Source organism: Equus przewalskii, chromosome 13, assembly GCF_037783145.1.
Source record: "Equus przewalskii isolate Varuska chromosome 13, EquPr2, whole genome shotgun sequence".
Lineage (NCBI taxonomy): Eukaryota > Metazoa > Chordata > Mammalia > Perissodactyla > Equidae > Equus > Equus przewalskii.
Genome location: NC_091843.1, coordinates 52,455,292 through 52,736,623, shown reverse-complemented (window position 1 = coordinate 52,736,623; position 281,332 = coordinate 52,455,292). Strand labels below are relative to the sequence as shown.

The 281,332-nt window shown below is 36.9% G+C and overlaps 1 long non-coding RNA gene across 2 annotated transcripts; it reads left to right on the top strand.

Annotated features, from left to right (window-relative positions):
* The first annotated feature begins 84,129 nt into the window (after positions 1–84,129).
* Positions 84,130–216,309, top strand: LOC139075120 (uncharacterized). Of its 2 annotated transcripts, XR_011525180.1 has the most exons (7): positions 84,156–84,383; positions 87,947–87,990; positions 155,763–155,875; positions 174,576–174,687; positions 200,397–200,530; positions 214,477–214,590; positions 215,258–216,309. It is a non-coding gene; the product is annotated as an uncharacterized lncRNA (long non-coding RNA). The 2 variants fall into 2 exon arrangements; XR_011525181.1 differs by lacking the exon at positions 155,763–155,875 and having other exon boundaries at positions 84,130–84,383.
* Positions 216,310–281,332: the final 65,023 nt, after the last annotated feature.

Below are 281,332 nucleotides of genomic sequence, written 5' to 3'. Positions count from 1 at the left end.
TAGGAGGCACTGAAGACTTATTTTGGTTTTTTTGTTTTGTTTGTTTTTTTAATTTTTATTTTTTATTGCAGTAACATTGGATTGTAACATTATATAACTTTCAGATGTACATCATAATATGTTTCAAATTTTGTGTAGATTACATCATATTCACCACCCAAAAACTAATTATAATCCATCACCACACATGTGAACCTAATCACCCCTTTTGCCCTCTATCCTACCCCCTTCCCCTATGGTAACCACCAATCCAATCCCTGTTGCTATGTGTTTGTTTGTCATTGTTTTTATGTTCTACTTATGAGTGAGATCATATGGTATTTGACTTTCTCCCTCTGACTTATTTCGCTCAGCATAATACCCTCAAGTTCTATCCATGTTGTCACAAATGGCCGGATTTCATCATTTCTTATGGCTGAGTAGTATTCCATTTTGTATATAGACCTCATCTTCTTTATTCGTTAGTCCCTTGATGGACACCTAGGTTGCTTCCAAGTCTTGGCTATTGTGACTAAGGCTGCAATGAACATAGGGATGCATGCATCTTTATGCATTCGTGTTTTCAAGTTCTTTGGATAAATACCCAGCAGCGGAATAGCTGGATGATATGGTAGATCTACTCTTAATTTTCTGAGGAAACTCCATACTGCTTTCCATAGTGGCTGCACCAGTTTGCACTCCCAGCAGCAGAGTATGAGGATTCCTTTCTCTCCACATCCTCTCCCACATTTGTTGTTTCCTGTCTTGTCAATTATAGCCATTCTGACTGGAGTGAGGTGATATCTTGTAGTTTTGCTTTGCATTTCCCTGATAGCTAATGATGTTGAACATCTTTTCATGTGCCTGTTGGCCATCCATATATCTTCTTTGGAGAAATCTCCGTTCAGATCTTTTGCCTATTTTTTAATTAGGTTGTTGGTTTTTTTATTGTTGAGATGTATAAGTTCTTTGTATATTTTGGACATTAACCCTTCATTGGATATACGGCTTGCAAATATCTTCTCCCAATTGTTAGGTTGTCTTTTTCTTTTGTTGATGAAAACAACATCAATGTTTGCTGTGCAGAAGCTTTTTAGTTTGACGTAGTCCCATTTGTTCATTTTTTCTTTTGTTTCCCTCGCCCAGTCAGACATGGTACTTGAAAATATGCTGCTAAGACTGATGTCAAAGAGTGTACTGCCTATGTTTTCTTCTAGAAGTTATGTGATTTCAGGTCTCACATTCAAGTCTTTAATCCATTTTGAGTTGATTTTTGTGCATGGTGTAAGATTTTCATTCTTTTGCACATGGCTGTCCAGTTTTCCCAACACCATTTATTGAAGAGACTCTCATTTCACCATTGTATGCTCTTGACCCCCTTGTCGAATATTAGCTGTCTGTAGATTAATGGGTTTATTTCTAGGCTTAAGACTTATTTTGATGCATGAGGCTGTCCATTGTCTTAATGGTGAGGGGGTAATAATGTGTCTTCCTTATTTGAATAGGGGTCAAAGCCAGGCCTTAGAACGACTGATGGGATTAGAAGGAGATAACTCCTTCAGAGATTTTTGTCAGTTTAAAGAGAATAAAGTCTAATTCCAAAGTCCCATGGATTGTTTCAGGATGTGTAAGGAGTCTTCCATGGGGCTTTACTGAATCAACAATTGTTCTGTGATCTGGTGGTGTCGTTATTTCAATAGTCATTATAAACCAGTTTCCTAACTGATTTCATGCTTCCCAGCCTCTCCATCCGGGATAGCATCTGCATATTTGCATCCCTTGCCCCAAGATGGTGAGGGCTTCCTTTAACTGTCATTCCAATGAATGCAGACTTTGAGCCTTATCCTACCCTGCTATGCTTACCAACATTTGGGAGATTCCACTTACTCTCTGACAACTTTGCATACTCTGCAATCTTCACCTTTGTTCCTTTTTACCTGCTATTGAACCCACCAGGAATTATCCCTTTCTGCATCTTTTCCTCCATCTACATCAATTCTTTTCTTTTCTTTGGAATGTTTTTTGACTTCTCTCTTCCACTGACTGCTTCAAACACCTAGGGTTTTTTCCACATAAATTGGTAGGATATTGGCTATAAAATGAGTGTTCCTACTGGGATAGAGACTTCCCTGTAAAGCTTGGAGAGGGTAACGTGAGGGCCTGTAGGCAGGATTCAGAGTGTTGCTGTGCTCACAGATCCTCATAAGAACTGCACTGGTCACGAAGTGGGGAATTGAGACCTGCAACTTGAACGCTTTTCTGACTAAGATGAGCGCACGTATTGGTCACATCGGATCTTTCCTCTGTGGGGCCACTGACAAAACACATTTTGAGTAAGGCTCTGAAGCCGTGCTCAGAGTAAGGTAACCTTAAAGCAGTTTGAAGCCATACTTGAGCCCATCTTTTAAACTGTCAGTTAAGATTCCAATAAAGTTGATGTAAATAAACTGCCCTGCCTGAAATCCACTTAAATGAGCTAGAACAGAAAGTGAAAATAGTTGAGGATTTCTCAGTCTCTAGATACTGATTCCGTTCCTGGGCATATCGTCCTCAAAGCACAGTTACCCTGTCCCCGGCCACAATGACCTCTCTCCCTTGACACTTCCCTCCCTCCTCTGCCTCCCAGTTTAGGGAGTGCTTTTTACAATTGAGGTGAGATTTATTATTTGCTCACAGAAATCTCTCCTATTCTACTGTGGCTTCTGTTTTTAATACTCCAAAGCTAAGGGTTTTCCTTTTTTTCCCACTTATTTCTGCTGGATCTTTACCTTCTTAATGCAATGAACTCAGAGTGCCTAGCTGACTGCATGGGAAAAAAATCCAGTGCAAAGAGAAATAATAAAAAACATTTCAATTAATTTTTTATAGTATTATACAGCTATATATTTCTAAAATTTAAAAGTATTATAGGAATATTCTCTTTATAAAAATCTCAAGTGATATTAAATTATTCAATATATAAAACTAAAATAAAAGCTCCCCTTCACCATACCCCAAGTCCACTCCCAAGCCTACTTCCTTCTCTAGAGATTTTGATTATTAGCTGTTTGATTTCAAGACCTTTGGATTTACATACACAGTAGGTGTTTTAAGGTGATATATAGCTTTATAGAGGTTTTTGATTCATAAATTGTATTATACTTATCTATTCTAAAATTCACATTTTTGACTGGAGATATTTTAATATCGATATTTAATATGAATTTTTAGTATAGATCTATCCCTTTTTTAGGCAACTGCAATTTATTTACTTCTAGTAACAAATCATAATATAATTAACAATTCCCTTACTGATGGACATTTTGAGAAAGATGCCCCCTTTCTCCTGCAATTGTCTTGTGACTTTGCCTGTTTACCAGATTACATTTCTTCTAAGTATTCAGTGGTTATCATTAATGTACGACAATATTTTAAATCCAGTTACCCTCTGGATTATTGACATTTTAAACTCTACACTTCAATCTCCCCTCAGAATCTGGAATTTTGTTGTGGCTATTTCTCCATTAAAGGATGAGTAACCACACGATTGATTTCTTTGTTTTTTTCCTTCTCTTTCCAAGGTACCAAATTTGATTGTGTTTTATGAATTAGTGAAAAATGCTGGTGTTCGAGTCAGGACGTTGGGCCCTTGACCAAGTAACCTAACCTGCCTGGGCTTCAGTTTCTTTAGCTTAATCAAGAGGCTTGGACTAGCTGACCTTTAAAAGGCTGTGTGTCTTTGATTCACTCTCGCTCATTGAGCTGCTACTTGAGAAGAGGGTCTTTTCTCACCAAATAAGAGCTCCAGATAGTTAACATTTGTTGAATGGGGTTTTTTTTTTTAACCTTGGATTGGGCAGAGCTTAATTGGTCATACTCTGTTTGTTAGTTATATTCACTTTTACATAAGCGTAGCCTCATATAAATACTTTATATAGCTCTTGTTACTATTTTAAACAATATCTTCTTTTTTTCTTACTTTCTCTTACATTTTCTAATTTGTTATTGCTCATGTAGAGGAACCTGATTGATTTAAAAAAATTTGCTGGTCTTGTCTCCATCTGCCTTGTTGAAAAATCTTACTAGTTCTTGCTAGTTTATCTGTGGATTCTTTTGAGTTTCCTATATAAATGATGATATTAACTGTAAATAATGTATTCTGTGGATAACATTAGCTCATTATAACACATTTTGTAGATACTTTTAAAACATATAATAACCTTTCCTATACCTCTTTTAGATTTCCCCCTCCCCAGAGGTAACCAACATCAAAGATTTGCATAAATTCAGTCTCTATTTTAACTATTTTCTTATATATGTAAGATTTCAAGATTTACTCACATCAATTCATATAGATATAGGTCTTTTATTTTTAACTGGTTGATATTATTTTATCATATGCATGTAGCACCATTTATTTTCCATTCAAGCATTATTGGACAATTGGATTGTTTCCAACCTTTCTCTAGAGCAAACAGTATTTCCTAGAACATCCCAGAAAACTTCTCCTGTTAGTCAAGAAGGGCCAGGCAGTCTGAAAGATTACTGCTTGCCTTTAGCCACCTTCTGACAGGTCACCTCAAGCCAGCAATTTGAAGCACCAGTGAAACGAAAATTCCCCCAAGTGGGAAGATCTAAGGAGCTTCCCAGAAGGTAGGAGGTTAATGCTAGGCATCCTGTTGTGACCCCAAGGGAATCTGGACTGGCCTGATCCTCCTCACACTCTGCCCCGGCCAACCCCAGAGAAATGTGGAAGAAAGGAGAATCTAAAAACTGTGAGTAGACACAGGGAGAGATGTTGGGGGCTGAAGGTATCACTGAGATCTCTGAATGGACCGTGAGGGTGCAGAGCATCCAGATAGCCAGTGTCTGCCTTTTGAGAACTTCTCTCATAAGGATGTTTGTATTTAAGGTGATGCCAGGCACACACAGTGACTTGAGCCACATTGTCACAGAAACCTACTGCTTTATTAGTATCTCTTCTTGTTCACACACTCTTGTTAACCGTTATTTGGTTGCTGCCTTTGGTACTCCACTGATGTGAACCACAGTAGCTAGTGGACACAAATGACCCATCCTGCCATGCAGTGTTAGTCACAGCTTGAGGAGGAGGTAAGAGGCCAAACAAAGCTCAAGAAGTAAAGATGATGTTTAAAGAGGAGATATGAGTGGAGGGTGTTTTCTCAAGTCTTGAAGAATTAAATTTAGCTCCAGTGCCTCAAGAATTTCCTGAAGTCCTGGTTGTTTTCAAGGCTGGCCTTGAGGCCGAGTTCACTCAATGAAGGAACCACGTACCCCCATTATTTCATTGTTTGCTCACACTTGTCCACCTCTGATACACACTCTGCAGGACTGATCTTCCCCTGAAACAACTTTCTACCTGTTACTGTCATCTCATGAGCATTTACTGTCCCTCCCCAACGTCTCCCTAAAGTGTCACTGCAGTGAATTTATAATTTGATAATCATGCTTCTCACCATATTCTCAGCAACTTCTGATAAATTTTATCCACTGTATGCCTGTCTTCACACATCAATATCCTCCTTAACTTTGTAGCTGTAGGTTAACCCATTAGGAAATTTTTCTTGTTCTCTCTCTTCTTTGACAAATCCTTTCTATCTTTTAAGGTCCTTTTCTTGTCTGTCTACCATCCTGACTCTTTTTTTTTCTATTTCAGTAAACTTTCAACCTCCTTCCCTAATTTCCTCACATGCACTATTCCTCACAAATTAGAGAATACTTGATTGTCGAAAAGCAATAACCTCACTGGTGTTCTTGCAATTATGGAAGCTACTCTGTCTTCTAACCTGTAAAATCAGGCCCATGGAGACCTACAGCTGAGTTCCAAACCCTTCTAAGAACAAGGCTTACACCGAGAATACCTCCCAGCAAATTAGAGTCCCCGGACAACTGCCCAAGTCCAGCTTTGAATTCACATCCTGTTAAAATGATTTAGATAAAAGTCGTGGGGTAAATGTGTGCTAAGATCCACTTAAATGGAAAACCAAAAAGAAAAGGAAGGAAATCACACACAAACAAATTAGGGAGTGGTTTCATTTCACAAGCTATGAAGAATATCTATTTCATACTATAAAGTTTCCCTGTTTTTAATCAATACCAAGGTGTATGTGAGCATGTATGTGTGTGTGTGCGTGTGTGTGTGTGTGTATGATTGTGGTATGTTGGAGGTACGGATAAGGTTGAAAGGGCCCTATGAGTTTTATGTGCTTATCCAGACAGGTTCAGTGGAGATGCCCAGGGACCTGTCTGTGATAGCTGCATCAAGCCTGACAGATTCCTATTGTTTCTGCCCTGCTTTTTGGAGCAACCTGTAAGTGCAGAGGGCTGGGGTTCCCTTCACAGGTTTCTCCATTGACATTTCACTCTGCGATTTCCTGGCTTCATTAAAGAATCTGATCTGAGCACTCTGCTGCTCTGGGTCCCACACTTCTCTCTTCTTCTCATTCCTGGGGAGTATTTTTCCTAGTCTCTTGGCTAAGCTCTTCCCTCGCCAGGGCACTCTACTTTTTTCTTCGAAGCTTTAACAGTATATTTTGATGGCTTATTAAACCTAGAGTCAGATTGTGCTCAGAATATGGTGAGAAGCATGATTATCAGTAGAGAAACAAGTTTACATTTTCTGAGAGGTCATGAGAATTTAATCTTTAAACCTTTGTAATAAAAGGGGAAGTATGATAATAAAATCAGCTAACAATTACTGAGAAAGCCCATGAGCCAGGCACTCTTCTAAGCATTGGTATGGACTATTTAATTAGTCTGTAGAATGACTCTATGAAGCAGATGCCATTATCATATCATAAGATGAGCTCTATCTGGTCTGAAGGAATGTGGGCACAACTCTTAGAGCCATCTGGAACTTTGTTCTTGTCCTCTAGGCCTGAGATCAGCTGGGACCAGATTACACTAACTAGCCTGGAACAGATGAGGGGTTGGATGAAGAATACATTTATACCTGAAGTTACTGTACACCGCAGTCATATCAGGTACTAAGAAATTCCAAGATTAATGAGGTGCTCCTGGCCCAGATATCCAGACTGTTCTATGTGCAGAAAACCTCTGGCCTACGGGAGTTCTGAGCTGGTTCTGTTTGTTCTCACCAATTGCAGGTGCAGGGGCTCCCCCTCCACACCACCACTACCACTTTAGGTGTCTGGGCCATCCTGCAATTCAAGTGTTTGTGAATGCCCTGGCATAGTGGACACAGGATAAGTTGGATGGAGCTCTCCTGGGTACCCCTCTTGCTTGGGAGTCATGAGTGAAGTGCTGGCTCTGGAGACACATGCTTGCATGGAGATGAGCAGAGTGGTCTCAGGGTGCTTTCTCTGTACTTGAGTGTGTGTGTTCCCTTTTGGTAGGTTCCCTTGTCCAGCGACCTCCAACCTCTTTCCTTCCTCAGTCCAAGGAATCCTTTTCATCACAAGGGTAGGACGTTTATCTCATTCTCCCATCATCTTTTCCCTCCAGAATGGCCTGCTGACTCAATGAGTATAAATCCAAAGATAACAAGAAATGCCAGCAATTCCAAAATAAGATTACAGACATACCAGGAACACTTCAAAACATTTATCCTGTCACACTTTAGAAAATTACACAAACAGTATATTAAAAGTCTCAGTGTGAAAACTCAAATGATATAGAAATTGAGTAAAACAAGTTTTTCTTTACTCCTTCCCCAACTTATTCCAGTCCTCAAAATTAACATGATTGACCATTTGATATGTAAACTTTCAGGCATTTTTCTACACACTCTTTTCTTTTTTCACATAGAGGATGAACTGGGTCACCTCCAACATGCTATGATTCTATAATTCACTCTCTCCCACTGAGTCATCCACTGAAGAAGTTGTCCTTTTCATGGAGACATATTTCCAACAGCTAATAGTGAATAACCACTGAGTGCTCACTCTGTGTCATATACTTTTCTAACTACTTTGTATGTAATGATAAAATGTAATTTTCACAACATACCCATGGGAAAGGTAGAATTATGAACCCATGTGACAGGTATGTGCAGATAACTCCAGATAAATACATAAAGGCCACGTGATTTGCTGAAGACAGTGGAGGAAGTAAAAATCCACACCTTTAATCACTTTGCTCTATTGCCTCCATCTGGAGACTTGATTTTTCCACTAAAACCTTTAAATGTCATGTTACATTTTCACATCTCTCAAACAAGCACAGGGTTGTTATATGGAGTAACTAAGGTGACTTTATTTTTAAAAACTCTTATGCAGCTGGATAAAGGTAAGCCAGGGACTATAAACTATAGACTCAAGATTTTCTACCAACTGTTTAAAACAGCTTCTTGAAAGCAATTTATGTAATGTCAAGTCTAGGATGTAGTCCAAATAGTAACAGAAAAATGAAGATATGTAGAAAAGTACTTAATGTTGACGAGTACCAGAAGAGCAGTGTTATTGGAGCCAAGGTGGAGGCCCTATAGAAAAACTCGCTGTTTCCATCCCAGGCCTTCGGAAGAGCTCCACCAACTGCCGAGGTCCCTGGGCAGTTACTCAGCTCATGTCTTAGTACAGAAGTATCCCGAGTTTGATGAAATCCTAAGGAATCTTTGCATTTGGTTAGCAGTTCTATATTCTTGACACAATAATATTTTCAGAGTGTGGGAGAATATCAAGCTATGAAAATATCCTTGGAGAAATTTGCTTATTAAGTTTGACTTTTTCAATCTTCCTAATACTTTTTTTACTAAACCCCAGGTGGTTTCCCTCATTTTTCAGATTTGTGTTATTTTTCCTTTCTCTAATGAACTTTCAAATACTTTTTGATGAGCTATTAAGTTTGGAAAAAAATAACATCTCTTTAAAGAAGACAGTGACAACGACAAGTAAAATAAGCCCTAAAATTGAGGATACACTTCATTATAGTCAATTAATTGGAGTGGAAAGTTCATGCTCACTGTTCAGGGTGTATAAATAAAAGTAAAGTATTCTGTGGGGCATCTTCGGAATCCTTATGAGCCTCTACCATTTCTGATGAGTAGAATTGACAGGTAAAATATAGACTATTCAGTTAAATTTGAATGTCAGAAAAACAATGAACATATTTTTAGTATAAATTTGCCCCAAATATTACATAGGATACACTTATACTAAAAATATTGTTTCTCTGAAATTCTAATTTAACTGGGTGTTGTATTTTTATTGACTAAATCTGACGCCCTTGCTGGTGAGCCACAGTGGAGGCAGCTAAGGGATGGCACACACTGGCTCTTGGACAGACACAGTTGCTTGAGGACATCTAGGTACAGTATGAAATCCTTTGGACGCAGCTCAGAAGCCAAGGCCAGTCCTTGGCTGCAAGTACTTCCTTGGACTTCCCTGAGGTGGAGTGGACCTGCCTCTTAATGGCCCGTTAGTAAATCTGGAAGCCCATATCCAAAACAAGCCCCAAAGTCAGTCTCATCCTCACAACCATGTTTCCAATTCAAAGTGTAATCTTCCTGGAATTAGCTGCACGTGACTCACAAAAAATGAAGTTTGTGAAATTTGGGATTAACATAGCTTTTACCTTTACAGGTAAATTGTTGCTGTCCTGGGAGATTTAATAGGAGCAATGTGAAAGATTCCAGGTTCCTAGATACACATAAGTACTCCTGTTATACTTCTGGATGCGTGACCAGGCTCTAATGGTTCAGAGAGCAAAGATCTGGTCTGAGAAAGACAGATCCAAGCTTGGATGTTTATGGGGATGAGGCAAAGCCTTGAGTTTCAAGTTCACCTTTTATGGCTTGTGGAGACAACCATGAAATACACATAGTCCCCAGAAGAGATCACAGAGGAAGCCTTGACGTCATGAACTATGAAGGCTTTTATATTTGGTTCTATCTGGATTGTGTTTCAAAGGTGGAGCTTGTTTATAACTATGGAGGTCCAGAGAATTCTCTGATGTGCTCTTTGGACTTTCACTCCCAGAGAAAGAGCAGGGTTGAGGCTGTAGAAATGCCCTGAATTTTCTGGACTTACCATGGCATTTCCCAAGCTCCAAAGACTTGGTGTTGCTCTTTGAAGTGTGCAAAGGAATTTTCATCTGTTTTGTGGCCTGTCATGGCATTGTGAAAGGAAGTTGCTGCATCTGGATCAGAGGATGTCAGATATGATGAGAGAAGACTGGTCAAATTTAGCTAATACTTGTATTTCTAGAACCAAAGAGAACAAATTATCAGAAGTGGAGATATCTAGGATGGGGAGAATATTGCTGTAGTTTCACAAATGCTACAGGGCTAAGGAGGACAAGCAGAAGCACAAAGCTGTAATTTGGGTTGCAGGTAAGAGAGTGAGGGATGGAATAGGAATTGACCTTGTACAACTGGCCAGCTTGTCATTCATTCATTCATTCATTCATTCATCCAATAGGTTGAGCTAAACTATCATGCATCAGGTACTGCGTTAGGTTTTGAAATACAATAGTGAAGAAAACAAATTCTCAGTCTTTAAGAAGTTTATAGTTTAGTCAGAGAGACTGATAAACAGGCAATTACAATATAGGAAATAAGTCATTTGATAGAGGACGTAGGGTCCCTGTGGGTGCAAATAGGAGGGTCAATGAACTAAGCCCAGTGGTGTGGGTAGATGATGGAGGACCCAGAAGAACTTCTCAAAGGAAGTGATATGGAAGATCTGCAAGGTGAGTGGAAATTTTCCAGGACCTTCCCAGGCAAATATGAAAGGAAGGAAGAAAGTTTCAGGCAGAGGGACCAGACTGTACAGAATCCTTAAGATCAGGAGAATATTGCATGTTCTTGGGCATGGTTGAGGCATGACATCCAAGGGAGGAGAGTGACAGGAGATGCGTCTGGAAAGAGAGGCAGGGCTCTGCAGGCCATGTTAACAAGTTTAAACTTTGTTCTGTGGGCAATGGGGATTTACTGAAGGTATTAGGCAGAGGAATGACTCTATCAGATGTGTGTTTTAGAAAAAGTCTCTTAGGTGACTATGCACAGGGTGGATTTAACTGGGCATTAACAGGGAGAGTAAGCTCAAATTCTTCTGTTTGTGGACCAGTGTCACATATGAGACTAATAGGTCACTGGAGTCAAGTGGGGCAGTGACTTTTTTTCCCTCTTTTTTATGAGACTAGAGCAAAGGGTGCCACACCCTAGTTCCATTGGGAGCAACGTGAAATCAGTGAAATCTCCTAAGATTCTTCCAGGCACATCTTTCTTAGTATTTTTGTTTAATTACTTCAGGATATGAAAGGGCCATTGCTATAGAAAAGGGATCTGCCACATGTAACATCTGAATGGAAATAAGAACTGATATGACAAAAATGGAAGTTGAGGAATTCTGGGACAGGGTGCCAGAAGTATGTAACAGCTTAAGCCCTTTCCAACTCAAGCTTTATAACTTCTGGTCCTCTTTACCTTCTCCTCTTCCTGACCTCCAACCTCCTGAGGATGAAAGGGTATTCTAGAGACCTTTGGTTAAATTCCTTTTTATGGATACTTCTTATACAATTAATGGCTTTTTTTTTTCTCTTGAGAAAAAGATTAAATTAACAACCATGATGATTGGATGAGTTGTACCACCTGAGGAGATGTATGCCATAGGATGTAAGAGATGGGGAATCTGCACTACCTGTAAATTTCTTCAAAGAAATCTCTCTGGTCTGAACCTATTCCAGCACCATATGTAGTGCTTGCTATTCCCCTAGAACAGAGAGGGCCATGACTTTTGGGCTTGCCTTAAATGAGGCAATAGAGTTATGACTGGACCTTACCACAGGTAACCATTTTTGCTTCAGAAGAAATTATAAAAAAGTCAGAACTTCTCTCTCTCCTTAAAAGTGGTTGCTGAATGCCTTATTTATCCAAGACCCCTTCTTCCACCGAAGTGTATGGGCGTGTGTGTGCACGTGTATGTGTGATCCAGATCTACTCTGCTCAGATATTTAAGAGCTGATCTTAAAATCAGAACGATGAATTAAGTTCAATACATGTTTATGTGTAGACTGGTCTGAGTCTCTTAGTAACCTAAAATACTTACCCCATTGTTTATTTTAAAAGAAGAAAACTCAAGCCTGGCTCAGGGAAGGCTCCTGGAAGCCTCTTTAGCTTCACTTTTGAGGAGGGTAAAATCGTTCTGTGGAAGTAGTTCCAGGATGAGAAGGAAGCCTCTAGTCACATTGACGAAAGACCTTTGGTTCTTTCAAGCACAGACATTATGAAAGGTTTCCTTTTCTCAGTATGTGCCTACGTATGTGCCTGGTTCTACATTTGGATTAACACTTAATTGTGTGTCAGTTGAAGTGCAAGAAGGAAGCCTAATCATGGCGGACCTCCCCCCAACCCCTGCCCCAACAATTTTGTTTGTTTCACAGGTAACAGTGATATGTGGCTTACCTTCCTTGTTAGTCACTTGGTACCATTTATAAGTTCCAAACAGCTACTGTTTTTAGAGGCTTCTTGCTTTTCATTTCTGAGGGTGTTTCATCGCTCTTCCTTTTGACCTTGGAAATATAATCTTTAACAAACTACCAATTACTACGAAATGTCATTACAACAAAACATATCAGTATTCTCCACGGAATTTGTTGTACTAGGATTTGATCTTCATTCCTAATTCTTGGACTGTCTTCCCAGTTTGTGGCTTATTTGGGCTCCATTTCCTCTGTCTGTGGACCACTTCAAAGCTTTTGCCTAAAAATTAAGCTAGTAAATAACATGGAAGGCTTTGCCCCCATGACAGTCCCTTCCTTTGATACAAATAATTGAAAATGGGCTATGACAGCATTAGAGGACTTAAAGTTTGAAGGTTTTAAGAATGATTTGGGGAATTAGGAGTAAAAAAGGACTAATACAAGTGAGTATGAAATATTATTTTGCCCCAAATGCTATTTAAAATAGATTAGAAGTTAGGTTTATTACAGACAATGGTCATACTTTAGCTCTTTGAAGTTCTAACACTCAGATGTTCTTTGAAAATCTATTTTAAAGTTCTAGCTCAAGATCTTAGAATAAAATTGCCACTTGGTGGAATGTAGAATGTGGAGAGGTGAAAGAAGAGCCAGACTTGGAAGGATGCTGCAAAAAAGAAACTTCCCCATCCATGACCAGACAGTGTGAATGGAAGTCAGATGGGAAAGGAAACAGAAGCAGAGACAGTTTTGTAATTCATGGAGCATGCAGCTCTTTGAAAGTGCTAAGGGGCAGGTGCAGAGTGCTAAATAAGAGCTTCCTGTGAAAGCCCACACTGCAGGAATGGCAGGGCCCTCAGGGTGGGGAGTCTTTCCATTTTTGGTACACAGGCTGGAATTTCAAAGATGTGAAGATACAGATCTTTCTCTGAAAGTGGTGGACTGTGATGTTCCTTAGACAGAATTTCCAGAGCTAATTACACACTCAAGCTGAGGAAAATATATCTGTCAATCTAGGGAACTTTGAAAGCGATGGGAGGCAGAAAGAGCATATATTCTGGCATCCGAGAGACCTGGGCTGGTGTCTGTTACTTCAGTAAATTACCTAATCCCTCTAAGCCCATTTCCTCATAAAAATAGGATTGTTGTGAACATTAAATGAGATCATGGACACCGGGCACTTGGTGCAGTACCTGGCCAATAAGAACTGTTTAATAAAGGTCAATCATTTACTCAATCATTGCTCAAGTGATAAAGAATAGTGCATCTCAAGCTTTTTTTGAGAGAGATTTCTTATTATCTTTATTCAATTGCTGAAATCCCTAGTGAGACCCTCTGGATTTGCTTTTGCAACTTGTCTCCTATTGGCAATTCATTCAATGTTCCTCCGATGTCTCTTAGATCCTACCATTCTATGTACTTGGCAGATTTCCTACAGCTAGTAGCTGCCATTTTCCAGCCCAGGAGCTTCTTCTGAAGCTGTAGAAGTCTGTTCTGTCTGTGAGGATGGCAGGGAGGAAGTAAGAGGAATTAATGGCTCCCCAGGAGCAGCCTTCAACCAATGACTGATGAGAGTGGCTACATAAATGTTCCAGCTCCCTTGCCCTTCAGGTAGGATAATTGTGTTTCCCAGAGCTTCTCCATAGATTACCTCCAGTTGCCCACACTATTACCTGGCTAATAACGCATTTTTTAATGCCTGTCTTCTCTTCCCTATCTCACTTTCTTGCTTTCTTATTGGCGTTTCTTCCATTTTTCAAATTAACTATTTGAACTGGAATATTTATTACTGAGTTTGATTCTGGAAGAACCCATTTTCTTGAGAAAAAAAGTTGTCAAGTTGCCTTCTATCAAAAGATATTAAATGAAAGAAGAGTTACAGTTATCTTTATGGTTGACTCATATTCCCTACACGCATTATTTGGCTACAGTATTGTTTAGATAATTATGTAAGGTGGAAGTGATACAAAAAGCATAAGGGCACTATTGAGTTTATAATTAAATGCATTCACTTTAATTATCAGAGAGTAGGCATCAGTTCTGTGAAATGCTAAAATAATCTAAAACGATTAATGATTTAGGAATAATTACATTGTCATTTGCAATAATCAAGTCCTGCTGAAGTCAACCATCTGTGCACGATATTGACCGGCATCATAGGAATATAAGATTAAGTTAATAGTTATTGACCAAGTTTAGAAGAATGAATATGAGAGGGGTGTGGGTGGCCATTCATATTCCTTTACCTCTTAGTTACTGAAAATACATAATAAAATTCCCCCTCTCTTCTCTTCTCACATTATTTTCTTATTTGAGGAATAAAAGGAGAAAAATGGAAACAAAGTGTAAGCTCTTTCTTAATGAATGACACTTTATCGACATTCTTAAAGTCAATTGGGAAGTCATAACTGCATAACATACAGGAGTAGCTTGATTTTGAATTTGGAGCCCACCTCTAGGGGGCAAATGAATAGAGTCAAAAGGAAGGGATCGAATGGGACAGGAAAGCTAAGAGCATAGCTGGAAGCCATGTGTCATCACAGCTCAACAACATGTAACAACTGCTTCAATTCCTTATTATAAATATAAAAGCCAGGCTAGAAGCATCCAAAATTTATAATAAATATTGATAACATGAGACCTGTTTGCATTCTTTTTGATGCAAAGTCCAAATTTCTTGTCTCTCCAGCTTTACTTTTCTAGTTTCATGCATTGACCAACATTTGATTTTGGAGAGCTGTTCCATTTTGTGTCAGGGTGACATAAGGTAAGATGTCTCCCTCTCTTACTGGTGATGCCTTCTCACAGCTTAGACAAAATACAGTTTGGACTACACATTTGATGTTTTGGCTCTACCTACCAGGATGGTTTGCAGATGATATTAGTGGTTGTATCTTCAAAATAGTTTTCAAACGTTTTTTTCAGCAATTCAATCCTATTTTCAAAAAGAATATTCTGTAGAACTCAAAAGTATCATACATATTATGGAAACACTGATTCAACAGACAGGTAGTTGAAAATGGCCTGTTGTATGCTCTCAGGACACTGCAATCACTATTTATCCAGAAACTCAAGGAAGGTAGAGTGGGAAATTTCACTTCAGAACTGAATCACCAACAATATCTAACTACTGCTTGTGTTTCTTATCACACAAACATCAAAGTTAGACAACAAGCACACTAAACTTCCAATAAGTACTAAAAGATTTATGGTTCAATAATATTAAGATGTTATCTATTAGAAATTAATTTTTTCTTGAACAACTGACTATTATGTGATAAGATTATGTTCTAGGCAGACGAGTCTGAATCTTACATGGTGTATAAATGGGAGGGGCAAGTTGTTGTAGAACTGGATTATTGGTATAGGAAAAACTGAGTTCTCTTATCATATGTGCCTTACAGAAGGTACAGTTTACTGAAATAAGCTCAAAGGATATATACTTAGCAAATTACATCAGGAGACGTCAGGCTGGCAGATGTTCAGGGAATTTGTATTCTCCATTCTCCTCAGTTCTACCTGTCTGAGATCCTATCTGGTTGCAGGAAACCCAGAGTGGGGCCTCAACTAACATTTTATAGTCCAAATTTGTCACCCTGAAAATCCAGCATGCTTCCCAACATGATCGCAAAATCTGCCATTAACCAACCAGCCTTGTAACCTGGCTTTACTGGTTTCTTACTATACCACTAGCATCATCTTGCTACATTGCCCACAGGTTACACAATAAGACCAGGTATTGCACATGCCCAACGTGGACTGGCTTAGCATGTAGCCCTGGACAAAGCCTTTTACATATGCGGGAACTTCATTACAAATCTTTAGAAATGAGAGTAAACCAGGTACTGGTCTTAAAAAAAAAAAGAAGACCAGGGCTAATCTATACCCTTTACTAATAAATAACAAACTTAAAGGAAGGGCATTTATATGCACGGGTTTGGTAAATGTAGCTTTGTATACAATATACAATGTGTGAGGTTTGTACACAACAATGAGTTAACTAGGCAATATCTTGGAAGAGAGCTCATCAAAATGTGCTAAAATCTGATATATACAACACGTGAGATAGTGATTCCTGGTATGTTCCCATGGCTTTAAAATATACATTAAAAATAAAAACTTTGGACCAAATTATTTGTATGCAACACTTGAGAAAGCTATGCAGGATTTTAGGGCTTCTAGAAACATGGCTTAAAAACAAATCCTAAAATGAGGTCCCTGACTTGGAGAATTTGGCTTATTGCCATTTTACAATACATTACAATTTTAAATGACCATAATTTAAAGAAATCTTTTCCCTCAAAGAGTAAAATTCAGAACAATCTGCTCTAGACTGAAGGTCTGGGTGGCTTTTTGCAGCCAGTCTCATTCTCGTGGGTAATTTTGAACATTCTCCTCTCCTCATCATGGGGGGGAGTCCAAACAAAGTGCTTACCTTGGAAATGCATGAGAAGGTTCATGTAGCGGAGAAAGACACGGGGGTGAGTATTCACTAAAGGCATATAGTTTGCTCATTCAGAAGGTAAGCTCAGGTTTTCCCAAAGGATGGGAAAGGATCCAGAAATGGAAGACAAAGCCAAGAGTAGAAGTGGGACAATATGAGATGAGATGGACGTGGAGCATGGAAGGATCTCTTTTTATCTTTATTGATTTTCAAGTGTGCGTTTTATCAGTTTTGGAGGGTAAGTGTGAACTTGTGTCTTTTTGTGTGCGCCATCTTGTTTCCTTTTACTGAAAAATCTCTGGTATAAGGTGGGATTGGGATCAGTGACGGTTAGTGGATATGAAACAACGAAGGAACAGATCTCAAGAAACAGTTGTTTAAAGGACTTTAATAGCTAACTAATAATTGCATGAGAAGATAGGGCATCTTTCAGCCCATGCATACAAACAAAGGAAACATTGTATGTAAAAAATATGCTACATCCATAATATATGCTTGCACACACCGGGGATAATTCTGGGAGTAAGAACGTACTTTGCACTTAGCAATGTTGTCGTAAGGTTTCTACCACTCTGGCCCTGAAAAGACTTTCATTTTTCTTTTTGATAAGAATACTCACAGACTTTGTAGAGTAGATACAATAACCTGGAATATATATTCTCAATAGATAAAATAAATAGGTAGCTAAAGTACATCTTAATGGAATAGGACCAAAATGTATTGTGAAAAACCAAGCGTTCATTTTATTCCAAGGAGGGTGTTGGGTAAATGACTCTGGTTCTGGGCCAGGTGTTGTTTAACAACCTGAGCTAGTGGCGACAAAGACTTGCTGTATCACTTCAGAAAGAATGTGTTAGCTAACATCATCACTCTTTCTGGTGCCAGTCTTTCTCATCATTTGCCACAGCCAAGAGGAAAGGCCTCTCCTACAAAGTTGTTTAGATGACAGATGCTTCTTGCATGGAAGCTCTGAGTTAACTACCTTTCTAGATGTTCCTTTCCAGCTCAAGCTGGGATTACGGAAGCCATTCAGCAAATGAACGCTGACTGGTCCAGCTGTTCCATCTGTAACACACTGAGGCCCTTCAACTTGTCTAAGTCTGGTACAATTTGTCTGCACAGGTGCCGCAGACGGAAAGCTATTAAATTTTCATTTATGCTGGTATTTCACTAGAGGCGTTCAAGCCTCCCAGAGCTGGAAAGGGTTGTACTCTTAAATGATAGGATTCAAAGGAAGTTCAAATATTATGGAGAGAAGCAGGAAATAGGCAATGACCCCGTTTGTTCATAACGTCTCCTTGCTTTCTGAACTCACTCAGTGTCTTGTCCTCCCCTGCCCCTCCAGATGTTGCCATGCCAGATTCGTTAACTGATTAACCCTCCTTTTCATTTTCATGTCAAACATTTCTAATGTCTAAGTAATAAACACTGGTCTCACTGGTTTGTTGCTGACCTTGGGCTTGTTTTGAATTTGCTAGTTGGCTGCAGTTAACTCTTCAAGGCTTTCCTGAAGTTGCCATTCTGTGATGTGATGTGAAGCAAATTGATTAGAAATGGTCCAAAAGACTAGACCAACACATGAATGGATGAATTTTTACCCAAACACAGTTGGAAGAGAGGCCGATAGGATAAATACGTCATCTCAGCGGGGCATGGCTTGTCTAAAGTGAGTGGGAAAGGGAGACAAATATGGAGATCCTTCAGCCCTCCTTGTAGAGACAGGAGGTAAAGGGACATCTTTAAATTGGTTTTAATTTGTTTAAGAAATGATTTCATCCTCACGTTTGAATGTGTCTGAACACAGGTCCAAGTTAAATACAATGGAACCTATTGGACTTCTGCTGTTAGGGGGAAGTCCTATACCTGCTTTATGAGATGGCTGCATAAGGTGGGTCTTTTAACCTATTCTGTGTTTCCTTCAGCAAGGATGTTAAGATAGCTGCATATCTCAGGGACTTACGGTATGTCAGTGCCTTGTGCTGTGATAGTCCTCCTCTTTATTTTTTCTCTCCCCATCTTCCTCTTCCTCTTCCAAAAATATAGAAGGAAGAAATTTCCTAATCTCCTTTTACCTTCAATATTTAAAACACTTAGGGGCCAGCCTGGTGGCGCAGCGGTTAAGTTCGGACGTTCCGCGTGGGCGACCCGGGGTCCGCTGGTTCTGATCCTGGGTGAGGACATGGCACTGCTTGTCAAGCCATGCTGTGGTAGGCGTCCCACATAAAGAGGAAGATGGGCACGGATATTAGCTCAGGGCCAGTCTTCCTCAGCAAAAAGAGGAGGATTGGCAGCAGATGTCAGCTCAGGGCTAACCTTCCTCAAAAATAAATAAATAAATAAAACACTTACTATATGCCTGGCTTTGCACCAAGCATGTGGCCTTTATTACCTCATTTAATACTCTCAACAAAGCAGCAGAAGTAAGCCTTATCAACACCATTTTACAGACCAGAAACAGGCTCGGAGAGGTAAAGAAACTCGTGTCACGTCACATAAGTTAGTGATACAGCTGAGATTCAGATCAATGTCTCATTACAAAAGCTGCCCAACTCCCACGTGACTGATCTGCATATACTTTGAATCCATGTTTTCTTTAAAAAAGTTTGGAGAAGGAGAGACCAAGTCCTTGACTTGGGTTAAAAAGGAATTTCATAGGCCTGAATCTCAAAACACTTTTAAATTAATGAAATAAACAAGAAGTCCAGGCCTTCTCAGGGATTAGAATAGTTGCTATTCCCATAATTTTGCGTCTGTTTCATCAAGTATGAATTGCTTTATTTTTCGATGAAAAAAGATCACTGAAACAAAGCTGGACAATTTAAAGTCATCTTTTGAGGCTTGGCAGTCGGTGAGTGTTTTATTCTCCTCTATGGCTATGTCATAAGGGCAAACAGGTCTGAATACAAAATGTGATTTTATTCCTCTGCATATTCTAAACAGAAAGTGAGTGAAGGTGTGGTGACCTCTAGTCAAAAGAAACGTGGTTGGTGAGTCCCAAGCAGTGTGAGCGATTGTTCACCCGAGAAGCACTGCTCCTGTGCGTTACTAGATGTCTTTCGGATAAAATGCAGCGGTTGTCTAGGATGGCTTAGGAAGGCTGAATGCTAGAAACAACAGTTGCGTGGCTCTCAAGGATGGTTGTTGGGAAGTAGATCATCCTTATGCAGGTAGGGATTTCTTTAAACCCCAAACACAGACATGGCTATCTCTATGAAATGGAACTGGTTTTTACGAGGTGAATATTCAGAAACTTGAGGCTGAGAGGAGTCTCAGTGAAAAGAGGAAAAGCACGTAGGTCAATTATGTTTTGCACACCCGGATGGGGTTTTGCCTCTGAGGCTTGGCTTGTTTTTGAACACAGCACATCCTTCAGGTGTGTGCTTCAGGCATCGTGGGCACGTACTTGGTTATCACTGTGCTGCCAGTGGATTAGGGGGGCTGCTTGCTAGTGGAGCTCTTTGGCAGCTCCAGGTGGCTTCCTGCTGTTCTCATCCACCATGAGGCCTTTATCTTCCTCCTTCACGACTCACCTCGGGCACACAACAGGCTTGTATCCTCTGGCACCACCATGAGCTTGGGAGCTTTGCATCTGCTCTCAAAGCTGATTGTTTCAAGGGTTGAAAATTTATGTACTTCAATCTTGCCAAAAGCTTAATTGGCACAATATTTTCTTGAAATTTCTTCTTTACTTTTGTAACTAAAAACATTTTTTGAGCTTTATCCGGCTTGTTGTGTTGGAATTTTCTCTTATTTGTTGTGAATTTGCTATTAATTCTCAATTGATGCAAGTATGAAATACTTGCAAATAAAATTTGGTATGTCTTTTGTTAATCATTAGTTTTACGTTACTCACTATCCATTGATATTTAAACTCGTTTAAGCATGTTTAATAGTGGCACTGGTCATGCCAAGTGAGTCTGAGGTTTTCAGAGCCCTCTGAAGCAGGGAGGATAAAAAAAATCAGAAACTTTGCTTTTCAGATGAAGTGAGGCCAGACCCTCTAGTATTCTAAAATGTGTAAAATTATTCCTTTCCCAAACCACAAGATTAAGTATCCACGAGGCAATTTCTTTGTTTCGGAAGCAGTTCCTTTAGTTTCTCTCTGTATTACTTTCAGTGTCTGATAAACAATCCCAAGATTATTTTGTCCTGTTAGTAGTCTAAAGACTTCACTCTCACGAACTGCACCACTTGACTTTTATCTACCCTGTTATGATGAGTAGTTTGGTGTCCATTAGAAGTAGTCTTGCAAATAATGTTCTAGAATCATTGGGTTCACTAAAATCCTTTCGACCTGAAATGTTTTCATGGATTCTACTCACCTCATTGTGCTGAACCAGCCCTTTTAGGCTTTCCTTCTTGTTTCCATTGATTTCCCCTCTAAGTCAGAGTCCCTATGATCAGTCTTGCTATAGCAGGTGCACTCAGAGTTCACCCTGATGAGTCACAGAGTCTCAAGTCTACCAGACGAAGTGGGAAGATATTGTGAAAAGGAAATATGTTAAGTTCATCTGGCTGGCATATCATGAGACTCACTTGGCATATGGGCCAATATGCTGTCATGAATCTCATAGTCATCGTCTTTTAAAAATACTTTTTTAAATTGTGGTGAAATGTACACAACATATAATTTACCATTTTAGCCATTTTATAAAGAGGTATACAGTTCAGTGGCATTCACATTACTGTGCAACTGTCACCACTATCCATCTCCAGAACTTTTTCAGCTTGAAAAATGGAAAATCTGTGTCCATTAAATAATAACTCCTCTTTCCTTCCTCCTCCCAACTCTTGGCAACTACCATTCTGCTTTCTGTCTCTATGAATTTGACTACTTTACATATCTCATACAAGTGGAATCATACAATATTTGTCCTTTTAGGACTAGCTTATTTCACTTAACATAATGTCTTCAAGATTCATCCGTAGCATATGTGAGAATTTCCTTCCTTTTTAAGGCTGCATAATATCCTGTTGGATTTATATATCACATTGTGTTTATCCATTCGTCCATTGATAGACACTTAAGTTGATTCCAATTTTTGGCTATTGTGAACAAAGCTGCTACGAACATGGGTGGACAAATAACTTTGCAAGTCCTTGCTTTCAATTCTTTTAGGTAAATATACAGAAATGGAATTGTTAGATCATATGATAATTCTATTTTTAACTTTTTGAGGCACTGCCATACTGTTTTCAGCAGCAGCCGCAGCATTTTACGTTCCCATCAGCAGTGCACAAGAGTTTAAATTTCTCCACATCTTCAGCAATGCTTATTTTCTGTTTTTTTGATAATAACTATTCTAATGCCTGTGAAGTAGTATCTCATTGTGGTTTTGATTTGCATTACCCTAATAATTAGTCATGTTGAACATGTTTTCATGTCTTTATTGGCTATTTGTGTATCTTATTTGGAGAAATGCCTATTCAAGTCCTTTGCCCATTTTCTAGTCAGGTTGTTTTGGTTTTTTGTTATTGAGTTGTAGGAGTTCTTTATATATTCTGGATATTAACCCCTTGTGTAATATATATATACATATATAATTTACAAATTTTTTTCCTGTTCCACGGGTTGCCTTTTCACTCTGTTGATAGGGTCCTTTGATGCACAAAAGATTTTAATTTTGATATAGTCCAATTTATCTATTTTTTTTTTTTGCTCTTTCTATATTAAATCTCTTCATGGTGTTTTTATCCTGATGGGATAATCTTGTTTGCTTTCCTCTTTCCTCAAGCTTCATGTTATAGACCTTTAATTAACCTTACTGCTAAACGTGGTTTTCACTCCCACAGATGCTGAAATCCAGCCTGGAGTGTTGCTCCATATGGAAAGTTAGTGAACAGGCTATGGGGCTGAGTGGCCTTACCTCCCCATGCTGACTTTTCTATACTTTCCCAGAAATTGGCGTTCTGTTCTAAACAATAACATTTTATTTGGTTTGTTTAATTTAAGCCTCAGAATTCCACCTTCTTTTCCATCATTTATTCACACTTCATGGGTGCTTATATTTTCTATCTGTGCAGTTAGTTTTATTTCTGCAGGTATCATCTGAAAAATTGATGAGCATACTAGATACCATCATCTAGGTCAGGGATTTTTAATGCCTTCTTTAAAGCCAGTGAAGCCCCTTTTCGAACAAAAGCCCATGAGGATGCTCAGTACAGCTGGAAAGGGCAGCAACTGCTCTGTTTGGAGCAGGAGATGAAGAGGTTCCGTGGCTGCTTTCCCTCCTCCTGCTCCTGAAGCTTTTCCTCTGAACCTGGATGGAGGCTTTGTGGAGTCTACTCAGAACAGAAAAGCCTGCTGATGAGGTGGGAAATGGAACACCGTCATTCACTTCCCCTGCCCTGATCCTGCTTACATCAAAGCAATTCAGCCTTTGTATGTTAAATTTGTATGTTAAAATTTGGGAGTCCACGTAATATTCAACTTCAGCAGCAGGGTTCTCTGCCTGAAATAGCTATTCAAAGATCCCCAATCTAGTTTACTAGCCAAACGATAACTCACACCGAGCTAAGGACTTGTGACGGTGAGACACTTCTTGTGACACCCCAAAGTGGATACTGACCCAGTTTATTGATGAGTACTTCACGTAGGAAAGATTCAAAAGCCAGAGGAGAGTCACCTGGTAAGGAGGCCAGCTACTGAGATACAGGAAAGTTTGATCCATAGAAAATTTAAACTAGAAGGGAACTCAGAGATCGCTAGCTCAGAGCCTGCGAATGGTGTGTTTGGTTTGCATCACATTTTAAAAATTAGTTGCCAGCACTAAAAATATCAAAAGTTTTTATATAAAAATCCTGATTCTACCTTCTTTTGAAAAGAATAGAAGATATGACAATACTAGGCTCATGGTCCTGAATGGCAGTGATGAATCACCACAGGGCTTTAAAAAATTCCAATGTCCAGTCTGTATCCGAGACAGATTAAATGATATTCTCTGCAGTTAGTACCCTGACATCAGTATACAATTTAAAAATTGTAATAGAAGCACATGACATTAAATTTACCATCTTAATCATTTTAAGTATACAGTTCAGTACTAAGTATATTCACATTGTTGTGCAACAGAACTCTAGAACTTTTTTATCTTGCAAAATGGAAACTCTACACTCATGTGATAGAATCTCTTTCTTTTTTAAGGCTGCATAGTATTTCTTTGTATGTATATACCGCATTTTGTTTATCCATTCATCCGTCAATGGATATTCAATGGGTTGCATTGGTTATTGTGAATAGTGCTGCTATGAACATGGGTATTCAAATATCTCTTTGAGATCCTGCTTTCAATTCTTTTGGTTACATACTTAGAAGTGGGATTGCTAGATCATATGGTAATTTCATTTTTAATATTTTGAGGAAACTCTGTACTATGTTCTATAATGGCTGCCTCATTTTATATTCCCACCAAGAGTGCACAAGTGTTCTAATTTCTCTGCATCCTTGCCAACACTTGCTATTCTCCATTCTTTTGGTAGTGGCCATCCTAATGGGTGAGAGATAATATCTCATTGTGGTCTCAATTTGCGCTTCTCTTATGTTTAGTGATTTGAGCATCTTTTCATATGCTTGCTGGCCATTTGTATATCTTGTTTGGAAAATTTGTCTATTCAAGTCCTTTGCCCATTTTTTAATAGATTATTTGTTTCTTTGATGTTGAGTTGTAGAAGTTCCTCAGATATTCTGGATACTAACACCATATCAAGTATATAATTTTCGAATATTTTCTCCTACTCCATAGGTTACCATTTCACTCTGTTGATTGTTTACTTTGCTGTGCAGAAGTTTTTAAGTTTGATGTAGTCCAATTTGTCTATTTTTACACGTTGAATGTGTTTTTGGTGTCATTTCCAAGAAAGCATTGCTAAACCCAGTGTCCTAAAGCTTTTCCCCTATGTTTTATTTGAGCTGTCTTAAAGGTTTTGGTTTTACACGTTTGGTCTTTAATCGATTTTGACTTAATTTTTGTATATGGTGTAAGATAAGGGTCCAAATTCATTCTTTTGCAAGTGGTATCCAGTTTCCCGATACCATTCATTTGTTTAGAGACTATCTTTTCCCCATTGTGTATTCTTGGTCACCTTGTCAAAAATCACTTGGCCATATAAGCAAGGTTTATTTCTAGGCTCTCTATTCTGTTTCATTGGCCTATATGTCTTTCTTTATGCCAGTACCACACTGTCTTCATTACTGTTGCTTTGTGTTAGGTTTTGAAATCAGGAAGTGTGAGGCCTCCAACTTTGTTCTTCCTTCTCGAAGATTGTTTTGGCTACTTGAGATTCTATATGAATCTTCAGATATTTCTTCTACTTCTGCAAAAAATGCTAGTGGGATTTTGATAGGGATTGCATTGAATCTGTAGATTGCTTTGATTAGTTTGGCCATTTTAGCAATATTAAGTCTTCCAACCCATGAGGATGGGATATCTTTCCATTTATTTGTATCTTCTTTGATATCTTTTAGCAGTGTTTTGTAGTTTTCAGTGTAAAAGTCTTTCGCCTCCTTGATGAAATTTATTCTTATGTATTTTATCCTTTTTGAGGCTAGGGTAAATGGAATTGTTTCCTTAATTTCCTTTTCAGATTGGTCGTTATTAGCGTGTAGAAATGCAACTGATTTTGTGTGTTGATTTTGTATCCTGCAACTTTGCTGAAATTGTTTACTTGGTTTAACAGTTTTTTTGGTGTATGGAGTCTTTAGAGCTTTCTATGTATAAAATTGTGTCATCTGCAAACAGAGATAATTTTACTTCTTCCTTTTCAGTTTGGATGACTTTTATTTCTTTTTCTTGTCTAATTGCTCTAAGACTTCCACCACTGTGTTGAGTAGTGGTGGTGAGAGTGGGTATCTTTGCCTTCTTCCTGATTTTAGGGGAAAAGCTTTCAGTTTCTCACTGTTGAGTATGATGTTAGCTGTGGGCTTTTCATATATGGCTTTTATTATTTTTATTTGTTTTTTTAAACTTTTTATTGAGATTATGATAGTTTACAACCTTGTGAAATTTCAGTTGTACATTATTGTTTGTCAGTCATGTTGTAGGTGCACCACTTCACCTTTTTTGCCCACCTCCCACCCCCCCTTTCCTCTGGTAACTACTAATCTGTTCTCTTCGACTACATGTTTAACTTCCACATATGAATGGAGTCATACAGAGATTGTCTTTCTCTATCTGGCTTATTTCACTCAACATAATACCCTCAGGGTCCATCCATGTTGTTGTGAATGGGATGATTTTATCCTTTTTTATGGCTGAGTAGTATTCCACTGTAGATATACACCATATCTTCTTTATCCAGTCATCAGCTGATGGGCACTTAGGTTGCTTCCACATCTTGGCTATTGTAAATAATGCTGCAATGAACATAGGGGTGCATGGGACTTTTGGAATTGCTGACTTCAAGCTCTTTGGATAGATACCCAGTAGTGGGATGGTTGGGTCCTATGGTATTTCTATTTCTAATTTGTTGAGAAATCTCCATACTGCTTTCCATAGTGGCTGCACCTGTTTGCATTGCCTCTGGCAGTATATGAGGGTTCCTTTTTCTCCACAACCTCTCCAACATTTGTTACTTTTTGTTTTGGTTATTTTTGTCATTCTAATGAGTGTAAGGCAATATCTTAGCTTAGTTTTGATTTGCATTTCCCTGATGATCAGTGATAATGAGCATCTTTTCAGGTGCCTATTGGCCTCATATATGGCTTTTATTATATTGAAGTAGTTTCTTTATATTAATAGTTTACTGAGTGTTTTTTAAATCATGAATGGCTATTCAATTTTGTCAAGTGCTTTTTCTATTTCAGTTGAGATGATCACATGGTTTTTGCCCTTCATTCTGTTAATGTGGTGTATTATATTGATTTTGGTATGTTAAACTATCTTTGCATTTTACTTGGTCATGGTGTATAATCCTTTTAATGTGGTATTGAATTCAGTTTGCTAGTATTTTGTTGAGGATTTTTGCATCAATATTTATCAGGGATATTAGTCTGTAGTTTTCCTGTTACATTTTTGTCTGGTTTTGGTATCAAAATAATGGTGGCCTCACAGAGTGAGTTTGGAAGTGCTCCCTTCTCTTCAATTCTTTGAAAACCTTTGAGAAATATTAATATTAATTTTTCTTTAATTGTTTACTAGTGAAGCTAGCCAATGAAGCTATCTAGTCCTGAGCTCTCCTTTGCTGGGCGGTTTCTGATTACTGCTTCAATCTCCTTATTCATTATCAGTCTGTTCAGATTTTTATTTCATGATTCAATCTTGGGAGATTTTATGTTTCTAAGAATTTCCATCTCTTCTATGTTATCCAATTTTTTGATGTATAATTGTTCATAGTAGTCTTTTATAATGCTTTTTTTCCTGTGATATCAGTTATAATGTGCTCTTTCATTCTAATTTTAGTTGTCTGAGTCTTCTCTCTTTTTTTCTTAGTCTAGCTAAGGGTTTGTCAACTTTGTTAATCTTTTCAATAAACCAAGGCTTACTTTTGTTGATTTTTTTCTATTGCTTTTCTATTCTCTATTTTGTTTATCTCTGCTCTAATCTTTATTATTTCTTTCCTTCTGCCAACGTTTGGTTTAGTTTGCTCTTTTTCTAGTTTCTTGAGGTGTAAAGTTAGGTTTGTTGAGATTTTTTTCTATTCTTTAATGTAAGTGTTTACTTTATAAACCTCCCTCTTAGTACTGCTTTTGCCATATTACATAAGTTTTGACATGTTCTGTTTTTGTTCTCATTTGTCTCCAGATATTTTCTGAATTCCCTTGATTTCTTCTTTGACCTATTGGTTGTTTAAGAGTGAGTTGTTCAATTTATGCATATTTGTGAATTTTCCTGTTTTTCTTCTGCTTTTAATTTCTACTTTCATTCTATTGAAGTCAGAGAAGATACTTTGTATGATTTCAATTTTCTTAAAAGTTTTGTGATGTAACATGTGGTTTATCTTAGAGAAGGTTGCATGAGCACTTGATAAGAATGTTTATTTGACTATTATTGAATGGAGCATTCTGTATATATCTGTATAGTGTTGTTCTATAGTGTTGTTCAAGTCTTAGTTTACTTATTGATCTACCGTCTGGTTGTTCTATCCATAACTGAAAATGGGATATTGAAGTCTTGTACTAATATTGTGTTGCTGTCTGTTTTTCCCTTCAGTTCTTTCAATATTTGCGTCATATATTTCTTCCCCTCCTTCCTTCCATCCCACGCTTTCTATCCTTAATTTCTTTCTTCATTCTTTCCAGGAAAAGGGATGGTACACTTCAAGAGCACTGATTTCTAGCTCTGTTGTGGAGCTGCAGCAATGAATGTCCTCCTAATTTAGATGATGCTTTAAAAGTAGACTCAGCTTCTTTGACTATATCCTTTGAACAACAAATAGAAGTTGAGATTCCTGCTGTGTCAGGTCATGGTCTAACATCACGAAGTTTCTGGTTTTAAAGAGTGTTCATTGATATCAAACGGACTTCAGGCAGATAGTCTGCATTGATATTAGTCCATGTCAATTCATCTGGAAGGATCTGGGTAAGCCAATATTCATTCTTCCTAGCTAGCTCAAAGGCCTTTTGCAACAAGAGACCAGGGATCCCTCAGACAAGCATAAGAAAGTGGGGTTTACTCTAAGACTACACATTATAAGAATTAGAAGGATATTTGAGTTCTAAGCATCTTTAAGGTCCAGCTACTTCTCCAGGGCTAAGTTGACAGAGCAGATTTTCTCAAAAAAGGATATAAGGGAGAGGTGAAATGGATGGATGCCACAAGACATATCCAGTACAGATTTATATGGAAGAAAACCAGATGTTTTTAGCACTTTAACAAAATTGTGTCAGTTTCTTCTTTATTCTAATGTTGTTAAAAACTTGTTTGGCCTCTACTTTGCATTATTGAAACGTTACATAATCATCTCACTTTGCAACAAACTGTCTTTTAAAGCCCTTTGATATGTTTTTTATAGCCAGATGAAATATAAAATAGAAATAGTTTATGACTAAGAAGAAAAAGTATCATTATCAAAATTTATAAAATAACCTTATTTAGTGTAATTATTTCTTACACAAAAATGAATATAACCTTGGGGTTTAGTATTAACTATTCAGATTATGGTATGCATAGTGACTTAAATACTATTGCAAATTCAGAAAATTATCTAAATTAGTAAGTTGCATCAGCTATTAGAAAGATTTCTTAGCCATTCTTGTAAAAATTAAAGTTGGGTATTATAACTGAAAATAGAAATTACTTTTATGGCCTCCATCCATATGTATCCTGGAGTAATGCTGTGGGTTGTGGAAATCCTGACAAAAATGGCTGTATTTTGTACACTTTTTAGTGACCTTTTGTGACATAGTGTTTATTTATATAATTTTAAGTTAAATTCAGGTATGGGTATTTGGATATGTATCTGTGAAAACCACGTTATTATTAATTTTTTTTTGAGGAAGATTAGCCCTGAGCTAACATCTGCTGCCAATCCTCCTCTTTTTGCTGAGGAAGACTGGTCCTGAGCTAACATCCGTGCCCATCTTCCTCTACTTTGTATGTGGGACGCCTACCACAGCATGGCTTGCCAAGCAGTGCCATGTCCGCACCCGGAATCAGACCCAGTGGACCCAGGGCCCCCGAAGCGGAATGTGCAAACTTAACTGCTGCGCCAACGGGCTTGCCCAATGGTTTTTCAACTTGAGATTTCATAACTACATTCAATGAATATATTTTCTTTCAGTGCTAAGGGCTTCTATTTTGCATATCTATTTGCCCTCATAAGCCTACTTCACAATCTTAAAAATCGAATCTCCTCCTATATGTTACGTTTTAATATTCTGTGTACTCATATGCATTGCTTTAAACTAGTTTTAGCAATAAAAGGAATATTTTGAGTCTTAATTCAATGCCTTAACACCTTCCCCATAACACAAACATTTAAAAATTTCTCTTCTATCTCTTCTGACACTGGGCTTCTTTTTGCCCACTAAACAGTAAGCAAGAAGATCGATAAAGCAGGTTTTTCAGTATTGTTTTCCTTCAACTCAACTTTGGCTCACACTGTTCTCCCAACTCTGATTATTGTTCACAAATTTGTTCATGGTGTGTTTTAACTTTTCTCCAATTTTCTTTTGCTATACTCTTTGATATGTGCCGTAAGTCTTTGTAAATGTTTAAGTTCTTCAGGAACAACGAAATTGTTCCTTCTGCCTACCTTGCTCACAGCTGACTCTGTCCTAATAAGCAGTCAGGGCATGTTTGGTATGGTGCTATCCTCCTTCCACAGTGCCCAGCTCTGTGTCATGCTGTGACAGAACTGTGCCTATTATTGGGGTCTGTTGGGTGGAGCATGCTGACCATGTAGGTGATGCTGTTTAAAAACTGAGTGTGTCGGGGCTGGCCCTGTGGCCAAGTGGTTAAGTTCGCGCGCTCTGCTGCAGGCGGCCCAGTGTTTAGTTGGTTCGAATCCTGGGCGCGGACATGGCACTGCTCATCAAACCACGCTGAGGCGGCGTCCCACATGCCACAGCTAGAGGGACCCACAACGAAGAATATACAACTATGTACTGGGGGGCTTTGGGGAGAAAAAGGAAAAAAAAAAAATAAAATCTAAAAAAAAAAAAAAACACAAAAAATGAGTGTGTCCCCTATGTGAAGTCATTGTGGCCTGAGAGAGCTCTCTCACTACATCATTTTATGTCCTAGGAGCGCCTGAGTTCCAGGGAGAACTTTACCCCTTTGGATAAGCACCTGTTAATAAGATTGTGGTGATAATGACACTAAGTAATAAAAAGTAACAAAAAGTTAGTGTACTGTCCTGTCCTCCTGTGCCTATCCCCCCAACCCAGTGGGGTAGCTCATGGCAGTGCTAGGCCAAAATGTGCCTTTCCCTTAGACCCATATTCTGGACACTAGGGAAGCTCTGGATCCCATAGTCACTTTTGATTAATGATTCTTAAACTTTTTGGGGTTATGAATCCCACTGAGAATCTAATGAAAGAATGGACTCTCTCTAGGGGAAATAAACTTAAAAGCACATGTAACATTTTAGAAATAATGACAATGCCTTCAGAGACTGCCCTGAAGGTCATCTTAGGGTCTTCTAAGGACAACTAACATTTGTTGTTTGATTGCCATGCTAAGCACTGTGTGACGCATGTTACCTGAGTCATCTCAGTTAATCCCTGCAATGACCTGATGAGACAGGTTCGATGTTATACTTGTTCTAAAAGATGGCGTAACAAGCCATAGAGAGATTCAGTAGCTGGATTACACAGAAAGTAAGCAGGGGAGCTGGGACTAGAACAGAGGCAGTCTGATGCCAGAACCAGAGACCCATGGACTCCAGCTTGAGAACTCTTGCTTTGGAGAATTTGATTTGGTTCTAGGCTGAATTCTAATCTGAAGAAGCATCAGGAGTATTGGAAAACTGTGAGGGTTCTGAGTCACCAAGGGACTCAATGGTGTGGTTCATAGATCAGCAACTCTGACATCACCTCAGAGTTGGTTAGAAATGCAGAATTTCAGATCTCATTCAAGAAGTAGAGAATTTTAATAAGAGCCTTCAGGAGATTTGTATGCACATTAAAGTTTGAGAAGTGCTGCCTTAGATCACTCAGCATCAGCAACTTTGACACCCTCTGAAACCATTCGAAATTTAAATTAAAATTTTGGCAACTTTTGGTAATATTGCTGATAGTTCCTACTGATATGACTGTAATGATGATGGTGTTGAGGGGAAGGTGATATAGAAAGAGGTGGCACTAAATAAATATATGTGAGAATAACATATTGGCATCTAATAGGTCCCCCTGCTTTGAGGTAACTGTAAGGTCTATTTAGAATGTTCTTTCAAAATGATAGCATTCTAGAATTGGGAGAAAAGTTTATAAAAATGCTGTTCCCTCTTGTTAACTGCATGCCTTCCAGCAGCACAAGATGATTCTGGATAGTGTGTGGTATGGATAGCCATCAATGCTTCAGAAAAGATGGCTTTAATCTCTCCTGAATATTTCCTGCCAGGCACTGTTGCCGGGGTAGGTCTTTAATAACCAGTGGGGATGTGTCACACCTGGTGAGCAGGTGTTCTCTGAGCTGATTGCCTGCTGCATCCATTCTTGATATCCTTGCTTTATGACCTGGTTTCTGACCTCAAATGTTGGCTGCTTTCTTAAATCCGCGCTTAGCTTTCATGCCAGTGCCTCTCTTGGGCTGCATTTTCTCTTGAACTGTTACCATCGTTATTAGTGTTTTGCAAGTAACCCCTTTCTTGCCTTTGAACTATAGTAAGTTGAACTTCCCATGGCTAAGTGATGATATATCTCTAAGCTGGGGCTTTTACCCAGAGGTAGTTCTTTACACTCAGATCTCTCCTCTTATAGGACTTTCTTTTGTCATTGAGAGCAGTCATTATGATTAACGCACAGCATCACAGGGAAGTATTTTACAATCATTTAAAAAATCCTTTTAGGTACATCCTGGAATGTAAGAACATTCTGTGGAATAGTGGGATGAAATGAGTAAAATGCCCTCACAGACATGCTTTTTCTGTGAGAAACCAGCAAAATTTTTGTAGTTAATGTAGTACGTTTTGGGATAGATGTTGGACTTTGGTGATGCTGAATGGAGAGATGGTTATTTGAATGTTGAGAGAGCTGTGTGTGCTTTTCTACCTCTGAACAGGAAGTGTGAATCTTTGTAGAGATGTAACCATCAGCGGAAAATGAAGGGTCTCTTAAAACTAGCAAAAAAGGCACTGCTAATAACTTTGATTCCTATATCAAGAGTGCTCTATCAAAGTGATGCTAAAAACTCCCCTCTTACAAACATCTTATTTCATTATATTTTAAAGTACAGCACAGTTTCTTCAAGTGGTAAAGCTCTAGAAGACAAGGGTTGCAGAATGTTTCATATGAGGATCTGCTTTTGAGTTAACTAAACAAAAAAACCCACACAAGATTGAAATTTATAGACATTTATATGATTACCACTGAGGCATCCTGATATTTAGCATGAGGATAGAATTACCTAAGATACAAGAAAATGTACATCCTTGACATTAGACAAACACATGTACCATTTACAATGTGGGTCCTGCCAGCCCTGAGAATTTTGCTTTTCCTTTAATTACTCATTCAAAACAAAAGATCACCAAAAGAGTAAACAAGGTGTAAGCTCTTCAGCTGGGGGAATATTTCATTGTGAGGTGTGAATACATTAAGGTGTCTTGATGTGTAGATTAATTTTTTATTAATTAACCATTGGGCAAAAATCAGAGCAAGCAGTGCTTGCCACAGGACTAGAGGAACTCCTGCAACCTTGGAAATGTCACCATGCCAACCATCTTGAAAAGACTGTTCAATGGAAGATATTAAAGTTTACTTACAATACCTGAGAATGTTTCTTCATTTGGAAATACTTTACACAATTAAACTAAGTAACTAAATTTAATTAATTTTTTTTTTTTTTGAGGAAGATTAGCTCTGAGCTAACATCTGCCACCAATCCTCCTCCTTTTTGCTGAGGAAGATTGGCCCTGAGCTAACATTCATGCCCATCTTCCCCTACTTCAGATGTGGAACACCTGCCACAGCATGACTTGCCAAGCCATGTTTAGGTCCACATGCAGGATCTGAACCGGAGAACCCTGGGCTGCCAACACAGAATGTGTGAACTTAACTGCTGTGCCACCCGGCTGGCCCCTAAATTTAATTAATTCTTATTCTACTTAGTTCCAAAGAAGAGTCAAGCCACTATAGATATTGCTTTCCTAAAACTTATGATAGTTCACGGTTGCCTAAGGAGGGAAAGTGAACCCATTGTAGAATGATCTATTTGTCATCTGCTGCCATTTTACTAGCGATCACTGGAATAATTCAAATTTCTATAAGCAATATTATTCTACAAGGAGAAAGAAGTCCAGGCTGTAGTTCAACATTTCCTGGCAGTTGTGAAAAATATAGTAATCAGAGAAGTTGTCAGGTGCCTTAATTAAAGCTCCCAGTGTGACTCTTTTGCATATGCAAATTATCCTCAGTGGTATCATTTGTGAGGAAAGGTTAAGGTGAGTTGGCATTTAGACTATTAATTAAAAAGAAAGGGAAGATCTTGCCAATGAATCCCATAAAGTGTTTATTTAGTTTATTTGCTGTTTTGGCTTGTACCTCAGACTGTAGGCAGACCACATGGCCGGCAGGTCCTTTTTGTAGATCCCTTTAGATTCCTGAAGCCTCCATTTACATATTAAAGGGTCTGACAAATACTGATTCTGTGTGTGTCTGTATTTTGGGGTGCTTTGTTGCAAATACCACAAAAACATTTATGCTGGTGACATTCTGAAGGGAACATCATGAAAATAGACTCTCTTTTGTTTCTCATGCTGATCTGCCAGTGGCCTTGAAATTGAGAGAAATGAGCTTTGAAAAGAAGAAATGGGAGAAGCTGGAGAAAGTGACTGGGGACCTGGAACAAGGGAAAGATAAAACACCAACAAGTCGGGGTGATGGAAGGGCAGTAACATTTTAACAGAAGAGCGTCTGAGAAAAGAAGAAATTAGAGAAACGAAGATACATGGACAGAAAAGGAATATTTGTTGTCATTTTTTTCATCAGGTTTTAAACTTTTTAAAAAGTACTTTTCTCTTTTTCTTTTTAAGCTGCTATTTGTAGGCACTTTCTGTGTATCCAGCACTGTACTAATTGCTTTATTTTTTAGTATTTTATTATTACATTTTATTATTACAACCCTGTGAGGAAGCAGGAAGCTAATAAATGGTGTTTAAATGTATGAGCCCAAGAGCTCAGTTGTCTGGGGTTGGAGACACCGAAGTGCCACTTAGTGGCTCTGTCATCTTGGGTATAGTAACCTTTCTGTAACCCAGGTTCTTCACCTGTAAAATGGAGGTAATACTAGCATATATCTCATCAGGTTACGGCGAGGATTAGTAGGTTAACATATGCAAAGCATTTAGAACAGGGTCTTCACATGGAAGCACTCAATAAAGGTTGGCCTTTGTTATAATTTTTATTAATATCTCAATTTAATAGTTGAGGCTCAGAAAAGTCAAGGCTCATTCTCAAGATGTCTCAGCTAGTTTCAAACCCAGGCAAATCTGACCTGAGAAGCCATGCTTTTAATCCATATCCCATAAAGAGATAGAAGACCTAGTTTGCAAGTCCAACATTAACTGACTCTTTTCATAAGTTACTTAAACTCTGATTTCTCTTAGATTCCACCCTAAAGCAGACTCTATGATAAGGGCTGCATGAATTGCTCCCTGGGAATACAACTTTTTTTGATACATATATTAGCTATTTATTTGTTAACTACTGTAACCAAATCCAATAAAGCAGAATAGACATGACGAATTGGGACAGAAAGAAGGAAGCCGATCCAAAGATGCATTTTTAATAAGATGACTGGGGGCAGCTGGGGCTCAATGCTGCCAGGCCCTACTGGAGTTGTACAGAATGTGCCTCAGAATCCTCCACTAGGGATGGGGAAAGGGGAGTGTTTATTTACCAGTTCCCATCCCCTGTTGAGCAAGGGTTACTCTAGAGGTGTTAACACCCTTGAACTTCCAGCTTTGCACACGACAAAGCATAGCCCAGAATCTCAGTGGACAGAGAAGCCTGGAGGAGAAAGCAAGTGAAAGGAAGCACCACGGAAGTGTGTCATTTTCTCAAAAGTTGTATCCGTGGCACAGCTGATTGCCACAGCCATTTGAGCAAAGTGGTGAACCAAGGGGTTGTAAAAGGTATTCGACACGTTTTCCTTACTTCAGTATATACATTCATTACATAAGATATTTGCTCTATGATTGGGTATGTAAATTTTCTGTCATCAGCACTGGGTTATTGAGGAGATTAAGTGAGATGTGTGTGAAAGTGCAAAATACAAAATGAAACTGAAAAATACAAATCATGCAGAGTATAACACTATACATCTATGCTGAGATCTCCAAAGGTAAAGGTCAAACAATGATTGAATAATTTTTTTAACTCATCACTCTATGGCTAGTTTTGAAATCAATGCCTCTATCATTTCACAATATAACTGTATCCAGATTTCAGCAGAGGAAAATCACCTTGGGAAACCAACAGGGCAGACATGACAAAATTCCAAATTGATTGTTAATGTGACCCTTTGGATTGGACAAGTCTATGCAATTCATCTGCCCAAGGCTCAGTCATTTGGTTACTTGCTATCTTGGATGCTGTAACCCTAATCTTCTGAGGTCAAAATTAAATAGAACAGAATAAAAGTTCATCCTGACTAGGTTAAAATATGAGCCAGTTTGGCACTTCCTATATTTGGTGGAAATCAATCTGTGCTCTTACTTTCAGAACTAAAACACAGTTTTGAAATGTTTAATTTTGATTTCATTTTCTTGCTTTGCGTTTGAATCCTCACTCTTTCACTTACTCACTATGGGATGTTGGTCACATTATTTAACTTCTCTGAGCTTCAATTTCCTCATTGCAAAATTGGGATAACATTAATATTTAATCCAATGAACTGCTATGAGGATAACTGTGTGTTTGGAAGAGTTCCTGGAACATAAAGGCATTCAATACATCTTAACTGCTATTATCATTATTTGTTTTGACAAGGATCTGTAGCTTTATTTTCTGAGTGTTTAAGTGTAATGGTTATTTCTATTAATCCAATTTAATGATGAGCTGTGCTAATCTAACATTTCATATGAAATATAAAGGCTCTGAGAATAGTCTTGATGTCGTGACTGAGGGATAAATTTAAAATCTTTTGACCCTCTGAGGAGCCCTCTGACATCATGAAAGCACATAGCCTTTCTAAAGTTGATTTTCTAAACAGAAAATTGATAGCCCTGTCCATATCTGGTTTAGAAACAATTTGAAAATGTCAAGTACCTTGGAAAGGAGTAATGATTTCGATGATAATGCTGTGTGTTTATAAAAGTTGTCTCTTCCAAAAAAGAGCTTGAAGTGCCTTGTGTGTTTATTCTATGTACTTCACCTGCATCCTGTGAAGGAGGTTTGGGCACACATAGTATCTGTGTTAACAGATCTCTGTATCACAGATTTATCTAAAAGGATGTAAATCTAGCCCAGTGGAATAGAGTCTGACTCCGTTTTTTGATATTTGCTGAAATCTTAAGCCTCACCCTTCCTTCTTTCCCTTCTGCCTCACTTCTGGACAAGCTGATAAGAAAGTCTGGGTGCTCCCTCCTTTGGTGCTGCTGGGAAGTTCAAAGCACACAAGCCCCTGTCTGTGCACAGGAGCCCTCATGCCAACCTCACCCTCTAACCGCCATGTAAACTGCACACAAGCCTCTTTTCTCTGCTTTTTTCAGACCAACTTGAGAGGCCTGCCCTGCTCTTTCCAGAAAGCCTCATTATATAAGTAATAAATCTTTTCATACTCTTTTGCTGTGTGTCATCAGTTTTCACGTTCCAACTGAATTTTGGGGCGGGGGGTGCCCATTCTGTTTCTTCAGAGTGGCTACAACACACAAATATTGGCTTGAATTGAATGGAACCAAGATTCCTTGGAGAAATGGCAAAGTCCAGGTTTGGCGCAAGGGAAATATAAGGTAAGTCTGGGATATTTGTCGTGCCCTAAAGCAAGGAAGTGCTCAAAGACTAATGGGGTCATGTCAAAAGAATGACAGAAGCCAGGATGAAGGAACTTCCACTTGCCAAAAGGGGACAATTTGAGCACTGAAAAGAATAATGATGCTGATAGGTCATATCACATTGAATATAAATCTATAATTGATACAGAGAGGAATAGGGAAAGAGAGAGAGAGAGAGGAGAAATAAAGGGGGAAAGCTCTTCCTTATAGATTATTCACTAATAAAGGTAGAAAAAAGGAGGGAATTTTTAAAAGTTACCATTTTGCAGTCAAATGTGATTCCATCAGCAATCATCAAAGAATACTAATGTAAAATGTTGTTGGGGTAACAGGCTGTTCACATGGACTCAAAGTATTATCCTATGGATTATGGGTTTTTTTTTTTTTTTTTTTGCTGTGGAAGATTCACCCTGAGCTAACATATGTTGCCAATTTCCTCTTTTTGCTTGAGGAAGATTATCTGTGAACTAACATCTGTGCCAACATTCCTCTATCTTGTATGTGGGTTGCTGCCACAGCATGGCAGCTGATGAGTGGTATAGGTCTGTGCTTAGGAACTGAACCCAGGCCACTGAAGTGGAGTGTGCTGAACTTAACCACTAGGCCACAGGGCCAGCCCCTGGATTATGTGTTTTAATTGCCAAGTAAAATTAACATTTATAATAGATATGCGATACAATAAGAGGTATACAACATCACCTAGGTACTATATAGTATTTATGCCAAAATATTTAACCTGAATCTAATGGTGAAGAACAATTAAATACAGAATATAGGCAATAACATAAGACAACTGTCCTGAATTTATCAATTTCGTGAAGACAAAAATAAAAATATAAAGCAGAGTGCTCTTCTGGAAGGGATTAAAGATATTAAAGAGACATAACCAAATACAATGTATGAATCTTGATTTGATCCTAGATTGAAAAAGTAAAACAATTCTAAAAGACAATTTTGGTCAATTGGGAAAATTTGAATGTGGATATATGAAAGTGAAGTTGTGGTTATTTAGGAGAATGCTCTTGTTCATAGCAGATGTGTGGTATTTAGCCATGAACTGTCATGGTGCCTGGAACTTATTTTCAAATGTTTCAGCCAAAAACTATATATATTCTGAGCCAGCCCTGATGGTCTAATGGTTAAAGTTTGGCTCTCTCACTGCTTCGGTGGCCTGGGTTCATTTCCCCATCATGGAACCACACCATCCGTCTGTCATTTGCCATGCTGACATGGCTCAGTGGCTCACATAGAAGAACTAAAAGGACTTATAACTAGGATATACGACCATGCACTGGGACTTTGGGGAGAAAAAAAAAAGAGGAAGATGTTAGCTCAACAGATGTTAACTCAGGGTGAATTTTTCCCTGCCAAAAAAAAAAAAAAGTCTATATATTCTTATGTAAAGGGATAGAGGATTAGCCCAGATATAGAAAGAAAGAAAGGAAGTAAGGAAAAAGAAATTAAAACTAGTGGGACAAAATGTTAATATTTTGATGAATGGTATTTATTGTTCTCTTCTTTCAACTTTTTTCCAGGTTTTAAGATTTTTAAATAAAAAAGTCAAGGTAAATCTCAGAATGAACAGCAATAGAAACAACAAAGGAACGTCACATGAGTTCTGTTACTACCAAAATTCCTGTCTTATTTCCTCTGAAAGCTTAATAGATTTGAACAGAATGTAGTATTTGTATTGGGAAGTTATTCTTAATGCATAAAATAAATAGTAATTATTATTATGTCAAAAGATCTACTGCACAGTGACACATGTTCATGAATCAATGTTATCTTCCTCTGTCTCTGGCATCTATTTGAATTACGTTGCCTGAAAGCAGAGTAAATATGTACTCTCTGTCAACAAGGACAAATAGACAACTGACTTGGAAATCAAAAGATTTATGGTGGTTGCAAATCTCCTTATTGTGGTACCTCGTTAATATCAGATTTGATTTGAGAGCATCATGCTTGAACGGCAAATGAACCCTGACTTTTGCAATTGGAGAGCCACTGGCAAGACTCACCTGCGATTAACATCTCTTTGCTCAAATAAGAAGGACTGCTTGAGGATGACATTTCTGGCTTGTTCAGCTTGCGTTATTACATCTGAAAACAGCAGTAATTCCTCGCCTGATGCTGTGCCCTGAGAAAATAATTGGTGTGCTCATTATCTTTTAAGAGCCTGGAGGAATTTATCCTGTTAAGACTGTGGGCAAATGAGTAGTTTCCTAGCTCTCTTTGACTTTGTAATGCCTTTCCACAACTTGTGATTGTGTTGCCCTTTACCATATCTTTTTCCCTTTCTGTAGTCCTTTTTTTTTTTCTGAGATGACAACTTATTTTTCTTCTCCTCTGCTAAAAGACTCTCTGTATGAAGAGGGATTGTCAGTCGGTGCAGTATTATGAACTCAGGACAAAACACAATTGTAGCAGAATACTCCAGCGTTACATATTCCATCCTTGGCCCATGTGAGATGCAACTATTACAATCATATTCTATGTTTTTTCACATTTATAACATAGCATTTTTTGTACTTGCTTGTTTTTTTTTTTTTTTTAATGTTCCTTGGATTCCAGTCTTTGTTTTGCCACAAATCATTTCTGCATGGTAGAGACACAGCTTGCTCTACATATAACGAAAACTCAGAAGCCGGTTTATTGTACTCAATGAATTTAAGGAATATGAGTTTTGGTAAAAGTAAAACTTCCTTATAAAATAATTATTTGTCTCTGAAAACTGGAAAATTCCTGTTGAATGCATACTTTCTAAATGAAACCAAACCGTTATCTCAATATCATATGAGTGTTTTCAGATATCTAAGAGAGAAACCTAAAATCAGATTCAGAGGATACAGGTTTGAATCCTGACTTTGCCACCAGCTATGTGTAGCCTTTGAACAAACTGCCATGCTTCTTTGAACTACAGGTTTTTGAAATGGGTACAATAATCCCCACCACACAGGGATATTGTAAGGGTAAATTATGATGAGGGTTATCGATGAGCCTGGAAATATTAGGCATCCAACACATGTTGGTTGACTTTGAATCTATTGAGAATCCCTAATAGCCAAGTAACTAGTTTGGAAAGGAAATTCACATCCTGACAAACTGTAGCTAAACAGTCTTATCTTTACCTAACAGAAAGTCTGGAGGTAATACTGCTCTTCTTGGTTCAGAGATTCAATAACATCAGGGTTGGGCGGCATCTCTGTAGATTACCTGGCCTTTCCTTAATGGTCATCACCCAATGAGGGCTACATCTCCTGTCATCAAATCTGTATTCTTGGCAGAAGAGGAGTGAAAGAGCAGTGACTCATGTTGTCCCTTTAATCATGAAACCAGAGATTTCCCAGAAGCTCCAGTTGACTTCCACCTCTCTGGCCAGAACTGTATCACGTGGCCTGATTTGGCTGTGACGAAAGATGGAAAGGGAATGTTTTGCTTTCCCAGCCTCTATTGGAGAGGGGCAAGGGAGGAGAGGGTTGCGGATAGGGTTGGGGTTAACTGAAAAATCGTGCCTGCCACGTGGAGCTATTTGAGGAAATAGGGAGGCAGTATAAGAGCATGGGGTTTAGATGACTTTGATCAGCTTTGCCAGTTACCATCTGGTGACCTTAAATGGTTTACTTAAAGTCTCTGAGTCTCAGCTTCCTTACCCATATTAAGGAGTTAATCATCTTTCAGGGTTGCTGTAAAGATTATGATATATATTGTGTATATAATACATACATATTATGTATTATATGTATTATATAAACTGCATATACAGTATACACATATATACTGGATATATATACAGTCATGCATTGCTTAACGACAGATATATTCTGAGAAAAGTGTCATTACGCAATTTTGTCATTGTGTGAACATCATAGAGTGTACTTACACAAATCCAAATGGTATAACCTACTACACATCTAGGCCATATGGTATTAAGCTTATGGGACCACTGTAGTATATGCCGTTCGTTGTTGACCGAGACTTCATTATGTGGCACATGACTGCATATGTATACATATACACACATACGTATGTATATATCTCTCCAGTATCTTGTACATTGCAACTATGTAATGAATTATAATTACTGACAAAAGAGTTTTTAAAAATTACATTTCTGTTGTGATGACCACTTGGCAATGATACAATACATAATGAGTTAACCTTCTATTAGAGATTTAAATGCATAAAATTAAACAACAATATTAGAAAGAGTGGAGAAAAACTTCATAAGGGAGACAGAAAATCCCAAAGACCAAAAGAAAAGATGGACGTTATTGACAACTGTCATGAGGTAATCTTGGAAGCTTCCCTTTTGGCTGATGTGCTGCAGACAGGAATCTTTGTGGTGGCTCCTTCAAGGAGTAGTACTGAGTCTTCATAAAAGCAGGTTTGATAGTTGAAACAAATTATTTAAAGTGATGATCCGAATCATGTATTAGTGGGGGGAGTTTAAGTTTAATTGATTTAAGAGAGTACGTATTCTAAGGGGTTGAATTTTCTGTTTGAAGAATTAAATGTTCGAAGCATTTCATTTACACTGGTTGTAAAAGATATTTGAAGTGAAAGTCTTGATTCTTTCATATCTTTTGGAACAACAGTCTAACAATGTTTTGGAAGAATATCTATCGATAAGGAATCAGGTATAGGTTTTTATACCTTTTGGAACAGGGATATGTTAACACAAAAAAGTTCCTGCAAATTGGGCCACTTGACTCTTAGCTAATAAGCATTCATCTCAAGCTAGGACTGCCAGATAAAATACAAGATATTCAGTCCAATTTGAATTACAGATAAACAATGCATTCTTTTTCATTATAAGCGTGTCCCAAATATTGCATGAGACAGGCTTATACTAAAATAATATCCACTGCTTATTTGAAATTCAGATTTAACTGGGCATCCCATGTATTTATTTGCTAAATCTGGCAATCCTATGACAAGCAGATCTGAAAAGCTGCTTAAGTCAGCTACAGGAACCTGGCTATGTCCTCCAGAGTCCAAAGAGAAAACAAGACCTCTGATGAGTAGTCATCATTTTGTTTTTCCCACTTTTCCCCAAAACAAATTGTTCTTCCTTTCTAGATCTAAGGGTTGCAAAAACAAAACCTTGTGTGAATACAGTTACCCTATTAGCTGATGAGCATTTCTTTACTATGATCAAATTTATTTTTTATGAACCTTCTAGGTAGTAAAATGACCTGGAGGATAGGAGTAGGGGAACACAGAAAAGTTTCTGCTGCAGAAAATTGCACCAGATTTCATGGCACAAGAGCTGCATTTTTCACAAGGATCCATCACAATTAGTATTGTGACTTTTCACAATGCACTTATCCCTTATACATTTATTCTCTTCAATATATAATGGGCATAACATTTACCTCATAGGATTTTAGCTGATATAAAATGAGGTTATTTAAGTAAAAACACATTATAAATATGAGTTCTTATTAAAAGTCAGAAGCTAAAATTAGGATCATATTCAAAGTCAGAAGCTAAAATTAGGATCATATTCAAGAGAAGTTCTTGTAAAATTAGGGCTAATTTTGGCATTTAAAAATTTCTAGGAATTTATCCATTTCATCTACCTCTAAAAATTTATTAGTATGCAATATCTAGCTGTTCATTAATTGCTGATATTATGATTGTCTACCTAAAAGAACTAATAGAATCCAGAGAGAAGCTATTAGAACCAATATGAGTTTTACAAAATTGTTGAATACAATATCAACCTACAAAAATCAAAAACATTTCTCCATGCCAGCAATGATCAACCAGAAAAGTAATATTCCACTCATAATTGCAATAAAACTATAAAGTATCCGGGAGCTAAAGTAACCTAAAATATGTAAGACCTTTATGGAGAAACTTGTCAAATTGTAATTTTCAAAAAGATAAAATCATAACTTTCATGAAAATATGAAATGAACATGTTTCAAGATTTTAAACTCATTAATTAATGAGGGAACCAGTAAGAGGATACGGTCGGTTCAAAGAGCACTTAAGAAGTCAGGGATTTATGGGCAATTTAACAGAGAAATATTAGGATAAGTTTGCTGAATTAGTTATAAAACGAATGTCCCACAGACCATAAATCTTTGGAGTTATGTTTCATCAGTCACAAAATTATTTCCATCTACTGGACAAAATTCTGGAGGTCAACATGTAAACTCACTAAGCCTGAGACCTTTATTAATAGCAAACAATGAGACAAACTAAGTACATTCCATAGCAATACTTTTTGTCTTTTCTCCTGTGTGATATTGAAGGGATGTGCCATCCACCTTTTGGCTTTATTTTCAAGTTTCAAATAATTTTCCTGACATACTTTAAAATTCTGGTAAAGGACATAAAAGATGATCTGAATAAATGGAGTGGCATTCCATGCTCTTGAATGGGATGAATTCATATTACTAAGATGTAGATTTTCTTCAATTCAGTATATACATGCAATGTAATTTCAATCAAAATTCTGGTTAGATGTTTTAGAGAAACTACTAAACTTTCAGTAAAAATTTGTAGAGATGAATAAAAGTCTGTGGTTGTCTGTTGCTTTTAGAGAAGTCATAAAGATGGAGAGCTTGTCCTGTCAGATGTTAAGACACACTACACAGCCAGAGTAATAAAAGCAATGTGCTATTGGTGTAAGACTGGATAAATAGCTAAGTGGAAGAAAATGCACTCAGAAAAAGACGTATATCCATGAAAATTTAATAAACTTTACAGAATTACCACAAATAAATGCATATTGTTTACTTGAAGTTTTTCAGGAAAATTGGCTCACCGTAGGACTGTATGGAGAAAAATTAAATTGGATACCTACTTAACCCCACATGAAGGGTGACTTACAGATAAAGCTCTAAAGTGAAAAGGAAAAAATATACAGGTGATAGACAAGAATGTATGCGATGATCTTTATAATCTAGGAAGGGGGAAACACTCCAAAAATTTTCAAAAGGAAAAACAATAAAGCAAAAGATAGGTACATATAATTATATCAAAATTAAGCCTTCCCATTCATGAAGAATACTATAAGCCAAAGTAGTAAATGACTAAATTAGAGAAGTTATTTTCAGCGTCTAAAACTGGCAAGGGATTAAGAATTAGCAAGGAATTTCTGTAAATTGACAAGTCATTTACTGCAGTAGGAAAACAGGTAAAGAATATGAACAAGTAATTTACAAGAAAGAAAACTCTCGAAACCAACAAGTACCTGAAGACATGCGGAGGATAATAGTCAGAGAAATACAGGTTAAATTAACAATATTAAATTGGCAAAAACTGGAAAGTTGATAATGCTGAGTGTTGTCAGGGAAGCAGGTATGTAGAAAGCTTCTCAGGGGTAGACTGGTATAGCCATTCTGAAGAACAATCCGGCATGATGTGGGCAAATTAAGTATACATATATACCATTGCCTGGCATATATGTATATATGTGCATATATACCTGGCAATTCTGCTCCTGAGAATTTATACCAAAGAAAATTTCAAACATGTTCATAGCCTGAAATATATAAAGATACTTGTTGCAGTGTTGTTTACAATGATGGGAATTGGTAGGATTTTGGGTTAATTGGCAAGACTTGGAGACTACATACCATGGATTATTAACTAGCATTAGAAGGAATACATCTGATGTGTACATAGAAATAAGATTGGATCTTAAAAAAATAGTGCTTAGTCCAAAAAAGTAGAAACTGAAAGAGATCTGTAAGGATTTTCATAGTTTAAAATAAATGCCAACAAAATCACACATTTTTTAAGCACTTTAAAATAAAAAGGAATAAACACAACAGAATGGTTACCTTGGAGATGAGGATAAGACGGAATAAATAATATCAAAACTAGAGAGCCTCACATGATAATAATGTGCCTTGAACTGAGAAGTATTATTAATGCAGTCATGTATATCTGGTGAACAAATAAAATAAAATGAAACATCACAGTGCACTTAAGGAACCTTAGTATTCATTGCTATTGAAGAAGTACGCCTTGCTTGCTCCTTGTCTCTGTTTAGATTTGACACCATGATTGCCGTCAGAGGTATGGCTCATCTGGGAGGCTGCTGTGGGCTGATTCAGAGTTTTCACACGCTCTGAGGTCAGAGATCAGTAAGTGAAACCTGGAAAGAAGGAACACAGGCACAATCAAAACAGTTCTTGGTCTCTACTTCTGTGCATATTGTTAAAATGCTGCAAAAATTTAGGATATTGCCTTTGCTAGCAAGAACCCCAGTGTTTCTGCATTCCCCATCCCTCCATTTACTTACTAAATTATTTTCAGGTTTGGTGACAAATCACTTTGGTGAAACATTCTCTTATTTAATCTTCACTACAACTCAACTGGAGGCCGTCCCATGCTTCTATCACAGTTGAGAAAACAAAGGCTGAGAGAGATCAAATAACTTTCAAAACGGCTTATGTCTTGGAATTGATAGAAACAGAACTTAATATCAGGTTTTCTGGCTTCTAACTCCACTTTTTTATCTAATACTTCAGGCTGCTTTAATGCAAAGAAATCTTCAGTCCTAATAGAATTTCAAGTAATTGAAGAAAAAATTAATGAATTGTTAGAGAACTTTCCATTACCATTTATGCAGAAATTAACTAAGAATTAATTGGTGAAGAGTCAGTAGAGATGACAACCAGGGAAAGGCAATTTTCAGGTGGAAGTCTGAAAAGCAGTGATAAATAATATAATTCCCTGGCCATCCATTCCTGTTTGGAAACCATAATGCATTTTATAATAAATTCCGAATTTCAAGGAATTTCAACATGTCCAAATGCGTTAGGCTATGAATTGCGAATACTCTGTAGTGTCACCCAATGTCGGTGTCTCAATCCAATGTACACATCAGGATAGATGCGGAGAGGGCTGATGGCCACTCTGAGTTTATTGTAACCAGCGTTTCAATATATACATAGCTTACATCTGTTAAACATACACAGGTGTTCTGGATGAAGTAATTAGCAAATGCGGAGAATTCTTAGTGATTTCTCAAGGAACCCTCCCTCGGCCTCTGTTTTGATATTATCATGTTTTTGCTGTGCTCATATATTTTTATCTCGGAGCAGGCAAGGCCTCCTAGGCAATGGCTCCTCCTGCTCCCGACATCGATATTGTGTCTCCATCTGTGCCCCCGGGCGACCGATGCCTGGCTTAGGTTGCCTCCCCCTGGAGGTCTTACCCGTCATTGGCTAATCGGCCTTCTCACCTCCGGATTACAGTTTGTTGGCAAGCCTTTTCCAGTGATTATTAACCCTTCCTGCATCAGGGGCGGCTACACCCAAGATTCAGTCTCCAAAAAAGGAATATTTATGGTATTAAACTTCTCAAAATCAGAAAAGTTTTAAGCATGTATGTAATTCAATTTTGCAAAATAACAGATATGGAAAAACCGATTAAAATAGAACTTACACACTGAAGCTTTAATGAGCCAGAATGGTTTCCTTAGTTTGAAATTATGAATCTCAAAATGAATGAATGAATAATGGAATCTCTGCTGCCAACACAAAGTGGATGTTCTCATGTCTATGCTGTTCTATGAAGTTATTGCAAAAAGGACTTAAATTATAGAAATGAGCTGAGTGTTATTTAGAGGCATGTTATGGCCCAGTATTTCAACAGTAGTAGGCTACAAAAATGTTCTTAAATTCTTGTAAATATATGCATTGCCTTCCTAATATCTATTGCTTAAAATCTTCTGACAAGGAGTTTGGATTCTGTGTGACCAGTTTCAAAATAATTCAGCTCTAATGCTTTCTGTTTGGTGTTTTACTGTACATTGCTGAGCTGAAAGAAAAACATTAGATACTTTCGTGTTAGGATTTGTAAGTACTTTATCTGTTATTCTATGCTGAAAGAAGATATTTCAAATTAAGCAAATAAATAGAAAAAAAGAGGTATGTGTACTTTGATTCTGTGAATCACACAGAAAAGATTTTGTGAATACCTGTATCCTATAAGAAGAGAGCAATCATGACACCATATTTTTCTGGTAATGAACTTTGAGATCATGGATGAAAGACCTGGAAGAGCATGAAATACAATATAGCTTGCTTTTTATTAAATGTGTTAATCGGGGTAACAGGTGCAGTGACCTAACAGTTAACTTGCCTTCCTTGAACTGTCTACCGCTGGACCCGCCTAGCCCTCACAAAGCAGAGGCTTTCAAGCTCAAATGTTGTTGAGACACAAAAATGTGAAACACAGCTGCTAGAAGACAAATGAGAGTGATGAGGGCTGTGAAGGACTGGAGCACGTATGCTGGTAAAAGGTAAACTGAGCCATATTCAAACTTTCAAGAGTTCATTTGAATGGAAACCAATTCCAATTGAGCAGTGCCAAACCAGAAGTGGTTAGGAATGCTCCACTGACGGGAGCTTGGAGAGGGGCTTTTACAGAGAAAGGCAGAAGCAATGTAAGACAATTATCAATTGGATAGAGAGCCAAATTTCTGTTCTTGTAAAGACTCACTTTGTAAGACAAGTACAGTTGTTTTTAATTCCTCGAAGAATTGAGTTGCAACCTGAATGATAAGGAGGCTAACTCACCCATCCAAATATGTCATCTTCAATTTGCTTCTTTACAAGGAGAAGATCTTCAACTAAGGTGGAGGTCAAAAGAGTCCTATGTTCTAGATTTAGAACTGTTTGTGTCTAGAATATTTTTCATTCCCTCTGGGTGCATAGTTTCATTTAGCTTAGAGGAGGAGGCATCAAAAATGTTTCTATAAACCTCTGAATATCAGCTTCCAATTTGGCCAACTTCTGACCATAGACCTACTTAAAAAAAAATCCTTTCATGTTGTCAATGCAAATAACCAATAACCAATGTAGATAGGAGAGATAAAGTGAATTTTACTTGATCCAGGCTGAGGACTATAATCCGGGAATGCAGTCTCCACAAAAGAAGAAAGCATTCTGGAGAAGTGTGATTTGCAGCATGATTATATACCATTTTAGAATAAAGAACATACATCAAGCATAACAGAGATACGTTTTTTTCCTCAAAGTCAAAAGGAGATATTTTGCTGCAGTTTGGCATGTACACAGCAGGTCAACCCGCCTCTGGTTTTTGGGAAGAATAACTTATCTTCAAAGGAGCACTGGTATTGACGTCAGGGGAAGGGGAGGCGATCATCCCTATCTTCAAAGAGTGCATTCTTTACTTTGGGATATTGTTTAACGCATTCTTTAATGGTTAAAGCAGATGTACAATGCATATTTGATAGGCTGTAAATAAGGTTTCTTTAGTTCAGGCTGAATCAGGTTTAAACCAGACAACCCGCTCCGTATACCTCAGTATGTGAAAATTTCTTATCAATATCTTGTCAGGTTTCAGCTGGGACAAACACTAAATATTCTTGGCAGTATTGAACAACCCTATGGATCCAAGAGACACCACCAAAGAGGTACAAAAGTTACTATCCTCCCAAGATCCAGAGCCACTCCCAAAGGTAACCAAAAGGAACAAAAACTTAGACAATTCCCCCCGAGACGTGGCAACAGTCAGTTGGACTCTAGCTACAACTGGAGTACAACCCACATTTCTCTCCCACCATATTTTTGGGGCCTCCAACTTAATAGTTGCCAATTCAAGTTCTCAGGACACAAAATGAGACAAACAAGAAGGCAATAACTGTGCCTGGGAAAGAAGGGGTCAACAACCAATGGATACTTGAAAGCAAATTCTTGAGTCACAATTCAAAGATCTAATACTTACAGAGGTCTTTTGCCTACCAATCTGCATTTGGAAAGGAAGGGAAAAGGTGAAGTTTTACCTTCCTCTCTTGACCAGGCACCTCTAATAGGGATCTGGGAGAGCCGACTTTGGTCAGAATTCTCACCTTTTACCTGCTTTTGGCAGTTTCCCCAAGATCCCGGCTGAAGGCTCTGGAGCAAGTGGAGTGTTCTGTCAGGTCCCATCCTGGTCACCAAGTCACCAGAATCTGTAGAAGAGGAAAAATAAGTTTCCTTCCACCCTTTATGGCGAGTACTTGGCTGAGACCCATTTTTCTCTAGGGCAACTTGTAGATGAAGAAACTTATCCAAGTTAGAAGTTCTCTACTGTGGCCACTGTAATGCATGATTAACTTTGGTGAGGTTAACCTACTTGCTCAGCCTTGAAACAAAATTTTATTCACCTGAGGTCTCCCACTGGCCCCACTCTGGTTTCCAAGACAAACTCAGCCTGTTCCCATACCCAGTCTGACTCTGCCGGTTTCCAGACACAGTCTGGAATAAAAAAGTCTCAGATAAAGTCTGAAAACTTGTAACACAATAACTACGGAGCCAGGATCTGAGAAGGAATTATCCATTACCTCCAGATGCAGCAAGGAAGCAGCGAGCTCAAGGAGCTGCTGGACCTTAGTGCCTGTACCTGGACCTTAGTCTTCCCCTTTTCCATCTCCCTGGGACACCCCAAGGGGAAGGTTATTGTACATAATATACCTGCCACTCTTTGTGCCTCTGCTTCTGTCTGCTGTGGCTGCTGCTCCTGTCATCTCTCCAGAACGTTGTATAAAACATGTCCTGCTGCTGTTGTCTGCACTGGCCTGCTGTGCCACCAGCACTCTGTCCTGGTTACCCATCTAGTGCCCTTGACTCACCCTTGATCTCTCAAACTCCCTGTGGCCTCTTCTGTCTACAAAGCCAGGACTATGAGCTCTTCACCATCTTTCATATGAATCTCGCATGCCCACTCCTTTATCTGGCCGATAGGAAATACTTAGCCCCTGTTGTGTCCTGCTCCTTATTTTTAGTGGTGATAGCAGAGGAATCTATTGCGTGAGTCTTAATTCCTTAGTAATATCATTTTTTTAGGCTTACTTGCCCTCCGCTGTGAGAGGACTGGTTTGGATAAACTGAAGTTCAGCCTTCAGATCTATGAGAGTCTTTCCTCCTTTCTGACACATGGGCCCTGAAGCTGAGTCTGCTCTCACTAAGGAGGCCAGTGGGTAGGATTGAACCTCTTAGTAAGTGAACAAATTGACTACCTAATAATATCTCCATCTCACCGGGGTCTCCTTGTCCTCTGCTGGCTTTGGTGCAGGAAGTAATACTTAGGATTACTGTATACATGGTATACAGAGATGTCCTGATGATAATAATCTGAGAGAATAGTGTTATCACTTATAGGGTTTTATTAAGCATTGTCCACACCAAGGTGAGGAGAACTACTTTAGCAATCTAATGGAAAAAAAAATTACATAGTGGCAGAAGCCATCTTGAATTTTCTGCCTGCATAATGAATTTCTAAGTGACTTCTTTAACTTCCCAACTAGAACATTCATTCCATAAAATTACTCATATGGAAGGACAACTGATGCACGCTCTTGCTCCTTTTGCTCTGATAATAGAGACTCATACAAAGCTGCTCTGAAGCTTTCTTTTCCAATGTGAAGTGTTTAAAAAAGAAGATGGACTATGGCTTGTAGAGAGTGGCCACTTGAGGGAAGAGTACTGAGCCACTGCAGGCTCGGGGTAGAGGAGGAAAAGAGTCATGGCCCTGGAGAAGCACTGCCTTCAACTCGGTAAATTGAAGGACGTGCCATCAAACCACTAGAATCAGCCTCTCACACCATGATAAAATGCTGTCAGTGCTCAAATCATGGGAAAAGGGGGATTTGCTTATCCTAAGGGGCCTCTCTTTCCAAAGCTGGAAGGTCATAAAACAATTGTTAATGCTTTTCTAACCTCTGCTCCTTCAAGGCGTGGGATTGAGAATTGTTTTGTTTTGAATCATGATAAAATATGGCAACTTCTAGTTTCTCAGCCACTGTTCATTTATGATGCCCAATATTTTCCAAGTTCTGATCCTTTATCATGATGAACTTGACTTATGAGCTATAGTGAAGCTAATGCTTTTCTTCTGAAAGCAGAAACAGTATACTGTAAATGGCTATATTTGACTAATTTTTGATAACTTCTTACTTTTGTCTCAAGAAAAATGACATTCATCATAAATGTTGATTTTTTGCCTATTGAAACGTCTTTATTTTTATTTAGTTTTTTTGAGGAAGATTAGCCCTGAGCTGACATCTGCTGCCAATCCTCCTCTTTTGGCTGAGGAAGACTGGCCCTGAGCTAACATCCATGTCCTTCTTCCTCTACTTTATATGTGGGATGCCTGCCACAGCATGGCTTGATGAGAGGTGCATAGGTCCGCATCCAGGATCCGAACCAGCGAACCCTGGGCCGCTGAAGCGGAATGTGTGAACTTAACCACTGTGCCTCCAGGCCAGCCCTGAAACATCTTTATTTCTTTACAAGAAAGAAATCAGAGATTTCTTTGGCTTTCATCATTGAACTTTCATTACAATGGCAGAGGTATTGAATGAATGGCTGCAGTTTCTAAATTTGAATAATCTTTTCTAACTTCCTTGTTCATATATATGGATTTTCATAATGTGATGGTTTCTTTTTTCTTTTTAATGTGTCTGCCTGGCTAAGCTACATCCTCAGTTATTCAAACACTAATCTAAGTATTGCTCTGTAGGGAATTTGCAGATATAATTGAAATTCTTATTCAGTTGGCTTTAACTATGGGAGATAATCCTGGATAATCTAGGATCTGATTAAAACAGTTGAAAGGCCTTAGAAACAGGGCTGAGGAGTGTGTGTGTGTGTGTCGTGTGTGTGTGTGTGTGTAAGAGAGAGAGAAAGAGAAAGAGGGAGAGAGAAAAGAAATTGTCCTTGTGTTTTGAAATTTTTCCCCCGGCTTTATTGAGATATAATTCACCTATAACATTGTCTAAGTTGAAGGCATACAATGTAATGATTTGATATATTGCAAAATGATGACCACGATAAGGTTAGTTAACACATCCAGCATCTCACAGTTACCTTTTTTTTGGTGAGGAAAACTTTTTTTTTTTGGAGGAAGATTGGCCCTGAGTTAACATCTGTTGCCAATCTTCCTGTTTTTGCTGGGAAAAATTAGCCCCTAGCTAACATCTGTGCCCATCTTCCTCTATTTTGTATATGGGATGCTGCCACAGCATAGCTTGATGTGGGGTGCATAATTCCATGCCAGGGATTCGAACCTGTGAACCTGGGGCCACCTAAGAGGAGCATGAGAACTTAACCACTATGCCACCAGGCCAGCCCCTGATAACTTTTAAGATTTACTCTCTTAGTACCTTTCAAGTGCACAATACAGTATTGCTAACCATAATCACCATGCTGTGCATTACATCCCAAGAACTTATTTATCTTATCACTGAAAGTTTGTATCCTTTGACCACCTTCACTCATTTCCTCATCCTCAGCCCCTGGCAACCACCAATGTACACTCTACTTATATGAGTTTAGTTTTTTCAGATTCTACATGTAAATGAAATCAGATAGTATTCATTATTCTCTGACTTATTTCACCAAGCATAATGCCCTCAAGTTTCATCTATGTTATGACAGGATTTCCTTCTTTTTAATGACTGAATAATATTCTATTCCATCGTGTGTATAAAGACAAGAGATAATTGCAAGCAAGGATGTGGAAAAAGGAGAACTCTTGTTCATTGTTAGTGGGAATGTAAATATATATATATTACATTTTCTTTATCCATTCATTTGTTGATGGTCACTTATTTCCATGTCTTGGCTATTGTGAATAATACTGCAATGAACACAGGGGTGCAGGTCTATCTTTGAGATAGTGATTGCATTTCCTTCAAACATATAACCAGAAGTGGAATTGCTGGGTCATAGGGTTGTTCTATTTTCATTTTTTTGAGGAAGCTGCATACTATTTTTCACAGTGGCTGCTCCAGTTTACATTCCCACCAACAATGCACAAAGTTTCCCCTTTCTCTACATCTTTCCCCATGATTGTTATCTCTTATCTTTTTGATAATAGCCATTCTAACAGGTGTGAGGTCATGTATAATTGTGGTTTTTGATTTGCATTTCCATGTTGATTAGTGATGTTGAGCACCTTTTCATGTACCTGTTGGCCATTTGTATGTCTTCTTTGGAAAAATGTCTATTCACGTCCTCTGCCCATTTTTTAATTGGATTATTATTATTATTTTTTTGCTATTGAGTTGTATGTGTTCCTGATGTACTTTGGATATTGGCCTCGTATCAGATACGTGATTTGCAAATATTTTTTCTGTTCCATAGGTTGTCTTTTCATTTTGTTAATGTTTTCTTTTGATGTGCAGAAGCTTTTCAGTTTGATGTAGTCCTTTTTCCTTATTTTTGCTTTTGTTGCTTGTGCTTTTGGTGTTATATCCAAAAAAATCATTTCTAAGACCAATGTCAAGGAGCTTACCCTCTATGCTTTCTTCTAGGAGTTTTATAGTTTTAGGTATTAACGTTTAAGTCTTTAATCCACTTTGAGTTAACTATTGTAAGTGGTGTAAGATAAGGGTCCGTTTTCATTCTTTTGCATTTGAATATCCAGTTTTCCCAAAACCATTTATTGAAGAGACACTCTTTTCCCCATTGAGTGTTCTTGGCTCCCTTGCCAAACAATAGTTGACCATATACATGGGAGTTTATTTCTGAACTCTCAATTCTGTTCCATTGGTCTATGTAATGCAAATATAGTTTGAGATCAGGATGCCTCCACCTTTGTTCTTCTTTCTCAAGATTGCTTTGGCTATTTAGGGTATGCGAGGTTCTATATAAATTTTAGAATTGCTTTTACTATTTCTGTGAAACATGCCATTGGAATCTTGATAGGGATTACATTGAATCTGTAGATAGCTTTGGGTAGTATGGATATTTTAACAATATTAATTCTGATCCATGAACATGAAATATCTTTCCATTCATTTGTATCTACTTCAATTTCTTTTACCTGTCTCTTACAGTTTTCAGCGTATAGATATTTCACCTCCTCTGAAAAATTTGAGCAAAGCCACTGCTCATGCTCTGAGGTCAGGGGAATCTGCTGGTTGGGCTCCATGGTTCAGTGGGTTTGCTGGCTGGGCTCCATGTTCAAGTAGGGCTGCTGGGTGGGTTCCCTAGTCTGGCAGGGCTACTGGCTGTGTTCCACTGTCAGGTGGAGCCACTAGCTGGCCTCTGCAATCACCTCTGGTTGGATAGGGTCACAAGCTGTGTTTCCTGGCAGGGTAGTGCTACTGGTTGGATTCTGCTATTGGACAGGGCTGCAGGTGGTGTCTTGCAGTTGCTCCTGATTGGGTGGGGCCTCAAGCTGTGCTCCTTGACCAGTTAGTGCTGCCGGCTGGACTCTGCATTCAGGTGGGGCCATAGGCAGGGCACTGAGTTGGTACAGGGCCTCAGGCTGTGTTACGTGATCAGGTGGGACTGTAGGCTGTACCCTGAAGTTGGGCAGGGCTGCAGCCTGAGCTTCACTGTCATGTAGGCCATTGGTTGTGCTCTGGGGTTGGGGTGATACTTGTGATAATTTATGGGGTGGGACTATAAAAATGTCCTGTTTCTCACCAAACTCATCCTCTACCCCTACTGTCCCCAGACTAATCTACTGGTCTTGCCTAAATAAATTTTTATCATGATTCTCTAATAAGATCTTTCCAGATTTGTTAGTCAGCATTCTACAGTTAGAAAGATCTATATCATCTATCTATTGATCTATTCATCAATCATCTATTTATTGACCATACGGATTCATGGATTCTTATTTTATTCAGTGGATTATAATGTGTTAAAGTCCTTACTTATTTTGATGCTCAAATTGTCTCTGACTTGTCCAGTGAGAATCCCTTTGAGTTGGCTCCATGTATCCTTTTGACATGTCTTCATGGATTATTTATTTATTTATTTTTTAAGTTTTGGTTTGTTTTTAGCAGTTCTTTACTTTCTGGCACAAAATGTTCAGGTTCACCTGGTACTTTCCCTACTCTAGCCTGGAATCTGCCATTTCTCCAAGGATATCTGATTCGTTTTAATAGAGAATGGTATTTAAAAATAAAGATCTGGCTATCAGGTATGTTAATTGCTCCTGGAGTATAATTGTTTCTGGGGTTTTAGTTCCTTTCAGTGGACAGAGCTGGGAAAAAAAATGTAAAGGGATATCTCTTAAACCTGAATATTTAGTCTCATTTTAGAATCCAGCTACCTTTAGGCTTTTCAAGCATGTCTTTTATTCTTTTTAAGCATGATGTTTGTTTCCTTATTCTGTCACACAAACCCTCAAAGTAGTTGCATTTCAATGTATATTCGTACTTCCTCATTTATTAGTGCTTTATTTCCTAGGGCTTTTTTAGTCTTAGTTTTAAATTCAGTGAAAGTTTTAAATTCTATCTTCAGGGTAGATCCTCAAAGACTAACATGGTTTCCCTAATATGTAATTTACAGTCCCAGCTTACACTGTCTATTCCTTATGCATTGGTTTAGTGTTTCAGAGCACACACAAGTTGATAAATATATAACTGATCCTAATATTTCAGTGAAGATTTTGGGAGTTGGTGGAACAAATGATGGTGGATGATGTTTTCATCATTTTGACTCTTTTTCAAAAGTCTAGCACAAGTAGACTTCTTTAACGAGTTTATCTTGTAATTTAATTTACTCTAACACAGCCTTCTCTATACAATTTCTTATGTGTTAAGCAACCAGAAGTAAATATGTGGTTACTATTGTGGACTCAAAATCTAATCTGACCTGCTGCTTCTTTGGTGAGTTAAACCAAATATGAAAAGTATTTAATAAATGAAAGTATTTAAATAAACTTGCAAAGGATTACAGACAATGCCCAGACGATTATTTTGGTTATAGGGTTAAAATGCTTTTGCAAGAAGAATAAAAGCCGTTAGGGCCAGGGCATCAGAGATACTTGTGGTTTTGTTCAACTGGGATTTTTTCCTGTCATTTCTTGCTTTACAAATCAAGGAAGAAATCTGATGCTGTGCATAAAAGCAAGTTCTACATGGGAAATTCTTCTCTGGTGCTTTTAAACCCTGGGGAAACATATCACTATTTGTATTTATTATGGTTGGATCTATAACAGGGAAAAAATCCTATAACTTATGATCCTAAAGCTTTCTTCTTGCCTTAGACTTATTTGTCTTATACAAATTAATTAGCTCTTAAATATCTTCTTCCACACATAATCTCTCTTTAGCTGCTGGATCCAAACTGTACATAGAAAATCCCATTTAAAAAAATGACCAGAAAACAAAACAAAACAAAGTCTTCTCTTCCAGTGTTGTCCTTTCTGCTCATCCCCAAATCACTTTTATCAGGGAAGAGTTCTAAGAGCTTGGTAATAGCATCTAAAGGTATATAAAGAGCTATCAAACTGTTTACACCCAAGGAAGTTTAAAATATATTTTTACTTTTTAAATTTCCAAATTATTAGAATAATTATGATTTGATGGGACCAAAGAACAGAGATTTGTTCAACAAGAGAAAAAAATGTTTCTAGTAAGTAAATATATTAAACAGTTGTCTTTGATATATCAAATAAATAAATGTATATATATGTAAATACGTAAATGCATGTGTGTATATATATATTTTTTTCCTCTCCCTTAGAATTAGTTGTCACAGTATAGCCATGAATACATATTTTTTTTTAGTGTTTGATATCAAAGACAACTTTTTATCTAGGAGATTAGCTATGCATATCAGAGGTGGTTTCTAAGATTCTAGAGTACCTTTCTCAGTCATCATATAACCAATAACATATCAGAATTTCTACTAGACTGTCCCTTAAGGACAGAGATCCCTTGACTCTAGTAGGTACTCAATAAACAAATGTGATATGTTTCCATTTGGAAAAGAAAACGTAAGATTTGAAAATAGAAGAGCCCTTCTCTGAAACAGCAGAGAATGGGTCGTTTCTGTAGAAATAAAGCCCTGAAGATCTCATCAGGCCTTCATAGGTGGCAATGCCAGGGATAATTTACCCCAGTGCTCCAGAGGCAGATGTGGCGCTGAACATGACAAGAGTGGTTTATCTCAGACAAACATAGGAATAGCAGAGCCTTATGCTGGTTTTTGAAAATTAATTTTTTTATTTGGAAAGAGAAAACCACGTTACTTTAGCCATTTACTGGAACAGGCAGGAGGCTTACATGGAGCTGCTCCCCTCGTCTGATCTCAGAGACACACAACACGGCTCACCAAAATACCCAGCTTCCTGCTGAGGCTGATTAAGGCTAGCAGCCCTGGGGGCGTGGAAGTGAAGGAAAATTCTTTTATTTCATCTTCAGAGCTGAGGGTGGAATGTGATGATATTCAAGGGAAAGCTGCAGGTAGAAATGCATATCCTCTGGGGAAAGAAAATGACAAGTTATCAGCACAATTACAGTTAGTTTCTTTCATAACTTCAAGCTACTACAAACATTGAGCAAAGACTCTATAAAGACTCCAAATGATTATATAGAACTTGAAAACATGCGTTTGTGTGTGATTTGATCATAAGTCTAAAAGCAAATTATGTGTTTATTTTTTGTATTTTTTTACTAAGAGAAACATTAAGTTGGCCTGAGGGTAGGTCCTTCTCTGGGAATTCTGCTTATCGGAGACAGTGGAACAATGGTTTTTTGAATGTATTAAAAGCTGTAATGGATATATTGCATCCATTGCCAAGCGTCCATCTCCTGTCTACTGGAAAAAGTATCCCAACTTTCCTTTGGGGAACTAGATTCATTAGTCTCTGGCCAAGTGTCCAGATGGGGCTCTACAGCATGAAGAATGTGACCCTGATTTCCCAAAATGTAATGTTTGTCTGAGGGAAAGTCACCTGACCTAAGTGGGCCAATCCAAATGAATTCGTTGGGTTTTAAATTGAGTTTTGTAAAAGTGATGCTCTTTATTTTCTGTTAGACTTGAACACAGAGGGTGTGGATTATCTACCTTGACACTTAATGGAACCTGAGATTAACCCACCAAGTTAGGGAACAGGACAGAGAGAAGGAGAGAGCCTGGTTTTGCCAACACTGTTTGAGCCGTGGGCTCAAGTTGTATATGAATTTTTAATCCATGTGACCCAATAAATTCCTTTATTTGCCAAATTAGTCTGAGCAAGGAGTCTTTTATGTAACAAAAGGTGACTTAATTAATATGGTAATTGAATCAAAAACAGGCTCCTATTCTCATGCCCCCTTGAACACAATGTAGTGTTTAAATGGAAAAACTAAAAGAAAAATGATCTGGTTACCATGACTCAGAAACTGGAAAGTTTACACAAGTGTATGATTGTGTTAAATGTTCGTGCCAGCAAAAATGAAACTAAAACATTTGAAGAGGGTTGTGACAAGAGCATTTATGGGATATTGCTTTTGCAAAACAAGTTTAATAAAAACGTTGTTTCTTTTTAATTTGAACATGAGGAAAGTATTATTTCCCACCTTTCCAGAGCTCTCCTCTCCTCTTTTAACTCTTATTTCAAGATCCTTTGTGAAATAATTGGTTATAGTTTACTTTCCCTAAACTGTGGAAGGCTGAATAACTGTCTACAGGCAAGAAGATCTCATGGTGGAGTTTTCTGGACTTACAGCTTTACTTGGGGCACATCCTAGGTATGTTCATGAAAAAAAGAAAAAGAACATGGGAAGTGATTTTTTGAGAGTAATCTAAAAATGTCTTGAGTATACTCTCACATTTGAATCAAGTTAGCTGGATATAGGATTCTGGATTGAAAATAATTGCCTTTCATAATTTTGGAGACATTATTCCATTATCTTCTTTCATTCATGCTGCTGAGAAATGTAATGCCATTCTTACACCTAATCCTTGGCATTTGACCTATACCCAACACCCCGTCTCCCACCATTTGTAGTGACAAAGACCAAACTGAAGTCAGGCTCTTCTGAGTGTTCTTTTTTTTTTTTTTTTTTTTTTTTTTAAAGATTTTATTTTTTCCTTTTTCTCCCCAAAGCCCCCCCGGTACACAGTTGTATATTCTTCGTTGTGGGTCCTTCTAGTTGTGGTATGTGGGACGCCGCCTCAGCGTGGTTTGATGAGCAGTGTCATGTCCGCGCCCAGGATTCGAACCAACGAAACACTGGGCCGCCTGCAGCGGAGCGCGCGAACTTAACCACTCGGCCACGGGGCCAGCCCCTGAGTGTTCTTTTTGACTAGGCCTGACCCTTAGGCTCTGCCATTGGTTCACATAGTCGAATTTTGACAAGAATCCTGCCAAGTCAGTTTAATGAAAATCCCTCACCCTTGATATCTGATCAAATTTTTATCCCCCACCCTTGATATCTTATTACCCTGGCCTGGCTTCAGTAATAATCATGTCAGGCTGGTTTAACCAGAATCTCTCCTTACTCCTGATGTTTCCTTTTAGTAATTTTCCATCCATTGGTTCCCACCTTGCTCCTTGGCTATAAATCCCACTTTTCATTGTTATATTCAGAGTTGATTCCAATCTCTCTCCACTACTATGAAACCCCATTGTAATACTCTCCTTGAATGAAATCTGCCTTACTGTCTTTAACAAGTGCCAGAATAATTTTTCCTTTAATGACAGCCATTCTTTTTATCCCATGTTTTCAACACAGCACCTTTTCTCACTCTGCTGAGCCTGGTGTCTCTGAGTCCAAAGTTTTTCTGGACTGAATTTCTCTAGAGAGTACATGTTCTCTTCTCTTGAAGGGAGGAGGAGGGGAGCTTACCTGGCACAGGGTAAAAGAGGCATTTAGTGCCTAATGAATCCTTATACAGTCCCATCCTTGTCTCTGCCTCCCAAGGTACCTGGTACCTCCAATTCCTGAGAGCTTTCCAAGGTTCTAAAGACTCTCTCAGTCTGCTTCTCATCAGTATGCCTCTCTCTGGGTTTAACTTTCTTCATGCTTCAAGTCATTTACCACTTCCCAATCCACTTTCCATCTTCTTAAGTTTTAATGAAAATATCTTGTTTGCCATTGTCTCTTCCCATTTTCATTGCCCTTTGGGGTTTGTACTGTTTTTATTCCTTTATATCCCACTAAAGTTATTTCAGGAAATAAATCCATGAGTAAAACCACCATTTTATGTGGAACTTCCTATCCACTATTAAAAAAATGACTTTATGCATATATTCATTATTCACAAAGTCCATTGAGGATGTAGACTGTGGTTGACATCTATTGGGTTCTCTAGTTCCACAACCATTGACCTTTGCATCATGAGCCCAATAGTGTTTATCATTGTTTGGTTAGTTTTACACATCGTGATCCTCATGCTCTTACTCACATATTCCTGTGAACACCTAACCTGAGTAAGGGACAGAGGCAGTATGTGTGCACAGGTGTGTATGTATGTGTGTTTGAACTAGAAATACAGCATACTTCTTGCCTAGAAGTGGCTCATTATCTATTTGGAAAACAAAACTTCTATTATTAGAATATTAAAACAACATGATAATTAGATATTAATAGGATAAAAATAAAGGTATATCACGAGGTGGAGTTATTTGCCAAATGAGGGATTAGTGTTTGTGTTCAGAAGCTGGGCAGATCTTCCTCCAATGGAGGCGAAATCAAAAACTTTCATAAGAGGGTTGGATTTGAGTGAAGTCTTGATGGATGGATAGACTTAAAATTATTTAAATTCTAGGCTGATGTGTAAAAGACTGTCATGTGATCATGAACTCCAATTTCCTAATCTACTTGTTTCCCATCCTGGGCACCTGGCTAGACTATATTTCTGAGTTAGGTGGAGCCTTGAAATGTTGGTAGAAGTGATGCACTCCATACCCATCCTACCCCTTAAAACACCTTTCATGTGACACTGTGCATCCTCTCTCTTCTCTAGACTGCAGTCAGCCCTTGCACCCCGATTCCTGTCCGACTTTACAGATGGTTTTAAATCTGCATGTGCTACTCTCTTCTTCCCTAACTAGACTTGTGGTTTCCTAGTATCTTCTGGCTTCCTCACCTCATTGTCCCTAGGACATGGCCTGACACAAATTGAATTGGATGTGGTAGCAAGATATTCAGTCATCCAGTAAGCACTTAGCATATGGGCCGTCCACCATGAAGCTGGAGATGCAAATTGATTTCCGCTTTGAACATTTTTCTGGATTTTGAATCCCTGAACTGACTCGCATGGCTCTAGAAAGGGTAGTTTACACTGGCTTTGGTGTGCATCATTTGATTGAAGTGAAACATTTGCTTGCTGAGCCAACAGCTGTCCTCTGGGAGCAAATTTCATTCCTTCTATAAATCCTAAGTTTCTTAGTGCTCACCAACTACATGGACCAATGCAGATTTTAAAATTGTAGAAACACGGACTAGGAGTCTGTTGCCTTGGTAAGACTGACCAAGCTCTGTGAACATCTGGGCCAGAGGCAATGAGGCCCTTCTGATTTGGGGCAGCTGTAAAGTAAATCTTACCTGTGTGATGAGTATGAACTACTTGAAGGAATAAACTTTAAAGCAAAGGCAGTTGGAGGCCATGCCCAACACTCAGGCTTTGCTTGCTCAGTGTGAGTATTTGGTGATGAGGACATGAGAAGAATACAGTTGATATGGGTTCTTCCACATATCCTGCTGTATTTTAGCAAGTCAGCTGTGTATAATTCAATTAGTTGTTTTCATATTAATTAGCTCCTACATATTAAGTTTTATTTCCTCCAGTCATGACTAAAATTTCAACCCATCTTCTCAATTTATGTTGTTAAGAAGAATCACATCACGGATTGCATTTACAATCCGCTATGCACAGATTTCCTTCGACGACAGGTAAACCCACGAGCCGTAGTTAGAGCTGCAGAGAAAAAAATCCAAGGGTCTTTTGAATATTGCATAAGCACATATGGGATTCTCTGCTTTAGCATCCTGTGAGAATGAGGGTGATCAGAGTGTTTTGAAGGAAACAAATGACAGGAAAGCTTTTGCCAGAATCCATTGAAATCATCTTCTGGTACTTGGAGACTTTTAAAAATTCCAGATGCTTGGAAGTGATTCCACATTCAAAGTCTGTTTTCTAGAGGAAGAAGGATAGGCTTCTCTCTAATTTTTTAGAGAGTTACAGGTGGGAAAGTTTTTCAATTTGTTTTCTTGAGGAGACCAAAATACAGCAAGGCAGCCTTAGAATCCCTTTTAAGGATTTATTGAAATGTCAAACTCTGGGGGACTAAAGCTGTATGAGGAAAATGAATAAACAGCAGATTAGCATTTAGACAATATTCTTTCATTGTTTGACTATAGAAAATAATGCTGAATAGAATTAATTTGGATTTTGGCAGGAATTTGAATAATAGAGGTAAAGCACGCAAATAATTGAGTAAACTTGGATCTTGTAGGAAAGTTGACTGGAATAAATTAAAGGATAGTACGATGACAAAGATTCTTTGGAGGCTCTAAGTACAGAAAAGCAAGAAAGTACGAATTTTATACTTATTCAGTGTTTTTTCTGGAATTAAAAAAAAGGAAGGTTATCTTTTCTTTTTCTTTTGAAAGCAGGACTTTTTAGCACCAGTGCAATTGAGAACTAAAATCCGTCATTGGTATTGAAAACCATAATTTGTTAGTGAGTTGTCCAGGCTAGAAGTGAAATTATTTCAAACCCTGGCTGTCCAATTTCAGTCAAGAATAGAGAAAAAATGATGCTCTAACTAGTTATTTGGAATCTTTGGATCACTTTAGATAAAGAGAGGTTACATCGATTTTAATAGAAAATTTTCTTCTAGACAAGGACCTATTGAGACAACTCAATTACTGTAGTTTATTGAGCATAAATTGTGGACATTTCAGCTATTTTCTCCACTCTCATTTTAGATCCAATTAGAACTATATGGCCTATTTAAATGTATACATGCAAAAATACTTATATTTCATGGGGAAACCTAAAAATAGCTAGGAAGCCATTTTACTTTACTGATGAAGACTCCAAACTGGGCCATGACTTGATCAGATCATACAACTGAATGGGATCAGTTTACTTCATTCTCCTTCCTACACAGTATGACGGTATGACCTTTTGGGGGCGTTGTTGGGCAAACATCTTCATTATGTGACTTGAGATGCCTGAGTCTGTCATCAGTTTCAGTGTAGAAAATAGTGGTTCATTTCTCTTTTCCAGGCACTCTATCTAGTGGAAGAGTCTGGAAGAGAAAGTGGAGATCTGCTAAATATTGTCAGGAGTAACTAAAAGGGCAAAGAGGTTATGTGGAGACAGTCTGCCTATAAGAGGGCAGTGATGAGAACAAAACCACAGCTGCCCAGAAGGTTGTTTAGACAAGCCATAGTCTTAAGAACAATGTCCTACCTTTGCATTCCTTTCTTCTTACTGCTATTAGTTTATTTGAGTGGGCACTTGTGATGAGATTATTTTTCCTCTGCCTATTTTCGGGAAAAAGAAAAGAAAAGAAAAAAGAGTAGGCTGGGATCACAGGAGCCTGGGCTACAACTGTTGGTGTGGTTAACTGAGAGTCATATGTTTCACTCGACAGCAGTGGCCCCAAATGCTTAAGAAGAAAATTGCTTAAGAGGACACACTTGACCTTCTCTGCAGATACTGCACAACTTTCTGACCCTAAATAAGGCATGAATAACCCAGAGAACCACTGCACGCAAAGAGCAGTGAGGTGATGGACAGGAGCCGCTCCCTGTTTCCTTTCCCTCTCTCCCTGCCTCCCTCCTTTCCTGACACTCTCCTCCCTTTCCTAACTTTCCTTTCTGCTCCCTCTCCTCTTCACTAACCAAACGGCTGTTTTATGATAGAGACTTGATTTACTATAAACATTTAATAAAACTTGTCATTTATTAAACCAACTCTCTTTAGTTCATTTGTCATTGCTGTAATATCCAAAAGTGAATTGGGGAGAAAAAAAGGACCCTTCAAATCTATTAATTTCATGACCTAATCTGATACCACAGTCTATGTCCCTTGAGTGCAATTACGTTATATAAGCATAATAACAGTGACTTGAATTTATAGATCTCCTAAAGCCACGAGTAGGATTGAAGACCTATCACATTAGTGTAGATCTCTCAGCATAAAAAAGCCATTTGAGTTAGGACATTTCAAGGCCCAATGGTTTTTCCTGAGCATGTTTGAACATGAGGTAACCATACATCTTTTGCATGTATATTAGATTATTTAAATGCTGAATCTAAAATTGGAAACATATTTAATTTCCTTAAGTATATTCAGTAGCACAGAACAATTAAAAAAAAGCTTTGCAAGGTCCACGGATCTCTTTCCTCTATGATCCAAAAGAAACTGTTGTTTGAATGTGTATTGCTAGCAAATGCCAGCTGGGCCTCAGACGATTTATCCTGAATGGTCTAAGGATTCTCTCTCCTGCTATTGAGCACAAAGTACCTCCTTTTGTAAGGGATGTTTTGATGTTATATTGGAAAGTCTTTTATCCATTCACAGAATCTCTATCACATTCCAGTTTAGAGCAGCCACTTAACATTGTACCTTTTTCTCTCTGACATCTAAGTCCTCTTATATCTTGGGAGAACCCCTAATTATGAGTAGTCATGGTGGAGGCAGGGTTCACATCCCAATATGGAAATGCAAAGGGTTAGGTTCCCTCTTCCTTGATCCTGATAGTACCGCTTGGGCATGACCTATGCTCTGCTGATTGAATGCATTTGCCAAAGATTTTAAATTTTGAATGAGTAAATAAAAGAAGGGACAGCTGGGGTTCCTTCACAGAAGTGGCAGTGACAGTAGTGGTGATGTCATGGCAGATTTTTACAGCTAAAAATGATTGTTATGCTTTCAGTTTCTTGATTTTTCAGAGATATTTATTTTCTAAGCCTGATCATTATTTCCACCAATTTTGCAAGTCCTCAATACTTTTCTAATAATTTTATTTTTGGCAAACAAAACTAGGTTTAGTATCTGTGGCAGATAGAAATACTGGTGTTGATTCTTAACTTTTCCTTATATTCAAACTCCTTGCCATGTGACTTTACAGTCCTTCCCAATAGAAATGATGCATAGGTCCTCATGTCTTGACTGGGCTTGGCTATAAACTTGCTTTGTTCAATGGAATGTGGATAGAAGTGATAATGTGTCAGTTCTGAGTCTAGACCTTAGGAAGCATCACATTTCTTTCTGCCTTCTTGTGCTTCTGCTATTGCCATGAGAGAATTTCCTTGGGTAACTTCTGCTCCCTTGCTTGTGCCTCAGAATGAATACATATGGAAGAGACCTCAGCCCAACCTGCGGTGAAGAGCAAAGTCCAGCTGGACACACAATTGGAAGCAGCACCACCTAGTTAAGCCCAGCCTGGATTAGCTGACCTTCAAAACCACAGATGTCAGAGTGGGTCCAGCTGGGATTAACAGAACCAAACATCTAATGCTAACCTGCAGATTTCTGAGAAATACGTGGTTTTTGTTTTATTTCACTGAAATTTTGTGTTTATGTATTTTGCAGCACACAATAGCTAACTGATACATATCTATTACATAAAATTAAAGTATTTCAATTGATAAAATATAATATATTGATGTCGATAATATGAAAGAAGCTTGTGTGTGTACGTGTGATTGTATCTTTAGTTTGGTGAAGTAAATTCTGTCTAGCCTTAACAATCATGATTTCCTATTCTCTTTCCTGTTGATTGGCTGGAATGAGCACTTAACTTAGTTTTCACACAATTGAGATGTGTGGAAAGTCTTCTGTGTGTGTGTGCATGTGTGTGTTCAAAAGGATTTTCCCTTCCTAATGAAAGGGATACATTGGAAGAGAAGTTCTCTCTTCTGTTCTTTTTCTCTTCATATCTGAAGAGAAGACTGAACACTTTGCATGTCTCCGTCCATTGGGAAACACTTGAGTAGAGCAGAGAGAGAATGAACCTGGATGATGTCAATGAACCACTCAATTAACCAACTCTGTAACTGTCCTACCTCTGGGCTTTGTATCATTTGAGAGAGATTTCATTTTTACATTTAAGCTGATGGGTTGGGTTTTCTTTTACTTGCTGTTGAAAATATCCTAACTGAGATATAGATGTGGTATGTATGTGTGTGGGAGCGTGAGAAGAACTGAATGTAGTAGAAGTTTGGATGAAAAGAAGAAAATAGTTCACATTATCCTTCATGAAACTATAGGCACATGGAAGCATTAAGTGTTAAGTGGTAATAAGCTGAGGTCAGGTGGAAAATAGTCCACATCTACCTAGTTTGTCCTCTGTACCTCCTGCCATAAGTTTATTTGTTCTGTGTTGATCACCAGCAAATGAGGGGAGAGGTACCTTCAACACTGACCCTTTTTGCAGAGTGTCCCTGTCTAGAATACTCTGACTCATAAAACACTTACCATGCCCTTCACTTTTGGAAAGAAGTGAATGTTTGGCAGGTCAATTTGGTCCTATATCTCATGTAAAATCAGATAGTATATTGTTTCAACATAATAACTCTGACTCAATCCTGATGTTCAGGCTGTATCCCAGACCAGTGAAATCAGAATCTCTGGGGCTGGGAACCAAGTGCAAATATTTTTAAAGCTTCCCAAGTAAATTCTACTATGCAGCCCGTGTTGAGAACAACTGTTCTAACCCCTATCCTCCCGTGAGTGAAGCAAACCCCAAATCAAATGTGTAGACAAGGGGGGAACAGGCATAGGAAACTAAAGACTATGGAGGTATTCATTATTTGTTGCTATTAACAAGTTACCCCACAGTTTAGCAGCTTAGGACAACAATAAACCTTTATTATTCCTGATTCTGTGGATCAGGCATCTAGGAACAGCTTAGCTAGGTGCTTATGGCTAAGGGTCTTTCATGCAGGTACAGTCAAGGTGTTGGCCAAGGCTGTAGTGATCTGAAGGCTTTAATGGGGCTGGAGGATCTGCTTTCAAGATGGCTCACTCTGTTGATAGGAAGTCTCAGTTCCTTCCTGGCTGTTGGCAGGAGGCATCATCCCGTTGCCAAGTAGTTTTCTCTTTAGAGCTGCATGGGTGTCCTTGAAACGTGGCAGCTGGCGTCTCCCAGTAATTCAAGAAAGAGCAAGATGGAAGTTCTGATGTCTTTCATGACCTAGCCTCTGAAGGCACACACCGTCATTTCCACAATAGCCTATTGGTTATACAGTTCAGCCCTATTCTATGTGAGCAGGGACTACAAAAGTCTTAATGCAAGGAGTTTGGAGTCATTGGGTCTATCTTGGCTACTACAACAGGACAAAAATGAAATGAATGATTTGTCCTCATTTCAAGGGTGGATGCCTGGTAGGCTGAATGATGGAAACCCAGGCTTGTGGCTCCCTTGAGGAGGTTTATCAGAATTAAAATATTTTGTAGAGGAGCCTTATCAATTTCCCAAACACCAGGTGGTTGGGCAGAGCCTTTGGGTTATCTTAGAGGGTGTTACTCAAAGGCATAATGAATGCCCTTCAGGGAAGTCCAACTCTATCATTACTGGAACTAATTTGGTCCAGATTCAGATCAGCTGAGACTAGTAGCTGATGCTTAGCAAGCAAATAAATCAGAAGTTACCTTCATTAGTACTGATTCTTCTGAAAATGAGAGGACTTATGATAACTGCCAAATGTACATAGCTGTAAAAGAGCCCTCTGACATTAAGAAGTGTGACTGTCTGAATTATTTGATATTGTTCTCCTCTCCACTTTTTGCCTTTTTTGGGTGTAGAAAAACAGGAGTCTTCAATGCAGTCTTTAGCCTTCTGTCTTCTCTGTAATCCCTCACCTCCAGAGTCATTTACTCTATCCTAGTCAAATACCATCTATAGACTGATGTTGCCAAATTTGTATTTCTAGTCCAGTTTCTCTTACCAAATACCAGGCTTGAATAGCCAACTGCCTATTGACATCTACCCTTGAGTAACTAATGGGAATCCTGATTTTATTTGTCCAAAAGCAAATTCATTTTTTAGATTAAAACATTTTTTTAATTAATTTTTTTTCCAGCTTCATTGGTGTAATTGACATATAACATTGTGTAAGTTTAAGGTGTACAATATGATGATTTGATACACACATATATTAAGAAATGTTTACCACAATAAGGTTAGTTACCACATCCTTCACCTCACAAAATTACCATTTTGTTGTTGTTGTTATGGTGAGGACATTGAAACTCTACTCTCATAGCAACTTTCAAGTACACAGTGCAGTATTGTTAATTATAGTCACCATGCTGTACCTTTGATCCCTGGAACTTATTCATTTTATAACGGAAAGTTTGTGCCCTTTGACCTATATCTCCTTATTTTCCTCATCCCTCAGCTTCTTGGCAACTACCATCCTACTCTCTGCTTGTATGAGTTCAATGTTTTCAGATTCCGCATATAAGTGGGATCATACAGTATTTGCCTTTCTCTGTCTGACTTATTTGACTTAGTGTAATGCCCTCAAGGTCTATCCATATTGTTGCAAACGCAGAATTTTTTACTTTTTTATGATTGAATAATATTCTATTTTATATATATATATATATATATATATATATATATATATATATATTAAAACATTTTCTTTATCTGTTCATTCATTGACAGACACTTTGGTTATTTCCACGTCTTGACCATTGTGAATAATGCTGCAATGAACATGGGAGTGCAGACATCTTTTCGAGATAGTGATTTCATCCCCTTCAGATATATACCCAAGATGGGGATTGCTGGATCATATGGCAGTTCTATTTTTAATATTTTGATGAACCTTTATACTATAAAACCAAATTCTGAATTTCCCTACACTTTTTTCCCTATTTTCTTCTCTTTCTTGGTATCTGGCAATTCTGCTCTTCCAGTTGATCAGGTGAAAATTTGGAGTCATCCTTGAACTTCTCTTTCTCTCATACCTCACATGCAACAATCCATGCACAAGCTTCCTCATTCTCCCTTCAAAGTATCTCTGGGATCAAACTATTTCTCCTCCGCTACTACTATGCTGGTCTGAGGGACCCTCATCTATTGCCTAGAACTTCAATAGCATCTTAACTCATCTCTCTGCTCTAACCCTGCCCTTATAATGTATTTCCTATAGAGCATTAAAAAATGGGAGACAGGTGTTGTCAGTTCTCTTTTCAAAATCTCCAGATAGTTTCACATTTCTAAAACTCTTACTCTGGCCTATAATACCCAACCTGATTCAATCCCCGTTCATTTTCCACTCCTGCAAAATCTCTGCCCTCAACTTCTGCCATCTCCCCTTACACCACTCCACTCCATTCCATCACACTGGCCTCCTTGCTATTCCTTGCACACTGGGCATACTCATTCACCCTTCAGGAGCTTTACGCTGCCTCTTCCCATGTCTGGAATTTTCTCCCCCAGGTGTCTGTTTAGTTTGCTTCCTTCTTTCTTTTAGATCTCAGTTTAAGTATCTTTCTAACCAAGAGGCTTTTCTCATCTCCATATGTAAAAACTATTTTCTTCAACCTCACCTATCCCCTTTACCCTACTCTTTTATTCTTAAAACACTTATTATGACTTATATATTTACTCATTTTATGTGATAACCCTACTGGAATGTACAGCTCCATCGGGACAGGATCATTATCAGTTGTGTTTTCTGCTGTAGCTGCAGAGATTAAAATTGTTCCTGGCACATAGTAGGTGCTCAATAAGTATGTTTAGAATTGAATTAGATTACATTTACCCATGATGTCTCCTAAAATTTCATATTAGTATTTCAAGACTATCTTCTGGATATCATAAACTAAAGTAAAATCCCAGTTGTGTTAAATATTAAAGAAGCAATGTTACAGAAAATAAGATCTTTAATACCTTCATCATTTAAAACATTATCGAACTGAATCCAACATACTTGGGGTTGATGAGCAAAGTTCTGAATTTAAGTGACAATAAATATAATGGTATGTTTAATTTAAAGAACATTCTAGAAATAAGTAGACTTTTAACAACCTAATGAAAATTGACTTGCCATAAGAAACAGACCCCAAAATACAAGCAAAACATAAGTCAGAAAGATTTATTTACAGCAGCTGGTGTCTATAAGGTATATCAGGAAGTACAATTTACTCTTTGTACAATTGTGCAAGAAGCAAATTTCGTTTTCCTGTTATTGGAAAAAACCCACTAGGCTTGGGTTACCAACCTGGAAGGACAAGTCAGTCACCAAACATGGTAAGCCAAATGCCAAAATTCCTTCCTCCATATGGGTGTGATAATACAAAAGATGGATATGTACGCAAATTTGCCCATGGAAATAAGGGGGTAGTATTACTACCCAAAGGGAGGTAGTGCTAGAGAACAATGATAAAGTCCAAGAAGGGAACAGGAAAGGAGGGGGTTCTGTTTTATGTAAATATATAAATCTAAGTGTGCCTTTTTTGAGGACTTTTTGGGCTGTTGCATATCTACTTCCTTGTCAGGTTAATCAACTAGTGTTAGCAATTCCTTGTTGTTTTGACCAGTCTACCAGTTAGTAGAGCTTCGAGGTTCATGCTTAGACTAGGATGTGGTGGAGTTTGCTCCCTTATCATGTTGGTGAGTTGAACTGGGCTGCTGTGGTCACAACACGCTGCCAACTTTTCAGTTACTGGTTCCTAACTCAGTAATGTTACCAGTTGTATCTATACAAACAAACAAGTTTGAGAGGTTAGTTAATCTCCAAAGAAATTAAATAAAATAACTTAAAGCTTGAATTAGTTTGGCAGTTTGGTTTGATGTACCCAGCAATCCTATAAAGAGTTAATTGGTTTGTTTATGTGCATACTATCATAGTTGCAGGCACTATTTTTTCTCTGCGATCCAGCTCTATCAGTGATTTCAATAACCATTTATTGAATAATAAATGAGGACAAAGAAGAATGAGGAACAGACTTTAAAAATTTTTTTGACAGACTGTAATGCGACGAGGGACAACTTTTATTTTGTCATGATCCATCCCATCTCTGTTCCTTTTTTAAAAGTCATTTTAATAGAGAAGATATACCTAGAAGGCAATGTGTGGTTCATCGGTTTTTTAAAAAATGTTTGTCTTGGAAAAGGTATTAGCCTGAAACATGTGCATGAAATTGTTTTATTTTGCTCTGTTTCTGTTATTTTCATTGCATCTGTATTGCTGAAAGCATTGACATTTTTTCTTTCTTGTTCTCTGTATTTTTGCTTTAAGAAGAGGTAGAAATGACTTAACCTCTAAGTCTATAAAGAAGGTGGACATTTAAATAGAAAAATATATAAAAGTTCAAACTTCATTGTATTTTAATCCAATTTTGCTAAAATGTACTAATCTATTCTTAAGTCTGAAAGATTGGTAGGCTGATAGAATTTTAATTCATGACTTTAATTTTAGAATTATTATGTTAGCTTTAGAGATTTCTGTCTTTTTTAAAATCAAGGATAAGGATAGCAAAATAAAGAAAAATTGTGAGTGATACTGGATTCATATCAAATTTGCTCCTATTCAGACTTAAAATTATATGACATGCAAATTTGATGGTAATTAAGATTAGCATATTCAGAAAATGACATATCCTGAGATTATATCCTTCATATTTTAATACTTGGACATGTAATACATTTTGAGTATATTATCATGACATTGTCAGGTTTTTATGTATAAAAAGGAAATCTTTATCTATTATTTAAAACTACAAATACCTACTAGTCATTTCTGTATCTTCCCCCAGTACAGACAATATTCGTTCCTTTGACTTGGTGATCAGAATTTGATGATTTACCATTTCTTTGTGCTTTTTGAGGCCCACAGCGAATTGCAAATGCCATACTTCCAGGAGAAACAGCTGAAATAAATTATGAGGAGCAGGCTGACATGCCAAGCAACAAATAAGAAAACTAAATTAGGGTTTTAAGGGCCTATCTTCAGTGTAGGAGTGGGTTTTTCTTCAGTCTCTGTGGGACACCCATTCTAATCTCCAAGCTGGAATTGTTTGGTTTGTTTTCTCTTGGTATTTGGATGGGAAAGTAGAGTGAGCCAGGCTTTAAATTAAACAGCAGAGTACTTGCGGGATGGGAGTCTAGTGCTACGCATAGGGAACTGTTTTTATTCTCTACTTTGGCCCTTTTTGGATGAGTTGGGCAGGACAGTGTCCCTTAGTTCTTCATTCTATAAACAGAATGCACTTACTCATTTGCAGAGCTTTGTTAATGCTGTAAACACTTTCAAGAACTTATTGAAGTAATTACATGAAACTTTGAAGCATTATCCTTTACCTTAAGATCAGTATTGACTCTTGGATGGCCTGGCTCATAACCAGTACCCATCTATTTGAAAAAAGAACAATGTTTTAAAGGCTAGTGCCATGGAAAGAATTGGCTCCCAAAATCAGGTTTCAGTCTTTTATGACCCAAAAATATTGGGAATTCTTGGCAAACTGGACCGATGAATGAAAGGTACCTATAGAAAGAGCAGTTTGAAACGTTCAGGAATGATATTTAAACAGCCCACCCAATAAGTCAGAAATTAAGCTGGGCTCATCGAATAAATAGTAAGTGATTTTTGCCCTAAATTAGGACTGAATAGACTCAAAAGTTGTTTGTAGCAATTCATATCCATGTTCCCCACGCCCCGCCTCCCCAACTACAGCTTGGGGCTGTAGACTGAATCCTTGGATAACAATGACTTATGATAAATGAATCAAATTGCCTTCGAGACACTTTAGGGATCAGTAAATCTGTTTGAAACCTAATTCAGTCACTAGCTACATTACATCAGGCAAAATCACTTAATCATTACGAGCCTTATTTCCTCACTTATAAAATGGGGTATTCTATATAATAGAATTGTAAGATTAAGTGAGTTTAGTATATAAAGCACTTAGTACTCTGAGGGGCCTCTAGTAAGAATTAAAAACTGGTAGATATTACTCTTGCCGTAGTAGTTAATACATACATCATCATAAATATTAACTGAGTTAGTATTGGCCACACTTGTAAATTTCAGGACATTTTATTTATAAAAATGTTTATTATTTTCATTTTTCCTTGTCTCTGTTTTCTTTCACCGCTTTCCTTAAAAGCTGTGCCTACTTTGCTTGATTTTTTTCTGATTATTTTCCTAATTGCTGAGTGAATTATGGCAAGCATTGATAGCTAAGACAAAAGCTTTGAGAAGTTTAAAAGTTTATATATGCTATGCTGTGAGTGTCTCCCTGTTTTCACAAAGTGATGGTGAACAGGCTGATGGCCGAGTCCTTCGTAAACTGGTAAGGCCATTGATGGTTGTAAGAGGGGAGATGTCAGTAGTTCTGGATTCTGCTGCATGTGAAAATCACCTGCCTGGGCTCTACCCCTGAAGATTCTGATCTAGTGGAACAGGTTGGGCCCTGTCTTCAGTTCTGGGTTTTAAAAGATCTCCAGGTGCCTTTCATATCAACCAAGATTGAGACTCACTGTGCTGTCCGAAGGGGAGCTTGGGTTTCTGCAAAGCAAGGCAAAAACCTTTGTGAATCTGTGCATGTTTTCCATAGATGTTAAAGGGCCATAACTAGCATTTGGGAACAAGCCTCATTTATTTATTTTTTATGTTGCTTTAGTTTAGTTCAACTCACACACTGGGGATTTCAAATTCAATTGTGATGTTTAAGGAAATTTTATTCCCCTTTTACTATCTGTATTATGGCTCGTAATCAAAAGGCTGCTACCTCAAATATGAGAGTTAACTGGACTCATTTGCAATTATTGAGCTTGTGGCCCAAATTTAGATAACCAGTATAAACGGACCCAAGCCCATTTGTGTGGGCAATAGTTTGGCATCGTTTTCTGCCTTTTAATGCTATCTAAACTCAATAATTTTAGAAGTACCTGCTATTGCATTTCTTTCGCTCTGAGATTTACCTTAAGCACAAGAGACATCACATTTAGGGATGGATAAATCCCCAGATGAAGAGAACATGTGAGCTTCCCTTAAGGGAGGCTCCTAGGTGCAGCCCACGTCACGCCTTCCTGACTGTCCTGTACTGGGCCTTCTCTGCCTCTGCATCTTGTTCATGCTGCCAGGCTTCTCTCTTCCATTCTGGCTATGAGAGGCCCCTTTCTTCAAGGACAAGCTTGAACTCCACCTCCTCCATAAATCCTTCCTACCTCTGACCAACCCAGCCTCTGTGAGCCCATTCCTCCGCATTCCTGTGTTCACCTCCCGCCATCGGAAGTTACTGTGGGCCGTTGTTTATACTTCTCTTTGCATCTGCATCCTGTCTTCACAACTAGTTTTAAACTGGTTTGGGTTTAGGAACAGCCTGTTGACTTCCGGGATAAGGTCCTACACTTTAGTAAGTACTCAGTAAATGTGTGATGGTGGTGGTGAAGTAGAAATCACGTTTGAGAAAGGAGGGAGGATGTGGGTTGGGTTTGTTAAGGAAGACCACAGAGAAGGTAGAACTTGAACAGTGATTCAGGATTGGATAGAATTTGGATTGCTGGAGGAGGGAGCCTTCTGCAAAGCGTTGTTTTTGGTCAGATTTGAATAACCTGTGTGTATGTAAAAAAAAATATATATACATATGTACCTGTGGAACCATCTGGGTTCCTAGACCTTCTTAATACCTTTAGAATCTCTCCTAATATACACCAATATGTATTATACCTGATATATGCCAATTTTTCAATTTCCAGTTTCCAAGATGAAGGCCATACATACATCGTTGAGTATTACTTCTGAATACAAGCAAAGGAATGCCTACATTTTTCTGATTTATACACTCTCAACTGGAGGCAACTCTAAAGGTTGTTCACTATCACTTTTAAATAATGTGATTGAGGAAGAAGGAATGCTAGTGTTATCTTATAACTTTATCATTTGTTATTTAAAAATTTGTAGCCCAGCCTCCTCTCCCATGTGCATTTTGAAGTAGCTGACAGGAATAGCGTATTGGAATTGAGAGTACCAGTGATCTTATTCACTTAAAAAATCTGTTGGGTATTGCATGTGAAATTAAAAGATTTAAAAATTAACTGTGTATCAGAGATGCAACTGGGACCGTTGTCAGCACTCCCCAGCCCTGACAGTTAACCTTGCATGATTGGAGCATGGTGATACAAGAGGAGGGACAGTAAAATCAGCCAGAAACCAGGTTTCAATTATTACGACATTGATGTCAGACAGTGACAAGGTCACAAAATCCTCTCTTTGTGCCTATCAGGTTTGGGGCATTAGATTTTTCTGACCAGCAAGACATTTATTTATTCAAAATTTAAAGCTTAATTTCAGGTCGAGTGCTTTTTAAGTAGACCCAATGTCTTTTTTTTCCCTCTGAGGAACACTCAGCTTTCTTTCGAACAAGTCTGACCTTGCATCAGGCCTTCCTCCTAAATCTCCCTGTGCTTTCGTATTCAGCATTAGCTGACTCCCACAGTAAATTCAGCGTGGCCAATTACTTTTCATAATGAAGCTCATGTAAATTGGAGTAGAGCAGAGGCTTTATTAAGGAGACTGATCTATTATTAAGGCAGCTTCGATCATCCTAGCTGAATAGTGAGATAAAAGTCAGAAATAATATAACGTCCCTGTCAACAGGCTTGATGAAGAAAACGAAGCTTGGAAAATTTACACATCTCAATTTTTTTTTTTGGGCAAGGCAGAGTAATTTATTTTAAGTCCTAGTCCAGTTTTTTATACCATCTACTTGAAAAATCAGGATATTCTGAAGGTATACCAGTTATTCATAATGAAAATTTTATTCATGTCCAACATGGAGCTGAATGGTGGTATCTTTCAGAGTCCATGTGTAAGTGGATTTTCTAAGATACTTATACTTTCATATTTTCTTTTCTGTTTTTCCCATGGATATACTCATGGATGTCATGCCATGTATCTGGATTTTTAGTGTGCAAAACATGCTCAACATGTTTACTACCCAGCTCACTTTTTTCTTTTTTTGACTTAAATGGTAGAATTATTAATGGTGGTTTCACAGGAGGTAGGGTAGGGACTGAGGCGGTACAGTTTGGGAGTAATGTGAAGCCCTTCCAATGCTCCTCAGTCTGTATTACCTACTTGCTTTGCCTACTTTGGAATCACCAATTTTTTGAATACATATTTCAAAGCTCTCATTGGTGACCTTATTAATTTATATGTTTGCCATGAATTATTTCTATACGTTTTATTGTGTTTCCAACTATTTAAAGTCATTTAAATATTTAAAGCATATTTTGGGAAATATAAAAGAAGCAGAAGGACTTGAAACATGTTCAGAGGTGTATCTGTAAATCAACATTTAAAAAAATGACATTGCACAATGCATTGGTGTGTAGAGAGAAGAAGAGGATAATTAGAATAAAGTCCAAAAGAGTTTCTTGAGTTTGTGGTTGAAGGTTATATATCGGGCCATGGAAAGAGAAGTGATTACAATGGTTGCAGAGGGGGAGAAGGCTAGGCTAACGCTGGTCTTTGCTCAGAGCTGAGGGCAGTTGAAGAATGTGTGATACTCCAAGGCATAACAGATACAAATCTTTACATTCGCAAAAAACAGAAAATCAATTCAAACTGATTTCATTTATAAAAGAAAAACTTATTGACTTACAAACTGGCTTAATTAAAAACAATTATTGGCTTACATAATTAAAAATCCAGGGAAGGCATCTCTGAGTCTAGCTGCACAAGTAATTGTGCCAGCACTCTTCCTCCACCCCTTGGCTCTGCTTTCCTTTGTTAGTTTCCTCCTCAGTGAGGCTCTCCCTGGAAGCTTCTGAGCTATAGCCTTCCTGTTGAACAACCCTGATGGAAAGAGAACATCTTTTCTAAGCTTTCCCACCAGGCTCTGGACTGATTCTTGTGAATTCAATTTGATTCATTATTCCTTGTAAACTAAACACTATAGTCAGGAGATAGAATGATTTGACTTCATGGGCTGGAGTCGTATGCTCATTTTTAGAGCTTAGGATGGAGTCAGTCCCGCCAACTCAGACCACGAGGACTGAGGGTGTGGGAAAGGGAGGTTCCTCAGAAGAAAATTGGGGGCTGATAGAAGGATGGGTTATGAACAGGAGAGGCAAACAAAACAAAACAGAAAAGCAAGCAAAATTAAGAGGTCCACTGCATATGGTTACAAATAATATCAGGAATGAGAATGGTCCTTAAGGGACAGAGGGCTTCAGGAAAAATATAAAACAGGCATTGATGTCATTATGGGAGAATTTAATGAATGTGGTTCAGGAAATTATAATGCTAATACTCAGTTATGGTTATTAAGAGAATGAATAGCTAAATCAAAGAACACATTTTCATACAGATGTTCCAAATAATTAGAAAAATATGTAGGAAGATTGATCGAACTAAAGGACTTTCAAAATTTTCTAGGGGAAACTTTTAGGTCCAAATTATTCATTCTTAGCAAGAGTGGGTGTTTTTGTGAAAATAGAAAACATTCTTGTAAAATAACATTTGTTTTTCAGTCTCTACTTCATATATGTGCCAATCAGTAAAATTGCAATGCAGGCACAAGTGGCTTCATTTTGCTAACAAAATACTGCACGCTTGTCCAGAATAACTTAATTTGTCTAGGAGAGAAAAATGTATTGTTACAAATCCCTTTAACTTGAACTATAGACACAAACATCACTCTTACAGGGATTGACTTGGTTAACATTTCAAAGTTAAATATTGTTTGCGGTTATTCTAGTTTTCTTCAATTATTTTCTAAATGATAAAAAATGGAATTTTGTGCCAAGATATAGAAGGATATATAACAAACAGCTTTTCAATTTTTGTTTATCTTTGTTTAATTTCAGGAATAATTTTGCCTGTAAATTTGATACGCATGTCAGAGAATAAAATGCAACAAAATACAATTTAGAAATTATTTATTGAAGATAGGTGCTGCGGAGGATAAAACAAACAGAACCTTTCCTGCTTTCAAGTAATTTGAAATTTAGCATAGAAAAAATTTCTATGTTTTCTAGTCATAATCATAATACATTAATATAATATATAATAGTATCATACATAATAGTAGTACATGATTATAATGTATAATACATGATTACAATATATAACAGAGTACAAGACTATAAGAGTGGAATAAGTCAAATATTTAGAAGAAGGGAGAACATTCAGTTGGGGGAAAGGGAAGAGAAGGAAGAGTTTGTGAAGGAAGTGGTACTTGCCACTTGTCCTAAAAGTTGAGATTTTTTTCAACAGGTAGGATTGTTTCACAAAAGGTTTTTCCATCAGAGTAAATAATGTAGAGGCAAGGCGATGCATTCTATTTCCAAGAATAGGATGAAGATCATGCAGAGAAGACTGTGAGAAGAGGCTGGAGAGGAAGACTGAAGCCCACACGAGAAAATCCATAATGATTCACAATTTAGATTCTCTGGCAACTAAGTTAGATATGGGGGTTGAGGGAGAAGGTAGTAAAAATGCCTGAAGTAGTGAGCGTGGTGGAATGGGAGACAGCTGATACCATTAACAGACTAGGCAAGTCAAGAGGAGTTGCTAATTACTGTGAGAGAATGAAGATATAAGTTTGGGATGAATTAATTTTAAATGGCTGGGGAATATCCAAGCAGTTGGGGCTGTAACTGAAGAGTAATGTTTAGGTTAGAGAAAGACTTGCATTATTCTGTCTGGAGGTGATCACGGAAGGCTTAAGAAAGGGACAAAGGTAGTTGGTAGCTATGAGAAGTGGGGAGAGTTGCAGCCATGGGAGGGGGTCCGTGTGATGGCAGTCGCCACCTTGGGGAGACGAACATAGTCACAGCCAAGCATCCTTAGGGAGGGATGCGGGGAGGCGGGGGAAGGTAAATTCCCTGACCTTTCCCTTCTCCCCTTCTCCATCTCCTCTCAGTGCCAACCATCGTCAAACCAATGTGGAAGCCAGAGGGCAGGGGAGCCCAGGTGGTGCCATCAGTAGAGGTCAGCTTGCTGGGGAAAAAAGCAGGGTACAGAAGGGTGGAGAGTATGTCTGGAAGGGCAGATGGCAATACCCGCTACACTAAACTTCCTGGCTTCTGATAAGGTCACGTTACTTTACTCTTGCTTGTACTGCTTAGACAGTGGCTTCTTCTTGCCTTTTACGATCTCTAATAGAGAAGAATGGGTGTTTCAAAGGCACTAGGGACTTGTCAAAAGCTTCTCCCTTTTCATTTTCCTAGGAGGCTTCTTTTTACGTCTGTGCACAAAAAGCTGATACTATATATGACTAAGAATTTAACTATTAAATATGATTAAGAATTTTGCTTGGGGAGTTCTGTATTGTAGTTAAGATTGACTAGAGGAAACCTTTCTTTTAAAGCCACTAGTAAACTCCTTCACTGTGGTAGACACTCCTGGCTGCCTATGCAACATCATTCCCATACTTCTTCCTGGCTAACACTCATTTTGTTCCAGTATTGGTGGCCAGGGGCTTTTGGAAGGGCTGGCCTTTCCTGGCACCGGGGGTGAATTTTGATTAGTTTAAGAAGGTAACCGAGGTGTAGCAGGATGCTAAGTACTTTTTTTTTCCATGAGTTTCATGATTTCACTCAGGTTCTAAAACTGAGGACAAAGAGTGTGCAGGGACAATATATTCTGAAGAGAGGTTGTAGATCACCTACGAAGAATTTCAAATGACTGGTATTGAAGACAAATCCGGTGACTCTGAATCCATACTCACATCAACAGTACGTGAGAAGAAATAAGGATACGTTCAGAGAGAAGATTTATTGAAGTGTATTAGTCTTCTAGGGCTACCATAACTATAGAGCACAGACTAGGTGGCTTAAGCAACAGGATTTTCTTTTCTCATAGTTCTGGAGGCTAAAAGTCCAAGATAAAGGTGCTAGCAGCGTTGATTTGGGGTGAGGTCTCTCTTCCTGGCTTGTAGATGGCTGCCTTCCTGCTGTCTCTCCACATGGCCTTTTCTCTCTGTGCATGTGGAGAGAGAAAGCTCTCTGGTGTCTTTTCCTCTTCTTGGGACACCAATATTATTAGATTAGGACCCCCTCCCCCCCATGACCTCATTTAACCTTAATTACCTTCCCAAAGTCCCCATCTCCAAATACCATCAAATTGGGGGTTAGGGCTTTAAATTATGAATTTGGGGAGGACAGAAGTTAGCCCATAACAGGAGGGTTACTGGAGGTGTACTTATGCTCACCTCAAGCTGGGTGAGTAGAGGACTTGAGCAAACTACTCACAGAGCATGGGGGTGTATTCCAGGAGGAGAAATGGAGCTATAAAAGTCACAGAGGCCCTATGCAGCCAAGCGATCAACACAGAGTACAGGGAGATAGATCCTGTGAGAACCTAATATGGTCCCCCTTGATTTGGGAAGCCAGGGACTTCAGGTGAGAGTCTCATTGGAGCTACCAGTAAAGTGAATAGAAAAGGTTTCAGTGGATACAAGTTGTTTCCGGTTGAATCAATCAATCAATCTATCTATCTATCTATCAATCATCTATCTATATATCTATACCTTACTTTGGTGACATCATTGACTATTGGTAGTGAAGGACCCTGGCACTCATATCTGTAAGTATACCTGATTTAGTTCTGGGAAATGTCTTTTTAAAGACAGAATCTAATAGAGAAAACATAAAAGAAAATTCTGACAGCCCTGGGCACACAAAAACGTAAAACTCTGAAAGTCAGTATCAATGATGAATCATATGCAATATGAAATTGCAACATAAGAAAACCAAAAGGTTAGTATCTTTAATAAACCTTCCTTGAAATGTTCGAAAGACAGCCAAAGTTGATTCACAAAAGAAGAAATATAAGAAAGCAATAAATATATGAAAATATGTTTAAACTTAGGAGTAAGCATTTTCTACTCTGCAGGTGGGAGTACAAATTGGTCAAACCAATTTAGCAATGGGTATCAAAATATGTCTTCTTTGATCCAGTATCTCCAATAATAGCATTTTGTCCAAAACAAATGATTGGAGATGCATGCAAAGAAATCTCTGAAGGAATGTTCATACTTGTTATTTATATTGATGGAAAATTAGAAACAACTTATATTTCCACAAAATATTTACGTGGTGAAATACTATGCAGCTGTTAACAATCATATTTTAATGAGCTGGGAATAGTCTTGTGATATAATGTTGTTAAAAAATAAAAGGACACACATAGAACACAAAAAGCACTACCCATAAGAGAGAAAAGTAGTAAATTGGACTTCATCAAAATCAAGACATTACTCTCACTCTCCTTAAAATAAAAGTTGTTAGAAAAATAAAAAGGCAAACCATAGACTGGGAGAAAATAACCACAATACATATATCTGACAATTGCTACAACTCAATAATGAAAAGAAAACCAACTTAATAAAAAATAGGCAAAAGACTTGACACTTCTTAAAAGAAGATCTAGGAATGGCCAATACACACCTGAGAAGGGGCTCTACATCAGTAGTCATCAGGGAAATGCAAGTTATAACCACAATGAGATGCCACTATACACCCACTGGAGTGGCTAAAATTAAAATGAATGATAATGCCAAATACTGACAAAGATATAGAACTAGTAGAACTCTCATACACTGTTGGTAAGAGTATAAAATTGTACAACTATTTTGGAAAACTGACAGTTGCTTATAAAGCTAAATATATACCTCCTCTATGATCCAGCAACTCCATTCCTAAAAATTACTGAAGAGAAACAAAATCATATGTCTACAAAAAGACATGTACAAGAATATTCTTAGAAACTTTACTCATAATAACCCAAAACTGGAAGCATAGCAAATGCTCACCAACAGGAAAATGGATGAACAACTTGTGATATGTATCCATAAAATAGAATATTATTCAACAGTAAAAGGAAATGATCTACTGATAAAAGCAACAAACTGGATGAATCTCAAAAATACTAAATTGAGCAAAAGAATTCAGACACAAAAAGAACATAAGTATGAGTCCATATATGTGAATTTCAAGAGCTGGCAAAATAAATCTATGGTGATAGAGATGGGAATAATGATTGTCTCTGTGTGGGAAGGGCAATAGACTTGGAAAGAGTATGAGGAAACTTTCAGAATGATGGAATCGTTCTCTTGATTGAAGTGGAGATTATATGGGCTTATAAAATTGTCAAAACCCATTGAACTGTATGCTTAAAATAAATACAAATCACTGTTTGTAAATTATAACTCAATTTTTAAAAAAGGATTCAAAACTGTGCAGTCTGGATAGGCAAGTACAATGGGCAAGGAGTTCTCAAATTTTCCTTTAGCTGAGATCCCACAGAAAGAGACCATTCTCTAATTGACTTTGTGGATATTTCTTCGTAGTGGAGATGGAAGCATAGACTGATGATTTTGATTTTCCAGTGACCATCCCATCCACCTAGCTCCTGTTGCACTGACTATATGCTCACTGAGAATATTCTTATTGTAGTGGTTGTTTCCCCATGTAGATGTTCTTGTTGGGGAGAGAAGCTGCAGATAGGTATTAGGCTGCTAGGTTTCTAGTTACAGACTGACAAATGGGTATTCTGCTTAATATATTAGTCAGCATCAATGGATTCTCCTTATGAAGATCACCTTCAGTTGACCTTTTATCCTGATCCTGCAGTATCCCTGGCTCAGGTGGCCACCTACTGAGGCCCTACTGGGACATACACAGACCTTTTCTAAAAAAATCAGTGCTCTCTCTGCTCTACAGCTTTGTGAAATAGTGGTTTGACTGTGGTGTACACATGCCTTCTCATGTCTTTAATCTCCTTGAGAGGGTCTGGTTTGTTATATATCAGAATCAGGTCCATCTCAGTTCTGATGCTGATTTTAAATTTAAGCAGGATCCAGAGCAGGTAAAGTGCTGTATGGGTTGGAGAACGCTTGCTTCCAATTTGAAATTTATTATATTTTTGACACTAAGTGCCCTTTTCATCAGCGTTAAAGGCCTAACGTTTTTGTTGTTCACTGACATCTCACTATAATTGGTGCCCACTGTATTCATGGAAATAAAGGAGATGCTGTTAAAGTGGTGATGGTTAACGGGAAGACGAGGTCACTGCTTTGATTCGAAGAATGAAAACAGGGGAAGCTACTACTCCAGAGAGGCAGAGGGGCACTCTTTCCATTTATTTTCCAACTGTAATTTAAAAAAAATTGCCCCAAGAAGAATCAAAAGAGAAATTAATTTATTATTGCTTTCAGATAACCCGGTAATTTACCACTAAATGAATAGAAAATAATAACAGCATAAATATCAATAAAAAATAGGTTTGGTAAAAATTGCTTTGTGAGAAAGGAAATTCTGTGATTCATCCGAAACTCAACTCACCAGATTCATAGCATGGTGTAATCCTTGTCTATTACATATTATTCTGTGCAACTGAACTTATGAGATCTTTTTCTTTGTCCTTTAAGACGAACCATGCAGCTCAGACACTATTTTATTCTTAGAGCTTACAGATCATATATTAAAAGATCATAAAATATTTACAAGTGTAAAACATGTAATTCTATCTGTAGGTATGAGGAAAAAAGAGCATTTAATATGATTTTAAAGGTGCTCTATAGGAGAATTTTTAAATATAGTAGACACAGACAGAAGCTGCTCCAAATTGAAAAGATATTTTATGATTATGCAAATATATACATAAATTTGGATTATAGAAAAGTTTTTTTCCATGAAATTTAGAAAATACTGAATGACTATAAGAAAATAAAAAACATCTTGAAATCAATATCCAGATAGAAGTATTGCAAACATTTTAGTGAATTATCCTTGTCTATTTTTTCAGTTTAGAAGTCTTTTTTCATTTAATATTATATAGTGGCATTATCAAATGACATAAATATAATTCAAAACATTTAAAAACATTATTTCGATGTTTCAATGGAAGCGATTTTGATCACGGGTTGGTTGAATCCAAGGATGTGGAGGGCCGATAGTATTCATTGTACTACACCATTTTATATAAGAAACTTGACCGTCCGTGGATTTTGGTATCCACCAGGATTCCTGGAACAAAACCGCTGCGGATACTGAGGGACGACTATATTTTAAGCGACTACCTAAGGCGTCAGGATGACGTCATCAAATGGCGACATAGGTCGTTCCTGACTTCAGTTCTCCTCACAAGAAGACTAGCACTATCCGTAGACAAGACAGCATTGTGATGATTTTAGAACCTGGGAACGCGGCTGAAGCACCCTCCTGGACCACAGATACTGAGGAGGACCACAATAGAACTGTAAGAAGAGCGCCTACACTGACCGCACCTTCTGCCCTCGGGGCTGCACAAAATCCACTGGAGACCTACGGTTTCTGCAGTGGGAAAAGAGACAAGGTGAACATCGAGCTTCCCCAGTCTTGAGGGATGTTTCCCAGGAGGGTCACTAGAGTCTCGCCTAATAAGTATCGCTGTGGGACTCTGTGGGGTTCTGCCACCGGAAATCAAATGGAGACAGAGAAGGAGGCGGGGCTTACAACAGCCAGTACTCAGAACTCGGGGGACCGCGTGCCTGATTGTAGTGGCGGCAGGAAGAGATTCCAGCCAGTGGCTCTGCCTGTCCGCAGAGCCAAGTCAGTGACCCCATCTGGCCAGGCTGCTCGGTTGGCAGTTCTGCCAGATTTGGGTTCCCATAAAATGGGCTATACTCGCCAGTGGAGCCTGTTCTACCACCCCGCCCAGGAAGGGAGGCAAATTCGCAGCCCCGTCCAACTGTGGAGCATAGGTTCCAGTGACGTCGATTCCAGGAGCTGGCAGGGAACTAGGGCAGCCCTGGAGCCCATTCTGCAGCCCCGCTTGGGCAGGGAGCCAAGCCAGCAGCCCTGCCCCAACTGTTGAGCATAGTTTCTGGCCTCGCATAACCAGGGAGCCTGAACAGTAACCCTGGGCAAACTCAGAGCCCAGCCCAGGGCACCACAGAGCTGGGGAGCCCAGCCTACAGCCCTGACCAGCAGCAGAGCAGCTTACCGCCTGCTGGATTGCTGAATAGTCTGAGGCCTCACCAGGCAGGGAGGCCAGCCAGTGACCTTGCCCAATCGTGGAGCTTAGCCTGTGGCTAAACCCAAAAAAGGAGCCTGGACAGCGACCCCACGAGACCATAGGGCACAGTCTCCAGCCCAACTTCCAGATACAGCTGGAGGCTCCTCTGGACTGGTGAGCCAGGCCAGAGAACTTGCCCAGCAGCAGAGCACAGGCAGGGGTCTATAGGACCTTGAACCCCCACCTACAGCTCAGTCCAACTCCTGGGTATAGCCTGTAGCCCCACCTGATTGCACAGCACAGCCTGAGGCCCTGCCTGTGGCCCCACATGAATCTGGAGTTCAGCCTGCAGCACCATTTGGTCGGGGAACACAGCCTGAGAACCCACCCGGCCAGCAGTGATTGTGGAGCCCAGCTCATAGCCCTGCCCAATCACGGAGTCCAACCAGTGGTACCCTCCTGCCAGGGAACACAGCCTGTGACCTGGTCCAACCAGAGGTGATTGCAGAGCCCAGCTAGTGGCCCTACTTGTCTTCAGAACACAGCCAGCAACCCCACCTGACCAGGGAGCTCACTGTGCGCCCCACTTGAGCCTGGAGCCCAGTCAGCAGGCCCACCCAAGTTTGGAGGCCAGCCAGAGGCACTCCCCAACCTCAGAGCATGGGCGGTTGCCTCACCCAACTAGAGACCCTGTTATTTTATATATATATATCATATGTACATATACAAAATTATTCACAAAGGTTAAATATAAAAAGTTAAAGCATTTCTAGAAAACAATTTTTTTTTATTAATGTTATGATAGATTACAACCTTGTGAGATTTCAGTTGTACATTTTTGTTAGTCATGTTGTGGGTACACCACTTCCCCCTCTGTGCCCTCCCCCCACCCCCCCTTTTCCCTGGTAACCACCGATCAGATCTCCTTATCAGTATACTAATTTCCACCTATGAGTGGAGTCATATAGAGTTCGTCTTTCTCTGACTGGCTTATTTCGCTTAACATAATACCCTCGAGGTCCATCCACGTTGCTGTGAATGGGCCAATTTTGTCTTTTTTTATGGCTGAGTAGTATTCCATTGTGTATATATACCACATCTTCTTTATCCAATCATCAGTTTCTGGGCATGTAGGCTGGTTCCACGTCTTGGCTATTGTAAATAATGCTGCGATGAACATAGGGGTGCAACGGACTCTTGAGATTTCTGATATCAGGTTCTTAGGATAGATACCCAGTAATGGGATGGCTGGGTCATAGGGTATTTCTATTTTTAACTTTTTGAGAAATCTCCACACTGTTTTCCATAGTGGCTGTACCAGTTTGCATTCCCACCAACAGTGTATGAGGGTTCCTTTTTCTCCACAACCTCTCCAACATTTGTCACTCTTGGTTTTGGATGTTTTTGCCAATCTAACGGGTGTAAGGTGATATCTTAGTGTAGTTTTGATTTGCATTTCCCTGATGATTAGTGATGATGAACATCTTTTCATGTGTCTATTGGCCATATTCATATCTTCTTTTGAGAAATGTCTGTTCATGTCCTCTGCCCATTTTTTGATCGGGTTGTTTGTTTTTTTGTTGTTAAGCAGTGTGAGTTCTTTGTATATTATGGAGATTAACCCTTTGTCGGATAAGTGACTTGTAAATATTTTTTCCCAATTAGTGAGCTGTTTTTTTGTTTCAATCCTGTTTTCCCTTGCCTTGAAGAAGCTCTTTAGTCTGATGAAGTCCCATTTATTTATTCTTTCTATTGTTTCCCTCAACTGAGGAGTTACAGTGTCCGAAAAGATTCTTTTGAAACTGATGTCAAAGAGTGTACTGCCTATATTCTCTTCCAAAAGACTTATTGTCTCAGGCCTAATCTTTAGGTCTTTGATCCATTTTGAGTTTATTTTGGTGTGTGGTGAAAAAGACTGGTCAATTTTCAATCTTTTGCATGTGGCTGTCCAGTTTTCCCAGCACCATTTGTTGAAGAGACTTTCTTTTCTCCATTGTAGGCCCTCTGCTCCTTTGTCGAAGATTAGCTGTCCATAGATGTGTGGTTTTATCTCCGGGCTTTCAATTCTGTCTAGAAAACAATTTTTAATTAATTATTTTAAAATTTTTCTTCTGACTCAGGCAGGAATTTACTTTAATAAAATAGTCAGAGATACATGTATACAGAAATTTAGGTACAAAATTATTTATTACAGGACTATTTGCCATAGTGAGAATCTGAAAAAATGTAAAGTCTCTTGAGGAAGAAGGTAAAATAAATCACGACATAGTTAAACGATGGATTAATAGGTAGTCATTTGTTATTTTTTTCCAACTGTATTGAGATAAAGTTGAGATATAAATTCTGAGTTTAGGGTGTAAACATGATGATTTGAAATACATATATATTGCAAAATCGTTACCACAATAAGATTAGTGAACACATCCATCCCCATAGTTACAATTTATTTGTGTGTGTGGTAAGAGCTTTAAGATTTCTCTCTTGGCAACTTTATTCTCTATAACATTATCTTTTCTTTCATCACTGTATTCTCTTACCTTTTTTTTAAACTTTTAAGCAAATTTTGAACTTGTCTCTTACTTCACTAATTTGCTTTATTTATGGTGGTCGATTTTATATTTTCTGCTTTCATGCAGTTTTAAATTTTCCACTAAATTGTTCCATGTATGTGCAGTTTTATGTGATTTCAGATATAGGTATGTCTTTTGTAATGACCATCTGATATGGTTTCATGGACACAATGTTTTCTTGAATCTTGTTGAAAACTCAAAACGTTTTAAAAATATATTATCTATACTAAGTCAAATAGTTCCTTGAATTCCTTAGCCAGGAAATCATTAGTTCTGATTCTGTAGAGTGATCTCTCATTTGAACTGTATTATATACCCATCAGTTTTTTATTTCTTTATTTGTCCTTAAAGGAAGAAGTCTACATTGGTACGTACTGGAAGATGAAGTGAGTTTGGTAAGAAATCCATGTTTCTGAATATTTCATGCCCAGATGAAAACAAAGGTGAAATTTCACACTGACAATTAATTTTATAAGTCAGAAATCCAGCAGTTGAGGTGTGTGCATGATGCAGGGAGATAAGACATTGGAGCCAGAGTAGTCAGGTATAGTTCAGTAGAGAGCCTTTTCTCTGTCTAGAAGAGTTTCTCTCCGTTTTGCTTGGCAACCAGTAGTTAGGAACATGTAGTCAAATATATGCCTGGAGATTGTGCGGCTCAGATGCCCCTCCCAGTTTAGCCCTAAGGCCAAGAAGTTCTTTCACAGCTTCTAATAAACTCTGGTTGCCCTTTTCATTTCAACTGCTTCAGCTCTCCTTGTAGGGGCAGTAAGGTGGTTATCCTAGGGTCTCATTCTCCCACCCCCTGGACTTATTAGTCTTCCTTCACCAGGACGTCAGGGAGGACATGATTTAGTCCTTCTTCCATAGTCCCATCTATGATATATCTAGTAGAAATTCTAGTTGAAAGTCCAGAAAGTTTTGACATGTAGATGACATCCTTCTGTAATTTCCATTCCTTATGCTTTATTTTCCTATTTTTATATTCTATTTCTCACTTTGTGGATTGAGGGGGTTAGGAGATGTCATATTCTTTGTCACAATCACATTGTGGATTAGGTTTCAACGCATGAATTTTAGGGGGTCGTAAACATCCAGTTCATTGAAGAATTCATCTGCTTAAAGTGGAAAATCTAAAACAACAGCAGCAGCAAAAACCCAATCAGTTTTGAGCTATGTAAGAACATTTTTAGCTTTAATTTGCTATGTCTAAAATAATGTAAATTTAGAAGTAGTTTGAAATGAGAGAAACGTTATTACCAAGTCATGTTTACCTTATATACATGACTATGCTTGATTCAGTTAAAAATTTGTTTTGATTTGTGAATTCATTTCTATGAAAACATCTTTCAAAGTCATCAACGTTAAATAACGTTTAGTTATAAGTTTAACAAGTTTATTGAAAAGACTACAATAATGTGAAGTTGAGAATGTTGGGTCACAGTGCATCTAAGGATAAATCCATTTTCCCTCCTGATCAGTATCATGGGAACATTTCTAACTTAAAGTATTTTCTTTGTTGTAGTCAAGTGTTGTAGAAAATTACACATAGGGATCCTGGATTTGTTAACTGAGAAATACCAAGTTCCTCAGTGTTTTAAACCAATAGGGCAGCTATTCTTTAAATAAACTACTTCTTGAATGTGGGTAAAATGTCTGCCAGAGTTTCTGGGTGTTTGTGTGTGGGGTGTCATTGAATTACTTGCCCAGACCCCTGTCATGCATGACCATGGTGGTTTGCTGAAAATCAAGAGGAGAAGACATAATATTCCTTGTTAACCAACAGTTTCCCTTAGTTTGGGCTGAGGTCAGCTTGCAGCTGTTTCAAGGACGTTACTCCTTAAACAGATGTTCTGTCTCTTCTACTTATTGCTTTGTTTGTATATTTTATAAAATGTTATACAACTCACCTAAGAAGTTTGTGGATAAACCAGAAAATAGAGATTGCCAAAAAGAAAGTGGCCAAAAATTCATCCACCTGGAAATATATGCTGATACGGATATACACATATTTACACATACTTCTTTTGACCAACGTGAGGTCATATTAAAAATACTATTTATGATCTACTTTAACTCACTAATGTATGACATTCAACTAAGATTTTTTTTAACTTTGTAATAGCATTCGTTTATTCATCAAACAAATATTTACTCAGCATGTCCTACATAGCAAATACCAAACTAGGTACCAGAAGACATTGCTAAAGAAGACATAGCTCCTGCCTGAAACGTTTTACGCTCAAGGTGGAGCAAATACAATTAGATCAGTAACCACGATGTAATGTATTAGGAGGTAGAACAGGGCAGAATACAGGGAGGGTCTTTCTTCAAACAAGGGCAAATGTACTTCTAGAGGTTTGTGAAGATTTTCTCAGGGGTGCCTCGGCTCTCAGATTATTTTAAGGCAATTCACTTCCCGCTTCTCAACTCTCATTTGTACTTTATCTTTCAATCCGTCTGCCCTAAATTGGCAAGAGTGTGGTCAAGGTGCGTGGGTGGGGGTGTGGCCTCTGATCTTCTGCACCTTTCGCAGTAGCCTTTTCTTCCACTTTGGAGAAAGGTAAACCTCTAACCCACTGCAGTCCTACAGCATTGCAGTGTCCTGGGTGTGAAAGCCTCTAGGCTTCCAAGCAAAAGGATGATTTGAATTCTTGGCATTGGTGTTGAGAAAGTGAGTAATGGTAATGCCCCCTTAAAAGAGCGATAATTTTATCTGAGAAAAGTCATTCTAAACAGCAACATGGCCATTCAGGAAAATTTTCTTTTTCCTCCTAGCATTCCACAGAGGTTACAACTATTCATTACTGGAGCCTTATATTTTTATTGCAGAGTTGGATAGAGTGATCCATGAAAGATGTTTAAGCTTAAAGATTATTCCATTAGGATAAAATTCTCTTGGTAATGTTGAATGGAATACAAGTCAAAGATAAAGAGGAATGATTCAAAATTTCCAACTGTTAAAAAAATGTATTCATTTATTCTTCAAATGGATGATGATAATCAAATTGCAATGGTATTTAGATTCCATTGGATATATTTTAAAGAATAATTCAATAATGTATGTGAAGTATCAATATTTATAATATGCAGGACATTTCTTCCTTTGTAATTACTTAATTTTATAATGAAAAATAGATGTCATCTTATAAATGTGTGAGGGAATACATAATTGTTCTAAATTCTCTTGGGGCATATATTAAAAAAAAGATAGTATAGTTCACTTGCTACATGCCTAGCTTCTGATGGCAGAAAAAATTGGATTGAGCTCTGTATCTAGGAATACCTAGTTCTATGACCTCAAGCAAGTTGCTTAATCTTTCTAAGCTTCAGTCTTTTCATCAGTAACTAAGTTGATAGTACCCAGTCATGAGGTTTCCATGAAATTAAACATTTAACTGGAATGAATTTTCTCTATCACAGGAGATTCAAAATTAAACATTTAACTGGAATGAATTTTCTCTATCACAGGAGATTCAAAAAGAATCACATTATTGTATTTCTAAAATATATATAAAAAGTTAAATCTGGTTAGGTGCCCAATATCAACTCCTTTTTCTTTTAAAGAATCCCAGAAAGATGATACGGTTTTGAAAATGGAATGGGTCTTCAGTATATCAAGGCTGCCACTGGGGTCTTCAACTTTCAAGCCCACAATGGCATGAAGTATTTCTATACCTCTCTTGCCGATAATATACTCAAGTTTCTTTCGATTTGGTTTTCAAAGTTGTGACCCTTAATGTTTAGATCCAAAGGTATCCATACGTGTCACCTGCTCCCAAGAGAAGTCCTGCCATATCCAAACCTGCTGTGTTAGAGATGAGCTTTGAACCCTGCCATTTGCTAAAAGGCCATCCTCGTCTTCTTTCTCCATCTCAGAGAGGGCACACCAGGGATGAGGCTATCATTCCTCTTTAGCTCAACACTGTCATCCCTTCCTCCTCAAGGAAAATTTATCTGTATACTCTTTCATGAATCTACATTCCCCCTAAAGCTTGAAATTTTCTTCAGGGTTCCAGATTTATGCACAAAAGTTTGGCTGTCCCATCTCTAAGGATACGTGCAGAAAAGAGTTAAACACAGCAGGCCTGAGACTGCTATCCTTAGAAAGGCCTGTTTGCATGATTGGCTCTTGGCTGGTGTTTAGGAACTTGGATTTCTCGAATATTCCTACCATTCCCTAACTAATAAAAGAGTGCCTCACTGTGCCTAATCTGTTTGTGCAAACAATATGGTTGATGCAGAACACATGCTTTACTTCTGGGAGTCTGGAATTTTGGCAGAGGTACAGAGTGTCTATGTGACCAGTCTCCAATCAAAACTTTGGGCACTGAGTCTCTCATGAGCTTTGCTCGTAGACAGCACTGCACATGTGTTGTCACAATTCACTGCTAGGGGAAGTAAGTCCTGTGTGACTGCACTGGGAAAGAACTCTTGGAAGCTTGTACCTGGTTTCCTTTGGACTTTGCTGCATGTGCTTCTTCCCTTTTTTGATTTTTCTTTGCATCCTTTTGCTTGAATATATATTAGGCATGCATCCAACTATCTGCTGAGTCCTGTGAGACTTCCTAGTGAATCACTCAAACTGACAGTATCTTGGGAACCCCCTACACAGGGAGGAATAAGAAAAATTACTTTTTAATATTTCCCAGAATTTCTATACCAGTAATAATAGTGAAACCAAGAGAAAAATTAGTATCTTAATGAATTACAGATATTTAAATGAAGTTCCAAGGATCATTAAACTAACGAAGGCTCCCCAGATGAGGTGACCCTTGGTAATTCCCTAAGTCCTAATGGTTAGTTGATACAGTATGGTTAGGAAAGACTTCCCCAAGAGGGAACCCTTGAGTCCAGTTTACTCTTTTTAGAGAAGACCTCTTTTTCTGTGCAATAATAGAATCCTAAGGCCATGTCCATCAGATTCCAATTGAACCTGACATCCTACGTTTTCTATAGAGTTTATCCAGATAGAAAGACAATGCAAGAATGCTTTTAAAATTCTGTTAGTTTTTCTCTTTGATGTTGTTGCAGTGATTTGCTGTTTTAAATATTTTGCTGGAAACCTTTGTGTGTGTGTGCCTTAAAGCTTCAGGAATGGGCACAGTTATGGAAGTTCATTGAATAAATAAATAAAGAACAAAAAATCGTAAAGACAGTCTGGGGTATTGTTGAATTTGTGTTGTGCTTTACTAATAAGCATATCACACTTTCCAATAATAATACCAAACAGAGCTGAAAAGAGGGGATGAGCATATGGAAACATCAAATTGCGTTTTATCTCTTAGTTTCAATGGGTGAGCTGTTGCTGCATTTTGATTTTTCACCTGTGCAAATTGATATAAAATATTCAACTGCGAGCTGGCAAAATGTGGACAAAATACATAAGTCACTGCCCTTACAGAGCAACCCAGGTTTTTTGTCATTTTTAGGAAGCATTGGTTTGTTCTTAGGTGACTATTTCTTGAAAAACTTGTATTTGTATTTCAAAACAACCACTAAAAAACAAAACAAATCAAACAAATAAATTTAAACATGCATACCCTGGCACAAAATATTATTGTGTAGGTATCAGTCATAGACAGAGCTCTTCCAAGATGGTAAAAGACTCTTAATCATAGCCAATGGTTTTGAAATGTCTCAGTGTGCAGGAAAAACTAGACTGAGTTAAAAATTAAAAAAGAAAAAGAGAGATAAAGGTCTGATATACTTTAGTTTTTAAAATCTGCAATATAGTCATATTTAAAAACAGCAATGAATCTCATATTGGTCCTACAAAAATCATCAGTTTAATCATTGACATCCTTTTGCATATTTTACTAAATTTTGCAACTGAATCCTCAGTGCTAACAGACTCTGAAGCTTTGCTCTGGTTCAAGGCCATGTATGAAGTGCCTCTCATTGTGTTTCATGTCATTCTTGCAGATTTAAGTTTTTTGCACAAACACACGCTCCCGTGCTCCCTCTTCTTACCCTTTCATTGCATCTGAACTTTGTAGAACTATTTTAAACTGAGGGTCTTTCTTCTATGAAAAAGAAAATGTGAAGCTTCTTGTGATAACACTTTTCAAAGAATATACAAAAAGAAATGCTGTATTTACTTATGTGTTGTATAATTGCTTTTCAGAGATTTTTTCTTGTTTGTTTGTTTGGGTGGGAGTAGCTCTAGCTAACTTTTCTCTGTCTTAGGCTTTCTTGTGTAGGAGAGGAAGACATTTTCTCTACCCTCTCTGGGTTCATCTGGCCGGAGAACGAATTATATTCACATGAGACAGAATAGCAGGAGAAAATTAAACAAAGCTTTATAACATGTATACATGGGAGGCTCAGGCAAGCTGAGCAACTCGCCAAAATGTCTGAAGTCCCCACTTAAATATCATATCCAGCTAAAGACAAAGGAAGATGTTGGGGGTGGGGGGAATCAGTTACAGGAGGTTACCAGACAAGCACAATAAACGAATGCAGATTTAAGTCCTTGCCTTCCCCATTGATTAAGAGTTTCTAGAGATAAGGTCATCCCCCCTTCTTCCTGGTAGAGAGGGAGATATCTTTACAGATGGAGATTTCCTTTACAATGTAAATGTTTCCCAAGAAAGGGCAAGCAAACTCCACTCCTCAGAGTTGCTTTTATTAAAAGTGACCAGCCCCCTCCCAAAAAGTTCCTCATGCCAAAGAGACGTATATTGGGGTGGCCAATTCCAGTCCCCCACGCTTGCTTTGTAAATAACGAGAGGGCCTTATTATCAATGGGGAAAGTTAATTTTAGGACAGCACCCTGCTAGCCAATTTAATGGACCTGAATCACTCTCTCCAGCTGGTGTTTTATTTTTCACTTTAGTTTTATTTATTACTTTAGTTTTATTTATTTATTCTTAAATATCCAGAGGGCAGCTAGAGTCCACCAGAGGTATACATCTGTGGTCTATCATACTGATTGTTGTCTCTCTTCACTGGGGCCTTATGGACTTCCCACAGAACTCCCACGTCTCCTCCATCCCCCACAGAGGAGCATGAGCTGCGATGATGATTGAGCCCCTCTCACAGGAGCTTCTGTGTTCTCCTCAGATGACGTCTTAACAGCTGCGAGAACTTTCCTAGTGAAGAGCTGGGCCTTCTCCTTAGTGTTAACAGTTTACCTCCATCTTTGATTCTAATATCTGAAGCAAGTTACCTTAGATATTTCCTCCTGAATTAATGTCATCAGTTTTTACTGATTTAATTTTTCTCCATTCTTTCTTTTTTTCAAGTATTTTATTTATTTATTTATTTTTTGAGGAAGATTAGACCTGAGCTTACATCTGCTGCCAATCCTCCTCTTTTTGCTGAGGAAGACTGGCCCTGAGCTAACATCCATGCCCATCTTCCTCTACTTTATATGTGGGATGCCTACCACAGTGTGGCTTGACAAGCAGTGCCATGTCCGCACCAGGGATCCAAACCAGCGAACCCTGGGCCGCCGAAGTGGAATATGTGCACTTAACCGCTGCGTCACCGGGCCAGCCCCTCCATTCTTTCAAATAGACAATTTTCTTTCTAAGCCACCTTCCTGTGACCTATAGCTCTCCCCACAGCTGCCATCATATTTATTTACTTGTAAATTTCTTGAATGAATGATTTCTACTAATCGCCTCCATTTCCTTACCACTAATTTATTTTCTTTTTTGTAGGTGTTTTAATTTTTGTTGTTTAATGAGCATCTCCAGTGATTTTTCAATCACCGTATTCAATGACCCTGGCCTCCCTTCGTTCTGACATTGAATTTTTCGTTTTCTTGAATCTGTTGAAACTTACGCTCATTTTTTTTTCTTTGAAATAGAACTTACTCCTTCTCTTTGGCTTAGATTTTTCCTACCGCTCCTGAATTGTAATCACTATCTTATACCCCGGGACTCTGCTTTTCTCTGTGTATGCTCACCATTTGGAGAACTTACTGATGGGCTTGACTTTGAAGGTTATTTCTATGCTGAGTTTAACTCCTAATAAGTATCTTCAGTCCTGCACTCTAACCTGAGCAGCAGGTCTACAACATCTAGCACAAAGAAACACACAGTAAATAAGCACTGAGTATTACTGAGTGAATATAAAGGGAGACAGCGTGAACTTTCATATAAATGTTTGTAAGAATGGTAATTTCTAGTGCCTAAGCTGAGAAGGCTTAAAAGAATTATATTATAAATTAAAAAAAATTTCTCTGTCAACTTCCTCAGAGGAAAAGACAAAGGGGATTTTCTTTGTCTTGACATTTATGCTTTTCTCGCTCATATCATGTTGATTTAAGTGCCAACTGAAATTGAACACCCCATTTTGATTAGAGTCAGACATTTCTAACTGTGATGAAAAAGCTTCAAGTTCAACTTGAATTTGTTCCAGGGATGGGAAAAGGTAACACAGGGAGGGGTACTCCAATTTTTTTATAAGGCATGTTTTTAAAAGTCCATCAAAGAATTCAGACTTCAAAATAATTTTTTCTATAGTGATAATTGTCTCTGAAGATTTTTAGTCTTTAGTCTGACTTGTTTTCTTCTCTGTGAAAATTTCTTTTGGTCTGGATTTTGGGAGCTTCTCTCCAGAAAGGTCCTACATTTGCTTCTGCCAAACACCTCAGGGATAGTGCCAGGCTTACATGAAATTTTCAGCTTCGAGTGTTCTTCCTGTCTAAGCAACTGTATATTTGGGCTGTAAACTGGCATGAGATACAGGCCTGAACTTTCCATTTCCCACCAATGTCTTGCTTTCTCTTTCCCAGAGAAAAGGCCATATCTCCTTAGTCTGCTTGGTTGGAGCTCTTCTAGTCCCCCTTTCATGGCGAGGATAGTTCTTGGTGCATCCTGATTATAGCCATGATATCAGTTGCAATAGTCCTCTTCATGTCTTCATCTCTTCATTCTGCACTCCATAGATGTTAACACTCAGCCCTTAGTGACCATTGGGTTTAATCTCTCTCTGGGAGTGGAAGATATCCCTGAGTATTCTGATACAGGGAATTTCAGGGAGAAGTATTACCGTGCAATGTAGATCTATTATTTTACTCTTTGAAACATTATGAATAAAATACAAGATCTCTTTAGCCACACTGGAGAGGTGATCACCCCGTTTATCTAAACTAGTGTGGGATCTCAAAGGTTGTCTGAGAATTTTATATCTGGGCAGCAAGATATTAAAGTATGAGACAGTTACGCATGAGTTTCTCTGACTTTGTACTTTCTTCCTCACTTCTGGGACTGCAGTTAATATCCTAAGGGTTCAAAATCTGTGCTTGTGTTAGTAGTACTTAGAAGCCAGAAATATACCAGAGGAGAACCCCGTACCACTTTACCTGGTAGGAACAGAATCAGACTTAGATATACCAGAAACAATTAGGAAAAGTGTGCATCCCTTAGTTGGGGTGATAAACTTTTAGCTTTTGGTCATGAGTGAAATTATGGAATTATTGTTGAAGTTATTGGCTCAAGAGTCAGGTGACTGGGTTTGAATTCTGGTTCCATATTTTACAAACCCTATGACCTTAGATAATGAACTTCTCTGTGCCTCAGCAACTCATCTGTAAAATGGGGATTATAATATGACCTATGCAAGGGTAGTTGTGAGAATTAAGGAAATTAATGAAGGAGAAGTACTAAGAGTGCCTGATACAAAGTCAGCGAGGCGGTACTAGCTAATATCTTGATGACAGTAAGGAGGAAGATGATGTTCTAAAGCAGGGGTCATACACCAAAAGGCATTCAAGTTCAAATGTTTTTTAAGATACCGTAGAAGTAAAGTAGACACTTCTGTGAAAGTGTATTCGTCAATGTTTATGACCTAACTAGTTTATGACTTCCATTAAGGATAGACGTACAAAATTAATGGAGAACCATTATAGGAGATGGTTGTTCAATTAAAGACAAATAAAACAAGAGCCAGTAAATTTAGGAATAGTGGCACCCTTAAAGTAGCGTGTCTTATCAATCAATAGACATTTATTGAGTATTGAATATGTACCTAATATTTAATTGGGTTAATTAGTCAAATGAAGCAATGAAGCCAAAATGATCAATTCAGTTGCTCATGTGGGTCATCTCACTCTTTTTTGGGGTCCCAAACTGGCCATAACCACTTGACACCTGGAAGGTTTGTCCATGGCTTTCCGTGTGTTGGGGGAAATATAATTAAAAACAAAATCTTCTCCCAACCCAGGAACCCTTTCCACAAAGATAGAAGAAGAAGCACTTTTACCAAACAAGAATGTGAGGCACATCACAGGTAGTCTACTAACAGATTACAAAAGGCGGAAAGACATTTCACCCCTTTTATAGCTGAGCAGAGACAACTCATTACTTACACATTTTCAAGATAAACAATAACTAGTCCTCAAGTAAGAGGACTTGAAAGCACCATTTGTCACATAGAGTTTATCCTTATTTCATTCACCTAATAATCGAGATGACCATCTGTGTTAGCTAATTAGCTTTATCCAGAGGCAATCTAAACTTCTCATGTCTTTATTACAGGAGATAGTTTTGCAATTGGAGCAAGGCACCCACAGAAACTGTGATATAGGGGGGCTATCTCTCTTGATGTTTGCATCTTAAAGAGATGGCTCCCAGGTCCTTGAGAAAGATATTCCTAGGTCAGAAAGCTGACAAAAAGCCTATCTAGTTTTCAGAAGGATTTGTATACATTTCAAAGAAAGAAGAAAGTACTTACAATAAGTTTTCTAAATTAAATGCTGAGAGAAAAAGGGAGTAAGGGAAATTTCTTCTCTTATTTGCAAAAGGAAGAATTAAGCCTCTTATTTTTACATTTGTCCTTACACATGCACCTGACGTGCATCACCTGCACAAGGTCAAGCCCCATTTTATAGATGAGCTGCTGAGGGAAAGATAAATCAATGATCTAATCAACAGTTGATGCTTAAAACTAGGATTTTATGTAATTTTTAAATTGGCAATGATAGGGAAGATCTGATTTAATTTTTCCTTTCTTGCATTGTTAAAATATGGTACTTAAGGAATACCTTTGAAAAGAAATGAGAAAACTCCAGATAACCTTTTGTATTGGTTAATACTCTGCTTTTATTATAAGAACATTGAGAAGAAACTCCTGCCTATTTTAATTTAAAGAGAATTGCTCATTAATTCTTTCAATATACAGACCATTTACTGTGTTAAAGCAGCCTGATGTTAGAAATATTTAATTGTTAACCAGAATCAGGTTGGTAGTATTTTACCCTATTAGGGATTTTTCAAATGTTCTCACCAACTATGAATGTTAGATCAACTAAATGATCTGAAACAAAGAAAAAGCAGAGGGAGTAAATCCTGTGAAGAATTCCCTTTACGTGCTTGATAGGAGCCTCGGGCTAAAGATGGGGACCAGACAGTCTCAGTATGGTGGTGATGATGATGATGAGAAGGAGGTGGGGGCGGTGGTAGGGTGGTAGGAGGGGTGGGGGTGATAGGCAGGATGTTGGGGACCTTAACATTTGACATTCTTTTTGCCCTCATTTCTTATTTTTAGATTTAGAAGATTATCTGCTTTTTGATTCCACTAAGATGCAATGAGGTTGTTGAGTTCAGTGACTGATTTATGGAATTAAAGTTCAACTGAAGCTCCCTGATTATTCTCTTTTTTTAACCTGACGTTTTATTACATGGGCAGTAACTTTGGCCTGTGTGCTGTTTTAATTCAGGGTCTTATCTTAGAAACCTTCACTGTGGACCAAGTGAAACATTTGTTTGGAATAAGTAGTTTTCTCTTCTCCGGATTTTTATAGCTTTTATGACATTTTAACGGCATTATTCTTTACAGACATCAGGGAGTTCAATTCAAAAGTGGCTTTAGTGACCCACAGATATGTTTTGCATCATTGCTGAGCTTAGGGGAGGGCAGCCTCCTAGCTTAGCAGATACTCCTGCATGTTGAATAAGCCTGGTCCCAGAACTGGAAACTCTGGACCTATTTTTATAGCTTAAAACATTTGATGACATTTTGAAGACTGTCTTTTCAAAAAATGTAATGATTAGGGAATCTAAAGTGCAAAACTGAAAGCTTGAATTATCCTTTATTTACTTGAGTTTAGAAGTGTGTTGGAGAACATAATTATTCATCTCTTAGCAAAGTGAAAGAGCAGCAGCAGCAGCAGCTGTATTAGCATTCAAGTTGGAATGCAGCATGCAATTTGGATCCCAAGACACAATGTGACTCCTACTACATTTTTCCTCACTTCCAAGTCTAGATCTTGTGACCTTCTTGTGTGGAAAGCTGGGTCTATTCCATGTGAAGGAACAAATGAAAAGCTGGAGTAAAAATTGTTTACTCTGACTCTTTCTTCTGGTGGTGGTGGTGGAGTGGAAGACCCAGCCACCTAGTGGAAGCTCAAGTAGTGGGAAGTCAAGTGTCTCCCTCAATGTGAAGACTGTCGAAGGCAGGCCACTTGTAGGGGAAAAGAACTCACAATCCTAAATTTTGGGTATTTGCAGGGTTTGTATGATATATTACATTTCTTCTTGAAAATATTCCATCAAATTTAGGTTGAATGAGCATTGGGTTAGGATTTGAGTTAATAAATTTAGCTGTTTCCCAGTGTTTTCTTATTTCTCAGTCACCCTTACCAATTGCCCTTCAACAGCCATGAGTTAAAACCACGTCTCTGTTTTTAGCTGACCTTTGTTCAAGGGGCAGAAACTTTATATGTCTCACTCCTTTATGTACAGAATCAATTTGAAGAAAGGTATATTTCAAGGGGAAAATGGCACTAAATGTGTATCTTGGTTTCCATGGTTGTCTAATGTGAAAAACAGAGTGTTTATTATCCTTTGTTCGGGAAGCAGTGGTGGTCAAGCTATGAAGCAAGGAAGTATATGTTCATTTTTCAGCTTTATTATAGACATGGTGACTAGTGTTCCCCATTATTTTTTATTCCTATGTTAAAAAAAAGCCCAATGCCTAATTCTGGGTGGTGTTGATGACTTTAGGGTTAGGGCTTTGGGACATGGGGAAAAACAGCCAGACCAGGAAAGATAGGAGGCTAGCCAATTCAAGATGAAGAGCTACTTATGCACAAATTCATTTTTCCCTTTGAAGAGAATAATAGTTCATTCTTCCGTCTCATTGTATTTTTATTCTCCAAGTCTTAAAGTACACATAGACAGTTGCAGAAATAATGGATGAGTCAGCTAGCCGCTTAGCTAGTGTAAACTCAAGGATTTGAAAAAATTTCTCCTTCTGCCTAGAATACTTAAGCAACCTGAAGCTAATATCTGAATTTTTTTTTCCCAAAGATTTTTCTCTTGTAAAAATGCAAATACACTTGGGGAGATAATTTACTAGGATTATCACAAATTTGCACCTTGTTTGTTGTTTTTAAAGATTTGCACCTGAGCTAACAGCTGTTGCTGATCTTTCTAGTTGTGGCATGTGGGACGCTGCTTCAGCATGGCCTGACAAGCGATGCCGTGTCTGTGCCCAGGATCCAAACCAGTAAAACCCCAGGCCGCCGAAGCTGAGCATGTGAACTTAACCGCTTGGCTGCGGGGCCGGCCCCTACACCTTGTTTTAAATGAGTTTATCAGGTAATGTCCTGAGAATTTATTTTGATGGGGTGGAGGTAGAAAGAATTTGAGGTCACTGGGTATCTAGAAAGGAGGTGTTGGTGATGGCTTAGTTCATAGGACAAGGACTACTAAAAACATGCTTAACCCTTTTCACCATTTTACAAAGGACTGTTTTTGCCTTTATAACTTTAACACATGCCAAGCATCTAGCCGTGTCAATATGAGTTTTAATGCTGATAAATGTTTTTGAAACACACCATAGTAATGTGTTAGTGTTACATAGATGGGAAGGAAAAAGTTAATTTTAGTTTAGCCTCCAATAAATGTTGGCAAAGGAAAGATCAGCAAGGGGGACCTTTTGCATATTATCTGTCCCATGATCCTGTGGGGCACTATGTTGGAAAAATATTCATTCCTATTTTCTTCTACTAAAGAATAGATGAAAAGAGCATTAGGTAGGAAGTGGGATATGTACTTCATATTTATTAGTACTTAAATAGAATTTTTTTTTGAGGAAGATTAACCCCGAGCTAACATCTGTGCCCATCTTCCTCTATTTTATATGTGGGATGCCTGCCACAGCATGGCTTGACAAGCAGTGTGTTGTTCTCTGCCTGGGATCCGAACTGGTGAACCCTGGGCCAAAAGTGGAATGTGAGAATTTAACCACATTGCCCCACTGGGCCAGCCCCCTTAAATAGTGTTTTTGATGTGCTATTCAAACAAATTAATGGACAAAAATCTTGAGCAAGTTTATAAAATGATAAAAAATTTTGTTTATTTATTTGTGATGAATACTTTAATCCAATGAGTCCTACACTTTTCATGGCACACATGGAAAGTGATAACATCTGGAGTATTTGGAGTAAACGGAATAGGTGTTTGAGGTCAAAGTGAGTGGACACGTATCTCAGCTCCTAAAACCCATTTTGAGTTCGGCTTTGGAAGACCTGCTTCAACAATTGAGTAGAATAACGTTGTATTGAAACCACACAATGTACGATGGTTTCAGACACTATTCAAGTGACAATCATGCTTAAGAATGAAACAATAAGCCTATTTCCATAAAGTCAGAATTGTAAAACTGGAGCAAACAGTAACTTTACCTTCAAAATCTTATGATATAGTTAATTTTGCTTATTGCTGAAAAACTCATGTTTTGACTAAATCTTACTTAAGCAGATGATCAGAATGCCTGCAGCTTCTTTTGTGTGATCAAATAGCCTAGGCCCTCCTTTTCCATGGCTAGTCAGTAGAACGATCTTCAGACCATTGCATTACTACCTGGATGAAGGGGCCTCAAACTCGTTATGTCTAAAATTGAAGTCCATCATCCTCACTAATCCTGCTACTCCTGTGTTTTCAGTCTTTATAAATAGCTCCAAAATCTTTCTATTCATCCTAGCCATCCATGTGGCTAGACTCTTTCCTTTCTCACACCTCTCTGTTGAATTCGTAATTTAACAAGTGCTATTGATTCTCTACACTTAACACTTTAAAAATTACAAGAGTGAATGCTTTTTTAAAAGAATAACAAATGTAAACCATACGCAGTGTGTAAAGCAAAAAGTGAAAGTTTTCTGGCTTGCCCCTTCGCTCCCTGAGATTCTAAGGAGCTATTTGAAAGCGGTCTCAGGACTTCATGCCCCAGGGCAGGAAGCTCAGGCGTACCTGGTGTGGGCTGAAGCGAGGTTTGGTCACCTTGCCCCTGTGCAAGTCTGGTTAAAGCCTGTGTGGAACTGGCTGAGGCAGCAATGGCTGTAGGAGGAGGTGGTGCTAAGGGGACTGAAGGTGTGCACAAGAGGTGTCTCATACAATATTCTTAGAGAATTTTATCTGTATTCTGTACGTATACAATCATACAGTTTCTTTTAAACAAAAAACGGGATCACATACTTTGTTCTACATCTTAAAAAAATAACAAAAATTTGGCTGGCAACTTTTCATGTCTGTACTTAAAGAACGACTTCATCCTTTTTTCCCCTCAGCTTTACTGAGATATAATAGACATTTAACATTGTCTAAGTGTAAGGTGTATGACATGTTGATTTGACACGCTTACATGTTGCAATATGATTACCACTGTAGTGCTAGCTAACACCTCCATCATGTCACGTAATTACCATTTCTTTTTTGTGGTGAGAACATTTACTATCTACTCTCTTTAGCAACTTTCAACTATACAATATGGTATATTAGCTACAATCGCCATGTTGTACAGTAGATCCCCAGAACTTATTCATCTTATAACTGCAAGTTTGTACCCTTTGATCAAGATCTCTCTATTTTCCCCAGCCCTCAGCCCTTGGTACCACCATTCTACTCTCTGTTTCTATGAGTTCCTATCTCTTTTTTTTTAACAATTTGTTTTGAAAGGATCCATTGTGTTGCTGTCTCACAATTCAATAAAATCATATTTCCTATAGATGGACATTTGTTTACACTTTTGTTCTGTCCTGTAAACATTGACATAATAAACATCCTTGAGCATGTCTTTACCTTTGTGTTGTTTATCCAGATTTTCTTCTTAATGTCTATCAGTGCATTTTAATAGTTTGTTTTTCATGAGGCACAAATACGTGTTATTCAAAACGTAAACGTGTTTTTCATGTTTGTTTTTGTATATTTTTTGTAACTTTTTTATGTATTATAGTGACATATTTTTGGTGTGGTGTTTTTCATTATAATTTCTAATTATGAATTATAAGAAAGTGATTTTTTTTGCATATTTGCTTTATATATGGCTACCTCACTAAACTGTTATTAATTAGAGTACTTGATTGTCCTGACTTTTCTAGGTAGAAAATTATATGCAAGTTAAACATATTAAAATTATTTGTGCCCAATATTGATACTTCTTACTCTTTTTTTTTATAGTCTTATCACATTGTCTAGGACTTCCAGAACAATTTTGAATAATATCAATGACAGTGTGTATCTTTATTGCATTTGTACCTTAATGAAGATGCCTAAATATGTGACTGTAGACCCTCTCTCTTTCCTAACAATTAATGAAAGCACTCATTTCTCTGTATCCTTGTTTATGCTGGATATTTAAATATTTTACATATTTGTCAGTCTCATAAATAAAAAACAGTATCCCATTGTTGTTTTAATTTGTATTTCCCTGATCATACATAAGATTGAGCATATATTCATGTGTTTATTGGCCTGCATGCTTCTGTGAGTTGCCTATTCATTTTCTTTTGCATTGTTTATATTTATAAATTAGATTTGTGCAAGCTCTTTATATGGAAATCTTTCATTTGCTATGCAAACATGGCAAATATTTTCTTCAAGGGTATCAGGTTAGGGTTTCTGGGCATCAAAAGAATCTGTTCTAGCTACCTGAAGCTGAAAGGGAATTAATTAGCTTACACAGTTTCTGGGAGTGCCAGCAAACCATCTTCAGTGAAGACCATACAGTTGGAAGTGATACAGCTAAGAGAAATGCCCAAACTCCTCTGAGCTCAGTCTTGTAGAAATCTCTCTGTGGCCTCTGCCTGTTCCTCAATACCAACAAAGCCAGGACTCAGTATGAAACACCCGCTAGAGATGCTGTAGGATATCAAATGCCTCCACAACTGTTCTTACCAGAAGAACCCAGAAGCCTCATGGTCTTCAAATCTGCCTTCCAAGTCTCTTGTTGGTGTGTCTGTTTGATGGAACTAGTCACAAGTCTACACGCTAGAAGAAAGGGATGCTGGGAAATGTGAATTTTGGATTCAACCTGGGAAAGGTGAGGATCAACAATATGGAGAACTACCAAAATGGAGAATGTCCAAAGGTCTCTAGATGGCCACAAATGACAGATTTCCACCACACCCAATCTGCCATTTTGTGTAGAGCTTTGTTTTTGTTTTCTTAATCATATAGAAGTTTCAAACATTTCAAACATTCCAATATTTATTGTTTATTCATTCATTTTCTACGTATTTATTGAGAGCCCATTTTGGGCCAGTTAACTATGCTTTTGAATGGAGATAAAATGGTGATCCTGACTTCCCAGAGTTTTGAGTCTGGTGGGAGAGACAGACATTAAATTATCACAGAAATAAATGTAGCATTATAAATGTGATCATTTAGATAGAGAGAGAGAGCGGTGTGTTGGGAACTTATACTTGGGATAATTGACCCACTCAGAAAGGTGAGCTGAGTGTTTTCTAGTGAAGTGGTACTTAATCTGAGATTTGAAAATGTTTAGGAGTTGATTCTGGAGTTGATTCAACTAGCTGATTCAGATAGAAGGGTGTTTCAGGCAGAGCAGATAACATTGTCAAATACTGGGGGGCAGGAGGACACTTGGCAAGTATGAGGATTTCAAAGAAGGTGGAGTATAAAGAGTGAGGGAAAATGTGGTTCTAAATGATCAAAAGATAGAAGCTTGACCAGGAAGAGCCTTGTGGCCAAGATAAGCATTTCGGTCTTTGTCCTAAGAGCCTCAGGAAGCCTCAGCCTCAGGCTTCAGTGTGTAAAATAGTTTGGAAGATTCAAGTTACTGTGGTTGGACAAGTCAGCAGCTGGTTACAGTTGTTGAGCGGAAGAACTATGTAGTGCTTAGCCCAAAGAAGCGTTTGATAAATGTTGGTGAATGAATGAAGTAGCCAATGCCAAAGTTAATACTGATGTGTCTTTTAAGCAATAATAAAGCAAAAATAAGAGTATGTGGAGGGAGTTCTGTGAAATTTGATGAGCAAATCCAATACAGAGAATAAAGCAGTAATTTGTTACAGATTAGCAAGGCATAGCATGAAAAATATTTGGTAACTGAAAATATTCAGTTATAACAAAGAGAGCATCTATGCAACATATAAATATTATGTTTGGTTCGGGTTATTTGTTTTGATGATTTAACATGTTCATTGACTGGCTAATGAGATTTACCAGTAATAACATGTAAACAGTTCAGTAGGAATCTATTAATTTAGATCATCAAGTTATATAGAACCTTCCTTAAGGAAATGCTCAGTGCCTAGCAAATATATTGTTAACTATGCTGGTTAATAAGGTCATTTGTATGAAGGCAATAATCTGTCAGACCTTGAGTTTACTTGTTAATGAGCTCTTGCTGAATATAGTAAGTGATTTGGAGTTTGTTAGTAACAGCAGTTCTTTAATTGAGAGTCATAACGCTGCTGGAGCTTCCAAAGTGAGTTTAAGGATGAACAGAGGATGACAATAGAAATAGAATGTGCTTTATATCTTTTTTAATCTTAGCATGGCAGGACCTATATTCACTGAGACAATCTAGTTTGGGGGATAAATGAGCAGGGAAGCCCTTGGAAAATCATGTTTGGTGATAGTAAACAGAAGAAAAAAAGCAGAGTGAGGAAATAAGTGGCAAGCACAGTGGATGTGATAGTAACCTCAACTTTTGCCTCTGTTTGGGGTTAGCTCCGGTCTGAGTATTGCCTTCAGAAGGATGGAGAAGACTGAGGGTTCCTTGAAGTATCATATGCTCTCATGGTTCAATGGCCTTGACCCTTCTTCCTAGTACTCTCTTTGTATTTCTTCTCGGACAAAGCTAGATGTCATTTACTAGACTCATGAAAGGCAGCGGACTTCCTAAGAGCGTCGTGTCTCCCCAGATCCCATAAGACCACCATTATCACACAAAATGAGGGAACTCATTTGGAAGTGGTAGTTTAACTTACAGGAAAAGGAGGCTGCTGGCAATTGATCCACATGCTTCTTTAGGCAGTCCCACATCATGGAATTATAGATTTTTGCTACAGGAAGCATCCACAGGGAACATCTTATTTATTCATTTTAATTCACTGGTAAGGAAATTGAGGCCTACTGCAGACCAAGTAACTTCCTTAATTATAAAGCAGGTAGAAGGCAGAATATGATAGGAATCAATTTGTAACTTCTTCTTCCCTATTGAATATAGGAAAGGAAGGAACTGGGCTCGGCGAGACATTGACTGTAAGGATTTTTCAGGTTTCACTAGATTTGTCCCCCTCATGTCAAGTTCTGTCAGTCCTTCCATACCAGACAGGAGAATTGTCACTGGGGGCCAAGGGATGACTTTCCGAATGTGAGGAAAACAGTCTTCTGTTACTGAAAAAGCCCACTTCTATGAAATTGGCTACTTTTTTTAAAAAAAGAAAGGGCTTTTAAAAAGAGGAATTTCTGCCTTTGCAGAAGACGTTAAAAACCAAGCCTAAAGGGAACACACTTATGCCTTAGAGTCAGAAGGGAATTTGTGGTGTAAACTAACCATTTTTGTATATCCCCATAGCTCAAATGCTACAGATATCAAAATAAATAAATACCCTTGAATCAAAAGCTACCATAAAAGATACCAGCACGTAAGTGCAGTATTTACAAACATAGCAAAGAAAATGCCCTCCTCAAACCTCAAATTCTTCTCTTCTTCATCAGCTACACAAACTGAGGCAAACTTCTAGCCATACGTTCAAAAACAAACACACACAAACCAAGTGCAGTTACCTAAATTATTTGAATTTCTTCCTTGAAATGTCATCCAGGGAGCCTTACGTGGGAGCCTAGAGGCAGCTGGTAAGATACAGAAAGAATTGTCTTTGAAAAAATTCTATAAATTCTTGTTTTCATTTTTTTTGTAGTTTAATCCTTTTGCCCTCAAACTTTGCTTGTAAAAAGTAACGTCACCCTCCATTTCAACTTCTCATTTTGTCCTTGTTTACTTTTTCTTTTTGCGACTTTTAAGTGATGGTTTCTCATTCCCTCTGGGTGGGCTAGATCTTCCTTGGTGGAAGCAAGGTGCTGAGTGAGTGCTCAAAGCACAGGCTTCCTTGGTTGTCAGCAACTGAGGAATGAGTTCCTTCAAGGCAGTGATGAAGAGGAGATGCAACTTAGGTTCAGGAACATTTGAATTACCTACACTGATAACAGTCACATCCATGAGAGAGCACTAGATTTTTATTTTCAAGATTTCCTTAATACATTGGATTCTCTAATCCAGACTCTTCCCCAGACCTTCCCCCACATTTAGCTAGACCTTATGTTTTGCCACTTATATATATTTACTTAATTTGCATAATAATATCATTAAAGGGAGAGAGTAGTCTATAAGCAAAGTAGTAGGGCGCCTGTTCACTTAAGCTTTACTCGTGTTCATGAATATCCGGTTCTTCGGTCCTTCCAGAACCATTGCAAAGTACCCTTCTCAGCTTCCTTTAGGTTGCACAGGGCTGTATAATTAGTTATGGCAGATGGACTGTGAGTGGAGATGATCTGAGTTGCTTTTGGGCCAAAAAATTGAATTGTGTAAGCAAGAGTCTCCAGCTCTCCTTTCCCCTGCCATGTTATCATGAAGACACAGGATGAAAGGAGCCTGATTGCTGAGCCACCACAGAAGATAGATCCTTGGAAATTCACCTGGACCTACAGAAGACTTTACGTGAGAACTAAGCCCCTATTATGTTATACCACTGAGATGATGGGATTTATTCATTCCTGCAGCATAACCTTGTCTGTCCTTGCCATTACATCGAAACTTCTACCCTAATGAGTTAAACTTGAAATTGTCTTCTTGACTCACTGAATGCTTAAGGGCACAGGACTACAAATCATCTTCATATAGCATGTTTCTCTATCTTGTTTGTATTCCAAGTGCCCTGTTGAAGGCACATATTTTCCAGAAACAATAGACAACACATTTTGTTTCTGCTAAATAAACATAAACAAAAAATCATGGCCATAACTTTTCTTCTACAAAAGCTGTTACAAACTACGTTACAAACTTATTTCATAATCTCATCTGTTTCTTCCTTCTATGCAATAGATTTTTTTTTCTTTCTTCTTCTTCTTCTTTTTTTTTTTTTTGCTGGGGAAGATTCACCCTGAGCTAGCATCTGTTGCCAATCTTCCTCTTTTTTTTGCTTGAGGAAGGTTAACCCTGAGCTAACATCTGTGCCAGTCTTCCTGTTTTGTATGTGGGCTGCCACCACTGCATGGTTGATGTGTGGTGTAGGTCTGCACCTGGGATTCAACTGGTGAACCCAGGCTGCTGAAGCAGAGTACGCCAAACTAAACCACTACGCATGGGGCCAGCCCCAATAGATTTTTCTTTTAATTAAAATTGCTTACCCATTTCTAGAATTATAAATTCTTCAAGGATACATGAGAAAGTGTTTTGTCAGTTATGTTTCTAAGCTAAAATGATGGATTAGTTGTATCATTCATGTTTTTTTGTAATTTTCATAGTACCCTGCACATCTAAGCAGCAAATGATAGGCGAGATTTACATTCTATAGGTCAGAACTTTCTAACAGATGTTGATTGGTCAATATGGTGGTATTCACGCTGGCTGCTATTGTCACGACCTCCTTCCGTTCATCGTCCTCCCCACCTCAATTTGATTCAACTACCAGTAGGGATAGAAGCACAGAAGTCAACCAAGGCTCAGAAGAGGGAACTTGCTTCTGGAAGACAATTATCATGACTGATATTTGCATAACTTTTGCTAAGTTTAAGGTACCTATCCCATATGTATTAGTCAGGATTCTAGAGAAACATAAACTGTAGGATATGAGATTTATTATAAGGAATTGGTTCACGTGATTATGGAGGCTGAGAAGTCCCAAGATCTGCCATCTGCAAGTTGGAGACTCAGGAAAACTAGTGGTGTAATTCAGTCCAAAGGCCTGAGAACCAGGGGAGCTGACGGTGTAAATCCCGGTGCAAGAGCCATAGAAGATGAGCTGAGATGTCCCAGTTCAATCAATGAGGCAGGAGAAGGGGGAAAATTCCTTGTTCCTTGGCCTTTTGTTCTATTCAGGCCCTCAAAGGATTGGATAATGCCCAACTACATAGGGGTGGGCAACCTGCTTCACTGAGTCCACTAGTTCAAATGTTAATCTCATTTGGAAATACCCTTACAGACACACCCAGAAATAATGTTTAACCTGGACACCCTGTGGCCAGTCAACTTGACATATAAAATTAACCAGCACACCATAGTATCTCTAGAATAAACCTAACAGATATGTTGGGATAGTTGTTCTTTTTGTTGTTACTGTTTCTATTGTTATTCTTATTATTTATTATCTCTAATAGAGCTAGAAATAGAGATAGAGAGAAAAGGAAGCTAAGTTTCAGAAAAGTTACATTACTTGGCCAGTATCCCATACTCAGTAAATTGCATGGACTTGAATCTGGATCCTTGAACTCTAAATCTTTTTTTCTTTTCTGTTCTATTGGCACACCCAAGTGCCCACTAACGGCTTGCTTAGAACTATTCTCCTTACTGCAACTCACTGATCATTACAAATTTGAACATTCTTCAGGTTTTAAGGAGTTAAAGCATGATGATTATGTTCCCCTTCCTGATGCCCAAATAGCTACTTCAGTTGTAGCACAATCTACAATACAATCTTATCCTGAGTATCTCTAGGTTTCTTTTCTCCTTCTTAGTTTTTATTCATCCTGATGGGCAAAATCCAGTGTTAATCTTTCTCTCTTAGTGTCCTTTGTTGAGAAGTGTTTTCACTGTGGGACATCTTTTCTTACTGCTTTATAGGCAGCTTCTTTTTTCTCAGTAGTGAGCACATTGTGCTAGGGATGTGTCAAGTTTATTTAATCTTCTTTGGGTATTTGAAGTTCTAGTAAAAAGACCAACTACCTGGAGGCATCACCCTCTCTGGTGGGGTTCTGTGCTGCTGGCTCAGATGAATGAGGACCATTTGAAAGCACCTTTACTGGGCTTCTCATGAAAAGATTCTTATAATATTGAAGGTTTAAAAATTTATTTTAAAACTTTCTTTTTAAAGTCATTAAAGTTTTATCTTTATCAGAGAAATATATGTCTATGTTAAAAAATAAAAAATATAGACCAGTTTATAATACATAAGTTTATTGCCCTTCCTCCACCCTATCCCTAGTCCTATTCAGCAGAGGCAACTATCTTATTTTAATTGTTTCTGCTTTTAGTTCTTCTACTGATTACCTCCATATTTCTAAATAATATTCTTCTTCCTTTATCTTTTGATTTATGATCATTAGAGATTAGCTGCTGACGTTACTTACATTCCTAACGATGAAAATTTATCTCCCTTGCACAATTCCTGTCCTTGCTCCTTTTCTCCTTTCCATTTCTTCTAAATTATAATATTTAAAAAATTCTAGTGGCTGGCCCAGTGGTGTGGTGGTTGGGTTCATGTGCTCGCCTTTGGTGGCCCAGGCTTCGGGGATTTGGATCCCAGGTGTGGACCTACACACCACTCATCAAGCCATGCTGTGGCGGTGTCCCACACACAAAATAGAGGAAGATCAGCACAGACCCTCTTCCTCAAGTAAAAAGAGCAAGATTGACAACAGATGTTAGCTCAGGATGAATCTTCCTCACAAAATAAATAAATAAATAAACAAACAAATAAATAAATAAATACATTCTATTGGTCCTTCTTCTAACTTCCAATCATATCCATATATATATTTTTTTATCCGCTTTCAATAGTCTCTTTTGACTCCTGCTCTGTAAAATGAATGTTTTCAAGCTGCTACATTTTTTACTTACCGATTTTCCATTGCTCAATTTCTGAAAGCTATACCTCTATCTTTACATTTTTCAAATTGGAAACATTTACAATTTATTCTGTAACTGTAATTAATCTTGTTCATTTCTATTGGTTAATTCTTAAATATGAAAACCAATGAAAAGCCTTTTCATCATATGGCTATATCAGTATTTTCCATTTCCCTCTCTGTGGGTCTAATGCCGTTGCCCCACACCACTTGAGGGAGAAGGTAGCATCCAAGCCAAATCGAGTATCTTTTCTCATACTTCAGCAGTTTCTTAAAATCATTCATATTTGAGTTTGCTGCATTTTGAACATGTGACTCTTTCGTATAGTGTTTTATTTTCCTAGGATTTTTTTTATTTTCCTTTCTTCAAGATTTTCTTTTTGTCTTTGACTTTTTTACAATTTAAATATGATATGCCAAGGTGTGGTTTTTTGGTATTTATCCTGCTTGTTGTTCTCTGAGCTGGATTTGTGCTTTCATGTCTGTCATTAATTTTGGAAAATTCTTGGCCGTTATTACTTCAAATATTTCTTCTGTTCCTTTCACTTCTCTTTGTTTTCTGGAATTCCCATTATGCGTATGTTACACCTTTTGTAATTGTACCACAGTTCCTGGATATTCTGTTCCATCTTTTACAATTTGTTTTTTCTCTTTGCATTTAAGTTTAGAAGTTTCTGCTGACATATCTTCAAGTTCACTGTTTTGTTTCCCTGGCTGTGTCAGATCTACTGATGAACCCAGGAAAGACATTTTTCATTTCTGTTACAGTGTTTTTTTATTTCGAGCGTTTTCTTTTCATTCTTTCTTACTGTTTTCATCTCTCCGCTTATGTTACCCATCTCTTCCTGCATGTTGTCCATTTTTTCACTAGAGCCCATAGCGTATTAATCATGGTTATTTTAAATTCCCAGTTGGATAATTCCAAAATCTCTGCCATATCTGATTCTGGTTCTGATGCTTGCTGACTTTTAAAAGCTGTATGTGTTTGTTTTCCTTTTATCATGCTTTGCAATTTTTTTATGAAAGTCAGACATGATGTATTGGTAAAAGAACTGAGGTATATAGGCCTTCAGTGGGATGTTTTATGTTTCTCTCTCTAGGCGTTAGGCCATGTTTACTGTTTGCTGTGGCTGTGGTGTCAGAGGCTAAAATTTCCTTTGGTGTCCTTGCTTTTGTCTTCCCTGTTGCCTTTGGGTTTTCCAAGAGATTCCTTAAATAGTGTGATGGTTGATTTTATGTATCAACTTGACTGGACATGGAGTGTCCAAATAGTCAGTTAAACATTATTTCTGGGTGTGTCTGTGAGGGTGTTTCAAAGTGAGGTTAGCATTTTAGTCTGTAAACTGAGTAAAACAGATTGCCTTCTCCAATGTGGGTGGGCCTCATCCAATCCATTGAAGGACTGAATAGAATGAAAGGCTGAGTTAGAAAGAATTCTTTCCCTCTTTGAGCTTTTGTGCTGGGACATCCATCTTCTCCTGCCTTCAGACTTGCACTGAGATGGAACTTATACTGTCAACTTACTTGAATCTGCTTTCTGTCTCCTAGAAGTCTGTTGAAATCCTTGTTGGGCTGATGACCATGCCCCATTCTTTGCATTGTTCTTATTCTATTCATTTTGTATGTTTATGATGTTATTTCAAGAGAGTCTTGGGTGGAATGTGGATGATTATTAGTCTGTCTCCTTGAACCCAGAATCCTGGTTATTTAAAGTTTGTCTCATTTATCCAAATGAAATAGGAATAATTCTTATGAAAATTCAAGGGCCGAGCCCCATGGCCGAGCAGTTAAAGTTCTGCATGCTCAGCTTTGGCGGCCTGGGTTCGCAGGTTTGGATCCTGGGCATGGACCTACTCCACTCACTAGCCATACTGTGGAGGTTAGCTCAGGGCTGGTCTTCCTCAAGCAAGAAAAAAAACGAGGAGGATTGGCAACAGATGTTAGCTCAGGGTGAATCTTCCTCAGCAAAAAAATAAATAAATAAAAATAAAAATTCAAGCAACATGCAATTACACAGAACAAAAAGTTAATATGGGCTTCTATCTCTTGCTTCCTCATCACTTCCTCATCAGCTGACCTTTGCCATACGTATCCCCCTTTTCCCACCCACTGACCTCCTCATATATAACCACTGTTAATAGTTTGGTATATAGCTTAGTGGACTTTTTTCAATGTGTTTTTAATCAAATATAATTATAAAGGTTTGTTTCATTTTATAATAAACAGGATTATATTCCATATATTATTTATGTAGCTTGATTTTTGGAAAGACTATGAAACACTATGTTTTTTAATTTTTTTTTTTTTTTAAGATTGGCACCTGGGCTAACAACTGTTGCCAATCTTTTTTTTTTTTCCTGCTTTTCTGTTTTTCCCCAAACTCCTCCTGTGAACAGTTGTATATCTAGTTGCAGGTCCTTCTAGTTGTGGGATGTGGGACGCGGCCTCAATGTGGCCTGACGAGCAGTGCCATGTCCGCGCCCAGGATTTGAACCCTGGGCCGCCGCAGCGGAGCGCGCGAACTTAACCACTAGGCCACGGAGCCAGCCCCTGAAACAATATGTTTTTAATCTCTAGTTATAGTTAAATAAATTTCTTCCCCAATATTAACTAAATAAATGTGGATTAATTCTTTCGCTCAAGATAGTTATATTGGATGTCATGTGTCTGATATCATTTCATAATTATCTGATAATCATTTTGTAAATTACAATCTACTTACTTTTAATTGAATTATCCTTCTTAAACATTTTTCACAATGAATTGCACAAAAAATAGAAATTCTAGTAGGCTACTTTAAATCAAAGTATTTCAGCTTTTATTATCCTTTTTTTATAAAAGAAGAAACTGAACCTCGGAAATATGTCTTTCCAAGTTCACATGGATAATAAGTAGGTCTGGAAGAGAGCTCCTGGGTTTCCCGACTTATGGGCAGTGCCCTTTTAGCCGGGTCATACTTCCCTGATAACTGAGAACCCCACCTCCTTCAGGAGAAAAATTAAACTACTAATACATGTGAAATATCCTTTAAACTTGAATAAAATGAACCTCATATAAGTCATAATAATAAGTTATGAGAAATATGTCCAGTGACTCTAGCACATGCACGGTTAAAAATTCTCAGTACGTAATAAGCAGAGGCAGTCTGGAGAGTGTGTGTAAATCTCTTCCAGGAAGACTTTCCTGACAATCTGCCCGCCTCTCTCCTCCCACCCAGCCCAGATAGTTAAATGGTCAACTCCCCCTTTTTCTAAACTTTATCGTTGTGGTTTTGACTTTGAATTATGATTTGTTTACATGTCCATCTCCCTTCTTGGTATTAAACTCGATTATAGGGACTTTTTCTTATTCGTGCCTGAACCCCAGTACCTGGGACAGGGCACGCCTTACTAAATGATCCTTGAATGGACACTTTCTAATATGCTGCTAAATTCTTTAGATTTGACCCCTATGGATAACTAACTGCAAGCCGTGGCAAATATTATTCTATGAATGACCTTATGGGGGGAGACTTTAAGTAGTTCTCATGACAATTATGAGATAGGACAGTGTAAAGCAAGCTAGGAAAGAAAGTCACTTTTGTTTTTTCACGTCTCTGAATTTGTGGACTGAAAACACCACAGTTTTAGAATTTGTGCAAGGAATAAGCACATCACTTAATGAAAACATTCAGCTGTGTTTTGGGGTAAGTGTATTTTTAATGTGTCTTGCTAACCAGCACCCCCTCACCTTTTGTTTGTTTATTTTAAAACATATATCAGTTTCAGAGTCTTCAACAAGCTAAAGTATCTAGCTGGAGCTTAACATTTTGCTTTCACTATTTTTTATTTATGTACAATAACGTTCCGTTTATGATAAATGACAGTTTTCTATCTATGGTCTTAACATAAATTTTCCTTTAATGATAAATTAATTTATGTTTTAACGTGGGACAATTTAAAAAAACACAATAAATAAATGATAGCACAGGAGGTACTTGTGCGTGATAGTAATTGCGGCAGTGGCATATGAAGGCCTAAAATTTGAGGCACATTGGGTTACAGCATAAGGTTAGCATTGGCTTCTAATTCTAGTGGTACATCAACCAAGGCCACATTTGTGCAGCTGGAGAGTCTGAATCAGTAGGCTTGGTGTGACTTCTTAAAGTACTTGTGGTGGAGAAACACTGCCATACGGTAAAGGTAGAGTCTTGTCAGAGTCCCGTTCAGGTTTAGGAAGACCAGGGCTGTGAGGAGCAGGCTCAACTTTGAGTCCGGAAGGCCACTCATTAACAGCAGACTTGTGAAGAGTCTCAATTTGTCCACCTCCCATTCGCTCTTCCATGCACTTGGGTTTGGCTTTCACTGATCCCATATTACCCTACCGATACAGCTCTCGTATATTCAGTAATGACCTTCCCCAGGAGACATTTATCAAGACTTATCTTACCTGACTTTTCACTGGCTTTCAATGTGTATTACCTCTCCACCATTCTTTACCTACTCTTTTCCCTTGGCTTCCTACTGTCCTGGTTGGCCTTTTAAGTCATATGGTTTCAAGATGGCAGCTAAAGAGACAGAAGTGACCTTGCAGGCTGATCCTCATCTGTCAAGCCACTAAATCTTGAGACTTCTCTAAGCTGGCTTCTAGGCCCTTTTTTTTCCCTCTGGACTCTTGCCCTGGACTATCTATTCCACATTCAAGTTTTAATTCTCACCTGTGTGCAGAAGACTTGCAAATAAGCTGTTCCCACCAAACCTCTTTCCTAGACTCTAGACTTATCTTCCCAATTGTCTTCTGGACAACTTAACCTCAGTGACATCTGAAAGTCATGTCCAAATCAACTCTTGAATTGTCTTCCTCCCTACTTCCTCACTCCCTCGTCAGACCTAGTCCTTTCCTCCTATTTTCTTTCTTAGTGTTGCTGTATTCCACACATTGCCAAAGCTAGAAACCTAGAGTTACCACTGTACCCTTTATATCCTATATCAAATTCATCCCCAAGTTTTGTAATTCTTACCACTCAAATATTTCCCACAGATAGCTCTCTACCTCTGGATCATTATTATTTCCATTTTTCTGTTCAAGTTACCATTTTCCTTCCTGAACCACTTCAATGGCTTCTATGTGAGCCTCTCCCTATTTTTCTTCTCTCTTTACTCTCCTTTTTCCATTCTGTTGTTTAATCTTAGTAAGAGTGTTCATTTCAAATGTTACTACCTCACCCTCTTGCTTGAAAATCTTTTGATGGCTTCTTATTGCTCTTATGATAAAGATCCAAATTCTTTATGTAAAGTTTAAGAACCTGCATGATCAGACCCCACTTCTTCCCAATAAGGCTGCGTCCCACTGCCTACTTCCGCCTACTTGCTCACTAAGCTCATCCTGATTGTCCGCTCTCAGTACATACTGTTCCTTCTGCCTGAGATGCTTCATCTTTTCTCTGCCCCCATCCTTCCACATTTGCCTACTCCCGACAAGTTCCAATGTTCACTCGAGGATCATTGCTTTAGGGAAACTTTGCCTTTGCTCCCTGATTATAGCAAGCACTCCTGTGATGAGCTAACATGGCACCATATGCTTTTCTTTCATGGCACCTAATCATGGTAATAATTTCACCTCTATTTCTGTAGGTCTATCTTCTCTGCCAGACCATACATTTCCACAAAGGGTACCCAGACCATGTTTGCTTTTGTTCACCTGAGTCCTCACTTTTTAGGAAAATCCCTGGCATATACCTTGTACTTAATAAATAGATCTGGAATAAATGAAGAACAAAGAAAGGCAATAAAGTTGGGTGTTGGAAGAGTGGGAAGGTAGTGAGATATAGGCAAGCAAAGGGCAAATGATCTTTATCTTCTTCATTATTTGCCTGTGATTCCTCCTGGTGAGGATGAGTACCTTCTCTGTCTAATGAGTTGGCACTGGAGATGTTAGAGAGAGTGAGATTAAGAGCACCTGGTAGTATTGCTTCTTTGAACATTTCTATTCTGCTTTGCATTTCTCTTCATGGGCTAGGTTTGGGCTTGAGAGGGCACTTACAGGAAATAGTTAATCGTGAGAATTGAAATATAGAAGCTTTGCTTGATAAAAAAATATTCTCGTTGGTTGGGAAGATTTTCCTAGGATGGGAGCACTTAAAGGCCATTTCTATATTCAGTTGAATAGTTTTTGATGGTTTAAACTAGATCTTTTGTAAAGTACTTGCCAAAAAGTGAATCTCTGTTCATTTAAAAATCATCCATTTGTGTGCAAGTAAAATTACCTGTCATGGTTTGAAAGGATTATTTATGGTTTCTAAACTTCATTTCTCCAAACTCGGCTTGTATATCATCTTTACAAAATGGACATTTAATTTCATTAGAATGTTCTATTGTCCAATATATATACCTTGTTATGACATGATTACATTCAATTCTCCACTTGCTATATTAGAAAATGACAAAGTACATCAAATAGTTTTTTAACTTTTTACTATAATATATACTGTGACTAATACTATTGACAATCAACTCAAAAGATAATCACTAAGAATAGTAATGTTTTGCATTGACCCAAGAAAAGATAGTTCATGGTAATATAGAAAAGAGTAGCAATGGAAAATGATTATACAATATACTCTCCAAGGATAAAGCCTTGAAAGGTGGAAAACAGAAGGGTAGGGTTTAAATGACATTTCCCTGTATTTGAGTCTTAGAAATAGTTTCTTTGATGTATATTGAATTTTATTGAGTTCAATATTAAACATATATAACATATATGGAAGATTGTATGAATATGATTAAAACTTCTGAAATTTCTTAATTCTTAGAGTATATTTCTGCATTTATAAGACGGCGCTGTTTGAGGGTGAGAGACAGATTGAAATCCGACAAAATGGTCTCAAAGATGCCATGTACCTAAGAAATTATGATACAGAGATGCAACCAGGCTGAAGAGTCCCTGTTAAACTTAAGAAATTGACTCTGTCGTGCTGTTTGGCCAAATGCTTGCTTCATGGGGGAGATGCCATCTGCTTTAGGCATTACTCACACTGAGGGGCGCATGAACAATAATTAAGAGGAGACACAGCATAGATTGTTACCAACAAAAGACTTTGGAGGAATTTGACACTGTGCATGAACATATAATTAGGAAGGACACAGATTCAAAAGTTTGAAGGGAAATGCACACATTAGTTCTTCAAAACTGAATTTATTTTTAAAGATCAATTTGTATCTTTTAGGCAAGAGTGGTCTATAGGATTTCAAACATCTGTGTCTTCCTTTCTCTTTATCCTCTTCCACAACTGAGAATAATTAATGATTTTAGTAATGTTGGTGTGTTTTTTGACCATGACCTTTGAATTAGAATATGTGTGGTTTCCCGTAGCTACTCTGCAGCAGCAAGTGCCTCTGAGGAGTTTTGTATCCTGAGCCTATACACTAACAAGAGAGTTGCAGAGGTCACTGACTTTACCAGGAATAAAGTCACTGACTGAAACCGCAAGTTTTGATCTTATCTTTCCATTGTATTCTGAGAGCCACACCATAGAACTAATGCACTGTCATCTTTCCCTCAGTTTCTGCTGGTAGCTTCAAGCAAAAGAATCTTTTCTATCTGGGAAGATAGCTTTATATTCAGGTAAAAGGTACAACCATTGGGAAGTCTTGACATTATTGTAAAACTTGTCAAACGATGGCATGTTTTATTAAGATGTCTTGATAACTCATCTTAACTCTCAGGAGATTTTGGCAATTATTCCTCAAGTTTGATGACAATGGAGATATATTGTGATCAAAAGATTTTGGAAACATTATTGCATGGGCTCCAGAAGAACGCAACAAGGTCTATGTATATACTTAGGAGATGTATTTTTGCAATAAAATGGCAGTTTTGTAATGTTTGATTATTGCTTGCCTTTTCTACTAAATCATAAAAGCAATTTGTATTAATAATTGTGTAGTTTTGTTTTTGAAAAGAGCATATGTATTATGGGAAAACAATTTATAATTGCAGCTGTTTGATAGAGTGGACTAATTCAAGGAAATCAATTACAGATTTATCTTGGGTCATTTTCTTCCTAAGAACTAGTCTGCACACTCAATGAGGGCAGGGGCCATGACTGTTTTGTTCATCGATGACTCTCCATAGCCTGGGACATACTATGTGGTTGATAAATGTTGTCTGCATAGTTGAATGAATAAGAAATAATGACAGACTACTGACTAGTATTATTTAGTAGATGGCATGTGGAATGAAGACAATTATTGAGCGTACTTGCTGAACGCTCAGCTTCCTGTAATCTGCTATGCAGACGTAAAATATAGGGTCCTTCCAACCATATTAGACAGAGGAGGGAAAAAACAAGGCACAGCAATAGAATATAACTTATCTACAGTGATTGAACTGAAGAAAAATTCATTCCTATTGATGTCAAGTACAGGCTGACGAAAAGATTCTCAAGATGGTTTGTGTACAAGTACATTGCTTTGTGAAATAGATGTATTTATGAAGAATTGTGTTAGTCAATAATCTATTTTAATGATCAAGGGAAAATTACTATGTAAGACAATTTATATTGAAGAATTACTTGTAAAACTGATGACAATGATTTATCCTTTATGCAACTTAAGATTTCATTGTTCAGAAAAGCAGAAAATGTGAAATAGTAGCACAAAAGATACACAATATTACTTATGATAAAACTAAAGATTCCTTTTATGTTGCCATACAATGCCTTCCTTTGTAGAATTCTTATAGAATGCTCTCAGAATCACATCTTGCTTTTCAAATGGAATGCAAATTTTACAACATGAGGCAAACCAAACAAAAACAAGCCTAATTTCGTGTCTTCTGTAAGGTAGTTTTTTACTTTGTTTTTTCCATGAGCGTCTTGACCTAAAGTCAGGTTAATATATTAATATTTTGTATATATGTCTCTATATGTCTCTCTCCCTCTAGCTATGTAGGGCTACCAATCTGTTTATCTACATGTATATGTAAAAATCCCTAAAGGGATTCTTGAACTCAGAACCTTACCAAGAGTTTTTTGAGAATGACTGAGCCAATAATGAGACCTATGCACAATTCATTATAGATGAAAGTATAGGATATGTAGAGAGTTATAGTATAAGATTGGAGTTCCTCCTCTCTTTGGTTCTGGTCATAACTCTTTGTCCATGTAGACAAGGAAATAGTTTTGACCACTTCCTGATAGGATTCTTGGCACATAGCAGATACCTACCAAACACTTGTGGAGACCATCAATCATCCACCTTCCAAATACTTGGGGTCCTTTTGTGTATCCTACTCTGGCTACCCACAGGATGTATCTGGTGATGCCTGCATCTTGCCTTAAGGCCTTTATTACTTAAAAGAGTGAATATTTATAAAGTTGTAAAAAGAGTACTTGATACATTGTAAACATTTAATAGGTACTGTTAAATAAAACAATAAATAAAAGTATTTCTTAAAAAAAAATGTCCTTATGATATAATAGGGTTTGGGGGCAGATTGAAAAATTCCTTGATGTTTCAGTTGAAGGGCACTAGGAAGGAACATATTAGTAAATAAAAATCAATATTGTAGAATATAAGCTAAATGAAGGGGTAACTGTCCAGAACTGTGAAGAGACTGGCATCTTACCCTATCTTCAAGCTGACAACTTAGCTAGTTTCATGGCTGCTGAAGAATGGTCTTCTGGACTCCATCTTCCTGGTTAGAGGATTTGTGGTTACCTCAAACAATTCTTTTGACTCCATTCCAAACCCAGTTCTTTAGTTGCCAGTTGAAAAGCCATTGAAAGATTTGGTTCAGCCACACTAAGCCTGGAGCACAGCATGAGCTATAGCTCCTGGCAACATTTGGTAGCAAGTTTTTTACAGCTCTCTCTCACAGTTGGGTCGAAGCTAGGGCTAGTGATCCAGCACTCTATTTTTTTGTGGAGGATTTTTAAAATTCCTCTTACTGCCAGCATCTATTGCTTGCTTCAAAATTTGGAGCACAGAAAATCCACTTTGACTCCTGCTTGCCATTTTGGCTTTTGTTCCATTTCAAGTTGATAGAGACGTCTACAATGTATTAAATCTATGTTCTTTCTCTTTTTATGTTTTACCCATCATCTCTCTTTGAATTAGAAAGGGTTAATGAAGTGTGAAGTCACTGCATCATCTTGACCAATTTAGACTTTGAGGTGATTTTAGAGATGCGCTTTTAGGCCAGTGTCATCTCTTAACCCATTTTATAATACACATCAGCAGTTCTGCTTCCTAATTTGGTGTGATAGTCTTTGACCATTGTAATTGTTGGATCAGCTGATTAGGCCTAGTGGTAGGAAAGTGTGCTAAAGAGTAGTCATTTTGATGTTAACATCCAGCTGTAGTGGATTAAGCATGCATATGCTTTAAAAAATTATCTAAAGAAAAAATATATTATTACTATGTTTCCTCCCACATTTGGAAAGTTCAGCTGTTTTTTATTTTTCATGACTCCAAAATGGAACATTAACCACATACATTAAATATTAGTTTATAGCATTTGAACAATTCTTCTTGGAAAATTATCTAGAAAGCAGATGGTTGTTAGTCCCACCCTGTGGCAGGAGAAGGGACTAAGCAACCTTTTGAAATGTCTCCCTGTCTTAATATGTTAAGTATGAGATGAAGGCAGAATGTTTATTCTAGTTACCGCTCAGAGTGGATGCTGCTTTCTCTCTTCAGTTATTGTTTTCCAAGGAGGTTTTTACCAATTAAAGTTCAACACCTAGTATATTTCACAGCTCAATAATGAATGAATGCCTCAGTGAATGATAAGTTCAGTTTAGACAATTATGTCACCATCTGGAAAATGTTGGGGTATACATCAGTTACACTTTAAGCACCTGTGGCATTAGTACATCTGTTTATTCTGGAATTTACTGTTTTATCTAATTTTCAAAGTGTCATATTTGTTGAATTTTATTTTTTTTAAATAAACAACATTTAATTCAGCTTTAACTAGTATGTTGGCAACCTATACTTGGTTGTATGATTATAGTGACATGTTTAACTACACATGGCATATTCACATTTTCTATTTTTAAGACAGACATCAATCACTTACCGCAGATTTTTTGTTACCTCAAAGAGACATTCTTAGCAACAATGTTGTCAAGGAAACACACTGAAACTGTTACATAAAAGAATGTCTCTTTGAGGAAAATCTTTCAAAATGATATTTCTATTGCAAGATGGTGTGAAATTATAATTTACAAGCAATTCAACTTAAGCAAATAATTTATAAGCAGTCTATGTAATGGTATAGCTCTAGAAATATCTATCAAATATAGATGTTTTTGAATTTGAAGTTTAAATAACTAGACATCACTAATACAGTGCAAAGATCTAATCAGGAGGATATTTAAAAATGATATAATGTCTGATTCTCATGTTATACATATTAAATTTCAATGAAATCTTGAAGATGAAAATGACATAGGTTCTTAGAAGAATTAATAGATAAAACTGTTCCTCTATTTCTATGTTAACAGAGTATATGAGGGAGAGAAAGAAGGCAATGATTACCTGGGAAGGTATAAATTTCCAAGACCTTAGGAACTTAATAGGAAGTACCATGAAACAGCAAGTATATATTATTCAAGTGTTCAGGCAACTATGTTAGAAAATAATAGTTGGAGCCTAGGATGGTCTCAGACTTCTATCTTTAGTACTTGCTTGCTATCTATTTTAAATTTATCTTTTTAGAATTGGAGGATATAAACTTGAATGAAAAGTTTGGAAGAAGATATCCTGGAATATATATCATATATATTTTGCTAAAAAGTATGTATTAATCTACATTATATCATAGAATATTTGACTTTGAAAGTACTGAAGAGATTGTTCAACAGAGGAGTAAATATGCCAAGAAAGGCTAAAAAATTTGCCTAAAGTGACTTAGGAACAAAGCCAGAAATAGAAGTGAATTTCCTGATTCCCAGTTCAGTGCTGTTTCCATGATATTGTTGGCTTAAAGAACTTGGGTTACCATTCCTCTCCTATAATTCTTTCTCAACTATTAGCACCACTGATCTTCAACTGAAATGTCAGCTCCACATACCATTTTGGATGTTATTTAAGTCACTCCTTGTTGGAGGAAAGAAAAGAATGCAAGAAGTAAAAAAAAGATATTTTTTTGGAGAAACATATAGGAATTCTTAATAGGCCTTGATGATATATCAAGAAATAAAAAGCTATAAAAAATAAAGGAAATATAATAGTCCAAATAGATTTTGATAGTCAAAATTATGAAAATTGGTAAGCTTTGGCTGGAGACAAAGTGAAAATAAGCCAAAGATTATGCTTTCTGCTGTGCATTCATATTACAAAATATTGCACAGACAAACCCTGGCTAAGATGACATTCTTACCTGGTTTGTCTCTGCAAACATCAACCTCTTGACTGGCATTGTCAAGTAGACTCACATGGTGAATATCTATAACTCATAGAAGGGTATTTATAGTCTGGCCAAGGTAGTAAAAAAAAAAAATTGATCGAGTGCTGCTTATCAATGGTCAATTTTGGTTAATAATCTTATGCACTTGAAAAGACTGCGTATTCTTTTTACTCTGTCTGTTTTTAAGATTTTCTTACTGCATTTAGTTTTTAGCAGGTTTACTAGTATGTGCCCATGTGTGATTTTCTTTGTAATTATCGTGCTTAGCGTTCATAGTGCTTTTCAAATTTGTGACTTTATACGTTTTATGAGTTTTGGACACATCTCAGCCAATATCTCTTCAAATCTTCAAATATTTTTTCTACTTCATTTTCTCTTTCTCATTCTGGGCCTCCAAATATATGTATGTAATACCTTTCCACAATATGCCAATTGTTAATTAAACATTTGTTTCTGTATCTTTCATCTTTTTTTTCCCCTAGACTGTAGTTGGCTATTTTGTTCTGATCTTTCTTCCAGGTGACTAATTCTCTCTATAGCTATATTTAGTATTGTTGAAACCACTACTAAAATTTCCATTTTTTAAAGCCTTGTTATGGCTTTGTTGTTTGTTCTATCTACTTGATTATGTTAGGCATATTTATCTCAGCACTCTTGTCTCAGGATCGTGAGTGACTATCCCCATAAAATATTGTTTCTATTGGATCTTAGACATACTATGTTGCCTAAAGTTGCTTAGACACACAATATCTCCTCTGTTGCCTGTTTACTTTTGATCTAGGGCTGGATACTATGAATCAAAAATTATTGATATAATTTGAGGATTATGATAATTATGATTATTACCTTCTTCAAGAGAGAATTTATATTTGTTTCTGGCAGGTAGTTAAGGACACTAGAAATTCCGTCACTTTAATATAAACAAAGGTTGAAATAATTCAAAACTTGGCTTCAGTTTGTATGAAAATTGTTTTGTTTCTAATTCCTAGGATGTCAAACTTTGCAGTCTTGAGCAAAGTCTGAACGGTTTATCATATAACCCTCCCCTTTCTGTCCTTGGTTGATTCTTGATTTCCAATTTTCGTCCTCTTAGCCTCATGAATACAATGAAAGTTCTGCTCAGCATCTCAGGCTTCTCTATCAAACTGGGCAATCACCTTTAGGAGACAAGTAGCTCTCAAAGTCCAAGTTATCACTGTGGGGTTTCTTCTTTTCCTAGATCTTATCCCCATAGATCTTCACTGCCTTAGGAGATATTTGATGCTGTTACACAGGTTTTGTTTTATTTTGTCCAAAGTTTCTATTTTTTTAAGCAAGAAAACTGGTCCAAATTATCTAGTCTTCCATTATTAGAAGTGAACCTTCCAAAGTTTATCTTTGAAATTTGTCCCATTTTTATGTACTTGTGAAGTTTTCGTTTTTCTAACATCAAAATTTTTGGAGATCAGAGCTACTGTGCATATTTTTTTTCTTTTTTTTCTAGTGATATAGAGCTACAACATAGCAAACAAAAATTTAACAGTATTTTTAATATGTTTCTTTCAAAGTTTGCAGGTAGAAATTCAGTAGAATTTCTTGAGAGTGAGGGAAATATAATATGCAATATCTTTTCAATGATTCATTTAATACCTGGATTGTTTCAGGTGATATCACATACATTATTTCTGGAAGATCAGGTGATATCATTTTTATTTCCCAATTAAATATTTGTATTGTGGAACATTATTGGTAATTATAGAGTTTTTCTGTTGCTAACATACTGTTAATGAAAAGCCTGTTAAAAATTAACTTTTGCATAATTAAAACATCTCATTTCTAATTTTCAGAAAATTACAAATGAAAGCAAAAATCTGCTATCATAAATAATTTATTATTGTATATGAACATTACATATACATAGATAGGTATATATTTCTTTTATTGTACTTTAGTTTCACAGAATTGAATTATTTAGAACCCATGGTCCACGGTGCACTTTTATTATTAACTTATCATGGTCCTCTTTTATTTGTTTCATAATTGTTATTTATTTCCACCATCTGACCTGAAAATTAGAACATTAACTATAACTGCTAAATACCTATTTGTTACTCCCCTAACCTTTCTTCCCTCTTGATGTAATCACTTCACTGAACTTGTGTTTACTATATATACCTAAACAGTATATTACTTAATTTTAGTTATTTTAAAATTTTTTCTAGACCCTTGATGTCTTGAAAGTATGCTGTCCATAGTCCTCTGGGACTCAATTCACTCAATGTTATTCTACTAATATTCTTATTTTTGCATAAGCTGGAGCTCACCTGTTTTCACCACTGCATAATATTCTACTGTGAATTTACTACAATTTGTATATTCATCTGTTGTGAGCATTTAACATGTTTTTTGTTTTGTAATGTAATGAACAATTCCTCTATGAAAATTCTTGACGTCCTACCTGGTATATATTTATAAGATCTTCATTGGTTATATTCATAGAAATAGAATTTCTGGATTTATAGTATGTAAATATTCATATTTTAGAAATATGACTCTCTGTTTGGCAGGTCTATTACCATGGTCTGGACGGGTGTGGCTTCTACTGGGTCCCTGAGTGTACTCTTGTTGTGTCACTGGGCTGGTCCCTAGGTGGGTAGAACTGCCTCTGTATCATGGTGGAGCATGGCTGGAGCTGGGTCACAGAACTGCTTTAGGGACAGCAGGAGGGTCCAGGGCCAGCAGACCTGTTACCTGTTACTGGTGGCACATATGGGTGTGACTCCTCCTAGGTTCCTTGGCAGAAGGAGCTAGTGGCAGGACTGTGGACAAGTGGGGCTAGAGTCGAGTCTACAGGCATATGGGGTAGTCTGGTCTGCAGCCAGGGCCACAGTCAATGGGTCTGCCACTGATGTATGGGCCTGCCTTCTCAAAGCAACCCTCTCAGTCTTGAGCTCCATCGGGGTTTTACAATCTCCTACTTAGATCCCAAAGCTCCCAAAAAGGCACTTTTGTCTGTGGGATAGCTACCAAGTATTTGTTTCTGTGGGAGGACATGGGTTGGGGACCTCCTATTCTGCCATGTTGCTGACATCACTCCATAAGAAATCTTATTGATTCCTATAATCTCTAATACCTGTTCTCTTAGGTTTCTTGATTTTTGCTTAGTGTATATAAAATGATAGCTTATTGTGGTTTAAGTTTGCAATCTGTGATTGTTAATGAGATTGGGCAACTCTTCAATTCACTGGCCATATGTGTTTCCACTTCTATGGAATCCTGTTCATGTCCTTTGCCTGCTTTTTCCCATTGGGTTATTTGCTCTTTTCATATTGTTTTGCTGGAGTTCTAATATGTATCCTTGACACTAATCCTTGAGTTTTATGTTTGCAAATATTTTCCCCAATGTATACCTAATATTTTTACTTTCTTATGATGCAATTTGATAAAAAATTCTTATTTTAAGATAATCCTTATAGGATATGAAATTTACTTTTGTGAATGAATAATATGTCTAGCTCACTGGTTAAAGCCACTTATCACTTGGATATTAGAGGGTTATGAAGCACTAGTATATCTTTCTCTGCAACATTCATTTTCATTCTGACGTTTTCAGAAATGGGTACAAACTAACCCATAAATCTTCTCAAGTGTTTATTGCTAAGCTAGTTGAATAGAGGTTAACATTCCAGGCATCTCAGGTCCATTACTTATTCCTATCCAAGAATAAGAGAACTTTTACTCTTTGTTAAGCTCACGTCAAAATAGGCAGAGCTTTAGCTTATATTCTTAATAGTCATTGGTGGGTGGAATAATTGTGCTGCTTTTATTGTATTTCTTAGTCAGGTCTATAGTTGGCTTGCAAAGGCAGTTAAGTCCATGTGGGCTACAAATAACTAGTATGAATTTTATGCCTGGCATACAAATGCAGCGCTTGATCAGCTGCCCCAAATTCCATTCCTATTTATGTGAACTGCATTCAGCACCAAGGGAGGGAACTGTGGAGGAGCTAACTGCTTAGACTCACGTGGATTGTGTACTGAGAGTTTTCTACTCCCATCCCACTTCATGGACTCATATGGGCTCTGAAAGTGCTAATTATAACAACTCTGACAATGGTTTTTGATTTCAGAGACCTAGATTCTGGTTTTACCCTTAGAAGATTAGAGAAATTTACTAAAGAACAAAAAGGAGGGATACTCTTAGTATATAGTGAACAGTGCAAAAAGGCAACAAAATTATTGTGTAATCCTAAATCTAAAGAGGAAATTAAAATAGATTGTACCTTACTCACTCTCTTTATGGAATGGCTTTATTTGGAATTCAAAAAGAATATCTTGGTTTAAAAATATACTTTGGTTTTATTATGAGAACAGGAATTTTGGGAAGAATGAAAGAAAAGAAAAATAAAGTAGAACAGGCAAATTAAATTGTAGGGGGAGAGACATATTCTTAGGAGATGATTGAAATCTTAGAGGTATGACTAACTAGATATGATAAATTAAAGAAACTAAGCCCTACTTAATTGTTCTTGAAAGTGGGACTATAAAGAGGGGATTTTTTTCAGTTATTCTAGGATTAGAGAGTGTTATTGGGGCCTAAAGAACTGTAGCTGTAGCATAGTAGTAGGATCACAGAGAATATATTGAAATTGTTATGCTGAAGGATCCCAGATCTAACAAACTGTTGAAAGATGTCCTCTTAAAGTAGTAAATAGGGAATCTCTAATGAGAACTAACCATATGGGTACAGAATACTTGGACCGATTTAAAAGGGAATGATTGAAAAATTACCCTAAGGAAAGAAAAAGAAGTACTGACTTTCAAGGTGATACACTTCTTGTACATGGGAATAAAGACATTGCCTCTCTCCTAAGGGAAAGAACTTTTGAAAAAAGGGCTTGAAGGGAAAGTGCACGGGAAATAGTATACCTTGAAAGGGAAAGACATAATAGATCTAAGCCAGCCTCAGTTGGACACTTGTGTGATGGGATAGTGATTGGGATGGTTTCACTCAGGAGGTGAAGGTGGACAAGATTTGTTTGAACAGTGGATGTTTTTGGCAGCACCAGAACTCACTGACTATATTTCTCTTATGATAGGACACCTTACAAGACAAAACCTGGAGTAAATTATGTCAGGAAAGCAGATAATTAGGCTTAAAAACAGAGAGGAATGAGAAGCAAAGCAGATACTCAGATCTTGTGAATAGCCATACATGTGGTAGAGAAGGAAAGGAATCAATTTAAGAATCAAGTTAAACTATTTTGAGGCTTCTTGGAGTAGGAGAACAGGAGAGAGAAATAAAACATTAGAGCCTTCTTCCCTGTTGTGGAAAAATATGTAGCAGAAAGAAGTGTTGATCAAAGTCTAGAACATTCAAAAGCTAATGAAAGGCAGAGCCTATAGAGGGTGATTCTCCTGCAGAAACCTATTTGGGGGTAATAATGGGAAGCTTCCCTAATAGGCAAGTCTCAGAGATCCAGGACATTCCAGAGCAAGTGACCCTGTGGGACAGGTCTGCCTCTTGGACAATTCTTTTTTTTTTTTTTTTAAGATTTTATTTTTTTTTCCTTTTTCTCCCCAAAGACCCCCAGTACATAGTTGTGTATTCTTCGTTGTGGGTTCTTCTAGTTGTGGCATGTGGGACGCTGCCTCAGCGTGGTCTGATGAGCAGTGCCATGTCCGCGCCCAGGATTCGAACTAACGAAACACTGGGCCGCCTGCAGCGTAGCGCGCGAACTTAACCACTCGGCCACGGGGCCAGCCCCGCTCTTGGACAATTCTTATCCTTAAAGGCAGCACTAAGGATGGCTGTAGAGGCGGGAAATTGACTCAAAGGGCAAATGAAATTAAAAAGTTTTGAACATGCTGAGTGGAATTGAAATAACTTCTTTAAGACCTGATAACTGGGTCTGTGACCACTGCCAATTTCAAAACTTTGCCAGGAGTTTCTTCTACTCTCTAATTAAGAATAGAGAATGCAAACGTGGATTCCCCTCCCCTCTATACTTGTTAAAAATAATTAATCTCCTTATGGAAGACTTTACAATTCACTGATTGTGGACCATGGACAAGTGACTCAGATGCGCTGGGAGTCTGGTGTAGCAGAAGTTAAGTTTTTCTGCATTCATTCTCCTTTCCTCAGATACCACTGAGCCTCTGCTATGGTCTTTGGGAACACTAAATACAGGTTTCTGGGGACACCCTTTTTTATTTTTTCTTGGGGATAATCACTTTGGAGCTAGGATTAGGTTGTTTTTTAACTGGGATTTTTAATAATTTTATGTGTCCTATTAACTCTTTCTACTTTCTTAATAGTGGAGCCCAAGGACAAAAGAATTTAACTTCTGATGTTGTAAAGGGGCCGTTTCTTTGGAATACAACTCAGACTACAACTCAGCTAGTCAGGACTTTTCTGGAGAATACAGAAAGTTCTTGAGAAAAATAGATTCTAATATTTATTTATTTATTTATTTTTGGATTTTAATTTAAAAGCCAGGATGACCTAACACTTGGGCTGTAAGTTCTTCCTGAGAACTTGATAATGGGAGAGTATTTAGATTCAAATTTGGGTCATTTTTATGTTATTGACACTGTACTGTTGGAGAATAGTTATGCTTCCTTTTGATTTCATTGTGTGACCTCTAGTGAGCTATGATGGACAGTGGAACTGGACCCAACTTAGAATGGGAAACAAAATAGGGAGTAAATTTTTAGCCTCAGATACAAAGAATTTTGGAATGTTTACTTAGTGTAATATTCTTATCCAGTTCATTTCCTTCATGAGGAAAAGCTAAATTGGCCACAATGGAGCAATAGTTGAACTATGGAGAAGAGCCTCATGAACAAGTGAGAGGACTGTCCTGAAGCTCACCTCCTTCCCTAAGGGATGAGGCAAACCCTTCATTGATATTTCTTTGATTGTTAAACAAAATAAGTGAAGAGAACAGAAAACGGGAATGTGTATACCTGTATGGGGTACTTATTCCCTATTCCTTATATTTCCAAGAAAGGGAAATACAGAGTACGTATTCTAACCCCCAGGAAACAAAATATGGGAAAATTTCCTTCCCTACACCCTTAAGCCTAACCAAGGTTCAAGTGATGACTTGTGGAATTGAATTTGGGAAAAGGTGTGATCAGTTTTGCTCATTCTCTGTTTTCATATTTTTGCTGGCAGCTTGAAACACACACTAGAGGGAAATTTACCAGTGCAGGTTCTGTCCCTCCCCAGAGAGTTCTGCAGCTTTGGATGGAGTTAAGTTCAAATGAAGGTGAATGTATTAGGAGGCCCATTCAGACACTGATCCAAACCATGTTCTTCAGTTCAATGTTATCAATAATAAAGCTGAATTTCTGTATTCATTCCCCTGACTCCCTAGTCTATGTTTCAACTCAGGGAGGCTGCAGACACAAAAATGTGATTACCATCCTAAAACTCTGACAGCTATAAAGAAGTACCAACTGATGCGGGTGTATGTGATAGCAGTTCAGTGAGCAGGGAAAGCCTTTCACTGTGCTTCAGGCATTCAGTGACAAGGAAGATTTAGGTCTTCAAAAGCAGAATAAAAATGATGACTTATGACTTACGACCTCTCTTTTCTGATGTAGGGAGTATGATCTCAATTGGCTACAAGGGTCAGGTAGGCGAAATGAAAGAGTAACAAAGGGCTGGATGCACGAGTTCATCGTGGGAGAGGTGGTGACAGTTGCGGGGTTGAGGGATTTTGTGAATAGCAGAGCATGTACCCCTGCCCCCCCAAAGAAGTGAAAGCCGTTACTCACACCAGCAGGCTGTAGCTATGGAGGAATGATCAGATCTTCTATTTTTAAGGGAAAGCAGAAATAAGTATTTCTATAGAAAATTTCCCAATTTTTAAATGTTGGCTTAAATTTAGGGGAAAAAATGTTCTTGGACAATTAAAACAGGTCTGTAGACTGGATGTGGTTTGTGCACTGTACTAATGGACCTGATATTTATCTCAAATGTTGGAGACCTGCCCCCCAATGCACTTGGATTTGAGTTTCTTTATCAGGAATTTACTTTATCCCAATTGGCCAAGGCAGTTCAGCTTCCTGTCTGTTTGCTGTATTTAAACTTCTGCTCTACCTCTTTTATTACCGCTGACTTAAGAATTTACCATATACTGCCCTAGACCAATTGCAGAGTTTATGACTCCAGTGTTCATAGGACTTGATTAGATCCAAGGCAGCACATATGGCAAAATGTGCCATCTCAACGTTTTGTCAATTATGCCAGTGTACTTGTGCCAAGGAGAGTGATTTCTCCCTCCTAAAGACATATGAGCCAGAAAGAAGTTCTTTGATTTCTTGTTTTATGTGACATTCTGCCTGCAATTAGCAGGATTCCAGATGTTCATGAATTTTATATTCAACTTATATAGTCATTTATGTTTCCCACCAGAAAGCAGAGTGGTTTATGTTCCAGAAACTCAATCGAAAAACATTTCTTCTAACTTGAACTTGAAATGACTAAATATTTCATCATGTAACTTCTAATTATAAATGTTCTGTGAGATTAGAGGACTTTTATTTTTATCTGGCTAAGTCTGAATTTTATCCACAATCATTGAACAAACATTTGAAAATATTTCCTTCAGTCTGGAGCTGTTCGGATCTTTTATTTTTCCCATTGATAGGATCCTTCTGCTAAACTCCTTACACTTTATTTGTAACTTTTAATCTCATTTAACAAAATCACATTTGTTCTGTGTTATACTTGTATTTTCTGTTTTTCTTCAGACTGTGAGATTCTTGAGAGGCCCTTGTAATACTTAATACAAGGACTTTCTTATACTGGATACTCAGGAAATTTTCTTCATTAGTGCTAGTTCGAGCTCTCTTGAAATTCAGAGAACAGGTATCAATAGATCAATTATTTAGCTGGTTTCCCTGTTTAAGACTCATCAACTCTCACCATCACCTGTGATTTAACAATGGAGGAATGTCTTCCCTTACCTGTAAAACAAACTGGAATCGCCCAGCTTGTTCTACGAAGGAATCAGTTTAGCATAAAGTCAGGTTGGATTAAGGCAGGGAAGCAGCCAGATTTAACACAGTCCTTTGAGAAGTGTAGGAAGTTTCCTTTAAAATCAGTTTTTATTTACATATACAGCAGTTTTAGGACACCCAAATCAGGAACTGTTAATTATTAAGGTTCAGATGTATAGTATCATCGTAACTTTGGAAGGCATCACAGTGTTAGTTTACTTCCATTTTCTTTGTAATTTGACTTTATAACATTCTTTACAGAGGAGTACCAACCTTCCAGGGAAAAGGAACAATCTTATAATGCAGGCTGTTTCTTTTGAAGAGGGTGATGAGCAAATTTTTCCATATGTCAAATAAAATCTACCTTTTTTCACTTTGGTTCATCAGTTCTAATACTTCCCTTTGGGACAGCACAAAATAAACTTAATTCTTCCTCCACGAAAACTTTCAATGTGTCTTCTTATTGCAAATTCAGTTTTAGAATATTTCTACCACCCGAAAAGATCCCCGTGCTTGTTTTTAGTCAGTCCCCAGCCCTCAGTAATCGCTGATATTCTCTCTATATAGATTTGCCTTTCAAGAAATTTCATATAAATGGTACCAAACACTGTAAAGTCTTTTGTGTCTGGCTTCTTTCAATTAACATAATGTTTTTGAGATTCATTCATGTTGTCACATGTATCTGTAGTTTGTTGGTTTTTAATGCTGAATGCTATTCTATTGTATACATATTTCACATTCCTTTTATCCATTTATTCATTGATGGACATTTGGATTGTTTCCAGTTTTTGGTTATTTTGAATAATACTTCTATGAATATTCATGTACAAGTTTTTATGTGGACATATATTTTCATTTCTCTTGGGTAGATGCCTAGGAATCAAATTACTGCATTGTGTGGTAAGTATGTGATTAACTTTCCAAGAATCTGAAAATGTTATCATTTTTGCCATGTATCCTTATACATCCAACCAGAGTGTTATGAGTGTTATAGTTTCTCCATCTCTTTGCCAACACTTGGAACTGTCAGTCTTTTTTATCATAGTTTTCTTACTGTGGTTTCAGTTTGCATTTCTCTAATGACAAATGATGTTGAACATCTTTTCATGTGTTTATTAGTCATTTATATATCTTCCTTGGATAAATGTCTAGTAATTTCTGTATCTTTTTTGGTGAAATGTATTGCCTATCTTTAAATTGTGTTTTTTCCTTATAATTTAGTTGTTAAGAGTTCTTTGTCTATTGCTGAGGTGGCATTCCACATACAAAATAGAGGAAGATCGGCACAGATGTTAGCTCAGCGACAATCTTCCTCAAGTAAAAAGAGGAAGACTGGCAACACATGTTAGCTCAGGGCCAATCTTCCTTACCCTGCCCCCATAAAAAAGACAACACTAGGAAATTGAAGTAGCAAACCACAGGGTAGAAGAAAATATGTGTACAAAACTCTACATGCTAGAAGAGAGTGGCATGACATATTTAAAGTGCTGAAAGGAAAAAATCTGCAGCCAAGAATACTCTATCCAGCAAGGTTATCATTCAGAATGGAAGGAGAGCTAAACAACTTCCCAGACAAGCAAAAATTAAAGAAGTTTATCACCAAGAAACCAATTCTACGAGAAATGCTGAAGGGACTTATTTAAGTGGGAAAGAGAAGACCAAAAATAGGGATAAGAAAATTATCCAACCCCCCCCCCAAAAAAAAAATAGGCAATAAAATCACTGGTAAAGGCAAAAATATAGTAAAGGTAGCAGATGAACCAGCTATGAAGATAATATGAAGGTTATAAGACAAAAGTACTAAAATTACCTATTTCAATGATAAGAGGGTAATGGATAAATACACACAAAACAAGAGATTAGATATGATTTCAAAAACAAAATGTGGGAGGAGGGGAGTAAATGAGTAGAGCTTTTAGAAAGTAGTCAAGCTAAAGACACTATCAACTCAATATAGACTGCTATATATGTAGAATATTATATAGGAACCTCATGGTAATCACAAACCAGAAACCTATAATAAGTAAACAAATAAGAAATCAAACATATTACTAAAGAAATCCATCAAACCACAAGCAAAGAGAGCAAGAGAAGAAGAAAGGAACAAAGAAGAATTACTAAAACACCAAAAAAAAGAAAAGTAATAAAATAGCAATAAATACATATTTATCAATAGCTACTTTAAATGTCAATGGACTAAAAGCTCCAATCAAAAAGCATAGGGTGGCTAATTGGATAAAAAAACAAAACCCATCTATATGCTGCATGCAAGAGACACACTTCAGACCTAAAGACACTCACAAACTGGAAGTGAAAGGATGGAAAAAGCTACTCCATGCAAATAGCAAAGAAAAGAAAGCTGGGGTGGCAATACTTATATCAGACAAAATGGACTTTAAAATAGAGACTGTAATGAGACAAAGAAGGGCACTACATAATGATAAAGGGAACAATCCAACAAGAGGGTATAACACTTGTAAATATCTATGCACCCAACATAGGAGCACATAAATATATAAAGCAATTATTAACAGACATAAAAGTAGAAATAGACAGTAACACAATAATAGTAGAGGACTTTAACACTCCACTTACACCAATGGATAGATCATCCAAACAGAAGATCAATAAGGAAACACTGGCCTTAAAGGATACATTAGACCAGATGGACTTAGTAGATATATATAAAACATTCCGTCCAAAAACCACAGAATACACATTCTTTTCAAATGCACATGGAACATTCTCTAGGATTGATCACATATTAGGCCACAAAAAAAGTCTCAATAAATTTAAGAGGATTGAAATATTGCCAAGCATATTTTCTGACCAAAAAGGTTTGACACTAGAAATCAACTATAGGAAGAAAATCAGAAAACCCACAAAAATGTGGAGATTAAACAAAATACCACTGAACAACAATTGGGTCAATTAAGAAATCAAAGGAGAAATCAAAAATTACTTGGAGACAAATGAAAATGAAAATACGATATGCCAAAAACTATGGGATGCAACAAAAGTGGTTCTAAGAGGGAAGTTTATGGTAATTCAGGCCTACCTCAACAAACAAGAAAAATCCCAAATAAATAATCTAACAGTGCATATAAAGGAACTGGAAAAAGAACAAACAAGGCCCCAAATCAGCAGAAGGAAGGAAATAATAAAAATCAGAGCAGAAATAAATGAAATAGAGACTAAAATGAAAATATAAAAAATTAATGAAACCAAGAGCTGATTCTTTGAAAAGGTAAACAAAATTGACAAACCTTTAGCTAGACTCACCAATAAAAAAAGAGAGAAGGCTCAAATAAATAAAATCAGAAATGAAAAAGGAGAAATTACCATGGACACCTCAGAAATACAGAAGATTATGAGAATACTATGAAAAGCTATATGCCAAAAAATTGCATAATCTAGGAGAAATAGATAAATTCTTAGAATCATACAACCTTCCAAACTGGACCAAGAAGAAGTAGAGAATTTGAACAGGCCAATCACCAGTAAGGAGATCGAAACAGTAATCAAAAACCTCCTCTCAGAAAAAAGTATAGGACCAGATAGCTTTCCTGGTGACTTCTACCAAACCTTTAAAGAAGAATTAGTACCTATCCTTCTCAAACTGTTCCAAAAAATTGAAGAGGAGGGTAGTCTTCCTAACTCATTCTGTGAAGCCAACATTATCTTGATACCAAAACCAGATGAGGACAACACAAAAAAAGAAAATTACAGGCCAATATCACTGATGAACATCAATGCAAAAATCCTCAACAAAATACTAGCAAATCTAATACAAGAATACATTAAAAAGATCGTTCACCATGATCAAGTGGGTTTTATTCCAGGGATGCAGGGATGGTTCAACATCCACAAGTCTATCAATGTGATACACCACATTAACAAAATGAAGAATAAAAATCACATGATCATCTCAACAGATGCAGAGAAACCATTTGGCAAGATACAGTATCCATTTATGAAAAAATTAAATAAAATGGGTATAGAAGGAAAATACCTCAACATAATAAAGGCCATGATGAACTCACAGCTAATATAATTTTCAACGGAGAAAAACTGAAAACTATCCAAGAACAGGAACTAGACAAGAATGCCCACTTTCACCACTCTTATTTAACATAATATTGGAAGTCCAAGCCAGAGCAATCAGGCAAGAAAAAGAAATAAACAGGATCCGAATTAGAAAAGAAGAAGTGAAACTGTTGCTCTTTGCAGTTGCCATGATTTTACATATAGAAAATCCTAAAGAATCCACTAAAAACTTTTAGAAATAATAAACCAATACAGTCAAGTCACAGGATACAAAATCAACATACAAAAATCAGTTATGTTTCTGTACACTAACAATGAAGTAGCAGAAAGAGAAATTAAGAATACAATCCCATTTACAATTGCAACAAAAAGAATAAAATACCTAAGAATAAACTTAACCAAAGAGGTGAAAGTTCTGTACACTGAAAACTATAAAACGTTGTTGAAAGAAATTGAAGAATACACAAAGAAATGAAAAGATATTCCATGCTCTTGGATTAGAAGAATTAACGTAGTAAAAATATCCATACTTCCTGAGGCAATCTATAGATTCAATGTAATCTCGATCAGAGTTACAACAACATTTTTCAGAGAAATAGAACAAAGAATCCTAAAATTTATATGGAACTACAAAAGACCCTGAATAGCCAAAGCAATCCTGACGGAAAAAAAAAAACACCAAAGCTGGAGATATCACACTCCCTGATTTGAAAATATACTGCAAAGCTATGGTAACCAAAACAACATGGAGCTGGTACAAAAACAGACACATGGATCAATGGAACAGAATCAAGAGCCCAGAAATTAACCCACACATTTATGAACAGCTAATTTTGAACAAGGGAGCCAAGAACATACAACAGAGAAAGGAAAGTCTCTTCAACAAATGGTGTTGGGAAAACTGTACAACCACATGCAAAAGAATGAAAGTAGACTGTTATCTTACACTGTGCACAAAAATTAACTCAAAATGGATTAAAGACTTGAATGTAATGCCTGAAACCATGAAGCTTCTAGAAGAAAAGATAGGCAGTACGCTCTCTGACATTGGTCTTAGCAGCATATTTTCAAGTACCATGTCTGACCTGGCAAGGGAAACAAAATAAAAAAATAAACAAATGGGACAACATCAAACTAAAAAGCTTCTGCACAGCAAAGGAAACCATCAACAAAATGAAAAGACAACTTAACAACTGGGAGAAGATATTTGCAAACCATTTATCAGATAAGGGGTTAATATCCAAAATATACAAAGAACTCCTAGGTCTCAACAACAAAAATCCAACAACCCAGTTAAAAAATGGGCAAAAGATCTGAACAGAGATTTGTCCAAAGAAGATATATGGATGGTCAACAGGCATATGAAAAGATGTTCAACATCATTAGCTATCAGGGAAATGCAAAGCAAAACTACAATGAGATATCACCTCACTCCTGTCAGAATGGCTATAATTAACAAGACAGGAAACAACAAGTGTTGCAGAGGATGTGGAGAGAAGGGAACTCTTGTACCCTGCTGGTGGGTGTGCAAACTTGTGTAGCCACTATGGAAAGCAGTATGGAGTTTCCTCAGAAAATTAAGAATAGATCTACTATATGATCCAGCTAGCCCAATGCTGGGTATTTATCCAAAGAACTTGAAAACACAAATGCATAAAGATACATGCATCCCTATGTTCATCACAGCCTTATTCACAATAGGTAAGACTTGGAAGCAACCTTGGTGCCCATCGAGGGATGAATGGATAAAGAAGATGTGGTCTATATACACAGTGGAATACTACTCAGCCATAAGAAATGATGAAATCTGGTCATTTGTGACAACATGACTGGAACTTGAGGGTATTACGCTAAGTGAAATAAGTCAGAGGGAGAAAGTGAAATACCATATGATCTCACTCATAAGTAGAAGATAAAAACAGCGACAAGCAAACACATAGCAACAGAGACTGGATTGGTGGTTACCAGAGGGGAAGAGGGGAGAGAAGAGGGGGAAAGGAGTGACTAGGCACACATGTGTAGTGATGGATTATAATTAGTCTTTGGGTGGTGAACATGATGTAATCCACGCAGAATTTGAAATATATTACGATGTACACCTGAAAGTTATATGATGTTAGAACACAATGTTACTGCAATAAAAAATAAAAAATAAAAATAAAAAAACAAAAAAATGAAAAATAAACTTTTAACATATAGTAAAAATATAATAAAAAAATAAGTATAGGTCTTTGCCTATGCTATGCTCACAAAATTTTCTCCTATGTTTTCTTCTAGAAGCTTCATAGTTTTAGCTCTTACTTTTTGGTATATGATAAATTTTAAATTAAAATTTTTGTGTATGTGTGTAGTGAAAGGTAAGGTTCAAAGTTTTCTTCTTTTTTAAATAGATATTCAATTGACAAGCCATTATCTCCTCCCTCCCCCTAATTACCTTTCTACCTTAATCAGAAATCAATTTACCATAATATAGGGGTTTATTATTTATGGGACTATGGTAATTTTTGGGTTAATTTCTGTGTATGGTGTGAGGTAAGGGACATGAATTTCCATCTGGATATCCTAACTCTGTTTGTTGAAAAGAGTATTCTTTCTGCATGGGATTGCTTTGGCATCTTTTCTGACAATGAATTGACTATAAAATGTAAGTGTTTATTTCTGTACGTCCTATTTTATTCCACTGATCTATATTCATATTCTTATACCAATATCACACTGTCTAGGTAAAGGTGGCTTTATATAGTCATGTGCCAAATAACATTTCAAATGCTGAATGACGTCATTCCCTAGTCAATGATGGACCGCGTATACAATGGTGGTCCCATAAGATACAAGTACCATATAGCCTAGGTGTGTAGTAGGCTATACCATCTAGGTTTGTGAAAATACACTCTATGATGTTTGCACAATGATGAAATCACCTAATGACACGTTTCTCAGAATGTATCCCTGTCATTAAGCAACACATGACTGTGGTAAGTTTTGAAACTGAGTAGTGTAAATCTTCCAACTTTCTTTTGTTCTTTAAAATTTGTTTTGTCTAGGGCCCAGCCCCAGTGGCCTAGAGGTTAAGTTTGGCACTCTCTGCTTTGGTGGCCTAGGTTTGGTTCCTGAGTGTGGACCTAACCATTCATCTGTCAGTGACCATGCTGTGGTGGCAGCTGTAATACAAAAAGAGGAAGATTGACAGTGGATGTTAGCTTAGGGTGAATCCTCCTCAGCAAAAAAGAAAAAAAAATTGTCTTGGCTATTCTAAGTCCTTGGTATTTTCATATAAATTTTAGGGTCAGCTTATCAACTTCTACAAAGAAATCTAATGGGAATTCAATAGATGTAGCATTGAATCTATAGATCAATTTGAGGAGAATTGACAGATCTCCAATCTATAAACATGAGATGTCTTTCAATTTATTTAGATCATCATTAACTTCTTGCAGTTAAAGATGAAATTTCAGTGTACAGGTCTTAAATTTCCATTGTTAAATGTATTACTCAATATTTTATTCTTTTTGTTGCTTTTATGAAGGAAATTATTTTCTTGATTCCAATTTCCAGTTGTTTGTTGCTAGTATGTGGAAATACAGCTCAGTCTTCTTTTAAAATTAATTTGTGTTGCTAGTTGTTTTTAGTTGTCAAGGGAGGATGATGGAAAAAGCCTGAGCTTATGTTCTGGTCTTTCTCTCCCCATTAAACTGCCTTGTAAACATTTTCCCAAGATCACTGAATATTGATACGAATCTGAGTTATCTGTTTTCAGAATATGTAAGTGTTATATATGAAAATTGCCTTCTCACCAGGAGGGTTAGCAATCAATTTGTTTAGCTTGATAAGCATCGCCCAGCCTTGATCAGGATGATAAACCAGAGAGGCTATTGAACAGGATACCCATTCATCAACAGGCTGTGACCCCTGAGGGCCCCATACACAAGGCTATCATTCAACAGTCCAGAGTGTGATGAAAACCTGTCACCTTTCATGGTAACTGAGATGTGACTGTGACCTTGTGTGAACAATCTCTTTGTGACAGTCCCATGACCTGCCTGCTTCCATTGCCCTGTCATTCCCTCAGTAGGCAGAATGTTCTGTGCATCCTATACTTTCTCCCTCCCTTCAGAAGCTGCAGTAGACCTTGCCTTCACATGACCGTATAGTTCTTTCTCTCCAAATATTTGTGTGACTAATTTCCTGTTAAATTGTGATTACTTGTTTTTCCATGAGGGTTGCTAAGTTATTTAATTAAAAGGGAAAAAAGTGAGAGTCTTTTGTTCTCTTATATCCTCTCTTGAATCTAGAAGAATCTGTGTATTGTTTAAGATTGAGCTTGATCGCATATAGCAACAGCCTGGCTATGATGACTTAATAAAGGCTGGATCAAACTCTATCTATCAATCATCCGTCTGTTTATTTCCCTGTCTATCTATCATCTATTTATCTATCTATTATCTATCTGTGTATCTATGTATCTATCTATGTCTTTGTCTGACTGTCTGTTTATAGCAAGAAGTCTGTAATATAATCTGGAGGTGATCAGTTCAGTGATGTTTTGGCTATTCAAAAAGTCATCAATGACTTAAAGCTCCTTCCAGCTTCTGTTTCACCATCTTTAATATATGATTTTGTCCTGATGATTGCACTGTCCTCGGGAGTTGTGCCTGTGTTCCTGGTTAGAAAAATAGGAGTGTGTGGAGCACAAAGGAAAATGCTGACAGAATCTTCCTCCTTTATCAAGCTTTCCTGGAGGAAACTTCTATTTACATCTCATTTGCCAGATTCATGTCACATGGCCAATCCTAGATGCCTGGAAGTCTTGAAAGCTGAATATGTAAAGTTGGGCATAATCACAGTCAGAAAAAACATTATGATTCCGTTGGTAAACATGGTAAATATTGCCATTTGCTTACCATATATGATTCTTCTGCCCTTCTTGGTGCAACAAAGCCTGTACTCCTCAGCCTCCTTTCTATTAAGTGAGGTAATGTGACCAGTTTTGGCAAATTAAATGTGAGCAAAAGTGATATATGTCACTTCTAAATGAAGAAGTCAAAAGTCCATTGAAGTTTCTTCAGTCTTCCCTCACCTGCTCTGGTAATCCAGAGGTGGTGTGTTTCAGACAGTACACTTACAAGAGAGTAGAGCCTTGATCAGCTCTACACTCAAAAGTCCCCTTTGCCAACTCATGTGGGACAAATGGCATGAGCAAGGAAGGAAATTTTGGTAAGCTGAGATTTCAGGTATGTTATGGCACCATAACCTAATCTGTTCTGATGAATATACTAAAAAAAAAGGGGTTAATAGTTATGGGCCAGGCAGCTAGCTGGATCTGTCACACTCTTCCACAGAGCCTTTTTCCACTGACTCTCTCGGAGCTGTGGTGGTCATCACTTTCACCTCTAACTTTATTTTTATTATATTGTGGAAAAATATTATGTATACAAAACCAGAGAGAATGATAACTCAATGTACTCATCAATGTATGACTAATCCTGTTCATTTCTACTCCAATCCTCCTCTCCCCACCAAGATTATATTTAATCGAATCCCAGACATCACATAATTTCATGTGTAAATATTTAAGTATATGTCTCTTTAAGATAAAAAATATTTTTAACTTAACCATAATACTATTGTCACAGCTAAAAAGTTAACAATAATTCCTTAGTATCATCAAATAGTTTTCACATTTCAATTGTCGTATAGGGAAATTTTTTTTACTATTTATTTGTTCAAATGGGATCTAAACAGAGTTTATAATTGTGATTGCTTGATACATCTTTGAATTCCTTGTTAATCTAGAGATTAATCTAGATATTTCCCCCTTTAGTTCTAAAAACTGTGTCATTTGTCCTGGAGAGTTTTCCATAGGTTAGATGTTGCTGTGTGTCTCCGTGGTGTCTGTTCAACAGACTTCATTGTTCATTGCATTGCCTGCCAATTGCTAATTAGATTTAGAAGTTTGGTCAGATTGAATCTTATTTATTTATTTATTTTTGGCAAGAACACTTCATAGGTGATATTGTGTATGTTCACCAGTAGGCATGTGATGTCTGCTTGTCTCTACCACTCCCTCCTCCCAATTTCTAATGCTTTGAACACCTGAGATCTGTTCTTGACAACGGGGATACATGAAGCTTTTGGTAGGATACTGATTATATTGGCAGGGCCATCCTCTCATTTTCAGCACAATTAAACCCTCTCTTTATTTTTAAAATCAACTTTCTTGGAGTATAATTTGTAATAAGAAATACATTTTAATTGAACAGTTTGATGAGTTTTGACAACTGTATGCATTCGTGTAATCATCCCCACAATCGAGGTGCAAAAGGATTCTATCGTCCCCTAATCCCTCATCCCCTTCCTGAGCAATTCCCTCTCCTTGGTTCCAAGCAACTCGTGATCTACTTTCTGTGACTATAGATTAAAACTTCATATAGACACTTCAAAGTTTCATAAAAATGGAATGATATAGTATGTACTCTTTTATGACTGACTTTTTTTTTCTCAGAATGTCTGTAAGTTTCATCCATATTGTTGGGTATGCAAGCAATTTTATTCCTTTTTATACATGAATAGAACTCTATTGCATGGATATGCCAAAATTCGTTTCTTTTGGATTGTTTCTGGGTGTTGGCCGTGATGAAGTTGCTATAAAAATTTCTGTAAAAGTCTTTGAATAGATATAGATTTTCATCCTCTAGGGTAAATCCTAGAAGTGAAATGGCTGGGTTATAGGATAGGCATATATTCAACTCTATGAAAATGCCAAAGCGTTTTCTGAAGTGATGGTCGACAAATGTTACCTTCTCATCAGAATTGTATGATAGTTCTATTGCTTCATATTTTTGTCAACATTTGGTATATCACTCCTTTTAATTTAGCCAATCGAATGGGTGCGTAGTCGTATCTTAGTTTGATTTTCATATTTATTCCTTGATGACTAATGATATAGACCATTTTTTCAAGTGCTTACAGGTCATTTTTAATTCTATCTACTATCTATCTATCTATCTAGCTATCCATCTGGCTATCTATCTATCTATCTAGCTAGCTAGCTATCTAGCTATCTATCTACCTATCTATCACTGACATCTATTTGTGTTGAGGGAGAGAAAGAGATGGCCTCGCCCATCTGGGATCTTCCTTGATACCTCAGATGATACCCAAGTGCTCTGCCTTCTGGATTATTGGAATTTTAATGTTCTTCTGTTGTGTGTGAGTTCTGGAAATTGGTCATCTTATAACTCCTTGATTGTTTTTTATGTGCCTCATAGAATTTCACCTTTTTTTTTTAAATCAACTTTCCTGGAGTATAATTTACATAAATAAAAAACATACATTTTAATTGAACAGTTTGATGAGTTTTGACAGTGTATACATTCAGGTAACCATCCCCACAGTTGAGGTATAGAACAATAATTCTATCATCCCAAAATCTCTTTTCTCTTTCCTTGGCAATCCTGTACACATCTATACATGCACAAACTAGAACTCAGCTCATGGTTAAAGGAATTTATACAAGTTTCTGGACAACTTCTCCTTCGTCAGGCTCACCTTTTTCTTATTTTTCTCCTTCTTCTCTGACCTCCCCACCCCCCTTGCCTCTCCCTCGCTCCCTTCTCCTTCTTCCTTCATAGCTTCCTTCTCTGCTTCACAACTTCCAGCTACTTTATTGTCCTCAGATTCTGATTTTTATCTCCTCAAATTCAAAACTTTCTGTGCCCTGCTTCAGATTCTCTTCCCAGCTTCATGATTCAGAATGTTCCACCAGACAGAAAGACTTTGAGCCTCACTCATTTGTTTTCCTACTCTCAGAATCATATGCCAGTACTGTTTATTGTGCAGTGTCTGAAAAAAAATTGTTACATGTATTTTGCCCAGTTCGTAGTTGTTTAGGGTATGAGGTTAAGTACATTCTTTGTTACTTTAAGTGGCCAATAGAAAAAAATCCTACAACTTCTTCTTTTGTTTTTTTTCCACATATTCTTAAATTACTTACACTTAACTGAACCCTCAAGGGTTGGCTTAGTCAGAATTTACTCACTCTCCAATTGTTCCTTCCTCTTTACCTACAGTAGAGGTTCCTAATCTTCATTATTCTCCTTTAAGCTCCACCTAATCTTTTCTCTATGTTTGCAGAATTCTACAGTTGTTCTTCTCTGAAGAATTAGAAAGGATCAAGCATGAGCTCCCTCAATTTTAGTCCACCATCATTCCATGTCTGATAATTCATCCTGCTCCCTATTTTAAAGTGTGGTGATTTCATATGACTAATATTCACAAATTTCAGTTTTTAACTGTTTGTATCTACAGAATTACATTTTCCTTACTTTACCTTTGCATTCTCTCAGTTACGTTGTATACCAACATTTATCTCCATCCATTGCCGTGTCTTTATCTTGCCACTTAAAATTAATGCACGATCTTCTCTCAGATTTTCTTTATTATTATTATGTTTTTTATGGTGATCTGTGATCAGTGATATTTGATGTTACTATTGTAATTGTTTTGGGTTGCCATGAACTGCACTCATATATAGCAGTGAACTTAATTGATAAATGTTGTGTGTGTGTTCTGACTATTCCACCGATTGACTGTTCCCTGTCTCTCTCCCTCTCCTTGGGCCTCCCTACTCCCTGAGACACAGCAGTATTGAAATTAGGTCAATTCATAACCCTACATTGGCTTCTAAGTGTTCAAGAGAAAGGAAGAGCCACACATCTCTCACTTAAATCAAAAGCTATAAATGATTAAGCTTAGTGAGGAAGGCATGTAAAAAGCCAAAATAGGCTGAAAGCTAGGCCTCTTTAGCTAAGAGACCTAGCTAAGGTGTGAATGCAAAGGGAAAGTTCTTGAAGGAAATTAAAAGTGCTACTCCAGTGAACACACAAATGATAAGAAAGTGGAACATCCTTATTGCAGATAAGGAGAAAGTTTTAGTGGTTGGATAGAAGACAAAACCAACCACAACATTCCCTTGAGCCAAAGCCTAATCCAGAGCAAGGCCTTAATGCTCTTCAATTCTATGAAGGCTGTGAGAGGTGAGGAAGCTGCAGAAAAGTTTGAGGCTAATAGAGGTTGGTTCATGAAGTTTAAGGAAGGAAGCCATCTCCATAGTATAAAAATGCAGTGTGAAGTAGCAAGTGCTGATGTAGAAGCTGCAGCAAGTTATCCAGAAGATCTAGCTAAGATAATTAATGAAAGTGGCTATACTAAACAACAGATTTTCAATGTAGATGAATCAGCCTTCTATTGGAAGAAGATGCCATCTAGGACTTTCATAGCTGGAGAGGAGAAGTCAATGCCTGGCTTCAAAGTGTCAAAGGACAGGCTGACTCTCTTGTTTGGGGTTAAACCTCTTGTTTGCAGGTGATGACTTTAATTTGAAGCCAATGCTCACTTGTTGTTCCAAAAATCCTAGGGTCCTTAAGAATGATGTTAATCTACTCTGCCTGTGCTCTATAACTAGAACAACAAAGCATGGATGACAGCACATTTTTTCACAACATGATTTGCTGAATATTTTAAGCCCACTGTTGAGACCTACTACTCAGAAAAAAAGATTCCTCTCAAAATATTACTGGTCATTAACAATGCACCTGGTCACCCCAGACCTCTGACAGAGGTGTATAATGAGATGAATGTTGTTTTCATGCCTGCTAAAACCACATCCATTCTTCAGCCCGTGGGTCAAGGAGTAATTCTAAATTTCAAGTCTTATTATTTAAGAAATACATTTCATAAGGCTGTAACTGCTGTAGAGAGTGATTCCTCTGATGGATCTGGGCAAAGTAAATTGAAAAACTTCTGGAAATGATTCATCATTCTAGATGCCACTAAGAACATTTATGATTCATGGAAAGGGATCAATATATAAGCATTAAAAAGAGTTTGGAAGAAGTTGATTCTAACCCTTATGGATGACTTGAGGGGTTCAAGACTTCAGCGGAGGCAGTAACTGCAGGTGTTATGGAAATAGCAAGAGAACTAGAATTAGAAGTGGAGACTGAAGATGTGACTGAATTGCTGCACTCTCATGATAAAACTTTAACAGATGAGGAGCTGCTTCTTATGGATGAGCAAAGAAAGTGGTTTCTTGAGATGGAATCTACTCCCAGTGAAGATGCTGTGAAGATTGCTGAAATGACAACAAAAGAATTAGAATATTATATAAACTCAGTTGATAAAGCAGTGGCAGAATTTGAGAGGGTTGACTCCAATTTTTAAAGAAGTTCTACTGTGGGTAAAATGCTATCAAACAGCATCATACATTCTACAGAGAAATTGTTCCTGAAAAGAAGAGTCAATCAACGTAGCAAACTTAATTGTTGTCTTGCTTTAAGAAATTGCCACAGCCACCCCAACCTTCAGCAACCACCACCCTGATCTCTGGTCAGCAGCCAACAACATTGAGGCAGGACCCTCCACCAGCAAAAAAATTTACAACTCACTGAAGGCTCAGACGATGGTTAGCATTTTCTAGCAATAAAGTACTTTTTCATTAGGGTGTATACATTGTATTTTTAGATATAATGCTATTGCAAACTTAATAGACTACAGTATAGTATAAATACAACTTTTATTTGCACTGAGAAACCAAAAAATTTGTATGACTCACTTATTTTGATATTCGCTTTATTGTGGTGATCTGGAACTGAACCTGCAACACCTCTGAGTTGTGCTTGTGTACATTTTATCTATTGATCTCTTTAATGTTTTCCTGTAGTTTCATTTTAGTGCAGGCTTGCAGAAGAGTAAACCAGAATGTTCAACATACTGCATTTAACCTAAATGACTTAGTGACTTCCTTAGTACCAAATCTAACGGCTCCTGTTAATTGTCATTCCTCTTGATACATTTATAGAATTATTTAGTATTAACACCTCCCTTTGTAAACTCTCTGCTTCTCTGGCTCCTTTGATATTACTTTCAGGTAGCAAAAAATGTCTTCTGGATGATTACTATGTACTGGGCATTATGTTAGATGATAGGGACACAAAGATAAAGAAAACTCAGCCTTTGCAGTGTATGTGATTGATATGAAAAGAGATTAATTACAGTGCTGTTCTGAAAGTGCTATTACACTATAAAAAAGGAGGATTGAACACTGCTTGGGGGAGTTGGGGATAAATATGAATGTATTAGGCAAAAAACGTTGAGGGGAATAATTCAATAATAACAATAAAACAATGACAGTGTTTATAATTATTTATATTTACCATATTCCAGGCACTGGATGGAGTTAAATCATGGATTCCAAACCCACTTAACTATCCTGCCCCATGCAGAATAATAGTGTGCTTGAAACAATGACTCTTGAAGGTTTTCGACCTTTCATGATAGTGGTGAACAGACAGTGGAGACTCCATCTAATTATTCATTTTCCAATGTCTGTTGAGAACCTAGTGTATGATAGGCATTGTTCTATATGCTGGGAAAACAATACACGAATGACACAGTCCTAGCCTCAAGAAGTTTAATCTAGGAGGTAATATTATAAGATTACTTGAGGAGGAGAACACTGCTGATGGTTGGGAATATAGACTAGAGCAAGGAAGGATTGGTGGCAGAGGGACCAGGTAAGAGGGTTGATATAAATGGGAGATGCTGCAGGCTTGAATTGAGGCAATAAAACTGGAGATGGAGAGAAGAGATTAGATTCAAGACACATTTATGAGGTGTAAGTGCAATAATTTGGGGAGGAATAAAAGAAGTCAAGAATAATTGAAATTTCTAGTGGGAGAATAGATGCCATTTACGCAGGTGGAGAGGCAATTTCTGAGAAGATATTAGAGGACACATTACATTTGTGATGTTCATGGGTAAGGAGGTATACTTGGAAACAGAGATCTGTAGCTCAGAAGGAATTCATCTAGAAAGAAGAAGCTTTGGGACTCGCTACAGGAGAGGCAGAGCCACTCAGAGGCTAAATGAGGACTGGCTAAGTATGATGAATGAAAAGAAAACCAAAGATATAGACTCAGTAGATCCCAACATTTAAGAAGATTATTCCTTAGGATAAGGAAGTTGAAAGGTAGGAGAATGAGGAGTATGAGGCATGCAGTAAGCCAAGAAAGGAAGGAATTTAGGGGAATGGAATAGTTATTTGGTGGAGGCCTGAAAATAAGCATTTTGACTTGGCAGTTAGGAGATCATAGGTAGCTTAAGCAACAGTAGTTTCAGAATGGGTTTTTCCAATGTTCTACCCCTACTTTGATGGTGTGCTTGATTATTCTTCAAATATTATCTAAAACAATTCTATGACAATGTCTCTAAGTTCTTGTAATATCTTGGGGGTATAATTGATCTGAGTTAGTGATCTGAACTATGTGTTCTTTTTTTTTTTTTTTTTTTTGAGGAAGACTAGCCCTGAGCTAACATCTGCTGTCAATCCTTCTCTTTTTGCTGAGGAAGACTGGCCCTGAGCTAACATCCGTGCCCATCTTCCTCTATTTTATATGTGGGACGCCTACCACAGCATAGTTTGCCAAGCAGTGCCATGTCTGCACCCAGGACCCAAATCCGTGACCCCCAGGCCGCCAAAGCAGAACGTGAGCACTTAACTGTTGTGCCACCGGGCCGGCCCCTATGTGTTCTTTTAATGAAGACAACAAGAGCTCATGTTTGTACAAAGATTTAAATTTCACAGCATTGAGTTCCTGGAAGATCTGTGTTCCCCTTCTGGATGGGTTTGATCTGTTGCGGTAGCAACCAGCTGGGCAAACAAACAAGGCAAAATTGCCATGGTGGTAGCAATGCAAATCCATTATGTTAGCTTCCAGGAAAGCAAGCACTGACAGTACGACAGCAAGGCATCATGGACTGAAAAACCCAAAGTTTATTTACATTAGTTGTAAGCCCACTTGTACAGAAATTAAAGGCAAGTACGATGACTAAGAAGTTCTGAAGCTCAAAACAACTTATTTTTATCAATAACTCATACCTTCACTTATCTGATCTCAATTACCCCTCTGTATAAACTACTCCCCATTTATCCTCCTTTCTTGTGGTGATAAGGATGTCAAAATTATGTAGTGTCCTCATTAATAGGACTTAGTCTTCAATTACAATTGAGGCTTTTTTGTTGATTCATTCATGTTATTCTCAGTGGTTTTTACTTTTTATTAACATACTAACGTACTGTAACACCAAATATTTCCAAACATGAATTCAAAGTTTCTTTTCCAACACATGGTATATACTTATGACTTGCCTAATAACTTCCTCTACTGCATAACAATAGATTTCCTTTTTGGCCACTAATGACTCATACCCAACACTTCCCACACATTATTCACTGAATCACACATCCCAGCCTTCTTTTGGGCTTCAATCACCTCATTATCCTGTTTGTTCTTCCATTTTCAGTTTTAAGGATACTTTGATAGAAAGGACAAAAGAAAAATGGGACTTAAGTTCTGTGTTCTCTCTGCCATCTGTTAACATTATGCCATCTGCTTTGCTTGTACCATTGCTTTGGTGTAGACAAATTTAACCCACCAAACCTTTTTCAACATATAGCTAAAAGCCAATCAAATATTTACATTTCAAATGTAGCAGCAGCTCCTAACTTCCAACAACTTTACTATTATGGATTTTTATCTACCAGCTTTATTATCCAAGATCTACAAGCTTTAACTATATTAGTACATAATCTGATGATCAAGGAAAGAAAGTTTCCCTGCATTGTATTTGCTTGAGGGATCCCTTATCAAGACAGGCCATCATCTTACTTGACTTCTGAGTATCATTTGGCAGGAGTCACCACTTCCTCCTTATGAAAACACTTGCCTATCTAGGCTTATGTAACATCACACTCAGTTTTGTTTCTATTTCAATAGTTACTTCTTTCAGTCCTCTTTTCTAATTCACCCTTCTCTACCAGACCATTAAATACTAAAGCACCTTTTGAATTTGTCCTTATCCTTCTTTTTTCCTTATCTAATTGTCTCCCTAAATGGTCATGTCTATATTCACGGTGATAAATATTATCTGTGGGTTGGGGTTCATCTAAGTTACATCACCAATAGTAACCTCTGCCCTGAACTTTAGACTTTTATATCCTCCTGCCTTTTTGACATCTATATTTTGATGTTTTATTGACAACTCAAAGTCAACATGTTCAACCTAGAACTATTGGTTTACTTCCCACCTCATCTGCTTCCCTCCAAGTTTTCCCAACCTCCCAATACCACTATTGTGCACTCAGTTGTCCAGGATAAAATTCTAGACATCATCCTAGGCATGATTTATCTTCTTTCCTCAAATCCCAAATCCAGTCCATAGATAAGTTTTATTGGTTCTAATTTTAAAAATATTTCTTGTAGCTGAATACTTATTACCTCCATCAAAAATATCCTAATTACAAGTCTTCATCATTTCTCAGTTGTAATATTTAAGTACCCTCCTAATTAACCTCTCTGCTTTAAATTTTACTTTCCTACAAAGATCATAAGAAACGTAACAGCTCAAGTGATCTTTCTAATGTATAAATAGAATCATGGCATTTCCCTTCTGAAAACCCTCCAGTGGCTTTCCATTGCAACCTGAAAAACTCGTGAAAAACTTCTTACCCTGACCTGTGTTTTCTGGCCTTCTGCTTATCTTTACGACATCGTCAATCTTTATCCTCCCTTTTATTCAGTGTACTATGGCCACAGTGCCAGAAAAGTGCCAAACTCATTAATTTTGTTTGGAAAGATTTCTTCCTGTTCTTTTCTTGGGTGCCTCTATTTCATAACTTAGGTATTATTTCAAATGTCATGTCCTCAGAGTGAACATCCTGACTACTCTAACTAAAGCAGCCCCCACTATTTTCTTGTAGTGGTAAGACTGAGGTCTCCATTTTTCTACTAGCTATTCGCTGGGGACTGCTCTCAGCTCCTAGATGGTGCATATGTCTCCCATACAGTATGGATGTTTGCTTTCCCCCAGACTAGTTGCATTGTGTCTCTCTACCTTCCTCCTTTGTCGCCAGCTGGAGAAAACTCTCTGGCTATAAAGAGCTCATCAAATTCAATTAGGTTCACTCAAGATAACTCTCTTTTGGCATGTAATCTAACATAATCACTCATATTGCATCTGATTATATGCACAGGTTTCACTCATGCTTAAGGGGAATACATAGGGCATTTTAACTAGGGGAAGGAAATTTTGGGGGCCATCTTAGGACCTTACCTGCTCCAGTGCTATATCTATTAAATGAAATGAATTAACTTTTAGGAAACTTCCAACAAAGAAAACTGCAGGCCCAGTTAGTTTCACTGAAAATTCTACCAAACACTTAAGGAAGAATTAATACTAATTTTACATAAACTGTTCTAGAAGTAAAAGAAGATAGAGTGTTTGCCAACTCATTTTATGAGTTCAGCATTACCCTAATACCAAGACCAAAGACGTTACAAGAAAACTACAGGCAAATATACTTCATAAACATATTTTAAAAAATGCTTAATAAATATTATCAAATAAAATTCAGAAATGATAATACACCATGATAAAATGGGGTTTATCACAAGAATAGAAGGCTGGTTTAGCTTTAAAAGAGTCAGTCAATGAAATGTACCATATAAATAAACTAAAGATCATGTAATCATCTTAGTAGATGCAGAAAAGGTATTTGAAAAAGTTTCATACACATTCATACTCATAAAAATAAAACAAAATTCCCAGTGTACTAGGAATTAATGGGAACTTCTTCAAATCACCAAAGGAATCTACAGAAAACTTTACTTCCAACATCACGCTTAATAGTAAAGGCTGTTTGCATGCTCTATGGGATCAAGAGCAAAGCCAAAATGTCTACTATCACTACTCCTATTCAGCATTATAATATAGGTCTTCGATAGTACACCAAGGTAGGAAAAAAAAAGGCATACATATGGGAAAGGAAAAAATAAAATCATCTCTATTTGGAGATGGCATGACTAATTACTTAAAAAATACTGTACAAAAAACCTATTAAAACTAATAAATGAGTTTATCAAGGTCACATCAAACATGATTAATATGTATAAGTGTAAAAAACTCCATGTTAATTGCAGCATTATTTACAATAGCCAAGACATGGAAACAGCTTAAATGTCCATCAATGGATGAATGGATGAAGCAGATGTATATATACATACAATGGAATATTATTCAACCATGAAAAGGAATGAAATCTTGCCATTTGTGACAACATGGATGGACCTTGAAGGCATTATGTTAAGTGAAATAAGTAAGATAGAAAAAAATAAACATCATAGACCTCATTTATATATGAAATAGAAAACAAAACAAAACCGAAAACACCAAAATAAACAAAAGTCAAACAAACAAAAAAACTGAGCTCGTGGATGTAGAGAACAGACTGATGGTTGCCTGAGGCAGTAGGTGAGGGGTGGGTGAAATGATGAAGTGGTCAAAACGTACAAATTTCCAGTTATAAAATGAATAAGTCATGGGGGATGTAATGTACAGTATGATGACTATAGTCATTAATACTGTATTGCATATTTGCAAGTAGCTAGGAGAGAGGATCTGGAAAGTTCTCATCACAAGAAAAAACATTTTGTAATCATATGTGGTGACGGATGTTAACTAGACTTGTGATGATCATTTTTCAATATATACAAATGGTGAATCATTACACTGTACATCTGAAACTAATACAATGTTATGTTAATTATATCTCAATTAAAAAATGAAAAAATCAATTATATTTCTATATACTAGGAATGAATATTTGGAAATTCAGATTTAAATATGATATAATTTTTACTACCACTAAAAACATAAAAAATAGGAATAATTCTAGCAAAATATGTAAAGTATTTGTATTTTGAAAACTACAGAACATTATTTCCAACTGTATAAGTCAAAGGAGACATAAAAATGGAAAGATAAACCATCTTCATGGATTGGAAGTCTCAATGTTGTTAAAAATGTCAATTTTCTCAAAAATCTTTCTAAAGGTTCAATAAAATTCTAATTAGAATCCCAGCAAGCTTCTTTTGGGTAGAGATTGATCAGCTGATTTTAATATTTTATGGAAAGGATAGAACTTAGATTATTCAAGATTTTTTTTAAGAAGAGCAAAGGTGGAAGACTCGTATTTCCTGATTTCAATTCTTATGCTAAAGTGACAATAATGAAGGCAATGTGTCATTGTTTCAAGGATAGACACATGAATTACTGAATTGGAATAGAGAATATAGAAATACAGTCATGCCGCATATTTATGTTTTGGTCAATGACAGACCACATATACGATGGTGGTCCTATAGCGTGAGTACCGTAAAGCCTAGAGGTGTAGTAGACTATACCCTCTAGGTTTGTGTACGTACACTCTGTGATGTTCATACAACAACAAAGTTGCCACATGATGCATTTTTCAGAACACATCCCAATTGTTAAGCAAGTCATGACTATAGATCTGCACATATATGGGTGACTAATTCTCTTACAAAGATGCAAGGTACTCAATGGAGTGATGATAGTCTTTTAATGAATAATGCTCAACTAATTGAACATCAATATACAAAGCAGTGAACTATGACAAGTATCTCACTCCACATAGAAATATTATCTCAAAATGGATATAGATCTGTATGTAAGTACTAAAGTTATAAAACTTCTAGTAGGATAAAGCCTTTGTGACATTGAGTGAGACAAAGCTTTCAAAAGCAGGAGTCAAAATTAATAAACTACAAAAAATATTGATAAATTGGGCTTTATCAAAATAAAAAAAACACTTTTCCTCCGTGATATAAAATGTTACTAAAATAAAAAGAAACAGACTTGGAGAGAATATTTGCAGAACTTATATTTGATAAAAGACTTTTAATAAGTATATATATAGAACTCTCACAACTCAAAATAAGGAAACAAAAATCTCAATTAAAATGAGTAAAAGACTTGAATAGACAATTGACCAAAGAAGAGATATGGATGGCAAACGAACACGTGAGAAGATTTTTAACGTCATTATTCAACATCATTTCAACATATTCAGAATCAGATGCATTAGGGAAATGCAAATTAAAACAACAAGGAGAAACAACTATAGAATTATTATATTAGATTATTATATATATTAGAATAACTAAAACAAAGAAAAATACTGATTAGTAAGCAGAACAACTAGAACTATCATTCGTTAAGGTTGAAAATGTAAAATAGTACAACCACTTTGGAAGACAACTTGGTGTACACATACGAAATGATCCAGCAATTCCATCCTTGTATATTTAACCATTAGAATTGAAGGTCTACATCTCTGCACAAAATCTACATAAAGTCTACACAAAAATCTCTGTGTAAATGTTTATAGCTTCATTCATAATTGTGCAAACTGGAAACAACTTAAATGTTTTTTAACTGATGAATGTTTACACAAAATTTAGGTACGTCTGTAAAATTGAATATAACTAAACAATAAAATGAATGAACTACTGATACAAGTAACAATATTGATGAATATTTAATGTATTATGCTAAATGAAAAAGGCCGGACTCAAAAGGCTACATAGTGTATGATTCCATTTATATGACATTCTGGAAAAGACAAAACTATAGATAGTAAACAGATTTATGGTTGCCAGCCTGGTGTTCCTATTCATTGTATTTTTCATCTCAGATATTATAGTTTTCATTTCTATTAGTTTGATTTGGACCTTTTTTATATCTTACATTTCAACTTTTCTCAATCTCTTCCAGAAAACACAAGCAGAGGGAGCACCTCCTAATCATTCTATGAGGCCATAATTACCATAATATCCAAAAAAGATAACGCATTACAAGAAAACTACAGACCAACATCTCTTATGAAGGTAGATGCAAAACTCTTCAACAAAATGTTAGCAAATTGATGCCTAGAATGCGTAAAAAGACTGAGTGAGATTTATCCCAGAAATGCAAAGTTAGTTACCTTCCAAAATCAATTAATTTTGATGTTTATGTACATTATAAAATGATCACCATGATAAGTCTTGTTACCATCTGTCACCATACCAAGTTATTACGTATTATTGACTATATTCACTATGCTGTATATTACATTCCCATCACTTATTTTATAACTGGAGGTTTGTACCCCTCAATCCCTTTCACCTATTTTGCCCAGCCCCCAAGCTCTCCCCACTGTGGTATCCACTAGTTTTTCTGTATTTATGAATCTGTTTATGCTTAGTCCTATTTGTTCATTTGTTTTTTTTTTTTTAGATTCCACATATAAGTGAAATCATATATTTGTTTTTCTCTGACTCATTTCACTTAGCATAATACCCTATAGGTTCATACATGTTGTCTCAAATGGCAAGATTTCCTCCTTTTTGTCAATTTTATTGATCTTCTCAAAGTGTGCCTTTTGGTTTCACTGATTTTTCTCTTTTATTTTCTTGATTGCATTTTCTTTGCTTTCTGCTCTTTTTATTATTACTATTTTCTTCTCACTTTAGGCTTAAATTTCTCTTCTCTCTCTAGTTTTCTAAAGTGGAAGCTTACGTTATTGATTTTGTATCTTTCCCATTTTCTAACATACGCATTTCATTTTCATTCAGTTAAGCAATACTTAAAATTCTTTTGAGACTTCTTTGATGCATGCCTTATTTAGAGTTGTATTATTTAATTTCCAAATATTTGGAGATTTTTCCAGTTATCTTTCTGTTCTCTCTCTTTTCACCTTCTGGTATTCCAGTTATGTGTATTACACCTTTTGATATTGTCCCACAGTTCTTGAATTTCTGGGGTTTTTTTTTCGTTCTTGTTTACGCTTGCATTTCAGTTTGGGAACTTTCTATTAATCTGTCTTTGAGTTCCCTGATTATTTCCTCAACCATATTAAGTCTACTGATTAGCCCCTCAAAGGCACTACTTATTTCTGTCATGGTGTTTTTGATTTCTGGCATTTCTGTTTGTTTTTTTTAGAGTGTTCATCTCACTTCTTACATTACCTTGCATGTTGCATTATGTTTCATGTTGTCTACTTTTATCATTAGAATCCTTAACATATTAATTATAGTTATTTTAAATTCTCTTTCTGATAATTTCAACAATTGTGTCACATCTGAGTCAGTCTGATGATTGCTTTGTCTCTATAGACTGTGTTTTCTCTTGCTTTTTGTCATGCCCTGTAATCTCTTTTGAAAACCAGACTTGTTGGATAGGGTAATAGGAACTGAGGTAACTTGGCCTTTAGTGAGGGGACATATGTTAATATAGCTGTGATTTGGTTCATGTTTAATATTTTCTTTAGCTATATGTACCAGTGAATTCAAATTCCTCCACTACCCTTGTTTTTGTCTCCCCTCTTGTCTGTGGGCTTCCCTAAGTACTCCTCCTCATAGAGATTCTGTGTTTCGCAGCTCTCTGAGTTGTAATCACAGTATTATACTAGAGCCCTATGTTATAGAAAGTTGTTGGGGAGGGAGAGTGTTCTATTACTCTCTGATGAAATCTCAGAGTTTTAGTTGGCCTGTGTCTCAGGGCTGCGATCTTCACAATTGTTTCTCCAGTGGTGTGACTTTCCCTCACTGGCTCTCTACTCCTTTCCCTGCATGCAGTATTCCCAATGTATTTCCTTGAAGCCCTGACCCTTGTTGACATTTTTTTTCTTTGGGGAGACAGGAAGACCAGAAGGGGGTGGAGTGGGAGAAATTCTCTTCTTCCAGCTGGGATAAGTCTATGGCAATGTCTTCTCCCCTGGAGAGTAGGCCTTGGTTATGGAGTAAGCTCTGGGCATATTTCACAAGTTTACTTTTCCCCTTCCTCTGTCAGAGCCACAAAAGGATCTTTCCAGGATCTTCACTGTGAGAATCTGTTGGGTTCCTATAGAGAAGGCCCACACAATTGTACCTACTCCCCCCACCCCAAGATTGCAGCCCCTAGCAGTTTCTTATCCTAAGGTAGTCCACACTCAGCCCCCAGCAATTTGATAAATTAACATTCAAATATTCCTATCAGTTCCTGGCTTCTTCTCCAGGTGAGCAGATCTTGGCTGTGTCTCTTTAAATGCTCCTGTCTCTCCAGATTTCCTGGTAGCGGTTTGCTCTATGACCTCAGTTTCTCTGATATCCAAGAAAAGTCATTGATTTTCAATGTGTTCAGCTTTTTCTTGTTGTAAGGATGGGAGTCACAACTTCCAGGTTTTCTATATATCAGAGATAAAACTAGAAGTCCTCCTCCAAATTTTAGTTTTGTTATTATTAATTTTTTTAATTTTAATTTTTGTTTTTATAGCAGTAACATTGGATTATACCATTATATAACTTTCAGATATACATTTTAATATATTTCAAACCAAATTTTAGCATAATCTAGGTATGCTACAAAAAACAGAAGTCATAAACCTGCTTATTTTAAATATTTGTTGGAATAAACATCTTTTGTACTTGGTAGTTATATTTGATTGAACTTTTATGGCCATAAAAGAATATCCTTGTTAACAAACATGATCTAGAGACACTGATTCCCTACATTACATCGTATCAATAACTATTAAAGCTGTTTTCTTAGAACAATAATGCAACTTTTGTGATATTTTGAGATAAAATCTGAGGTGTAGTTACAAATATATCCATGTTGGACCCCTCTGATAACTTTCATTTGTGGTTTTCAAAGTAGTTTTAGACATTCCCTCTTAAAGGATCATGTTACTTTCCTGGTGGAAAATGGCATGGTGTTATGTCTTTCACAATTTTAATCTAAAAAAAGTAGAGACACCAAGAGGTCAAATAAGTTTTTAAGCGTTTGCATCATTAATTTCATGGACTTGAGATCCACATGATTCTAGAACAGTTTTTTTTTTTTTTTAAAGATAGGCACCTGAGCTAACAGCTATTGCCAATCTTATTTTTTTTCCTGCTTTTTTCTCCCCAAGTCCCCCCAGTACATAGTTTATATTTTTTTTAGTTGTGGGTCCTTCTAGTTGTGGAATGTGGGACGCTGCCTCAATGTGGCCCAATGAGTGGTGCCAGGTCCGTGCCCAGGATCTGAACCGTGGGCTGCTGAAGTGGAGCGTGAGAACTTAACCACTCGGCTACGGGACCAGCCCCCTCTAGAACAGTTTTGAGTCTGGCTATGTAAGTTAGCAAAGTAACCAAAATCCAGTTAAAGTTTTTGGACTTTAAGGTAAGGAGTAGGAACCATTATCATTTTATATATGAGGACGCCAAGCAGAATTTACTAGAATTAAATATAATGCTGGAATCAGAACAGAAACTTTCTATAAGTCAGTTATGTGAATTGCTCAGTATAGTTTGCAGTGATATGTATTTATCAGCCATCTCTAAAGAGAAATTTTTACTAACCTGGCTGCATATGTATTGTTGCCCTTCTTCCAATAAGCAGTAGAAGTGGAACATACTACTTGGCAATGGTAGCTGTAATATTTTTAAATTATTGAAAATATGGATGGTTTTATTTTATTCAGTGTTTCTGTGCAGCGTTGTGTGTACTTATTTGCCTTTGCTTGACCTGGATGCTTAATGTTTACTCATCAACTTTTCAACCAGGGTCTGCTTTTTGAGGGTTGAATTACTTTGCTGAAATCTCAGATGCAACATAGGATAGATACATAGGGTATCACCAGATCCTATGGGTAAACTTTTATTTTAAAGGTCAAGGTGAACATATGTGAGAGACACATGCATTTTATTGTTAAATATCCAGGTTTATACATGCTGGCACTTCAAGAGTTAACCGTAGTTAACTAAGGAAGAGATTTCAGAAATGAAGAAACTGGAATCTCACTCTGCATCTCCTGGGAAGCTTCTGTCAGCTGTTAATGAGAGCAAAATGAACTTGATGGCACAATGAAGATGGCAGAAGACTAAATGGTACTCAAGATTCTGAGAAAGTGATAACCCAGAGGGAGGGCTGGACCCTTGAGATGTACCAAGAGGGAAGGAATGGCTCATTGTACTTACTGTTAATCTTGTCTCTCCCACTGCTCAGAGTCCAGGCTGAGCCTGTGGGCAGCCATTAGTGCCTTAGAGTCTCTTATCTTGACCTTAATCTGGTTGTCAGGGTCTAGAGGCAAGAAGAGATAGAACCAATGCCCAATCAGAGTGTTGAACACAAGGTGAATAATCTGTGGATGAGATAACAAAAGAATCAGAGTTGAAATACTCAGATCCTCCTAATGCTGAACGACGGCAAACTTTGATATTTCTCTGGTTTTCTTCACTTCTCTTCTCCTCCTGAAAGCCAGATAATGTTAGATAGTCAAGGGAATAGTCTGAGGAGGATGGTGGTCGTAGATTAGTGGCAGAAAGGGATCAAGAAATTATTCCCATTCCCTTCTCAAACTAAACTTTTAATGAACAACTTCTAATGCTTTTTAAACAGATGTGGTAGATATAAAACTGTTGCCTTACAGCAGTGGTTCCCAAATTTTGCTGCACGTTGGAATCAGCTGGGTGTCATAAAAAAAGTATTGATGCCTAGCTCCCATGCCCAGACATTTCAACTTAATTGGTATTAGCTGTTACCTGGCTTTGGGATTTTCAAAAGCTCCCGAGGTAGTTCTAATGTGCAGCAAAGTTTTAGAACCACTACTTTACTCTCCAAAATTTTGGTACACACTATACTTTGTCTCTGCAGGCATAAAAGATCCCTGTAGAGATTTTGCCAATATATTTCAGTTTGCCAGTGTACAAACTAGTTTGGTGTTTATTTAGTTGTTATCTTTATATCAGCCCAATGTGACTACTCAATAGTTATTTGCAATTAGCTAAGGGTTTACTGCATATTTTTATGAGTGGAAACTTAGAATAAATGATTAGTGTTCCCAGCCATTTGCTCAAATAATCCAGATTCAAATAATCCATTATTCAGATAATCTCAGAGGATGGCAGTTGTTTTACTCTTTAACTTAAATTCTTCAGGGAAGAAGTCATTCAAACAATCTTGGCAGTAAATTAAGAGTTTAATATTGTAAAATTGTTGTAATTGCTGCTTTCTGGCCTCTGGGCTGGAGATAATAGCATTTGCTATATCCCTGGTATTATGCTAAATAAAATATTTAAATTAATTTTAATTTCCACAAATTTTTGTGTATGTTAATTCCAATTTGCCAATGAAAAATGAAAGTCATATGATAGACTCATCACATCACAGTCATGAAAATTTGAACTTTCAAAGAAAACATTAAGAAGAAGGAAATTCTTGAGCATAGAAAGAATCTCTCCTAATGGAACTTCAGGCATCCAGTAGAACAATATTTTTAGGGGGAGGGACTTCACATCCAATCTCAGTGCCATTATTTGTCCACTGCCTCCTTCTCTTCTCTTTCTTCAATCCCTGGCCATCTCTCATCTGTTTTTCCTTAGTTTCGTATTTGAATTAGTCTCATGTTTTAGTATTAGCACGTCCCTCTGGAATACGTGAGGGTGAAAAACAGAGCAAATTCCTCTGAGCAGCACACTCCTTAGCCATTGCTATAACATTTGCAGGTTCTGTATAGATGGCAGTCAATTTTTTTTTCCAACTAAGGCAGGAACACAGCAAAATGGGATCTTTCCTTGAAAAATCTTTCCTATATGCATTTCTAGCTGAGCAGGTAATAAGGCCTAGAAAGGAGACCTGGCATGCCAGCTTTTCTCTATCCTGGTTAAAAGCATCACCAGCTACATGGTCACTCAAGCCTGAAGTCTTGGATTATTTGAAAATTCTACCCTAAACTCTTTTTAATTGGTCACTAAGTCCTAGTAGGGCTATTTTGAAAACTCTCTTGAATTTATCCTATTTCACGATTTCCACCTCTCTGCCTCAATTCCAGCTCTAATAGTCTCTTCTCTGAATTAAAACAACAGCTTTCTGTTTCACGTGGAAAACAGAATATTTACCCCAAATATAATATGCACTGTGGCCCAGGTTGCTGTGAGTTGTGAGAATTGAAGTTCACACGTGCACTTAGCAGAGAGGCTTCTGACCGAGCAAGAGGAAGGGAAGTTTACACAAGCTGTTTTTATTTTTTTTAAAACTTTTTTTATGAAGTATAACCCACATTTAGAAAAAGTGTACAGAACAAATTTACAGCTCAATGAACTATCAAAAGATAATACTCATGTAGCTACCACTCCTGTGAAAGAATAGAATGTTGCCATAGTCCAGAAGCTTTTCTCTGCCTCATCTCAATTACAATCCTTTCTTCTTCCCCCGAGGTAACCCATTATTCTGACGTCTACCTCTATAGTTTAGTTATGCCTATTTTTGAGCTTCGTATAAGTGGAATCATACAGTGTGTTATATGTAGAGTCTTCTACTCAACGTTATGTTGTATGCTTTACAAGTTCTTTCCTTGTCATACCATCATGCTCAATTTAGGTGTGAATTGGGTTAAGCATTTGCCTTCCCTCAGGCCCTAAGAACATCCTACTCATTTAATAGTTTTCTGCTCTTTTTTTATTCTCTGTCATAGCAAATTCCATCATGGCACTGAAATTCATAGATAAAGAGGCCCTTTTTTCTTCCCCTGGGATTCCAGTAGGGTGGGAGGCAGCTTGATGGAGGATGTTGAGGATGCTAAGGTTCTGTGACCTGCTTCCCACTGCAGAGCTTCTACCTTCTAAAAACTTTCACAAAGAGGATAGCTGACCCTCATTACTTAACTTCTAAGGGTCCCAGTGGCCTGACCCAGCTATAATTATGTCTTGTTACAGGTGCCCCTGGGAAGGCTCCTACATTTTGTTTTCACTTAAAAACAAGGTGAGGGGGGGCTGGCCCCGTGGCCGAGTGGTTAAGTTCGCGCGCTACGCTGCAAGCGGCCCAGTGTTTCGTTGGTTCGAATCCTGGGCGCGGACATGGCACTGCTCATCAAACCACGCTGAGGCAGCGTCCCACATGCCACAACTAGAAGGACCCACAACGAAGAATATACAACTATGTACTGGGGGGCTTTGGGGAGAAAAAGGAAAAAAAAAATCTTTAAAAAAACAAAACAAAACAAAACAAAACAAGGTGAGGGGCCAGCCCAGTGGCACAGCGGTTAAGTGCGCACATTCAGCTTCGGAGGCCTGGGGTTTGCCAGTTCGGATCCTGGTGTGGACATGACACCACTTGGCACGTCATGCTATGGTAGGCGTCCCGCATATAAAGTAGAGGAAGATGGGCACGGATGTTAGCTCAGGGCCAGGCTTCCTCGGCAAAAAGAGGAGGATTGGCAGAAGATGTTAGCTCAGGGCTAATCTTCCTTAAAAAAAATGCTTTTGCCTTACTTTGGAAAGCAATATAAAAACAACTTTCATGTCCCTTTAAATAGAAAGGAATATTCTAGGCCATTGGGACATTCATACAATAGATGCTATATATGCATGGTAAGTTTATTCTCATAATCAGATAATTTTTCAAATGAGATATTTAGACATATGTAGAGTTATTAATAGAGATGTGTAGAACCTTCTGTCATATTTGACATTTTAAATACTATTAAAAAGAATTAAGAAAATACATATAGATCCTTTATGGTTATGGTAGGCAGCTCATTAAAAATTTTTTATCATAATTTGTAATGTAAAACTGTATGTTTGTAACCTCTGTTGCCTACAATTCATATACCTAGCTATTTCATGTTTCTGTACCTTTCTCCAGGCTATTCCCTCTGCCTAGAGTTCCTTATCCAGTTTCCCCTTTTCAAGGTCATTTTCACGTGACATATCTTCCAGGAAGGCATCTCTGAGCCCTAGTTGGGAAGATGACCCTCTTTTATACTTTCTTAAAACCCTGTGTCTATGTTTATCTTATTGTTTAATATATTATATTGAAATCCTATATTTATCTGTTTCTCCCACTAAACTAAAACTCTTCAAGATTAGTAACCTTTTCTATTATTTGTATACTCTAGCACAATGCCAATCAGAGAGCAGGCGCTTGATTACTATTTGTTGAACTGAGTTGAGCCGATTTCTTACCACTAAAGGTGATCAAAGACTAAAATCATGATCTAGGGCAGAAGTTCTCCAAGTGTGATCCCCAGACCGGCACCATCAGTGTCACCTGGGAACTTGTTAGAAATACAAATTCTCCAATCCCACTCCAGACTTACTCAATAACAAACTCTAGGGGTGGGAACCAGCAATCTGTGTTTTAACAAACCCTCCAGGTGGTTCTGAGACATCTTAAAGTTTGAGAACCACTGATCTCAGTGAGGGTGGGGTCTAAATGCCTTTTAACATGTCTTCTAATGCTGAAATCCCACAATCATATGAAAATTCCTGCAACTTCCATTTCCAAAATAACTTTGTTTATTCTCCTATATTTAAGTTTGAATCAAGTTTAGGAGGGAAAAGCACCCTAAAGTGGTTGTTTTCTTGTTTTTGATTAGCTCAGTGGTTTCACAGAAGTATTAGGAGCAAACAGTTCATTGTGGGCATCTTTACCTTAAATACAGGGATCAGATGGTAAATGAGTGTTTCAGAGCCAGACCCGAGGGTCTCCAGGGGCCCTGCCTCTCATCTAGAGGTCCGGCCTCTCCCATACACCTCTAGCTTTCCGAGTCAGCGGCAGTACAATTTTAAAGCCATGAGACTTAGGCTGAGACAGCTACTTTCTAATTCCCCTGAATAACTTGACACTGCACTGGATTTTCAGTGTTTTTACTTTATGTTGATTCCTTGAAAATGAAACTCTCTTGTGAATGTTAATGGGGCTACTCGTGCGTTATGATTGTTTTCCTGTGTATGGAAAAGAAGACCAATTTAGTGCCAAGTATTAATCACATCTTAGACTATTTGTACCTGAACACGAAAGGTGTACATCTTTTTTTTTATATAAAAAGATGAGCCCTGAGCTAACATCTATTGCCAATCTTTCTTCTTCTTCTTCTTCTTCCCAAAGCTCCCCAGTACATAGTTGTATATTCTAGTCGTAGGTCCTTCTGGTTGTGGCATGTGGGATGCTGCCTCAGCATGGCTTGATGAGTGGTGCTAAGTCCTCGCCCAGGATCCACACTGGCGAAACCCTGGGCCACCGAAGTCAGAGTGTGCGAACATAACCACTTGGCCACGGGGCCAGCCCTGAAAAGTGTACATCTTAAAAAAATCCATCACGATTACAGTGAAATGCAGACAAAAAGCAATGACATTAATATGATCAAGGACATTTTGGCCATAAATTTTGAGATCAAAGGTATTATATATGATTCTTCAGAAAGCTACATGGTCTTCAAACTATCTAGCTAATGAACAATTCTACTCTGACATTATCCTGCATGTCTTTAATAGCAACTCACCCCTTGTTACTTTGGCATATTATCCAGAATGCCTAGAAACATGCCACAAATGAAAATACCACTTTATCGTTCTGTCCTTCTTCCTCTCTTAACCATCGAAAGGAATGAAGAAATACACGTATACTCGTTATGGTTTTAAAAGCTAACTCACCTTTTTTAAAATTTCTCTTATTGTAGTTTGTAATATCAAATTGTGTGTTTACAACCTCTGTTGCCTACACTTGCTGCCAAGAAGAACTTAGACAAAAAAATTTATAAGCACTTCAGCATATATTATTGCATGTATTATTTCTGGGATTATATATTCAAATAAAGTACATGATCTTTTATTTTCCTAGGAGTATATCTTTTAGTTTAACTTTAATATTTGCAAAACACTTTTTATATGCAGTCCCTATGAAGACGCCAGAAATACTAAGATAGTAGCACCTAGTCTTTGCTTTCAAGGAGCTTATACCCTTATAACCAAGACAGATATATAAACAAACAAAAATAGCATGTAGGCCCAAAGTGGTATTAACACATTTAATTTGCCTACGTATAGCCTAAAACACATTTTTACTACATTTAATTGATGATTAGAGTATGCAGCTGATACATCCTTATTATAACATCCCTGCTTTTGTGAATGTCTCTCATCTTGCTCATGGTGGCAGGAGACAAGGAGGATCTTTCTGGATGACTTCCTCATTGCTGCTGCAGGCATTCCTGTTGTTCATTGTAATAGTTTGCTAGGGCTGCCATAACAAAGTGCCACTGACTTAGTGCCTTAAACAACAGAAATTAATTTTCTTATAGATCTGGAGGTGAGAAATCTGAGATTAAGATGTCCAGCATTGGTTTCTTCTGAGGCCTCTCTCCTCGGCTTAGTAAATGGCAGTCTTCTCCCTGTGTCTAGACATGGTCTTCCTTTGTGCATGTCTGTGTCCTAGTCTCCTTTTCTTAAAAGGATGGCAGTCCTGTTACATTAGGGCCCATTTTCTAATGACCTCATTTTAACTTAATTGCCTCTTTGAAGACCTTATCTCCAAGAACAGTTACATTTTGAGGTGCTTGGGGTTATGAGTTCAACATATAAACACAGCTCGGTCCATAACACTCATGTTATATCACCTCTGAAGTCTTCTATTCTGACAAACAATATTCTCACCATAAACTTTTATTTCTTCAGCTCTGTCATTAAACCTCATCAAGATGTCCCTTGTTGGACTTTTTCTTCTCCAGAGCCATGGTTTCTTCACGACTTCCCTTATTTCTCATCCACCCATGTCTCCATGATGACTTCAACCAGTGTGTTACCAATAGCCTTAACTTTGAGCCCCGCAAGTTTTTCAAAGCATCTTCCCTGTGAATCATCTGTTGAAGTATAAATTGACTTGAAGAAATCAGCCAAATGCGAAAGTTAGTGCCCCTTTGAATTCATGGTTTACAATCTCTGTTGATTTGGTTCCCTAGTGCTAGCTGGCAATCTTTTATTCTTCTGGTTTCTTATCTGTTTCCTATCACAAAACTGGTTAAACATTCAAACTTCCTTGTATCTCAGCAGATAACTTTGCCTCTTTTTAAAATGAAAAATGAGCTGTTCAGTTTCTTAACTTTATGTGCATGAGTTCATTTATTTGCATTTACTTCTATTTCTCCCCTCCAAATTCAAAAGCAAATTATTCAATCCCTTCTATTCTTTTTTTATCCTTGGGAACTTTATCAATTAACAACTTCTTTAACTTCTCGTTTTCTACTGGTTCTTTTCTCTCAGTGTAGGAAAATACCGAAGCAATACACATCTTCAACGAACAAACACAAAACTTCTCATTCTTTTGTCTTCTTTATCCATATTTTTTATATCCAAGCGTCAACTGAAGTAGTCTTCATTTGTTGTCCCCTTTTCCTCACTTTCCTACTGTTGTCCTGATTTCTGCCTCCGCTGTCACACTGAATTTGATTTTCCCAAATTACTATTGACAACTTTGAGGCTAAAAACAATTCCTTGACTTAAACGTCTTTCCTGGACTTCTTTGTCCAGTTCCTATGTAAACTTTAAATCTCAGTTTAAGGGCCATGGAAAACTTCTTTTACTCACTTGGTAAATGAATTCTCAGTTTGTTTCTCCAAATATCATATGCACATCTGTGTCATTGTACTGTGTCTTCTTCAACTTTGTAACTCCTCTGCTTGGATCTTGGAACAATGTTTGGCAAATAGTAAGAGTTAAGTGAATACTGGTTAAAAGAATGAAAGGTCTCCATCTTTTCACTTCAAATATGCTTGATCTAATCATGTGAGAGCACATGTGTACATAAATAAATACATTAATAAATGTGTATACACATACATATATTATACATTATATATATTATATAGTGTATATATGTATTATATACACATGTATATATTTTTGCCATTTCTGCCATTGAAGAAATATACAAAAAGCATCATATGTCTAAAATGCTCCAAAAATTAGAATCACTTGGTCTTTTTAGATTTTTAAATAATTTAATTCTATGTTGTAAGTAGCTAAATAGTATTTTTAAACAGTTATATCTATCAACCTCATTAGAGCTTCAAGTGAGAGTTCATATGGGAATCAATGGCAGTAAAATTTGGCAGTGGTAGCAGAAGATTAGCAATCTGGATTAGCAGCAGTTTTCCTATTCTCCAACCCAGAGCATTATGAAAATGAGCATGACTAAGCAAGCATAAAGGAAGGACTGTGAATATTAGGTTATTTATCATAAAAGTCAATCCTTATTATTGGTTTTCTTAATAAAATGTTTTGTAACATAATGAAATATGCATAAATACAAAATGAATGCTCTATTTCAAAGAATGTCTGTAGGACGTATGGGAATAATTTAACAGATAGACATAATTAATGTGATAGCTTGTGAATAACTTAAACTTGGATATAAGAGATAATTGTAGGGAGATGCATTAGCCCAGTCATGGTTTATGTTTCAAATGGAGCTTGGAGAAATGAATGCTGAACGGTGGAGAGTGAAAGAGAGACTTTGACCACGGTTAAATAGATATGAGTAAATAAATCCAACTATCTTCTCCATAAAAATATTTCTTTAAATGTTACAAAGAATTGTAGGGAGATGCATTAGCCCAGTCATGGTTTATGTTTCAAATGGAGCTTGGAGAAATGAATGCTGAACGGTGGAGAGTGAAAGAGAGACTTTGACCACCGTTAAATAGATATGAGTAAATAAATCCAACTATATTCTCCATAAAAATATTTCTTTAAGTGTTACAAAGATAGAGCCAAGACATTGTAAGTTCAGTCCTTCTTTATTTTATATACTTCCTTAGGTAGGGCATTTTCCCCCCTTGCTTCTTAAAAGTACTGTTTTTAATTTGTAATGACACCTGTAAGTTTTTATTTTGTTAAAATTAATTTGGGTCTCACGTCCCATAACTTTATAAACCACAATCCTTTAAAATCCCTCATACTTAAACAAACAATCACACTTTAGGACAGAAATGTCTCCTTTGGAGTTTTACAACAAGGAAATAGTATAATTTCAAGAGAATGGATTTGACCTTATATTGCTTGTGTTTTGCCAATAGTCTCACCAGTATTTGACACCCTACACAAAACTCCTGAGAGACTGGTACTACTACTGCCCCCATAGTGCTGTTGGAGCAGCTGAGGTTGAGGGGAATATGTATCTTGTCTAAGGCTTCTTGGCTCATAAGTGGCAGAATTGGGACTCAAACCTAAGTTTGTTTACTTTCAAAGTCATATATGCTTTTGACTGCTATGCCGTACTGCCTATCAGCCTTCACTAGGGTGAATTACAATTGAACTCCTTTAACCAGCAAGCCAGATTCACCACTGGGTTAAGCAAAGCAGGTGACTTTCTGAGTTTCAATTTCCTCCTCTGGAAAATGTATATAATGATGTCTAAAATAGGCTTATTTTTAGAGACAAAGTTGGAATAGACATAAAATAGCTGGCTCATATTGTGGCACAAGGTCATGCTCAAGAAATTTTAGTTTTCTTTTTCTTTCTCTGCCACATACCCATCCAATCTGTAACCTACCTTGGCTCAAATTTCATGCAACTCAAAGCAGAAAAACTGGTGACTATGTCATGACCAGTCTTTATTCCCTTCATTCAAAAAGATCAAAAAATATTTTATTATAGGTCTTTGTGCAAAGAAACCCTTGGTATGCCTGAAGACGATCATGAGCAAAAGTGCTGTGGAATCATAGAGAAAGTAATGAGTGAACTTTTATGCTCAGCCAGGAGGCAAAGAAGGAAATGTGAGAAGACCTCCTGGAGAAGATAGCATTTTGAGCGGAGCCATCCAGAAGAAGCACAATACAAAAAAGTGGAGAAAGAAGCAACTGCATTTCATGCCATGCAAAGAGCATAGCAAAGGCACAGTGCGCACTGGATCAGTGGCTCAGAGGAACAGCTGGCTTCTTGGGGCAATTCCAAGGCAAGAGGCAGGGAGGGATGTAGTAGGAGATTGTACTCTTATGACAAGAGAGAACCTGATCTCTGAGCAAATTCAATGCTGGAAAATTAGTGTTCTTTCTTTTATTTATATTATCCTGAATAGCCAATAAATGTTTTTTATCTTGGTTGCTTTTGAGTAGCAAAACAACTATTATAAAATATTTTGGCCTTGATAATCTTGTCAATTACTAAGAAATTATTTATTTCATTAAATGCAGCAATGCCTAAATTTATTATATAACATCAATGCGCTGAAAGATGCAGCATGTTGAAGGATAATCAATTGTTTTTTGTTTTAATTGACTGTATAAGGCCTTGTGGGGGTCACTTGCTTTGTTGGAACTAACAGATTTAATACTGTTATTTGTGTTCATTCCACTAACTTTCAAAGTTTGGGCATGTCAGCCTTATAAGTACAGCATAAAGAGAACTCTTAGAAGAGATTTGGTAAGATCCTCATTTCATAACACTTTAAAACTGCTTAATTCAACCAATTTATCGAAACTCCCTAAAAAAACTTGCTGACATTGAGAAATGCTTTTCCATCATTTATTTTAACTATCATAATTCATGAAACTATATGTGAATCCATTACTTAAAAATATTTTTTAACTTTAAGAAATGCTGGTATACCTTCTCAGGATTTCTCTTCCTAAGCTAATTAGAACCCTGGGGTTCTGGGGTTTATAAAAGGACCATATTTGAACTAAACCCTAAAGGGAGAGAATGAAAAGTAGACGCTCAAAAGGCTGATTTAATTTTTCTAGAACAAATACTATGTTATGTAACTAATTGAAATAGGTCATAGATATTGCATTTCACTAAAAGCAAATATGAATATAGTTTATACTATATATATAGTATAATATCTATATATATAGATATATATAATATAATCTCTCTCTATATATATCTAGAATATAGTTTAAACTATTTAGTTTATTCATTTAAAATTAGAGTTACTTTGAGCATCAAATGTAATTTTTTCCCTTTGCTAAAATAAAGGCAAACTCTAAAGTTGCTTTCTGTTCTGTAAGCGCTCGTAGCTTGGGATATTTAAAGAGTGTTTTTATGGTCCAGTTTCTTTTGATGAAGAAGTTTGAAATCATACAAGTGACTGTCAATTTAAGTACCCAACTTCCAGTTCGCTTTCTTACAGAGAATGAATTTTCCAGGCCACACAATAATCTATTATGAGCATTGTGCTATAGTATTTATACAGCACTGTGCTGCAGTATTTCTTCTCTTAATCATTAAGTTTATGCTGGTAATTTCATTTCGTGGGAGTGAGTACTCCTTGGTGCCTATTTTCTTCCTGTTCCTTGTTCTGGTACCAACAGAACAGTTGAATGTTTATTAAATGTCTGATGAAGTGTGTTGGAATGATTGTGAGCTTATGTTCCTTTCACAAGCACATCATCTATTTATAGAATTTCTGGTGTTTATAGTTTGGCTCTCACTTTGTAATATGCATCTATTTTTAGTTATATATATATACATATATATATATATAAATGTATATGTATGTATATTATGTATAATACAGTCTTACTTTTGACCTGCCTTTCTCCATACCCCCAGTCTAGTTAACTTCTGCTCATGATCAATTAGACTATCTCATATATGTTACAGTGAAGAGATGAAAAAAATGACTAAAGATTAGAAAAAGTCAAGCTGTGAGAATGTAAACTATGCCAACATGTATTATCTAGCATTCTCTTAGTTGTTCGTTATTTGTAGAGCAAACCAGGGCCTAGAGAAGGTATTTAAGGACAATGGAGAGCATAGAAAAATATTTTTTATATTGGTTACATCTGAAGAATAGAAATGGAGACAGGATGGGAAAATTCTTTCTTTTTACTTCCAATGTTCATAAGCTACTTTTGGAATGTAAAAGAGACGTTATGTGTTATGGGTTAATATTTCCAGAAGTATGAAGTATAAGAATTGTGTATAGACTGGAAAAGTATCACACACACAGACTGAATCAGAATGGATTCAGAATGAAGTGTTTGGGTAAAAGAAAATTATATAATAATAATTATTATAAATATCAACATTTATTGAAAAATTTTTATATGCTAGGAACTGTTGTAGGTGCTGTACATTTGTTATCCCATTTAATCCCTGCACTAATCCTATGAAATAGAGATAATTATTATCCTCTTTCACAGATAAAGAAATTGCTGCAGAGGGAGGTTTATTATCCCACCAAGTTTAAACAGCTGGCAAGTGGTGTGTCTGACTTTGAACTCCGGTGTTCAAACTCCAGAATACACACTCTTAATTACTACTCTATTTCTTGCTTGTGATTAGTTGGCCAGAATCCTACATATCTTTGGTCCTGGTGGTTGGAAATTTATGTAAGATGTTTTCACTCTTGTGCCTTAATTCTTTGATACACTCAATTTTGCCTCCATTGAAGATTTTTTCGTGTATAAAGTTCACATCTAGGCATCTGTTCTTCTAGAAGACCGCACATACAGGAAATTACGTTGAATTTGTAGTTATGCCAGCAGCTATCTTGAAAATTGACCATTACAATAAATTCCTAATACTTTTCTCCTGAAAGAAGAATTTTTAGAAAACATTACTATTTGAGGATAGTCCTATTTAGATAGATTCTAGATGGTGTGTTTTCAATTTAATGTTATGTACTCTCTAGTCCTAAAAGGATCTCAAATGACCATCAACATTTCACATTTGGTAATCTGCTACAGCGTGAAGACAATGGAATACATTTTTGCTTTGGAAGCACTTAGGAAAATCAGTCAAATCTATGCAACTCAATAAACATTAACTTTTAATTTAATATCATAGTCTTGATGTAATCTGGAAATCTCTACAAATGCACTAGAGGAATGAAAGGGAAGTTGAAAAATTAAGATAATTACAATTTTGAGGTTAGATTCGACTCCAATTAAAATATATTTTTTGGCATATTTTTGGGCTAGATTGTAGTGTCATTTTTCATTTTAAGTTTATAAAGCACAATACTTAGAAACTATGATTGTAATTTAAATGCTAATTAGGCAAATTTACCTTTAAAAATGACTAAGCATATAAATTTAAGTAAATTAAAATTAAATTAAGCCTCTGAAAAATGGGTGAATAAAATGGGAATCCTGAAGTTAGATAAAAGCAGGGACTTTAGTGTGGATTAATTGCTTAGTCTGATTAGTGAGCATTAGAATCTTACACAGCTTATATTTATATGTAGTAAAAATTAAAACAAAAAAGAATCTACTACACGAATGAGTCCCTGGGTCCTTGAAAAAGCAACAGGAAAGACAAAGTAATTACTGGGACTTATACAGGAAATGATTCGTGTAAGCCTTAAGACCATGTCCTCCTCTTATAGTACTTCCTATTTTGAGGAAGACTGTCAGTTACAACAATGGCCACAAGTGGCCATTATTGTAACTGTGTTTGGTGATATGTTTATCCAGCTGTGTAAAATCAGTGTAGGAATAATCAAAGACTCACATTAAACGGAAACATCTTAAGTATCACATTAACTACTTAAATAATTAATTAATGCAACAGATTTGAGTAATGATTAAATGGACGTGGGAATCAAGAATGTTTATTGTTAATAATTTAATTAGCCATTTTCTCTGTCCTGATCATTCATGGTTTAAAGGTCAGTTTGTGGTTCTCCAGAGCAGTTGCTGAGGCATGAATCTAGTCTGGGTCTTTTTGTTTTCACCGGACATTTGCTTTTTAAATATCATAGCATTTGCAGCAGGGAGTGCTTCCTGATGTAATATATGGAGACAGTAATAGATGATTGCAGAATTAATGGCTAGGAATAATTAAAATGACGCTACTAAGCTCTGTCTTTTCAGGGAGAGAACTCCAATTAAGCCACATCTCCTTTCCATTATCACTCTATTGCCAATTAAAGTCTGATGTATTTTGTCAGTTTTATACAGACGAAGCTTTTAGTCTTTAATATACTCAGGAATTTACATTTGGCAGGATTATAAAGGGCTCTGTCATTTAAATTTTATATGCCTGTAAAAGACTCCACTCAGACCTTCCTTTTCCCACTTTGCAACTTCTCTCATTGTTACCAATATAAAAAAATGCCTTTTATTGTCACAGCAATGTGATGCTTGTTAGCATTTAACATTTGCGTTTTCTCAGAGTGCAATTATGTAAGAAGAAAAAATTCAGAATAGTTAAACGAAGGGTACATAGTATACCGGTAAGAATTCTAATTTAAATACCTTTTCTAGGCATCACAGTTTTGTTTGGGTCAAGTGTGAGGCAAAGTTGCCTGTAGTCTACACTCTTCAAGGCAATGGAAAGCTAGAAGGACGGATGCTTATTATTAGGGGCTGGTATATTTGTTTAGTATTTATCTGCAATAATGATAAAATAGTTTTCAGGGGAATATGGATACTAGGAAACAATATGAAGAGGAAGAGAGTTCTTTTAGAATGGTACATAGATTGAACCTACTTAATTGCAGAAAATTGGTAGTAGAGAAGCAGCATGGCATGTTGAAAAGAGGTGTGTTTTGGAACTGTGCAGTTCTCAGTTTGAATCTCCAGCTCTATATCTTACTAAATTGAAGGCATTAGTCAAGTTATATATTCTCTCCAAGTATCAGTTTCCTCATCTTTTATATGAGGATAATAACATGGAGTCAGAGGTTTTGTGAGAAGTAGAGACAATGCTTGGAAAGCACCAAGTGCAGCAAGGAATAGACACCAGATATTTGGTAACTGGTAGTTGTTGTTAGGGTATGGTTGTCATTCTGTTGTTCTATTAGCTAAGTTCTTACTAGTCCCAGATGTTCCTTAATGCTTCTCACTCTTACCCCTAGGAGAAGAAGCATGTGGATTCTCAGAAAAATGTTTCTACTGATCTTCATACCCAAATTTGAAGGTAATCATAGAGAAATCTCTAGGAAGAATAAAGTGCCATAAAACCCAAAGGTAAATGAATATTCATATCTCTGTTCTCCTGTCCGTTGATCTCTTTCTCTCCCCAAGTCATTGATGTAGATAATAAAAAATTCACTATGTAAGACAAAAGGGAATACACAGATTCCATTCCTCATTCAGTTTTAAAGAGAATGGTGGTAGAAGTGAAATCTATGAATATATTGCCTTAATATTAAAAAATGAACTATTTAACCGTTATGTTAATAAAACAGATACAAATATTTGAAACTACTTATAAGTTGTGGTCTCTTTGTTGTTGTCTTTTGTCTTACTATTACTGTTTTGCAAATAAAACCTTTTGTACTTAAAAGTTGATTGCAGAATATTCTTATATTTTTGGCATACCACAAATGTTGGATATTAGTAAGTTCTTTGGTAAATGTTGTAAATGATTCTGTTACTACAGAATATTCTTTCATTTATTCCCTTTAGCTCACAAACATTTTTTAATTCTCTTATTTAAAAAGAAAACTTCTCTTGAGCCCATATTTTCCTCCAGCCATGCTCTTTTGCTCTATGTCTCTTTATAGAAAAATTCCTCTGAAAATTTCCTCAATACTCAACGACTCCACTTCCAGTCCTTCTGTTCTTTCCTGAACTCTATATAATCAAGTTTTCACCCTACAGCTCCAACAGAATAGGTCTTATAAATATATCACCAGTGACCTCCATGTTGCCAAATTAAATGGTTATTTCTTAGTCTTCATCTTGCTTGACCTGTCAGCTTCATTTGACACAGTGATCACTCCTACTTAGAAGGCTTTCTTCATTTAGCTTTCAGGATATCCCTCTCTCTTTATGTTTATTTCACCAATCAGGTCTTTTCAGTCTCCTTTGTTAGTTTCTTTGCATCTTCCTAAATGAAGGCTCACGCCCTGGGCTTCATCTCTTTTCTATTTCCACTCCTCTAGGTGATCTCATCTAGGATTGCCGAAGGCTCGCTAATGAGTATCTCTATTCTGATTCCCCACCAAACTGCAGATTTGTTTATACAGCTGCTTACTTGATGTCATCATTTGAATTACTATTAGGTACCTCAGTTTACCTTCTATGCCTTTCCCATGCTTCCTCCTTCATTGGCAGTATTTCCCGTTTCAGTGATGGGAATCGCTTCCTTCCAGTTACTCAGATCAAAAAACTTGGAGACCTTTGATTTTCATCTCTCACACCCCATCTATCAGTAAATTCTGTGGGTACATCCAGAGTACATCCTTAAAGTACATCCAGAATTTGACCATTCCTTGCTCCTTGCAGTCAGTTCTGAACCACCATCAACTTGCATCACATGTATTACAACAACCTAACAGGTCCCCTTGCTTCTACGGCTGCCACTGTGCTCTACTCTTACCACATAAGTCAGGTGACGTGCTCCTTTTATGGGCATTTCTCGAACCCTCCTTTGGTTTTCTGTCTAGGAAAGTGTCCAAAGGCCTTACAGTGTCTACAAGGCCTGAAATGATCTGCCTTTCTCCCGTTATCTCTCTGACCTAATTTCTTCTCTCTTTCTTACTCTGATCTAGCCTCACTGGCTTTCTTGCTGTTCCTCAAACAAGGTAAGCAGCCAAGCACTTCACCATCTGAGTGAGGGCCGTACCATGTGCTCTTCCCATTGCCTGCAACTCCCTTTCCTCAAAATTCACCTTGCTCCCTCCCTCATATCTTTTAGGTCTCTGTTCAAATGTCATCTCCTCTCTGACCCTTTCCTTGACAGCCTATCAGAGAACATCACACATCAACTTGACAGATCCTGTTCCCTTTATTCTAATTTCTTTTTTTTCCAAGGCACTTGATACCGTCTGATATAAATTAGTTGTTTATTTTTTAACTTTCTGAATGCTCCATTATGACATAAATTCTCGGAGAGCCGGGGGTGTATTTGTGTTGCTGAATCCCAGTGCCTAGAACAGAGCCTGTGAGGAGTAGGCAATCCACAAACATTTCTTGAGTGAATAAATGAAATATAGATTTTGCTATAATTGCTTCTAAGAGAGTACCTAATCCAAACTAAGGGGATCTGGAGAAATTTTTTAAAAAGAAGCGATTTCTAAGCCTAGACCTAAGAGATGAACAAGAGTTAATCAGCTGAAGAAGAAAAAGAGTCTTTCAGATGGAGGAAAATGAGTGTGCTAGAAAGAATGGTGTGTTTGAGGAATTCAAGCGGTTTATTCTAACTGGAGTGTAATTCGTATTTGGGACAGGGAGTGGGGGTGGGGAGTGGCAATGAATATGATTGAAGATGTAAGTACAGAGCTTCTCACTGTGAAGGCTAATATCTTTGGAATTTTATCTGAGGGAAATGGCTGCCCCTCAGGGTTTAAGGAGAGAGGTGACATGCGTTTTACAAAGATCACACCAGCTACCATATATAAAATTGATATGAGAGAGAGAAGAGGGGAGGGACGACTAACTAGGAAGCTACTATAGAAATCTAGCTGAGAAACCATGGCTCCTGACCTGGGAGGTGGCAGTGGAATTGGAGAGCAGTGGGTGGAGTCTGAGATATTTATGAACTTCTAATGGATTGGATGTTGAGGGTGGAGAAATGGAGAATAAAGAATGTTTTATAATATTTAAACCATGTATTTATACTTAAAGAGAATTATAGAATTCCCAACTTATCTTTGCATATCTGAATTTCCAGTAAATTCTTGAGAAAACTGTGAAATATGTTCTTGAAGTATTGTATGCATATATTCCTTATAGAAAATTTGTAAGATTGTGGAGGAATATTTGTTTATAGACAATTGACAAGTTATGATTTGTTTGGAAAAGAATCCACCAAAATTTACTAAGAAATTAATTTGTGCAAAGTGTCCTGCTATTGGACTACAGAAAAGTGTAAGAAATAGTATTTTCTTTCATGAGCTTAAATGATAAAAGTTTGTTTATTTGGCCACCTGTATCTTAAATATTTTAGCAATGTAGAATATATGGTGGGTCTAGAAGGTTCAGGTATCTTCCTGATTTGGCTCAATGTTGTGCTTCTGCAATCTGAAAAAAATCCAACAATGTAACCTTAATAATGACAGGTGCCATTTATTGAGCTCTGTGTGTCAAGCATTGTGTTAAGTACTTTACATGCATATTATTTCATTCAATCTTTATTATAATCCTACGAGGGTAGGTTCTATTATTATTCCTATTTTGTTTGAGTGAAAGAACTGAGGCTCTGAGAGGCTAGGTAACTTGCCTAATGCCACACAGTAAGTAAATGGTAGAGCCAGGCTGGAACTTCCAGTGTTCTGTGATTCCAAATCCTGTGCTCTTCCTTTGAGAGGAACCTGTCTACATGATTTCTGGGCTTATTAGAAGCATGGAAAGAATATGGATTTGCTGACAGCTCTCAAGAAAAGTCTAGAACTTTGCACTCATCCATCAGTTTTTGTAAGTGCTCTCTTAATGTTTCTAACTATAACTCATCTCATAATAATACTCAATAATGCTTTTTATTGAATTTTGTGCCCTTCACAGATTTTTGCATTCATACCAAGTTCCTCATTTGCTGCATAGCTAAGCAATATTCATTTCATTCCTTTAATCTGATGTACGTGTAATGTAGAGATCAGCAATAATGTGGGGACACTTAACTTGCAATGTTTCCTCTGTTATTTTTTTTAAGTTTCCAACTCTTTCACGTTTTCATTGCATTTAACATGCATCATAAAAGTATGTCTTTGGCAAGTTCATTACATATGCTCTTTGCAGTTGGAGCCTTTGGAAATGCTGTCAGGCATAGTGGAAATAATTAACAGCTTAGGACGATGCTGATGTTAGAATAAATAACTGCAGTCAGTTTTTTAAATAACTTAATTACTGTTAATCAGTGTAGTAATTTGATACTCTACAACAATGTAGTAGGTGGGTAACAACTGTCCACTTAGCACATATTTCCCTTTCTCTGGCAAAGAATAAATTAATGTCTTTTACAGCTCAAAGCTGATAAAGATAAGCTTTTGATGTGTCTACAATTTTAAAAATAAGTATGTAGTAATTTTACTGGAAAACGTTAAAGTAAATTGTTGAAATTCATTTGTGACTATTCAAAGTTGCTGGATAATATTGGGGAACTTAAGTGACAAATAGCCTATGCAATAAAAGTAACAAGTTCTTTTATATTCATTCATTCATTCATTTAAAATATTTCTCTTGAAAAATGCAACAGTTAATAAATTTAGGCAAAGGGAAACTGGAGGCATCTCTCCCAAACAAACAAATATCAAAATAACTAGAAAAAAATGCAAAATTCAATCAGTTTGTTGTGTTTGGAGCAAGGGAAGGTCAATGATTACCTGTGTAGCAATACATGGTTGTGAGTGAAGTGTGGAGATTCTCAATAATGGAGACACTCAAGACAAATGAAATATGAACCTGAGCAGTGGTTTATGGGTTCATATCTCTCACCACCATTACCTGCAGATGAATTCACATTTTGGGAGACAGGTGTATAAATAAATCATTCTCTTTACATGATAGAAGTGATGTCTTCTAATAGTAAGGTAGGTAAATTGTGTATATATACTTTGCATACTATTTTGATATTTTCTGAAAGCCCCATCAGATGTTAGCTAGCTATCAGTAGCATTAGCAGCGAATGCTATGCATACCTAGACAATGAATCAATATCATTACTCCTTTAAAACTTCCCTAATATTGACTATTTTTATACCTTTACACTTGCCTGAATATTTGGCTTGACACGGAAATCTAGGCTGAAAGTTATTCTTTAAATTTTAATTTTTACTCCTTCACAACTTTATTAAAATATAAACCACACATTTTTAAATTATGTTCAATAAACTACACATTTTTAAATTATATAATTTGATAAATTTTGGCATATGTGTATACTTGTGAAAACAACATGACAGTTGAGATAATGAACATATCTATCACTACAAAAGTTTCCTTGTGTCCATTTGTAATCCATTCCGTCCTCTATACCTGTCTTCAGGTAACCACACATTTCCTTTATGTCCCTGTAAATGAGTATTCATTTTCTAGAATTTTGTATACATGGAATCGTATGGTATACACTCTTTGTTGGCTGCTTTCACTAAGTGTAATTATTTTGAGATATATACATATCGCATCAACAGTTCTCTTTTTCTTGTTGAGTAGTGTTTCACTGTATGCCTATATATCACAATATGTTTATCCATTCTTGCTGATGAACATTTGATTTGTTGCTGGCTTTTGGCTATTCCAATAAAGCTGGTATAAACATTCACATATAAGTCTTTGTATGGACGGTTCTGCTTTCCTGTCTCTTTAGTAAATACTGAGATGTGGAATGGTTGGGCAATATTTCACTGTTTGAGAAACTCAGACTTTCCAAAGTAGTTGACTTAGTCAGTTCGGGCTGCTGTAACAAAGTACCATAGACTGGGTGACTTATAAACAACAGATATTTATTTCTTACAGTCTAGAGGCCAGAAGTCTGAGATCAGGGTGCAGTGTGGTTGGGTTCTAGTGTCAGCCCTCTTCTGGGTTGCAGACTGCATATTTCTCCTTGTAGCCTCACGTTTTAGAAACAGCAGGTGAAATCTCTCTGGGGTCCCTTTTATAAGGCACTATATCCATTTATGAGAGCTCCACTCTCATGACCTAATCACTCCCCAAAAGCCTCACATCCTAATACCATCAAATTGGAGGTTAGGATTTCAAAATATGAATCTTGGGGGGAAACAGACATTCAGTCCATAACAGTAGTTGTACAATTTTAAATTCCCACCAGTAGTGTATGAAGGTTCTAGTTGCTCTAAATCTTTGCCAACACTTGTTATAGTCAGTCTTTCTAATTTTAGTTTTTCCAGTATCCATAATGGTAATCATTAGACACCCAGTTGATCCAGTACCATTTGTTGAAAAACTTTTCTTTCCCCATTGAATTGCACTGATACATTTATTTAACATCATTTGAACAATATATTGTGGGTCTGTTTCTGAACTCTCTGTTCTGTTCCATTAATGTATATGTCTGTCTCTTTGTCAGTAACCAAATGAATTGATTGCTGTAGTTTTATAGTTAGTCATGAAATCAGGGAGGGTAAGTCCTTAAGCTTTGTTTTTTTCCCTTAAAATATCTTTTGTTATTGTAGATTCCTTGCATGTCCATGAAAATTTTAGAACCAGTTTATCATTTGCTACAAAAAAAATAATACTGCTACTAAAATTTTGATTTGGATTGTACTGAATTTATAGATCAACTTGGTGAAGATTGCCTTTAACAATATCAAGTCTTGCAACACATGAGCATGATAGATCACTCCATTTATTTAGGTCGTCTTTATTTTTGTCCAACAATATTTTTTAATTTTTAGTGTATAGATTTTAGATATCTTCTGTTTGATATAATAAGTAGTCCATGGTTTTTGTTGAAACTGTGTATAGAATTGACTTTTTAATTTCATTTTCCAATTTTTTTTGTTATTAATATATAAAGATCCAATTATTTTTTAAATATTAAACTTGTATTCCATGATCTTGCTAAACTCACTTATTACATTTAGTAGTTGTTTTGTAGATTCCCTGTTAATTTCTACATAAATATGTATCATCTCTAAGCAGAGGCAGTTTTACTTCTTCTATCTTTATCAATATGCTTTTTGTTTCTCTTTTCATTTATTACATTGGTTCTGGCCTCCAGTACAGTGTTGAACAGAAGTGATGATCATGAACATCCTTAACTCATTCTCAATCTTAAGGTGAAAACACTAGACTTTCACCTTTAAGTATGACACTAACGCTGCATTTTTTCTTTAAAGATGCACTTCATCAGTTTGAGGATGTTACCTACTGTTCATAATTTGTTGATAGTCTTTTACCATTAATGCATCTGGCATTTTGTTAAATGCTTTTTCTGCATATATTGAAGTGAGAGTATGTTTTTAATCTTAATGTACTGATATAGTAAAATTACATAGATTGATATTTGAATGTTAAACTAAGATTGCATTCTTAGCATAAACCCTACTTGGCTGTAATATATTGTCTTTTTAAAAATAACCTGGATTCAATTTGCTAAAATTTTATAAGGAATTTTTGCATCTATATTCATCAGGAAAATTGTTCTGTAGTTTTCTTTTCTGGTAATTGTTTAGTTTTGGATTCAGAGTAATGCTGTCCTCATAAAATGAGTTAGGAAATATTTCTTCTTCAACGATTTATTTGTGTCTGTGTAGAATTGCTATTATTTCTCTTTAAATGCTTGATAGAATTCACCAGTGAAGTGATCTGAGTCTGGAGTTTTCCTTGTGGGTAAATTTTTAACTATTAATTCAATATCTTTAATCAATATCAAGCTATTAAGGTTTTCTATTTTTTTTTCTTGAGTGAGCTTTGGTAGTTTGTGTTTTACAAGGAATTTATCCATTCCACCTAAATTGTCAAATTTATTGAGAAATAGTTGTTCATAATATTCCTTTATTATTCTTTTGATATCTGTAGAATCTGTAGTAACTTTGTTTCTCTCAATTTTGGTAAGTTATTCTTTTTTTCTGATCAGTTCAGCCATAAGTTTATAAATTTATTCATCTTCTCAAAAACCAGCTTTTGGTTATATTGATTTTTCTGTATTTAAGTTTTTTATTGATTTCCATCTGGCCTTTGTTACAGTCTTTCTTTTGCCTATTTAAGTTTATTAACTCTTATTTTTTAGTTCCTAATATAGAAACGGAAATCGTTGTTTTGCGACCTTTATTCCTTTGTAATGTAGAAATTTAGTTCTATAAGTTTCCCTCTAATTACTTCTTTAGTGGCATCTCACACGCTGTATATTACGTTTATAGTTTTGTTCAGTTCAAGAAAACTTTTTTTGTCAAATCATTATGCTTTACACCTTAAACTTACGTGGGGCTATATTTCAAGTATATCTCAATAAAACTAGGGGGAAAAAGAAAAACTTTTCCATTTCCCTTTTTCCTCTTTTATTTATTTTTTGATGCAGAGATTATTTAGATATATGTTATTTAGTTTCCATATATTTGGTATTTTCCAGATATAATTCTGTTCTTCATGGCTTATTCAATTCCATTTGGTCAGACAACGTATTTTGTGTGACTCCAGTCATTTTCAATTTATTCAAATGTGTCATCTCCAGGAATGTGATCTATCTTGCTAAATATTCCACGTGAATCTGAATAAAATGTGTATTCTTCTCTTATTGGGTGAGGAATACTATAAATATCAATTAAGTCAAACTGGTTGGTATTGTTTCTTAGCCCTTCTATATACGTAATGAATTTCTGTGTGTTTTCCATCAAGTATTGAGAAAGGAATATTGAAATCTCTGAGAATGATTTTGTGGTTTTGCCTATTTTTCCCTGTTGTTTGTCAGTTTCTGCTTCAAGTATTTTGAGACTCTATTATTAGGTCCTCTTAGTGAATTGACACTTTGTCATGACGGAAAGAACTTCATTATCCCTGAAATTTACTTTATCTAGTGTTAGTCAGGCCATGCCAGCCTTCTTGTTACCACTGTTACTATGGTGTATCTTTTCCTGATGCTTTCCTTTTAACATATTTGTGTCTTTATATTTAAAGTGAGTTTCCTATAGGTAACTTATGGTTGAATCTTGCTTTTTATCAAACCTATAAATCTGCCTTTAATTTGGGTCATTTAAACCACTTACATTAAATGTGATTTTTGATATAGTTAGGTTTAAATCTGCAACCTTGCTCCTTGCTATTTGTTTTTTATTTTTCCTGTCTGTTCCTCTTACCCACATCATTTCTTCTTTTCTGCCTTTTTGTTTGACTAATTGATTATTTTTATCTTTCTTTTTTATCTCCTTTATTGTCTTAATAGCTATAATTCTTTACTGTACTATTGTAGAGATTGCTTTATATTCTATAGTATACATCTAAAACTATCATAGTCTACCTTCAGGGGATAGTTATTTCACTTTACATATAGCATAAGAACACTACAACTGGGGCTGGCCCTGTGGCCGAGTGGTTAAATTTGTGTGCTCTGCTTTGGGGGCCCAGGGTTCACTGGTTCGGATTCTGGGTACAGACCTACACTGCTTATCAAGCCATACTGTGGCAGTATCCCACATAGAAAAATCTAGAATGACCCAGAACTGGGATATACAACTATGTATCAGGGCTTTGGGGAGGGAAAAAAAAGAAGATTGGCAATGGACATTAGCTCAGGGACAATCTTCCTCACCAAGGAAAAAAAAACATACCTTAAAAAAAGAATGACAACAATATTTTTCTATTTCTCCCTTTTGACATTTGTACTATTGTTGTCATACATTTCATTTACGTATAAATGTTATAAAGCCATCACTACACTCTTACTGTTTTTGTTTAAACAATCAATTTTATTTTAAGATTATTTAAATCATAGTAGGACAAATCTTATAAATACTCACAAAGTTACCATTTCCAGGGCTTTACATTCCTAAGAGTAGTTATATATTTCCACTTGATGTAATTTTCCAATGCTTGAAGGACTTCATTTAATATTTCTTGCAGTGCAAGTCTGTTGCAAATGAATTATTTCAGTTTTTGTATGTTTTGTATTTCAGCTTTGTATGAATGAAAACATATATTTCATTTCCCTTTTAAGAGAGACTTTTTCTAGGCGTAAAATTTTAGGTTAACAGTACTAAAATACTTTAAAGTATTTCTTAAAATCCTTTAGAGATATTGCACTCTCTCTGACAAGAAATTTGTTTTTATTCTTACCTTGTTCTTCTCTATGTAATATGTCTTTTTCTCCTACTGCTTTTAAGATTTTCTCTTTATCACTATTTTTGAGCAGTTAGATCATGATGTATCTTCATGTAATTTTCTTCATATTTCTTGTGCTTAGGTTTTTGTTGAGCTTTGGATCTGAAGGTTTTGTCAAATTTGGGGAACTTTAAGCTATTTTTATTTCAAACATCTTTTTTGTCCTCTTCCCCTTTTCTTTGGAAACTCTAGTTGCACATGTATTGTGCCACTTAACATTGTCCTGCAGCTCACTGCTGTTCTGTTTATTTTTGTTTTTAAGTCTTTTTAAAAATCTCTCTGGCTTTCATTTGGGGTCATTTATATTGCTATATTTTTAGGTTCACTAATATTTTATTCTGCAATGTCTAATGTGCCATTAATCCTATTAAGTGTGTATTTCCTCTCAGATATTGTAGTTTTTATCTCACCTCACTTATCTCATTGTAGCTTTACCTTAGGTTCAGTTTGGTCTTTTTCATATCTTCAAGGTTTGCTTAACATGTTCAATATTTCTTCTAGCTTTTTGAACACATGGAATGCAGTTATAACATTCATTTTAATGTTCTTGTCTGCTACTTTCATCATCTGTGTCAGTTCTGAGTCTGTTTTGATTGATTGATTTTTCTTCTCATTATGCATAGCATTTTCTCACTTCTTCTTATGCCTGCTAATTTTTGATTGGATGCCAGACACTGTGATTTTTTTACCTTGTTGGGCGCTTGAAAATTTTGTATTCTTATAAATACAGTTGAATTTTGTTCTGAAATGTGGCTAAATTATTCGGAAACAGCTTGATCCTTTTTCATCTTGTCTTTAACATTTATTAGGCAGTAGCAGAACAGCATTTAGTCAAGGGGTAATTATTTTCCACATCTGAGGCAAGACTGTTCTGATTCCTCTACCCAATGTCCCTATGAATTATGAAGTTTTCAGGTCTGGCTCTGGTATCAGGTATTATTCTCAGTCTGTGTGAATGCCTGTTCTTGTTCCCTTTAACCCTTCTGTTTTCTCCCCACCTTCCAGGAGTTTCATCACATGGAGTTTATCATACATTGCTTAATACTGAATAGAATCTTTATGGAAGTCTCTGGAATTTTTTCTCTGCATACATCTTCTCTTTGGTACTCTGCCCTGTGCAATTTAGTGTCTTGGTGTTCTTGGTCCGTCACACATGTCTCTTCATCTCAGGAAATGTTTTGGGCTTGCCCCAGGTTCTCTTCCCTGGGCTTCATTCTGGAAACTCTCTCAAGGATATCAATTGGGACAATCGCAAAGAGACTCTTGTTCCACATCTCTTCTTCACAGCCTTATGTCCAATGTCTTTAAAACCTTTGTTTTATATATTTTGTTTAGATTTTTATCTTCTTTAGATGACACTATGAATCTGATCCCTGTTTTCTCATCTTGGGCAGAACTGGAAGTCACAGATTCACTGAAAAAAATATATTGTGGACGTCAAATTATTTCATAGATTTTGATTATATACAAGGTTTTCTGTTAGTAGGGCAGAAGTTGCATGTCCTAACTGGTAAAATAATTTATGATTATAAGTCTAATCAGAAATATTGTTGCTCACTAAGGAAGAAATCTATGTGACAAATGCCATAAAAGAATTAGATAATTTGCTCTGGTTATTATTGATAATTGCAACTTGTTAATATCTCTATCTCTATCTCATCTACACTTTAGCTACAATCATTTGCTGTCTTAAATGAGAATTTTGATGTGAGTAAAATACTTCTGCACATTGAAGCTCATATAACACCCAACAGCACAAATTTATTATTTTTATATTTAGAAAAAATCCTCAAAGTTAGCAAGAATGTTAGACATGGTTTTCCTGTGATAATTAGTGATAACACCTAACTTAATTCAAAACTTAACTCCAAGATGGTAACATTGTGCAAGGATGTAGAACTAAGTTACTTTTTTTGTGTGTGTGAAGAAGATTTTCCCTGAGCTAACAGCCATTGCCAATCTTCTTTTTTTGCTTGAGGAAGATTAGCCCTGAGCTAATGTCTGTGCTAATCTTCCTCTACTTTATACGTGGGATGCCTCCACAGCGTGGCTGATGAGTGGAGTAGATCCCTACCCAGGATCTGAACTCCTGAACCCCAGGCCACCCACGCAAGTACACAGAACTTTAACCACTTGGCTACTGGGCCAGCCCCCAGAACTAAGTTAATTTTTGCAGTGTTTCACAGGAATCTTTTTGTGCTGAAAATTGGCAGTGGAACACTGTAAACTTCATGCACTTTTGATGCCCAAGACATAGATATTTTAGCATCTATGCTGATGAGTTAGCTGTTAAATATGGCAGTCATGATTTATGTGTGTTGTGATCAAGAGAGTCTTTGTACCATTGGAGAAATGAACTTATTCGTGTCATCTAAGAGTACATCCTTGCCTCAGCTTACACTGAAGATTGAAAGAAAAAGTTGGCCTTTTAGGTATATATTAAAATCTTGTCTCGTCGAGTTCAACATTTCTCTTAAAAAGTGTTCAAAAATAGTTATACAAAATATATAAAATGTGTCAATGCAAGTTCATCAATTGAAACAAATGTACCATTGTAGTGAAGGATGTCAAAAGGGGAGGTTGTGAGTGTATAGGGAAAGGGGGTATATGGGAACTCTTTGTACTTTTTGCTCAATTTTGCTGTGAACCTAAAACTTCTCTAACAAATAGTTTATTATTTATTAATCAAAGGATCCAATTTACTTACTATTAATGAAACTATCATTAGGAAAATAGTTTGGCAACAAAGAGTTTTGCCCCCTTTACCATGCTGCTAGTAACCAGCAATGAAAGTAACAACCTGCACTAAATTTGCAAAATTTGAAAGTTACTCATAGATTCCCAAAAATGTTCCCGGATATCTACACTTATGAAAATGAACTACATTGTTCAGTTAGCCTGTTTCAATTTCTGGTATTTGGGTAAAGGAAGACATATATAGAAGTTGTTGAACTGCACTGAAATTTGATACTGAAATCGAATTTAAGCATTTATAAATTTTTCAAGAGGGAGCTGGCCCCATGGCCAAGTGGCTAAGATGGTGTGCTCCTCTTTGGTGACCCAGGGTTTCACTGGTTCAGATCCTGGGCGTGGACATGGCATTGCTCATCCGGCCATGCTGAGGCAGTGTCCCACGTAGCACAACCAGAGGCACTCACAACTAGAATATACAAGTACGTACTGAGGGGCTTTGGGGAGAAGAAGAGGAAGAAAAAAAAAAAATGAAGATTGGCAGGGGCTGGCCCCGTGGCGGAGTGGTTAAGTTCGCGTACTGCGCTTCAGGCGGCCCAGTGTTTCCTTGGTTCGAATCCTGGGCGTGGACATGGCACTGCTCTTCAAACCATGCTGAGGCAGTGTCCCACAAGCTACAACTAGAAGGACCCACAACCAAGAACATACAACTATGTACCGGGGGGCTTTGGGGAGAAAAAGGAAAATAATAAAAAAAAAATCTAAAAAATAGAAAAAAAAAATGAAGATTGGCAGAAGATGTTAGCCCAGGTGTCAATCTTTAAAAAAATTTTTTTCTCAAGAGAAGTTATCCTAAATGTTAAAACTATTATACAAATAATATGTTCAAGATTAGAAGTATATGTGTAAACAGACATAGTTTATTGTTACGAAACTGAGTAAAGTTAAATATTGCTCCATTTAGAGGATTTAAGAATGAATTGGGTGCTATGCATCATGTTGTGAAATATAAGACTAGATGTCACCATCTTAGCACAAAAAAGATAGATTTTATTTTTCAAATATACAGGCAACAATACCAATAACGAAAAATAATTGATAGGCAATTTTTACACTTTCCAACATTTATTTTTAAATTTATATTTAACAATATAATCTAAGATTTTATATATACTGTATATTATTATTTTATGTGCTAAAACCATATTTTCAATGATATGCTAGGGTCAATTCATACTGTCTCTTGAGGGCCAATTTTTAAATATTTAGAACTTTTTGAAATCATGTTAAGAACACTTAATATGACATCAACCCTTTTAACAATTTTTTGTGTATGTGAGGAAGATTGGCCCTGAGCTAACATCTGTTGCCAATCTTCCTCTTTTTGCTTGAGGAAGATTGTTGCTGAGCTAACATCTGTGCCAATCCTCTTCTATTTTGTATGTGAGATGCTGCCACAGTATGGCTTGATAAGTGGTGTGCAGGTCTGTGCCTGGAATCTGAACCAGCAAACCCTGGGCCACCGAAGTGGAGCACAGTGAACTTAACCACTATGCCACCAGACCAGCCCCTTAACAAATTTTTAAGTGTACAATCAGTCTTATTAACTACAGGTACAATGTTGTATAGAAGATCTCTAGAACTTACTCATCTTGCATAACTGAAACTTTATTCTCATTGAACAGCAACTTTCCATTTCCATCTCCTCCCAGCCCCTGGGAACCACCATTTAACTTTCTGTTTCTATGAGCTGGTCTATTTTATATACCTTATATAGCTGAAAGAGTGCAGTATTTGTCCTGTGACTGGCTTATTTCACTTAGCATAATGTCTTACACTGGTTGTTAAACCATTGGTAGCCTGAAATAGCCAATGGTAGGAATATTTGCACCATGGAAATTGGAAAACACTAGAAGTCAAGACTTCTTTTTTTCAGAGAGCTACTTCACCAGCACATCCCTAGATACTTTACCAAAAATATTTCTGGTGGTTGATTTTTCTTTCTTACACCTTGCCAGGGTCAGTCATTTATATTACTCTATCAGGTCACTATAGTTATTTGGTGTTCTGCTATCAGACTGAGGGAAAAGACACAAATGTTTTACTAGGCAAGGCAGAGAGACCCCGTAGCCAATACTGCCAACTGACTTGTGACCCTGGAGATTTTCTTCAGATATATGGCTAGTCACCTGGTCTATTCCCCTAGAGAACTACTGGAGTATGTGTACCACAGAGTGAGAGTAGGCTCCCAATAGATACCAACCATTTCAGGAGAGTAAAATAGCCCAGGGGAGTACAAAGTTCAAGATGTTGATGGGCCAGCAGCCATCAACAAAAGACCCTGACATATGGAGACCTTGGAGCCAATGCCTAAGCTGGTGGATTTAGCTTCCTAAAAGGAAAAGGATAATGAAGGCTGAGTTTTCTGAGGAAGATGAATTACTTCAGTCGCCTCTGGACACACCGAAGTGCTTATCTTTGGAAACACATACGTCTATCTTTAGACACACATGCACCTATAGCACCTGATCAATTTTATGCAGAACATCTGTTGCTCTCCCCAGATGGAAGTTTAAAGATATGTACCTTACACAATAAAAAATTGTTCAAAAATTATCTAAGTAGCAGAATAACTCCCAGGTAATTGCCTGGACTTCTTGGGTGAATGCTTTGATAAGACTGTTTAGATACAGGGCTTCCCGGTCTTGTGAGAGGGCTAAGAGTTGGCAGAGGACTAAATTTCTCTCTATGAGAGAATAAATGACAATAAATTATTTATAGAGTATGGTTTGGTTTGGTTAATTGAGGAAGAGCAGACAATATATTGTAATTGAATATTTGAGGAGACCTTTTACAAAACCTGGCAACTCAGAAGCTATGAAGGAAAAGATAGATATATGTGATTATATACATTGTATAATTCTTTTTCCTAACCCCCAAAGTGACTGTTTTTGGAAATAGGGCATTTAAAGAGGTAATTAAGGTTAAATGAGGTCACAAAGGTAGGCCCTGATCCAAGAAGCGGGAGAGATATCAGGGATACTTGCTTACAGAGAAAAGGCCATGTGAGGACGCAGCAAGAAGGTAGCCATCTGCAAGCCAAAGAGACAGGCCTCAGGAGAAACCAAACCTGCCAACACCTTGATCTTGACTTCTAGCCTCCAGAACTGTGAGAAATAAATTCCTGTTGTTTAAGACACCCAGTCTGTAGTATTTTGTTTTGGCAGCTCTTGAAAACTAATATTGTGATCAAATTGTTGATGTGAGCTACCTCAACATTTTAGTTAATTTTGTACTTTTTTCCTTAGATGTGTCTATGTTATATGATTTTTTTAACAATGAGAGTAAATTATTTATAGAGTCATTATTTAAAAAATGTTTGAAATGAGATAAAAATAAAAGGAATCGAAGATAGTAGGCACTGGAATTAAAAGGCCATGAAACCTAAACAGATTCAGCAAAATGGAAGACTAAAGTCATGCCTCGTAAGTTGTGGAGGGGAGCAGAGGCATCCCAAAGAAGCATAGAAAGAAAGTGCATAGGCAGTGAGGAGATAACAGAACAGCAGCTCAGAGAGAAGCAGAGATGAACAGACATCCCTGGAGGAAATGAAAGAACTTTCGGCTCCAGTTTCTTTGTGGATTGGCAGTACCTTATTACTATTTTCATATTTCCATGAGATTTCACATGTCTTTCAAAGATATTTCCTTTTCTAATAGCTTGAGTTGAATCTCCGCCTTAGAACATAAAGTCTACTAGAAAAATATTCAAGACTTACCTCTGTTTTATTGCAGAGAAATCGGATTACCATTGCTTAAAAAGCTTGATAGACTTGAGAATCTGGTCTATAGAGCATCCCAAGTGTTACCCTCCACTCCATCCAAGGCCAAGGACTCTCGCTTCTCTGAAATTCTCACAGTTAAAGATCTGTACCTTCACTCCAACACTGCCACTCTGTGAAGCCATCATTGTCACCTTCTATCTGGTCTTGAGCGTGTGGTGAGACTAAGGCCCTTAATTGAAAGGTAAACCAAAGCCAATATTTATTTGAAAAAAGATTTGGTTGAAGAAAAGATTTCAGAGCTGAAGTTTTCTGTCAAATTTGCAGAATAAAAGCTGCATTCATCATCTTCAGGGTTTCTTGAAGGCCTGCAATGAGATCAGCATTTAATTCAGGTTTTGTTGAATCAATCAAGGCTTCAGTGGCTTGTTGTCATTGTTATCTAATTTGTTTCTCAACATGCCTCCTGATTCCTGCCTCATTACCTCTAATACATCTTGCAGGATCTGCTGGACTGAAGCACCTTCGGCAAGATTCTCCCTGCCCGAGAACATAAAATGGCTCACAGGCCTTCGTGCCTGTTAGTGGGTTTGCCATTTTGATAGGTTTGTCATTTTGTGCTTGTCTTATCCATTAGTTCTTCCAGCAACTGCTGATGAAATTGAGTCATGCCACTATTCTCTTCACCTGTCATTAACATTTTACCACTACACATTTGCATGTGCTGTTTAACCCACAGGAATCTCTTCCCCCTCACCTTTTACTTACATAAATTCTTCCTCCCTTTCTGGTCAACTGCACGTCTTTCCCTCACTCTGAAGCATTTTCTGATCAATCTCATAGTTAAACCACTGGCCACTTTTGACTTTCTCAGGTATTCAGAGTTCGTTACACGCACTTTAGCGGGACTTTTGGTTGTGAAAATAATAGAGCGTATTTACAATACTGTTGTGGGAAAAACTTCAAGTCTTTATGGAGGGTCCCCATGCAGACCTTTAGATGGGCTACTCATTGGTCTCAAAACCACAGCTTGTGATATTCAAGTATTCACATAAGAATTCTACTGAAGTCCCCTAATTTTGCACCAGAAAGAAGGGAAATGATGATATTTTGATTACAAACATCAATAATACTAGATCCTTAAGATGGTTCCTTTATGTTTAGTCTTGAACAAGACTATCCTCGGGGACAAGTCGTGATGACTGCATATTATATTGGAGTCCTAAAGTACTTAAAATTTCCCTGTTTATTTGAAAGTCTTAGGTGTGAGAGTGCATGTAGAGTTAATTAACTCCCTTCCCTGAAACTCAACTATTAAATATAAGAAACAGAGAAAGATTGCTGTTCTAATAAAACTAGATAACAACTGAAGCTTACAGTTTGTGACAAAATTTTGATGGATATAGAAGCATGACAAATTGAGAAAACAGCTGAAATCTGATTATAAGGCTTCATTTTTTCAATTACACATACATTTCTCTAAATATAGCTTACAGTGCCCTGAAGAAAGGAGAGAGAAAGAAACTGGAAATAACAAATATGTTAGACAGTTTTGGAGATATAAGCAAAGACAAATGAGCAAAAAATAAATAACCTATGTGTGTGAACTTGGTAATTACGGGACTTCCCTGTGAGCTCTGGGACCACACACTGACCTGGTCTTTTGCCAGGAAGAGTGGAGAACAGATTGGGGCACATATATGTGTAAGCCATAGATGACTGTCCATTCAAAAACGGCTGCTTGTTTTTCCACAACTTAGTATCAAAACGGGGCCTAATGTGTGGAAGCCCATCAATAAATGCCAGCGTATAACTGAATTCTTACTGTATGTCTACCATGAAGTATGTGCACACACTCATGATTGGTACTTAACCAGTGTGATTGGATAAGACTGTATAGGGTATTTACGGCTTCTGTTCCTTCAGTTTGTCAGTGGTTCATTCTGATGGTCAGTGAATGGGTTGTATTATTTATTAAACGTTTTGACTATCACCCTCGTGCACAAACCCACCTCTTTCAAACACTACTCATATACTATATCCACACTTTTCAAATAACTTACCATAACACATATTCCTCTACTTAAGAATATTACTGCCAACCCATACCACGTATCACACACGTAGCCTCTCTATATTATGCTCCCCACAAAATATGAGCACCCAATGAAATCCTAATATAAAATTCCCTTGAAAGTATTCGCCAATCACAAAGATCACAGACCATAGAGCCCATGCAATGACCAAGAGCATTCACCTTAAATTGTTATTGAGTATTTTCTGTACACATATGTGTGCATGATGGTGTGTGTGTGTGTGTGTGTTTGGTGGGGGTGGGATGGGAAGAGACACCTGGGGAGCCAGATGAAGAGTTGAGGAATTGCTGACTGCCTGTTGAGAAAACATGCAACATGAGTCTGTCACTACTGATGTCCAGGGATCAGCACTGTAAATATGGATTCTTGTCCCTTCACAAAAAAGTAATGAAACCATTTCTGAAATGTGCCTGAGTGGAAGGAACAATGTCTTTCATGGTTCGGATATACCGAGTGTGATTTTAAGCTTATGACAATGATATTAAATTCTGCAGAATTATTCAAAGGAGTTCAACATTCTTCAAGAGTTCTTGAGGAAAGCAGGTTTCTCAAGATTCTCTCTGCCCAAGACCCTAAAATGGCTCCTACTACTTGCTTCCCCTTAATGGCTAATGTCTCTTAATGGTGCTCCCTAATATGTGAATATGATAGAAGTGGACGGATATATACTTGCCAAGGCCCACTTTGAAATGCAAAATTTGAATGTGCTCTAAGGAACAGTTACTGAAACTAATGTAGAGATCTATGAGTTCTTTCGAGGCCATATAGAAACTTTTTAGACTGTAGTCAATCTCTTGTATTTGCTTAAAGGGCATCCATTTCTCACTCTTCTAATAATGGTCCCTCAGTTTTTCACTGGGGACACCATTCCTCTTGAACTGTGAGTCCATGGGAAAATACATCTCCTCCAGGATGGGCACAACACTGAACATATTTTACTCTCATTCCCTTAGACTTAGAAATTGTTTTAGAGATAGCCTCAGAAACTAATATTTAGATAGTGCTTATCGGGTGCCAAACACTTTTCTAAGTGCTTTAGATGTATTAACTAAGTTAATTCCTCAAATGGTTCAGGAAGTAGATAAGTTTTTACATACGATATAAATAATTTAATCCCCCAGTTAATTCAGGAAGTAGGTACTACTTTACAGGTGATAAGATTAAAGCTCAAAGAGGTTAAAGAGCTTCATTAAAGACACACAATTACTGAGTCCTGAATCATGACATGAACTTGCTTCTATCTAGCTGTAGATTCTCTGATCTTAACCCAATGGTGTGTTTCCTGAGTAGTCTAATTCTAGAAATTGTGCTGGAGTTATTGGAAAGGAGAGGTTGTCTTTATTTGTGGGGTTGCTTTGTTGCTAGGATGCAGACCTAGAGATGCTAGTAGCCATCTTGCCATCTACCTGAATGGAGAGGCTGTTGAGATTGACATAACATAGAATAACAGAGACAAGATATAGACAGATCCCACCACGTTATTTGAAGCTGATATCCTTTGGGAATTTTAAGTTACATGAGTCATTCAATCTCTGTTTTTAAACTTAAATTATTTAAGCCACTTTGAATTGGGTTCCTGTCACATATGGCTGAGATGTCGTGACCAATGCATATGTATTTAACTTGGATTCTAATAATAGAATACTGAGATCTGAGGGAGTTTTGAGAGGAAGGAATGAAAAAGAAAAAATGTGTAATAAACCCGTTTAAGGCCACATTACGTAAGTAGCTCTACCCACTGCAGACACACAAGAGTCTGGGCTATAATTGTCCATGAGGGCTCATTTAGTTCAGGTTTCAAACTGTAACAAGACGTGAAGAGGATATTTATCTTTTAAGTTAGAAAAGAGAAAAATATAACAAACAACTATGTACCCAAGCTAATAAGTAATAAAGAAGAATTTTAGTCTTGAAAAGAGGGAAAAGTAATATCTTTTGAGTGCTAACTGTACCAAACATTATTCTAAATGCTTTCATATATCTTATTATTTAAGGGTCCCAACAGAGTGGAGAGGAAGATATTTTCCATATGTGGAGATTGAGGCTTGGGCTGTTAAACTACCCAAAGTGAAGATGGAAGTGTTCTACACGTGTTTCCTCCTCCACACGAGTCTTATACAGCTCAGTGCCTGATGCCCCAGTCTCTATTGCAGCTAGGAGTGGGCATATGACACATTTTGTGTTAATGAGATATAAGCAGAACTCTTGGTGGAGGTTCTGGAAAACAGTATCTTCTTGATAAAATGGACATTTGCATCTGGTGCTTTCCACTTCCCTCTTATTTTTGCAGTGAACATGGGCTTAATTCCTGGGGCTTCAGCAGCTATTTTACTATAATGATGGGGGGAGCAAATTCTTGAAAGGATGGTAGGACATAAAGATAGATGAGCCTGTGTATTTGACGATATCATCAAAGACTGCATATCTCCAGATTGTTTTCTTAGGTGAGATAATTAAATGTTTTTGTTGCTTATCCCATTATTACTTGCAGCTCACTGTTTATACATGGGCATTCTGTTACTTGCCACCAAATGCACTTCTAATAAATCTGACCCTAGATAGACCCACGGCTAATGCCTATGCTATTTTTCTAATAATAGAGCCTTTCTTCACTATTATTTTCTTGCTTCTTCTTCAATGAGAATATAATTTATTATATATACTATTTTCCAACTTAACTAACAGAAAAGTATCATTTATAATAATATATTAGTATAATAATAAGGTTGTTTTGTGCCAGTATGGTGTTTACATATAATACCTTTTAACAAGGTCCACAAGAATATATGAAGGGAAGGACCAACTATGGATTTTTAAGACAAGATCTAAAGTCTGTGACTTCCCAGCTCTCTCACACCACACTCACTTCACTTTCAAAGAAAGAGTTCCACTTATTCTTCAAATAACTTAAAGCTTTCATCAGGAAATAAATGAAGCACAACAGATTCTTACTGAAAGATTACAGATGCCTCATGTACTTTTTCAGATGTTCTTTTTTATTTCAATTTTTAAAAGCTCAACAGTAACTTAGAATCATCTCTTTTGAAAATACCATGTGGTAGTTGGAAGAAGATAAGTTTTGTCATTCTTTCATTCATTTTGTTAATTAGTTCATTCAATGATGTTTTAAGCACCCCAATCATCGAGGTTTAGCAATAGATTATAGGAATAGAAAGGTGAATATGACAGATCTGTTGGGGAATGGAGCTAATGGACAAGAAATTCTGAATGCAACGAGTATGTTAAAGGTCTACTGGGAATCCAGAGGAGAAGACTCCATCCTGATTCCGGGTTGTCAGGGAGAGCTCTTCTGTGGGATAATGCTTTTGATACTTGTATTAATTTCCTACTGCTGCTGTAACAAATTACAACAAACTCGGTGTCTAAAATAAATTTATTATCTTACAGTTCTGGAGGTCGGAAGTCCAAAATAGGTCTTAATGGACTAAAATCAAGTGTCAGCAGGGCTGTGCTCCTTTCTGGAGGCTATAGGGGAGAATCTATTTTCTTGCCTTTTCCGGTTTCTAGAGACCTCCTGCATTCGTTGACTCGTGATCCCCTTCCATCTTCAAAGCCGATGATGGGTAGTCAGGTCCATTTCACATTGCATTACTCTGCCTCTGGTTTGTCTGCCTCCTTTTCACGTGAAAAAGGATGCTCGTGATTACATTGGACCCATCTGTGTAATGCAGGATAAATTTATTAAGGTCAGATGATTAATAATCTTAATTCCACCTGCATCTTTACTTCCTCTTGCCATGTGATGTAACATATTCACAGGTTCTAGGGGTTAGGACATGGACATCTTCGGGGGAGATCATTATTCTTTTTGCCACATTGCTTGAAGAATGAATGGGAACTATCTAGACAATAGGAAATATCTAGAAGAGAATGAAGCGGATTTTAGCTTGGTGTATAGGAAGGACTTGAACGGTACACATGAAGACAGACTGTGGCACATACAATGAGAAGCCCAGTATGAAAAGTCTGATAGAAGAAGGAGATGAGTTTCCAGTGAGTTCTGTCCATGTTTTGCAACCTCTGTTAGTGTCCATTCTGCTCACAGTTCCTTGGTAGATATTCTCTGCCATACCTTGCAAAGTCTTTTCCTAAACATGAGCAGCTTACTATTTGGTCAACAATTCAAGGGAAACAGATATGGTTTTTCTGGGCTCCTTCTCGGAATTTCTCTTTCCTTTCCAGTAGCCAGCTCTTCAAATTCTAGCCACCTGAGCAGAATAATTCCTCACAGATGCTCATGCCCTAATACCCGGAAACTGTGAATATGTGACGTTACGTGGCAAAAGATATTTTGCAGATGCAGATAAGGTGACAGACTTAAAAGAGGGAGAATATTCTGGATTATACAAGTATATCCAATCTAATCACGTGAGCCATTAAAAACAGAGCACTTTCTCCAGCTAGAATCAGGTAGATGTGACAGAAGTCAGAGAGATTTGAGTGTGAAAAGTACTTGACATACCCTTGCAGCCTTTTAAGATGGAAGGAGGGCAATGTGACCAGGAATTCAGACGACTTTAAGAAGCTTAGAGAAGCTCCTAGCTGTCCAACCAGGAAACAGGGACCTTAGCTCTTTAACCTCAAGGAACTAAATTTTGCCAACAATCTGAATGAGCTTGGAAGTGCCTTCTTCCCAGAGCCTAGAGAAAGGAAATTGTCCCTGCCAACACCTTGATTTTGGCTTGTGAGATCCTAAGCAGAGAATTGGCTGATCCACACTGTGCCCAGATTTCTGATCCAAGGAAACTGGAATATAAAAAATGGGCATTGTTTAAAGTCACTGACTTTGGTAATCTGTTACAGCAACGATGAACTCCAAACTCTTTTCCCAGCAAGACCAACACTCTGGGCTCCATTTCTCTGTAGGGTGGTACGGAAAGTGCCCCCATGGGGAATGTGGATTTCACTTCATGTTTTTCCCTTCTCTCAAGGATCATAGCTTTATATTACTATTGCTTAAAGCCTGAAAATAGTGACTTTGTGTATTTTGTTCAATTTTATATCGTTTACAGCAGGATGGTAAGTCCAATACCGGTTACTCCATCATGCTGGAACCATACATTCAAATAGATTTCTGATTTAGGGTAAGGCATTTGTTGTTTTGTTTGTTCTTTGTTTTATGAGGGCTTTTGGAGACATGTCTTTGTTTCCAGGGTTCTGAAATTTCATGATGACCTGACTTGTGGGTGTTTTTTTGTTCATTGTGCTGGACAAATGGTAGGTGCTATCCATTTGGAAACTCGTGTCCTTAAATTCTGGGCAATTTCTTTGAAATATTTACTCAATAATGTCCTTCTCATCGTACGACATGTTCTGTTTCTTGAATACATGTTGCAATTGGTTGCTAGTATTCAAATCTTCTATATCCTTATTGCTGTTTCTGTTTAGCTCTTCTATCAATTGCAAAGAGGTAGGTGTTAAAATATCCAACTGTGGTCATGGATTTATCCATTTCTTCTTTCAGTTCTGGCAGATGTTTCTTCGAGTATTTTGAAGCTCACTGAGGTGTGTATACATATAGGAATGTTACTATTAAGAATTAGTATCTTGGGGCCGGCCTGGTGTCATAGCAGTTAAATGCGTACATTCCACTTAGGTGGCTGGGGTTCACCGGTTCGGATCCCCAGTTGGACATGGCACCACTTGGCAAGCCATGCTGTGGTAGGCTTCCCCCATATAAACTAGAGGAAGATGGGCATGGATGTTAACTCAGGGCCAGTCTTTCTCACCAAAAAGAGGAGGATTGGCAGCAGATGTTAGGTCAGGGCTAATAGTCCTCAAAAAAATAAAACAAAAAGAACTAGTATCATGTATTGAGAAATTTCCTTCTTGATCTTTAGTAATACTTCTCTTCTTAAACTTTACTTTGTCTAATACTGAAGTAGCCTCATCAGCTTTTGATGAATTTCTTTATCATTTCTTGTAGTGCAGGTCTGCTGGTGATAAATTCTCTTAGCTTTATTTTATTTGCAAATGTCTTTATTTTACCCTCCTTTTTGAAGGATAGAGTTCTGGATTGACAGTTTCTATTCCTTTCAGCACTTTAAAGGTATTATTCCCTTGTCTTTGGTCCTTCATTATTTTTTGATGAGAAGTCGATCGTCATGTCATTGATTCTCTGTGGTTCTTTTGAAAACTGTGGGCTTTCAAGGTTTCTCTTGTTAAAAAAATGATTAAAGAAGATGAATTAGATAATACAAACAAACTTTATTTAATGCTTCATGAAGTGAACTGTCTCCTTTCAGAGAACTGCAAAATGGGGTCAAAAGCAAGAAGCTATCATAGGATAAAGAATAAAGAACAAGGAAGAGACAAATAGAAATATCTGATTGGCTCAGGCCGTATAGTCAGGCTTGTCTGGGGTGAGAAGTCCCAGAGTTGGCTTGGTGTTTGGGGATTGGCTGACTGTATATACTGTGTTTCTGGTGGAGCAGAGCATTTATAGGGACACAAAAATTATCTAAGTTTTGTTTTGCTGATGTGGCACCTCTGGCAGGAGCGACACCGTCTTGGGCCTAGAAAGTTACTTCAACACTTTTTATCTTTGCTGTTCAGCAGTTTGACTATGATATGTCTAGGTAAGTATTTCCCTGTATTTACCTTCTTGCTAAGCTTCTTGCTTTTATATGCTTATGTTTTTCACCACATGGTGGAAATTGTCTGTTTATTTTTCTTCAAATACTTTTCTGCTCCATTCTCTCACTCATCTCCTCTTGACACTTCAATTACGTGTATGATAGACTTTTTAATATTATCCAGAGTTTCACTGAGGCTCTGTTAATTTATTTCAATCTATTTTTTCTCTGTCCTTCAAAGTGGATCATTTCAATTGCTTGAACTTCAAAGGTATTGATCTTTTCTACTGCCATTCATAACTTCTATTAATCTTCTCCAGCGAAATTTTCATTCTCAATTATTGTACTTTTCATTTCTAGAATTTTCGTTTGGTGTTTTTCATAATTTCCAATTCTCTTTTGAGATTCCTTATTTGTTTAATCTTTATGACCATTTTCTTTCCCACTAAGCCTTTGAGCATATTGCTGTTTTAATGTTTTAAAATTTCTTTTCCTGCTAATTTTATCATCTGGTCATCTCAGATTCCCTTCCTAGTGATTTTTTCTTGACAATGAATCACACATTGATTTGCTAAGGTGAGTCTGGGGAAGCCTGAAGTGTTTACCAAGCCCCTCAAAGCTGGGAAACTCGTACTCCAAACTGTCTCCCCTGTGGTGAATAGCAGCTGACATCTCTACTGACTTCTTTCAGCTTGCCAGTTGATGTTTTCTACTGATCCTTTTAGAGTCTCCCCTGTGCATATGCAGATTTTCTGTGCTTGCATGTTTTCTGATGTTCTCCTGCTCAATTTCCAGTCTCAGATACATCCTCTGATATCTCAAGCTTGAGTTCTAACCTCTGCAACATGAGAATTGATGAGTGTCTTCGGAGTAAAGCCGATGTTTACATAAAAATTCATTTGGCTGAGGATGCTTCACTTCCTTCAAAGGTCAGTTTCTCTCCAGTGTCTCTCTGCTTTTAGTTACTCTCCAGTACCTTCAAATAGTTTTTAAAAAAATTTTTAACAGAGTTCACAGTTATTATCTGTGAGAGGGTTAGTTGAATACTAAATGCTGCCTCTAGCAATGGCTTTTATTTATTTTTTTAAACCACTTATTGAGGTATGATTGACACATAAAAAGCTGTACATCTTTAACGTATATAACTTAATGAGTTTGGAAATAAGTATACACCTGTGAAACCATCACCACAATCTGTGCCATAAGCACATCCATCACCTCTAAAGGTTTCCTCCCACTGTCCTAATTATTATTATTATCAACTATTATTATTATTATTTGTGTGCGTGTGGTAAGAACACTTAATGTAAGATCTACCCTCTTAGCAAACTGTTAAGTATACAATCCGGTATTATTAACTCTAGGCACTGTGCAGTACAGTAGATCTCTAGAACTTATTCATTTTGCATAACTGAAACTTTGTACCCTTTGGCTAATACCTCCTCATTTCTCTTTCTCCCAAAAGTTATTTTTAATTACATTTTTCTGAGTCTTACTAATGTATTGAAAATACCTTTTATAATAATTTTAATTCCAACAATGTTATTATAGTTTATCTAGGAGTTTATCAGTAGATTCTTTGGGGTTCTGCATAGACAATACTGTCATATGTGAAAAATTAAATTTTATTTCTTCCTTTTGATTTTTTGTAACTTTCAATAATTTTAATGATTTTTATTTATTTATTTATTTTTTGAGGAAGATTAGCCCTGAGCTAACATCTGCCGCCAATCCTCCTCTTTTTTGCTGAGGAAGACTGGCCCCCTGGGCTAACATCCATTCCCATCTTCCTCTACTTTATATGTGGGAAGGCTGCCACAGCATGGCTTGACAGATGATGTGTAGGTCTGCGCACTGGATCCAAACCAGCTAACCCTGGGCCACCAAAGCAGAACGAGCAAACTTAACTGCTACGCCACCAGGCCAGCCCCAAAATGTTTGACCTTAACATATTGCTAAGAATAGTGGGATAACAGCAGTGGTAGTAGTGCATATATTGTTTTTGATGACAAAAGAAAAAATTTCAACATTTAAACATTGTGTTGCTTGCCGTAGCTTTTTATAAATATTCTTTATCTAAGTAAGCTTTCTTTTCTTTTTTATAATGAATGAATGTTAAGTGTTTCTTAGTAAAGCTTTCTTTTCTTTTTTATAATGAATGAATGTTAAGTGTTTCTTAGTATCTATACAACTCATCACTATTTTTTCTCTTTTAGTCTTTTAATGTGGTAAACTACATTAATTGCTTGTTTAATGTTAAGCCAATTTTGCATTCCTAGGAAAATCCCAATTAAGTCACAATATAGTATCTTTTTCTTTCATTGCTAAATTAGGTTCATTATTGTATTTTTAGGATTTTCACATCATGTTCATGAGTGATATTTCCCTGTCTTTTTCCTTTCAGGCTCTTATTAAGCTTTGTTATCAAGGTTATATAGTTCCTTACAATGAGTTGAAGACTGTCTACTTTTTTTCTATATTTTGTCATGGTATATATAAAAATGCCGTTAAGTTGGTTTGGGGATTTAGGGTTCACCAGTAAAACTATCTGGAAAAATATTAAACTATTAGTTCATTTTCCTTAATGTTAATAGGATTTTGGGGGTTTCTATTTATTTTTGAGTAAATTTTGGAAAATTAAATTTTTTTATGAACTTGTCAATTTCACCTAAATTTTTTTATGTTTATGGAGATAAAGTAGTCATAACATCCTTTTATATCTGTGTGATACTGGCTGCATTTATAATTATGTGGACTTTTCTTTTTCATTACTAATGTTGTTTATTTATGCCTTGTTTTCTTTCTGTCATGGTATGTTTTGGCAGAAGTTAGTCATATTCATTGCAGATTTCAAAGAGCTAATTATTCATTTTGTTTATCTTTTATAATATGCATATTGCATTTTGTTCAATTTTCCTCTTATGTTTATTGTTTCATTTCTTCTTATTTTCTTTGGGCTATTCTTTATCAGTTGTTTAATTGTTAATCTCTTTATGTGGATGTTTAATGTGTAATTTTCTGTCTCTCTCCTTTCCTAATAGAAGCATTTGAAACTGTACATTTTTGTGCATATTCATCATAGTTGCATCCTATAAATTTTTTATGTAGTCTTGTCATTATAACCCAATTCTAAAATTTTTTCCTTTTTTTTTTGTGAGGAAGATTGACCCTGAACTAACATCTTTTGCCATTCTTCCGCTTTTTGCTTGAGGAATATTGGTGCTAAACTAACATCTGTGCCAATCTTCCTCTACCTTTTCTATGTGGGACACCACCACAGCATGGCTTGATGAGCGGTCTGTAGGTCTGTGCCTGGGAGCTGAACCTGTGAGCCCCAGGCTGCTGAAGCAGAGTGTGCAAACTTAACCACTACACAACAGGGCCAGCCCTTCTATTTTTAATTATGATTTTTCCATGATTCATAAATTTTTAGAAGAGTGTGATCTTTGAATTATTTGATTTTTAAATTGGTTTTCTTATGGACAGAGGAAAACAGCTGATCTTTATAATACAAATCTTCTCAATCTCTTGAAACTTGCTTCATGACCCAGTGATCAATTTTCATAACATTCTAGGCATCCTTGAAAGAACATGTTTTCTGTCTATCACGTGCTTTTAGTTCAAATTTGTAAGTTATGTTGTTTGTTCTCTGACTGACTTTTACTGCGTTGCTTGATTTATAAGTTAAAGGGAGATGTGTATGAAAATCTAACCATGATGGGTGTTTTCTTGATTTCATTTTTTAAATTTCTGTCAGTTTGCTTCATATATTTTGGAGCTGCCTCTTATGCATCTAAGTTTAGACATGCTAAATCTTCCTGACCTACATTATTTCTTGAAATGGGATGTTTTGGCCATAAAGTTTATATTTTCTATTAATAAAAGCACACAAGCTTTATTTGATTAACTTTTGCCTGATGTACGCTCTTTATTTTCTTTCTTTATCATTATATTTCAAATGGATGACAATAGTTGGATTTTTTTTTTACTTCAATTTAATAAGGTTGTCTTTAAATGCAGCATTTTTCTCCATTTACATTTATTATTATCACTCCAATTTTGGATTTGTTTCTTTCATCTTATTTCTAGCTTTCTATTCATTCTACCTTTTCTATGTTTTCTTTGCTTTTCTATTTTTCCTTTTATATTTTATTTTAGTTTGTATTTTTTTCTTCAATTTTTAAACCTCTATTTATGTAGAGGATATATATTCAATGTGCTTTTATTTTATTGTTATCCTAGACATTTTAATATCTGTACTTAACATTTCAAAATCAAAAGTCAATTAACAGCTTTTCATTCTTCCTGAACAAGTTGAAGATCTTAGAAGGTTAATGCTCATCATGCTTCTTCCCTCTCACATGTGACTTTTATTTCTATCCCATTTGATTTTAACTTTGCCTAACAGCATTACTGATATTTCATAAAGTCAATGTTTGTTTAGATTAACCTACATATTTATCTTGTTTCAGGTCAGTACTCCTTCATTTCAGATGTCCATTTTGGATTACTTCCTTTCTGTTTGAAAACTTTAGAATTTCTTGGCTCTACTAGTGGCAAACTCTTAAGTTTTTGGGTGTTCAGAAAGACGCGTATATTTTACCCTTGTGCTTGGAAGTTGTTTTCTCTGGTAATCTAAGTCTAGGTTGACAGTTATTTTCTCTAAGCACATTTATTTGTTGTCTGGGTTTCATTCCTGCTACTGAGAAGCCAGCTTTCAGTCTCACTGCTATTCCTATGTAGGGTATTTGTCTTTTTAAAAATTTTCCTGACTGTTCTTAAAGCCTTCTCTTTGTCTCTGGTGTGCTTTTTCATTACATTGTTATAGTAGTACAGATTTTAAAAAAAAATTATTTATTCTGTTCTGGATTCACTGAGTGTCCTGAATCAGCAGAATGGTATCCTTCAAAATTTTTGGAAAAATCTCAGTAATTATTTTTTTCAAAAATTTTCTTTCCCATTCTATCTTTTCTCATATTCTGGAGAACTCTTATGTTCAGAAACTTCTCTGTGTTTTCCATGTCTCTTAAATTCATTTTTATATTTTTTATTTCTTTGTCTCTGTGTGCATCATACACACACAAATAATAGTGATATATTTAGAGAAAGAAAGATATATATGCATATAATGTGTAATCAACTATTTAATTGTCATCAGCTTTAAAATTTCAATTAGTATATTTTTTATTTCTGTAAATTCCATCTGGTCATTTTTATAACTTATTTCCTATTTATGTTGTTGGTTCTGCCTTTTGTTCTTAATATTTATTTTATGTTCCTATTTTTTATGTCTGACTATTTTATACTTCATGTTTTAAAATATATTTTAAAATATATTAGACATATCTGTGTTGATACAAACTCTTTGATGGCAGGGGGTTTTGATTATTTTACTCATGCTGAGTTTTCAGAGCATAGAAGAGTGCTAAATAGAAGACACTTGGTAATTCTTTGTTGGGTAAATTAATGATAAAATATACTCTGTCTGATATTTCTAACAGTGAAGTATTTGTGTGTCTGACTTCCTGCCTGCTTTCTCTTGATTCTTGTTCATGGTGCTTTGTTTACAGGTAAGTTTTGTTATTCTTGATTTAAGCTCATTTTCCTTAGAACTTTATTTATGAAATGTGTCGTCCTCTCCAGAGGACATGTGTTTATCTTTGCCAGCTTCTTGGATGCACTACCAATTTGGACCAACTTTAAATTAAATTATTGACTTCGTGTTTCTTAGGCTACCTAGGTGGTATGAATTCAGGTTGCAAAATCTGCATGTAGGAAGTTTTTCTTTGTTTCCTTTTCCCCTTCTCTTCCCATCATCAAAGTTCAAGGCAGACAATTTCATTACTAGTGGTTTTGGGAAGACATATTTTCAGTCTACCTATAGATTGAAAGTTAATTCTCTAGATCAGCACTGTTCAACAGAAATGTAATGTGAGCCATATGTTCATAATATAAACTATTCAAGTAGCCACATTAAAAAGTAAAATGAAATAGAGAAAATTAATTTTAGTCATATATTTTATTTAAGGTTATTTTAATGGTCATCAATATACAAAATATTAAGGAGATTTTTACATTCTTTTCTCATACTAAGTCTTTAAAATGTGTTGTTTTACACTTAGAACAAATATCAATTCATACACTAAATTTTTCTTAAAAGACTTCATCTGTGTTTATGTTTTAAAAAATTTACAATTGAAAAGTAGATTTGAATACATGTTTCCCAACATGGCTGTAAGTTTTCAAATAACTGAACTGAGTATCAACTTTTAAATTAAAATTAATTAAAATTAAGTACAATTGAAAATACAATTCCTCAGTCTCACTAGACAGACTCAATAGCCACAGTGGCTAAGAGTCACTGTATTGGATAACATTGCTCTAGGGTCTGAGTTTATGGGGGCTTCTTGGGTTAAACTTCTATATCTTGGGCAGGCCCTACTTTTTCCCTTGTGTGCCCTGACTACTATGTCATTGATAACCAAATTTCAAGGGCAACCATGTATGACAAATGCCCCTGTGGAATATTTGCATTCACTGTCCCTCAGTCCCATTAATATTCATTTTTCCTTTAGGGAGGGGGTTTAACCATTTCAAACTTCTTTTTTTGCCAGGTTATTAATATATTTTGTCATATTTTTAATGCACTATCCTACATTAAAAATTTTTTTTCAGTGGGAGAGTCAGTTATAGTATCTTGTCTTCAATTCAGCCTGAAAAGGAAATCCATTTGAGTCATTTGATCCTGGAAGAAAATACAGAAATGATTATTCTTCAAAAACACTCAATTGTAGCCTCTCAAATAATCTAGAGCTTAAGGGGAAAAAAGTGATTTAAATAATAAAAATGAAAAAGGACATGCCATTTAAATGGGCTATTTCACCCCAAAGTTTACTATTAGTAAAATGTTATAGTTCTCCTTTTATTATTAAGGTTAATAATGGATATCCTATTCGCTGCTCTTGAAATATTGAACAAGTGGGAAATTGCAGATGTTTCAAAATAAAAATAGCATCCACCCTGAAAGGTTTATTTACTCCCTTTGAGAAATAGTACGGAGGCTGTCTTAAGGGCAAATTTGGTAGATTTTATGTTTCATGGAAGTAATAAATGTGATTGAGGATAAGTTTCTTATAATTTCTCTTATAGCTCTTGAACTGGTTGCAATTGCTGTTTATGTTTTAATGCTAACATTCTTTTTATTCTCCTACCCACAACTCTTCTCTATTTGTGACACAGGTGCACACAGAGACTTGGAAATGTGTTTTAAAATGAAGTTAGTTGTCTTTTTATCAAAATGGAAAAAAGTTGACAGTTTCATTATAAAACTGTATGCTACATAAAATGTACAATGCCTTAGCAATTGAACAGCCACTTTTCTTAATAAATACGTGGAGCTTTTATATATTGAAAAACTAGGACTACAGTATCATAAAGCATTGACAACTAATTTATTTGCCTAACATACAAGTTGGTAGCATAAAACACTGATGTCTATCGTAGAAGTATCCAGTTTCTTGGTCAGTTTGTACCATTTATTTATACCATCAAAGAATTGTTCCATGAGGTAGATTTACATTAGGTAATTCATTAGTTTAGCAATGATTTATTGAGCAACTACTATAGGCAAGGCATAGCTTTGTAAGAGATACGTAAATGAAAAATATGTTTTTGTCCTTATGGAGAAAAGTGAAAATGTGCATTTTAAGTTATGATTTCCTAAACACAAGAAAAGCCATAAACATTTTTTAATAACTTGAATGTATACCGTGAAATTTTCTTTTTATTTTCTTCAATATTTGGGTATCTTTAAACTTAATGTCCAGATTCTTCTCATCTACTAATGCCATATGCAACGTGGTTTCTGCCATGTCTCCTGATTTTCTCTTCCTGCGTCTTAGCGCAAAACATTTTCTTTTCTTTAAACTTCTATAGCCGTGTACCCATGTTTCTCATGGGCTGTGTTTTTTATTTTGCTTTATCTTTTATTTATCTGTGTGGTTCTTTAATTTTCTTAGTAGCTTTTGAAGATCTTAAAGTCAGAATCCATCCTCAGCCCTTGGCATCATGACTTATTGATAAGAGGTATTCCAACACTGAGAAAATGAAAAAGCAAAAGAAACCTATTCTATATATTTTCCCTTATATGTAGGCAAATAATATTGCTCTTTAAGTTGAATAGTAAAAATTAGCTTATCTAGCATTTTTAGCAGCAGAAAAATTGTAGAAGTTGGCATTTCTGATATCACCCAATACCAACCTTCAATCCAGTAATAAGTAGGCTTAGGGAAGCTAGAAGTAAATATATAAGCAATTGTCATCAGAGAACTATTATTTAATGTTTCTGTAGTTCTTCGTTAAAATGGTTAGGACAATACCCCATAGAAAATTTAAAAATAGTCACAATATGTATATTTACAACACTGTCCTTTTATTCACTGAATGATTTCAAAGAAGTAAGAAAAGGAGAATTGCTTAGAAAAGGAAAGCGATTTGAGACAACACAAATTAATCTTGGTTAAAAGCTAACACTATTTTACTTTGATAAAGTGGCTTTTAATAACATCTAACTTTTTTCTGATTGATTGGTGTTTAATTAAGAATGCTGCTTTTGTTACAGTTTCAAAAGACACTGAAACTCAATACTTATATAATGATTCAATTTGTAAACCCTATGGATAGAATACGAATAAAATAGTTTAAATAATTTTAGGAATTTGGAGCATCAAAATATACATAGCTGTGAATTAATTTAATGTAAATAACACATATTTGTATTTTCAAAACTGGCATTTATGAAAAGCTTGTTCTTAAATTTAGACCCTGGCTAAATTGTACTTTTCATCAAATTGGTAGTCTCATTCTTACATTGTCATTATTTCATCTAAAACTTCCTCCTTCTAGCCATAAAAATATAATCTAAAATCAGAAGATGTACTTTGTATTTGCATATTCAAATTGCCTAATATTTATCAAGTTTAAGAAATATTGTACAAACACTTTAGTTTTGCTTTAAGCAATTTGTCATTGCAAAAGCCATTTTTCTCTCATTATTGGAAGGTATGTTCCAGTAATGTAATTACTAAGCTTTTCAAAATATTCATTGGGAGGAGGAAACATTTACGTGTTGCTGGTAATAGACCTATTCTTCAAAATGCCAGAGGAAGTTGTACTATCTGATGGACATTTTACTAAAAAGGAGAGTGGAATGGTAATAAAAGTGCATTTTTCTCTCCATCCTGGATTCAAGTTTTCTCAGTCTTCCCACTTAAAATCTCAAGGGAAGCACTTGGATAATCCTTGTTTCTATGAGCCTTCACATTGTTTAACTTTGCATGCTGATGCAAATGTTTTGCCCAAGAGTGTTTCAACTCTTGGGTATCACAACTTTGTATCAGATTAAGGAGTTCAGTGTGAATTTTGGAATTTTAGGGTATATCTCACATGGTTATGGGAAAGGTTCAAGGTCTGTATGCCAACTGAAATAGGCAGCCAGTTTCCAAGTCATTGCAGAGGAAAATATGTTGGTAGGAGTGGCTTTTGGTTTCAGTCAGATCTCTGCTAAATTTTATCTAAATATTTCTCCAGAGTTCTATATTTATCAGAGTAGATAGATGTTAATTGAATATGTTTGGGAAGGAAATTGACCTAAGACTAAAAACTAATATAAACATCAGTCTTCCAAAATTGCTTTTCATCAATAATTAATGTTGATCAATAACATCATTAACTGCTATTTTTCAGGACCATAAAACATAAAAAAGGAGTTTTTCAATGTGGTGTTCTTTGTAGCATTTTCAGTAACTATGGCATAAAAACAATGTGTAATTTATTCTTCTCTTTTTTATTCTTTTTTTTTTTTTTTAAGGAAAATTAGCCTTGAGCTAACATCTGCCACCAATCCTCCTGTTTTTGCTGAGGAAGACTGGCCCTGAGCTAACATCCATGCCCATCTTCCTCAACTTTATATTTGGGACACCTACCACAGCATGGCTTGCCAAGCAGTGCCATGTCCGCACCTGGCATCCGAACCAGGGACTCCCCGGCCGCCGAAGCAGAACGTGCAAACTTAACTGCTGCGTCACCAGGCCGGCCCATATTCTTATTCTTTTTAAAATATAAATATTACTTGTTGAAATATTCATTGAATACACACATTGAAGATGAAAAATAGTTTAATAACTTGAAAGAAAACTAAGTGAATAAGATTTTTTTAAAAAGATCATAATTTCTCCCTTTTTGAATGAATAGCCTATCATCCATATTGAACAAAAAAAGGCTTATTTCTTTATCAACAAGACAACTTTAATCTTGCAAACAATCACATTTGTTCTGCCATGGTACCTTTCAACACTGAAACAATTTTGGAAATCTTATTTCCAAACTCCTTATTTTTGACCTTGGCCTAACAAAAGTTTCCACAGATAGTAGTATGGAAATTGACTTTATTTATTGCTTAACCAAATGCACACATAGGGCTCATTAAAAATAACAGAAGCTCTCTATTTGATTTTTCTTTTACATTATTTTTAAAAATTTAGTTTTATTCATTAAAAAAAAAGGCGAGGGGGGCTGGTCTGGTGACCGAGTGGTTAAGTTCTCACTCTCTGCTCCGGGGGTCTGGGGTTTGCAGGTTTGGATCCTGAGTGTGGACCTAGTACCACTTGTCAAGCCATGCTGTGGAGGCATCCCACATAAAATAGAGAAAGATTGGCAACAGATGTTAGCTCAGGGCTAATCTTCCTCACAATAAAAAAAAAAAAGAAAGGTGAGGGACAGTAAATGAATTTATTAGCTATGAAAGCTTGGTTTCACTGTTACTTGCCATAATAATATTCTCCTTTATTCCATAGGTGAATATATAATTTAACTTTCTGAAATATTATCTCTATCTCTAATTTAATTAAATGTTTCTGTATACTACCTATTATGAATTACTTTTCTGTGTTACAATAACTAGCATTAAATATTCTGCTAATAAGATATAAAGAGTTTTATAAACTTGAAGTAGATTTCTTTTTTATTTTTATATGTAATTAGAAGGAATCTTGTGAAGTGTTGGTACTTAATAAATGATTTTTATAAATAAAGTGTATTTCAGAAAGACTAAAATATTTATTTGGTAATTAAAGTCACATTTCAATTTGATGAAACTAAAATTTGTTGTCTAGAACACTATGTATTGGCATAATATCTTCTCAAATTAGCCTACCTAGCACTCACCTTAGCAGGGATTATTCTGTGTGTGTGTGTGTGTGTGTGTGTGTTTTAAAGATTGGCACCTGAGCTAACAACTGTTGCCAATCTTTTTTTTTCCTACTTTTTCTCCCCAAATTTTAGTTGTGGGTCCTTCTAGTTGTGGCATGTTGGACACCACCGCCTCAGCATGTCCTGGTGGGCGGTGCCGTGTCCGCACCCAGGATTCAAACCGGTGAAACCCCGGGCCTCCCAAGTGGAGCTCGCCAACTTAACCTCTTAGCCATGGGCCGGCTCCTCTGTGTGGTCTTTTGTCTTTCAATATATCTTCTTCTTGATTTCTTGATGCAGTCCTACTTATTTATTTTTAGAGCTGAATCAAAGACTTGGGGATGTTGGATTTAGAAAAAACAATAGAAACCGAATATGTCAGCATTATGATTAAGTTTCACGGTGGCCTTTACCAGAGAATTCTCCTCCTGTTCTTTTAGTCTACAGAAAAGCAGCTACACATATTCTTGTTCAGAACAGCATTTGCAAGGACGTTGATGCCAAATTCTCTTCTTTTCTAGATTAAAATTTCCCCAAATCCCAGCCCATGTGGCAAGTGAATGAGATTGAGAACAATGGAAAATAGACCTGGAAGGACACAATTCTGCATAAGATCCCATCCTGATTCACTCTTATATTATTGAGAAATTCTAAATTTAAAGAGAAAAAGCAAAACTTTACATAATGCAGTTTGATAACTGATTACTGATTTAGATTGTATAGACCGTGTTTAACTTATCTCCTCCTCTACTTTTTCTTACTTCACACATTAAATATCTGGGGTCTAATTAATTTTTTTTATTGAGATATATTTGACATAGAACGTTATATTAGTTCCAGCTGTACAAAACAATGATTCAATATTTGTATATATTGCAAAATGACCACCACAGTAAGTCTAGTTAGCATCCATCATCACACATATTTATAAATTTTTTTTTCTTGTGTTGAGAAGTTTTAAGGTTCACTCTTTTAGGAACTTTCAAATATACGATACAGTATTATTACCTATAGTCATCGTGCTGCAGGTTACATCCCCATAACTTATTTTATAATTGTAAGTTTGTATCATTTGACCACCTTCACCTATTTTGCCTGCCCCCATCCCCCTCCTTGGCAAACACCAGTCTGTTTTCTGTATCTGTGAGTTCGGTTTCTTTTTTTTTCTTATTAGATTCCATGCATAAGTGACATCATATGGTATTTGTCTTTCTCTGACTTATTTCCATTAGAATAATGCCCTCAAGGTCCACCTATATTTTGCAAATGGCAAGATTTCCATTTTTATGGCTTAATAATATTCCATTTTGTGTGTATATTTATATATACACATATACATATATGTATGTATCTAATATATATGTGTGTACATACCACATTTTCTTTATCCATTCATCCATTGATGGACACAGGTTACTTCTGTGTCTTGGCTATTATTAATAATGCTGCAGTGAACATAGGGGTGCATATATCTTTTCAAGTTAGTGCTTTTATTTTCTTTGGATAAATACCCAGAAGTGGAATTGCTGGATCATATGGTAGTTCTATTTTTAATTTTTTGAGAAACCTCCATACTGTTTTCTATAGTGGCTGCACCAATTTATATTCCCACTAATAGTGCACAAGTCTTCCTTTTTCTCCTCATTCTCACCTACACTTCATTGTCCATGTTTTAATTAGATTGTTTGTATTTTTCCTATGGAGTTGCATGAGTTCCTTATATATTTTGGATATTTACCCCTTATCAGCTATATGTTTTCCAAATATTTTCTCCTATTTCATGGGTTGCCTTTTCATTTTCTTGATCATTTCTTTTGCCATGCAGAAGCTTTTTTCTTTGATGTAGTCCCACTTATTTATTTTTGCTTTTGTCACTTGGGCTGTTGGTGTCATACCCAAAAAATCATGTCCAAGACCAATGTCAAGAGTTTTTGCTCAAAAATTCAACACCTATTTATGGTAAAAATTTTGAGTGAACTAGGAACAGAAAAGAACTTTCTGAATATGATAAGGGGCACTACGAAAACCCACAACAACCATCACACTTAAAGGTGAGATAATGAATGCTTACACTCTAACATGGGTAATGCCACTGTGATTCATTATTTTACTGGGATCCTAGCTAGTATCATATGGCAAAAAAAATTCTAAAAATGGATACAAATGAAAATGGAATAAAATTGTCTTAATTCACAAAAAAACGCTAGAACTAACAAGTGATTGTAGAAAGGTTGAAATATACAAGGTCTATGTAAAATGATATTCCTGTATACAAGCAATGAACAATTAGAAATTAAATAAAAACATTTACAATAACATCAGAAAATGTATGAAAGGTTTAAAGACAAATTAAAGCAAATGTATCCCATACCCATACAATGAAAGCTAGAAAATATTGCAGAGAGAAATTTTATAAAGACCTAAATAAGTAGGATGATATACTGCATTCATGTATTGACTGACTCAATATTGTTAGGATTTCGATTCTTCCCAATTGAGGTATAGTTTCAACACAATTCCAGTCAAAACCATCAGAATTTTCTTTTCTGAAATTATCAAGTTGATTCTGAAATTTAAATGAAAACATAAAGGAGCTTGAATAGCTAAAACAATTTGAAACAAAGTTGGAGGGCTTATACATCAACATGTGAATGGTTAAACAAATTGTGGTTTGCTCAGACAAGGTAACACAAGTCAGCAATTAGATGGAGTTAACTACTCAACATACAAAAAAAAATGAGTGTCTCAAAAACGTTAATGTTAAGTTAATGAAGTCTGACATAAATGAGTACTGTATGATTCCATTTGTATGAAACTCTAAAAAATAGATAGCTAATCTATTGTGACAAAAACTAGATTAATGGTTTTCTGTGGTGGAGACTGGCTTGTAAGTGGCATGATATTGTGGCATGGTCCGAATTGATGGAAATGTAGTTTGCATTGATTGTGGTGGTGTTTATGCAGGTGTAAAAATTTGTCCAAACTCATTGAAATTTATACTTAACATAATGAATTTTATTGTATGTAAATTATACTCAATAAAGGTGATTTTAAAAATAAGATGTTTAAATAACAGGTGAAAATGCCTAGTATTAACATGTGTTGAGCACTTGGTGTGTAAACTATTGCTGTTATATAAGCTTTACATATGTTAACTCATTTATAATTCTCAAAATATCTCAAAACATTTATATATCTCAAACAAAATTTAGGTATTATTATTAAGTTTGTTTTACATGTAGTGAAAGTGAAGAGTAGTTGTGACAACACAGTTTATTTTTAGTTGCCAAATTAATTGCCAAATCCTTCAGTGGCTTATAAAAACCACTTCATTGCAAGATGATAGTGGAAACATCAGTTGAATACAAGGCAATTCTTCCACCAATCTCTTAGGTGATTCTGGGCAAATTACTTAGATTTTCCTGTCTGTAATCACTAAGGTTCCATGCATTTATGAAATTCTCCCATTTTATGGCTGTAACTCTTGGAATATTTATAATTATTTAGTAACAAAATGCTATAAGTGAATTCTATTATGGTGTCCAGGGTCAAAAAAATATCATCCCTAAAAGAGATTAAAAATAGATGAAATAACTAGATATTTCTTTCTCTTTGTTTGTTTGTTAAGGTCTATGGAGATGCTTTGTAATAGGAGAAAAATTTAAAAATGAAGAGAAGACCAAAGAATGAAAAAAACTTATTCAACACCATGTATTTTTTTTTAAAGCTACTTTGATTCTAGGTAATATAAACCAATATAAGCAAGCGTATGCAAGAAAGGGAATTGATCTGAATGGTCCTGGATTATGTCACACCATCTAAGGAAATATTAACAATCAGATCTTATGGAAGATGGAGTCCAGACCAGGTCCTTGAATCTCAGCGGAGGGTTTAATATTCCCTTATTCTAGAGCTCAGCCCTTAATCTCAAATACTAGTCTCTAAAGCAGCCAATTCAAATTATTGAGCGATAATTTGATTGGCCCACTTGAATTATATGTCCACTCTATTCTATTATTTCTGCCTAGAGGGCCATGTTCCCTTTATAAAGGAAGAAAAGTCCTTGCCGTTGATAGGAAACCTCTACCCAACTGGGGTGGGCAGTTCTCAGAGAAAAAAGCCTTGTTATACATCTCGATATGATCTATGTTGACATTACATGTGGGGAAACCATCAAAGCTCTTTTCCTTTCCTTCCACCATGTAATAAATGGATTACAAAGAGGGCAACATACTTTACTTCTTGAATCTGCACCCTTTGCATTGTGACCTTGCAGTTCTCATCAAGAGAGTATTTTTGAATCTGGGCTGGCCTTGTGACTTGTTTTGGCCAAAAGACGTTGGAAGTGATACTATGTTAGTTCTGAGGGCTGGCCTCAAGAGGTCTAACACATTTATTCTTTTTCTTAGATCTCTGTTTATGCCATGTGAAAAAGCCCAAGCTATCCTGCTGTATGCTAAAGACACATTACCCTGACAACCCTGTTGTACAGCCTATAGCCAATAACTGCAATGTGATTGAGGCCTTCTTAGAGCACCAGTTCCCAGCCAACACACCAGCTGCCTGCAGATGCATGAATGAGCCCAGCCAAGATCAGCTGAGTCTGGCTCAGTTGAGCAGAAGCACCTCACTGGCCGTAGACTTATTCGCAATAATAAATGCTCTTTGTTTTAAATCGCTGAGTTTTGGAACAATAGCTAATGGGCATACCCCATTCAACAAATAATTAATTTCCCTCAGTTTTTGTTAATTATTTAATTAGTTTTTATATATAGTGTTAATAGTTTTCCCATTAGGTGTTAGAATGAACCCTTAGTTAATTATAAGAATGCAAAATACCTCCATTTCTCCAAGATTATTTATATTCTGCTAGAAGATAAACAATGGAAATGTTTACTAGTATTTTGTAATATTTTATGACTACTTCAAGTGTTTTGCAAACCCTTCTCTTTTAAATTGATTATGAGGTGTAGTTTATTATCACATAATCATCGTGCTAAGTAACTTGGCATATTTGAATATCTCAGATTGTTTGAACTTTGTCTTTATTAGTGGATTTCTGTAATATGTTTGTTAACTTATGTATAGTGAATTAAATTTCTGTCGTTTATATTTTTAGTTCTTTTCAAATTGCTCATAATGTTAGCTGAAGAGAGTATAATTTAGAATAGAATTATATAGTTTGGTCTGATAGCTAGGTAGGCAGAATAAATAGACGGACAGATAGATAGATAGATAGATAGATAGATGGACAGATAGCTGGGAAAGCACATAGATGCATGCAAACTGCTTAGCACAATGCCTGGCATGTCATTTACCCTCAATAAATATTAATTCGGTATTGTTTTATAAAGTTTGTTATTAATAATTACTATATGCACCATGGGGAAGTATTCATCTTAAAAATAAAACAATTATTGGGCAGTTGCATCATTAAACAGAGTATTTTGAAAATGTCCTATGATATTCCTTACTATGATTTATTTTGTTTTCCTGAACAACTCACATTGTTCGTAAAAGGGGACTCAGCCTCAGAGATTTTTTGCGGCTGCAATGTAGTATATTTTAGTTAAAATATATTTGCTACAAGATACTGTTCAATTGAGGATTTGCAAAGGTGGAGGCAAAATTATAGTTGTCAAAATGGTGATTTTCAATAAGTACTGTAATTAGCATGCACTGCTTCCAGAAATTGTGCTTTTTAGCAATGGGCCATGACTCACTTGTGTTTGCCTATAACCAGTGCATGTTAAAAATAAATGTCCACTTATCCTCAGAATGAAAAGAAAGAAAATTTGGCCTAAATAGCTATATTAATTAAAAGACCTTATCAGACCATATATCCCATATGAAATGTATATTTTGTGTTCTGTGGATAACACAAGTCTCTATTAATGTTTATGCTATGTGCAATTTCAAACCTATCCTGTGCTAGGTTGTGAAAACAGCTGGAGAGCTCCTTCTTTAACCTACTTCTTGAAACACCAGCCAAGAATCCTCTTTGAGCTTTTGGTAAATGTGTGTAATTCTTCTTGAAGCCACATCCCACACCCCTGCCTGCTGTAGAGAAAGCACCACACTTCATCACACACCAGTAGATGTCCAGAGCGAACCCTGTCTGACAATTCTAGCAATTACTCAGGACCCCCACCCCACATCATTTGTGCTCAAGTGCTTTGCAATTGTTCTCAGCAGCTTGGGCTCAGATGCTTATTACTATGCCTGAGCTTTCGATCTGCCTTTAGTTTTCTTTGATTTAGGGAGCCTTCTAGGCTCTCTTCCTGCCTTTTTGGGTCATATCTTTCGTGCTTTTGGATTTGCACCTTCTTTTAATTGTAACACATCAGATTCACTGCACCCAGAGAGTCCTTCCATCTCTAGATCTAGGAAACAAACTGCCCTCTGGGAGACCAGCCTCAAGTCTTCCCGTGACAAGAGATAGGACTGCTTCCAAATGAATACTGGGAATTTAATTTCAGCTTTTCTAAACAACTAACTCTCATCAATTTATGAGTTCCACTATACTTACTTTCCTAATCTTTGAGAAAATGTTGATGCAATGTTTTTTCTTTTTTCTTAAAACATATGTTATTGAAATTTTCATGTCCTTGATTATTCTTTTATGTTGTTAAATACCCAATTTACTGACAATTTTCAAATCCCCAAAAGCAGGAACGCCTGTTTATTTTTTTATCTTCCTGAATACTAGTTAAAACCTGATTGGGTGAGACATCGTAAGCACAGTTTACATTGATTTGATAACATTTCAGAAATTCTGGCATTTGTGAAACACTTGTATTCAGATCAGACTTTCAATAGATATGCCTCATTTGCAAGAAAAATATTTTGCCTTATCAATTTACTGTATATGAATTATCTAGAGGTGATGACATTTAATACAATTAGACAGGATGATTCTTATCAATTTCTTTCAAGGTAGGAGAAAAATCAGTGTCCTATTGAATCCTTCGGAAGCTGTTTTTTTGTGAGTAATTTTTATTGATATTTTAAATACAATGCCACTGAGTGAATCTGGGTACCAAAAGTATGTACTACTTCATTAAGGTTTAGTTTAATTCAGGAAATCAGATTGAATAATAGTATATAGTATGGTTGATTAGCATAATATTTAAAGTAGCCCACTGGATGAGTAGATTCCCATAGACATTTATCTGAGAATCTCTACTTTTGCTCAGAGAGAAGTTGTTTCTGACTGCTGCAGTCAGAATGGAATCTTGTTCCAAAGACATTTGCTTTGCTTTCTCTATTTTCCATACTGTGATTCTAGATTCTCTGCATTCTGCATCATGGCTTTCCAACTAATAATGGAGTTCTGGTCCTCGGTTGCCTCTTTCCAAGAATCCGTTTCTCCAAAGTGCTACCATGGAGAAGCTGATTTTTGCCCTCTTAGAACCAGGCTCGATTCTTTTGGTATCTAACAGATGGGTGTGTTGGATATAGTTTAGCTTCTTGAAGATGGCTGAGCAAATATGTCCCTGGATCTACTTAAGGACCCTTTAATATTAGATTATGATGTTTGAAGAACTAAAGTGATTTTTCAAAGGGTGTTGTTTGACTCCTGAATCCATTTTGGGCTCCCCAATTTTTCTATTTTCAATTTTATTTCTTTATATTAACTTTATATTGATTTCTTTCCAAATTAACAAGGTAACATAAGTTATCTGTAAAAAAAAAGTTAAGCATTGCTGAAACTTGTAAGGTAAAATAGTGAAATTTTAATTCTCTAGGAGAATTCTCTTTAACAGATACTTTTTCTATGCATAAGTTGTGCATATTAAGTGGCATGCTAACATCAAGACTCTTATTGGGATCAAAGTATAAAGGAAACTATTTTTTCTCTCATGGTCCTTTAACTTGCTCAGTGTGATTAGTCTTTTCCTGGATGGAAACTTAGGAAATTCCATGAATTTTGGGTTTATTTTAAGATATAAATATCAGTCTAGATTCAGAATACCCAGTTCCATATAATAGTCAATACTTCAATGTTCATTTAGAGATAGATGTCACACTGCCTCCCTTCAGCTAAGGCTGCAGTGGGGTAAGCCTAGAAAGATCTGGAGAATGGGTGGGATCTTGCTAGCTTATTCTCTCTTTCTCGTGAACATCCTCCACCATTCTTTCCCTCTGGCTTCTGTTACTGATCCCTTATGGATTTGATGCTTGAGATAGGGGAGTTAAGGAGAATGGGAAAAATCATATTTGACAAGCACAGTTGTAAACTAGCTCTATGTAGAAAGAAATATTTTCCCATTATAGGGCACTTGGTGAATTCTTCAGAATCTCTCCATCCCATAGCTGGGTGTTGGGGGATAATTCCTCATTGGTCTCATATTTCTGCACATCTTATGAGCAGAGGCACTGACTGCCTTTGTTCTGGACATATTTTTGTTTCTGGATTTCACATTTGTATAGCAAACAATCTTGGAAGATAGAGATAGTGTCTCTCTAAGAACAAAGGACATTATAAAAATTTGGTTCCTTAAACTCAGGGATCTGTTCAAGGCTGGGTATTTCATAGTAAAATGGATTGCCTTTTCAACTCTCTAACATTATGATTCAATAGAATTGTCATACAGGCACTCAGATGACATAATTACTTCATGCATCATGGTCAGGTACCAAGTTTCTACTAGAAAAACCAGAGTTGTTCTCTGATCAATAGGGCACTTCTGTGCTCCTGAAACCTAGGGCAGAGTTTTTACTTTACATATGGTTATTTAATTATGCCAACGCTGTTTAAGACAACTCTTTCTCTCCTAAATATGACTATTCTTTCTCTGCTGAATTTCCTTTGTAACGTTGTCAAAAATCAATTGACTATGTATGTGTGTGGCTATTTCAGAACTCTGTTCTGTTGATCTGTTTATCTTTACACCAATACCGCACTATACTGATTACTTTCACTATTACTATTTAATGAGTTGTGAAATCGGATAGTGTAAGAAATCCAATTTTGTTCTCCTTTTTCAAAACTGTTTGGACTATTTTTGGTCTTGCACTTCCATTTTAGTATCAGCTTGTCAATTTTAATAAAGAAATCTGCTGATGTTTTTAATTGGAGTTGTGTTGACTTTACAGATCAGTGTGGTAAGAAGTGACAATATTTAGTGTTTGATCCGTGAACACACCATATCCCTCCGCTTATTCAGATCTTCGTTAATTTCACTCAGCAGCATTTTGTACTTTCAGGGAACAGAGCTTGCACATCTTTTGGCAGATTGAGCCATAAGCAGTATATATTTTCAATTCCATTGTAAATAGCATTACTTTTACAATTTCAAATTCTGATTGGTCGTTATTAGAATGAAGAAATACAATTGATTTTTGTATGTTGATCATACATCTGGCAATATTGCTAAATTCCTTTATTAATTCTACAGCTGTTTTTGATTCCACCGGATTTTGTACTTAGATGATCATACGTATGCTAACACAGTTTTACTTCTTCCTTTCCTGTCTTTCCTATCTTTGTTCATCTGTACGTTATATATATTTTTTCTCCTTTTTAAGATTTTCTGGCTTTTTTCTTTCAATAAATTTGATTATTATATACCGTGGTATACTTTTGCTCATATTTTTGTGCTATTTTTAGGTTTGTTGTGTTTCTAGGATCCAGTGGCTTATAGTTGTCATCAAATTTGTAATGTTTTTGGCAATTAGGTTTTCAATTATTTGTCTTCCCCTCATTCCTCTTCTTGGAGATTCCAATTACATCTTTGTTGGTCTGCTTGATATTTTTCTACAGTTTTTTAATTATCTGATTATTTTTAAAGTCTTTTTCCCTTTGTATTTCATTTTGTATAGTTTCTACTGCTTTCTTCAAGTTTGCCAATTATCTTCTGCGTTGTTTTATTTGATGTTAATCCCATCCACTGTATTTTTCACTTTATGCATTGCAGTTTCCATCTCTAGAAGTTCAATTTAGGTATTTTTATTTTTTTCCACATCTTTACTTAATATGTTTAATCTTTCATGCAGCTTCTTAGACATATATAATTCAGTTATAATGTCCTCATCTACTAATTCAATCATTTATGTGATTTTAGGGTCCATTTTGATGGATCGATCTCTCTTTTCATGATTAGTCTTATTTTCCCACTTCTTTGCATGCCTGACAACTTTTTTCTTATTGGATACCAAAAATTGTGAATTTTACCGTGTTGGGAGATGGATATTTTTGTATGCCTATACTTATTCTTGTCCCTTTTTAACTGACCTTGTTAAATGTTATTGCAATTAAGTTACTTGGAAATAGGTTGATTATTTTGGATCTTGCTTTTAATCTGTCATATGGGACCAAAGCACAATTTATTTTGGGACTAATTTTGCCCCACTATTGAGGCAACTTCCTTGTGTATACTCCATTCAGTGCTCCGTGGACTATTTCTACTCTGGCTGCTGAGAATAGGAAATATTGTTGGCCCTGTATGAGTTCCATAGATTTGTCCCATGCATCCTTTTTTGTTGGTTCTTTCCTCAAGTAGATCCATCACATGCATGTACTGATCACTAATAAGCTGGAGACTTGAGGGTAACCCTCTGAAGATCTCCAAAACTTTCGCTCTCTTTGAAGTTCTCTCCTCTTGTATACTCTGACCATGATTTCTAGCCAGTTTTGCTTCCCCAGACTTCCATATTTATTCCCACAATTCAGAGAGATTCAGTTGTCTCTGTTAACCTCTGCCTGATTTTACTGTCCTTGTATCCTGGTCTGTAAATCATCTGCAGGCAGTAAAATGGGCAATTGTAGTGTTCTCATAATTTGTTTCATATCTCTAGAGATCACTGGCTTTTTTTGCTTGCTACCTAAGTTTTAAAAGCCATTGTTTCAATTATTCTGTCTGATATTTTAATTGATTTCTGGCAACAGGGTAAGTCTGGCCCTGGTTACTCCATTTTGGCCAGAAGTAGAAGTCCTTGAGTTTACACTTGGATTCTATGATTGGGTCTTGATAGAGAGCCAACACAGCATCAGCTTGCACCATAGCCCAGATTTGTTCCAAAGCCTTTTCTCACTCTCTGCTCTACTCAAAATGGGCATATTTATGGGCCATCCCATAAATGGGTCAAAACAACATTCCAATGTGCAATATATTCTACCTCAAAAATTGACTCAGCCTACCAAATGCTTTGCCACTTTTATAGTAGTAGGAGACATGCATTCAACAATTTACCTTTTCTTTATTAGGGCTGTCCTGGCGTTCTTCAGTCAAGTAGTTATAAATGCTTCACTATGTCAGGCCCATGAATCTTCATAGTATTTAATCTCCGACCCTCCAGCATGTAAGCACTAGGACATTTGGGTTACTTTACATTTTACTCATCAGAACCAATTAGCATGATATCATCAACGTAGTAGGTCAACCTGCTGCTATGGGGAACATCAAGTCAATTAAGGTCTCTATAGGCTGTATTATGATAGAGAACATGAGAGTTAATATAGTTTTGTGGCACAAAAGTTAATGTTTACTACTGTCCTTGCTTGAAAAAGCAAACTGATTTTGATCATCTCTATTGATGGGTATAGAAGTAAGCATTTGCTTGATCAATAGCTATATATAAAAAAGTATCAGTTTTTCCCTTTCTTAGTGCATGGTTACCCTGGTAAATGGCTGCCCATTATGATAACCACATACATCTTGCCTTGGATGGTCAAGTACTCCTACATGCCTTTGGACATTTCAAAAATTTCACCATCCCCATTAATATTAGGGAGTCCAATTTCTTGACAGTGATCTTATTTTTATATTTATGTTGCTTTTGGTTCTTAGCCATAACTTGATCTTTTTACACAAAACTTTTCATTTTTGAATAAGTTTTGATTTACAGAAATCTTGCAAAGATAGTACAGAGAGTTTCTCAATGGTCCTCATTCAATTTCCCCCATTGTTATTACCTTACATCACCATGGTACATTTGTCAAAACCAAGAATCTGACATTGGTATGTTAATATTAAACAGACTCCAGAATTTATTTGTACTTCATCAGTTTTTCCAGAGATGTCCTTTTTCTGTTCTAGGTCCCAACCTGAGCCACCACACTGTATTTAGTTGTCACATGTCCCCAGTATCTTTTGTTCTGTGACATCTTCTCAGTCTTTTCTTGTTTTTCATGGCCTTAACAGATTTGGGGAGTACTTTCTGGGTGTCCTGTAGAATTGTCCCTCAGTCTGAGATTGCCTGATATTTTTCTCATGATTAGACTTGGGCTGGTTTTGGGAAAAAATACCACAAAGGTGAAGCCCTCCCTTGTCACGTCATATCAGGGTACATGATATCCACATGAAATCATTGGTGGTGTTAACATTCATCACCTGTGTAAGATACTGTTTGCCATGTTTCTCTACTATAAGGTTGCTATGTTTCCCTTTCCCTAAATAATTCTTTGGAAGCAAATTACTAATTCTAGCCCACCCTTGAGAAGAGGGCTTAAATTACTTCCTAGGCAGGGGAGTATCTATGTATATTATTTACAATTCTTCTGTAAGGAAGATTTGTTTATTCTTTCCCATTGATTTATTTATTAAACTATTTATTTATATCAGTATAAACTCTTGTATATTTACTTTATGTTTTGAGTTATAATCCAATGTCACAAATAACTTTATTTTGAAATCTCGTCACATGCATAATAATATACACATTTTGACTTCATACTGGTTATCCCTGACACGTCGACTGTCTGGTCACACTCGGTCCTTTGAAATTAGGTAGCTCTGCTTTCAAGGTTACACTTAAGCATCAGGTTCTTTGATAAAGCTGAGAGTATAGCTATGTGCCTGGGATTCTGTCTCTGTACACTCACTGTATGGACATTACCTGGGAAATTTTACGAATGTAAGTCTCAGATTTCAATTTTTGTGAAACTTGGAGAACTTCATTCCTTTTTTATCTCTACAGACAAAAATTTTTCTGACACCTGCTGAATTTGCTGAACTTGAGCTGAAAATGCCACCTAAGTGTTCTCTTCAAGTGTTATTTCTTTCGGTTCATTTCTTAGTAAGGTCACTCTTCCAAGTGGCTGGAACTTAGAACGAATAGCACTTCAGACTAATTGGTTTGAGCCCACTCATTTTCCTATTGTTTTACTCGCTGTTCCAGCAACCTCTTCAGTTTGGTAGCATCCGTCAGAGACAAGGAAAGTAGTGAAGGCTATCATCTGGAGATGAACCTTTCACTTTCTTTCCTTTTCACTTTTCTTTCCTTTCTTTTCACAACTTCCATCATTAGTCTGTTGTTTTTTGGTGTAAATTTAGAAAATATCTATGGAACTAAGCTGCTTTTCTAGGCATTAACCCACAGCATTGGTTTTAATGCTTTTATCCCTTTTAAATTTCATTATGCATAAAATTTACATATTGATATAAAAGTTAAATCAGGAGAGTGTAACAGCATGAGTCCAAAAGAAGTCAGATAAGATGCAAAGTTTGATAATGGCTCTGACGTACTCTTCCGTGGGAAAGCCATTTTATCTCCTGGGCCTCTTTTATTTATATCACCTTACCTAACTGATTATCTGAAGGATCAATTTGATATATTTTGAAAAATTATTTTTATTTTAAAATGAGCCATAAATTGTGATGCTGAGGATGTGTTGATCAGGGTTAGTAAGTCTCAAAGTAAAACAAACAAGAATGTAGACACAGATTGCATTAACATTTGCATATTCTACAGCATTTTGTGTAACAGCTCATTATTACTATTATTATCATTTATAATGATTACTATCTATGTGAACTTCAACCAGTTTCTTTTTCTATGAAATGGTAATAATACCTACCTCGCAGGTATATGGGGAAATTTAAATGTAAAATTGCTGAACACAGTCACTGGCTTGTGATAAGATTTCAGTGTGTGTTATCCTTTCATTTCTCTTTCCTCTCCCTCAACATCTCAAGTACCGTCATCACTTCTGAAATCTATCGTCTTAACCCCTCAGCTTATGTTACTCTTGTAATGAATGACATCAGTTTGTTACTTAAGGGCTTTGACGATGGACTGAAATGCATGAGTCCATTAAAATAAATTCCAAAATGGACAAAATAGAAAATAGAAGATAGGCTTCTGATCAGTGGACCACATTGTCTGTGTGATTAAGAGTCAAGTCCATTCCTTTTAGATATCATAGGTGGCTCACTAAGCTTCTTCGTTTCCCTTCTGCTATCACTACTCACTTTTAGGCTCATAAAGTCTCCAACCAGAACTTTCTGCAGAGACTTCCAAAGTGTTCTTGCTTCAGTTTTCATTCTATCTGCATTAATGAAAATTTAGTTTTCCTAAAGCAGTCTTTTCATACACAATTTCCTCACCCCTGAACATTTATTGATCCTTTATTCATAACAGAATAAAGTCTAAATAATTTAGCCTAACACTCAAGAACCTCACAGAACATCCTAACGTCTCCTATCTTCCATTTGCTTCCCCAGATCTATTCTCCACCCTTCTTTAACTGCTCTGTGGCCCTGGTGGCTGATCTACATGAACTCCATCAATGGGAACCCTAGTAGGAAATAGGAAGGAAAGAGAAGAATGAAGTCATGGAATTTATTCCCCCAGATTCCTTCTTTCTACTAAAAGCCGTGCATCTTGTCCAGCATCCCTGTCCATAAGACTCTGTCTCTCTGAGGTTTGGTAGCTCCCACTCTCTGCTCCACCTTTCAGGCTGGGGGGTGGAAATGGTCTTACTAGTGCTGGGATCCTGCCTTATTCTTGTAGTTTCCCTATATCTTGCACATACCTTTGTACATATTCTCTCAAACTCAACTTGAATAACCTAATTTGAATGTGCCATCTGTTGCCCGGCTGTTATACTTCCTAAATTTATCTCATGTCATACACTGCATCCTTTAAAGACAGATGGTTTATTTATTGTTGGCATAGTGGTTCAGAACACCCACTTTGGAATGATGAAGCGTTGGTCCGAATCCTGATTTTACTACTTATCAGTTCAATGATTTTGATCATGTTACTCAACATATCTCACCCACAATATCCTCATCTATAAAATAGGAATAGTAATAGTAGCCACCTCACATCATTTCTGTGAGAACTAAAGAAATACATAGAAGTTATATCACAGAGCAGATGCCAAAGAATATTTTTTGAGCCCGTATACCTCATGCATTTGTGCTGCCATACCTCTGTTTCCATTTTCCCCTATAATTTCCCTGTCAATCTATCCATTTTAAGCTCAATTAAAATCTTAGTTCTTCTATAATCTCTTATGTTTCTCTGTTCTTATAACACCTACTCCCTGGAACTCTCCTTTATGTTTTCATCTGTGGATGTCTTCTCTCCTCAATTATATTGTTAACAATCTGATGATTGGGATAAGGACTTTTCATATCCTCATATGACCCCTAACTAGCTCAGTGTTGGGGACATGGTAGAAGCTCAACAAATATTTGCTTCTTCATTCAATTTTAATCATTTAATTTCAATTAAGGTAGGCAAATTTTATAATACAAGTAATTTCAATTAAGTTAGATAGACAAACTGCATAATGCAAGTCTTCAGAATAGAGTTTTTATTATCATAGTGCCCATTTCAGAGGAGGTGCTTATTGAATATTTGATGATATGTGGTAATTATCACACAGAAAATTATCTCTAATACCATCTAAGCACCTCACTGACTACTGTACAGACATAGTCTACACATGGAATGAGATACTTTATATTAAGCATCAAAGGTTAATGATCTAAGCAGGTTAAAAAGCACAGGAAGGAAATAATATTAATATTAGTGTCAATATAGTGGTATCTCAATATTTTGTCATATTTTAAACATACCAGCTTGTAGTCTTACCAGATACTATAGAATAGATAATTAATTCACTTCCTCTGATAATAATATAAAAACTTCAGTCTCTGTTATATTTTAAATTATGCCCATCATGGAGTAATTATGGGCCTCTAAAATAAAGTTAAACTCCAGAAGGGCCAAAGTATAAGAGTCAGCTTTAGTTTCTGGTGAGCAGACTTATTCATCTCCCCTCTGGTACATTGACTTGAATTTTGTCCTAAGAAAAGAGTTAAATAGAGGTGTAGCCTGTAGGTGGCACTTGAGTCCACTGATCGCTATGCTGTGCTCAGTCTTGAATCTTTATATTGCAGTTTCAAGTATAGCAGCATGCTTATAATTAGTGTTGGCTTCTCAGCATGATGATGAGGTGTAGTGGTATCTTGGACTTTGGGCTACTGTGAAAAATCCTCATTAAACCTTGCCAGTTTCCTATTGGAATGTGGCAACTCCCCAAACGTCTGTCCTGTTAGCAGAACTGAAGTATAATGCAAAGAGAGAAATGAGCATTGCCTGACTGTGATGTGCATATCTCAGAAAGTGATCTGGGTGATAAATGTTTCTTGGGAGTTAAAAGTTAATTGATTGTCAACAGTGAGCTAGTTGACAATTAGAAAGAATTGGGGATAGTGTCTTTTGAGACCATCTTAGAACATAGTAAGATGAGTCTTGTTTGTTTGTTTCTTAACGTAAAACGTTAAGAGTGTTGGGACTTTTAGATTTAGAATGTTAATTGTCCTAATTACTCGAGGTAATGTTTTTAAGCAAAAATGAATGCAAAAGTGGGAATTAAGGTATGTATTTGAGTAACTATTTATGTGTGTAATAATTCAGTGAAGATAGTTTTATTTTATTCTTCTTATTACCCTGACTCATCTTTTCATCGTAGATGATGCATGAAAGAGAGGGAGGGATAAACCTAGACCCTGAAGCTGCGAGTCCTCCGTCGGTCTTCTACGTCCTGTTCAGGTTCCTGTGGCATGTAGAAATGAGGCTTTGGGCAAAATTACTATTCATTTGCTTTTCTTCTGTCACCTTTATTCACATGTGTACACCCAAATTCTTTACATGGTCAGAATCTCTGGAGTTGGAGGGGAGTGGATGCAGGAGAGTGCCCCCTCCCTTCCACTTTCCTACTCCTCCAGTGGAGAAATATTGCTACAGGGCTTTGAGTCTAAAGACCTAGACAGGGGCTGGCCAAGTGGCACAGCATTAAGTTCACACGTTCTGCTTTGGTAGCCCAGGGTTTGCCGGTTCGGATCCCGGGTGCGGACGTATGCACTGCTTGTCAAGTCGTGTGGTGGCAGGTGTCCCACACATAAAGTAGAGGAACATGGGCATGGATGTTAGCTCAGGGCCAGTCTTCCTCAGCAAAAAGAGGAGGATTGGCAGCAGATGTTAGCTCAGAGCTAATCTTCCTCAAAAAAACAAAGGACCTAGACAGCTTTCCTGGCTTTGGTTACTTGGGCCAATGCGCATGTGAACCAAGAGCATTTCTTCTCACCTCATATAAAAGCAGACCTCTTTGCACATTTCCTTTATATTCATATCCTAATCTTGGTCTTAATAGTTTTAGTATTCAGAAGGTCGCAGAATGTAGACCAAAGGAATAGAGTCTCTTTTCAGTGTTCTTCTTGAGGTCTAAAGCAGAACATATAAGCTGCTCATTTGTAGGCCTTTGGATGAGAGATCACACTCAAGTGGGAGAGGAAAGTCCATTAAAACATCAAGAGGCAGAGCATTCCAAGGAGAAATGTGCACCGAAAGGACCATCTACAAAACAGACTTCGAAGGCCGCCTAAGCGTGAATAATGTTGATAATGAAGAAATGTATTAAGTCAAGGGAGGAAAATATAAAAAATTGAGTAGCAGATATAAACAAAATATGTTTGCTTAGAGGTTTTTCTAAAGGAAAGGTAAAAATATATGGCTAACTCTGTTCATATTTCTGTTTTATGCTCATTTAGTTGAAATAGAATGTGTTAAGTCACTGAATTCTGGAAAGCACATACTATCAGGCAGGATTTGGGAAAAAAAAAAAGGAAGATAAAGAGAAGTCTGTGATGGTTTGACATTATTGCTACCACATGAGCACTAGTGAGAACTTGGTAACACTTTTTAAAAAAATTAAGTGGGCTAATTGAAATGTGTGAACCATTTGATTGTCAATGGCTTGTTTCAATGAGCTATTCAGAAATATTAGTTCTACCAGAGTTCTTCCTTTGAGACATCCCTGCCACCAATCATCTGCAATCTTAAACTCACCAAGTTTTTGCTTATTTCTGAAGGATATTTGATTCTGTTTCTTTTCTGGTAGTGGGCATTAAGTCCACAAATGTACTGACTTTCTAGGAAATCCTTGCAGTCAGGTTGGTAAGAGGCCGTGAACTTAAAATATTGAAGGGCAGCCTATTCATTTCTAGGTGGGTTAAGCATCAAATAGAGTGTAATATTTTAATCAACAGAAATCTCTGGTCACTGTTTGTCCACAATGATACTTCATGCACTCAGGCTGTCATTCAGCAAATATGCACCAGTATGACTATTGTCTGTTTGTGGCTTCTCTCCTGCTTAATCAATTGGTACATGGGCCATTTTTAAATATCATCTTTAGATATACTGAGTGCAGAAAACGATCCTTTATTTTTTATATATCTTTCACGATAATTGGAACCTCAGATATTTAGATCAAAATTAGTGAACTGTTAATCTACCCAGTATACATCTAATACACCTAGTTTTGTCTTCTGTTGTTGCCAATTATATGAATTGCATCATTGTTAGCGGATGAAGCTGTAAACACCTTGAATGAAAATATGGGTTTTCAATTTCTGACAATATAGTGGACTAGATATCCTCGACAAACCTTTCACTTCAAAATAAAACAAGACACTAAAAAATATTAGGTATATTTTAAATGCATTATTGAGCCAACTAGCAAGTAAGGAAAAAATTCAGAGGCTGAAAACAAAGTATAAAAGGAATCCAGAAAATTAAGCAAGTACAAAACAGCTGGTTATCCTGGGGCAACTATCAATTAATGATGACCCTGATCCATTTAAAAAATCTTACAAAAGTTGAGGAAAAGAATGTAAAGTCTAGCCTGCACGTGTTGGGAAATCTAAAAGGAGACTCTTAGGCAGACCCGAGACCCCAAAAGGCTATATGCTCAGTGAAAGGAAAAGTTCACCCACTGAGGGAGACAGGAACGAAACTCCTTTATCTCAATCATGATAATATACAAAGGAGAAAGTCTGTAACTAAAATCCTGTCTTCATGTGGGTTTAAGGTCAAAATTCACAATATCCATCTAGGAACAACAATCTTCATCTAAAATTTTATTTTAGGTGTTACTTGGTTAGTAATGCTCTTAAGCACCCAACAGAAACAAGAACAGAGTCTATCTTAAGGAACACACTTTCAACACAGGCTCCAAGAATTCTCCCAAATGAAAATCTAGTTCAAATTTTAAAAGGAAAAAAATCAGGGGCTGGCCCTGTGGCCGAGTGGTTAAGTTTACATGCTCCACTTCTATGGCCTGGGGTTCACCAGTTTGGATCCTGGGCGCCGACCTACGCACTGTTCATCAAGCCACGTTGTGGCGGGATCCCACATAGAAGAGCTAGAATGACCTGCAACTAGGATATACAAGTATGTACTGGAACTTTGGGGAGAAAAGAAAAAAAGAAAAAAAATCACAAAACACAAGGCCCTTTAAAGTCAGAGTAAAGGCTAGCAGAAACAAATGAGAAGAATGAGCTTTCAAATAATTCAGTTACTGAAATTAACAGCCACAGAATAGAAAATAACTTTGTTTTACATATTAAAAAAAGAGTGTATCAAAAATATTAATGAAGATATTAAATTCATTAAGTACGTTAAAAATATTTCAAGCAAAATTTTTAGAAATGTGATATAATAATGAAATAGAAATTTCACTGGACATGGGCCAACCCAGTGGTGCAATGGTTAAGTTTGTGTGCTCCACTTTGGTGGCCCGGGGTTCGCTGTTTTGGATCCTGGGCAGAGAACTACATACCACTCATCAAGCCATGCTGTGGCAGCATCCTGTATACAACATAGAGGAAGATTGGCACAGAAGTTAGCTCAGGGACAATCTTCTTCACCAAAAAAAAAAAATTCACTGGACAGGTTAAAATTTTGACCTATATCTCATTCTAAGCACAAATTAATTTAAGATGGATCATTTATATAAACATAGAAGTTAGAAAGATTAAGCTTCTAAAAGAAAAAAATATGAATATATATTCATGACCTTGGGGGTAGTCAAAGATATTTTGGCAGACTGGAAAAAACAGTAACTCGAAAAGAAACAAAAAGGCAAATTGGACTTCCTTGAAATGGAATACTTTGCTAATTAAAATACATCATTCAGAAAATAAAAATCCAAGGCAGAGGCTATGAGAAAATATTTGCAAAGCATATGTTTGACAAAACTGTGTCCAGAAAATATAAAAAATTCTAACAATTAATTCAAGACAATAAACTCAACTTTTGAAATGGACAAAAGTAAGGAGAAGTTATACAAAAAATATTATTTATAAGACCCCTAAACTGGAAACAACCTCAATATCTATCAATAGAAGAATGGATAAACAAGTTGTGATAATTTATATAATAGATTACCACTCAGCAATGAAAAGAAACAACCTACTGATACATACAACAATATGAACACAAGAGACTATATACTTTAACATTCCATTTATATGGAGTTTAAGAACAAGCAAAACTAATCTACAGTGAAAGATATCAGAATGTAGAGTGCCGCTGGGAGCAAGACTGATGAAAGGGGGCATGATGGAATATTCTAGTGTGATGGATATCTTCTGGATCTTGATATCAATTGTATTAGAGGGACGTATACAATTGTCAAAACTCATCAAAATGAAGACTGAAGATTTGTGCATTTTATTCTGTGGAATTATATATCAATAAAAAAAGTAAATCTTAAAGAAATACTTCTAGGTCAATTTGTTACCTTAAACGCTTGTATTAGAAAAGAGGAAAGGCTGGAAATTAAACATTAAACTTAAGAAATTAGAAAATTTGTAAAATAAGTAGCTAAAGAATAGTAGAACAAACAGAGCAAATTGTAAATATAGAACACAAAATGAATGAAAAGAAAACAAAAATATAATAGAAAAGATCAAAAAGGTCTTTGGTAGTTTAAAAAGCCTAAGATATATGACAAGCCTTTGGCAAAATTCCCTAAGTAAAATGGAAGAATACACAACAGTGTCAGGAACGAAAAAGAGGACATATGTATAAACAACTCCATGAAGAACTTTGTAACTTAAATGAAATGGAAAATTTTTAGAAAAATATAACTTTTCAAAAAAAGGCACCAAAATTGACTCAAGTAGATAAAACTTTGAGTCCTATAACTATCAACAAGATAAAATTCAATGTTAAAACTTCTTCCCAGAAAGAAAACCTCAGGTCCAAAGGATTTTATAGGCAAATTCCATCAAACATTCATGAAATGTTTCATTATAATCTTTTACAAACTCTTCCAGAGAATAATAAAGAGTTAACACTCTCCAACTCTTTTTATAAGGCTAATATAACCTTGATACACACCAGAAAAGGAATACAGCAGGCAAGAAAATTACAGGCTGATCTCATACATGAACAAAGGTGCAAACATCTTCCATAATTTATTAGCAACTTGTATCCAGTTTTGTGTAAACAAGATAATTCATGGTGATAAGTTGGGGTTAACCCAGAAGTACAAGGTTATTTAACATTAGAAACTCTATTTCTATTACCTAAATAGATTTAAGGAGGAAACACTTTCTCAATAAATGAAGAAAAATCCTGCAATAAAATTTGTAATACGCTACACTAACAGCTCTTAGAAAAATAGGAATAGAGGAAGTTTCTAAGAGAATTTGACAAAAGAAAATTTTAAAGAAAATATCGTGTATAATTTTGAAATATTAAAATCATTTCCTTAAAAATTAAGATTAAGGCAATGACTCATTCCATCATCTCCACTCAACATTGTACTGGAGATCCTAAATAACACAAGAAGTCAAGAGAAAAAAATACAGGCTTTAAATATTAGAAGAGAAGAAACAAAAATAGTATCATTAAAGGTGTTACAATAGTCTACAATAAAAAACAGAAGTATGCTTAGAAAATTAGAAGAACAAATGAAATTTTAGCAAAACTTCCAGGTGCAAAATCAATGTAGAAATTTAATTGTGTACACCAGGAAGAAATAGAGATTGAATTTAAAATTAGTTACTATTTAAAGTAGGAACAAAAACTGTAAGATACCTAAAAACAAATCTAACTAAAGATGTGCAAAGCTTTTACGTAGAATGATACAGAAAGTCCTTTAAATGTAGTAATGACTGTCAAAATAAATGGAGAGATATAACATGTTTATGGAGGAAAGATTATTATTCATCCCCAAATTGACCTATAGATTCAACACAACTTGAATCAAAACCACAAAAGACTTTACAGAACTTGAAAATCTTCATGGATGAGTAAAGGGCTAAGACTGGCTAAAATAGTGATGTAGATGAAAAATAACATAGGGGCCTTTCTCTACCGTAAACCAAGACTTATTAAAACTCAATTAGGTAGTATTATAGTCACTCACACAAAGCCAAATTGAATAGTAAATCGGGATAAAGAGTCCAGAAACAGCTCCTATGTATAGGAAAACTTGGTTTATGATGGAGGTTGCTTGCTGATCAGTGGGTAAAGGATGGATTGTTTAATAAATCGCACTGGATTGATTATCCATATGAACAATATAAAGTTGGATCTCTATTTACATAATTCAAAAGAGTCAGTTCCAGAAGGAAAAATATTTGAATGAGAAAGGAAAAGCTGAAACATTTGTAGAAGAACATACAGGAGAATGCGTTTATGACCTCGGGATTTAGAAGAAATTTTTTAAAGACGACAAAAATGACACAAACCGTAAAGAAAATCATTGATAAATTCATTTACTTCAAAATTAAAAACTTTATAAAAGGAAAGAATAAAAAAAGGGAAAAAAGCCACAAACCGGGAGAAGATATTTCTGATATGTAAAACTAGGAAAAGAATATTTTTCTAGAATATAAAATTGATGTGATAATTAAAAATCATTATGAAATAAATATACATTATAACAAAGCCAATAACATAAGAAGAAATGGGCAAAAAAATTAAAAAAAGACATTTCAAAGAAGATGAACCACTTATGACCAACAACTTAAACAAATACAAATTCGATCAACTTCAAGCGTAAATGATAATTACAATCACATAATAGTTCAAATCTACCAAATTGGCAAAAGTTAAAATGTTTATTAATATCAAGTGTTGATAAAGATGTAGAAAAGTGTAAACTTGTATACACTGCTGGTGGGAATATAAATTATTTCAAACACTCTGGACCCATATTTGGCATTATTCAATAAAATTGAAGAGACACATACTCCATGACTTAGAAAATTTACTTCCAGATACGTATCCTTGAAAATTTACTGCCAATGTCAACCAGAAGCAAGCTCAAAGTGGCATGGCTTATAATACCAAAAAACTGAAAATACCCCAAATGTTGTCAATACACATACAGAATTATTGCATTTTGGAAAGTGCAAAACTGCTATGTTGTTTAGAAATCCATAGTCATGCAGTAAAATTATAAAGATCAATAAGGTAATGATAAATACATAATTCAAGTTGGTGGTTACCTTAAGTGCCAAGGAAAAAAGGCGTCCGGTCTGGGAATGGGTACACAGCGGGCTTCAAAGGGATTTGTAGTGTTTTATTTCTAAGCTGGGTGGAGGGTAAGCAATGCTCATTTTATTGTAACTTTTAAAATATATACTTATAAATCTTTCCTGTATGTATTTGATAAAACATTTTTATAAGCAAAAACGGGAGTAATGATGTGTTTTTCTTTCCAAGGCTGATAGAATTGGAAATCATTGAATATAGGTTTCCAAACAGAGTTAAATGAGGCATTACTGGAAATTCTGTTATCGGAAATTAAAAAAAAATTAAGTTCCTTTAAAGGCTACATAAGGACAAAAAAAATCTTTTTGATTTTTCAAAAGTGGTGAACATGGTATGTAACTTCAAACAGTTTATATCAGATTGCTGTACTTTTCAGCTCGGGTTTCAAGTGGACAATGAGAATGGCTGCAGTTGTAACAAAAAGGATGAGTTGTTTGTTGGTTTATGCTTTCTTCTATCTGAAATGTCAACAGTAGAGCTATGACCTTCTGTGCTTAAACCAAGCCAGGATGGTTACTCAGGGCTTTCTAATCAGCAATCTGCACTCTGTTTTCCATTTGCCCTGCCCAAATGCCTCCCCACGTTAGTGATTGCTCTAGGGCAATCATTCCTCACTGGGAGAGCTGTGTCTTTATTGAGCCCTGAAAATGTGACTTGCGAGATTGGGAGTCTTCATAATCTTCCCAGCAGAAAGCTGCCTAAGGAAAGTAGGTAGCTTGAAAGAATTGTCTCAGCACCAGTTGCACAGGGATGTCTGTGCTGTTCCAGGGCTGGTGAATGAAAGAATATTTCCAGAAAGACATTTGCCAAGCCTCTGAATGGCTTTGCCATAACAAAATCAGCCTCATACTGTCTGGCTAAAGAGAAACCACTGTTATTAGCAGAAAAAAACAAATAGGGCTTATGCTTTTTCTGTGTTGGAATCCATTTCTTTTAAAATTATCAATTTGTTTGGCCATTTTCAAATAGTTTCTTTGATTCAATTGCTTCTTTGGCTCTCCAGAGTGGTGACTGCTGTAATAGATAACTCCCCTCCAGAGAGCATGAACTAACTTCACTTGGGATCAATACTGAGCAAAATTAAAATGGAATTTATGTGGTAAGACTTAAATTGAATTGATGTCTATGAGGAAACTCATGTATTCCTGCACAGTATGTCATACATATTGAGCATATTTTTAATTTTCCAACATTGTGATGTTATTTATAAAACATGCATTTGTAGTTTATGGCAGTTGACATAAAAATTATTTTTATGTTTTCTATAAATTTAAAATAAACAGAAAAGAACATGAAATCAGAAAAAAGAAAAAAAGGAATCAGGAAACAATCATGAAATCTTCCCTATTAAATCTTAGAGCAGATTTTCCCTCCAAGGATTAGAAAGCTTATCAAATAATCTCCAGACGTCCCAGATCCTTAAGAGGAAATGTTGTAAAATCACAGATTGCCACCTCCTTTCTGATTTGTTATGTGATTGTGGATGAACCATTTAAGCTGTCCTCTGTTCTCTTATGCTGTCCCCTTGAATAGGGTCTATAATTTATTGACATAGATGTTTGACAGTTGAAAAAGGATGATAAATAATTTTAGAGTACTCCTTGGCATTCTTGATTTGAAGGGAAATCTTCTTAAATCTCTGTTAAGCTGCAGAGTATTTGTCTGTCTTGTTGTTTCTATCATTACCTGACTCTATTTGTAGTTTTAACCATCACAATACCAAGTGACCAATACACTAACAAAAATAATAGCCATTTTGGGAGCCAGCCCAGTGGTGCAGTGGTTGAGTTCACATGTTGTGTCTCGATAGCTCCGGGTTTTCCAGTTCAGATCCCAGGTGTGGACCTATGCACCACTTGTCAAGCCATCCTGTGGCAGGCATCCCACATATAAAGTAGAGGAAGATGGGCACAGATGTTAGCTCAGGGCCAGTCTTCCTCAGCAAAAAGAGGAGGATTGGCAGCAAATGTTAGCTCAGAGCTAATCTTCCTCAAAAAAAAGAAAAAAAAATAGGCATTTCATTTTTTGGAAACAAAAATATTATTATGCATTTTTTGCGTGCTTCAGGAAATGAGAGAGATGAGATCCTAAACATTGATTTGAGACTTCTACAGAAGCACACACGTGAATATAGTTTAAAAACAACTTTATGCTTCAGATATATTATCTCTGTGAATAATAAAATGTGTGCAGTATTACTTTACCAAATTTTAAGAAAAATGGGTTTCACTTTAAATTTGTTCAATCACAATCACTCAAAAATGTACTTATTGAGCTCTTACTCTCTACTAGTCATTGCTAGATTCTGAGGAAAAAACAAGCAAAATATTTTTATCTTCAAAGAGGTCATAGACTCATGAAGGGGTCAAGCAATTACAGTAAATTAATAATATAGTAAGTGTGATAAATTATAGAGCTTTATTTAAAGCTCCATGGGAGCACAAATGGGAAACAACTGGGTCTTCCCAGAGGAGAAGGAATCAGGGAGAGTAGTAGAAATGTGCTATTTAAAGTGGATCTTAATAGACACCAGGGGATTGTAGAGGAGGGAAGGGGCGACCAGGAAAGAATTGTTGTAGATCTTCTGCTTTCTTTCATTTGCAAATGGCCAAGCCAAAATAATGATTGGCACAAAGCAAGGGTGGAAGCTGCTTGAGGCTCCACCTAACTCTTCATTTATGTGTTGTGTCGCTGGTGTTCCAGCCTTCTGACTCAGCTGGAAGCAGAAGTTCCACTCTAATTGGAGTTTTCTGTTTAGCCAGTGATTTGAATCTAATAAGAGCTCATAAACAGTTTTGTAATTTATCACTGGGTATTACATCTACAAGGTAGGCTACATTGCACTTTATATGACCTAAATAAAAGAAATAATTTGTAACAGGTAAACCAGGTATATTAAAATATAAAGTCAGTTGGCAAATACTTATTATAATAACTGAAAAAGCAGGGTATATTTCTTTTTTTTTTTCTTCTTCTTCTCCCCAAAGCCCCCCCAGTACATAGTTGTATATTTTATTTGCAGGTCCTTCTAGTTCTGCTACGTGGAACGCCACCTAAGCATGGCTTGATGAGCTGTGCTAGGTCTGCGCTCAGGATCTGAACTGATGAAACCCTGGGCCGCTGAAACGGAACACTCAAACTTAATCACTCGGCCATGAGGCCAGCCCCTAATGTTTCATATTTAGTATATCAATGATCTAAAAATATGCATAGAAAATAGAAGAGAGAAGTGACAAAATAATAGTAGTGCCTCTGGGAGGTGGAATCATGGGTTTCTTTTTTCATACTTTCCTGAACTTTGTAATCTTTCTACTAACAACACTAATTTCTTTCAGTGTAATGGAAACTATATTTTATAGCCTTTTCAATTCAACAACGTCATCTACTTATTTCTTTTTTGAAAGTGGGAGTTATTTTATGTCCCCATTAGATGGTGGTATTGGCGGAATTTCAGATTGTCATAAAGCAGCATTGTTTTGGATCCTTTGGCTTTCTTTCACTTGCAAAGACAAGGCTGCTGTCAGTGATTCCTCGGTTAGTTTTGTTTTTTCTTCCTCCCTCTGTGCATCTGAAGCTTATTTTGTGGTTAAAATGTTCCACTTCCTAAAGAGTCAGTTGTTACATGTGCTCTAACACTTAGGCCCTGAACTAACCTGAAGCTTGGCTCAAAAGAGGCAACCGCATTCTACAGGCTGCGCTACAAGTCTGTTGGCTACTTGGTTATCCAGCAAGCCTATAGTCATGCTTCAGGGCTTCCGTTCTGCTGCCCTCCCTGCTGCAATTGCACCTTCTGGTCTCATTGTATCTCAACTGCCATGGTGGTCTGTTTCTCTTTACCCCTGGCCCACAAGCGGCTCAGAGGATAGGATTCTCCTCCTTAATCACCAGTCACTTCAGCAAGGCTGGTCTGGTGTGGGGGAAAGTATTACTTTCCCCATTTGATGTTTGAAGACTTCTCTGTGGGAGCAGCTGGTTAGCGTCCCACCAGTATAGCAGTAATTAGGAAGTAATACTACCAGAACCCTGCACTTTGGAGTGCATCTTGATGCCTCTGGCCACATTAGAGCCACGTTATGCCTATCAGCCTTCCTACAGAGATGCCAGCCTGGTAGTTTTAGTTTTCTCCCTCTTTAAGGATGCAAACACCATCTGGCCAGTGTGCAGCCTTAGTAGCCTAATTCAGTGGCATCTTTCCCTGCATCCGTGGATACAGTTCTTCAGTTGCCTGTAGGTCTTCTCTAGTATGGGCTAGCACAGGCTGACTGCTTCAGTCCCTGGTAATAGGGCCATGTTTAAGGGTGGGGCATGGGACAGGGGAGGAACGGGACCTAACAGTTGTAAGTCAAGTAATTGCTGTGAAGGTTTTGCTTCATAATGTTGTTATAAGGAAAATGGGGCAGAGGCAATGTGTGCTGCTGAGGATGACAAGCAGAGACCCTATTTCCTCAATTACATGAGGCATCCTTTGCACCTTTCTGACCTCACAATGTGTGCTATGGGATATTAGGTGAAACAGGAGCCTGGGTGAGGGCAGCCTGACCCAGCAGGGGTCTCAGAGAGAGACAACAAAGATTTCATAATTTGAGTCATTTGTGGTGCTTTCTCTCTCCATATATATTCATTTTTCATTTTATATATATATATATAGTCATCCCTTGGTATCCACGGGGGCTTGATTCCAGGACCCCTGTGGATACCAAAATCCACAGATGCTCAAGTCCGACTGCATTCATTTATGTATTTAATATAAAAGATCTCTTTTTAACACCAAACACCATGCCGATAGGAGTTACACAATGATGCTGTAATTTATGTTCTATGAGTTAGCTGTCTAGGTAGACTGTCCCCCTATACAAGCATAAAGCCACAAGAGCTTTCCTAAGTTGACAAATATACAAAATTAAAGAGTGAAAACATATTTTTCGCATTTTTTCGGTTTTGGAAAACTGATGATAAGTGTTGATCAGGGTAGAAACATTCATGTGTGGAACATATGTTAAAACAAGTCCAGGGGGGATGGGAACAGAATGTGTTTTTCAGGAGACCTATATAGTGTAAGTGTTGAATGAGATACGTGCTACTGAACATTTTTGATTCTAATGGAACTGGGAATTTCCAGAACTGCAGCCTCATCATTTCCCTCAACTATGATGGTTTCTGACTATATCTTTTCCTATTAACTTCAGAGTGTTTTCTTTGTTTCTATGGGGAAGTTTGCATTGATGAATATATTTCTTAACCATTTCTCAACCTTTTAAGTGACCGCTGATATAGCTCTTAGGTGGTAAATCCTTCTAACCTACCAAATTTATTAAATTTCTTTGTTGGAAAGCATACAGGTAGAAGAATTTTACGTAAGTTAAAAAATCTTTGTAATTTTTACCTTATGTGTTATTGATACCATCAAGTTAGAGGAATAATTTTGAAAGCTGGCCTGCAACAAAAAGAAAATACATAAAATGTGAGCCTTTGGTCACAAGCACTATTACCTTGGCCGTCCTGCCTCCTGCATCTCAGCAATCTTGACGGCCAGTATCCTTTTTGGGAGCTGCCCCTGGGATGGACTGTTGCTCTGCATGATAGAGCCTCCAGAAGTTAATGTCTCTCACCACTAGGATCTTTCCCCTAGAAGGCTCTGCGCAGCCCTGATCTGACCCCCATCTTTGTACCCAAACTTTCCCAATGCCTCTGGAATCCCTTCCTGTTTGTCAGCAAATTGTCTTCACCCTCATGTTGTCACAAAACTTTCCTTTGACTTCCTTGTCTGAACCGAAACCTGACTATCTTCAGAGGATACTGGGTTTCTTGCAGTACTCTCTGTGGGGGCAGGTTTCCCTCTCACATCCTCCTATCTCTGGACTTGAAAATAGTTTCATTTTCAGTCACCTACCTACTCACGGTCACTTCCAGATTGTTATCTGTCACTCTGCTTTCAATCCCTATCCCCTAGCCCCACTGAACCTTTTTTTGTTCCTTAAACCGTCTCCGCTCTTTCCTATCTCGTAGACATATATATGCAGTTCCTTTCACTGGTGGGTTCTCTCTGCTACTCTCCAGTAGCAAGATCCTTCTCATACTTTATTCTTCAGCCTAAACTTCACCTCCTCACACAATCTTGCCTTGAACCTCTATTTCTAAAATAGCTATCCTGTCCCCTTATTCTGTATCTCAGGCCTCACTTGTTTCCTTTGTAGCACCTATTTCAAATCAAAGTATTTTATCAGTTGCTTTCTTTTTTATTGTGTATCTTCACCAATGGAAAGTGAGCTTCATGGGAGCAGGTACCATGTTCAGTTTTTTTCACCATTTCTTCACCCTGAGGCCTAGCATAGTGCTAGGGGAGTGCTGGTCACTCACAGGCACACAACATTTGAAGAGTAAAGAAATATGACTATTAGACTAAGGATATGCATTTAAGAATCAAATAAATTGTGGATACAAAATTAAAATACAAATCTCTGGAAGCATTTTCATTAGAAGCAAAAATAAGATGTTTTAGGAATACCGTGATGGAATTTGGAGATTCTGGTAAATTTAAAATGGTGGGAGAGGAGGTGCTGAAGGACAATAACCTATTTCTGAGAGGGAGTAGCTGGAGATAGTGTGTGCGCTTTGAACAAGCATATTCAATATCTATTGATTATAATTTGCAAACAACAGAAAGCAAAGATTTCTTTAAATATCTTTGGATTGTATGAAGCCACAGAAGTTATGGGAGAAAGCACAGAAAGAGGCATGAGTTAAAGATCAAAATGCACTGGTTGACTTTCACTCTCAAATATGGTCTCATCCAGTCTTTACATTGGAACCACTTGGTTGTCAATTCTTGATTGAAATCTTTGAAGAATGCTCTAAATATATGTATTTGGTGTTTCTGAATGTTTTACTTTAGCAATCCAGAGTATAGGGGGACAAATTTGGCATTTTTAGGGTGTAAGTTGAAGTACCTATCTTACTGCAGAGAGCCATTCATCTCTGCACGAAGATTAGTTGAAGGAGCTGTGGGCAGTGTCAAGATACGGGCATTGTATAGTGTTTGGATTCCTTTTGGCTGTCTTTTGAAACATTGCAGGTTTATTGTCTGTCCCTACCTACCTTGCCAAGGGTGGAGATATAGCAACTGAATGCAAGTAGCCTTTTGTTAGAGCCAAGAGAGAAGATCAGTGCGTACAGCGTGTGCGCTTGTAAATCGTAAATTGTTCCCCAAACACAGTATATCAGGAAAAAAACCATTGGCAGTTTCCTTGAACAAGATGACTTCAGAGCAAATCAGCATTCTCCCTGTTTTAACGACTTCATCTTCCACAGTGCCTTAGAGTCATACATGTATTATTATCTCTACTGTATAATTATAATATTGTTATTTTCATTTTACAGATGACGAATCTGAAGTTCAGAGAGGTTAAGTAAAATTTTCAAAATGAGTGGTATAGCTAGTACTTAGCCTTTAGTTCTGCCAACTCTAGCTCTAGTGTTTTATGCTTTATCTGAACAGGAGGGATGGATGAGATAAACCATTTAACAGAGCTCATCTCCAGAACAGGTACTGACAGCATCTGAGACAAATTATACCTTGGAAGGATTGGCATCCTGTCCATCCTGAGTGAGAGATCAGATGAGTTGACACCTTTCTGTTGGAGATTTCATAGCTATATTGATTTCCCAGAGGTGTTTGCTACAGAGCATCACTATTACATATTGGATACACTAGGAGAATGGCATCATTTAAGCCTGTCAGTATCTAGGGAGAAAACCCTTTTGGCTAATGATCAGGAATTTTTTAGACTGCAAAATATCTTCCTAATGGGAAAATGAGAGTGCTAAATGTAAATGTTGTAGATTATTTGGGTTCATCCACATGGTGTCAATGCCCCTGGAAGGGTTCAGTTTTCAGGCTGCAAGTCCCATTATTTTCTAAAAATGGGGTAAGCTATGAGAGAGCTGACAGTTTTAATTAGGAACCGAAGCTGATCTGTGGTTTCAGTGCAGGAGAAACAAGTCACTTATGTTTTCCAATGCGTTATTCAATCATAAGTTCCACATTCAGAACTTATCTTTGGCTCATTTGATATTACAACATGTACAATTGTCCCTGTGTTGTAAAATAAAACATTTTATCCATGGATTCAGGCTTTTATCTCTGGATCTTGGGAGGGAGACTCTAAATCCTTGGGATTTCCTGGATAGTAAGAGTGTCTTTGTTATTCATGGGTCCCTTGGATCACTCCTGAGTTTACACTAATGAGGTGACCCATGGTAGTCTCCTAGACAGCTTCAGGAAGGAGGCTGGTAACAGGGCAATCACATGATTAGAGGGTTGAGACTTTGAGCCAACCCACTCTCCAGGGAGGGGAAGAGGACTAGAGATTGATTTTAATCATGTGGCCAAGGATCTAATGTAACTCCAATAAAATCTCAGGACATGAGGCTCAATGGAGCTTCCTGATTGGTGAACCCATCAGTGTGTTTGGAGGGTGATACGCCCTGATTCTGTGGGTTGAGAGCATGGAAGCTCTGTGTTAGGGAAATTCCAAGACCTTGTGCTATGTGTCTCTTCATTTGGCTGCTCCTGAGTTGTATCCATCATAATAAAACTGTAATTGTAAGTATAGTGCTTTCTTGAGTTCTGTGAGTTATTCTAGCAAATTATTGAATGTGAGGGGAGTCATGGAAACCTCCAAATTTGTAGCCAGTTGGTCAGTAGTGGGAGTGACATGAAGATTACCTGAATTTGTGGCTGGTAGCTGAAGTAGGGATAGTTTTGGGAGTACTGAGCCCTTAACTTGTAGGGTCTACGCTAATTCCAGATAGTTAGTACTGGAACTGAATTTCAATATACTAGCTGATGTTAGACTATTTGGGGTTGAAACAGAGGACCCCAAAAAGAATGATGTATTATTAAATTACCCCCTGACATATCTTTTGTTAACTGAGAGTAACAATACGTTTAGCAGATATAGCTGTTTTTCAAGTCTTGGAACTTTATATTTCTGTGATCTCAGTTATTTACTGGGCTAAGTTTTGTCTGTAGGACTAACTCTGGATATAGCTAGGATAGTTTCATCTGAACTAACTGATGCCGTCAGCATTATAAGTACAACTGACATCAGATTAAGTGCCCATGTGAATGTGCTGTGATATTTGGTAACTGAGAAAATAGGTGCCAGTGACAGAGGTTTGGTCCTTGTCATTTGCTGGTGATGGGACTGTGTAACTGATCCTGTTTACTATTCAGATGAACAAGAATGCCTGAAAAGATAGATACAGACCATGCAGTCTGAATGTACCTGTAAGGTGTCCTTTGGTGGCCTCATGGTTATGTGTTCAAACTCAGTTGAATCACAAGCCTGAAATAGACATCTGCTCAAAGAAACTTCTTCAAGTTTAATATCTCTATATCCAAGATGGCTTTTTAATCTCTTGTTGATTGCCAGAGATCCAGGGAATGGCTCATTGTCTATGCTTTCCTTTTGTATTCTATTTAAGGCATTTTTTTCCCCTCTGTATGAAAGAAAGCTCCATTTACTTTATAGCAGTTGTTAATTTATAAATTGACCACTCAAAAATAATAATAATTTTTTTACTTAGTATTTATATTTATATTTTCTATTTAGTATAGAGTATGAAGATAGTTTTGGTTTGTTTGCAGGAAGCTTATAGTTGTTATATTTAGTTTGTATGCTTATTCAGAGAGGGATTCAGGAGGGTGAAACATTCTGGAATAGTTGGGGGAAGAGGAAATTAGAGAAGTCACTGAGGAAGATACAAGAAGCTAGGAAAATAAAAATTGATGTTCTCAATGTTTTAGCACATTTCTCCATGAACTAAATTGGAATGTGATTTAAAACAAACACTCTCCAATACCCTTCTTTCACAAAAAAATGTAGCTGAGTGAGGAAATGCAGAGCATCATATCGTCTTCAATAGTTTTAAGACTATATATTAGCTTGTCACTTCAGCTGTGTACAAAGATAACCATAATGTAAAAGTTGTCCCTCCAGGATGTCACAGTGTTACCACTAGGAGTCTTCCTTTCAGACACTATTTGATGGAGATCAGAACTTCTCGGTCATATGGCATTTGCTTGTCTTACATTTTTTTAAGGCAAATACATTTTTTATTACATTTATAGGGGAGGAGAACTTTTTCCTTCTCCCTTCTATGTTCTTTGGCTGAGGTCTAATAATTAAATTGACATAAGACAGATTAACAGGAGGAAAAACTCTAATTTAATTTGTACATACAGGAAGCTCAAAGATGAGGCTCCAAGACAGTCAGGCAATTGATGCTTATATGCCATCCTGCACTAAGGAGAAGGGGGTAGGGGTTTGGGACTTCAAAGGGGAGGAAAACAATTCATGGGAAGATGAGAAGAGCAAAAGTTTGGTAAACAAATGTCTGCTGTGTCTTGCAGATAACTCTGATGTAAAATGCTCTCTCTGATAATAGCTCTCTTCCTAGTACCAGTTCCTTGCCTAAATTCTTTTAGGCAGTTAAGGGGGAAGTAACAAACTCTTCTTGGGTCTGATGGGTGTTGATTTTCTTCAGCTCAAAATAATACACCTGCCAAGTGGCCCATTCTAGGCCGGCCTGCCCTGAACCCCATCACATTCATAATGTATGTCTAGGAATCACTTGTTTTGTAAATGTGTCATTGATAGTTCATATCGTACAGGTGCAGAAACAAAATCTAATTGAACAGTCAGGTTCACCGTGTGCTCTCTGGCACTACTTAATAGTAAAGTGCATTCTAAATTCTTGTTGTGTCCTGCCTCACTGTGCTTTGAGGGTTATGGAAGGACCTTGGGCAGGGGTAGAGTTGAACAAAGGGGATTAAAATATATTGAAAACTTACTTATGTGCCAGATGGCTTACAGTCACCATCTCATTTTTATCTACATAGCTTAATGTTAGGTAGTCTTATGCCCATGTTATATATAAAGGACCTGACTCAGATTAAATAGCTTTCCCCGTGTCATAGAATTGCAAAACAGAAATCTGGACTCACACATATGCAATTTTTAGTCTATCCATGCTGAAGCCTGCTGTTCCTCTTCTTCCTCCACTTTCTTTTCCTCCTTCTCTGATTCTTTTGTTTTACTGTGCATGAAACCAGTCGAAAGCAACTAATGGTCTCCGCTAATCCTAGGACTCAGTGGAGAGAAGAAAAATATAAATCATTAATTGAAATGATTAACTGAGATATTTGATGGCTGGATTTGCATTGTGCTATTTGGTTTATGCTTCACTAAGTTATTATTTTTGTTTTTATTACCATAGAGCAACTATGTTGAAATGCAATTAGCAATTCTAGTCACTAATTATCTAATCAGTAGTAATTATTAGTTGGTTGGGTTTTCATGCTGATTATGATCCAGTGTTCTATTAAATGCTCTAGCATATAAACTCTATGTGATTTTGTTTACATTGATAAAATTATAGTGTATGGGAAGAGCATGTACTTTGACTTCAACAGTTATGAGTTCAGATTATTAGTGGTACTGCTATGGGCTAGTTACCTAACTTTTCTCAGCCTCAGTTTCTCCATCTGTAAAATAGGGGAATGATAATAATACCTGTTAAAGAATAATTTTTTAAGAAGGTAAAATCAGGGGCCAGCCCAGTGGCTCAGCAGTCAAGTGCACACGTTCTGTTTTGGTGGCCTGGGGTTCGCTGGTTTGGATCCTGGGTGCAGACGTGGCACTGCTTGGCACGCCATGCTGTGGTAGGTGTCCCACATATAAAGTAGAGGAAGATAGGGACAGATGTTAGCTCAGGGCCAGTCTTCCTCAGCAAAAAGAGGAGGATTGGCAGCAGATATTAGCTCAGAGCTAATCTTCCTGAACAAAAAAAGAAAGTAAAATCATGACTCTTATACAAATATAAAATGAACATGTGCCAAAGGTTTTTTAGTAATTGATTATTGAGGAAATCAGAAGGATGTTACAACAAGTTCAATGGAGAATTCAAAATCAGGAATATTTCAATGAATTTATAAAAAGATGCAATTGTTGGCTTTTCCCACAAGTTGAGGTGGGTGGTCAGGTGTCCCGCTACTGGAAGGATCATTTGCAAGTCTGTGGTCAAGGATAATTTCCCTTTCAATCAGTTATCTACAACTTACAAAGCTGTGAAAAGCTCAAAGTCAATGAAAGGCATAGATTTACTAGAATTAGATAACTAGGAAGAGTGTGCCCTAGAAAGTGATTAGTTTTCCATGGAAGACTCCCACCAATCTTTTTTGGTCTATTTCAAAACTTTCCACAATTTTTTCCTAAATATATAATTTGAGAGGTTATTGAGAAGTTTATTGCAAAATCACATAATGTTTTTATATAAATATAAAACAATTATTAACAAATAAAACAAAAATTTATATCAGTTCATTCAGACTACTAATATATTAAAGAAAAGACTACTCTTGACACTTGCTAAAGAATGCTAAGGCAGACTTTATTCAGGGAGAGTACTATATGGGGTTTTCTAAGGGAGGGAGACAGATTCAACTCTGAATACAACAAAGAAAAGTGGAGATTTATAGTTAAAAGCAGGGTGGGTGTCAGTGAATGGAAAAATAGTAAGAGGAAAGATCAGGGGTGAGGGAGGATCCTGGCTAAGCTGACTTGACAGGATTATAGCTGAAGAGAGACCAGGGTGATAAGAGATTCTGGGTGGAGAATAAGGAATTTGATCAGATATCGAGGGTGGGCTGATACCAAGGGTAGAGGGTAAGAAATGTTATCAGATATCAAGGGTTGGGGATAGCTAAACTAACCCAGCAAGATTCTTGCTACAACTAGATTAAATAGACCAAGGATGGAGCCCAATGGCAAGTCCTAGTCAAAAAGAGAGCTCAGAGGAGGCTGACTAAAGTTTCGTTAAGGACAGAGTCTTTGTCAAATATCCAGATTCAGGCTGATCCATTTATGCTGTTTGCTGATTGAATGTAAAATCTTTGGTTAAAAGTAGGTCTTGGAATTATGAATCACCCTATAGAAGAGAGCGTATTTAAATGACCAAAAATAAAGTGAGGCTTTGCTGTGTTTGCTCAGCAGTCACCAAAATCGTTCAAAGGTTCATTAGATTTTGACACCTCTGTCCTTTGTGTGAACAAATTGGCAACTTAGATTTATCAGGCTTATGGCTTTTTTTTTTTTTTTTTTGGTGAGGAAGATTGGCCCTGAGCTAATATCTGTGCCAATCTTTCTGTATTGTTTACGTGGGATGCCACCACAGCATGCCTTGATGAGTGGTGCATAGGTCTGTGCCTGGGATCTGAACTTGTGCACCCTGGGCCACTGAAGTAGAGTGTATGAACCCAGCCACCAGGCCACTTAAGGCTGTTTCATCTATTTATTTATTTATTTATTTTTAAAGATTGGCACCTGAGCTAACAACTGTTGCCGATCTTTTCCTTTTTTCCTGCTTTTTCTCCCCAAATACTCCCAGTACATAGTTGCATATTTTAGTTGCAGGTCCTTCTAGTTGTGGTATGTGGGACGCTGCCTCAGCATGGCCTGAGTGGTGCTGTTTCCGCACCCAGGATCCAAACCAGTGAAACCCTGGGCTGCCGAAGCGGAGCGTGCGGACTTAACCACTAGGCCACGGGGCTGGCCCCTATGGGCTTTTTAGTAATCGAAAATTTTCTTCCTAGGGCCAGCCCTGTGGCCGAGTGGTTGAGTTCGCGTGCTTTGCTTCGGTGGCCCAGGGTTTCCACGGTTGGAATCCTGGGCGTGGACATGGCACCACTCCTCAGGCCATGCTGAGGCGGCATCCCACATGCCACAACTACATGAACCCACAACTAGAATATACAACTATGTACTGGGGGGCTTTGGGAGAAGAGGAAAAAGAAAAAAGATTGGCAACAGATGTTAGCTCAGGTGCAAATCTTTAAAAAAGAAATTTCTTCCTTTTGGCTATGAATTGAAATAGTGAAAGAGAAATATGCATCTCAAAATAAAGGCATACACTTCACTGGTCAAAAACCCCGAAGATATCAGATGTGACACAGCTGTCACACTAGGTCTCTCTCCTAAAAATAAAAACAGACTTGGCATGGATGAGAACTGAAGAAGGAATGCAGTGAGCAAAACAAAGGCTCTGAGCTAAGATTGACTATTTCTGAGAAATAAGGGATTTGATTCAATTATCCAATCGTTGTTTGGACTGAGTAGTCTCTGTTTAACCTCCATCCCTCCAGATCCATTTTCTGACCTTCTCTGCCCTAGCTGGAGCCCTGGCGGGCTGATGACCATGGACTACAGCGCCTTGACTCCCTTGCCCTCCGGTTTCCTGTTGGGTTTGGTCAGTTGAAAAGGGAGACATTTCCCCCTCCTCTTTCCATGCTTTGGTTCTCTGTCCCTTATGATTACCGCGTATAGTAACGCTGTCTTCCTCTCGCTGGCCTCTACAGACCTGATTGTGCCAATGACTACTGATTGTTGACAGTCCTCAGGTCCCTCAATATCTCTTATTGTTCCTTTCCCTGCCCAAACCTCTCAAAATAGTCCCCAAATTAAATTCTCTTCATAATCCCAGCTGAGTGTGTTTTCTGTTTATTCCCAGGACCCCAATGAATTCAAGAAACAATAATAACAATAACTAATTATTGAGAAGTAACTGTATTCTTGACAGTTGTGTGTCTTATATATATTGACTCATTTAATCCTTGAAACTCTATGAATTAAATATTCCTATTGGCTTTTAACAGATGAGGAAACAGGTATAGAGAACAGCAATGACTTGCCTGCGGCACATCTGACTCAAGAAAAGTGGTTGTTCATGATCATGCTGTATTTCATAATTACCTTAAGAGTCATACTACCTTTTAAAACCATAATTTCTTTTTCTTTGCATGATGTATTTTTCTCTCCTAAATAGTCCTGAACTCCTACCATAAATTATTTTATATTTCTTGAATGAGGGTCAAGTTTGTGCTGTCCTACCTGTCTTTGATTGCATAAATCATCTCATTTTGTCCTACTTATAATGCTTCACATTACAGAATTCATAACATTATCACATTTATTCCTGGCTAAGGAGCATTAATCATAGATGGTCATAAAAGCTAGAGAAATTAACAATACAGTTTGCTGGAAATTGCATTAATCGTGTGGAATCTTGAAAATGTCAGATTACAAAAATGCTACTCTTTCGTGCTAGTACAAGTCGATAAAATTGTGGTAGAAAAAGGAGATAAAACAAAATTATTGTTATTCTTTAAAACTAATCTCACCCAATTACATAGTACAGATATGTACTACATCCTGTTCTAGATAATTTGTATATGCCACCTCACTTAACCTTCCCAATGACCCTGCAAGTTATATCCAACCATCCATTTCTCATCGATGGAAAGTGAGATTCCCTAACATTTTCGAGGTCATGTAACTATTATGTAGCAGAACCAGAATTTGGACAGCAGTCTGTCTGACTCCAAATACTACTGCTTCCTGTTTAAGAAAAAAAACAATTCTAAGTCTGATGTATAATAGGTTGGTTAATCTACATTTCAATAGTTTATTGCTAATGTTTTGAGTTAAATTTATTTGAACTGTTTGTCCCTTAGTCACAGGCCAGTCCTAGTTGACCTCTTTTTGTGGCCTGTGCAGTTGGGGGCTCTGCCCCAGAGAGGGCTCATAAAAACTTCCAATATTGAGCATCAGTGGGAGGCATGGAGTTTTACAAACTCGGATTTATGAACTATTGGTAAGTCGTTTCAATGTTAATATAAGAAAGAGACCTGTGCTTAGGACTAAAAATATAAAACATATTGGCTTTAAATGCAGGCCTATATTTATTACGTAGAACTTTATATGGTCTTTTATTTTGATCATTTTGAAGTATAAGGTTTGCTGGTGGCAGTTTACAGCAGTGTGGTACTTGGGAGCAGTCAAATCAGCTGGAGAGAAGCCATGTGTCTCCAGTTTTCTCAGTAAAGTATAAGTGAATTATAGTGTATTTCATCAGATTTTGTCTCATATTGCTACTTTGTAATTAAAAACATACCCTTGTGCAGACTATAAAGATTCCCTGCTTCATGGTTTGAAATGAATTTTCAGGAGCTAACCTCAATTTCCATGCCCACTAACAAACAAATGGCCAAAAGAGTTCTCTTGGGGGGGAATCTGCTAGAGCAGAGGATAATTAATAATTTTTACTTTAAAACAATACCTGATAAGATTGACATTTCCTAGATCGCATCATGTTTCTCTTCTTAATTTTCTGGCTGCTCCTCTTTCTTCTCTTTTCTTGGTTTCACCAGACTCTGCTCATTCAAATGTCGATGAACCCTGAAATTCAATCCTTGGCTCCCTGCTCTTCTTTTTGCACCTCTTCTTTAATGTTCTTGTCTTGTCCCCAAGTGTACACCAACACCGTATTCTAGGTGTCAGTCATAAATGCCCGGTGCAAGTAGAGGCGTCTCTTCAATCAGTATATCTCAAATGCCGTACTTCCGCCTCCTCTCCAGCCCTGGTTCTGTTCTGAATGTTTCACCAATGATATCGTATTTGATTTGGAGACTCAGACCTGAAAACTTGGAGCCCAGCTTCATCCTTTCTCTCATTCTCTCTCCCATGTTGTTATTCACAGTCTTATAAGTTCTTTGTTATACCAGTTCATCTCTGGCCTTTCCCTCTTTGCTGCTTCTGCTCTAATTTAGGTATCTACCATCTTCCAATTGAAACCACAACTCTGAATACACTATAAGGAAGCCTTTGTTTCCCTTATTATTTTAAATATTATTTAGGAATGGAAGCCCCAATTTCCTGATCAGGATGACTAATGAATGACCCAGTTGTTGTGTCTCCTACATGGTCTTCTAGGTCCATGCTCTCTAATCATTTTTTTTTTATGAGGAAAATTGGCCCTGAGCTCACGTCTGTTGCTAATCTTCCTCTTTTTGCTTGAGGAAGATTGTCGCTGAGCTAACATCTGTGTCAGTCTTCCTCTGCTTTGTATGCGGGATGCCAGCACAGCATGGCTTGATGAGTGGTGTGTAGGTCCACATCTGAGATCCAAAGCCGTGAACCCCCATCCACTGAAGTGGAATGTGCAAACTTAACCACCATGCCACCAGGCTGGCCCCCGTTGTCTCTAATCTTATTCCCACTATTCCTCTCATTTATATACTTACAGCATTTTATGCATAATCCTCTCTAGTAATTACCACATGTTTTGTGGTGGTAGTGGTGGTGGTGGGAGCTTCAAACTCTCCTCTGAACCATAAGGAGCTCTTCCAAGGCAAGGTTGTATCTTATTCATTGTTGCCTCTTCAGTGTCAAGCATGGTGCCTGGCATATAGTAGAGAACTCAAAAATGTTTGTTTGGTCGAATCCAAAAATGTGGAACTGGATTGAATTTCCTTGTAAGAAATATTATCTCTCTGAGAAACTGGCTAGACTTTCTGGTCTATTTTCTGATGTTCACTGCATAGGAAATCATCAAGGGTGAAAAGGGGGGTAGAGCCCAGACTGGAGAGAGATTTTGATGCATAATTTAGTTTTGCTAATTTTTAGAGATAGCATTTTAGAGAGATTAATCTGGCAGTGTTTTATTAAATGTCCTAGAAGGAAAAAGGACTTTGGAAAGGTAAAGACGTTTAGAAGTGATTCCGGTGTGAGGTTATTAGAGTCTGGAATTTGGTAATAGAAGAGGAAATAGAGATGCTTTGATACAGGGAAATTGAGTCAAGGGAAGAAAAAAGTGTCAAAAATAGGAAAAGTGAAAGTTGACTCTAAGACTTGAGGCATGAGAAATTAGGCATAGGACATTAGAATTCCCTTTGGGATGGATCCTGAGCCCCTTCACTTTCATTGCAGATGGAACTAACTCCTAGTGAAGTTAAAGTATGGACTTTTAGAACTTTTCAAGCCACCTAGGATTTGTTGCACATGGGTTGCAACTCTTGAGAGAGGTTCGGGGATTAAAATTATTTTGGCCTACTTTTCATCAGAATGCCTTTCCTTCAGCTGTTTCCTCTCCCTTGGGAGGATAAAATAACTTAGAGCTTAGCACTTACGTTTTTCTAAATGTCAAGGCAGTTTGAGAACAAAACTTTTGTATGAATTCTCCCCTCAGAGCAGCTAGAAGATAGCATCTTGTGATCTTTCCAGCATTTAGAAATTGTTGATTTTATGAAGTTAGATTGGTAATCTTACTTAAAATTCTTCAATGAATCTTTTCAAAAAGTCTCTGTCCTTATTGAGTCTCTAGAGACAAAGGCATCTTAGAAAGATGATTGAACGCAGTCCCAGAGAGTGAGTTGAAGGGATTCACTCTTCAAGGTGTTGTATAACTTTAAAGGATTTGTTAAAAGATAGTTTAAGAGCTGTGATATAAGTGAAATGGGGCCAGAATATATTATTCACACTACAACTTAGATCTCAGAGAAAATGCAATTTTGCAATTTTGCTTGTAAGAAAGCTGGTCTTCCATTTGGAGCTCATTTGTTGGGACTGAGAAGAGAAAGCAGTGAACCAATTAAGTATAAAATTCAGTGTAAAGCAAGTCTGATGTCACCGTTTATACAGTTCAGTTGGGTAATGCTTAGGACTTAGATTACTATCCTAGTTGCTCACGACTCTCCCTGTGACGGTGTTGCTTTCATTGGGGGCGGGGGAGGGAAGAGCATGTAGTATAAAATATTTTATCACACAGAGGAGGAGATGTTGTCCTAGGGAGTACTTTTCCTGGTCCCCGGTCTTTCTCTACTTGGACAGGGCCAGCTTCATGAGTGTGCAGTTGCACAGGGCCCCATGATCAGAAGGGTCCATGCTTGGTTTAATGCTCTGCTGTTCTTAATTTGAACTTCTTAATAATTTTGTCTTTGATCTTGTGTTTTGTAAGCAAATGCATATGGCACAATGGAGCATATGTATGAGAAAAGGAAGATGTACACAATATGCGCTTCTGCCACTGTTCTGTAACACGGCGTCTGCAGTTCTCCATGAACACATAATTCTAGTGGATTCATATATTAGTTTTGTAGATTGTGTAATAGATTACCACAAACTTGGTCGTTTAAAACACACGTTGTTATCTAACAGTTTCGGGAGGTCAGGAGTCTAGGCATCGTCTGAGTTTTCTCTTTAGGGGCTCACAAGGCTGTGCTCAAGGCTGGCTGGCTGCAGTCGCACTTGGAGGCTTGATGAGGAAAGGATCTGCTTCTGAGCTCCTTCTGATTCTTGGCATAATTCATTTCTTTGTGACAGTAAAGCTCATGGCAGCTTGCTCCTTCAAAGCCTCGAAGCAGTGGGGAGAGGCAGTGGAAGAGAGTGTGGAAGAAGGAGAGGGAGGAGAAAGAGAGGGAAGGGAAGAGAGAAAGGGAGGGGGAAGGGGAGAGGGAGGGAGAGGAAAGAGAGAGAGAGGGAAGGAGAGGAAGGAAGAGAGGGAGAGACATTATTGTTTGTAGTTTCTGACTTCTAAATCCTCTGTCAAGGGGCTTGTCTGATTAGGTAGGGGCCACCTAGGATAATCACCCTTTTGATTAACTTAGAGTCAACTGATTTGGGACATTAATTATATCTGCAAAGTCCCTTCACCTTTTCCATTTAATGTGACATAATCATAGGAGTGATATCCCATCACACTCAGAGGTCCCACCATATTTAAGTACGGGATACACCAAGGGGAAGCCCATCTTAACATTCTACCTACCACGGTCCATGATCTGGAGAAGTTCCTCAAGACTCAAGGTGAATACACTGTAAACATGTTCCATTTATAAATGAGACAGCAGGCGTGCCAAGAGCCCCAAGAGCCCCAAGGGCCATATTTTCTTTACAAACCAGAACTTGCTTTGATTGTGAAAATAAGTCTGTCGGTGGACTCTTAAGAAACACAAACATCCAGAAACCTATTATGTTCTTTCTTACTTGTGTAAGTTCCCTGGATGAGCAACCATTTATGCTGAAAATGATAAGAGAGAAAGAAAGGGAAAGACAGTGTAACCTGCAATTCCTTTTCTTACTCATCAGTAAACAAAGGTAAAGAACGTTGGTTTAAAGAAATATTTAAAGAATGTGCGTGTATCAGGAAGCGAAATAATAATGTTTGTGTTAGTTTTGTATGGATTTTCCACTGTTTTGGTGAGAATTTAATGCATATTCATATACAAGCTATGAAAAAAATATAATTCTATAATTTTGGTAATTCCATGTATGAGTTAAATGCTCTTATATTTGCATTTAAGAGTGGTATTGCACAATGTAAAGATAATTGGTAAAATTTAACTAATAATTGGCAAACTTTATACTAATAATTGTAATTTTTCTTTACTAGAATAACATTATATAGCAAATAAAAACATCATGACAAATAGCGAGACTAAGGAAGGGAGGGATAAGCTTTATATTTTAGTACTTTTAATGGCACATTTTTTCCATCATTTTGAGACCCACATTTTCATTTTGCACTGGGCCTTCCAAATTTTATAGCAGTCCCACACTTGGATGCTGGCTGCTGGGAGCTTTGCTAGCCTCCAGAAACATCTGTGACTTGTGGACTGTTGGTGTAATTTTTTTTTGGCTTAAGTCCTACTCTCAGTGGGATTTCCTGGCTGATCATGCTTCAACTCAGCTTATTCTGGTGCCATAGACTCTTTTGAGATTCAGTCTTGATTCTTTTCACAGTTCAGAATCTCTCTCTGCCTTTATTGTTACCATCACTTATCCAAAGATTTCTTTCTTCTCAGTTATCTCTTATATCCCACTTACTTATTTGTGTGTGCTTGGACCAATCCTATATAGCTTCACGCCTGTGGCTTTGTAGTATTTCTTAATATCCGGTAAGTTAAGTGGGCCATGTGCATTCTTATGGTTGGCTTTGCTATTTCTGGACTTTATTCCTCAGCATATATTTTGGAGAATATTTAAAGTTCTACAAAAAATCCAACTGGAATTTTCACTGGGATTTCATTGAATTTACACATTAATTTGGAGTTATTTGAATCTTCAGAAGACCATAGAATGTCTTTCCGTGTATTTCAATCACCTTTTATGTATTAGAAAATGCTTTTCAAAGTATTGCTATTTCTATATGTTAGGGTTTGGTCATTTGATGAGAATGGTGAATTCTATCCTAAAAAATAACAGACAATTTTTATTCTTGTTAGTCAGTAGCTTTCAATATCTGTATTTTTCTAGGTTGTAGAAAGTTTTGCTTTACTCAATCCACAGAAGTTTGAGAGATTAAATTAATCAGGATTGACTGTAAAATCCTTGGTTATACCAGAGTTATCATGTTATTTAATTTAAATTACAGAGATGGAATTATATTCTTGATATCTTTTGATAGAATGGAGAATGCATGTGAAGATTTTATTTTTTAATCAAGAGTTCATTGACATGAATAAAAACCAATCTGAGTTATTGTTTTTATGAAGATAGGTATTTATACCTATTTCAGGCTGGAACTGGGCTTCTAAGCAAATTTTTAAAAATAGTTTTGAATAAATATATTTATTCTTTGGTTTATACTGGTCTTCTCTAGCTAAAACTTTAAGACAGATTTTCTTGAAGCAATTAGTAGTTTCTCTTATGTCAATGTGTTTAAAAGTTGGTGGCTATTTAAGAGTAGAAACTTAAATAAACATACATTTTACTCATTATATGGCATTTTTTCCATAAGAAATTAATAGTCAAGAGAAGGATGAAAAACTGTGCTATCATCTTGAGAATCAACTGATTTGGAAAGCTGATTAATGTTGCTATTACACATTCTGTATAAGAAATATTTTCAGACTTCATCAAATGTCAAAACAGGGAGACGCTGGTCTTTAATCAACTGCCTCACATATAGGCTGCCAGAGCAGTGAGAAATGAACTGTCATCAGTTAGTGTGATGGACCAGTGTTATCTCAAAATGCATTTTAAGATGTGAATCACAACTAGTATATGGCGTAATTTCTAATTCTGTACCATTAAGCTTCATAAAGTGTGTTGTTTGGTACATTTTCTTGGTTTGAGGTCAGCGTCCTAACTGTTGTTGCCTTGAAGAGACCTCCCATTAGTGTCTGCATTTTATTTTTATCAGTTGTCCAGCAAACTTGGGATGTGTCATCCCTGCACATTTATCCAATGATCAAGCATGAATGTCACTGTTATGCTAACTTAATCCTCCTGCCTTTTTTTACATCTATTTCTCCCACTCTACTTTCTTCAAATTCTTGAATTAATTGTTAGCCACAAAATTACAGATTTGAGGTTTGAGAACACAAAGCAGGACATTGGGATCAAATAAAGAAATCTTCAGACTTTTTGGTTTTGAGAACTTGGTATATATAATATGCATTGTATTTTTTTCTAATAAATACATGATCTTGAGGAATGATCCCTTTGTGCATGGTTTGCTGGAGAATTATCAAGCCCAAGGAGAAATGGGTGCTATATTCTATTCCAGTGATCCTTCCTGAATTGTGAGTTTCTTCACCTTCATTCCATGATGGAAAAAATTTCCTTGAAGTCTTTTTGGGATTGAGGCATACTCTAGTATTTTCTGCATTGATTCCATGGTATTCTAATGAACTTGCTGTCATTCTCATGAAATTCCATTGAACAAATGAATAACATATTGGTTTGTCAAATCTGGATGGCGTTGTAGATTTCAAGGTGCTAGCAGAAGCTTTTAGTCATATAGATTTGGCAGTTTTCTGAGAGGGTAAATAAATTGTTTGTGGTATTTGTGATCATATTTATTCTTTCTCCATATAGTTTTTATCAAGTATTGAGTAATTTGACCCATATTTTAGTAACGATGTAACACTTTTCTGTTACCCTTCAGAATTTATAATGGCTTTTGTGAAGTAGTTTTCTATTTCTACTTTATTTATCATTAAATTATCAGAAAAATTAAAACCTTCTTATGTTAAAGTAGTAAAAGAACAAGTAAATAGAAACTTTTTTTATTCATTTTGCATTGGATAACATATCAAATTAAGAACACCATGCTAGGCATAAGGATGACGTAAGACAAAGTTCCTGACCTCCCAGTTTATAGTCTAAGAAATACCCTAGGGAAATTTTTGTCTTTAATTTTTATTGTAAATGATTCCACTTTCTTGACATAATGACATAGTCCATCATGAGGAATGAAATGTCTTTCAGAAGTACCTGGTTAGATTGGAAAATACTATGACATTAGAAGATATTTATTGAACTTAGGCATCCTCATAAGTTTGAACCAATGAGAGAGTCTGAACATACAATTATTTGAATTTGAATATTTTTGGTGGAGGAGTGCACTCTCCTGTTTTACATTTTGCCACTCACAGCTGCTTGTGCACTTCCTGGCTTTTTATTCCTGCTTTGCTCCCATAGCGTTTAAGGTGACATCTCCCAGTTTACGCTGCAAATGTCAATAAAGATTACAGAATTATAGAATTCCCTACTTGAGGGTTATAAATGATATTTTAATTTTAAAGTAAAATAAAGATGAAGAAAGTACATTAATAGTCTTCAAAGCTAATATTCAATCAAAATATATCAATATAGCTATACCAGCAGGTTATGCCATATTCATTACGATTAGGCATTTCATTCATTCTGATCGTTGGGTCCATGCTGTACTAGTTGTTAAATATCTTGAATATCAACCCTGATTAATATAATCCCAACGTGGCATCTTTTGTGTGTGTGTTTGTGAGTGTGCGTGCACACCCTTTTCCATTTCTATCCATTGCAAACACTCTACATGCCATGTTTCCTATGAGACAGATTCCTTCAACATCAGTAGGCTCTTTGTTTAACTTTGCTTTTTGCACTAACAAATGACTTCTCGTTCAAGGATGACAAGAGATCAGTTAAGGAGAAAGAAGACTGTTAATCCAAGATGGAATAGGCCCACCCTAATTGAAGAATGGTGAACAAGAATCTGGTCAATGAATTATAACCTCATTTTTAAATTCATTCATCCGTTTGACAATTAATTGTGATGGCATCTTACATAATCATCAGAGGCTTTCCCTGCAAAGTGCATGAAGGTAAATGAACCTCTACTTCAGGCTTGACATCCGTCTTTGGCTCATTGTTGAAGAATACATTATAATGAAAGCAACATACAGGATGCCTGATCACTCAAGTTTGGTGAGGAAGCAAGCAAGATTAATAACACTGCTGTGTAATGAAATAATTTTCCAATTTGAAACACTGTGTCCTTTACTCTTGAAAGAGCTCTTTAATCCTGTGGATTTACACATAGTTTATTTTCATTTTTGTGATTAGAAAAAAATAGTAAATTCTCACTTGAGTATGATTTCTAACTTTAGTAAAAGCAGAGAGGAGGGCTTAATAAAAATTCTTGTTCCTGAGAGGAGTTTGTTGTTGGAATCGCTACTTCACCTGGTTGGGTTTCAAGAGTAAATACTGAAAAATGGAGGGCTTCCCTCTCAGAGTGTGAAGCTGACCCATAAAAAAGAGGCAGGGGCTGATCCAAGAGAGTCTCCAGATGAACCATACCAAATATAGGAATAATTTTTGCAACCTCTGAAGTTGGTCCCTGTTGCGTACAGAGCCTCATGCACTAGTAGAAGCCCCTTGGGGAGCATAGGGCTCTTTTGCAGTCACTTGCCATCAGTTAGACTCAGGAAGCTAAGTACACTGCTGACCTCTCTGGGGTGTACTACCAAAAATTAAGTTACAGTCCTGATAAGGAGTTTAGATGCTACTCCAATAAATGTTCCGATCATAGAAGCCTCCTTTTAACCTCCCAAAACCAAGGGACTTAGGCAAATTCAAGCATCACTTTTCTCAATTTCTATCCATATTCAATCCATATTGGAATATGGATGTTAATATACAGAATTCAAAGTGGGATCATCCAGTTTGTTATTTCCGCTGCAATGATGAAACTGTTTTCAGGAAGGGGCCAGTGATCTGCATCTAAGTATCATGGTAGTGGATATCATGGTGAGTAATTTCGCTGGACTGGAACTGTCTTAGTGGGTCATGGTTCTAACATTCATCCAAAAGTGGGAGAGTTATGTTGGATCTCCAACAGGTTTCATACCAACAGCCTGGGCCCTTTGGTGCAGTTCCACCCTTTTGATTTTCTTCAAGTGTCTTTTTCTACTTCAATCACCAGAAGTGGGAGATTTATTTTTTATCAGCTCATTAACTTTTTTTTTTTTTTTTTTTAAAGATTTTATTTTTTCCTTTTTCTCCCCAAAGCCCCCCGGTACATAGTTGTGTATTCTTCGTTGTGGGTCCTTCTAGTTGTGGCATGTGGGACGCTGCCTCAGCGTGGTTTGATGAGCAGTGCCATGTCCGCGCCCAGGATTCGAACTAACGAAACACTGGGCCGCCTGCAGCGGAGCGCGCGAACTTAACCACTCGGCCACGGGGCCAGCCCCCAGCTCATTAACTTTTGACTTCTTATTGAGATAAAATATAGCCACACTAGAAATAGATCCATTTTTATTGCTAGCAATTGCTGACAAATACAAGCTTATATCTGTTTTCTTAAAGAAATATATTCAACACTAAAATTAGCATGACAGCTCAAAACTCCCATTTCTTTTTTTCTTAAGGCAAGATATTCACAAACAAAACATTTGCTACATAAACGTACTTGACAACTGGCAACTCCCATTTCCTCTGTTCTGAAGGCAAAGCAATCACAAACAAAAGTTTTAAAGAAAATCCATATACTACATTCATTTGAAGTCCAAGGATTGCCTTGACTGATAGCAGATTAGATCAGCAGAGTAAGGGAAAAGAGAAATGACTGCAAAAGGACCTGGAGTTTTTTTGGTTTTGGAAATTTAAAAAAAATTCTTGACAGCCCAGAATAATCGTTAGATCATTTATTTTCCTTACGAGTTCTTTCTTTGTAACATTAATCATCTTTGCTGCTGCTTGTATCTCTTACCTTTTAATGTGATGTCTTAATATTTAATGTTGAGATATGTTTTTGGAGAGATGGTTCTAATCTTTAGCTGTAAAATCATCTTTCATAGTGTAGGGAATCATATAGTTGAACCCCAAGACATCAAATAGAAAATGGATTTATGACATAAAAACAACTTGGGGAATGACTTTTATAGAGAACAAGGGTGAAAGAATTTTTAAAAATTCTTTATGGGAAAAGAACTTAATAATTTAAAATAGATACAGAGAAGTGAAGTACAAGTGAAATACTCACATAATACAAATCTAGGACTTCTAAAACATGTTAAAATTTTGGGTCATCTTTTGTAGTCTTTGTATGCTTCTATCTCCAGAGCCAGCAATTGAACCTAGGTTCTGAATGTAATGGAAGACATTAATCACTATCAAGTTCATTGTTTTTTTAAATAGCAAGTAATGTTCATATCAGTTATTTCTATCCCACTAAGAAAGGCTAAATATTTCACATAAATGAAACACCACATAATAAGAAATTAAATCCTATGAAACAAAACTTTGACTTTTGAATGTATGGTAACTGAAGATGAGTGGATGGTAATTTCTCCTTATGATTCTACAGGTATCTAATTTATTATTTTCTCATGTATTTGACATTGTAGAGCCCTGCAACCCTTTCAGGGAACCACCATTTAATATGTTTGTCAGAACATTAACCTAAAAATGTATACGATTTTTGATACTTTTGTATCATCTGCCTAAGTAATTACACAAAGATAAACCACATTTTTCTATCAATTTGTTTGGTAACTTCTGCATTCATAGCCCTAATACATTGTGCATATATAGGACTTTGTATTTGCCTGAACCTCTGTCATTCTTCTTTCAGATTTCAGCATTCATGTTAATGATTCATGATCACTCTGAGCTCACCAATCTTTTGCATCTTCCACTCTAATGATCTTGATCTAGTCTTCATTCAGCACGTAGAGTTTGTCACTCATATTTGACCTACCAAAGATCTGGTACATTGACGTTTCATCCCTGTCTACTCTTATCTTTCTCCTGCTTCTGTTTTCTTCCTCTTCTTCTTCAAGTGCATTATGACATCATTCCCCTCAACTCTCTGAATATTTCCAAGATATTTCCTGCCGTTATCATTTGCTTTTCTGTGTAAATTCTGAACTCATTGGTTAGATACATTATTGTTGTGCTCATTAACCACAAAATCACAAATGTATGGTTCCAGCTTAAATTTCTCTCCTGAGCATGGGACACATATTTCTAACACGTTTCCTGGATTTCTCAAACGTACTTCCAAATCAAAGATCTCTCATACATCTTCTCTAACTTGTGTTCTCTGTTATACTTAAAGTCACTCATAATAGAAACCTTGCCCTCTCAATTTCTTTCTCTTATCTTTCTTAATTATCTCTTTCAGTTAGCAAAACTTGTTACTTCTACTCTCTCTGAACATATCAAGTTTATAGCCTTTTAAAACATCTCTTACAGTATTGCCTAGTTAAGTACCTCATAATCTCTCATATGGAAAATTACAACTTTCCAGAATAGTCTTTTTCTTCCCTTTTTTTCCATACTCCAATACATCTTCCCAATCCAATATTACTCTTTCTGTGTCTAAAATCCTTTATTAGCTCCATACTGTATATAGAAAATTGTCTAAACTTTGCATTTGATATTAAAATCCATTGACTACAAAATCCCATCCTGTTTTTCCAGCTGTGTGTCTCGATTTTCATACTCTAAAAGTCTACATTCTGGCCAACCCAAAATACTTTCCACCTCATACTTATATTCTGTGTTATTTGTTGCACAATTTTTGATGAATCTTTTTTCTTATGCTGGACTGTCCTTCTCCCATCATCACTTACAAAAAATCTTACCTACCTGTCAAACTTCACCTCATATTCTACCTTGTCATAAAGCTTTACACAATGCTTCTAGGAGGAAAAACCATCTCCTTTGTCCTTGTCCCTGGAATATTTTACTTACCCCTTGTTTGAAAACACATACCACATTTTACTGTACTTCTTTTGTGATCTCACATTTAACTTAATTGAAAGGATATTTGTTGAGCATATCCTATATGCGAGGAATGTGTTGAGGACGTGGAATACAGTAGTGAACAGAACAGAAATTCCTGCCCGTTGGGGCAGGGGAGACAGATAGCAAGTAACACACGTGATAAATCAGTTAGTTATACGGTATGTTAGAAGATGACGAATGTTAAAGAAAAGAGAAAAATGAGAGCAGAGCAAAGGGAATCAGGAGCTTTGGGGTGGTATTTTGAGGAAGATTAAATTAGAAATAGAATGGGTAAAACAGGCCACATAGAGGGGATAATTTGAGCAAAAACATGAAGGAAATGACGGGATTAGCTACATGAAAATCTGGGAAATGAACTTCCAGGGAAAGGGGACAGATAGTGCAAGACCCTAGTTTTGAGTGTTCCTGGCTTGTAACAAGGGGGAGAAAATTAGAGATGAAGTCAGAGAGGTAGTAGGCGCCATGTCATATAATGCCATACAGATCATCAGGGATGTTGGCTTTTACTCTGAGAAAAATGAGGAACCATTGGAGGACTTTGAGCAGAGGGGGTGACAGACACTCTATGACTTATGTTTCACAAAGCATCATTCTAGTTGCTGGGTTGAGAACAGACAGTAGGGAAGCAAAAGGAAAAGCAGAAATCCATGTTACCGAGTCCTATTGCCACATCCCTCAGAATATAACTAGAATCTGACCACTTCTGATCTCATCCACTGCTACCACTCTAGTTTCATTCTGTATCATTCCTAGCATGGATTTCCGCTTTTCCTTTTGCTTCCCTCCTGTCTATTCTCAACCCAGTAGCTAGAATGATCCTTGTAAAACAGAAGTCATATGGTATCTGTCACCTACTCTGCTCAAAATCCTCCAGTGGTTCCCCATTGTGGGGGATAAAGGGAATAATGAGATTAGTCCTACTGGAATCAATACAGATTGTGGCAAAGGTGTGAGTTTGGGGGATGGGGAGTGGTTGGATTTTGGAGTGCTCTCTTATTCTGCATCCACTGATAGAGGATCAAGACGATATTTAAAGCCATCTTGAGATGTGGTCTTAGTCTCGTCATACAGACTTCCTCTTGACCTCTATAAAGGGGGTAGAAGATCTAGAAGAGGACTTAATTCAAGTCATTTAGTTGAGCAATGAGTTTCAACCAAATGTGGAGGCTCTACCTTACTCCCTTTGATAAGATTGATAACTATGGGGAAGCTGAGCATCACTCTGTGCTGCCCCTCTTCGTTCCTGATGACAGCTATGAAAGGCCTACGGGTATCCTGGTCTGAATAAACAGAGGCCATCTATACTGTGTTCAGCCAAATGTAACCAACCGCTCAGATGACGTGACAGCCCACATCTGCTTGCTTGGGGCCCGAGGTGTCTCTTTGGAGAGGACTCACATTGAAGAAACAAGGAGACAGGCACACTAACACAGGTCAATAACAAAGCTGGGTAGCAGGAAGAGAGGGGGTTGTAAGTAAAAACAGTAGGAACCATGTTCCCTCTGTGAGATCACCACAGTGGTCAGAAACTGCAGAACACCAACGCCACCTGGGAATAACAGAATAGAGTACCTGGTAGGCACCACTACAGAAATATTAGTGGGGTCTCAGCAAGCAGTTGAAGATCATGCTTCAGCAATTAGATAAGAATTAGTGAAATTAGAGTTAGTACGATCAATATGAACTCCATTTATTACCAATAGACTAGTAAAGCCTGGATGAATTTGTGTTACATAGTGATGAAAGCAAATTTCTCTGCTCTGGTGGCCTGTGAGCTCGGAGGGATAAGGCTACATTTATATTCCCCATTACATACAGTTAATGAACTTGTTGAATAGGTTACATAAAACGATTTGAAATACCTTCTTATGCCTAGACTTGGTGTTTCAGATGTTTTGCCATTGTTTAAAAGTCTCCCATAACAATTTTGAGCCAGAGGGGAAGAAAGAAAGAAACCCAAGTTGTGTTTCTGGGACAAGTTGCCTAACCAACTGATTCAATTATATTTTCTAACAAAAACAATTCTGGCTTTATGAGAAATTTCAAATAAAAAGTTACAGAATATGCTTTGATCCTTGTTTTATGTCTTAGACAGTTTTTTCTAGTATAATGAAACAAAGTGATGAACGTAAGGTTAATGATGAACAAAGACTTGACTTAAAGTTCCATATACCAGAGAAAAATGGTTGGTTTCCTTAAGAATTCTTTGCTGAGAGGCCCCACACACAGTGACCAAGACAAGAGGGAGTAAGAGTGTAGAATATAAATTAACAAGTCACCCAACTAATTATGGATGAGAAAGAAAATGAGTGAATAAAGGTATGACACTTAAGATTAGAAATTTACAGGCCAGCCTGGTGGCATGGTGGTTAAGTGCACATGTTCTGCTGTGGGGCGGCCCAGCATTCGTCGGTTTGGATCCCGGGTGCAGACACGGCACTGCTTGGCAAGCCATGTTGTGGTAGGTGTCCCACATATAAAGTAGAGGAAGATGGCATGGATGTTAGCTCAGGGCCAGTCTTCCTCAGCAAAAAGAGGAGGATCGGTAGCAGATGTTAGCTCACGGCTAATCTTCCTCAAAAAAATTAATTACAAATAAGAAAAGAAATGTAAAGAAATGAGAAAAAAAAAGAGAGAGAATCTAAGAGGAGTAACAAAGAATGGAGCAAGTGGAGACTTTCCCTCCCTTTGGGTCTTGACTTAAATTTCACCTTCTTCAAGGGCTTCCTTTGACCATTCCATCTAAACCTGTCCTCAGTTTATTTTCTGGTGACTCAGACCATAGCCTTGCAGCTGTAGGTTTGTTTATTTGTTTTGAAGTCTGTTTCCTTCACGAAGTGGAAAACTTTGTAAGGGCAGAAGCCATGCTGTAATTTCTTCATCATTGTGTCCTTACAACCAAGCACAATGCCCAGTGTATAGTAGGCACAAATATTGGTTGAATAAATGAATGAAAGAATGAATGAATGGTAGAAAGAACATGTGTTATAAATTCATTATTTTCCATATTGATAGTGCATCAGTAGAGAAGATAATCCTCCCAAATAATTTGTTCATATACAGTTATGCTTCTCTGTCCAGGAATAAACATCAATATTCTTGGCAGAACCCAAGAATTTCTGATAGGTCATTAGTGAGAAAACTTCACTTATTTTTAGCATTCTGGGTATGGGAGATGATTTAAGATCCTGCTGGGTATATCAGAGTGATAACCTTGGGTTACGTAAATAACCCTAATGTCAGAGTCTTGCTGACTCAAAAAGTTCTGTAGTGTAGAAAATAAATTGTATTTAAAGATGAATAATTGGCAAATTATACAGTTTAAATTCCCCCAAAGCAATCCCCTAAAGTCACAATTCCTAGATATGTGAATTGGCAAAATTTGCTCTTTCAGAATCTGCTGTTGCTCCCACATAGTCTGGTTGTTCCTATTATGGGATTGCATGTTTCATGAGTTGATGTCATACTCATCCTAAACACTCTAGTTATTAACTGAGAAAGGCTATGAGTTATCTACTTGTGACTGTGGGAGGCGGGCAATGTGTGGGTGGGGAGGTGTCAGATCAAGTCTTTTGCCTCTCTTCAGTTGCTACCATCTTTAGCCATTTAAGCAGTTGAGGATACACATGGCTCAGCCACGAGCCTCCACACATTGTACCTCCTCACATTGTGACATCATCTTTTCTCCCTCCTTTGGATTTACATTTTTGTTCTGTGATTCAAGAGCAGCAAATATCCTAGATTCTGCATTCAGGTAGTTTGACTGAAAACTCAACTAGGGTGGCCGTAAGTTGCTGTTTGCTGGTTTATAACTCTTGTTTTGGCATATTTATTTATAGCGCCCCCTTTTGGCTTCATGAGTGTCCTGGGCTGGATTATAAATTAGCCCTGCTAGGAAGTTGTTCCTCAGGAGGCTGCTTTGGTTTCTAGACAGGAAATCCAGAAAGGAATTGCCCCTAAGTATTAAATCATAGTAGGCCCTGGCAAGGTTCATGCAAAGAACCCAAAAATACCACTGCAGGTTACCCCCACTCATTTCCAGTAAAGCCATTTTAAGTAGGTTTCTAAATATTCAGGACTTAGAGGTTTGTCTGACTGTTCCTAGGTACCAGCACTGACGGAAACAAGTACCTATAGGCAATATATATGGACAACTGTTAGGTCTCTTGATATTCTTAGGAATAATTCTTTAGAATCTCCGTGCCATATACAGCTCTCTAATACAAAAAAACATAAATGAAATGTTCAAGTAACCCCATAAATAAAGTAGTTTGTAAGCCCTCTAGTGTCTTACATTTCATCATTATTATAATATTAACCTTTAACCTCCTTGAAGGTACAAGATGAAAGCAGCACTGGTGAATGAGGAGGCCCGTTGCTGTCCACGTGACATATGTGTGTGCGTTTGAGAAGGCGTTTTCCTCCAACAGACACTGAGTACTTGTCCTGGGCCTCAACCCTGATCTGCCATTAGTTTGCTCAGATTGGGAGAGAGGAATTCTGCAGAAATGTGGTTTCTGTATTCTATTTTTCCTGTTAACATCATATTATACACAGCAAAAATATTTCTTTACCTTTACTCTGTTAAAGGTCAGTTCATTTATGTTTGCCTCATGAAAAGAACTTACATAGGCACCTGGCTTTCTAAAGATTCACATTTTTGACTAAAGGCACATGTTTCCTGTGCATATTTTCACACCATAAATTAAGCAGATTTTACCTTTCATCACAATTTTCTTTCTCTCTTGATGAGTAAGTAGGGCATGGTGGAAATAATTTCATGAATTTTTTTGTCTTGTTTTTAGCTGAAACAAATATAGATAGTAAGCCTCAAAAGAGCAGGAATCATGCCCATTTTATTCGGCATTGATACTTAGCACCCATCATGATGGCTTGCACATGCTAGATACTCAATTAATATTTATTCAATGAATGAATGATATGGTGGTTCTAATAATCATAGATTTAAGCCACAGATATTCTGCACTCCAGCCTTCTATACTTGTATATTTACTTTTTTAAACTTCTATTTTCTAAATAAGAATGATTTTTTCTTAAGTCGTTATACAAGAGTAATTTTCTATTCCACCATGGGTAAAGAAATCCCAGATGAAATATGGATAAGGATGTTGAATGGTTTGCTAGCTCATTTGTTTGTTAGCTAATGTGATTCAAATTCTTGATTCAGCAAATTATTACATTCCACGAGCCTTCACAATCATTCAGTAGTGAGATTTACCTTCAGATTCATAAAGCCTATAATGCAGGTATTTACTATGAATCCTGGGAGTGCTTCATTAATGGTTCCTTGGCAGGAGTGGGAGGGCTTGTAATAGAAACCAACTAATGTTAAGGTTACATGATAAAATTAAACTTTTGACTATGACACCAACATGCAATGGATGCTACACACAAAGAAAATGTGCTCTATTGAAATAAAATTCAAAGTCAATGGGCAAATTCTTTTTTCAACTTGTGGACCCCTCTCAGGGACCATGATTCAGGTCAATTGTATAAAAGGATCCAGGGAAGAAAAAAGAAGGGATTTGTGATCTCTTGTCTTGATTCCCACTTCTCCTTGAGAAAGAGGAGGTGAGGGTGGTGCTACCTCAGTAAGACAGCTCAGAAAACATACCATATATCTTCTGGTCTAGGTGAGAGGCTGTTGCTATCAGCTAGTGGCAGCAGGGCAAAGAAAGAGAACAGAGGACTGTTTGAAATATAACCCACTCCCAGCGGCAGCTGTGCAAAGAATGTGTTCATCCTGTGCACCAAGGATGGACCTCACAGGAAAGACAGAAGTGGTGGATCCATTTGTAATTCTGCCCAAGAGAACCCCTCAGAGAGCTTGGCTATTCCAAGAGGGAGTTTTGTGTGGCAAGGATTACTGGGAATCTAGGAGTTGAAGAGGAACGGGCTAGAATAAGAATATGTGTATTTGTTACACGGCAACTAGAGGGATTTAGCATGGGGGAAGGGGTATTTCTCTGGAAAGTTCACAAAGGTTCTGATGAGATAGGTCAGCATCTGTACATCTGTCACTTAGAGAGGTCCATTGTCATTGCCAGGAGATACCTGCACCCACCATATATGACTGCTCTTGACTTCAAGCCCCCTTTCCCTTCTGGATTCAACCCTGAGGATGTCAGAAATTGCAGTTAGTGGAGGAGGAGACGTGGTAAGTGTAGAAGGAAAGACGGTCTGCTCCCTTCACTTCTCTCCCTTTCCATTTGCAAGTGGCTAACCTTCAATAGTAGCCTGAGAGGAAAATTGAGTTTGGGTTATTATTTAAGCTTGGACAATTTAGAGAAGTGAGAGTTTTTGGATTTTAGAGTGACTAGAGGATATTTTATATTTTAAATGTGAATAAAAACTTATGAGGCTTACTGGAGAAAGAATTTTCATCCACGGGCAAGAGAAAAATTTCCTTCATGAATGAATTTTAAAGGGACAATGGGAGACAAATAAAGTTGCATTTTGATTACATCCCACAAGGCATGCTAGGTCAATTTTTCTATTATACTAGTTTAAGTGATAAAGGAGAATTTATTAAAACGGTTTCTTATTGGAACTTAATGTCAGGAAACACAGAAGTATCTCATGGGGAGATCACTGTGAATTGGAAAGCTATCTACAACCTCGTTTACTCCCTTCCAAATCGCCTCTGTTTCTCTTTGTATCTCATCTTCACTCTCTTCTGTTGATGAGCTTTCTTTGCTTTTCCATGTGACAGCTGCAGGCACTTATTAAAGATCATTTCAGTTCAGGCAGCAAAGAAATTGACTGATATCTCTAGATCCCATTCCTAATTTCTAGTGGATAGAGACTTTTCTGGGCTTATCTTGACTTGTGTATCTACCCCATGTAGGTAGGTACAAGGTTATGTGATTCCAACAAGACTGCAGGGACTCACCACCGTGGGTAAGCAACAAGTCCTCTGAAAATAGTGGTATTTGTTGTCCAGGTATTCCGTCTTTGTTTACTACCATGACATGCAATATAGAGGTCACAGGAAGAAAGCTGGGAGCTCAGGTATTGGCTGTTTATCTGGGGTGTAAGAGTATTGCGTTTTGCAGACTGAAATTTCCCAAGAAATTTCAATGGTTATGTGTGTGTGTGTGTGTATGTGTGTGTTTCATAGTATTTTCTGCTAATTAAGCATCTTAATAAAACTTCCTGAGAAGTGTACTTGTTCTGTATTTCAGACATGTCTGGAAATTCTAGGAAGGGGGAACACGTCAACCAGTAATTATCTGAGAAAATTCACATGAATTTGCATGGACTGATGCATAAACTTGGTCAATTTGATAATCTTGCTACATTTTCTTCATATGTCTTGTGCTCTCACTTGTAAATATTTTGAGCTGAGGAAACAGAGTTGGGAATTTGGGAGGGCCAACATAGTTAGAGTTCTCAGGGAAGAGTACTGGAGAGGAGAGAGCTGTACAGAGGGAGAGAGAGAGAGCGCTCCAGGCATCTGTGAGAGTCCCCTGGGGTCTTCAGCTGACTACTCAAGGCTGGGAAAAGAACCACCAAAAGGGAGCAGTCAAAACAATCCCCTGAGCACAAAGAGGGCCAAGAATTGTTCTTATTCTCATCAGTCAGATCGGGGATGGGGGTGGGGTGGGGTAGTGTACTCAGAAGGGTCTTTATTCTCTCATTAGTGAGGGAAAATTAGCTCTAGACCAAAGGCTGCTTTTGCTCCTTTTAATAAAGTTTAAAATAAATCCTACAAAGATAAAACCATTTCAAAGTAATTTAATTGCATCCCAGAATAGAGATTAGGAATACTTTTAAAAAACCAGCACCTGATAAGGTGAAATTCACAACTCCACCTTGCCACTCATCTTGATAATTGTATACCCTTTGTTTCTAACATATTTCTTCCTAGCCTTTATTATTTTAGGGTTGTAAAATTCCTATTACTATCCAGTAGGCCAATACTGTACAGCATCTCCTACGATTATTCCTGTCTTAGAAAGAATAGCTACCAATAAGTTTCTCACCATTTCTGCTGCTTCTTTCACCAACACACTCCCCATTACTTCACTAAACAGGGTGCTGTCCTTCAAGCCCATCCAAGGAGCACAGTTGGCCAGTGAGTAGTGGGTGTTTTTCTTTGTTTTGGGGGACTTTTTTTTGCCTTATATTAGAATGTCCTCCTTAACATATTACCTTTTCTGATAATTTTGAGCCTTTTTCCACTGTCACAGCTGTTCTGACATTTCTAGTTTTATAGTTTGGACCACTGCTTTTTCCAGGCTTCCAAGAACCATCCTAGCAGTGTATTAGCACCATCTTCCAGGGTTCTTGTCAGATTGCTAACTCCTGTGTCACAGGAGAGTGTCCCCATATTGATAAACTCTTCTTTATCCAACTTCATGCTGCACACTCCTTGATCCAGGACCCTCAGGATACAGCCCCATACATAGTCTCCTGGCTCCTGCTGAATCATGTTCACCAGGGCCTGCAGCTCCTTCTGCAGCCCTCTTCTCCCCTAGGAGGCCAAGAGCTTGCCTGGGTTATGCTGTGATTTGACCCTAGTTATTAGTCTGTAGCCAGGAGTGGAGGTGGGATGTCTGTTCTCTTTCAAGGTTCTGCATCGTCTTCAAACAAGGGCAGGGTACTAAGCCTTGGGAAGAGTAAGCCATTTCTGCAGGGCTAGAGAGTGCAGTAGGATCTCCCTGCTAGAGAGTGCAGTAGGATCTGAAGGGTCAAGATTCTCAAGTGTCTCAACCCAGATGTCCCCATTCCAAGTCTCAGGATCCCACCTTGCGTGACATACTTGTTGTGGTTGAGAATGCAACTTCTCTTCTCTGGATCTCTACTTTTCTTTTCTTTTCTTTCTTCTTCTCCCTAAAGCCCCCCAGTGCATAGTTGTATATTCTAGTTGCAGGTCCTTCTGGTTGTGCTATGTGGGGCACTGCCTCAACATGGCTTGATGAGCCATGTTAGGTCCGTGCCCAGGATCTGAACTGGTCAACCCTGGGCCACCGAAGCGAAGAGGGGGAACTTACTTAACCACTGGGCCACAGGGCTGGCCCCTCTACTTTTCTTATAATTCAGTGTTGCCCCTGATCTTAAACTTTTTCTGCCCTCTGGCTTCAGTAGATGTGAATCTCTACATGCTTCTAAGGAGACCCTCTGGCCTTTATACTTAGTTTGAAATTTGAGATTAACCCCCTCAGAGTGTCACTGAATTTCTATAGTGCATCACTAGTAGCTAGAAAAAATTGTCTAACTCTATAGCTCTTATAATTACTTTTTCCCCTAAGCCTCTCAGATACCTAAGACATTGTACCTGCCAGTGCTTTCTGATACATTGATGTCTCCTCCCAGTTTACCACAAGTAAACATTTTAATAATTGCACTATTACAGCATGCCGGGAATGATAAGTATTCTAGCTACCACCAATGAAGGGATCCTCATTATCAGATCCCCCAAATTCCATTTTATAATTTCCTTCCTAGGACCACTTGTAGTACCAACTATCTGAAGTTGGATTAGGTGGGACACAGACTTGAGAGGGAGATGTGCTGGCAGGAGGATATTGGGTATTGGACACAATACCTATATGGGAGTGAGGGAAGCAGGACTAGGGTGCGGGAGAAGTTGCACGTACTGCAGTTGCAACAGGCTTCAGTCAAATCCTTAGGTTGCCCTACACCCAGAGTGATGTTTCAGAGTTGTCCCAAATTGAGGCAAGAGGGCTGAGTCCTTGTATCTATGCATTGATCACTTGCTGGAGGCAAGCTGTTCTTTGGGGAGAAGTGTTTGCTGCCAGTCAACTCCCTGTACCTGAGGATAATTCCTCGAGAGGGACTCAGCTGTGAGCCATCTGTAACCAGCACTCCCACTATCTGCAAGAATAAAGCTGTGAGATCTCAGTCTTGGTCTTGAGAGTGGGATCTGGGCAGTGCAGCACAAGCATCACTCCGAACTTGTGCATACTAATACATTTTATGGGCAATTTCACTCCATGTTATTTTTATTCTCTAAAAAGAACAAATCAAACATGGAATTATTTAATAATATACCTTGAAAGAATCTTAAAATCATGTCGTTCAACACTCTCAGTTTTCAGATGAAGAATTGGAGGTGCAGGTCCGTCAGGTGCTTTGCTCAGGAGAACAGAAGATGCTGATGTTGGATCTAGAGTCCAGGTCCTCTGCCTTCACCCCACCGTTCTTTCACTCTTAGAATCTGTCAGGTCTGGAGAACTATTATGTTATAAGTTGTTTCCCATAGTGGAAAGTTTTAGAATTTGTTCCCTATGGCAGTAGAGTGTAGATGTCAACTTCGTCATTGTTGTTTGCCTCCAAAGACAATTTCTTCTTTTCCCCTCATTTTCCAGAGGCATTGTAGCTTTTTGTAGGACCAGGATATTAAATAGATTAAGAGTTTAAGCTTCAGGAGGAAATTGGTGGTCATATTTTATATATTGTACCTTTTTAGGGGGAAAATCGTTGGGGTAAAGTTTCTTGTCTGCTCTCTGAGTTTATCAACAAGACTCACCTGGGTAAAAGTGAGGGCTCAACAGCGAGTGGCCCAAATTCTGTTCTTTTGAAACAGAATCTTTCTTGGACTATCTCAAGGTTGGGCACTAAGCATGCTCCTCCCAGAGAGCTACTTCATTTCAACTAAAAGGCTGTTTGGAATCTGCCTGCTCTCTACAACAGGGTTTTTTCCATGAAGTTGGAAAGGCTTCTGGTCTTTGGCCTCCTTGCCTCTTTTTCCTCTTATTAGTTTGGTCTTTCCCAAAACAAAGACTTCTCTCTGAAATGCGATGTCTGCCTCTGGGCTGAAGTGTTTCCAGAAATAAATTGTTTTCAATTTGATAATTAAGTTCAATACTATTTTACTGAGCATTTATAATGTGCTAAGTATCTGGCTGCACGTTGGGATACAAAAACATTCGAGATAGGGTATCTGCCCTAAAGGCAATTGGCCTAATTGGGATGAGATACAGACCTAGAGAAATAATTACACTATTAATGTGTATACTAAAGTGCAGCGTATATTAATGTGCATTGCTATGAAGCAGTGTGTGTTAGAAAGATGTGCACAGGGCTGTAGGTTCACAGAGGTAGTTGAGGAATAACTTTGATGTAACTGAGGCTTTGGGCAAAAAGCTGTAATATCATCTTCAGAAAGTTGCAGTTCACACGTGTGTGGAGCGGTCATCTAGTTCTCCTAATTAGCATGCTAAGCAGGAATGATTTGTAATGCTAGCTAGCAAATACTGTGGACCATGAAGGAAAGGGGTAGAGACGGTGAATTTGTGTGCAATGCTGCGGGAATGAGGGAGCAGAGGGGTGAGCAGAGCAGACCCATCGCAGAGATAAGCTTTCTGTGGTGAGGAGAAACAAATTGAATGAATAAATAACACCCGCTTTAGATGGCAACCCACCAGAGCTGTGGGAATCATCTAGAAATGAGGAGGAGAGAACCCTGGGAATGAGGATAAACTTGCGCATGTTACAGTTTTGCCTGAGGCCAGCCCTGCTTCGTTTATTTTGACACTTTCCTGGAATGTATGTTATGTAACATTGCCTGTGTCACCTTCGGATTTTGGAGTAAATGCTAATGTCTTGTTAATGTTATTACTATTGTGTTCGGTATGCATCTCTATGGGAACTACTTTTAATCAGGTTAGTGTTTCAATTTGCCCATCAAATATACACGTGAAATATTCTGCTATTATAATATTTGCATTTCTGTTTGAATTAGTATCAAATGTCAGCTCCATGTCCCAGGAAATTCCAAAATGTAACATTTTGTATTTTAAAATACAACAGTTCTTTAGAATGCATTATCTATAGAAAACTGTCTAAGGAGTTAGGTTTGCTTTTGTCAGCACAGGTAATTTTCTGTCCTTTCTTTTCTTAGAGGGGACGTAGGGGTGAGGAAAAGAAAGGAGAGAGGGATAGCAGATGTCTCTGCATCTCTCACCACATACCTTCATTTTCAGACTTGCCTTCATTAATTTTTTTGCTTTTCTCCAATGTTTTTATTTTGAAAAATTCTAAAGGACATTTGAATACCTTCTTCTGGATTTCCAAATTGTTAACATTTTGAACATTCACTTTATGCACACACAGCTTGTCTTCTCTCTCTCATTTTCTTATAGTATCATTATGGACTCATAGATTTTTTAAAAATTTAACGTTAGCCATTATTGTTGTTATTTTTGCTGTTAACATCTGAGTAAATTAAAGAACCATAATACTACATGTAGATGTAAATACTCTATTTCAAAAGACTTCTATCACTTTATGCATTAATATCTTAAAAGATCAGGGGAAAATGTATTAAAACATGTCTGGTGTATTCCATAGAGCCAAAAGAGCATAGGGTGCCATGGAGTATTGAGGTTACATAGGACCTTAGAAATCATTTCGTTCTATTCTTCTCAAGCATTTGCACCCAAAAACAGTACCAATTGGAATGCATAAAGCCAATACATATCTCTTTGAGTCTATGACTTAATCTGAAAAGGCTACCTTATGTAGGTAAGGTCTTTGAAATCACATATTCTTTAAAATACATTTAAAGTTTTCTTTTCTATTATACAACAATTTTGTTGAATATTAATATTTAAAATATATTAAATACAAAAATGAACTCAACTACAAGTAAAAAGATGTTCATTACAGCAGGGTCTGCAGCAGCAAAAGACTGGAAACAATCTAGATGCCATTTAATAGAGGGCAGATTCAATGAACTATAGCCTTACCATGAAATGTTATGTAGCCATTCAAAAATAAGGGGAAAATTTATGTGGAATGGTCTTGAGGAAGTATTGTGTGAAAAAGATAAGGTTTGGAGCAGTCTTTATAGATTGGCTCTCATTTGTAAAAATAAAAATATTATTCATGCATGAAATTCATAAAGCAAATATGTATTGAGTTCTTCCTATGCATGGTGCTTGGGATATAGCAGTGAATGAAAGTATTCTCATGGAACTTATATTCTAGTTGAAGCAGACAATGAAAAATATATAAGCATGTCATGGAGTGACAGGTAGTATTAAGGACATTAAGCCAATTAAGTATGATAAAGAGAAATGGGGAGTAGGGTTGCTCTTCCCCATAGGAGTCAGGCGTAATGTGACATTTGAACAGGGGCCTGAAGATGAGTAGGAACAGACTGGGGGAAATAAGGATAGGAATGATATCTCTAGATTTATCATTTTGAGTTTTGAGTAATGTAAATATTTTACTTAATTAAAATTAAATTAAAAGAATTTAAAAGCCCTAAAATTAAACACAAACACATATAAATGAAACTGATATGTTATCAAATTGATAATACAACCACACAAAGGAAAAATTAAATTCCAATAACTTTAAACAACCTTTTGTGGAATGTATTCTAAGGGCAGAATGGCAATGAAAAAACTTTACTTAGCGTGTTGTAGGTGTTGCTATTGCTATTGTAATTCTGAAACTGTTTGATGTATATTAGGAGAAGAAGCAAATGAGTTAACATATTTTTCTCTTTGAGAATCAGGATTTCCAGCGTAGAAGAAGGCAGATTACAAAAATGGTATTGTAGAATATGGGGAAGGCCTTGTGATAGGGTAGATACCGGTTTTGTCAGACTCGAAGCTTATACAGTTTTGGAGGATCTCTTTAAGGAAAATCAGAAATGCAAAATTAGGTATAGAGCCTTAGAAGGAGTTCATTAGCTTCACAGTAAATCTTTCTCTGACCTGGTGGTGTTGAAGTTGACTTGAAAGCATAGATACATTTTCTTGCTCTATACACTGGAAAGGTCTTGAAACAATAATACCCTTATAGCAATGAGCATAACTGGTGCTCAGAATTTGTTTTCTAAATACATTCCCCAATAGAAAGGAATGAGGGATCTCTAGACAAATGGCTGACTCCAGATTTGGGCAGGAAAAGTACCAGGAGATCCTATAACATCTTGTGCCAGACTCAAGAAAGTGCTCAAAGACTAATGGGATCATACCAAAATGATGCAAAAGGATAGATCCTTAAGCTTCTGTCTGACTTCACATACTTAAATGTTTTTATAATGCCATTGTCCCTAAGCAATGTTCAGTGCATTACACTGTGTCAGAGGGCACTGATGCCCTGATGGCTAGCTTAGCTTAGGAGCTGAGATTGATCAAATTGAGAGGAGTTGAGAAATTCTCATAAGAGAAATGCCATAGAGATAACCTAAGGTGGAAGTGCATAACCAAGGGCACAGACAGCCATTTTACAGGGACAGCTGGTTGCATGTGCTTCACTGCAAAACTCACTGTTTTTAGGAGAATCCTTAAATTGGTGAAATTGTTTCTTTGTGAATACTTTGATTGGCTCTTTGCTAGCTGCTGCTTACTCAAGGAAAAAAAGCAAAGTTTACTCTTCTCAAATTGCCTATGTTTTTCCTTTGTTTTGTCTTTTGTTAATGAAATTAATCCATTTATTGCTTTTCCTTGTATATAAATAAAATAGCATGCTGATAAATAATAATATGTCAAAATTACTTTTTGACATTTCCTAAATTTGTTTTAAATTCACGAAATCCTATTATATCTGAAACTAGTTGTAGCAGGGAAAATAGGTACTTTTTTTAAAAATTAAAGATGCTACAAGAAAAATAATCACCTTCCCTCCTATAAGGACCTTTTTTGAGAGTTAATGACTAGCTGGGTTAATGACCTTAAAATTTTAGGACCATCAGTTTTCCAGTGTACTCATTATTCCTTCCAAAATACCCAAGACTGAAATAATTAGAATTCAAATAAAAGCAGAAAAAGTGAGACCCAAGAGGATGTTGGCAAGATGTCAGAGACAGTATTTAGAATGAAAATTATGAGAAAATACAGACTATATGTGATGAATTGGTTGGCATATAAAAAGAACTGAAAGCAAGTAATTACTGAGTAAAAGGAAACGGGGAACAGAAAATAGTAGAGGTTGTCCAAAGAAATAATGAATGGGTGGTTCAGTATCATTCAGAGTGGATAAAAAAAAATTGCTTACTTAAAATGATAGTGGGAACTGGTGGCCTAAATATAATCCTGGTGGAAATTTCAGCCAGGTTTGAATACTGTAAAGCTTTTGAATACTATATATAATTGAATGGGGGCCTTCAGGATAGAATGTTCCCCTGATAAAACAGGCCTGTGTTATATAGGGGATAAGATTCTGAACAACGCTGCTGTCATGAAGCTTGATTGTTGTTGGAGCCTCATTTTGATTCGCATGGTGGTAAATTAACAAACTTTTTTTGCACGTATGACAGACCTAAGAGAAAATAGATATATATACTATTGAAAGCTCAGATAAATGTGAGAAAATGCAGAATAAACCATCCTCTCATTCCCCAAACCTAACTCATTATAATACATTGAAATGAAATATATAAGTATGATGCTTCTTCTCAGGAAAGCATAGCTCATAAGGTAGAATAAAATTGCGTTAAAATCGAGTCAGCATTTTGTAAAATTTGGAAAAATCCCAAGTTCTTTAGCTGGTTTAACTTATGCTGGGCCTGTCATTAAGAATATGGAAATATTCTAGTAGAGTCTGTAGAAATTGTGATATTTTTAAGAAGATTATTGGAAAGCTGATTAGACATCTATTTGATTTGGAGTTTAAGAAAATTGGACCCAGAATATAAAAGGAGCCAGAGGGCAATTAAGTGTATAGATTGAATATTGTTATAGAATTGTACTGAGTCACTCTTAGCACTTAAACAAATGATTACCAGCAGAGAAGGATGCATTTGAAATTCACTCCATGTTACTCTGGAACAAAGTTCTGAGGGAAACCGTAAATCTTATGTGTATGCTTAACATAAGCATGGGTTCTTTTATTTTTATTTCTTGGCACCACCTTAGTCATTCTTAAGTTACAAAATCATAGAATCAGAGTTGGAAGGACATCTAGAAACGTCAACTAAATTATTTCTCTGCATCAACATACCTACCTTATGTGTAAACATTTCCAGGAACAAAACATTTTACAACTCCCCCAAGAAGACTGTGAAATCATTCCAATGTTTATAAGCCCTAACAGCTAGGAGTTCTGTTCCATATGGGCACTGTATATGCCCTCATTCTTCTGTTCCCCACACTCTCCTCTCCCACCCCATCTGGCTTCTTATTTTTTTGGATCCTATTTTCCTTTATTCAAGTAAATCTGTTTTCCTTCTTTCTGCATCTCTATTGCATGTTTTGTCTAATGTCTTAGTGCCACATTTGTTTTTCTTGTGTTTCTTCTTAGCATCCCCAGATATTTTGTATTTTCTCCTGAATCCTCAATAAATTTACTTTATTTTGGATTGAGCGCAAATGAACCAATATGTCATAAATCAAGCTGGGAGGAAAATGAGGGATTGGAAAGTGTGAATATCTAAAGGGCTATTTTCACCAGTTGCAGAATTTAAAGGCATTCTTGCAGGCTTACGAGAACCTCAGTGGGGATGGCTGCCAACCTCTCTCTTCGGTTTACTTACCAGGCAAAATTGTTGGGAATACTTGCTGGCCAACATTCTATTAGCATACATAAAGCTCTCTGTAGGAAAGTTTACAGAATCAATTAGAGTTCAGATTTTTTTTTAAAGCATGGTGGAAGGACTCTTTTAATGACTTGCATTTCAGGATGTTTCTATTCTTGTAGGTACTGCTTGTAAAACATTAGCAGGACACGTTAAGCATGCTGGAGATTTTGCACCTAAAGAGACATTCTTTGAAGTATATATTTTCCATCTAGTAAGTTCCTGCATCAGTTTCAAGGTTGTGCCATTCCCCACATCTTAATCTTATAAATTCCACGAAATTTTCTAAAGGGTAATCTTTAGTTTTTATCTAGAATCATTATCTGAATCAATTTAAAAATAAGTGCAGTGATTCTTCTTTTGTGATTAAAATTTTTGATTCATTTATGTTGATAATACCAAAAGAGTCCTGGTGAGTTTTCACCGTCAAGGCAGTCCCTAGATTTGCTGAGCATAAGTGGATATTTTTGTGCTGAGTGAGGAACGCAGTCATTCCTCAAGTCTTGGCTCCTGAGACCTATAGGATTATATTCTAAAAAGGGATTACATATTCATCAATTTTTTGGATAAAAATAAAAGTAGTATTTTTAATTTACAACATTTTTTTTATTAATAGAACTCATGCAGCCTGCTTATGTTTATGGAGAGTTACTGTTTGCAGGATGTGTTCAGTAAAGGATCGATGTCTGCCTGACAAGAGCTTTATGTAGAAGCAATGCAGAGGGACAGATTACTGTTTTGGGTGACCCAGGAGTGGGCATGTTGAAAGTTTGAAGCCTGAGCTCAAACCACACTGGACAAGGGTTTTGGGAAACACGTAAATGCATCAAGAGGCTAATGAAGAATTCTTTATAGCTGAAGAAATAAATGTATCGTTTAATTAGAGTATGACAAGAAGGTTAGCTGTGACACATAACTGAAAAAAAACCCACCCATTTGCTGAAAGTGTGTATGTGTGTTGTATGTATGTGCATGTTCTATCCTATAAGATGATGAATTATGAATATAAAATATGGATAATGTATGGTTATATGTATGTTTAAAGGGAACAGGCTTTGCCATCTGTCATCGCATGAAATCTATTCTGGAACTTGAAGCTGCAGCCTCTCATTATTCCTCCCTCTGTCCATAAGAGGCTATCTTCTAGGTGAGGAGACAGTGAATTTTTTCTGTAAAAGACCAGGTAGTACATATTTTAGGCTTTGTGGGCCATGTGGTCTCCATTGTAACTACTCCGCTTTGCTGTTAAAGCTTGAAAGCAGCCGTAGACAATACAGAAACAAATGGGCATGACTGTGTTCCAACAAAACTTGATCTTCAAAAACCGGTGGTGGGTGAGATTTTGCCCATGAACTGCAGTTTACTGACCTTTGTTCTTGATTTCTGACTCCTGCTCATTAGACAGCTCTCTCTTTCCTAGAGGTCCTTAGACCATTTCAAGTTCTGCCTTAAGAATGTTTTTAAAGGCATTTTTCAGTCCTTTTCAATCTAGCCCAGAGGAGCCTTATTGCAGTCGGTAACCTTTTAATGACAAATAGTATCACATTGGGAGAATGAGACACTACTTCTCTTTTGTAAGTGCTAGGAGCACTCCTGGAAAAGGCCTGCAATGTGTGGTAGAAAGAACAATGGCGCAAGATTCAGGGAGCTTCAGGTCTAATGTGAGGTCTAAGGACTCTGGGACTGCAGGTCTTTGTTTCCTCAGTGGCAAAGGAGGATAGTGGGACTAGACATTCTACGAATTCTCTACCAGCTCTAGGATTTTATGATGCTAATTTAAGGTTCCTGGCAAAGCTGATTCTGTAGGCAGTCTCAGATCTCTGTGTTTCATTTTTGAGCCATTTTCCTCAGACAGAACAAACAGCAGACACTGGTAACTTTTGAAGGAGAACACATTTCTTGTTTCTGCCTTAGGAATTGATGAGAATGATCACATTTGTTGGCAGTCTTAACACAGTTTTGGAACTTACCATATATTCATTGCTTACCTGCATAAGACTAACATTGCCCTTGAGGACCCTTGTGGATAGAATCAGAAGTGTTTTTCTTTTAAAATTTGTAGCTATGTTGCATATTTTTAGAAAATTGACTTACTTTTTTAGTGTGATGATTTCATCATTTGTAAGAGCCACATTTTACATTTTAACGTGTGAAATCAAAATGTGTCATCCAATTGCTGTCATTTAGCAGCAATCATGATGTAGTTGTTATTGCCTATATATGAGCATAAAAAACTTGTTTCAATATATAGATATATATCTGGGTATCAATATTGATATCTGTATAATCTGTAGCTTGCAAGAGAATCCTGAAGACAAGTGAAGCACAATTAAAAAAAGCTGTTCCACCAAAGATCTTGATGACACAGAGGGCAATTTTATATAGAAAATTATGAACTATAATGGCTCTGAATTGATCAGTAATTTCAAATCTAAATGTGAAGAACTTTTAGAAATAATTCA